Genomic DNA, 237,031 nt, shown 5'->3' on the forward strand with positions numbered 1-237,031 from the left:
ACAGACAAAGGCTTCATCTCCAGCACACGATTTCCTCTCTCATCCTATTGATCAGTTGTGTAGACCTACAGCATTTTTTACTTATTTTAAGAGAAAAGAAACAAAAATGAGTCAAACATTTAGATACCAGTTCTATCATGATCATGAAAAGTAAGGTCTTAATGATGCAAAAATAGATGGGCATGGCATCAAACCTGTTTCCCCTGTGTTTTGAGAAAGCTTATACAGTCCTGTTAGGGGAAGCACACTGACTGAAACCACCCACCCTGGCCAGGCACCATAGTAACCATTTGCATGAGTTGTTTTATGACAGGAGATCCTGATAAGGAATTAGAACCAATAAGCCACCACCAACCGAAAGACTTCGGGACAGGTCTAAAGGAGACACCGCGTGTCCGTCCACTTCCCAGAATCCCTCTCGCCAGCATCCATCTTGGCTGAGCGATGTGTGCGCCACCAGGAAAGACTCTGAATTAGAATGATTGGCCAAAGACCACCTGGAGACTAATCCCATCACCATAAAACCTGAGACTGCGAGCCACGCAGCAGAGCAGTTCTCCTGGGTTCCCTTACCCTACTGCTTTCCACCCAGGTGCCCATTCCCAATAAAATCTCTCGCTTTGTCCGCACATGTGTCTCTTCGGACAATTCATTTCCGAGTGTTAGACAAGAGCCCAGTTTCGGGCCCTGGAAGGGGTCCCCCTTCCTGCAACAGTCAGAGGATAAATACATTCACATAGATTTTTTCTTGCTTCCTAGAAACTACAATGCTTTTCCAAAGACTGTGGGTGACAATTTGCTTTCAAGTTTGAAAGGCAATCAGCGCCCTGGACATCACAGTTGCCTTTGGGCGCAGGATCTAGCCCAGCCCATCTGCAGCAGGGAGCACCCTCTGCTGGGTGGACTGCTCTCAGCCCTTTCTCATTGACAGTCTCTCACCTGTTCACATAAGGGATCCGGGTTTGGATCCAGGAGGTGAACAGGCCTCTGTGTGTCTCTAACCTTGCCTGTGGCAGCATGGGCTTGTCTGAGAGGGTGGCCAGGTCTGCAGAAAACCCTGCACAGAGGGTGTCACAGTGTTACAGTCTCCATTCCACAGAAAGTGACAGCAGGAAAACAAGCTCAAAGACCAACCCGACAGTCTCCAAGGTCAAGCATACCACACACTGGCTTCTACTTTTAAGGAACTGAAACTAATAGTATCTGGCAACAGAGACAAAAGTGCAAGGAACCTGCCTGCCTAAGGCCTTCCTCATTCAGTGGACTACGGTCAAGATCGGAGGCTCACAGAGGCCTGCCCCTCACCCGGAACTCATGGAGGCTACACATTCAACCCTGAAAAACTCTCCTTGTTGCTGGGTGGTGTGACGTGACTAGTGTGGGCTGCTATTTAGTTTTGCTTACAGGCCTCAGCCTGGTTTGCTAACATACATGAGGCAGAGAGTGTTTTTTAGAATGAGAAATCTTACACTTTCTGTCTAAACTAGGAGAGGAATATTTTAAAGACTTTTTTCCTAAGAGAGAATCAGTTTTTAAGAGATTTTTACATTTTCTGTAGATCTTAGGATAGTTGACTATGAGATAAGACAAGCATGAACAGAGACCTTTAAAAGTTTTCTAGTAATTTCACAAAAGAGACAAATTCTCTCTGAAATTCATCCATATTAAAGAATTTTTTTTGTAAAAGGAGTTTCCGAAAACTTGATTTGTCATAAAAGAAAACCACAGAATTCTTACTTTAATGCTTTTCCCCACAATTTATGTTTCCATTCTCAGGACTGAATTTGTTTCTTAAGACTTCTATAAGAAAGTACTAGAGATTGATGGGCTAAAACAACAGAAAGATATTCTGTCAGCACGGAAGACCTGAGGAATGAAACCAGGTATTGTCCAGGCCGGGTCAGCTACCTTCTGAGGGGAAGGCACTCCTCACCTTTTTTCCCTTCCTTGAGCCCCAGGTTTTCCTTAACCATTGGCACCATACGTCCAGTCACCGCGTCTATCTTCACATAGTATCTTCTCTGAATCTCTGTCTTTGTGTTTTTGTCCTCTCCTTAGAAGGTCACTTATATTAAAGGCCCACCATAGCACAGTGTGACCACATCATGATCACCAAATGATATCAATACTGGCCATTTTCTAAATAATGTCACATTCAGAGGACTCTACAATGTCACTATGATTTTTAGGGGGACAGAATTCAACCAGTAATAGTACATAAAAGCAATTCTTACTTTAATAGATGCTAAAGGATTCATATAAAACTAGCATTAAAATTTCTAATAGCTTCTTCGCTTTGTTTCGTATTTGTTTGCTTTTCTTTCAGATGCTTATCTTTTGACTTCATTCACTGCATTGTTAATTAGAGGGCTGGAATTTTCAGAACAGTGGCCTACCACCTGCTAGAAACCCCTGTTTGTCTTGGTAGCTTCAGAAAGCAGGAAGAAAACCCAGGATAATTTTTTTTTTTTTTCAAAAAGACAAGATCAAAGAAAGCAAAAACTTAAAGAAGTATAAATAAATAAAAGGGTGAGTTACACTTTGGTGAACTATGGAACATAGAAAATTCTTTATCTACCTCTACACCACGGTTCTTTTGTGTGAATGAGATTATTACCATAAAGTTCAGAGTTGAAAGGCAAACATTATTTTTGCTCAGTTATCAAAATTTTATTCTTGAGTATTTCTCAGAGAATATAAAGACCAAATATTATTATGGAATCTTGCAGGATACTGTATTAGTTCATTTGTCTTGATTAGTTTAGTCTGATTTTGGATTTAAATTGTCCAAAGTCTACTTTTATAATTGCCAAGATTCTGTTTTCAGGACAAAAGGAATTTGACATTGTCATTATTTTTCAGGAACCATTCAATTCACCACAACCTACATCAGGCTGACCCATGAGACTAACCCTGTAGTTTTCCTATTTAATAAAAGCTGGTGTGACAGACTGACCCCCTGAGCACTGGTGGCCTGGAGCCTGATTCCATAAGAACTGGACTTAAATAAAAGCCCAGCAAGGTGACAGTGATAGACACAGGCCACCCTGAGACATTCCAATAAAGAATCCAGTCATTGCTCTTCTCACAAACACCTTGTCCTTTTCAAATGCAGGCTCATGACTGTGGCTTCCAACATACAGGCAGTGAGAGCCTTAGTTTTTCACACAGAACTGACAAGAATCAGGAAATCCTGCAGAAACTGGTTCTACTTAATGAGAGTTAACAGGGAAAGAGTTCTGTTTAAGCACTACTGGGAAAAAAAGAAAACACAGTCATCCATTTTTCATGTTGTCCCATCATCTCAAATGAACTTTTCCTCAAGAACTTCTTTGATTATATATATATATACATATATATATATATAGGAAATGATATTTAGAAATTGGAAATGATAATTAGAGCTCATAATATTTGTATGTCACTTGAAAATTTTTTGTCATTTCTTTAGGATCCAGTGGGGATATTGTGTATATGTATACACATACTTGTATATGTATCTACATATATATATGTATACATGTGGCTTCCTGGTCCGGAAGATGCCCTGAAGAAGGAAGTGGCATCCCACTCCAGTATTCTTGCATGCGAAATTCTGTGGACAGATGAGCCTGGTGGGTGGGCTGCAGTCCTTGGTGTCACAAAGAGTTTGATACATCTCAGCAACTAAAGAAAAACAGCAACATATATCCATATGGATATGCCGAGAGACAGACAGAAAGACAGAGAGAGAGACAGAAACAGACAAAGACAGACTCAGACAGGATTATGATAGCATATGCACTAGGTTGGAGCACTAGGTTTTGATCTTTCATTTGACATTTCATTTTACATAAAATTCTTACACATTTTTCCTTATCTTGAACTGAACTATCAACTTTCTGCACAAGCTATATGATTTTTCCCCTGTCAATTTCTTTTGACTTAAGTGTCTTTGAAATTTAATTCACTAGGTGCCAGGAAAAGACCAGTTCTAACACCTGATGTCAACATTCTTAAACAGGTAACCTGAGACCTGCAGTTATTGGACAGATCTTGAACCAGCTCACCTCCACACTGTTGTCTGGAGAAATTTCTGAAGGTCAGTACTAGCTGTTCTGTTATCTAGATCATCTGGGAAGAAAAGCGAGATGGTGGTCCCCTTCCGAATACTGACCCTGGACACACCTGTCTACATGTCAGGGTCTTCAGTGCTTCCTTAGAGCCCCGGGCCTTGTACCCTGTGTCCTGACAGTCAATCTGCACTTTCTCAGTGAGATTCTTCTTCCCACTGTTGCAAGCAGTATAAACTTTAGCTAGCGGTATTCATCTAAACACACAAGAGCTTTACTTCACTTTGCTTGAGCTTGACCCCTCCCACCTGCCTCTGGCTCTGTCCACACCACTGCCCTCAGCAGGGGATTTGCATGTGGTTCCCCAGGGAGGACCTTCCCTTGCAAGTCTGAGATAAAAGCTCAGCTCTGGTCTTGCTCTGACTTATCAGGACTCCTCAGTTCACACTTCTGAACATGAGGTTCCCTGCTCAGCTGCTGGGGCTCCTCCTGCTCTGGGTCCCAGGTAAGGACAGAGGGGCATGAGAGGAGGCTGGGGGCCTGAGTTCTGGGGGCAGCTCAGCTCTCCATGCGTGTTCCGTCTGCATGTTCCATGCGTATAGCTTGTTGTGCAAATGAAAATGGGATGTTTAGATCTGAGAGAGTGAGGAAAGTACCAGAAGGAAAAAGGACCTGTACTCTGGTCAGGACTGTGAGAGAGGAAGTGGGGATGATGTAGGAGATGTTTATCGGCTTCTTTACACTTCACGGATGTCAGGTTCATTATCGTGATTGCACTATTTTGTTGTATGGATGAAAAGTACCGATAATGAGAGTAAAACGAAGTAGTATTTTAGCTAACATTAATAAGAAATTGGAAATGATAATTAGAGCTCATAATATTTGTATGTAACTTGAGCATTTTCTGTCATTTCTTTTAGGATCCAGTGGGGATGTTGTGCTGACCCAGACTCCCCTCTCCCTGTCTGTCATCCCTGGAGGGACGGCCTCTATCTCCTGCAAGTCTTCGCAGAGTCTGAAATATAGTGATGGAAACACCTATTTGTACTGGTTTCAACATAAACCAGGCCAGTCTCCACGGCGATTGATCTATCTAGTTTCCAATCGTGACACTGGGGTCCCAGACAGGTTCACCGGCAGTGGGGCAGAGACAGATTTCACACTTACAATCAGCAGTGTGCAGGCTGAGGATGCTGGAGTCTATTACTGTTTTCAAGCTATAAATTATCCTCGCACAGTGATGCAGCCCTGAACACAAACCTCCCTGCCTGTGTGGCTCAGCTGCTCAAAGTGCAGTTTCTCTGGGGAACTGACAAGAGATGCTCTGAGTCTGTGTAAGAGGTGGCAGTCTCAGGGGAAGAGTTTGCAGTGAGGGCTCTGGATCATGAGTGTCTTAGCTATTCTTCAGGCACCACATGTTAAGGTCCCATGAGCTGCACAGCCTGGTCCTGGCAGAAGCAGCAGGGACTGTAGGGATCCTGTGTCCTATAGCAGCCAGTTCTGTGAAAGGGGGCTGAGTGAAAGGTCAGGTATTTCTTCTCACTCAGGTTACCATTGTTTCATTGGGGTGATATGGAGGAAAGCTCAGGGAAAGAACATAACAATGGTATTTGCTCCCATCTGAGACAAAAAGGATGGGACCATGCATTCTTGTTCAGAATTGGGCTTGTATTTAATAGTTGTATATATTTGGAGATTCATTTAACCTTTTCCCCTAGGTTTGCATGCATGATAGGTTACTTCGGTAGTATCTGACTCTTTGCGACACCATGAACTGTAGACTGCCATGCTCCTCTATCCATGGGACTTCCCAGGCAAGAATACTGGAGTAGGTTGCCATTTCCTTCTCCAGGGGATCTTCTCAACCCAGGGATCAAACCCACATCTCTTATATCTCCCCATTGGCAGGAGGGTTCTTTACCACTAACGTGATCAGTAAAGCCCTTTTCCCTGGGTTTATTGATCTGTAATGAAGGAAAATAAAAGATTTTATTCTCTTTAGCAATAAAAATGCTAAAACTTGTTATAAGAATTAAATAGATTAATACATACAAAATAGTTATCATATGACTGGTAAAGTTTGTGAGTGAAAATGAAAAGTGAGCGGCAATGTGAGTCACTCAGCCGTGGCTTTGCAGTCCCATGGACTGTAGCTTGCCCGGGTCCTGTGTCCATGGAATTCTCCAGGTTTTCACTGAGTAAGTACTTGTTGCCATTGTCAGTTTGCTTCATCTTGTACTTAGAGAGATATGGTGTATTGCACAGTATCTTAATTTCAAATCATTTCTTAGATTCTCTTTATCTTTGGTAACTCCAACTTTGTTACGTGGTGGAGTATTGTATTTTCTATAACCAGCCAAGAAGTGTATAAATTTCGGAAAAAAGGAATATATATATATTTGTTGTGTTTAGTTGGTCAGTTGTGTTCAACTCTGTGACACCATGGGCTACAGCCCACCAGGCTCTGTGCATGGGATTTCCAAGGCAAGAATACTGGAGCAGGTTGCCATTCCCTTCTTGAGAGGATCCTCCTGACCAAGGGATGGAACCTGATCTCCTGCACTGGCAATGGCAAGCGGACTCTTTATATAGACATCAGAGGGGCTCCAGGCAACAAGGAGTCTGACTCCATTGTTAATTAATATGGGATCACTGACTCCTCTCAGCCTGTTCTCCAACATCCACTTTGCCCTATATCTGTCCAACACACTCAAAAGTCACAAACCCAAGTCCATGCAAGGTGACTTTACCAAGTCCCTCTGCCACCCTATTAAAGGCCCAAACTTCGCCTCTTTCAACCCAGCCTGCTTCAGCTAGTGCCCACCTTACTCCACCTGGAATTTGCTTATGTAAGTGATCATCTTTCTCTCAAATTTTATAGGTATGGGGACTGTCTAAAGACTCAAGAAAATTCTTAATAATTAATTCTATCTCATGTACAAAGAGTGCAAAGAGAGGATGTACTTGAATTGTTGAGAAGTAGTGAAGCCTAGGGTAGTGAGCCCTATTCCTCTTTAATGACACTTAAACACATTTGCTATCTCACTAAGGGATCCTCAAAGCTAAGATGGTAATGATAACCCTGTATGTGAGACAGCAAGAGACACAGATGTATAGAACAGTCCTTTGGACTCTGTGAGAGAGGGAGAGGGTGGGATGATTTGGGGGAATGGCATGGAAACATGGATAATATCATATAAGAAACGAATCACCAGCAACGAATCACCAGTCCAGGTTCAATACAGGATACTTGGGGTTGGTGCACTGGGATTACTCTGAGGGATGGTAAAGGGAGGGAGGTGGGAGGGGGGTTCAGGATGGGGAAAATGTGTATGCCCATGGCGGATTCACGTTGATATGTGGCAGAACCAATACAATATTGTAATTAGCCTCCAATTAAAATAAATAAATTTAAATTTTTAAAAAAATTTTTAAGGAAATAAAAAGAGTTGGTGGAGCCCTCAAAGTCACGCACAGCTTTCAGTAATATCCTTGGTCAGAGATAAAAATAAGGCTCCAAGAGCACCAGAGAAGGTTGGATCCTGATTAGAACAAAGCCATCAGGTAGAATGGGGGAAGGGCCACACCTGGGGGAGGAGATGAACCAGGAAGAGCAAGGAATCACCAGGTTGAGGACCAGCCTCAAATTCATGTCTCCCTGATTGGATGAAAGTGATCAACAGCTAGCATTTTACCAGATTCAAAAGTAAATTATTTCTGATTGACATAAATCATTCCAGGGTCTAAAATCATCTCTAACATTTTTAGGGTAAATATGCACGTTAATCTACATAAACATTAAGTGTATACATTACAGTCTCACTTTTATTGAAACACGGAGGCATACATTATCAAGAAGGAAAAATAGTTTCAGAGAAGGCAATGAACACAGTTGGAATATAATGGACATCAAGACAGAGCCAGAGGATTCGTAGCTATGAGGGGAGTTACTTGTTATGTGCTTCTCATATATGTGACAGGATGTAGAATATTTTTATGAAACCAGAAACTTTTTAAAAATGACCAGGAAGAATTACGTACCTACATTAACAAGAGACTTGACTGAGCGTCTTCCAGTGCTTTGTTGTTTGGGGTCTAGTCAGCAGTATACAATCTGCAAAATGTTCACATCGTACCAGGTTGTAATTACATCATGCCCATGTCCTTAGGTTTATCTACCTCCTAGGGATATTCTAATCATTGCTTAGGTTATAGGTACTTAAAACTAGAGAAAATTTATACACAGAACTACATTCATGTAAAAAAGAAAAAACACCTGAATAAGCAACATGATTTTTTTCCTTCATAACTCCTGTTCCATGTTGGCACTCACACTAAGTTCCTTCCTTTCCCAGGTTCCCGTGGGGCTGCTGTGCTGACTCCATCCCCTGCCTCTGGCCTGGGGCCATGGAGGGAGTGTCTCCATCTCCTGAAGGCCATCTCATCTCATCCACAGTAATGGACACACCTGCCTGCCATGCTTCTGGCACAAACCACACACTCTCCTCAACCACTGATCATAGGGGTTCCTGGGGTCCCAGCCTGGCTCAGTGACTGTGCATCTGGGACAGATTTCACACTCACACTCACCAGGGTGGGGTCCCTGCATGTGACCTCTGTGCACAGAACCCTCACTGGCACCCACACATGTCACGGCCCTAAACACACCCCTCCCTCGTGGGCTCAGCCCTTGTGTTCAGCTGAGCAGCTGCTTCCCCAGGGAATCGAGGTCAGAGCAGCTGCTGCTCTTAGTGGAGAACAAACTGGGGGAGGAGGAAATGGTGGGGAGCCCTGGAAGGACATGGGAACACCCTCAGGTCCAGAGCCCAGGAGTCCCTGCCATGAATTCCCAGGGTCTGGACCGCTGGCTGAGATGCTCACAGACGGCTCCATGCTGACTCTCCCTCAGCTCTCAGCATCACTGACTGTGATGAACTGACCACCTGCTCTCCAGTCCCATGGAGCACAGACCTTCCCCACACTGATTTACCTGCCAGACTCAGACACTTGCTCACAGACAGGACTGGGGCCCCAGGCAGGGACTGGTCAGTGATTCTGAGAAAACTGTCTTTCCCTCAGTCTCTCTGGCAGAAAATCCTGGTCTAGAGAATCTTAATCATCCTGATGTATATTCTCTTAAAAATATGGAAATTGTCCTCATATTAGAGACAGAATACTAGGATGAAATTTGAACTTCATGTAAGTATCATGCAGCCACAGCTTCTAAGTTTGTTCAACTAACTCTGTTCGAGAATGTCCTGGCTTTGAATCATACTCATGCCTTTCCTCTGCTCCATGCATCTCAGCTCCTGCTTTTGTCCTAGACTACCATGACCTCAGGTTTCCCTGAAGGTAGACATCTTCTCCCCTAACTCTCAGAATGCCCGTGTTCTTGGTTGGATTAGTTAGTGAATTTCCAAGTGCAAGAGTCAGGCATCTGTAGGGTATGACATATTTTATATTTTTATCCAGATAGTGATATATGTAAACCTTCATTGTTGTATACTTAACATATTTGCCCATTCTTCCTGTATGTTTTTTAATATCACAATTAAAATGAAAAAGAACAAATCTGGAGTCTTTAAACAAATATTTAAACAAGAACAAAAATCAGCACATAGAGAGGGAAACTCAGCATTCTTAAATAGAAGTATAATATGATGCACGAATATGAGAGTTGGATCATAAAGAAGGCTGAGCACTGAAGAATTCATGCTTTTGAAGTGTGGTGCTGGAGAAGACTGTTGAGAGGCCCTTGGACAGCAAGGAGATCAAACCAGTCAATCTTCAGGGAAATCAACCCTGAGTATTCACTGGAAAGTTTGGTGCCCGCTTGGTGTGGCCAAGAGGAGTTACCCCACGCCGGAGGTCATGGGCAGTGGCCGAGACGGCCAGGCTGCGACGGCGCAGGAACAGCTGAGAGGAGCCACCCAAGTCCGAGGTCAGTGCGGCCAGGAGGAGACACCCCGTGTCCAAGCTCAGGGGCAGTGGCCAAGAGGAGCTACCCTGCATCCAAGGCCAGGGGCGGCCGGGAGAAGCCACCTCGCACCCGAGGCCAGGGCGGGTAGCCCTGAGGAGCAACCCGAGGAGCAGTGGCTGCCCGGGTGCAGGAGGGCCTAGAGGAGCTATCCCACATAGAAGGTAAGGAAGGGCAGCAGTAAGGACATACCTCTCGTCCAAGATAAGTAGCAGCAGCCGTGCTTTGCCAGAGAAGCCGTGCAGAGATACCCCATGCCCAAGGTAAGAGAAACCAAAGTAAGATGGTAGGTGTTGCAAGAGGGCATCAGAGGGTAGTCACACTGAAACCATACTCACAGAAAACTAGTCAATCTAATCACACTAGGACCACAGCCTTGTCTAACTCAATGAAACCAAGCCATGCCCACGGGGCAGCCCAAATGGGCAGGTCATGGTGGAGAGCTCTGAGAGAACGTGGTCCACTGGAGAAGGGAATGGCAAACCACTTCAGTATTCTTGCCTCAAGAACCCCATGAACAGTATGAAAAGGCAAAATAGTAGGATACTGAAAGAGGAACTCCCCAGGTCAGTAGGTGCCCAATTTGCTACTGGAGATCAGTGGAGAAATAACTCCAGAAAGAATGAAGGGATGGAGCCAAAGCAAAAACATTACCCAGCTGTGGATGTGACTGGTGATAGAAGCAAGTCCGATGCTGTCAAGAGCAATATTGCATAGGAACCTGGAATGTCAGGTCCATGAATCAAGGCAAATTGGAAGTGGTCAAACAAGAGATGGCAAGAGTGATCATCAACATTCTAGGAATCAGCACACTAAAATGGACTGGAATGGGTGAATTTAACTCAAATGACCATTATATCTACTACTGCGGGCAGGAATCCCTCAGAAGAAATGGAGTAGCCATCACGGTCAACAAAAGAGTCCAAAATGCAGTACTTGGATGCAATCTAAAAAAACGACAGAATGATCTCTGTTCATCTCCAAGGCAAACCAGTCAATATCACGGTTACCCAAGTCTATGCCCCAAACAGTAACCGCTGAAGAAAGCTGAGGTTGAATGATTTTATGAAGCCCTACAAGACCTTTTAGAACAAACACCCAAAAAGAATGTCCTTTTCATTATAGGGGACTGGAATGCAAAAGTAGGAAGTCAAGAAACACCTGGAGTAACAGGCAAATTTTGGCCTTGGAATGCAGAATGAAGCAGGGCAAAGACTAATAGAGTTTTGCCAAGAAAATGCACTGGTCATAGCAAACACCCTCTTCCAACAACACACGAGAAGACTCTACACATGGACATCACCCAGATGGTCAATGCTGAAATCATATTGATTATGTTCTTTGTAGCCGAAGATGGAGAAGCTCTATACAGTTCAACAAAAAACAAGACCAGGAGCTGACTGTGGCTCAGATCATGAACTCCTTATTGCCAAATTCAGACTTAAATTGAAGAAAGTAGGGAAAAACCGCTAGACCATTCAGGTATGACCTAAATCAAATCCCTTATGATTATACAGTGGAAGTGAGAAATAGGTTTAAGGGCCTAGATCTGATAGATAGAGTGGCCTGATGAACTATGGAATGAGGTTTCTGACATTGTACAGGAGACAGGGATGAAGACCATCCCCATGGAAAAGAAATGCCAAAAAAGCAAAATGGCTGTCTGGGGAGGCCTTACAAATAGCCTGTAAAAAGAAGAGAGGTGAAAAGCAAAGGAGAAAAGGAAAGATAGAAGTATCTGAATGCAGAGTTCCAAAGAATAGCAAGAAGAGATAAGAAAGCCTTCTTCAGCGATCAATGCAAAGAAATAGAGGAAAACAACAGAATGGGAAAGACTAGAGATCTCTTTCAAGAAAATTAGAGATACCAAGGGGAATATTTCATGCAAAGGTGATCTCAATAAAGGACAGAAATGGTATGGACCTAACAGAAGCAGAAAATATTAAGAAGTGTCGAGAATACACAAAAGAACTGTACAGAATAGATCTTCATGACCCGTCTTGGGCTCCCTCTCATGTGGGTCTTAGAAGCCACGACAAGTTAGTAGACATGGCGGACCCTCCACGCTCCAGATGGAATTCAGCCAGAAAAGAAGAGAGAAAGACCACACAGTGGGAAACCAAGTCTTTCCATGATTGTGTCCATCATTTATTGTTCGGGAAAGCTTTTTATACTTTTGTGTACATAGAGATCAATGGATAATACAAAGTTATGCAGTGTCAGCAGCCCTGACTCTTCTCGAGACCAGGTCTTCTCTCTGCCTACCTAGCTGTATTACACAAGTCTAGAGTGATTTACATCATCTTTCTGGCCAGGAGCTATTAGCATTCTATGATAAGGACCTTTTCTGATAAGGGTCGTCAACCAGAAAACTTATTTGCCTCAAAAGTGTTGTTCTTACTAAAGTCATGGTGCTACTCTCAGAAAAGCACCTAATTAAAGGTTACATTCTTATAAGCAGTGACAAACAATTTATAACAAAGAAAGAGGAGTAACAGTGACGATTTATATACAAAGAGATAATTATTTAACTCAAAATGTTTGCGTTGGCCAACATCAAAACTCATATTATTCCTTTTCTGTACCCAATTTACAGTTGATTAATATCCTCCAGGTGCCTAAAAGATACAGAATATGGAGGCCTCGGCAGCAGCATTGACTCCAACATGAACCCATCACAATAACTTCTTAGCTCTTTAGAAAAAGCGTTCTATATCTTTAAGATCTTATACTATGCCATGCTCTGGTGGTTGGGGGCCAGTAACATCACAAGTTGTAAAAGTCTCAACCATCAGGCAAATAGAGAGCCATCAGCAGGGTTTTAAGCCAAACATTTTTTATATGCAACGAGCCTTGTTAATCTGGAGCTCTGTGTAGGTAATTCTTTCCAGAAAAGGTGGTCGAGGATAGCCCCCTGTTATGTCAGAGGAGTTGCTGAGAGCATATGCATGAGCAGGGAGACCCTTTTCTGGTATGGGGGTAGATCTTAGGAAAATCCAGGGGTACCCCTGAGGCCTTATCTCAACCTTGCTTTTGCCAGGGCCCCCTTCCTCATGACCTTTGCCCACGGCGAATCCCATTGGCTGATCCAGGCAATATGGATACATACAACTTTTTCACTGTATGTGCAGTAAGCCAGTTCAGTCTCCACAGCTCTTGATTTATTAAGCTTCTAAATGCGAGCTGGGCCCAACAGATTCACAATCCAATGGTTCAGGGACAATTTCATCCTCATTAAATCATCAGGGGGGAGGCTGAGGATGCTGAGTTTACTTACTGCAGCAGGGAGTTTACAAGACTTCCACAGTTGTACAACCCCAAACAGAAACCTCTCTTTTCTGGTGTGCCCATGCCCGCATGTGTCCTGGTAGGGCCATGAGACTCTGAATTGTCTGTATAGAGGAAAGATGCTGTGAAACCAGGGAACACAATGTGTCTGAGGCTCCAGGAATGGTAATGAAGTCTCTTGCCTCAAATTCTAGACAAACATGTTAAGCCCATGTGTGTTGTTTTGAGTGACGCACTCAACAGGAAATGGACTCTAGTGTCCGTGGCCAAAACAGACATGACAAGGGAAGTGAGTGAAGGTCACCCTACTTCTCTCCCCTTTGAGTACAGTGATGTGTAGGAATCAATACAATCAAGTATATCAGGGACAAGTGAGTGATTATAGCCACAAACAAAGTTCAATACAGGTTAGCAGTTCACATCGTCTTAATGTATATTCAGTTCAGGTTCAGTTGCTCATCATTTCAGTTCTTTTCTAACCCCATTGAAGCAGCCACACCAGGCTTCCTGGTCCATCCACCAACTCCAGAGGTTGCCCCAGAACTCATGTATATCAATTGTTGATCCACCTGGACTCACTCTCATCCTCTTTTGTCCCCTTCTCTTTCTGCTTCAATCTTTCCCAGCATCAGGGTGTTCTCCAAGAGTCAGTTCTTCACACCAGGTGGCCGAACAGATTGGCGTTCAGCCTCAGCATCAGTCCTTCCAAAGAACACCAGATTGATTTCCTTTAGATGGACAAGATTTGTCTCCTTGCAGTCCAAGGAACTCTCAAGCAGTCTCTCAACACCGGCAGTTCAAAAGCATCAGTTCCTTGTGTTAGCCTTCTTTATATTCCAACTCCACATTACATCACATGACTACTTGAAAAACCATAGCTTACTAGACAGACCTTGTTTGGCCTATATTATTATTATTCCTATTTTATGTTATATATTATTAAGATAATAAAACCTAAGGATCAAAAATAGATTTTCCCCACTTTCTTCACTTTCCAAATTCTCCTTTTTACTCCATGTCTTCCTACTCCTTCAGCATGTGCCTGACCACAGTCTATGCAACCTGGCTTCAGGGGATGTGGGAAAATAAGTAAAACTTTTGGGTTATGTATAGTCCAAATCATTCTGTAAATTTATGGCAGACACAACATCCTAATGCTAAAATTCTTTGATTTTCTCACTGCCAGCTCAGTTCATTCGCTCAGTTGTGTCGGACTCTTGGTGACCCCATGAAAACGCTAGCCACCAGGCCTCCCGTCACACCAATTCTTGGATTACCTAAACAGATTCATTGAGCGGTGATGTCATTCAACTATCTCATCCTCTGTCATCCCTTCTCCTCCCACTTTCAATCTTTTCCAGCATCAGGGTTCTTCCAATGAGTCAGCACTTTGCATAGTGGCCAAAGTATTGGAGTTTCAGCTTCAACATCATCATTTAAAGAATAATCAGGACTGATTTCTTTAGGATGTACTGTTGGATCTTCTTACCCAAGACATCAAAAGTCCAAGACTCACACAACACCACAGTTCAAAGTGTCAATCTTAGGCCACTCAGCTTTCTTTATATAGTCCAACTCTCAACATCCAACATGACTACTATGAAAACCATAGCCATGACTAGACAGACCTTTGTTTTGCTTTTTTCAAACTTCTATCGCAAAAACGAATAAGGGTCTTCAAAAGTTGGTATTTTAGAACTAAAAATAAATAAATAAATAAACTTATTATATAGGGTAAAATTATTCTGTAAACTCTGGAAGATTACAGAATGATGTGAGAGTTTTGTTTTGTTTGTTTGTTGAAAGGAAGAGAAAAGGAAGAATTTATAGTGCTCGGAAGACTGCAGGAGTGGAAACACAGAAGAAACCACCATTGGACATACTCTGCCCTTTGGCTTCTGTTGGTAGAGTCAAAAGGTTGTGGGTTGAGAACTGAAAATGGGAACCCAGAAAGAAGATCCAGGTGTTCCTTATGGAATCACAGAGAGGAGAGAGGGGCCTGGTTTCTTCTGATGTCTAGGCCACTGTCAGGTCCAAAGGAAATAAGCGTTGTGAGGCTACTGAGGTCTGTCACCATCAAGGGCTCAGGATGCCCTGTGCAGAAACCTGAGTCATGTCCCACATCACTGTCAACCTCCTTCAGATGAGGAGAGTCTCAAAACCTATTTTCTCCTGGAGAACATCCAGCAGAGAGCCGTATGCTTGGGTTGGGAGATGCTACAGGCATCTGCAGCCTGAACGGAAAGCTGAAGGGTGCAGAAGGAGCAGATTCCAGAGGAGATGGACCAATAGGGAGGATTCCTGGTTTGGGGCCCAGCATCCCTCCCCTGCCCTGACTACTGACTCAATCTCAGAATGCCCCTTTAGGAAACTGCCCTTATCTAGCAGTAGCCTTTTGGGTCCATAGGCCCTCAGACGGATTCTCTCTTTCCAGCTCTGTCCCTGTTACAGCCAAATCAGAACCTTTTCACAAGTCATTTTGGAAAAATATAGAAGAACAAATGCTTGGTAAATATCACCTCAAACCTGAAAGCTTTGATTTTTCATGTCATCTGTCCCATATTTTCCACGCGTTTCTGATGTTCTGAAAATATGAACCCTCACTTTACCCCTTTATTATGTTGTACCTTCTGCAGCGGCGGCTTACCAAACCATCCATTGTTTCCCTAGCAATGGTGATCACCTTTTGTATATTTCACATTTCATATTTTAATGAAACTACAGTTTGGAGATTATAACCTGTATAGAGTATTACGAAAACAAATGAATTCAAACAGTAAAAAATGCAAAGTTTTCACATGAATCTTCATATCCTGAAAATAAATCTGATTCACATTTTCTACTGTGCTGTGCTTAGTTGCTCTGTTCATGCCCAACTCTTTTCAACTCCATGGACTACAGTACGCCAAGACTCCTCTGTCCATGCGGATTCTCCAGGCAAGAATACTGGAGTGGGTTGCCATGTCCTTCTCCTGGGGATTTTCACAACCAGAGATTGAAACCAGGCTCCTGGATTGCAGGCAGATCTTACTGTCTGACCACAAAGGGAGGCCCAAGAATACTGGAGGGAACATATCCCTCTCTAGAGGGTCTTCCCAACCCAGGAATTGAACCAGGGTCTCCTTCATTGCAAGCAGATTCTTTAACAGCTTAGCTACCAGGGAATTCTCACATTTTCTAGCGATCTATATAGAAACTGAATACTTCAAAATAGATCCCAGTTTTTAAATGCTCTTAAAATATTTCCCAACTAATACTGACATGCAGTTACATATTCTGACAGTGTAGTGATTGACATAAACTAGTTCCAAATCCCCTGAACAACTATATCTATTACTGGTTAAAGAATAACTTATTGAGAGAATCATTTCCTAGCAGGTTATAAGAAGTTTAGGGTCCACAGGAGAGTTCAGTCAGTTCAGCCGCTCAGTCGTGTCCAACTCTTTGCGACCCATGAATCGCAGCACACCAGCTCCCCTGTCCATCACCATTTCCGGAGTTCACTCAGACTCACGATCTTCGATCCGTGATGCCATCCAGCCATCTCATCCTCTGTCGTCCCTTCCCTCCCGACACCAATCCTTCCCAGAATCAGAGTCTTTTCCAATGAGTCAACTCTTCCCATGAGGTGGCCAAAGTATTGGAGTTTCAGCTTTAGCATCATTCCTTCCAAGAAAATCCCAGTGACTCCTCAGAATGACTGGTTGGATTCTCCGCCAGTCCAAGGACTCTCAAGTCTTCTCCAACACCACAGTTCAAAAGCATCAATTCTTCGCGCTCAGCCTTCTCACAGTCAACTCTCACATCCACACATGACCACAGGAAAAACCATAGCCTTGACTAGACAGACTTAGTCGCAAAGTAACATCTCTGCTTTTGAATATACTATCTAAGTTGGTCATAACTTTTCTTCCAAGGAGTAAGCATCTTTTAATTTCATGGCTGCAGTCACCATCTGCAGTGATTTTGGACCAAAATAATAAAGTCTGACACTGTTTCCACTGTTTCCCATCTATTTCCATGAAGTGATGGGACCAATGCCATGATCTTCGTTTCTGAATGTTGAAGCTTTAGCCAACTTTTTCGTTTTCCTCTTTCACTTTCATCAAGCTTTTTAGTTCCTCTTCACTTTCTGCCATAAGGGTGGAGAGAGGGTTCTGGAATTCTCAAGGAGGAAGAAAGGACACCTTTTTTTCCTTCTCTACATTCCTTAGGATTATATAACAATAATATATTCTGCCTGAGGACAGTCTGTGGATTGAACCTTCTGGCTAATTATGAGAGTAGATCTGTTCTTTACAAGATTATATAACAACAATGTATTCTGTCTGAGGACAGTCTCTGGATTAAACTTTCTGGCTAATTCTGTTATCTTAAAGTGTAAATTATGGAGGAAGTCTGGTGAGGTCTTTACAACCTCCAGACATTCTTTGGATTCATTGGAGAGTATATAACTTCATTGCTAACACTAACAAGAGGGCACTCTTTCTGCCCTCTTCTGATGCCTATGTCAGAAGCTTTCTCTATCTCCTTTATACCTTAATAAAACTTTATTACACAAAAGCTCTGAGCAATCAAGCCTCGTCTCTGGCCCCGGATTGAATTCTTCTCCTCTGGGGCCAAGAATCCCGGCATCCTGATTCAACAACTTTTTCTTGTTAAAGATTTCCTTTCCAGCTTAAGATTACACAGCAAATGCTATTAAAATTGTATTATTATCTTGAAAATTTTTATCAATAAAATTGTATTTTATCTAGAAATAAGTGTTTTTATATTCATGGATTTGTAACATATATGAAGAAACACAAGTATTCAGGACAAGTGTTTCACCACATGTTCAAGGAGGGGACACATTTCTAGTCAACAGTCTACTGATTTCTCATTAGAATCAGCAGTGAGGAGCCTGGACACACTGCACACATGTCTGTGAACAGGACACTCCCTGGGCTCTGCAGAATGTAAGGCTCCAAACAGAATCTTCCCAATGAGGCTCAGCCCCAGGGTGGCAGGAGTACCTGCGGTAGCAGAGGACACGCTGACACCAGGCTGGGCTGAGGCAGATATGAGTGTAGGGCCTTGAGGAGGAGGCCACATGGAGGCCTCAGTCACAGTCACTGGGTCCTCTTCTGTGTAAACAGGGTTCAGGGCTCCCCAGGACAGCCTCGCAGAACCTCCATCCTCCTCCCCACTAAGGGAGCTCATGCCCACCGTGCCTCCAGGGAATGGCTGCCATGTTCCCCCTGGAGCACCCACCAAGCTCCCTGTTGTATTTTGATGTCAGGCGGTTTCGAATCATTTTACTGTTGTTCCTCAGTGTTCTACGTGTCAACAGATCCAGATGATTGATGTCTTCAATCAAGTCTTCTGTGTTTTCCAGGACCATGTGGAGGGCTGCTGGCACCTCAGGCTGCAGAGAGCCGTTTGCTTTTCTGACCCTACTCAGATCTGGAAGATTCTGTGTCACCTGGTCCAGGAGCCAGACCAGCCCTCCTCCATGTGGATCGTGCTATGTCTAGAACCAGAGAAGCTGTCTGGCAATTATTTTCATTAAGAGAAAGACAAACATTCAACACCCTGAAAGAGAATGTACATCTACAACCTGCCTAGGGAGCAAGGTGAGAACTCTAACCACTGCGGGAAATTTTTCCCTGCCATTGGTACCAGTAGTTTTGGGCCCTGAAGTGTCATTTGGACAGCACCTCAACTGAGGGAAATCAGCCACCAGACAGCAACCAGAATGCCGCCAGGCATCCCAGAAAGCGTTCCCAAGTCATTTCTCTTGACTTTGTTTTGACACAACTTCAGCACTAGCAGTTGAGTGGGAAAATTCTATCTGTATTTGTACCTACTTTCACCTGGTCCTTATGTCAAAACATGCTGCTGCTGCTGCTGCTACTGCTAAGTTGCTTCAGTCGTGTCTGACTTGCAACCCCATAGATGGCAGCCCACCAGGCTCCCCCGTCCCTGGGATTCTCCAGGCAGGAACACTGGAGTGGGTTGCCATTTCCTTCTCCAATGCATGAAAGTGAAAATGAAAGTGAAGTCGCTCAGTCGTGTCCAACTCTTAGCGACCCCACGGACTGCCAGCCTACTAGGCTCCTCCGGCCATGGGATTTTCCAGGCTAGGGACAGTCAAGTCAAAGTCCTAATACACATACATGTCTATCCTGTTGCAAGTTTTGTTCTTAAGTTTTTATTTCCCTCACCCCTTGAAGATCTTGATGTGAGGGAGATGGTAGTTCATATTATGCCTCTTCTTTTCTTCTCTCTCTAATCTCACTGTGTTCTCTTTTTTCTCTGCAAATGTTAACTGAGACACATTTTGCAACAGGTTTTTCATTCTGTCTTTTTCTTTTCCTACATAGTCTGAGTGTAGTAAACTCTGGTTATGACCAACACTAGAAGTTTCGATTATACGATGACAGATGATTTTACTCACTCTTGAAACATTATTATTCAATTCCAAACAAAAAGATGCTGCCTGTTTACGGGTATCAACAGGGTTGTTGTTACCACCAATTATTTGCTTTATTTTCTGTAATAGAATCAAAGGTTTCTTATCTTTGTATTTATACACTGTATTGTAAACAAAAGGGTGAGACCCAGTTCCTCTTTATATTTTTAAAATATTAAACTATTTTGGTGTGATTCCCTTGAATAATGGCTTTTCAACATCCTAACAATCAGCTTCACATTTAACATTAGGCTATGAGAATTCCAGGGAAGAATCGATCCGTGGGATTAAATATGTTTCTAATTGACCAGGATGTGTGTTTGTAATGGGAGCATTTTACTTTCTTTTTCATCCATGTACTTATTTTTCATATCTGACCATTATTCTTTGATTGATCAGGTCACTGCTTTAAAAGAGTCAATATGCAAATTTCTGGAAGCACAGAAAAATGGGGGCAGTTGATGCTCCAAAGAGCATTTGGACTTTGAGTGATCTGTGGCTCACGAGGCCTCCCGCAGCCTCTTCCTTCCTTCTGACTAAGGGAGCTCATACCCCACAGTCCCTCCAGGGAAGGGCTGCCATGTCCCCCCTGGAGCATCGACTAGGTTCCCTGATGTGTTTCCTGTTGCTCAGCAGGCTGATCTCTGAGTGTCGGTTATGTCCAGATGGCTGATGTCTTTGAGCTGATGTCTTTGATCGGCTCTCTGTGTCTGCATTGGCCCGGAGGCAGGGCTGCTTACACCGCAGGCTGAACCTACTGCACAGCCCTCTCAAATCAGGCAGATTCCATGTCACCTGGTTCATGAGCCAGACCAGCCCTCCTATGTGTGGACTATGTAGTATCCAGAAGTCATAGACGCTGTCACACAATTCCTTTAAGAAAAAGACACACATTCAGAACCCTGGAAAGTGATGCACATCCCAGTCTTGTTTATGGGACCCTTGAAAACTCTCTTACCATTGGGGGAAAACTTTCTGTGCAATTTGGTATCAAGTGTTCTTGTACAGAAATATAATCTGGGCAGTACAGCCAACCAAGGGAGATCTCAGGTACACAATGACCAGAAGATCACCAAGCAGACAAAAAGATTCCCAACTCACTGCAGGTGACTTTGTTTTGACACAATTTCTGAACTGGTGCTCCAGGTCAGTTCAGTTCAGTTCAGTCGCTCAGTCGTGTCCGACTCTTTGCGACCCCATGAATCGCAGCATGCCAGGCCTCCCTGTCCATCACCATCTCCCAGAGTTCAATCAGACTCACGTCCATCGAGTCAGTGATGCCATCCAGACATCTCATCCTCTGTCATCCCCTTTTCCTCCTGCCCCCAATCCCTCCCAGCATCAGAGTCTTTTCCAATGAGTCAACTCTTCCCATGAGGTGGCTAAAGTACTGGAGCTTCAGCTTTAGCATCATTCCTTCCTAAGAACACTCAGGACTGATCTCCTTTAGAATGGACTGGTTGGATTTCCTTGCAGTCCAAGGGACTCAGTTAGGAGGGTTTAAATTGGAATTATCTTTGTGTGTATCTACTGTCACCTGGTCCTTGTGTCTAAAGCACACCAGGCGGCAGTCAAGTCCAGTTTCTAATACATGTTGCATGTTTTGTTCCTAAGTTTCTCTTTATTTGCCTATCACCTTGAATGTTTTGATGCTGCGAGGCTGGAAATTCACTTTATGCCTCCTCTCTCTTTCTTTTGTGCTCTCTCTAAATCTCCATTTTCTTTTATTTCTGCAATTCTTTAATAGACATATTTTTCTCACCTGCTTCTCATTCTGTCTTTTTTCTGTATGTTCTAAGTGTGGTTAACTCCCAACACTGGACGTGTAGCCACAAACACCTGCAGTTTAGCTTGTGCGTGAGTGCCCGGTCGCTTCAGTCATGTCCGGCTCTTGTGATCCTATGGGCTGAAGCCCACCAGACTCCTCTGTCCATGGGATTCATCAGGCAAGAATGCTGGAGTGGCTTACCACGCCTTCCTCCGCAATCTTCCTGGCCCCGAGGTCGATCCTGAATCTCCTGCCTTGAAGCTGGTTTCTTTACTGACTGAGCCACCAGGGAAGCCCAGAAGTTTAGTTTATACCAAGACAAGTGATTTGACTGAATCTTGAAACATTATTGTCCATTTCAAACAAAGGTTTTGTATGTTTAGGTTGATTGTGACCAGAAATTATTTGGTATATTTTTATAATAGAATAAACAAATTGTCCTCCTTATAAAATAATAAATTATTTTGGAGGAATTACCTGAAATAATAGATGTCTATACATTCTAATAACTGGTTTTATAATTCACACAGGCTGTGGGGATACCAGAACAGAGAGACAATCTGTGCGATCATGATGTTTCTGAGTGACTAGGATAAGGGTATTAATGTGAGTCACATCTGCACGAGGAAGTTTCCAGTAATTTATCATAGACTATTCAGTTCAGTTCGGTTGCTCAGTCGTGTCCGACTCTTTGCAACCCCATGAATCGCAGCATGCCAGGCCGCCCTGTCCATCACCAGCTCCCGGAGTTCACTCAGACTTGCGTCCATCGAGTCGGTGATGCCATCCAGCCATCTCATCCTCTGTCGTCCCCTTCTCTTCCTGCCCCTAATCCCTCTCAGAATCAGAGTCTTTTCCAATGAGTCAATTCTTCACATGAGGTGGCCAAAGTACTGGAGTTCCAGCTTTAGCATCATTCCTTCTAAAGTAATCCCAGGGCTGATCTCCTTCAGAATGGACTGGTTGGATCTCCTTGCAGTCCAAGGGACTCTCAAGAGTCTTCTCCAACACCGCAGTTCAAAAGCATCAATTCTTCAGGGCTCAGCCATCTTCACAGTCCAACTCACATCCACACATGACCACAGGAAAAACTATAGCCTTGACTAGACGGACCTTAGTCGGCAAAGTAATGTCTCTGCTTTTGAATATACTCTCTAGGTTGGTCATAACTCTCTTCCAAGGAGTAAGCGTCTCTTATTTTCATGGCTGCAGTCACCATCTGCAGTGATTTTGGAGCCCCCAAAAGTAAAATTGACACTGTTTCCACTGTTTCCCCATCATTTCCCATGAAGTGATGGGACCGGATGCCATGATCTTCGTTTTCTGAATGTTGAGCTTTATGACAACTTTTTCACTCTCCTCTTTCACTTTCATCAAGAGGATTTTTAGTTCCTCTTCACTTTCTGCCATAAAGGTGGTGTCATCTTCATATCTGAGGTTATTGATATTTCTCCTGGCAATCTTGATACCAGTTTGTGCTTCTTCCAGCCCAATGTTTCTCATGATGTACTCTGCATATAAGTTGAATAAGCAGGGTGACAATATACAGCCTTGACGAACTCCTTTTCCTATTTGGAACCAGTCTGTTGTTCCATGTCCAATTCTAACTGTTGCTTCCTGACCTGCATACAGATTTCTCAAGAGGCAGGTCAGGTGGTCTGGTATTCCCATATCTTTCAGAATTGTCCACAGTTTGTTGTGAGCCACACAGTCAAAGGCTTCGGCATAGTCAGTAAAGCAGAAATAGATGTTTTTCTGGAACTCTCTTGCTTTTCCCATGATCTAGCGGATGTTGGCAATTTGATCTCTGGTTCCTCTGCCTTCTCTAAAACCAGCTTGAACATCAGAAAGTTCACAGTTCACATATTGCTGAAGCCTGGCTTGGAGAATTTTGAGCATTACTTTACTAACATGTGAGATGAGTGTAATTGTGCGGTAGTTTGAGCATTTTTGGCATTGCCTTTCTTTGGGATTGGGATGAAAACTGACTGTATCCAGTCCTGTGGCCACTGCTGAGTTTTCCAAATTTGTTGGCATATTGAGTGCAGCACTTTCACAGCATCATCTTTCAGGATTTGAAACAGCTCAACGGGAATTCCATCACCTCCACTAGCTTTGTTCGTAGTGATGCTTTCTAAGGCCCACTTGACTTCACATTCCAGGATGTCTGGCTCTAGATGAGTGATCACACCACTGTGATCGTCTGGGTCTTGAAGATCATTTTGGTACAGTTCTTCTGTGTATTCTTGCCACCTCTTCTTAATATCTTCTGCTTCTCTTAGGTCCATACCATTTCTGTCCTTTATCGAGCCCATTTTTGCATGAAATGTTCCCTTGGTATCTCTAATTTTCTTGCAGCGATCTCTAGTCTTTCCCACTCTGTTCTTTTCCTCTATTTCTTTGCATTGATCGCTGAAGAAGGCTTTCTTATCTCTTCTTGCTATTCTCTGGAACTCTGCATTCAGACGCTTATATCTTTCTTTATTCCTTTGCTTTTTACCTCTCTTCTTTTCACAGCTATTTGTAAGGCCTCCCCAGGCAGCCATGTTGCTTTTTTGCATTTCTTTTCCACGGGGATGGTCTTGATCTCTGTCTCTTCTACAATGTCATGAACCTCATTCCTTAGTTGATCAGACACTCTATCTATCAGATCTAGGCCCTTAAACCTATTTCTCACTTCCACTGTATAATCATAAGGGATTTGATTTAGGTCATACCTGAATGGTCTAGCAGTTTTCCATACTTTCTTCAATTTAAGTCTGAATTTGGTAATAAGGAGTTCATGATCTGAGCCACAGTCAGCTCCTGGTCTTGTTTTTGTTGACCGTATAGAGCTTCTCCATCTTTGGCTGCAAAGAATTTATCTGATTTCAGTGTTGACCATCTGGTGATGTCCATGTGTAGAGTCTTCTCTTGTGTTGTTGGAAGAGGGTGTTTGCTATGACCAGTGCATTTTCTTGGCAAAACTCTCTTAGTCCTTGCCCTGCTTCATTCTGCATTCCAAGGCCAAATTTGCCTGTTACTCCAGGTGTTTCTTGACTTCCTACTTTTGCATTCCAGTCCCCTATAATGAAAAGGACATCTTTTTTGGGTGTTAGTTCTAAAAGGTCTTGTAGGTCTTCATAGAACCATTCAACTTCAGCTTCTTCAGTGTTACTGGTTGGGTATAGACTTGGATGACCGTGATATTGACTGGTTTGCCTTGGAGATGAACAGAGATCATTCTGTCATTTTTGAGATTGCATCCAAGTACTGCATTTTGGACTCTTTTGTTGACCATGATGGCTACTCCATTTCTTCTGAGGGATTCCTGCCCACGGTAGTAGATATAATGGTCATCTGAGTTAAATTCACCCATTCCAGTCCATTTTAGTGCGCTGATTCCTAGAATGTCGACATTCACTCTTGCCATCTCTTGTTTGACCACTTCCAATTTGCCTTGATTCCTGGACCTGACACTGCAGGTTCCTATGCAATATTGCTCTTGACAGCATCGGACCTTGTTTCTATCACCAGTCACATCCACAGCTGGGTATTGTTTTTGCTTTGGCTCCATCCCTTCATTCATTCTGGAGTTATTTCTCCACTGATCTCCAGTAGCATTTTGGGCACCTACCGACCTGGGGAGTTCCTCTTTCAGTATCCTATCATTTTGCCTTTTCATACTATTCATGGGGTTCTTGAGGCAAGAATACTGAAGTGGTTTGCCATTCCCTTCTCCAGTGGACCACATTCTGTCAGACCTCTCCACCATGACCCGCCCATCTTCGGTTGCCCCACAGGCATGGTTTAGTTTCATTGAGTTAGACAAGGCTGTGGTCCTAGTGTGATTAGATTGACTAGTTTTCTGCGAATATGGTTTCAGTGTGTCTGCCTTACTTCCTTAATCTTACACCTTCTTATCTCCTCCAGGGAGGGCAAATGTGATCCTATTTAATATTCAACGTATGTACGTATTTTTAATATTGGATTCTTATTCTCTCCTTGGTCTGGTAACTGTTTTAAAGAAGCCAACAAGCACAGTTCTGGAAGCATGAAAAGATGGGTTCAGCTAATGCTTCAGAGAGCATTTGTACTTCAGTCCTGGTCTTGGTCAAAGTGACTAGGTAGACATGAATTTCATGGCAGAGAAAAACCACTGTCACTTACTCATGAAGGCAATGTATTTTTATTTTAAGATGAGGAATGGCCACAAAATACTTTATTCATCCCTGTGTCTTTCCTGTTCAGAACCTTTCATTTGAGTTAATGGGAGATGAAAAGAAATGGTTGCAGAGAATTCAGTTGATTTTAGATATCAGTTTAAGTGATTTAACTTGATTTTTTTCCCCTACAATATCTTTAATGTCCCTTCTGTATTAGGATTTGTAAACTCCTGAAGTCACGAATAGGTTTTAAAAAAGCATTAAATTTGAGAATTCTCAGCTTATAGTTTCCTTTTTTTCAGGTATACCTGCTTATCTGGATGAAAAATTAGAGAAAATTATTTCCTTTGCAATTTTGGTATACCATACAAATTCTCATTCAAAGGCAGCTTCAACTAAAACTTAAGGGAATAGAATCTGTGATTTGTTGCCTAAAATCTTCCAGTGTTCTCCACTCCCCTTTTCTCAAGTGAACTAGACATTCTTAGAGGGCAAAGGAAAAAAACACATGTAGACAGTGGGAAAATATTAAACATTCAGAGAATCTGTGCCTTTTTAGGAGAATATATTTTGAGTACAAAGGTGAGTTTCGAGTGAAGATCCCAGAAGACATGAAGAGCTTATATGGAAGAGAAAGCTTGGGCACGCAATGCAATGGAATTACTGTCTTACTTTGTCCAGTTCTTCTATGGGTGAGTGGGATACAGCGCATAGTGTAACTTTTACAGACAAAGGCTCCATCTCCAGCACACGATTTCCTCTCTCATCCTATTGATTAGTTGTGTAGACCTACAGAATTTTTTACTTATTTTAAGAAAAAGGAAACAAAAACGAGTCAAACATTTAGATACCGATTCTATCATGACCATGAAAAGTAAGGTCTTAATGATGCAAAACAGATGGGCAGGGCATCAAACCTGTTTCCCCTGTGTTTTGAGAAAGCTTATACAGTCATGTTAGGGGAAGCACACTGATTGAAACCACCCACCCTGGCCAGGCACCATAGTAACCATTGGCATGAGTTGTTTTATGACAGGAGATCCTGATAAGGAATACGGAACCAATATGCCACCACCAACCAAAAGAGTTCGGGAAAGGTCGAAAGGAGACACCACGTGTCCATCCACTTCCCAGAATCCCTCTCGCTAGCATTCATCTTGGCTGAGCAATGCGTGCACCACCAGGAAAGACTCTGAATTAGAATGATTGGCCAAAGACCACCCAGAAACTAATCCCATCACCATAAAACCTGAGACTGCGAGCCACGCAGCAGAGCAGTTCTCCTGGGTTCCCTTACCCTACTGCTTTCCACCCAGGTGCCCATTCCCAATAAAATCTCTCGCTTTGTCAGCACATGTGTCTCCTCAGACAATTCATTTCCAAGTGTTAGACAAGAGCCCAGTTTAAGGCCCTGGAAGGGGTCCCCCTTCCTGCAACAGTCAGAGGATAAATACATTCACATAGATTTTTTCTTGCTTCCTAGAAACTACAATGCTTTTCCAAAGACTGTGGGTGACAATTTGCTTTCAAGTTTGAAAGGCAGTCAGCTCCCTGGACATCACAGATGCCTTTGGGCGCAGGATCTAGCCCAGCCCATCTGCAGCAGGGAGCGCTCTCTGCTGGGTGGACTGCTCTCAACCCTTCCTCAATGACAATCTCTCACCTGTTCACATAAGGGATCCGGGTTTGGATCCAGGAGGTGAACAGGCCTCTGTGTGTCTCTAACCTTGCCCGTGGCAGCATGGGCTTGTCTGAGAGGGTGGCCAGGTCTGCAGAAAACCCTGCACAGAGGGTGTCACAGTGTTACAGTCTCCATTCCACAGAAAATGACAGCAGGAAACAAGCTCAAACACCAACCCGACAGTCTCCAAGATCATGCATACCACACACTGGCTTCTACTTTTAAGGAACTGAAACTAATAGTATCTGACAACAGAGTCAAAAGTGCAAGGAACCTGCCTGCCTAAGGCCTTCCTCACTCAGTTGACTACGGTCAAGATCCGAGGCTCACAGAGGCCTGCCCCTCACCCGGAACTCATGGAGGCTACACATTCAACCCTGAAAAACTCTCCTTGTTGCTGGGTGGTGTGACGTGACTAGTGTGGGCTGCTATTTAGTTTTGCTTACAGGCCTCAGCCTGGTTTGCTAGCATACATGAGGCAGAGAGTGTTTTTTAGAATGAGAAATCTTATACTTTCTGTCTAAACTAGGAGAGGAATATTTTAAAGACTTTTTTCCTAACAGAGAATCAATTTTTAAGAGATTTTTACATTTTCTGTAGGTCTTAGGACAGTTGACTATGAGATAAGACAAGCATGAACAGAGACCTTTAAAAGTTTTCTAGTAATTTCACAAAAGAGACAAATTCTCTCTGAAATTCATCCATATTAAAGAAATTTTTTTTTTTTGTAAAAGGAGTTTCCGAAAACTTGATTTGTCATAAAAGAAAACACCACAGAATTCTTACTTTAATGCTTTTTCCCACAATTTATGTTTCCATTCTCAGGACTGAATTTATTTGTTTCTTAAGACTTCTATAAGAAAGTACTAGAGATTGATGGGCTAAAACAACATGAAGGTATTCTGTCAGGACTGAAGACCTGAGGAATGAAACCAGGTGTTGTTCAGGCCAGGTCAGCTACGCTCTGCGGTGAAGGCACTCCTCACCTTTTTTCCCTTTCTTGAGCCCCAGGTTTTCCTTAACCATTGGCATCATACATCCAGTCACCGCGTCTATCTTCACATGGTCTCTTCTCTGAATCTCTTTGTGTCCTTTCTGCTCTCCTTAGAAGGCCACTTACATTAAAGGCCCACCATAGCACAGTATGAACACATCATGATCACCAAATGATTTCAATACTGGCCATTTTCTAAATAATGTCACATTCAGAGGTCCTGGAGCCTACAATGTCACTATAATTTTTAGGGGAACAGAATTCAACCAATAATAGCACATAAAAGCAATTCTTACTTTAATAGATGCTAAAGGATTCATATAAAACTAGCATTAAAATTTCTAATAGCTTCCTCGCTTTGTTTCATATTTGTTTGCTTTTCTTTCAGATGCTTATCTTTTGACTTCGTTCACTGCATCGTTAATTAGAGGGCTGGAATTTTCAGAACAGTGGCCTACCACCTGCTAGAAACCCCTATTTGTCTTGGTTAGCTTCAGAAAGCAGGAAGAAAACCCAGGATAATTTTTTTTTAAAAAGACAAGATCAAAGAAAGCAAAAACTTAAAGAAGTATAAATAAATAAAAGAGTGAGTTACACTTTGGTGAACTATGGAACATAGAAAATTCTTTACCTCTAAACGATGGGTTTTTTTGAGTGAATGAGATTATTACCATAAAGTTCAGAGTTGAAAGGCAAACATTATTTTTGCTCAGTTATCAAAATTTTATTCTTGAGTATTTCTCAAGAATATAAAAACCAAATATTATAATGGAATCTTGCAGGATACTGTATTAGTTCATTTGTCTTGATTAGTTTAGTCTGATTTTGGATTTAAATTGTCCAAAGTCTAAGAAAGCAAAGTCTACTTTTATAATTGCCAAGATTCTGTTTTGGGGACAAAAAGGAATTTGACATTGTCGTTATTTTTCAGGAACCGTTATATTCACCACGACCTGCATCAGGCTGACCCATGAGACTAATCCTGTAGTTTCCCTATTTAATAAAAGCTGGTGTGACAGACTGACCCCCTGAGCACTTGTGGCCTGGAGCCTGATTCCTTAAGAACTGGACTTAAATAAAAGCCCAGCAAGGTGACAGTGATAGACACAGGCCACCCTGAGACATTCCAATAAAGAATCCAGTCATTGCTCTTCTCACAAACACCATCTGCTTTTGAAATGCAGGCTCATGACTGTGGCTTCCAACATACAGGCAGTGAGAGCCTTAGTTTCTCACACAGAACTGACAAGACCAGGAAATCCTGTGGAAACTGGTTCTACTTGATGAGAGTTAACAGAGGAAGAGTTCTCTTTAAGCACCAATGGGAAAAAGAGAAAACACAGTCATACACTTTTCATATATACATATATATATAGTAAATGATACTTAGAAATTGGAAATGATAATTAGAGCTCATAATATTTGTATGTCACTTGAAAATTTTTCTGTCATTTCTTTAGGATCCAGTATACATACATATATATATATGTGGCTTCCTGGTCGGGAAGATCCCCTGAGAAGGAAATGGCATCCCACTCCAGTATTCTTGCATGCGAAATCCCATGGGCAGAGGAGCCCAGTGGGTGGGCTGCAGTCCTCGGTGTCGCAAAGAGTTTGATACATCTCAGCAACTAAAGAAAAACAGCAACATATATCCATATAGAGATACCGAGAGACAGACGGAAAGACAGAGAGACAGAAACAGAGAAAAAGACAGACTCAGACAGGATTATGAGAGCATATGCACTAGGTTGAAGCAACTGGGTTTTTGATCTTTCATTTGATATTTCATTTTACATAAAATTCTTACACATTTTTCCTTATCTTGAACTTAACTATCAACTTTCTGCACAAGCTATATGATTTTTCCCCTGTCAATTTCTTTTGACTTAAGTGTCTTTGAAATTTAATTCACTAGGTGCCAGGAAAAGACCAGTTCTAACACCTGATTTCACCATTCTTAAACAGGTAACCTGAGACCTGCAGTTTTTGGACAGATCTTGAACCAGCTCACCTCCACACTGTTGTCTGGAGAAATTTCTGAAGGTCAGTACTAGCTGTTCTGTTATCTAGATCACCTGGGAAGAAAAGCGAGATGGTGGTCCCCTTCCGAATACTGACCCTGGACACACCTGTCTACATGTCAGGGTCTTCAGTGCTTCCTTAGAGCCCCGGGCCTTGTACCCTGTGTCCTGACAGTCAATCTGCACTTTCTCAGTGAGATTCTTCTTCCCACTGTTGCAAGCAGTATAAACTTTAGCTAGCGGTATTCATCTAAACACACAAGAGCTTTACTTCACTTTGCTTGAGCATGACCCCTCCCACCCTGCCTCTGGCTCTGTCCACACCACTGCCCTCAGCAGGGGATTTGCATGTGGTTCCCCAGGGAGGACCTTCCCTTGCAAGTCTGAGATAAAAGCTCAGCTCTGGTCTTGCTCTGACTTATCAGGACTCCTCAGTTCACACTTCTGAACATGAGGTTCCCTGCTCAGCTGCTGGGGCTCCTCCTGCTCTGGGTCCCAGGTAAGGACAGAGGGGCATGAGAGGAGGCTGGGGGCCTGAGTTCTGGGGGCAGCTCAGCTCTCCATACGTGTTCTGTCTGCGTGTTCGATGTGTATGGCTTGTTGTGCAGATGAACATGGTATGTTTAGATCTGAGAGAGTGAGGAAAGTACCAGAAGGAAGAAGGACCTGTACTCTGGTCAGGACTGTGAGAGAGGAAGTGGGGATGATGTAGGGGATGTTTAGCGGCTTCTTTACACTTCACGATGTCAGGTTCAGTATCATGATGGTACATTTTTGTTTTATGGATGAAAAGTACTGATAATGAGAGTAGAACGAAGTAGTATTTTAGCTAACATAAATAAGAAATTGGAAATGATAATTAGAGCTCATAATATTTGTATGTAACTTAAAATTTTTCTGTCATTCTTTAGGATCCATTGGGGATATTGTGCTGACCCAGACTCCCCTCTCCCTGTCTGTCATCCCTGGAGGGACGGTCTCCATCTCCTGCAAGTCTTCGCAGAGTCTGAAATACAGTGATGGAAAAACCTATTTGTCCTGGTTTCAACATAAACCAGGCCAGTCTCCACGGCGATTGATCTATCAGGTTTCCAACCGTAACACTGGGGTCCCAGACAGGTTCACCGGCAGTGGGGCAGAGACAGATTTCACACTTCCAATCAGCAGTGTGCAGGCTGAGGATGCTGGAGTCTATTGCTCTTTTCAAGCTACATATTATGATCCCCCACAGTGATACAGCCCTGAACACAAACCTCCCTGCCTGTGTGGCTCAGCTGCTCAAAGTACAGTTTCTCTGGGGAACTGACAGCAGATGCTCTGAGTCTGCATAAGAGGTGGCAGTCTCAGGGGAATAGTTTGCAGTGAGGGCTCTGGATCATGAGTGTCTTAGCTGTTCTTTAGGCACCACATGTTAAAGTCCCATGAGCTGCACAGCCTGGTCCTGGCAGAAGCAGCAGGGACTGTAGGGATCCTGTGTCCTATAGCAGCCAGTTCTCTGAAGGAGGGGCTGAGTGAAAGGTCAGGTATTTCTTCTCACCCAGGTTACCATTGTTTCATTGGGGTGATATGGAGGAAAGCTCAGGGAAAGGAACATAACAATGGTATTTGCTCCCATCTGAGACAAAAAGGATGGGACCATGCATTCTTGTTCAGAATTTGGCTTGTATTTAATAGTTGTATATATTTGGAGATTTATTTAACCTTTTCCCCTAGGTTTGCATGCATGTTAAGCCACTTCGGTAGTATCTGACTCTTTGTGACACCATGGACTGTAGACTGCCATGCTCCTCTATCCATGGGACTTCCCAGGCACGAATACTGGAGTAGGTTGCCATTTCCTTCTCAGGGGATCTTCTCGACCCAGGGATCAAACCCACATTTCTTATATCTCCCCATTGGCAGGAGGGTTCTTTACCACTAACGTGATCAGTAAAGCCCTTTTCCTTTGGTTTATTGATCGGTAGTGAAGAAAAATAAAAGATTTTATTCTCTTTAGCAATAAAAATACTAAAACTTGTTATAAGAATTAAATAAATGAATACATACAAAGTAGTTATCATATGACTGGTAAAGTTTGTAAATGAAAATGAAAAGTGAGTGGCAGTGTGAGTCGCTCAGTCGTGGCTTTGCAGTCCCATGGACTGTAGCCTGCCCGGGTCCTCTGTCCATGGAATTCTCCAGGTTTTCACTCAGTAAATACTTGTTGCCATTGTCAGTTTGCTTCATCTTGTGCTTAGAGAGACACAGTCTTTTGCACAGTATCTTAATTTCAAATCATTCTTAGATTCTTTTTATCTTTGGTAACTCCAACTTTGTTACGTGGTGGAGTACTGTATTTTCTATAACCTACCAAGAAGTGTATAAATTTCGGAAAAAAAGAATATATATATTTGTTGTGTTTAGTTGGTCAGTTGTGTTCAACTCTGTGACACCATGGGCTACAGCCCACCAGGCTCTGTGCATGGGATTTCCAAGGCAAGAATACTGGAGCAGGTTGCCATTCCCTCCTTGAGAGGATCCTCCTGACCAAGGGATGGAACCTGATCTCCTGCACTGGCAATGGCAAGCGGACTCTTTATATAGACATCAGAGGGGCTCCAGGCAACAAGGAGTCTGACTCCATTGTTAATTAATATGGGATCAGTGGCACCTCTCAGCCTGTTCTCCAACATCCACTTTGCCCTATATCTGTCCAACACACTCAAAACTCACAAACCCAAGTCCATGCAAGGTGACTTTACTAAGTCCCTCCACAACCCTATTAAAAGCCCAAACTTCCACCTCTTTCAACCCAGCCTGCTCCAGCTAGTGCCCACCTTACTCCACCCGGAATTTGCTTATGTAGGTGATCATCTTTCTCTCAAATTATATAGGTATGGGGACTGTCTGGAGACTCAAGAAAATTCTTAATAATTGATTCTATCTCATGTACAAGGAGTGCAAAGAGAGGATGTACTTGAAAAGTTGAGAAGTAGTGAAGCCTAGGGTAGTGAGCCCTATTCCTCTTTAATGACACTTAAACACATTTGCTATCTCACTAAGGGATCCTCAAAGCTAAGATGGTAATGATAACCCTGTATGCGAGACAGCATAAGAGACACAGATGTATAGAACAGTCTTTTGGATTCTGTGAGAGAGGGAGAGTGTAGGATGATTTAGGGGAATGGCATGGAAATATGTATAATATCATATAAGAAACGAATCGCCAGTCCAGGTTCAATACAGGATCCTTGGGGCTGGTGCACTGGGATGACTCTGAGGGATGGTACGGGGAGGGAGGTGGGAGGGGGGTTCAGGATGGGGAACATGATATGCCCGTGGTGGATTCATGTTGATGTGTGGCAGAACCAATACAATATTGTAATTAGCCTCCAATTAAAATAAATAAATTTAAATTAAAAAAAAATTTTTGAGGAAAAAAAAAGAGATGGTGGAGCCCTCAAAGCCACGCACAGCTTTCAGTAATATCCTTGGTCAGAGATAAAAATAAGGCTCCAAGAGCACCAGAGAAGGTTGGATCCTGATTAGCACAAAGCCTTCAGGTAGAATGGGGAAAGGGCCACACCTGGGGGAGGAGATGAACCAGGAAGAGCAAGGAATCACCAGGTTGAGGACCAGCCTCAAATTCATGTCTCCCTGATTGGATGAAAGTGATCAACAGCTAGCATTTTGCCAGATTCAAACCTAAATTATTTCTGATTGACATAAATCATTCCAAGGTCTAAAATCATCTCTAACATTTTTAGGGTAAATATGCACGTTAATCTATGTAAACATTAAGTGTATACATTACAGTCTCACTTTTATTGAAACACGGAGGCATACATTATCAAGAAGGAAAAATAGCTTCAGAGAAGGCAATGAACACAGGTGGAATATAATGGACATCAAGACAGAGCCAGAGGATTCGTAGCTATGAGGGGAGTTACCTGTTATATGCTTCTCATATATGTGACAGGATGTAGAATATTTTCATGAAACCAGAAACTTTTAAAAATGACCAGGAAGAATTACGTACCTACATTAACAAGAGACTTGACTGAGCGTCTTCCAGTGCTTTTTTGTTTGGGGTCTAGTCAGCAGTATACACTCTGCAAAAGGTTCACATCATACCAGGTTATAATTACATCATGTCCATCTCCTTAGGTTTATCTATATCCTAGGAATATTTTAGTCGTTGCTTAGGTTATAAGTACTTAAAAGTAGAGAAAATTTATACAAAGAACTACATTCATGTAAAAAAAGAAAAAAACCTGATTATTATTAAAAATAATCATAATTTTTTCCTTCATAACTCCTGTTCCATGTTGGCACTCACACTAAGTTCCTTCCTTTCCCAGGTTCCCGTGGGGCTGCTGTGCTGACTCCATCTCCTGCCTCTGGCCTGGGGCCATGGAGGGAGCGCGTCCATCTCCTGAAGGCCATCTCATCTCATCCACAGTAATGGACACACCTGCCCACCATGCTTCCGGCACAAACCACACACTCTCCTCAACCACTGATCATAGGGGTTCCTGGGGTCCCAGCCTGGCTCAGTGACTGTGCGTCTGGGACAGATTTCACACTCACACTCACCAGGGTGGGGTCCCTGCATGTGACCTCTGTGCACAGAACCCTCACTGGGACTCGCACATGTCACGGCCCTAAACACACCCCTCCCTCGTGGGCTCAGCCCTTGTGCTCAGCTGAGCAGCTGCTTCCCCAGGGAACCGAGGTCAGAGCAGCTGCTGCTCTCAGTGGAGAACAAACTGGGGGAGGAGGAAATGGTGGGGAGCCCTGGAAGGAGGTGGGAACACTCTCAGGTCCAGAGCCCAAGAGTCCCTGTCATGAGCTCCCCAGGGTCTGGACTGCCGGCTGAGATGCTCACAGACGGCTCCAAGCTGACTCTCCCTCAGCTCTCAGCATCACTGACTGTGAAGGACCCACCACCTGCTCTCCAGTCCCATGGAGCACTACCTTCCCCACACTGATTTACCTGCCAGACTCAGACACTTGCTCACAGACAGGATGGGGGCCCCAGGCAGGGACTGGTCAGTGATTCTGAGAAAACTGTCTTTCCCTCAGTCTCTCTGGCAGAAAATCCTAGTCTAGAGACTCTTAATCATCCTGATGTATATTCTCTTAAAAATCTGGAAATTATCCTCATATTGGAGACAGAATACTATGATGAAATTTGAACTTCATGTGAGTATCATGCAGCCACAGCTTCTAAGTTTGTTCAACTAAATCTGTTCGAGAATGTCCTGGCTTTGAATCATACTCATGCCTTTCCTCTGCCCTATGCATCTCAGCTCCTGCTTTTGTGCTAGACTACCATGACCTCAGGTTTCCCTGAAGGTAGACATCTTCTCCCCTAACTCTCAGAATGCCCCTGTTCTTGGTTGGAGTAGTTAGTGATTTTCAAAGTGCAAGAATCAGGCATCTGTAGGGTATGACGTATTTTATATTTTTATCCAGATAGTGATATATGTAAACCTTCATTGTTGTGTACTTAACATATGTGCCCATTCTTCCTGAATGTTTTTAAATATCATAATTAAAATGAAAAAGAACAAATCCAGAATCTTTAAACAAATATTTAAATAAGAACAAAGATCAGCACATAGAGAGGGAAACTCAGCATTCTTAAATAGAAGTGTAATATGATGCACGAATATGAGAGTTGGATCATAAAGAAGGCTGAGCACTGAAGAATTCATGCTTTTGAAGTGTGGTGCTGGAGAAGACTCTTGAGAGGCCCTTGGACAGCAAGGAGATCAAACCAGTCAATCTTCAGGGAAATCAACCCTGAGTATTCCTTGGAAGGATTGGTGCTGAAGTTTAAGTTCTAGTTCCTTGGCCACCTGATGCAAAGAGCCAGCTCATTGCGAAAGAACCTGATGCTGGGAAAGATTGAGGGCAGGAGGACAAGGAGCTGACAGATGGTTGGATGGCATCATTGACTCAAAGCACATGAGTCTAAGCAAGCTCCAGGAGATTGTGAAGGACAGGGAAGCCCAGCTTGCTGCAGTTCATGGGGCTGTAGAGTTAGACACCACTTAGTAACTGAACTACAACAACATGAATTCAAAAGTTCTAAGAAACTAGAGAACTGGGAGGGAAAATGGAAGGACACAATTAACTGTGTGCATTTTACCCTTGAAAAGCATGAATTTCATCTGTAATGAGGTTGAAGGTCTTTCTTCCACACAGAAACCCTTTTTCTTCCTTTGCTCACTTGAGTCTCCTCTCCTCCTGGGCTCTGTGCACATGGCTGCCCCCACCAGGGGATTTGCATGTTGTTCCCCAAGGAGGACTTTCCCTTGCAAATTTGAGATAAAAGCTGAGCTCTGGTCTTGCTCTGACTTACTAGGACTCCTCAGTTCACACTTCTGAACATGAGGTTTCCTGCTCAGCTCCGGGGGCTCCTCCTGCTCTGGGTCCCAGGTGAGGATGGAGGGGGGTGAGAAGGAGGATGCAGAGAGTGGGGAGCTCTGGGGCAGCACTTCTTTTCCTGTGTCTTTGTCTCCATGTTTGATGCACACTTTGCCCTCTGTAAAGGGCATGTGATATTTAGTAATATGAGAATGATAATAAATACACAGGAAATAAGTAGGTGTTCTCTGTTAAATACTGTGAGGTACAACATGTGGGCAAGTGTGCATGACTCCTAGAGACCTTTTTTAACATTGTGAATCTTGGATTGTTTTGAAACTGGAAATTTTGAGTATTAATCAGGATTTTAAAAACAACTTAGCCTGAAATAAGCAAGAGAAATATCAGAAAATGCCTCTACAAATTTGCCTGAAGGATTGTACTTTTCTCTATTTATTTTAGGATCCATTGGTGCTATGATGCAGACCCAGACTCTACGCTCCCTGTCTGTCATTCATGGAGAGAAGGCCTCCATCTCCTGCAGAGCCAGTCAGAGCATTCAAAATAGATATGGATACAACTTTTTGCACTGGTATGTGCAGAAGCCCAGCCAGTCTCCACAGCTCCTGATCTATAGGGCTTCTAACTGGGAGTCTGGGGTCCCAGACAGATTCACAAGCAGTGGGTTAGGGGCAGATACCATCCTCATAGTCAGTAGGGTGGAGGCTGAGGATGCTAGAGTTTACTACTGCCAGCAGAGTTTACAAGCACCTCCCACAGTGATACAACCTCAAACAGAAACCTCTCTCTCCTGGTGGCCCAGTTGCTCACATGTGTTCATGGAGGGCATGAGACTCTGAGTCTGTGTAGGAGGAAGATGCTGGAGAACCAGGGAATAGAATGTGTCTGAGGGCTCAGGAAGGTAATGAAGTCTCTCTGCTCAAATTCAGACAACACAGGTTAAGGCCCCCGTGGGTTCTTGAGTGACAGCACCAACAGGAGAATGGACTGTCTAAGTGTTCTCTGAGCAAACAGACCTGAGGAAGGGGAGGTGAGTGAGAGGTCACCCTACTTCTTTCCCATTGTGTACAGTGACATGTAGAATCAATATAGTCAGTATGTCAGGGGACAAGTGAGGTGAATTTATGGCAAAACAAGTTCAATACATGTTAGCAGTTCACACTTCTTAATATATTATTCAGTACAGTTCAGTTGCTCAGTCATGTCCAGTTCTTTGCAACCCCATGAACTGCAGCACGCCAGGCTTCCTGTCTATCACCAACTCCCGGAGTTTGCTGAAACTCATGTACATTGAGTTGTTGATGCCATCTAACCATCTCATCCTCTTTTGTCCCCTTCTCTTCCTGCCTTCAATCTTTCCCAGCATCAGGGTGTTCTCCAAGGAGTCAGTTCTTCACATTAGGTGGCCGAAGGGCTGGAGTTTCAGCTTCAGCATCAGTCCTTCCAATGAATATTCAGGACTGATCTCCTTTAGGATGGACTGGTTGGATCTCCTTGCTGTCCAAGGGACTCTCAAGAGTCTTCTCCAACACCACAGTTCAAAAGCATCAATTCTTCGGCGCTCAGCTTTCTTTATAGTCCAACTCTCACATCCATACATGACCACTGGAAAAATGATAGCTTTCACTGCTGTTGCTGCTGCTAAGTCACTTCAGTCGTGTCTGACTCTGTGCGACGCCATAGATGGCAGCCCACCAGGCTCCCCCATCCCTGGGACTCTCCAGGTAAGAACACCTGAGTGGGTGCCATTTCCTTCTCCAATGTATGAAAGTGAAAAGTGAAAGTGAAGTCGCTCAGTCGTGTCCGACTAGTAGCAACCCCATGGACTGCAGCCTACCAGGCTCCTCCGTCTTTGGGATTCTCCAGGCAAGAGTACTGGAGTGGGGTCCCATTGCTAGACAGACCTTTGTTGGCTTATATTATCATATTATATATTAGTATAATATTAAGATAATAAAATTCCTTAAGGATCAAAAATAGTTTTTTCCCACTTTCCTCACTTTCTAAATCTCCTTTTTACTCCATGTCTTCCTACTCCTTTAGCATGTGCCTGATCACAGTCTATGCAACCTGGCTTCAGGGAGAGTTGGTGGGGAAATTAGTAAAAACTTTTGGGTTATGCATGTCCAAATATTTTCTGTACATTTATGGCAGACACAACATACTAATGCTAAAATTCTTTGATTTTTCTCAATTCAGCTCAGTTCAGTCACTCAGTCGTGTCCAACTCTTTGCAACCCCATGGACTGTAGCACACCAGGCCTCCCTGTCTATCACCAATTCCTCGAGTTTACCTAAACTCATGTCCATTTAGCGGAGAAGGTGATGGCACCCCACTCCAGTACTCTTGCCTGGAAAATCCCATGAATGGAGGAGCCTGGTGGGCTGCAGTCCGTGGGGTTGCGAAGAGTCAGACAGGACTGAAAGACTTCACTTTCACTTTTCACTTTCATGCATTGGAGAAGGAAATGGCAACCCACTCCAGTGTTCTTGCCTGGAGAATCCCAGGACAGGGGAGGTTGGTCAGCTGCCTTCTATGGGGTCACACAGAGCCGGACAAGACTGAAGTGACTTAGCAGACGTCCACTGAGTCGGTGATGCCATTCAACTATCTCATCCTCTGTCATCCCTTCCCCTCTCTTCTTCAATCTTTCCCAGCTTCAGGGTCTTTTCCAATGAGTCAGCTCTTCACATCAGGTGGCCAAATATTGGAGTTTCAGCTTAAGCATCAGTCCTTCCAGTGAATAATCAGGACTGATCTCCTTTAGGATGGACTGGTTGGATCTCCTGCAGCCCAAGGGACTCGCAAGAGTCCAAGGGACTTTCCAATACCACAGTTAAAAAGCATCAATTCTTTGGCACTCAGCTTTCTTTATAGTCCATCTCTCACATCCATACATGACTACTGGAAAAACCATAGCCTTGACTAGGCAGACCTTTGTTTTTGTTTTTTCAATTACCTCTCGCCAAAAGGAATAAGGTGTCTTCAAAAGTTGGTATTTGGAACCTGAAAAATAAGTAAATAAACTGGATTATATAGGTGTAGAATTTATTCTGTAGAACCCTGGAAGAATACAGAATGATGTGAGAGGTCGTGTTTTGTTTGTTTGTTGAAAAGGAAGAAAAGGAAGAATTTTATAATGTGGGAAGACTGCAGGAGTAGAAACACAAAGGAAACACAGTTGGACATATTCGGCCCTTTGGCTTCTGTTCGGTGGAATTCAAAAAGGTGGTGGGGTTGAGAACTGAAAATGGGAACCCAGAAAGAAGATCCAGAGTGTTCCTTATGCAATCACAGAGAGGAAGAGAGGTGGGCCTGGGTTTCTTCTGATGTCTAGGCCACTGTCAGTGTCAGAGGAAATGAGCGTGTGGAGCAGGCTTGAGGTCTGTCACCATCAAGGGCTCAGGGATGCCCCTGTGCAGAAACCTAAGATCATGTCAACCTACTTCAGGTGAGGGATGTCTCAAAAACCTATTTGCTCCTGGAGACAGTCCAACAGGGGCCGTGTGGTTGGGTTGGGAGATGCTACAGGCATCTGCAGGCCTGAACAGAAAGGCCTGAAGGGTGCAGAAGAGCAGATGCAGAGGAGATGGAGACCAATAGGGAGGATTCCTGGTTTGGGGCCCAGCATCCCCTCCCCTGCCCTGACTACTGACTCAGATCTCAGAATGTCCCCTTTAGGAAACTGCCCTTATGCTAGCAGTAGCCTTTTGGGTCCATAGCCCTCAGATGGATTCTCTCTTTCCAGCTGCATTCCTCTGTTACAGCCAAATCAGAACCTCTGTCCACACGCCATTTTGGAAATAATATAGAAGAACAAATTGCTTGGTAAATATCACCTCAAACCTGAAAGCTTTGATTTTTCATGTCATCTGGTTCCCATATTTTCCACGCGTTTCTGATGTTCTGAAAATATGAACCCTCACTTTACCCCTTTATTATGTTGTACCTTCTGCAGTGGGTGGCTTACCAAACCATCCAGTGTTCTCCCTAGCAATGGTGATTCACCTTTTGTATTATATCATATTTCATATTTTTAACCAAAATACAGTTTGGAGATTATAAGCCTGTATAGTAGTATTATGAAAACAAATGAATTCAAACAGTAAATAAATGCAAAGTTTTCACATGAATCTTCATATCCTGAAAATAAATCTGATTCATGTTTTCTGTGCTGTGCTGTGCTTAGTTGCTCTGTCATGCCCAACTCTTTTCAACTCCATGGACTACAGCACGTAAGACTCCTCTGTCCATGCGGATTCTCCAGGCAAGAATACTGGAGTGGGTTGCCATGTCCTTCTCCAGGGGATCTTTCTAACCCAGAGATAGAAATCAGGCTCCTGGATTGCAGGCAGATTCTTTACTGTCTGACCACCAGGGAAGCCCAAGAATACTGGAGTGGGAACAATATCCCTTCCCCCCGGGAGTCTTCCCAACCCAGGAATTGAACCAGGGTCTCCTGCATTGCAGGCAGATTCTTTAACAGCTTAGCTACCAGGGAAGTTCTCACATTTTCTAGCAATTCTTGTATAGAAACTGAATACTTCAAATAGATCCCAGTTTTTAAATGCTCTAAAATATTTCCCAACTAATACTGGACATGCCAGTTACATATTCTGACAGTGTATGATTGACATAAACTAGTTCCAAATCCCCCTGAACAATATAATCCTATTACTGGTTAAAGGAATAAAACTTATTCAAGATGATTTCCTTTCCAACTTGAGATTACATAGCAAATGCTATTAAAATTGTATTATTATCTTGAAAATAAGTATTTTTATATTCATGGATTTGTAACATATACAAAGAAACACAAGTATTCAGGACAAGTATTTCACCACATGTTCAAGAAAGGGACACATTTCTATTCAACAGTCTATTGATTTCTCATTAGAGTCAGCAGTGAGGAGCCTGGACACACTGCATGCATGTCTGTGAACAGGACACTCCCTGGGCTCTGCAGAATGTAAGGCTCCAAACAGAATCTTCCCAATGAGGCTCAGCCCCAGGGTGGCAGGAGTAGCTGCGGTGAGCAGAGGACAGGCTGACACCAGGCTGGGCTGAGGCAGATATGAGTGTAGGGCCTTGAGGAGGAGGCCACATGGAGGCCTCAGTCACAGTCACTGGGTCCTCTTCTGTGCAAACAGGGTTCAGGGCTCCCCCAGGACAGCCTCGCAGAACCTCCATCCTCCTCCCCACTAAGGGAGCTCAGCCCCACCGTGCCTCCAGGGAATGGCTGCCATGTTCCCCCTGGAGCACCCACCAAGCTCCCTGTTGTATTTTGATGTCAGGCGGTTTCGAATCATTTTACTGTTGTTCCTCAGTGTTCTAAGTGTCAACAGATCCAGATGATTGATGTCTTCAATCAAGTCTTCTGTGTTTCCCAGGACCACGTGGAGGGCTGCTGGCACCGCAGACTGCAGAGAGCCGTTTGCTTTTCTGACCCTACTCAGATCTGGAAGATTCCATGTCACCTGGTCCAGGAGCCAGACCAGCCCTCCTCCGTGTGGATTATGCTGTGTCCAGAACCAGAGAGCTGTCTGGCAATTATTTTCATTAAGAGAAAGACAAACATTCAACACCCTGAAAGAGAATGTACATCTACAACCTGCCTAGGGAGCAAGGTGAGAACTCTCTAACCACGGGGGGGAATTTTTCCCTGCAATTTGGTACCAGTAGTTTTGGGCCCTGAAGTGTCATTTGGACAGCACCTCAACTGAGGGAAATCAGCCACCAGACAGCAACCAGAATGCCACCAGGCATCCCAGAAAGCGTTCCCAAGTCATTTCTCTTGACTTTATTTTGACACAACTTCTGAACTAGCACGTGAGTGGGAAAATTCTATCTGTATTTGTATCTACTTTCACCTGGTCCTTATGTCAAAACATGCTGCTGCTGCTGCTGCTGTTAAGTCGCTTCAGTCGTGTCCAACTCTGTGCAACCCCATAGATGGCAGCCCACCAGGCTCCCCCGTCCCTGGGATTCTCCAGGCAGGAACACTGGAGTGGGTTGCCATTTCCTTCTCCAATGCATGAAAGTGAAAAGTCAAAGTGAAGTCGCTCAGTCATGTCCAACTCTTAGCGACCCCATGGACTGCAGCCTACCAGGCTTCTCCGGCCATGGGGTTTTCCAGGCTAGGGACAGTCAGGTCAAAGTCCTAATACACATACATGTCTGTCCTGTTGCAAGTTTTGGTCTTAAGATTTTATTTCCCTCACCCCTTGAAGATCTTGATGTGAGGGAGATGGTAGTTCATATTATGCCTCTTCTTTTCTTCTCTCTCTAATCTCACTGTGTTCTCTTTTTTCTCTGCAAATGTTAACTGAGACACATTTTGCAACAGGTTTTTCATTCTGTCTTTTTCTTTTCCTACATAGTCTGAGTGTAGTAAACTCTGGTTATGACCAACACTAGAAGTTTCGATTATACGATGACAGATGATTTTACTCACTCTTGAAACATTATTATTCAATTCCAAACAAAAAGATGCTGCCTGTTTACGGGTATCAACAGGGTTGGTGTTACCACCAATTATTTGCTTTATTTTCTGTAATAGAATCAAAGGTTTCTTATCTTTGTATTTATACACTGTATTGTAAACAAAAGGGTGAGACCCAATTCCTCTTTATATTTATAAAATATTAAACTATTTTGGTGTGATTCCCTTGAATAATGGCTTTTCAACATTCTAACAATCAGCTTCACATTTAACATAAGGCTATGAGAATTCCAGGAGAAGAATTGATCTGTGGGATTGAAAATGTTTCTAAGTGACCAGGATGTGTGTTTGTAATGGGAGCATTTTACTTTCTTTTTCATCCATGTACTTATTTTTCATATCTGACCATTATTCTTTGATTGATCAGGTCACTGCTTTAAAAGAGTCAATATGCAAATTTCTGGAAGCACAGAAAAATGGGGGCAGTTGATGCTCCAAAGAGCATTTGGACTTTGAGTGATCCATGGCTTCTGGTCAAAAGTGACTAAGTAATGTGAAATTCACTCCTGTGAGCCCAATGCTTCCTAAAGGCAGAAAATCACCATTCTCACTTATGATGCAGGCAGTGTATTTTTATTATAATATGAGGAACGGCCACTAAATGCTTCATTCATCCCTGTGTCTTTCTGACTCTAATCTTTCCATTTGTGTTAACAGGAGAGGAAAAGAGGTGATCACAGAATAACTGCTTTCAGGTATCAGTTTATACCATTTGCTTTGATGTTTTCTCCACAGGGTCTTAAATATCCCTTTTTCAAAACTATAAGAATTTCTTTTAACTTCTTTACTACATGGTTAAATAAAGTGCTGGAATTCTCAGCACAGCAGCATCCTGTGTTTAGCCAATACTAGAAAACCCCCTTGTCTTGATATCTTCAGAGCTGGATATAAGACCCAGAATCATTCTGGAAAAGACCAGGTCAAAGAAAGTGAGAACTTAAGGAAATGGAATAAAATTAAAGCATAACTAGTAGGGTGACTAGTGAAATACGGAGCATATGTCATTCTGCAAGTAACTCAACACCACGACTTCCTCAGCAGATACGATTAGTCCAGAAAGTTCAGAGTTTAAAGGTGAACATCATTTTTGGCCAGCTATCATTTCAACATTTTAAAAGTTTATTCTTGAATATTTCCAAGGAAATATGCAGACCAAGCATTATAGTGGAATCTTAGAGTATCGTATTAGTTAATTTGTCTTCAAGGCCAATTAAGCCTGTCTTTGGGTTTAATTCCCCTGGAGAAGGCATGGCAACCCATTCCAGTTTTCTTGCCTGGGAAATCCCAGGGACAGAGGAACCTGGTGGGCTAGAGTCCATAGCGTTGTCAAGAGTTGGACAAGACTGAAGTGACTTAGCATGCATGCCTTGGGTTTAAATTACCCAATTTTAAAAAGACAGCAAAGTCTACTTTTAACAATTTTCAAGATTCTGTTTTCAGGACAAAATATTGGCACTATTTTTCTGGTCCTATTCAATTCAACATGACCTGCATCAGGCTGACACAGGACAACGGTCTTCTTGTTTGTCTCCCTAAGGAAGCTGCTGTGACAGAATGGGCCTCCGAGCACGAACGGCCCAGAATCCTGTTCCACGCGGACCATTTGTAGGTAAAAGCCAAGGAATGCGTCGGTGACAGACACAGGCCACCCTGAGACATTCAAATGAAGGATCCAGCCATTGCCTTTCTCACAAATTCTCACAAACAGCATCTCCTTTGGAAATGCAGACTCATGGCTGTAGCTTCCAACACACAGGTGTTCAGAGCCTTAGGTCCTCACACAGAGCTGAAGGAACCAGGAAATCCTACAGCACCTGATTCTACCTGAGTCCACAGAGGAAAAGCGTTTCTAAGCACCACGCAGACAAAAAACACAAAGTCACACTTTTTTCATACTGTCCACCATCTCAAGCGAATATTTTCCTCAAAAACTCCTTTGACTAACCTGCTTTATATAAATATATATATAGAGAGAGAGAAAGAGAGACAGACAGACAGAGAGACAGAGACACAGATAGAATTATGGTAGAACATGCACCAGATTGAAAAAACTGAGTTTCAGGAATTTCATATCACTGATTAAGGCATAAAAGTCTTATCAATTTTTATTGTCTTAAACTGAACTATTAGCTCTCTGAATAACATATATATTATTTTTTTCCTTGGCAATTTCTTTTGACTTAAGTATTCTCTGAGAGTTAATTCACTTGCTGCCAGGATCAATTCTAACAATTGATTCTAATATTCTTAAACAGGTAACTTGGGAACTGCAATTATCTGACAGTTCTTGAAGCGGCTCAACTTCATGATATTCTTTGGAGGAAATCCTGAGGGTCAGTACTAGTGGGGAAGAAGTTGTTCTCTTATCTAGATCAGCTGGGAAGAATCAGAGTGAGACGGACATTCCCTCCCAGATGCTAACCCTGAACATACGTGTCCACAAGAAGGGTCCCCGTTGCTTTCTTAGAGTCCTGGCCCGTGAGCACTGGGTTCTTGCAAACAATCTGCACTTTCACAGCGAGATTCTTCGTCCCACTGCTCCAAGCAGTGTAGACTGTAGCCATTGGTTTACATCTCAACACAGAAGACCTTTATTTCACTTTGCTGAAAGCTGACCCCTCCCACCCTCCCTCTGGCTCTGTCCACACCTCTGCCCCGACCAGGGGATTTGCATGTGGTTCCCCAGGGAGGACCTTCCCTTGCAAGTCTGAGATAAAAGCTCAACTCTGGTCTTGCTCTGACTTATCAGGACTCCTCTGTCCATACTTCTGAACATGAGGTTCTCTGCTCAGCTCCTGGGGCTCCTCCTGCTCTGGATCCCAAGTAAGGACGGAGGGGGATGAGAAGGAGGCTGAGGGGGGTGAGCTCTGGGGCAGCACTGCTCTCCACACGTGTTCTCTGTTAGATGTGTATGACTTGTCCTGCAGATGGGCATAGGAACCTTAGATCTATGAGAGTGAGGAATGTGACAGGGGATGTAGGGAGGTCTCTTTATACTTCACAGATATCAAGTTCATTATTGTGATTGTACAGTTTTGCTGTATGATCACAGATAATGAGAGTAATACAAAGTAGTATTAATATTCTAGCTAAAATAAATCAGAAAATGGAAACAATAAAAATGATTGCTAATATTTGTAGCTTCCTAATTCTCTGTCATTCCTTTAGGATCCAGTGGGGATGTTGTGCTGACCCAGACTCCACTCTCCCTGTCTGTCATCCCTGGGGAGACGGCCTCCATCTCCTGCAAGTCTAGTCAGAGCCTGGTACATAGTGATGGAAAAACCTATTTGAATTGGATTAAACATAAACCAGGCCAATCACCAGAGGGTCTGATCTATCAGGTTTCCAACCGTTACTCTGGGGTCTCAGACAGGCTCACTGGCAGTGGGTCAGGGACAGATTTCACATTTACAATCAGCAGAGTGCAGGCTGAGGATGCTGGAGTCTACTACTGTTACCAAGGTACAGAAGCTCCTCCCACAGTGATACAGCCCTGTACACAAACCTCCCTGCCTGGGTGGCTCAGCTGCTCAAAGTGCAGCTTCTCTGGGGAACTGACAGCAGATGCTCTGAGTCTGTGTTAGAGGAAGATGGTGGAGATCTCGGGGGAAGAGTTTGCAGTGAGGGCTCTGGACCGTGAGTGAATTGTCTGCCCCTCAGGTACCATGTGTTAAGGCTCCATCAGCGGCATAGCCTGGTCCCGGCGGAAGCATCAGGGACTGTAAGGGGTTCTGTGTCCTGCAGCAGCCAGTTCTGTGAAAGGGGAACTGAGTGAAAGGTCAGCTTCCTCCGCCCTGCCTTGTCTACATTTGTCAATTAGATGCATCCAGTCTAATAACCATAGGCAATTTTTGAAAATAATACAGAATAAAGTTAACTTAACTATTAAGTCAATAATACAGAATAAAGTTAATAATACAGAATAATGTCCAGTTAGACATTAGTCTCACTGGAAAAGGATCTTTAAAGTTTGCAATTTTGTGTCATCTAATGTTTATTTTTTCCACTGTTGTTGTATAGAAAGTGAATACTTTAATGTTCTAAAAATATTTCTGAATTAATAATGCACCAGCTAGTTACATGTCATGCTATGATCGAAGTAAAATAATTACAGATTGCTAGGACAATATAATACTTTCTGGTAAAAGAAATAAACGTATTAGACATGATTTTCTATTTCAACATAATGGGTTCCATAGCCATTGCAATTAAAATCACATATTTAATTAGTGTGTAGGCATGCTGAGTTGCTTCAGTCGTGTCTGACTTTGTACAGCCCTGTTGACTGTAGCCTGACAGGCTCCTCTGGCTATGGGATTTTTCAGACAAGAGTACTAGAATGGGTTGCTATCTCATACTCCAAGGGACAGATTTTGACATTAACCAATAAATACGTGGTCCAATGTAGCCTGGGGTATTATGTGTTGTGTCCACATTACACAGAGCCTAAAAAACACTGGGGTTCATCCTCAGTGATAGGAGGTCAAGGATCAGTTGCTTGTTCTTTACCTTGAATAGGATGTGGCAGCATGCCTCAGGCATCTGAACCACTACCATAGTCACTGATTAGTATCCCATTAATTTATCCAAAATTTCAATCCCATCCTGTTGTTGTTGTTGTTGTTCAGTTACTCAGTCTTGTAGGAATCTTTGTGATCCCATAGACTGCAGCACACCAGGCTTCCCTGTCCTTCACTATTTCCCGGAGTTTGCTCAAACTCATGTCCACCGAGTTGGTGATGCCATCCAACCATATCATCCTCTGTTGTCACCTTCTCCTCCTGCCCTCAATTCTTCCCAGCATCAGGGTCTTTTCCAGTGAATTGGTTCTTTGCAAAGACGTAGGGAGAGCAGTGCAAAAATTTTGAAAAATATGTCTATGATTTTCCAGGATTAAACAAAATCACTTCAAGGACTTTCCCAGGTAAAAATCAAGATCAGGTCAAAACCATGAATCAAGTGGTTGAATTTAGAGAATGCTGAGAAAAATGACACAACTTACCCACAGCTCCCTCAGGTGTACTGGCTGTAGTTGCAAATAAGATTCTAGCATTTGAATGATCAGGGGGAATATCACAAAATTATCTTCAAAATAAAAATATAACCCTCATAACTAAAAAGTGATTCCATAAGTTATATATTGACTCATTTCTTAGCAACTCGTAAGGCTGCTAGCTCTAAGCGATCCCCAGAAGAGAAGAACCTGCACTAAGTAAAGAATCTGCACTAAGTAAAAGTGATTTGACCCAAAGGTCCATATAGTCAAAGCTATGGTTTTTCCTGTAGTCATGTACAAATGTGAGATTTGGACCATAAAGAAGGCTGAGTGCTGAAGAATTGATGCTTTCAGAAGATGGTGCTGAAGATCCCCTTGGACAGCAAGGAAATCAAACCAGTCAATCCTAAAGGAAATCAACCTGAATATCCATTGGAAGGACTGATGCTAAAGCTGAAGCTCCAACTCTTTGGCCACCTGATGTAAAGAATCCGCCTGTAATGCAGGAGACATGGGTTCAATCGCTGGATCAGGAAGATCCCCTGCAGAAGGAAATGGCAAGCCACTCCAGTATTCTTGCCTGGAGAATCCCATGGACAGAGGAACCTGGTGGGCTACAGTCCATGGGGTTGCAAAGAGTCAGACAAGGCTAAGCAACTAACACACACACACAAGTTCAGAAAATTTTCCTACGACATCAGTAGATTCTGCACATGTCTGAATCCAGCAGTGCATTGTTAAATATGGAGGAGAAACTCAGAGTTATCCTGAGTTCTGTTTCTCTTCTAATAATTTATCACTCCAAGTGCATCATGGAATCAGGTCAAACAGTAAGACATTCCAGACTCAACAATATCCCTGGATACCCAATGCAGAGATCTTGTAAAATTTTCTTGCAGTTTGCTGAAATATGTCATCCACGATAGAACCTGTCTTAGATGGGAAAGTAGCAGGGAAAAAATGTATCAATATTGAAAATAATAATGGAACACTCTGCTAAAATAACAGAAAAGTAATTTAATTCTGTGACCTCCTGGGAGAAACGTACTGTCCGTGGGCAAATTTGAGCTGCTCTTATCAAATTTGGGCATCTGCAGACACTGGGCTTCCTTGGTGGCTCAGATGGTAAGGAATCTGCCTCCAATGCAGGAGAACCGGGTTCAGTCCCTGGGTCAGGAAGATTCCCTGGAGAAGGAAATGACAATCCACTCCAAGATTCTTGCTTGGAAAATCCCACGGACAGAGGAGACTGGAAGGCTACAAAGGGGTTACAAAGAGTCAGACACGACTGAGTGACATTCACTTTCAGACACTGCACCTGTGCTGTGTTATGGACACTACCAGCCCTGCAGCTGTGCCCAGCTCTGCCCCATCCTCTGCTGATTTGCATGTTACTGGAGATCAACCCACTGCCCTGGAGACTTATTAATGCTCTGATCTCATCTTGTGCAGAAATCAGTCCCAGTCAGGACACAGAGTGAACATGAGGGCCCCCACTCAGCTCCTCGGTCTCCTGCTGCTCTGGCTCCTCACCCTGCTACCAGCTTGCCCAGCGGACCTTCCACACTTTTGATTTCTACAAGAAACACCAAGACGCCATGACCCCAGCTGGCCTGACCTTCTTCCAGTGCCGCTGGGACGACTCAGTCACCCATGTCTTCCACCAGCTCCTGGACATGCGAGAGCCTGTGTTTGAGTTTGTGCGCCCGCCCCCTTATCACCCTAAGCAGAAGTGCTTTCCCCACCGGCAGACCCTGCGCTACCTGGACCGGTACAGGGACAGTCACGAACCCACCTATGGCATCTACTGATTGACCGGAGTGCCCCCCATCTCAGTGAGTGAACGGGGCTTCTCAGGCCTCCCTGCCAGGCTCTGCAGGCGGGGGCAATAGAGACACAGCCCCGAGGGGCCAAGCATTGGGGTTCTCCTGCCTGAGGCCACCCCTCTGCCAGGATGGAGAGCTTTAGGAATTTATTCTGCCCATGTATTCTGGTTCTACAGGATAGTCCTCTTATTCATTAATAATAACATGGATATGGGTTTTTGTGTTTCCAATCTCAGATGCCAGGTGTGGCCTCCAGATGACTCAGTCTCCATCCCTGTCTGCCTCTCTAGGAAACAGAGTAGCCATCATTTGCCGGGCCAGTTAAAGCATTAGCAAATGGTTAGACAGGTATCAGCAGAAATCAGGGTGAGTTCCTAAGCTCCTGGTCTATGCAGCATCCAGTTTGGGAACTGGGGCCCCCTCCCGGTTCAGTGGCAGTGGATCTGGGGCAGATTTCACTCTCACCATGAGCAGCCTGGAGGCTGAAGATGCTGCAACTTATTACTGGCTACAAACTGATAGCACACCTCCTACAGTGTTACACACCCAAACATAAACCACCCTGGGGAGCAGATGTGTGAGGCTAGACTGCCCAGAAACTCTTGGTGCCTCCATCTGCTGAGAACATTTCTGAGATGCTCCCTGGCTTTGGATGTGACTAGAAGTTTTGGTGAAAGAGGCAGGACCAGCACCCTAACTCTCTTTCCTTCTCCTGAGTGCCAGCAAAACAGCATGTCTGTATGACATGATGACGCCTCTTATGATTAAATAAAGAATGGATGATTACACATGAGTCTAATTTATGGTTCTAACCAGGATTTTCAGCAAGAGAAAAACAAATCTACGTCTTCCAAGTAGGGTTTTTTTTAAACATAGGATGTGACTCTAAACTATTACCTGTAATGTGTGGGCAATGTGAGGCAGTAGTAGAGTAAGTGATTCCCTGGTGCTTCCCCAAAGGCCAGAGCACATTTGCCACTGGAAGTGTAGGCTATGATCACCCACATGTAGCCTGTCTCTGATGCCCAGGCTTGGGGGTGCTGATGTTGCAAGATGCCTGCAGCCCCTCGGGTGATTCTCAAGTCTTGCCTGTGTCCATGTATCTGCCTGCAGGTGCTGATAAATACTGAATATTTATCTTCTGACCTCAAAATCTCATTGGAGTGTCCATCGTTAAACAACTCTACAGGAAACCATACCAAAAAAGCAGTTTTTAAAATGTGCCTCCAGAATTGAAGATGATAGTGGAGATTTTGAAAGCAGGTTAATCCATATGGTCATATATATCATATCTCAGAAAATTGCCACCTATAATGGCCCCAGAATACATTTGATTGTGCTTCTGAATATGTACAGCAAGACTGGGCTCATAACAAGTAAAACTCATTAAACAATACAGTAAATAGAAAAATGAAGAAACTGCATGAAATATAAGACAATCATTTGACAAAGGCATTTGAATAAGCTTTCTTTTCCAAAACATCCAAACACCAAAATGTGAATATAGCATTCTTTTACCTATTTATTTAAAATACCTTGTTACTCAAAAGTTGTTTGGATTAAACAGCATCATCAAAATCACTGAGAAGTTGCTTATTACAAAATGAAAAATAGACCAGACTCACCTTAAATTTAGTTTTCAGGTTTAAGAGTTCAGTTGAGTTCAGTTGCTCAGTTGTGTCTGACTCTTTGTAACCCCATGGACTGCAGCACTCCAGGCTTTCTGGTCCATCACCAACTCCCAGAGATTGCTCAAACTTATGCCCATTGAGTCGGTGATGCCATCCAACTATCTCATCCTCTGTGGTCCCCTTCTCCTCCCAACTTCAATCTTTCCCAGCATCAGGGTCTTTTCAAATGAGTCAGTTCCACTCATCAGGTGACCAAAGTATTGGAGCTTCAGCTTCAACATCAGTCCTTCCAATGAATATTCAGGACTGATTTCCTTTAGGAGTGACTGGTTTGATCTCCTTGCTGTCCAAGGGACTCTCAAAAGTCTTATCCAACACCATAGTTCAAAAGCATCAGTTCTTCAGTGCTCAACTTTCTCGGTGGTCCAATTCTCACATCCATATATGACTACTGAAAAAACCCATAGCTTTGACTATACAAACCTTTGTTGGCAAAGTAATGTCTCTGCTTTTCAATATGCTTTCTAGGTTGGTCATAGCTTTTTGGTGTCTAAAAAGAAAGAGGGGTCTACTTTTTAACAAGATAACAGGTGATCTATACAACTTCTTAAAAACGATGTTTTAGGGTATGTTCATTCAGCTAAAGAGTTTTTGTTTTTCGGTTGCTTTTGCCCAGTGAAGCCATTTAAGAGGGTTTCCTCTTTTTTTTTTTTTTTTTGCTTTCACCTCTTTTTATTTTTATTTTTTTAATTTTTATTTATTTTTTTATTTTTTAAATTTTAAAATCTTTAATTCTTACATGCGTTCCCAAACATGAACCCCCCTCCCACCTCCCTCCCCACAACATCCCTCTGGGTCATCCCCGTGCACCAGCTCCAAGCATGCTGTAAGAGGGTTTCCTCTTAAAGCCATATATCAAAAAAACCAGCTTCGCTTTCCAATCAATGCAAAATTAAAAATGAAATGAATATAGGCACAGATCTTATAACTTCATGGAAACAGTGGGAAATAGATTGAAAACAGTGTGTTTCAAAACATGGGATTAGGTCACATTTATGAAAACTGAACTATCTCAAAATCTTATCTCTTCCTCAGCTTTCTTTACACTTGGGTTTATGTTATCAAGGCCTACAATTCAGATTACTTTCATATAATATTCTATCGCATTATACTATTGTGTGGAGAAAATTGGTGATTGTGTGTCTGAATACTCTATGTAGAAATATCACTTCTTTGAGTGTATATTTTCACTTTGTTTGGGATAAAGTGCATGATACTGAAAACTTTTTATCAAAGCTGATGATAATTTGTGACAAATACCTCATTTGTGGAAAATTTGTGCTGTGTATATAATATGCAATCCGTGCACATATACTTATTTGATGTATTGCTGCTGCAGATACTTATTTATACATGTTTAATGCATATAGAAGCTTATGTAACTAAATATATACCGTTTTTATATATGCTTATGCCCACAACACATGCATTTGAGCAAAGTGATCACAAAAATGAAACAAATGAGGTATAGTACTAGCTTTTACTGTTGCTGTTCAGTCGCTAAGTTGTGTCCAACTCTGGGACCCCATGGACTGCAGTGCACCAGGCTTCCCTGTCCTCCACTATCTCCCAGAGTTTGCTCAAACTCATGTATCAGCTTCAGCTATAGCATTGTCCTATTTAAACACTATTTTTAAAACTCCCACAAATGGTTATGCTCACATTGAAATACTATTCCAACCCAGTCCTAGTTCAAAGGGCATGAATGGAGATAATATTGTCTAAAGTTAAAATGTAAATCATTGCAGGCTATGAAAATCCTCATTATAGTTATGTTCACAATAATGCTATATGTTCTGGGTTTGAGATATTCATTATTCAGTCTTTTTTTTCCTTATAAGTTGAAATGTGGTTAATAATTTTCTCACCAATATATTACTTGTGATTTATAAAGATAATAGTGATCAAACTGACCAATTAACAAACAGAACACTGAATCACTGAAAAATTAATTGCTGTTGTTCAGTCCCTCAGTCATGTCTGAATCTTTGCGACCCCATGGACTGTAGGCATTCCTGTCCATCACCATCTCCTGGAGTTTGCTCAGACTCATGTCCATTGAGTCAGTGATGCCATCCAACCATCTCATCCTCTGTCATCCCCTTCTCCTCCTGCCTTCAAACTTTCCCAGCATTAGGGTCTTTTCTAATGTGTTGGCTCTTCTCATCAGGTGGCCAAAGTATTGGAGTTTCAGCTTTAGCAACAGTCCTTTCAATGAATAGTTAGGACTGATTTCCTTTAGGATTGACTGGTTGAATATCCTTGCAGTCTAAGGGACTCTCAAGAGTCATCTCCAACACCACACAGTTCAAAGGCATCAATTATTTGGCACTCAGCCTTCATTATGGTCCAACTCTCATATCCATAGGCTTCCCTGGTGCATGAGACCTTAAAGAGTCTGCCTCCAATGCGGGAGACTGGGTTCAATCCCTGGGTCAGTAAGATCCCCTGGAGAAGGAAGTGGCAACCCACAGTATTCTTGGCTAGCAAATCCCAAGGACAGAAGAGCCTGGGAAGCTACAGTCCATGGGGTCACAAAGAGTAGGACACAACTGAGCAACTAACACTTGTACTTTCTCACATCCATACATGACTACTGGAAAAACCATAGATTTGACTAGATGGACCTTTGTCAGCAAAGTAATGTCTCTGCCTTTTAATACACTAAGTTTGTCATCGCTTTTCTTCCAAGGAGCAAGCACGTTTTAATTTCATGGATGCAGTCACCATCTGCCGTGGCTCAAATCAGATATTTCCAAGTACAGTATAAGCAACAATTATCAGCCTGAAAATGGGAGGCATATCAGAATTTCAGGAGAGACAATTATCAAGAATTGATTTATTTACCAGTAGATGTTAAAGTCCCATATTTATGCTACAAATATTGTACCAGCATGTAATTTGTTTCCTTGACAGCTCTTAGACTGTGTAACAAATATTGGTTGAGTGACTCCCCAGACCTCTTGCGTAGATTAGAGGACAAACCACACTTTAAAATGCACAGTGATTTTTAAGATTTTTTTTCTTTAGGTCATTCTTTAGCCAACCTTCCTAATGCTGTATAAAAATTTTATCAGCTGAGCCACCAGGGAAGCCCAAGAATACTGGAATGGGTAGCCTATCCCCTCTCCAGGGAATCTTCCCAACCCAGGAATTGAACTGGGGTCTCCTGCATTGCAGGCAGATTCTTTACCACTGAGCTACCGGGAAGCCCCATAAATAATTTAATTATTTGCTTATTTTACCGTTTTTGTTCTGGATCTTCTTGCTGCATGTAGGCTTTGTCTTTATTAGTGAGGATGGGCTCCTCTTCATTGCACTCACTGACTTTTCATTGTGGTGGCTTCTCTTACCATCGACCACAGGCTATGGAGTGCTCAGGCTTCCGAAGTTGCAGCTCACAGGCTTTAGAGTGCAGACTCAGTAGTGTGGTGCATGGGCTTTAGCTGCCCTGTGCCTGTGTCCCCTGCATTGGCAGGTGATTCTCACCCACTGTGTCACCAGGCAAGTCCCCTAACTTTGCATAGATTATTGATATTGGACAACTTGAAGAAAAGGAGCCAACTGAAGAGATCATCTTATGTCCAGCCGTGACCAAGATATGGAGCAAGAATGAATTCTAAATCAACCATTGCCCAAATGACCTGTATCCGAGAGAGGCATTGTATTGACCACTGAAGAGTAGATCACATTGATCTGAACCCCTGCAATATTCACTAATCATTCAGTTCAGTTCAGTTGCTCAGTCGTGTCCTATTCTTTGCGACCCCATGAATCACAGCACGCCAGGCCTCCTTGTCCATCACCATTGCCCAGAGTTCACTCAGACTCACGTCCATCGAGTCCGTCATGCCATCCAGCCATCTCATCCTCAGTCCTCCCCTTCTCCACCTGCCCCCAGTCCCTCCCAGCATCAGAGTCTTTTCCAATGAGTCAACTCTTCGCATGAGGTGGCCAAAGTATTGGAGTTTCAGCTTTAGCATCATTCCTTCCAAAGAAATCCCAGGGTTGATCTCCTTCAGAATGGACTGGTTGGATCTCCTTGCAGTCCAAGGGACTCTCAAGAGTCTTCTCCAACACCACAGTTCAAAAGCATCAATTGTTCGGCGCTCAGCCTTCTTCACAGTCCAACTCTCACATCCATACACGATCATAGGAAAAACCATAGCCTTGACTAGACAGACCTTAGTTGGCAAAGTAATGTCTCTGCTTTTGAATATACTCTCTAGGTTGGTCATAACTTTTCTTCCAAGGAGTAAGCATCTTTTAATTTCATGGCTGCAGTCACCATCTGCAGTGATTTTGGAGCCCCCAAAATTAAACTCTGACAGGGTTTCCACTATTTCCCCATCTATTTCCCCTGAAGTGATGGGACCAGATGCCATGATCCTCGTTTTCTGAATGTTGAGATTTAAGCCAACTTTTTCACTCTCCTCTTTCACTTTCATCAAGAGGTTTTTTAGCTCCTCTTCACTTTCTGCCATAAGGGTGGAGTCATCTGCATATCTGAGGTTATTGATATTTCTCCCGGCAATCTTGATTCCAGCTTGTGCTTCTTCTGGTCCAGTGTTTCTCATGATGTACACTGCATAGACGTTAAATAAGCAGGGTGACAATATACAGCCTTGACGTACTCCTTTTCCTATTTGGAACCAGTCTGTTGTTCCATGTCCAGTTCTAACTGTTGCTTCCTGACTTGCATGCAGATTTCTCAAGAGGCAGGTCAGGTGGTCTGGTATTCCCATCTCTTTCAGAATTTTCCACAGTTTATTGTGATCCACACAGTCAAAGGCTTTGGCATAGTCAATAAAGCAAAAATAGATGTTTTTCTGGAACTCTCTTGCTTTTTCCATGATCCAGCGGATGTTGGCAATTTGATCTCTGGTTCCTCTGCCTTTTCTAAAACCTGCTTGAACATCTGGAAGTTCACGGTTCACGTATTGCTGAAGCCTGGCTTGGAGAATTTTGAGCATTACTTTGCTAGTGTGCGAGATGAATGCAAATGTGTGGTCATTTGAGCACTCTTTGGCATTGCCTTTCTTTGGGATTGGAATGAAAACTGATCTTTTCCAGTCCTGTGGCCACTGCTGAGTTTTCCAAATTTGTTGGCATATTGAGTGCAGCACTTTCACAGCATCATCTTTCAGGATTTGAAATAGCTCAACTGGGATTCCATCACCTCCACTAGCTGTGTTCATAACGATGCTTTCTAAGCCCCACTTGACTTCACATTCCAGGATGTCTGGCTCTAGGTGAGTGATCACATCATCATGATTATCTTGGTCGTGAAGATCTTTTTTGTACAGTTCTTCTGTGTATTCTTGCCACCTCTTCTTAATATCTTCTGCTTCTGTTAGGTCCATACCATTTCTGTCCTTTATCGAGCTCATCTTTACATGAAATGTTCCTTGGTATCTCTAATTTTCTTAAAGAGATCTCTAGTCTTTCCCATTCTGTTCTTTTCCTCTATTTCTTTGCATTGATCGCTGAAGAAGGCTTTCTTATCTCTTCTTGCTATTCTTTGGAACTCTGCATTCAGACGCTTATATCTTTCCTTTTCTCCTTTGCTTTTTACCTCTCTTCTTTTCACAGCTATTTGTAAGACCTCACCAGACAGCCATTTTGCTTTTTTGCATTTCTTTTCCATGGGGATGGTCTTGATCCCTGTCTCCTGTACAGTGTCACGAACCTCATTCCATAGTTCATCAGGCACTCTATCTATCAGATCTAGCCCTTAAATCTATTTCTCACTTCCACTGTATTATCATGAGGGATTTGATTTAGGTCATACCTGAATGGTCTAGTGGTTTTCCCTACTTTCTTCCATTTGAGTCTGAATTTGGGAATAAGGAGTTCATGATCTGAGCCACAGTCAGCTCCTGGTCTTGTTTTTGTTGACTGTATAGAGCTTCTCCATCTTTGGCTGCAAAAAATATAATCAATCTGATTTTGGTGTTGACCATCTGGTGATGTCCATGTGTAGAGTCTTCTCTTGTGTTGTTGGAAGAGGGTGTTTGCTATGACCGGTGCATTTTCTTGGCAAAACTCTATTAGTCTTTGCCCTGCTTCACTCCGCATTCCAAGGACAAATTTGCCTGTTACTCCAGGTGTTTCTTGACTTTCTACTTTTGCATTCCAGTCCCCTATGATGAAAAGGACATCTTTTTTGGGTGTTAGTTCTAAAAGGTCTTGTAGGTCTTCATAAAACCGTTCAACTTCAGCTTCTTCAGCGTTACTGGTTGGGGCATAGACTTGGATAACTGTGATACTGAATGGTTTGCCTTGGAGACGAACAGAGATCATTCTGTCATTTTTGCGATTGCATCCAAGTACTGCATTTCAGACTCTTTTGTTGACCATGATGGCTATTCCATTTCTTCTGAGGGATTCCTGTCCGCAGTAGTAGATATAATGGTCATCTGAGTTAAATTCACCCATTCCAGTCCATTTTAGTTCGCTGATTCCTAGAATGTCGACGTTCACCCTTGCCATCTCTTGTTTGACCACTTCCAATTTGCTTTGATTCACTGACCTGACATTCCAGGTTCCTATGCAATATTGCTCTTGACAACATCAGATCTTGCTTCTATCACCAGTCACATCCACAACTGGGTATTGTTTTTAGCCCATGAATTTTTGTAGGATTTACATCCCATCCTTTGGCACACATATATCTTACCAGTCATTCTCATTCCAGCAACTTCTTGCCCATCAAGTCTAATGAACATGACACTCTAGAGGTCTGAACTGTGGTTATCCTGCTGGAGCTTTCTGTAATATCCATCCACTGTCCCTGTCTACCCCAGGCACTCTAGCATCATTGGTCCAGTAGGTCATAAGTTCTACTGCAGGTTGTACTTAATGCAGAGTCTTCTTGTCTTCTGGGATCACTCAGAACTGACAAAAATGCAGGTTATTGAGAAATGAGTCACAACAACTGACTCCACAATGCATATGTAGCTTGCAGAATCCAAAGAAAACTAAGTTGTGTTGACTCTATTTTTTAGTTATTAGGGTTGTATTTTCAAAATACAACTTCATTTCAAATTATTTTCACTTCATTTCTTGATATTCTCCTGGTCATTCAAATGCTAGAAACATATTTGCAACTACAGCTAGGACACAGAAGGAGCTGTGGGTAAGGTGTGTGATTTTTCTCAGGCTTCTCTAAATTCAGCCACTGAATTCATGGTTTTGACCTGATCTTGATTTTTAACTATTGAAGTCCTGGAAATGATTTTGTAAAACCTGGAAAATCATAGACATAATACTTTTTTCAAAAGTTTTGCTACTGCTATTCCTAACTTTTCCTTTCAGGACTTCAGCTATACACCCTAGACACTGCTTGAACTTGTCTTGTAGCTTAGCAATGCTTTGTTCATTTTATTGTATTTCTCCAAAATGTTTTTCTCATTTTACTCAATTGTGGATACTTTCCATTATGACAGTCACTAATCTTCACTTAAGTGATAGCTAATCTTATCAGCTGATACTGTTTGAGTCTATTGGATTTTGCTTTTACACTTTGTTAGGAAAGACATGAATGGCATCTTTATAAAGATAATTTTGCCCTACCACTGAAACAAAACCTTTTGGAATATGCAACCTGATTCCATGGGAATGGTGAGATTTTCTTCTCTGGTTGGTACAGAAACTGAATCCTGGCTCTGTGTGAGTTCTACAGGTATGGTATTCTAGTAAACCCAGAGAAATATTTCTACAGCATCAGTAGATTTGGGGCATGTCTATATCCATTGGCACATTGTTAAATATGGAGGGAAAACTTTGCAGTAATGCTTAATTCTGTCTCTGTGTTCATCACTTCAAGGGCATCAGGGAATCAGGTTAAATAGGAAGACATCCCAGCCTCAGTGATATCCCCAGGGACCCAATATAGAGATTTTGTCAAATTTCTTGCAATTTATTGAAACATATTATCCACCATAGAACCATTCCTAGAAAGGTGGAAAGAAAAGCATGTTATGAACATTGAAAAGAACAAAAAACATTCTGCTAAAGGACAGTTGTTCAGTCACTCAGTTGTGTCCGATTCTTTGCAGCTTCATGGATTGCAGCACGCCAGGCTCCCCTTGTCCTTCACCATCTTCTGGAATTTGCTCATACTCATGACCATCAAGTCGGTGATGCCACCCAACCATCTCATCTTCTGTCACCTCCTTCTCCTCCCGCCTTCAAACTTTCCCAGCACTAGGATCCTTTCCAATGAGTCAGCTCTTCACATCAGGTGGCCAAAGTACTGGACCAATTCTTCTGCACTCAGACTTTATGGTCGAACTCTCACATCCACATATGCCTACTAGAAAAAGCATAGCTTTGATTATAGTGACCTTTGTCAGCAAGACAAGAGTAATCCAGTTCTGGGGCCTCGAGGGAGAAACATACTGTCTGTAGGCAAATTTGAGCTGAGCTGATCAGATTTGGGCATCTGGCAGACACTACCCATGTTGTGTTATGAAGATTGGCCAGCCCTGCAGCTATGCCCAATTCTGCCCAACTCTCTGCTGATTTGCAGGTTACTGGAGATAAACCTGTTGCCCTGGAAACTTATCAATGCTCTGATCACATCTTGTGCAGGAGTCAGTCCCAGTCAGGACTCAGAGTGAACATGAGGTCCCCCACCCAGCTTCTCAGCCTTCTGCTACTCTGGCCCTCAGGTAAGGATGGAGAGCTTTAGAAGTTACTCTGCCTGTGTATTCTGGTTCTACAGGATAGTATTTTTATAAAATTAACAATAACATGAATATTCCTTTTTATGTTTCCAATCTCAGGTACCAGGTGTGACATCCAGGTGACCTAGTCTCCATCCGTCCTGTCTGCATCTCTAGGAGACAGAGTTTCCATCACTTGCCAGGCCAGTCAGAGTGTTAGCAAATGGTTAGCTTGGTATCAGCAGAAACCAGGGCAAGCTCCTAAGTTGCTCACCTATGTAGCATCGAATTTGCAAACCGGGGTCTCATCCAGGTTTGGTGGCAGTTGATCTGGGACAGACTTCACTGTTGCCATCAGCAGCCTGGAGGCTGAAGATGTTGCAACTTATTACTGTCTACAGTATGATAGCACACCTCCCCCTCTGTTACACACCTGAACAAAATCCACTCAGAAACGCACATGTGTGAGGCTGGACTGCCCCAGCTGCTCTGGGTGCCTCCATCTGCTGAGAGCATTTCAGAGATGCACCCGCTCTTTGAATGTGACTAGAAGGTCTGATGCAAGGGGCAAGACCAGCTCCCTAACTCTCTTTGCCCCTCCTCAGTGCCAGCAGCACAGATACAACAATGCATGATTTAATAAAGGACAGATGATTACACATGAGGAATCTGGCTCCCAGCACCATTCAGGGTCCTTTCAGCAAAGAAAAGCCAGTCTGTATCTTCCAAGCAGGGTTTTTTGAAAATACTCAGAATGTGCGTCTGAACTATAACCTTTTTTAACTCTGGGGAGTGTGATACTAGGTGAAGCAATGATAGAATAAGTGATTCCCTGGTGCTTCCACAGAAGCCAGAACATATTCGTCACTGGAAATGTAGGCTGTGGCCAAATTAAGGGGCCTATGACACCCAGGGATGGGAGTGCAGATGTCGCAAGCTGTCTGTAGTCCCTCAGGTGATTCTCAGCTCTTGCCTGTGTCCATGTATCTGCCTGCAGGTGCTGATATATATTGAATTTTCCTTTTCTGACCTTCCAGTCTCATTGGAGTGCCCATCATTAAACAACTCTACAGAAAACCATAGAAGAAAAAGTGGTTTTAAAAATGTGCTTCAATATGTGAAGATGATAGTAGAAATTTGACAGCAGGTTCATCAGTGTGGTCATTATATCCCATGTCTCAGAACCTTTCCATTTAGGCTGGTCCCAGCATATATTTGAATGTGCTTCTGAATAGTGACAGCAAGTCTGGGCTTATAACAAAGAAGAATCATTAACCTTTAATGATCATTAATTAGTAAACAGAAAAATGAGGAAAGTGCATGAAATATATAGCAGCATTAGACTAAAACACTTGAAAAAACTTTCTTTACCAAAAAAAACCCCAGTCACCAAAATGTGGATATAGAATTCTTTTGCTTATACATAAAACACGTTGCTACTCAGAGTTTGTTTGGAATCAAACAGCATCATCAGAATCATTGAGAAACTGCTTATCACAACATGTGAAATACAGCAGGCTCGCTGGTGACTCAGCAGTAAAGAATCCACCTGCCAATACAGAAGACACAGGTTCGATCCTTGTGTCCAGAAGATCCCCTGAAGAAGGAAATGGCAACCCACTCCAGTATTCTTGCCTGAAGAATTCCATGGACTGAGGAGCCTGGTGGGCTTCTCCATGGGATCACACAGAGTCGGACACAACTAAGAGACTAAACAGCAACACCATCTTAAATTTACTTTATCAATTTTAAAAAAGCGATCTACTTTTTAATAAGATAACAGGTGCTCTGTACAGCTGCTTAAAAATTATGTTTTAGGGTATGTTCATTCAGCTGAAGAGGTTTGTTTTGTTTTTTGTTTTTTTTTTTCTGCCCAATGAGGCCATTTAAGAGGGTTTTTTAAAAAAAATTAGAGGATAATTACTTTACAACATTATGATGGTTTTGCCATACATCTGTGTGAATAGATTTTAAGTATACATATGTCCCCTCCCTCTTGAAATCCACCCCCCACCTCCCTCCGCATCCCACCTGTCTAGGTTATCACAGAGCACCAGCTTTAGGTACCCTGCACCATACATCAAACTCCCACTGCCTGTCTATTTTGCAAATGGTAATGCTTATGTCTCAATGCTATTCTTTCATCTCATCCCATGCTTTCCTTCCCCTCTGTGTCCAAAATGTCTGTTTCTCCTTTGCTGTTTTGCAAGTAGGATCATCAGTCTAATCTTTCGAGGTCCCATATGAGTTAATATATGATGTTTGTCATTTTGTGATTTACTTCACTCTGTATAATAGGCTCTAGGTTCATCCACCTCATTAGAACTGACTCAAATGCATCTCTTTTTATAGCAGAATACTATTTCATTGTGTGTATGTACCCCAACTTCCTTATCCATTCACCTGTCAATGGACATCTAGGTTGCTTTACTGTCCTGCTAAGCCGCTTCAGTCGTGTCCGACGCTGTGCGACCCCATAGATGGCAGCCCAGCAGGCTCCCCTGTCCCTGGGATTCTCCAGGCAAGAACACTGGAGTGGGTTGCCATTTCCTTCTCCAATGCATGAAAGTGAAAGATGAAAGTGAAGGTGCTCAGTCATGTCCGACTCTTAGCAACCCCATGGACTGAAGCCTACCAGGCTCCTCTGCCCATGGGATCTTCCAGGCAAGAGCCCTGGAGTGGGGTGCCATTGCCTTCTCCACTTCACTGTCCTAACTATTGTAAATACTGCTGCAATGAATATTGGGGTACATGTATCTTTTTCAATTCTGCTTTCCTCAAGGTATACACCCAGTAGTGGAAACCATATATTGAAAAAATATATACTTTTATTTCTAATCAATGCAAAATTAAAAATTAAATTAATATAAACACAGATGTTATAACCACATCAAATTAGTGGCATATAGTTTGAAAAGAGTGTGTTTCAAAATGTATGGGAATAGTTCACATTTACGCAAACTACACATCAACATCACCAGGTGGTCAACACCAAAATCAGATTGATTATATTCTTTGCAGCCAAAGATGGAGAAGCTCCATACAGTTAGCAAAAACAAGACCGGGAGCTGACTGTGGCTCAGATCATGAACTCCTTATTGCCAAATTCAGACTCAAATGGAAGAAAGTAGGGAAAACACTAGACCATTCAGGTATGACTTAAATCAAATCCCTTATGGTTATACAGTGGAAGTGAGAAATAGATTTAAGGGCCTAGATCTGATACAGTGCCTGAAGAACTATGGAATGAGGTTTGTGACATTGCACAGGAGACAGGGATCAAGACCATCCCCATGGAAAAGAAATGCAAAAAAGCAAAATGGCTGTCTAGGGAGGCATTACAAATAGCTGTGAAAAGAAGAGAGGTAAAAAGCAAAGGAGAAAAGGAAAGATATAAGCGTCTGAATGCAGAGTTCCAAAGAAGAGCAAGAAGAGATAAGAAAGCCTTCCTCAGTGATCAATGCAAAGAAATAGAGGAAAACAATAGAATGGGAAAGACTAGAGATTTCTTCATGAAAATTAGAGATACCAAGGGAACATTGCATGCAAAGATGGGCTCAATAAAGGACAGAAATGGTACGGACCTAACAGAAGCAGAAGATATTAAGAAGAGGTAGCAAGAATACACAGAACAGTACAAAAAAGATCTTCACGACCCAGACGATCACAATGGTGTGATCACTCACCTAGAGCCAGACATCCTGGAATGTGAAGTCAAGTGGACCTTAGAAAGCATCACTACGAACAAAGCTAGTGGAGGTGATGGAATTCCAGTTGAGCTGTTTCAAATCCTGAAAGATGATGCTGTGAAAGTGCTGCACTCAATATGCCAACAAATTTGGAAACCTCAGCAGTGGCCACAGGACTGGAAAAGGTCAGTTTTCATTCCAGTCCCAAAGAAAGGCAATGCCAAAGAATGCTCAAACTACTGCACAATTGCACTCATCCACACGCTAGTAAAGTAATGCTCAAAATTCTCCAAGCCAGGCTTCAGCAATACGTGAACCGTGAACTTTCTGATGTTCAAGCAGGTTTTAGAAAAGGCAGAGGAACCAGAGATCAAATTGCCAACATTTGCTGGATCATGGAAAAAGCAAGAGAGTTCCAGAAAAATATCTATTTCTGCTTTGTTGACTATGCCAAAGCCTTTGACTGTGTGGATCACAAGAAACTGTAGAAAATTCTGAAAGAGATGGGAATACCAGACCACCTGACCTGCCTCTTGAGAATCTGTATGCAGGTCAGGAAGCAACAGTTAGAACTGGACATGGAACAACAGACTGGTTCCAAATAGGAAAAGGAGTATGTCAAGGCTGTATATTGTCATCCTGCTTATTTAACTTCTGTACAGAGTACATCATGAGAAATCCTGGGCTGGAAGAAGCACAAGCTGGAATCAAGATTGCCGGGAGAAGTATCAATGGCATCAGATATGCAGATAACACCACCCTTATGGCAGAAAATGAAGAGGAACTAAAAAGCCTCTTGATGAAAGTGGAAGAGGAGAGTGAAAAACCTGGCTTAAAGCCCAACATTCAGAAAACGAAGATCATGGCATCTGGTCCCATCACTTCATGGCAAATAGATGGGGAAACAGCGGAAACAGTGTCAGACTTTATTTGGGGGGCTCCAAAATCACTGCAGATGGTGATTGCAGCCATGAAATTAAAAGACACTTACTCCTTGGAAGGAAAGTTATGACCAACCTAGATAGCATATTCAAAAGCAGGGACATTACTTTGCCAGCAAAGGTGCGTCTAGTCAAGGCTATAGTTTTTCTAGTGGTCATGTATGGATGTGAGAGTTGGACTGTGAAGAAGGCTGAGCACCGAAGAATTGATGCTTTTGAACAGTGGTGTGCTGCAACTTATGGGGTTGCAAAGAGTCGGACACAACTGAGCAACTGAACTGAACCGAACTGATGCAAACTAAAATATGTCAAAGTCTTATCTCTCATCAACTTTCTTGACATTTGGCTTTATGTCATCATGGCCACAATTCCAATCTCCTCTGTATCATGGAGGAGTAGGGGATGACATAGGATGAAATGGTTGGATGGCATCACTGACTCAATGAACATCAGTCTGAGCTAACTCCAGGAGATGGGGAAGGACAGGGAAGCCTGGTATGCTGCAATCTGTGGCGTCTCCAAGAGTTGGACATGACTTAGCAACTGAACAACAACAACGGCTGGTTCTGTGGACCCAGGGTTTAATATGTTGTGTCAACATTCCACAGACTCTCAAAACACTATGTGTCATCCTCAGTGATAGGAGGACAAGTGTCAGTTACTTGTTCTTTATCTTGGATAGGATGTGGCAGCCTGCCTCAGGCATCTGGACCCCCTGCCACAATCACTGCTTGGCAACCCATGAATTTTGGTAGGATTTACACCACATCTTCTGGAGCACATATATTTTTACCAGTCACCAGAAGTCCTTGCAATTTCTTGCCCAGAAAATCTATTAAATACGTGTCCTCCACCCAGTATCGTTTTATATGATGCACCATGAAATGTCCAGACAACCCAAGTTTCTTCAGCCTCCACTGTGACTGAGAGCAAGAGAATTAACAGTGTCTGGGACCAAGACTGAGAATGTGAGCTGCTTTTTATTCTTCATAATCATAAACTACTCCAGAGGACTACATCAGTTTGTGTGTTTTTATTCTCTTGCTCAATTCTGCATGGACCAAGCATGGACAAAACTTTTTAAAATAATGAGAGTAAAGTTTCAGCTCTGGAGATGAGGAAGTTCCGGAGACCTGCTGTACAACATAGTACCTAAAGTTCTCAGCACCATATTGTGAACTTAAACATTTGTTCAGAAAGTAGGGCTTCATTATTACATAAAAAATAAATTGATTAAATTAAAATCCTGATGACAACAACAATAATGAAATACATAATGGAATGTGATAGATATTTTAAGAGACAACAATGTATCCAATACTTTGATCTTGATGATACTTCATGGGCGTATGCACATATGTCCAAACCCATTAAATTGAGCACACCAAATACATGCAATTCATGCTAAGTGGCTTCATTCGTATCCAACTCTTTGTGACCCTATGGACTGTACCCTGCCAGACTCTTCTGTCCATGGGGATTCTCCAGGCAAGAATACTAGAAATACTAGGAATATTTACATTGGGTTGCCTTGCCCTCCTGCAGAGGATCTCCCCAACCCAGGGATCGAACCTGTATCTCCAGAGTTTCCTGTGTTGGGAGGCAGGTTCTTTACCATTGGAACCACTGGGGAAGCCCAGGTGTAGTTTGTTGTACATCAGTGAAGGTGTTGGAAAAAAATCCTCAACATGTCTCAACTCTAAATCAGCAGCAGAAGGAGACATAATACACTCAGTGAAGCCACAAGGGCACCTGCTCTCTTGACAATCATGAAAAGTGAAAGTGACAGTCACTCAGTCACGTCCAGCTCTTTGTGACCCCATGGACTATTCAGTCCATGGGATTCTCCAGGCCAGAATACAGGAGTGGGTAGCCTTTGCTTTCTCCAGGGGATCTTCCCAACCGAGGGATCGAACGCAGGTCTCCCACATTGTAGGTAGGTTCTTTACCACCTGAGCCACAACATACATGACTATTTAAACCAATATGAAATATCCATTTTGCACATTTTCTTCCTCTAACATGTGAAGAGACCTGCCTCTTAGAACCTTGTAAGAAGGGCTTCACCTTGAGATGAGGCATGAGCAACACAGACAAGGCAGAAGCAGCAACATGGTGTTTCCATCACAGCTTCTGGGGCTTTGGATCCTCTGGTTTCCAGGTGAGAATACCTGGACAAAAGAAGAGTAGGGGTATGACGCCAATGGCTGATTCACTTTCTTCATGGGGAAATCTTTAGCACATGAATTTGGCTTATGAATAATTCTGAAATATTTGAAATGTATAAAGAATAATCTTTCCTTATCTAACTAGATTGATGGTGAATTCTATAAGCATATAGTTATGATCTACTGATGTTTCATGCATGGTTTCGGCCTCCAGTGGGGAGATTATTCTGACCCAGTCTCCAGCCCTCCTGTATAAAACTTCAGGGGAGGAAGCCGCCATCACCTGCTGGGCCAGCCAGGACACTGACAGCAGCTTGCACTGGTAGCAGCAGAAACCAAATCAGGCTCCCAAGTTCCTTATAAAGTATGCCTCCCAGTCCATCTCATGGATCCCATCTCAGGTCAGCAGAAGCAGATCTGGGACAGATTTCACCCTCACTGTCACTAGTCTAGAAGTGAAGATGCTGCAACGTCTTACTGTCAGCAGAGCTATAATACTGCTCACACTGAGCAAAAACTTGCTCAGTCTGAGTGGACAGAAGAACCAGGCAGGACCATGCACTTCTTCTGATCACTGCAGGAGCTACTGGGGCAACAGCATAACTACACCATGTGTCTGAGTCAACCCCAGCCAAGCTGAAACCCAGTAGGCTCTGTCTTACATCCTTTTATCTTCTCTCAGTTCAGTTCAGTTCGGTCGCTCAGTTGTGTCCTACTCTTTGCGACCCCATGGACTGCAGCACTCCAGGCTTCCCTGTCCATCACCAACTCCCGGAATTTACTCAAACTCATGTCCATTGAGTCCGTGATGCCATTGAACCATCTCATCCTCTGTTGTCCCCTTCTTTTCTGCCTTCAATCTTTCCCACCATCAGGATCTTTCCCAATGAGTCAGCTCTTCACATCAGGTGGCCAGAGTACTGGAGTTTCAGCTTCAGCATCAGTCCTTCCAGTGAACACCCAGGACTGATCTCCTTTAGGATGGACTGGTTGGATCTCCTTGCAGTCCAAGGGACTCGCAAGAGTCTTCAACAACACCACAGTTCAAAAGCATCAATTCTTCAGTGCTCAGCTTTGTTTATAGTCCAACTCTCACATCCATACATAATTACTGGAAAAACCATAGCCTTTTCTAGAAGGACCTTTGTTGGCAAAGTAATGTCTCTGCTTTTTAATATGCTGTCTACTTTGGTCATAGCTTTTCTTCCAAGGAGTAAGCATCTTTTAATTTAATGGCTACCATCACCATCTGCAGTGATTTTGGAGCCCCCCAAAATAAAGTCTGACACTGTTTCCACTGTTTCCCATCTATTTACCAAGAAGCGATGGGACTGGATGCCATGATCTTAGTTTTCTGAATGTTGAGCTTTAAGCCAACTTTTTCACTCTCCTCTTTCACTTTCATCAAGAGGCTCTTTAGTTCTTCTTCACTTTCTGCCATAAGGGTGGTGTCATCTGCATATCTGAGGTTGTTGATATTTCTCCCGGCAATCTAGACTCCAGCTTGTGCTTCATCCAGCCCAGCGTTTCTCATGATGTACTCTGCATAGAAGTTAAATAAGCAGGGTGACAATATACAGCCTTGACGAACTCCTTTTCCTATTAGGAACCAGTCTGTTGTTCCATGTCCAGTTCTAACTGTTGCTTCCTGACTTGCATGCAGATTTCTCAAGAGGCAGGTCAGGTGGTCTGGTATTCCCATCTCTCTCAGAATTTTCCACAGTTTATTGTGATCTACACAAGGGCTTTGGCGTAGTCAATAATCAGAAATAGATGTTTTTCTGGAACTCTCTTGCTTTTTTGATAATCCAGGGGATGTTGGTAATTTGATCTCTGGTTCCTCTGCCTTTTCTAAAACCTGCTTGAACATCAGGAAGTTTATGGTTCATATCCTGTTGAAGCCTGGCTTGGAGAATTTTGAGCATTGCTTTGCTAGCGTGTGAGATGAGTGCAATTTTGCAGTAGTTGGAGCATTCTATGGCATTGCCTTTCTTTGGGATTGGAATGAAAACTGACCTCTTCCAGTCCTGTGGCCACTGCTGAGGTTTCCAAATTTGTTGGCATATTGAGTGCAGCACTTTCACAGCATCATCTTTCAGGATTTGAAACAGCTCAACTGGAATTCCATCACCTCCACTAGCTTTGTTCAAGTGATGCTTTCTAAGGTCCACTTGACTTCACATTCCAGGATGTCTGGCTCTAGGTGAGTGATCACACCATCATGATTATCTGGGTCATGAAGCTCTTTTTTGTACAGTTCTTTTGTGTATTCTTGCCACCTCTTCTTAATATCTTCTGCTTCTGTTAGGTCCATACCATTTCTGTCCTTTATCGAGCCCATCTTTGCATGAAATGTTCCCTTGGTATCTCTAATTTTCATGAAGAGATCTCTAGTCTTTCCCATTCTATTGTTTTCCTCTATTTCTTTGCATTGATCACTGAGGAAGGCTTTCTTATCTCTCCTTGCTATTCTTTGGAACTCTGCATTCAAATGGGTATATCTTTCCTTTTCTCCTTTGCTTTTGGCTTCTCTTCTCACAGCTATTTGTAATGCCTCCCTAGACAGCCATTTTGCTTTTTTGCATTTCTTTTTCTTAGGAATGGTCTTCAGTTCAGTTCAGTTCAGTTCAGTCGCTCAGTCGTGTCCGACTCTTTGCGCCCCCATGAATTGCAGCACGCCAGGCCTCCCTGTCCATCACCAACTCCTGGAGTTCATTCAAACTCACATCCATCGAGTTGGCGATGCCATCCAGCCATCTCATCCTCTGTCATCCCCTTTTCCTCCTGCCCCCAATCCTTCCCAGCCTCAGAGTCTTTTCCAATGAGTCAACTCTTTGCATGAGGTGGCCAAAGTACTGGAGTTTCAGCTTTAGCATCATTCCTTCCAAAGAACACCCAGGGCTAATCTCATTCAGAATGGACAGGTTGGATCTCCTTGCAGTCCAAGAGACTCTCAAGAGTCTTCTCTAACACCACAGTTCAAAAGCATCAATTCTTCAGTGCTCAGTTTTCTTCACAGTCCAACTCTCACATCCATACATGACCACTGGAAAAACCATAGCCTTGACTAGACGGACCTTTGTTGGCAAAGTAATGTCTCTGCTTTTCAATATGCTATCTAGGTTGGTCATAACTTTTCTTTCAAGGAGTAAGCGTCTTTTACTTTCATGGCTGCAGTCACCATCTGCAGTGATTTTGGACCCCCCCCCAAAAATAAAGTCTGACACTGTTTCCACTGTTTCCCATCTGTTTGCCATGAAGTGATGGGACCAGATGCCATGATCTTCGTTTTCTGAATGTTGAGCTTTAAGCCAACTTGTTCACTCTCCTCTTTCATCAAGAGGCTTTTTAGTTCTTCTTCACTTTCTGCCATAAGGGTGGTGTGATCTGCATATCTGAGGTTATTGTTATTTCTCCCGGCAATCTAGATTCCAGCTTGTGCTTCTTCCAGCCCAGTGTTTCTCATGATGTACTCTGCATAGAAGTTAAATAAGCAGGGTGACAATATACAGCCTTGACGAACTCCTTTTCCTATTTGGGGATGGTCTTTACCCACGGTAATTTTTCACATTGGGTGAAAAAGTTTTGAAGATCGTTCTCTTTTATCCTCTCTACCTGCTTTTGTAAACTGCTCGTTCTAAGTTGGTAAAATTTTGTGATTTCCTCTGCAGAGGCTAAAGTTACTCATTCAGGCCAAAAGGGAATTAAGTGGAGCCGAGCATGAAATAATCAGGACATGGCACAGTACTGAAGTGGCAGTGAAGCCCATGGATTCCAGTGTTGGTTACCATGGGTGCAAAGGAGAAACCAGCTGAGCCCACTGTGGAGCGGACCCTGAAGCCTGGACTCTTGTCAAGTCAGACTAGCATTAAGGTTCATTTTGCCAGTGGAGCATTTTTGACTGAGAATGCAGAAGGCACTAGATAGTAAACTTTACGTGTTTGGAAACTGGTCCATCAACAGCAGGATAGTAGATATGAAGCCGGTGCTTAGGAAAAGTAGATTCTCCCAGAGAGAATGTTTAGCTGGAATAAAGGAAGGAATCTGAGTCCTCTGTTACAAGCCCTGGATAAAGCATAGCACTCCTAGTCCATGGAAGTTGTTATCGAGAATCCCCAAGTTACCTATTTAGAACCCATTCACCAACGATAACATGTATCTGGTCGATGAACAAGTGAGAAGGTTTCTTGAGAGATCACATATTGGTGGAAGAGTTAAATGGGCATTTTTGTTTCACATGTCATTTGTCATATGAAATACAGGGCATCACTCCTCATGCTAAGAGGACATACTATACTCTTTGCCACTTATCAGAGATTTTTATTATCTCCTTCTTCATCTACATACAAAAGTCAATCTGCAGTTGGAAAATCTTTATCTTTCTCTCTCTTTATTCTTGATTGTCAGGACCAATATCCTTCTCTAGGCATTTTTTATTACCATGAACAATTCATGTTCATTTGTGCTTAAGTGTCAGCAGCACATTGATATTGCCGATTACTAAAGTTTAAAACTGTACCCACTATCATAGTAAATATGAACCACATGTAGCTTCACAACTTAAATTCAGTTCAGTTCAGTTCAGTCGCTCAGTCGTGTCTGACTCTTTGCAACCCCATGATTCGCAGCACGCCAGGCCTCCCTGTCCATCACCATCTCCCGGAGTTCACTCAGACTCACGTCCATCTAGTCCGTGATGCCAACAACTTAAAGTAGAATTACTTAAAATTCAAAACATAGCTTCTCAGCTGCACCACCTGCATTCTAGGTGCTCAGTGGTCACCTGTGGCTAATGTGGGTTGCCATGCCCTCCTCCAGGGGATCCTCCTGACCCAGGGATCAAACCCTCCTCTGTTTTGTCTCCTATGTTGGCAGGTGTATTCTTTACCACTAGAGCCACCTGGGAATCCCCAATGGTTGCCATATTGAGCAACACAAATGCTGGCACTTTCATCATCACAGAAAATTGAATTATTCAGTAATGGTCCAAAAGATCACCCCTGGTCACTCAGTGGTGTTATGGCTCAGAGCACAAACCTCACACACTCTTGGTCCTGATGCTTCCTTGGCTGGTACAGCTACTATGGTTCTCAAGAGTGCTTTGTAGAGCTTTCTGGGAAGAGAGGATGAGGCTGGGTTGACAGTTCTAGACTAGGAGCCTGCTCCTACCCACTCGGCCCTTGCCATTGTACCTGCAGGGACCCTCCCGTCCCACCTGCTCTTTCCCAAAACCAAGAGATGTCTTTGACATTTCATGTGGCTCAAGAACCTAGCTCTAACTCTTTTATGACCAATATCTTTCCTGAATTCCTGTTTAGATGACTGGATTATTGAGGATAGAAATTTTGTGTGTTTTCTAAGGCGTATACAGACTAGTGATGGAAGAAACTATCAGTTTCAGAAGTATTAATAACAGTAAAAATCTCACAGTCAAGATGCTTTGAGATTCCACATTGAAAATTTTATAACTGCCACAAAACTGCCATTAGATGGCAGACAAATGCTGCAGAAACACAAGACAGAAGCCTGTGCTTAGGACTGCTGAGATACTGAGTGCTACTGTCCCATTTTCAACATAAGCCCCTAAGACTTGAATGGGCTCAGATGAGATGGGGACACCTGGAGAGGAGCTGCCTTGTGCTGAGTGGTGGAGAAAACCCGTGAGCTGGGAAGATTCCCATGCCCTCCTCCACGGGACCTTCCCAACCCAGGGATTGAACCCACATCTCCTGCATTGTAGGTAGATTCTTTTACTGCTTAGCCACCAGGGAAGCCCCCCAAAATGGTACAAACAAACTTATTTTACGAAGAAACAGACTCACAGACAGAAAACTAATTAATGGTTACCAAAGGGGAAAGAGGTGTGGGTAGAATATAATTTCATTGTGTATAATATATATATATTCCATTGTATATTATATATATATTCCATTGTGTGTATGTATATATATATATTCCATTATATATATATATATATTCCATTATATATGTTCCATTTCATATATAGTAGAATATTATCCAGTGGTGTGAAAGGAAGAAAACCTACCATATGGGCGATATGAATGGACCTGGAGCACATTATGCTCAATGAGATAAGTCAAACGGAGAAAGACAAATACCATATGATATCACTTACACGTGGAATCTAAAACAGTTAAACTCGTAAGAGAGGAATGATCAATGAATGAGGAGTTTTCACCAGGCCATGTACACCTGTGCAAACCCAGCCTGCATCTTTTGCTCCTGTCTTCCACACAGCTCGTCCCATTTTCCTGCAGAGCAGTGAGCTTATTTGCTCAAGTCTCATTTCCCATGGGCACATGTAGTTCTAAAGCCAAAACAGGGTGACCACAAGACTGTGTCTTATCCCTAGCGACCTGCCTACCAGCTCATCTCCCTGCTGTGTTCAGTTTACCTCTTACGGTAACTGACAGGATCCTCCTTAGGAAAGTTGCCAGTGGACAGTTAGATCCAGAGAAAGAAAGAAGGAAACCAGACTAAACCAGACATGTTGTCTAGCATGCTCCAAGAAGATGCGAGAAGACTGAAGGAGATGCCTGACTTCCCAGGAGGTCTTCACAAACCTCACTCCTCTCAGTCTTGTCCTCGGAAACCCCAGAGCTACACACTTGTCCTAAAGAGCTGAAAACAGCACAGATGACCTGATCTGAGACTGTGAGATGCCCCAACTTACAACACACAGGAAAGAAACCAAGGGCCCCCCTGTGGTCTCTGAGGGAAGCAGGATATCATTTCTTCTCTTGAGACATGGGCTGGACCTGCTGCTGCTTTGTTGAGTCAGTAACATGCATCCATACTCTGTCAATATGTGAATTCCTGTATTATTTCCTCTAGCACCAACTTAAATTGTCAGTTTTGTTGATAGTGCGTGCATGCTTCAGTCATGTCTGACTCTATGCGACCCCATGAACTGTAGCCCGCCAGGCTCCTCTGTCCATGGGGATTCTCCAGGCAAGAATACTGGAGTGGGTTGCCACGCACTCCTCCAAGGGATCTTCCCGACCCAGGGATCAAACCCAGGTCTTCTGCATTGTAGCCTAATTCTTTACCATCTGAGCCACTATAGATAACCTGTAGTATCTATTAGGGATTAATATCAAATCAGGACCCATATCTCAAAAAGCTGAGTCTTATTTTCAGAAGGGATTATGGCATTATCCCAATACTCTAGAGGTCTGAACCATGGCTCTCCTGCTGGAGCTTTCTGTAACATTCATCCACTGTCCCTATCTACCCAAAGCACTTTAGCATCATTGGTTCACTGGGTCATAAGATCTACTACAGGTTGTACTTAGCGCAGACTCTTCTGTTCTGGGGATTACTCAGAACCGGCAAGCTTACAAATTATTCAGAAATGAACCAGAACAATTGACTCCAAAATGTATATGTTGCCTTCATAATCCCAAGAGGACTAACCAATATTAACTCTACTTTTCAGTTGTGAGGCTGGTGTTTTCATTTTGAAGATAATTTCCTGATATTCCCCTGACTATCCACATGTTAGAAACTTCTTTGCAACTACAGGCAGGACCACACTGGGAGTTATGGAAAAGGTGTGTGATTTTTCTTGGGCTTCTCTATTTAGCCACTGAATTCATGGTTTTGAGCTGACTTTGACTTCTAATTTTGAAAGCCCTGGGAATAATTTCTTTCTTTCTTTCTTTCTTTTTTTTTTTTGAATAATTTCTTAAAATCTGGAAAACTCTAGTGATGCATTCAAATATTTTTTGTGCTTCCTCTCACTATCTCTTCCTCTTCAGGACTTCAATTATATACACAATAGATGACTTCAAGTTGTCATAGCTCATTTCATGCTCAGCTCATTTTATTGTATTTCTTCAATATCTTTTTCCCATGGTGCTCAATTTGGATATTTTCCATTGCTAAAGTTATTAATATTTTCTTCTATGGTACCTAATCTTGTCAGTTGAAATTGCTGGACTCTATTAAAGTCTTGCTTTTAAGCTTTATTAGGAAAGACCAAAATGGCATTTAGTATAGGGGCAATTTTGCCCCACTACTAAAAGAAAGCCTTGCAGAGTGTGCCATCTGATGCCTAATGAATTTTGAGCTTTACTGCTCCGTCTAGTGTAAACAACTAATCTTGGCTCTTTAGGTTTCTCCCTTAATATAACTTCAGAGGAGTTTTTCTATAATATCAGTAAATTACTCACATGTCTGTATCCATCAGTACATTGTTAAATATGGAAGGGAAACTCTATAGTTATTCTGGGTTCTCTCTGTGCATTGACAATTTATCACCTCAAATGCATCAGGGAATCAGATCAAAGAAGAAGATGCTCTGGGCCCAATGATATCACCAGGTATCAAACACAGAGATCTTAGATGAAAAAGTAGCAAGAAAAGCATTGTATGAACATTGAAAATAGCAAAAGAGCACTGTACTGAAAGAACACTAAACAGATTCAATGCCTTGACCTCCAGAGAGAAACACACTGTCCATAGGCAAATCTGAGCTGCTCTCGTCAGACTTGGGTATCGGGCAGACATTGCACCTGTGCTGTGTTACGGAGATTGGCCAGCCCTGCAGCTATGCGCAACTCTCTGCTGATTTGCATGTTACTGGAGATCAACCCACTGCCCTGGAGACTTATTAATGCTCTGATCACATCTTGTGCAGAAATCAGTCCCAGTCAGGACACAGAGTGAACATGAGGGCCCCCACTCAGCTCCTCGGTCTCCTGCTGCTCTGGCTCCTCCCAGGTAAGGATGGAGGGCTCTAGAATTTACTCTGCCTGTGTGATCAGTACTGCCTGATCCTACAGGATAGTCCTCTTGTATCATTAGTAATAACATGGAGATGTGTTTTTATGTTTCCTATCTCAGGTGCCAGGTGTGACATCCAGGTGACCCAGTCTCCATCCTCCCTGTCTGCATCTCTAACAGAGAGAGTCTCCATCACTTGCCGGACCAGTCAGAGCGTTAGCAACTACTTAAACTGGTATCAACAGAAACCAGGGCAAGCTCCTAAGCTCCTGATCTATTATGCAACCAGATTGCACACCGATGTCCCATCCCGATTCAGTGGCAGTGGATCTGGGACAGATTACACCCTCACCATCAGCAGCCTGGAGGCTGACGATGCTGCAACTTATTACTGTCTACAGGGTTATAGTACACCTCCCACAGTGTTACACACCCAAACATAAGCCACTCAGGGGAGCAGATGTGTGAGGCTGGGCTGCCCCAGCTGCTCTGGGTGCCTCCATCTGCTGAGAGCATTTCAGAGATGCACCCATGTTTTGAATGCCACTGGAAGGTCTGGTAGAAGGGGCAGGGAGCCTCCTCAACACACTGACTCCTTGCTCTTCCTCAGTGTCAGCAGCATAGACATGACTCTTCCCCACCTGATTTAACAAAGGACAGATGGTTATACCTGCAGAGTCTGGTTTACGACACCAGTCAGAGTTCACTCAGCAAAAGAAAAGCCAGTCTACATCGTTCAGTCATGTCCAACTCTTTCGACCCCATGGACTGTAGCCTACCAGGCTCCTCCCTTCTTGGGTTTCTCCAGGCAAGAGTACTGGAGTGGGTTGCCATTTTCCTTCTCCAGGAGATCGAACCTGGGTCTTCCACATTCCCACATTCCAGGCAGACGCTTTAACCTCTGAGCCACCAGGGACTCCATATTCCAGACAGGGATTTTTTAAAATACATGGAAATGTTTGTTCCAATGCTACTCTCAACCATATGTAAAATAGGTAGGCAGTGGGAATTTGCTGTGTGATGCAGGGAGTTCTAATCCAGTGCTCTGTGACAACCTTTAGGGGTAGGATGGGCTGGGAGGTAGGAGGGAAATTCAAAAGGGAGGGTACATACATATACTTATGGCTGATTCATGTTGATGTATGGCAGAAACCAACACAATATTGTAATTACCCTCCAATAAAAAATAAAAAGGAAAAATATATGGAGCGTGAATCTTAAATATGACCTTTCAAAGTCTGGGGAGTGTGATACTAGGTTAAGCAGTGGAAGAAATAAGTGATTCTCTGGTGCTCCAGGTGTGGGAATTGCGCCCCCTGGTGTGGGAATTGTAAGATTCAACATCGTCCATCAAGGGACCCAGAAGGATACTAACCCCACAGAGAACCAGGTAATAATAAGCAGACTTATTACCCAGCATAAGCTGTGGACCTGAAGAACCGATGAACCTACTCTAACCCACTCAGCTGTAGCCTGAGAACACCTGGAGAGTGTTTACCTAGGTAGACATCCATACATACCCTCACTTTTGATCCAGCAATAGCCCTTCTTGGGATTTACCAAAATTAGTTTAAAACTTATATTCACCTACACATGGATTTACTAGCAGCTTTATTCATAGTTGCTCACATTTGGAAGTAATCAAGATGTTCTTCAATAAGTGAATGGGTGAATAAAGTGTTGCACATTCAGACTATGGAATATTGTTGCTGTTTAGTCACTATGTCATGTCTGACTCTTTTGTGACCCCATGGATTGTAACCCACCAGGCTTCTTCTGTCCATAGGATTTCCCAGGCAAGAATACTGGGATGAGTTGCCATTTCCTTCTCCAAGGGATCTTCCCAAGCCAGGGATAGAACCCGTGTCTCCTGTATTGGCAGGTAGGTTCTTTACCACTGAGCCACCAGGGAAGCTCATGGAATATTACTCAGCTCTGAAAAAGAAATAGCTATCAAGCCACGAATAGACACGGAGCAAACTTAAATGCATTTTACTAAGTGAAGACGTCTATCTAGAATGGCTACATATTACCTGATTCCCACTATATGACATTCTTAATGGCAGGATTATGAAGATAATTAAAAGGTCAGTGGTTGCCAGAGATTGCGTACAGTAGAGGAGAAGGATAAATAGACAGAGCACAGAGAGTTTCCAGGGTTATGAAAGTATTCTGTGTAATATTAAAATGATGCATGCATTTCATTGAACATTTGTCCAAACCCATAGAGTGTACAACACCGACTGTGATCCCTAAGGTAAACTATGGACTTCCAGTGATCTTAATGTGTCAATATAGGTCCATCAAATGTAACAGAGGTGTCACTCTGGTGAGTGATGTTGTTAATGGGGGAAGCTGTACTTTGTGGGGCAGGGGCATAAGAGGAATCCCCTTACCTTCCTGTTAATTATTCGACCAGTACATTTTAAACTTCATCTATGTTGGTGGTATGGCAATCGTGTGTTCCTTTTCACTGCAGAATAATTCTCTTATATATGAATATATCAAAATTAATTTATTCATTCTTTAAAGAGTTGTTTTTAGGTTGTATGAATCAAGTTGTTTTTGGAATATTCTTTTCTTAATACTTATTTACTTATTTGTTTGGCTGTGGAAGGTAGGATCTTTTGTTTCAGCAAATGGGTTTTCTTCTAGTTGCAGAACAGGCACTTTGTTGCTCTGTGGCCTCTGGGATCTTAGCTCCCTGACCAGGGATCGAACCTGCATCCCCTGCATTGGAAAGTGAACTCTTAACCACTGGATCACCAGGGAAGTCCCTGGAATATTCTCTCAATGTGTTTTGTGGAATTATACACTCGTTTTCCTTGGGTACATTCCTAAGTGTGGAAGTGCCAAGTCATAGGATTAGGATGGGCTTGGTAAACCCTGCAAAATAGTTTTCAAAAATGATGAGTGTATTAAAAAATCCTCCAGCTATGTATACAAGTTCCAGTTGCTGCAGTCCTTTCCAATATTGACAGACTGTTTATAACATCTGTATTGATAAAGATGAAGTGGTATTGTATTGCAAATTTATATTTCCCTGATGACCAATCATGCTCAAAGACTCTTTATATGTCTGCATGCTTGCTTGGTCACTCAGCCATGTCTGACTCTACGACCCCATGGACTATAGCCCACCAAGCTCCTCTGTTCAAGCGATTCTCCAGGCAAGAATACTAGAGTGGGTAGCCATTCTGTTCTCCAGGGGATCTTCCTGACCCAGGATCAAAAGTGAGTCTCCTGCATTGCAGACAGATTCTTTACCATCCGAGCCCCCTGGGGATCCCTTTATATGCCTACATAGACATTGTTATGCTATTTATGTAGTATGAATCATATATAACACAGAAAATATATATTTGAAGAACCTGCCTACACTGTGGGAGACCCATGTTCAATCCTGCGTCAGGAAGATCCCCTAGAAATGGGAATGGCTACCCACTCCAATATTCTTGCCTGGAGAATCCCATGGACAGAGGAGCCTGGCGGGCTGCAGTCCATGCAGTCACAAACAGTGGACACAACTGAGCAGTTAGCACTTTCACTAATTAATCTCTATTGTTCTCTTGTGTTTGCTTCATGAGTTTACATGTGTGTCCTGTTCAATAAATTTTGGCTACTTTTAGGGCCCAAAGATATTTTCCTAAACTTTCTTCTAGAAGCCTCAGTATTTTACCTCTCACATGAAGACTATAACTCTAATTTATATTTTTGCCTAGTGTTAGATGAATCAGAATTTTATTTACATTTCCATATCTAATAGCTCCTCACCATTTATTGTGAAACAAAAACAAACAAGCAAAAACTAGGAAACTAAACCCCACTTCAGTGCATCTGTTAGAAATCAAGTGACTGTGCATGTGGCTCTTTTTTTCTATTTTTAAGATTTTCAAACTCTTTATTGAATTTGTTATAATATTGCTTGTGTTTTATGTTTTAATTTTTTGGCCAAGAGGCACGTGGGATCTTAGCTCTCTAATAAGGGATCAATCCCACACCCCCAGCATTGGAGGGCAAAGTCTTAACCACTGGACCACCTGGGAAGTCCCAGCTCTTCTTGATTCTGTTCTATCTCATTTGTCTATTTGTCTATCTATGTACCTAGGGTACACACACTGTTGATCACTGTAGTTTTATAATAATCTAAAAGAATGATATTATAAGTCTACTGACTTTATTTTTATTCTTTAAGGTTTTCCTGGTTCTTTGAATTTCCACATAAATTCTAGGATCATCTTTTCAACTTCAAAAAATCCTTTGTGGATTTTAGTTGGATTACATCAACTCTACATGTCAAATTTGCAGAAATAAAATCTTAACAATATTGAATATTCCACTGTATGGACAAGGAAAAATTCAGGGTGCTGACCCAGGCGCTAGACTTCAGAAAGAGTCACCACAACCAGCCAGGACAGTTAATTCTCAATAGGTACTTAGCCTAGTATTAGCAGAACCCAGTGTAGGTTCCTATGATCTTCATCAGGAGTGCATCCATCTCTAATTTTGGGCTTTTTTCTGCTTCAATAGATTGGTTTAGGACAAGTACCTTGCCCACAGTTAGAGGCCTGCAGGTTAGCGACACTACAGAGTCACGGGCCTTGGACCACCCTCACATAGTGCTACAGGTCACGAATAATCCTCTTATGCTATCTACTGACCCTTGAGTTCAGACTGCACCTGTTGCTTTCTACGCCCCCACGACTATTCTTGGAGTTACTGTGCTGGAGTTCAGAAAAGCAGGGTAAAATTTCATGGAATATGATTAAAACTCATTTTATTCTGATTTCAACATTCAGTACATAGCAGTAAATGACAAATCAGGAAAGTTGCAAAAAAAAAAAAAGAATCCAGAGCTCTATAGCGTTTTTTTTTTTAATTCACCTGCAAATAGTAAGAAGGCCATATACTTTTTTTCCTTCTTGGTGACGGTGTTGCCAAAAGCAACACAAAAGTGGGTCCAGCTGCTTGCCACTCAAAAGCCAATAGTCAGGTTGGTAGAAAGGAAAGTTTGCTTTATTTCAGGTGTTGGCAACTGGTTGGGGGAGGGTGGCAGACATCTGTCCAAAGGCTGACTCCCCTCCACCACTGGCAACCAGTGGGGCGAGAGCTTTTGTAGACAGAAGGAAGGGGCTACATGCAGAAGCCACACGGTCAGCTCTGACAGTCATCTTCACATTGGTCACTGATGGTCTTACCAGCTTGGGTGTTTCAGGTACAGTCAATCTTCAGTCCCAGGCTCCATTTGTTCCCATTTCTTTGGGCCAGGTCTCTGAATTGTGGCAGCTCATGTCCTGGGCACAGTCTGATCATCAGACAACTGGTGTTGTATCTATATGACAGCTCACAGGATATGGCTGAGAATATCATCCATGGCTCTTGAGAAAGAGCTAAAGGTCCTTGACTATGCCTAATGACTACACTGTTATTTGGTCTCCTTTGATTGTTTTCCTTTGTTTTCATATGTTCTCACTTCTCTGATTAAACTCTCTCTTTGACTAAAGTTTTCCACAGACAAAAGGCAGGCAGAGGACATGAGGGGAGCCCAAGGATCCTAGGGTACTACTCCATTTCAACAGTGTGACTATAGGACTGTTTATTCTTTTAGGTATGAGACTATTTGCCCTGTTTAAATTTAACAGCGTGGAAAGTGCTATGACATAACATTCTCCTTAAAAAAATGTGATCACTACTCAAGCACTCTTCCCAAACAATGCAGAATTTTCCTGCTCCTCACAGATATAACTCACATAAGTAATGCAAATCTCTACTTCAAAGCCAGGATGATGGTATCCTCCAAAACTCAGTGGGGGTAGACTACTTTTTAATGTGAAATTACTTTGAATTTTAAAAAAAAAACCTATTTAACAAGTATTCATAATTCTTAAGGAAATTCCCTGGGGGTGCAGGGATTAGGACTCTGTGCTTTTACTGCTGAGGGTGCAGGTTCAATCCCTGGTCGGGGAACTAAGATCCTGCAAGCCACAAAGTGCAGCCAAAAAATAACAGTAATAATTCTTAATAATCCAGTAACTCTACCAGGATTGAGTCTGATTTATTGTGTCTCCTCTGTCATAGAAATAAATGGCACCTAATTAAACCTATAAACCCGCTAGTTCCCTATCCTTCTAACCAGTACCTGAGGTTCCAACATTTCTTCCCAGTAGTCGAGTCCACCTCCCAGGTCCATCTAGCATGTCACTCAAAGCAATACCATGCCAAGAAAGACATTTAGAATAGAATGAACTCTGGAGGAGTCAGAGATTCCTGGACCATCCTCTGTACATCTGTAAAGAAACTATGAGTATGAGGAAGAGAACAACTTGTAAATCTTTCAGCTATTTTTTCTCCTATTTTATTCCATAATTACAACAGCAGCAACAACCTTCTGCTTCAACTGCTTGATCTTAACAAGTTTCCTCCTTTTTTCCTCAAACTAACAGGAATAACACTGAACCTCTTAGTCATAATAAGAAAACTGGAAAAATCCAGTGTAGCACAGGGATTCCTTAAGCCAACAATGCTAAAATATTTGAGTCACCAATACACACATAGAGACCATATATGTCTAACATAAATGAAAAATAAATCCATGAAGCAGTAACTCTCATTAGTTTACACAACATGCACAGGGATCTTCTTTTTATTTTAGCTCATTTTATTTTATTCTATTATTCTAGTTTATATCATTAAAAAATTGCTTACTGCCCACTAAATTAATTTTTTGATCCATAATTGAATAAAACACTCCACTTTACAAAACCATTCTCAAGCGTATGCTTCTTAGTGTGACTTATTGAAAATGAGATCCAAAACACTTGAAAAAATACCCTAGAGTAGGCCCCAAGCTGATAATAGTAGTTTTCTTTATTCTATGCCATGGGCTAAGTTTTGGAGACAAAGTGAAAAGATTTTAAAAATTGAATAAGAATTATATAAGAAAGAGAAGAGCAATGTGACATTCTAGTCTTTCAGAGACAAAATATAATGGGCAGTGGGATAAAACACAGTGAAAGGGTCTGAGGGTCATGGCTATAGATCTATGGGCTTTATAACTGATCAATAAATTAAGATTAAGACACTTGTGAACTTGTTGGATAAAAGATGATGCTGAACCCTGGCTGTGGATGAAATATACTTTGAATACATAAAAATATTCTGTAAAGCATCTACTACTGTCAACAAAGGTCTGTCTAGTCAAGGCTATGGTTTTTCCAGTGGTCATGTATGGATGTGAGAGTTGGACTGTGAAGAAGGCTGAGCGCTGAAGAATTGATGCTTTTGAACTGTGGTGTTGGAGAAGACTCATGAGAGTCCCTTGGACTGCAGGGAGATCCAACCAGCCCATTCTAAAGGAGATCAGTCCTGGGTGTTCATTAGAAGGAATTATGCTAAAGCTGAAACTCCAATACTTCGGCCACCTCATGCGAAGAGTTGACTCATTGGAAAAGACTCTGATGCTGGGAAGGATTGGGGGCAGGAGAAGGGGATGACAGAGGATGAGATGGCTGGATGGCATCACCAACTCAATGAACATGAGTTTGAGTGAACTCTGGGAGTTGGTAATGGACAGGGAGGCCTGGCGTGCTGCAATTCATGGAGTTGCAAAGAGTCGGACACGACTGAGCGACTGAACTGAACTGAACTAATTTCACAATTTCACAAGTATGGAAACTGAGGTAAAAAGTTCAAAAATTTGATTGATATTATACAACCAAGTAAGTTATGGAGCTCCAATCCAACTTAGATGGTTTGACTTCAAGGTTCAGTGTGTTAATCACTGTGGCTGCGAATAAAGCTCTAATTCCTGAATATACAGAGATTGTCTTACAATTTGGAATAACATCAATAAAGCAGTTTTTTGAGAGAGACGAAAGAAGAGAAAGTGAAGGATTTCTACTTGGCAGTGGAGTTCCTGGGGTGGGGTCAAGGTTGGGGTCCTCAGCTACTCAGTCAGTCTCTGCTTATACCACACTTTTGTTGTTCTCTGCTAGTTTACCCTATGTGTCAATTTTTGGTTTCTGTCTCACTGCATCCCTCAGCTCCCCTGGAAGGTATTGTGAGGACAGGGTGATGGCTGCACAGGAAAGTTGGTCCTTAAGATCTCAGTTCTGATTGGATCTAAGCTTCATTCCATTTAGTAATCTCACAGGGCATGGTGTCCACTAGATACTTATAGAAGGAATAGACACTTTTCCGTATTCTCTAAACCGAGTATATCATGGTTTTGTCACTATTTATGGGAAGATTTAAATTGCTTCTTTAAACCATATTGAATGCATACAGTCTAAAGGCTGGGAGCAGTGCCTCTGGTCCTCACTCTGCTCTCTGGTTCCACACAAGGCAAAGAAGCCTGTGTCTTTTAGGGTTTTGCAAAGGTGCCTTTATGATACAGCTCTTTCTCCTCTTTCCCAGCACTCTCTCCATCCATTCTAGGAAGAGATAGAAAATATGAACAGACCAGTCACAAGCAATGAAATTGAAACTGTGTTAAAAATCTTCCAATGAACCAAAGTCCAGGTCCAGATGGCTTCACAGATTAATTCTATTAAACATTTAGAGAAGAAATAGCACTTATTCTTCTCAAACTCTTCCAAAAATGGCAGAGAGTGAAAACTCATTCTAAGAGGCAGCATCTTCCTGATACCAAAAGTAGCAAAGATTTCACAAACAAGAAAATTACAGGCCAATATCACTGATGAACATAGAGTGGAAAATCCTCAATAAAATACTAGTAAACTATATCCAACAACACATTAAAAGGATCATACACCACAATCCGGTGGGATTTATCTCAGGGATGCAAAGATTCTTCAGTATATGCAAATCAATCAATGTGATTCTCCATTCATTCTCTAGTCCACAAGTTCTCACACTTTTTAGCCTGAAAATGAATGAGTGCTCCTTCTTTGAATCTGACAATCAAGTACTCTATGATTTGTAAAATAGTAATTCTATAACGTTAAATCAATTCTCATTTACTTCTCCAGGAAAGATTTTCTTTGTATTGTTTATAACAGATTTCTGCATGACCTGACCATACTTCCACCAGATCCCTGGGGAGAGCAGTAATTTCAAAATGCAATTGACTGCTGTGACTGAAACTGCTGAAGATGAAACTCCGGATAAGGAGGGACTACTCTCATTGACTAAATTTTTATCATGACCAGTGGATATTACAAAACAGTGAAAGATTTAAAGTGTCAAAAGGGAAAAAAAAAGGCAACAAGAATTTTATAATGAAACTATCTTTTGAAAACAAAGAAATGTAAACATATCCCCTAATAAAAGTGAAGAGAAGTCATTGCTAGCAGGTATGCCTATAAAAACTACAAAAGAAAACCCTTCAGATCAACTGACTCAAATCCACAGGAAGGAATAACAAAAGTAAAGAAGATAGAAACAAAAAATGCTTGCTTCAATTTACATAATGTTCAAGTCCAGGAAAAATCAAACTATTGTGGTAGATGTGACAATAACCACTACCTTGTTGCATTAGGAGGAGTCATTATTGACCCAAAAGCTCCTGGAGAGAGGTGTTTGGAAAAGATCTGGTCAGTGAACTTACATAAACTTGACTCAGTTGCACAAATAAGATTTCTGCCATTTACCCTGTATTTGCTTTAATCTCAGTTTTTAAAAAAGTACAAACTGAATACAAAAAAGTACAAACATTTATTTCATGTTTTAAATAAAAAACATGAAAAGAGAATAAGCATCACTGAATATTTATGAAACTTAAGCTTATTAAGGAGAAGACAAAGGCAACCCACTCCAGTACTCTTGCCTGGAAAATCCCATGAACAGAGGAGCCTGGTAGGCTGCAGTCCATGGGGTCCCTAGGAGTCGGACATGACTGAGTGAGTTCGCTTTTCCTTTTCACTTTCATGCACTGGAGAAGGAAATGGCAACCCACTCCAGTATTCCTGCCTGGAGAATCCCAGGGACGGCAGAGCCTGGTGGGCTGCCATCTGTGGGGTCGCACAGAGTCAGGCACAACTGAAGTGACTTGGCAGCAGCAGCAGCAAGCTTATTAAAGAGAAGTGTAAATGTAACTGGAAAGTACTAAAGAACTAGAAAACTGGCTGAGGAAATGAAGGAAACATTTAATTGCATCTCTTTCCCATTGGGAAGCATTGATTTTATTCTCTGTTGGTTTTCCCTCAAACACAGACATTGTATATCTCTCTGCCCTTATCCTCCCATTGGCGCTCTCCAAGTGGCTGCACCCACCAGGGCATTTGCATTTTGGTCCCTAAGAAAAGACTCAGGTAAAACACTGCAGGTAAGAACTTTAAGTCTGAGATAAAAGATCAGCTCTAGTCTTGCTTTGACTTATCATGACTCATCAGATAAACTCTCAAAATGAAATTCTGCTCAGCTCCTGGGGCTCCTCCTGCTCTGGGTCCCAGGTGAGGACAGAGTGGGGATGAGAAAGAAGATGGGGGGTGAGTTCTGGGGGCACCACTGCCCTCCATGTTTATTTTGTCCAAGAGTTAGAGGCATATGTTTTATCCTTTGGGAAGAGGTATGTGATGTTTAGGTCTATGAGTCTGAGGAACATTCTAGAAAGAAAAAGGACCTATCCTCTGGTGAAGACTGTGACCCAGAAAGAGGGGGATGCTGTAGATGACTTGCAGAGACCCCTCAGTACATCACAAATCTTACACTCTTTCTCGAAATTGAATGTATTGGGATAGTAACCAAAACCACAAAATGTTGCTTAACTTGAAATAAATAACAGAAGGAGAGGATATGGCCTTGAGAAAACAGAAAAATCAGGCACGTAAAGATAACATTTCCATAAACAGAGTGGCTTCCCATGTGGTGTTAGTGGTAAAGAATCTACCTGCCAATGCAGGAGATATAAAAGACATGGGTTTGATCCCTGGGTTGGGAAGATCCACAGAGAAGAGAATGGCAACCCACTCCACTATTCTTACCTGGGAAATCCCATGGACATAGGAGCCTGGCAGGGTCATAAGGAGTCAGACATGACTGAGCGACTAACATACTTTTTTCCCCACCAATTCAGATAATAAAGACATTTAAAGAACCTTCCCTGAGCTCCCCTTAAACTAGAGTATTTATTATTGAATTTTTCCTATAGCCAAAACTGGTACAGTTACTTAGGAAAAATGACCCACTTCATTCATAGGTCTCAGGGCTCAGAAATCCAGTCCAGGGACCTGCAGGTGGGGAGCTCCCTCTGATGGATGGTTTATCTCAGTTATCACCCAGGGAGAAACTCTCACTTTTCATCAAAAAGGACCTCCATTTGGACCTGTCATAACACAATCCTATGTCTGTCTTTAATCTTGGCCAAAGCAACATGGATTTGTACTATTTGGGCTGACAAAGTCTACAGATCAAAGTCTACAAAATATGTGGTGCTGGAAAAGACTCTTGAGAGTCCCTTGGACAGCAAGAAAATCAAACCAGTCAATCTTAAGGGAAATCAATCCTGAATATTCATTGGAAGGACTGAAGCTGAAGCTCCAACATTTTGGCCACCTGATGTGAAGCGCTGACTCATTGGAAAAGACCCTGATACTAGGAAAGATTGAAGGCAAAAGGAGAAGAGGGCGGCAGAGGATGAGATGGTTAGATAGCATCACCAACATGAGTTTGAGTAAACTCCGGGAGACAGTGGAGGACAGGGAAGCCTGGCATGCTTCAGTCTGTGGGGTTGCAGAGTCAGACACGACTGAGCAACTGAACAGCAACAATGACTACAAAATATGCAACCATATCACACTCTCCACCCCACAAATTCTGACTCCACGATAACACACCCAAATGATTCCACCAACAACACTATCTGATAACATGCAGGAGGCAGAGGTTCTTTTTTAGAATTAGGGATGTTATGTTCTCTGTGTACAGGCTCTATAAGAAAATTTGAAAGCTTTTTCTGACAAAGAAATAATTTTTATAAGCATTTACTTTTTCTGTGTATTTCAAGACAACAGATGGTAAAATAAAACACCAATCAGAATTAAAAACTTTATGTTAATTTCACAGAAAATAGCAATACTATCTGAAATTCAAGCTAAAGAATACTTTGTAAAAGTGGCCTTTTAAAGAGTTGATTTGGGACTTCTCTGGTGGTACAGTGGATAAAAATATGCCTGCCAAAACAAGGGACATGGGCATGGGTGTGATCCCTGGTCCTGGAAGATTCCACAGGCCCCAGGACAGCTAAGCCCATGAGCCACAACTCCTGAAGCCTGTGTGCCTAGATCCTGTGCTCCTCAACAAGAGAAGCCACCACAATGAGAAACTCAAACACTGCAACGAAGAGCATCCCCCACCCATGGCAACTAGAGAAAGCCCATATGCAGCAACGAAGATCCAACACAACCAAAAATTAATTAAAAAAAAAAAAAAGAATTGATTTACAACAGAAGAAAATACGGCCTTATTTCCACTCTTATTTTTTCACTATAGAAGTTTCCATATTAGGTAGTGAGTGATTAGTTTCCGAGGCCTACCATAACCAAGTATCACAAACTTAGAGACCTAAAACAACAGAAATGTATTCTCTCATAGCTCCAGAGGCAGAAAGTTTAAAATTAATACCCTTGAGGGGTTCTGATCCAGCACCATTTTCTACAATGACCATTTTTTTTTCACTTTTTTAAAAATTGGAGTACAATTGCTTTACAATGTTGTGTTCGTTTCTGCTGTACAATGAAGTGAGTCAGTTATAAGTTCAGTTGCTCAGTCGGGTCCGACTCTTTGAGACCCCATAGACTGCAGCGCACTGGGCTTCCCTGTCCATCACCAATTCGTGGAGCTTGCTCAAATTCATGTCCGTAGAGTCAGTGATGCCATCCAACCATCTCATCCTCTGTCATCCCTTTCTCCTCCTGCCTTCGACCTTTCCCAGCATCAGGGTATTTTCCAATGAATCAGCTATATAAATACATATACACCCTCCCTCGTGGACCACCCTCCCCTCCATCGGATATCCCACCCCTCTGGGTCATCGCAGGACATTGAGCTGGGTTCCCTGTGCTGTAGAGCAGCTCCACACAAGCTATTTCACACATGGTAGTGCACATATGCCACTGCTGCTCTCAGTTCATCCCATACTCCCCTTCCCTGGCCCTGTGTCCACCTGTCCATACTCGACATCTGTGTCCCTATTTCTGTCCTGCAAATAGGTTCACCAGTACTGGTTTTCCAGATTCCATATACATGTGTTGATATATGACATTTGTCTTTTCCTTTCTGACTTACTTCACTGTATGACAGACTCTAGGCCCATCCACATACAGTGATCATCTCTGATGAAAGCCCAGGAAAATGTCAGTCGTAGGTACAGAACACTGAGACATTAAAAGAGTAGATTTGTTCTCATTATAACACAGAATTTCCTTTTCAACTGTAGATTCAAGACTATGGCCAGCCAAATACATGATGAGAAAAAGTTGATATAGTAATATAAAAATATTCCTTGTTCATTCTCTCCTACTATTCCAAGGAAATTTTTCTCTTAAGAAATCCTTTGATTAATCTGGTATATTTATTCAAAATGTGATAGTCACCAGTCTATAACAACTGGTTACCACATTCACTGCCTGAGGCATGAAACTGTGTTTTCTTGTCTTTTGCCCTAAATAGGGACTATAAGCATTTTAGTCAGAAGAACGAGATTTTTCTAGCCAGATAAATTTCTTTTGACCCGAGTCACTTGAATGCTTTGTAAACTTTAATTCACTAGGTACTGAAGAAAGATAGTTTCTAATACTTGGCTCTAAAATTCTTAAACAGTTAACCAGGTGATAGAACATGACAGATCACTAGAGGTAACTAAAGTCCATGATGGTTTGGGGAGAAAACTTGAAGATCAATACTAATGGGGATGAAAGCTGTTTCCTTCTATCACATAGCTAGGAGAAAACCAAGCAAGATGCCCATTCACCTCCCAGAGACTGATTTGCACATACATCTCCACATTGTCAGGGTCTCTAATGCGTTCTTAGAGAGGCAAGACATCTACACTGGGTAAAGTAGGCATCCTTAAGCCAGTGCCCCTTAAGTTTTTAGATCACAGTCACACATATATATGGGCTTCCCTGGTGGCTCAGATGGTAAAGAAACCACCTGCAATGTGGGAGACCTGGGTTCTATCCCTGGGTTGGGAAGATCCCCTGGAATAAGGCATGACAACCCACTCCAGTATTCTTGCCTGGAGAATCCCCATGGACAGAGGAGCCTGGCAGGCTACAGTCCATGGGGTTGCAAAGAGCCAGACATGACTGAGCGACCAAGCACAGCACAGCACACACATATACACAACGTAGGTATAATACATATTTTAAAAATCCACAAAACAGACTTACCATAAGACGATATCACATATTCGTTTTCCATTCTATTCCATTTTACTCTATTTTATTCCATTATTCTAGTTATTGTCATTAAACTATCTGGTCATGACACTCTAAATATGGGGTCCCCAAACCCCAGGCAATGGAATGCTACCAGTCCGAGGCCTGTTAGGAACTGGGCCACACAGCAGGAGGCGAGGGGGGATGGACAAGCGAGCAAAGCCTTGTCTATGTTTACAGCTGCTCCTCATTGCTCACCTTACTGCCTGAGGTCCATCTCCTGTCGGATCAGCGCGGCACTGGATTCTCATCAGAGCGCAAACCCTACTGCACTTGAGTCATCCCGAAACTATTCCCCCTCCCCCATCCATTGAAAAATATTCTTCCATGAAACCAGTCCCTGATGCCAAAAAGGTTGTGGACTGCTGCTCTAAATTAATTAATTTCTTGGCCAGTGAACAGATAAAATCCTCCATTTTAAAATACGGCCCTAGGGAATAGGCTTCTAAGCGTGACATGTTACAAAGGCCCTGCATTAAAAGCCTGAAGAAACTACTGGAACAAGCTCAAAAGTCACAGCAGTACTTTCTCCTTATTGTAAATCATGAGGCAAATGTTAGAGAAATGCAGAAAAGATTCAAAAGGATCTATCAAGTTAGAACCAATGTTTCACACCCATCTCAAGAGCTTGATAGCTCATATAATACACAATAGGTTTAAATTAAAGTGTAAGTCTTAGAGATCTGTATAACTATTTTTCTTTCTAAATTTTTACAAGAAGACCTTCCTTTTGTAATTAGATTTTAGACCCTCAGTACAGATAAGTACCACAAAATGCAGAGAGGATTTCATCTTACAAATACCAGAGAGAAGCCCCTGGGACTGAATGTGGGTCCATGATGTGAGCACCCAGGAGGCCCTGAGCCCCACAGCAGCGCTGGCTCTGCAGCTGCAAGGACAAAACTGCTTAGCCCTTCATGATTTGCATGCTTTCTCCAGAGTCCGTTTCTGCTCTTCAGAATCCTCATAAATAGGCTGCTGAGTGATTCTGGGCAAGAAAAAAGAACCTCAGGCAGGACCTGGATGAAACATGGGTGTCCTGACTCAACTCTCCTGCCTTCTGTTCTTCTGGCTCCCAGGTGAGAACGGGAATGCAGGGGATACCCCCCGGAGATGATGGGAATTCTTCCCTGCTAACTGAGAAATCCTGCCCAGGGTCTCTGTGGATCTCTGACCCCCAATCCCTTCTTGGAGACCCCAGTGCAGCTAAGCTCTTCTGGGAGGTAAGTGCATGGGATTTGTTAACCATGGTGACTTTGTGTTTTGCTTCCTTCTCAGCTGCCAGCGGGGAGGCTGTGCTCTACCAGACTCCAGCCTACATCGCTGTACCCCTAGGAGAGAGCATCTCCATCACTTGCAGAGCCAATCAAAGCATTAGTGATTACTTAAGCTGGCATAAGCAGAAACCTGGACAGGCTCCTATGATTCTCATCTATGATGCTGATAATCGTCGTAATGGTGTCCCAGAGAGGTTCACTGCGACTCAATCTGGGACAGATTTTGTTTTCACAATCAGCCAGATAGAAGCTGATGATGCTGCCATGTATTACTGCCAGCAGTCTTATGTGTTTCCTCCCACACTGTTACAGCCCCGGACATAAACAGTCCTCCCAGGCCAGTTATATGCTGAGGGTTGGTGGTTACAGCAGCTGCACTGTGCCATGTGGTCTGTTCAGAGCTACAGGGTTTACTTTGAGGAAGGGTTTGCAGGGTGCAAGGATAATCCTTGCAAGGGACTTCAGTCCTTTGAAAGTTTCCTTTCTGGACAACACAAAACCCTCCAACTTCTACTTAATTTATTCTAAAAAGAGATTTCCATTTCAAGCCTGCAGAGGAGTTTGTCCACAACACGGTTTTTTCACAGTGTGTAAAAAGTTCATTATTATTTTCTTTTATTGAGGTATAGTTGTGTAACGTGTGTGTAATATGTGTTTCTGGTGTACAACATAGATTCACAATTTTTTTAAGTTATATTCATTTATGTGAAAGTCTCTCAGTCGTGTCTGATTCTTTGTGACCCCATGAACTGTAGCCCGTCAGGCTCCTCTGTCCATGAAATTCTCCAGGCAAGAATACAGGAGTGGGTTGCCATGCCCTTCTCCATGGGTCTTCCAGACACAGAGATTGAACCTGAGTCTGCTGCTTTGCAGGCAGATTCTTTACAGTCTGAACCACCAGGGAAGCTCTACATTCATTTATAGTTATTATAAAATATTGGCTATTTCCCCTGTGTTGCACAATATATCCTTGTAACTTATTTTTTTAAGTTTTTATTTTGGATTGGGGAATAACCAATTAACAGTGCTGTGATAGTTTCAGGTGAACAGTGAAGAAACTCAGCCATACATATACACGTATCCATTCTCCCCCAAACACCCCTCCCAGCCAGGCTGCCACATAATGTTATGCAGAGTTCCATCATGGCACAGTCTTTGAATCTCTTCTCTGAAAAGCACTCTGAGAAGTATTTTTAAAGACAAATATCTAGACCAACAAAAAGAACCCATATTCAAGGAATATGACTATTTCTACTACTATTACAAATTCAAGGAAATACGACTATCTCTACTACCGATATTTTTACTAATACTACTACTACTAACAATAATATACACAAATAATAACTACATGGCCAATCACCATTTAAGGAAGACTTGGGTCAGTTCAGTCACTCAGTTGTGTCTGACTCTTTGCGACCCCAAGGACTGCAGCAAGCCAGGCCTCCCTGTTTATCACCAACTCCTGGAGTTTACTCAGACTCATGTCCATCAAGTCGGTGATGCCATCCAACCATCTCATCCTCTGTCGTCCCCTTCTCCTCCCACCCTCAATCTTCCCCAGCATCAGGGTCTTTTCAAATGAGTCAGCTCTTCACATCAGGTAGCCAAAGTATTGGAGTTTCAGCTTCAGCATCAGTTCTTCCATTGAATATTCAGGACTGATTTCCTTTAGGATGGACTGGTTGGATCTCCTTGCAATCCAAGGGACTCTCAAGAGTCTTCTCCAACACCACAGTTCAAAACCATCAATTCTTTGGTGCTCAGCTTTCTTTATAGTCCAACTCTCACATCTATACATGACTACTGGAAAAACCATAGCTTTGACTAGATGGACCTTTTTCAGCAAAGTAATATCTCTGCTTTTTAATATGCTGTCTAGATTGGTCATAGCTTTTCTTCCAAGGAGCAAGTGTCTTTTAATTTCATGACTGCAGCCATCATCTGCAGTCATTTTGGACCCCAAGAAAATAAAGTCTGTCATTGTTTCCATTGTTTCCCCATCAATTTCCCCATCTAGATGCCATGATCTTTGTTTTTTGAATGTTGAGTTTTAAGCCAACTTTTTCACTCTTCTCTTTCACTTTCATCAAGAGGCTCTTTAGTTCTTCTTTGCTTTCTGCCATAAGGATGGTGTCATCTGCATGTCTGAGGTTATTGATATTTCTCCCAGCAATCTTGATTCCAGCTTGTGTTCAACCAGCCCAGCATTTCTCATGATGTACTCCACATATTCGTTAAATAAGCAAGGTATCAATATACAGCCTTAACATACTCCTTTCCCTATTTGGAACCAGTCTGTTGTTACATATCTAGTTCCAACTGTTGCTTCTGGACCTGCATACAGATTTCTCAAGAGGCAGGTCAGGTGGTCTGGTATTCCCATATCTTGAAGAATTTTCCACAGTTTGTGGTGATCCACACAATCAAAGGATTTGGCATAGTCAATAAAGCAGAAATAGAAGTTTTTCTAGAACTCTCTTGCTTTTTTTATGATCCAACGAATGTTGGCAATTGACCTCTGGTTCCTTTGCCTTTTTTAAATCCAGCTTGAACTACTGGAAGTTCATGGTTCATGTACTATTGAAGCCTGGCTTGGAGAATTTTGAGCATTACTTTGCTAGCATGTGAGATGAGTGCAGTTGTGCCATAGTTTGAACATTCTTTGGCATTGCCTTTCTTTGAGACTGGAATGAAAACTGACCTTTTCCAGTCTTGTGACCACTGCTGAGTTTTCCAAATTTGTTGGCATATTTAGTGCAGCACTTTCAGAGCACCATCTTTTAGGATTTGAAATTCCAGTCAACTGGAATTCCATCACCATCACTAGCTTTGTTCATAGTGATGCTTCCTAAGGCCCACTTGGCTTTGCATTCCAGGATGTCTGGCTCTAGGTGAGTAATCATACCATCATGATTATTTGGGTCATGAAGATCTCTTTTGTACAGTTCTGTGTATTCTTGCCACCTCTTCTTAATATCTTCTGCTTCCGTTAGGTCCATAATATTTCTGTCCTTTATTGAGCCCATGTTTGCATGAAATGTTTCCTTGGTATCTCTAATTTTCTTGACGAGATCTCTAGTCTTTCCTATTCTATTGTTTTTCTCTATTTCTTTGCATTAATCACTGAGAAAGGCTTTCTTATCTCTTCTTGCTATTCTTTGGAACTCTGCATTCAAATGGGTGTATCTTTCTTTTTCTCCATCAGGAAGCTTCCATAAGCCTCTTATCCTTCTCCATCAGAGGGCAGACAGACTGAAAACCACAATCACAGAAAACTAACTAATCTGATCACATGGACCACAGCCTTGGAACTCAATGAAACTATGAGTCATGCCGTGTAGGGTCACCCAAGACAGACAGGTCATGGTGGTGAGTTCTGACAAAACATGGTCCACTGTAGAAGGGAATGGCAAATCACTTCAGTATTCTTGCCTTGAGAACCCCATGAACAGTATGAAAAGGCAAAAAGATAGGACACAGAAAGATGAACTCCCCAGGTCGGGAGGCACCAAATATGCTACTGGATATCAGTGGAGAAATAACTCCAGAAAGAGTGAAGAGATGGAACCAAAGCAAAAACAATATCCAGTTGTGGATATGACTGGTGATGGAAGTAAAGTCTGATGCTGTAAAGAGCAATATTGCATAAGAACCTGGAATGTTATGTCCATGAATCAAGGCAAATTGGAAGTGGTCAAACAGGAGATAGCAAGAGTGAACATCAATATTTTAGGTATCAGCGAACTAAAATGGACTGGAATGGGTGAATTTAACTCAGGTGATCATTATATCTACTACTGCAGGCAAGAATCCCTCAGAAGAAATGGAGTAGCCATCATAGTCAACAAAAGAGTCCAAAATGCAGTACTTGGATGCAATCTCAAAAACAACAGAATGATCTCTGTTTGTTTCCAAGGCAAACCATTCAGTATCACAGTAATGGAAGTCTATGCCTCAACCAGTAATGCTGAAGAAGCTGAAGTTGAATGGTTCTATGAAGACCTACAAGACCTTCTAAAACTAACAACCACAAAAGATGTCCTTTTCATTATAGGGGAGTGGAATGCAAAAGTAGGAAGTCAAGAAGTACCTGGAATAACAGGCAAATTTGGCCTTAGAGTACAGAATGAAGCAGGGTAATAGAGTTTTGCCAAGAGAATGCACTGGTCATAGCAAACACCCTCTTCCAACAACACAAGAGAAAACTATGCATGGACATCACCAGATGGTCAACACCAAAATCAGATCGATTATATTCCTTGCAGCCAAAGATGGAGAAGCTCTATACAGTCAGCAAAAACAAGACTGGGAGCTGACTGTGGCTCAGATCATGAACTCCTTATTGCCAAATTCAGACTTAAATTGAAGAAAGTAGGGAAAATCATTAGACCATTCAGTCATTTCAGTTCAGCCAGTTCAGTCGCTCAGTCGTGTCCGACTCTTTGCGACCCCATGAATCACAGCACGCCAGTCCTCCCTGTCCATCACCAACTCCCGAAGTTCACTTAAACTCATGTCCGTCGAGTCAGTGATGCCATCCAGCCATCTCATCCTCTGTCGTCCCCTTCTCCTCCTGCCCCCAATCGCTCCCAGCATCAGGGTCTTTTCCAATGAGTCAACTCTTCACGAGGTGGCCAAAGTATTGGAGTTTCAACTTTACCATCAGTCCTTCCAATGAACACCCAGGACTGATCACCTTTAGGATGGACTGGTTGGATCTCCTTGCAGTCCGAGGGATTCTCACGAGTCTTCGCCAACACCACAGTTCAAAAGCATCCAGAGACCATTCAGGTATGACCTAAATCAAATCCCTTACAATTATACAGTGGAAGTGACAAATAGATTCAAGGAATTAGATCTGATAGACAGAGTGCTTGAAGAACTATGGATGGAGGTTTGTGACATTGTACAGGAGGCAGGGATTAACACCATCTCCAAGAAAAAAAAAAGTAAAGAGTTTGTCTGAGGAGGCCTTACAAATAGCTGTGAAAAGAAGAGAAGCGAAAGACAAAGGAGAAAAGGAAAGATATACCCATTTGAATACGGAGTTCCAAAGAATAGCAAGGAGAGCTGAGAAAGCCTTCCTCAGTGATCAATGAAGTCTTAGAGATTTACTAAATGTTGAATATTGTAGCAAGGGCTTATTCACCTATAGCAATTATCTCATAATAACCCACCTAATGATGAACAATCATTAGTGCTTAGAGCTACTTAGAAGTACTCAGAGCTTAAGTTACTCAAGGTACTAATGGTTGTAAAGGAAGAAGATGGAAAAAAAAAAGTCTGTTAACCTGACTCCAGGAGATCTTCCTGACCCAGAGATCAAACCCACATCTCCTGAAGCTCTTAATGGCAGGCATAGTCTTTACCACTGTGCCACTGGGGAAGCCAACAGTTTCTGCTGGTACCAGGCAAACTAGGTTTTCTGGTTGAAGTATAGAAGATTCCGGCTGGACTTGCAGTTGATGGTGATCTTCCTATCCTGCAGACACAGCCAAGGAACTTTGAGACTGGGTCATCATGATGTCCCCAGAGACACCTGCAGTCATGATGGAATGGCGATTATACATTGCATCATTCATATATTAAAGCATATATATAAAAAATGTAGGGTTTGCTCCTTATCATTACTAATTACACCATTTAAGTAAAATGATTTACTCATTTTGCGTGGTAAAATCATCTTTTAATTTTATAAAGATACTTCTCCCCTAAATCTCTCACCTGAGACCCAGAGGGCCAGGAAGATAAAGAGTTAGTTATGGCTGTGGCATTATCTTGCTGCTGTTCACTCATCTGACACTCAGGCCCCATCTTCAGGAAACCCCTTTAATAGAGCCCTGAGCATCCTGCCTACAGCTCCAGGAGCCTAGGCAAAGCATCAGAGCATGACATCAAAAGTACGTGTGCAGTGAGCTGTGAAGACAAATAATGAATGATGAAAAGAAGGAGACAAAAATATCGTATCACTACTCCAGGAAATGTGAGGTCTATGAGAGGCTCGGCAACCAAATTAAAACTGTGATTCCTCAATACCATTCAGCAAAAATTCCTAAATGTAAAATTTTCTTGCTATCAGCTGTACTTTTTCAAACCAACTGAAGAAAGCCTAAAAACATAAATTGATTTATGTGCTCAGTTTCAGTTGTGTCCAACTCTTTGCAACCTCATGGACTGTAGCCCACCAGGCTCCTCTGTCCATGGAGTTTCTCAGGCAAGATTCTAAGACGCTCTATCCATATTATGGATAGGCGTCCATATTATGGGCTCCATATTCCACACAGGTCTTCCAGGTTCATCTTCCTGTGTGAATGCTTCCTCATCATGCTTGGATTCTAATGTCTTAAGTCCAAGAGTCTCTTAGGATCTTGAAAAGATTTTGTTACAGGATGGTGCAATACGCAGTTTAAGTAACATAGTATTAATAGGTGCAAGGGTATAAATGGGCATTTGGTCTAGGGAAGACCTCAGCTTCTAAATAAGAAGACCTTGGGGAAAGACAGGAGAGAAAGCATGAGGAGTAACATGTAGAATGCGGGAATATCTAGCATAAATATGTGTAATCTGTTCAGTCGCTCAGTCATGTCCATTGCTTTGTGACCTCATGGACTGCAGCACACGAGGCTTCCCTGTCCATAGGTCAACTCCTGGAGCTTGCTCAAACTCATTTCCATCGAGTCAGTGATGCCATCTAACCATCTCATCCTCTGTCATCCCCTTCTCCTCCTGTGTTCAATCTTTCCCAGCATCAGGGTCTTTTCAAATGAGTCAGTTCTTTACATCAAGTAGCCAAAGGAATGGCATTTCAGCTTTAGCATCAGTCCTTCTAATAAATATTCAGGACTGATTTCCTTTAGAATTGACTGGCTTGATCTGCTTGCAGTCCAAGGGACTCTCAAGAGTCTTCTCCAACACCACAGTTCAAAAGCATTAGTTCTTCAGTGCTCAGCTTTCTTTATAGTCCAACTCTCACATCCATACTTGACTACTGGAAAAACCATAGCTTTGACTAGATGGACCTTTTTCAGCAAAGTAATATCTCTGCTTTTTAATATGCTGTCTAGATTGGTCATAGCTTTTCTTCCAAGGAGCAAGTGTCTTTTAATTTCATGACTGCAGCCACCATCTGCAGTCATTTTGGACCCCAAGAAAATAAAGTCTGTCATTGTTTCCATTGTTTCCCCATCTATTTCCCCATCTAGATGCCATGATCTTTGTTTTCTGAATGTTGAGTTTTAAGCCAAATTTTTCACTCTCCTCTTTCACTTTCATCAAGAGGTTCTTTAGTTCTTCTTCACTTTCTGCCATAAGGGTGGTGCCATCTGCATATCTGAGGTTGTTGATATTTCTCCTGGCAACCTTGATTCCAGTTTGTGCTTCATCCAGCCCAGCATTTCACATGATGTACTCTGCATAGAAGTAATATTCTGTCTTGACATACTCCTTTCCCAGTATGGAACCAGTCTGTTGATCCATGTCTGGTTCTAACTGTTGCTTATTGACCTGCATACAAATTTCTCAGGAGGCAAGTAAAGGTGGTCTCGTATTCCCATCTCTTTAAGAATTTTCCACAGTTTGTTGTGATCCACACAGTCAAAGTAAGACCACATAAAATTAGGAAGATGGCTGATATTTCTCAAATGTGCAGATAGAAAATTTCTGATCTTGGCTGGTCTTGATGGAGAGAATGGGACAGACCATACATAAATGCTTAGCTGGAGATGAGAGGTTAGTGATGACAGATACCCAGTGTCTGGTGCTTTCTTTACAAATCATTACTGTGCACATTTTTATTGCTCTTCTACTTCATAGCATTTCTTGCTTGTACTGCTAATAATTTATCTTACTTAGAGCATCAGAGGATCAAAGAGAAGGCCCCAGTGGCCTCCATAATGTCCATAGGTTCTCATTTGAAGAAAGTTATAAAATGTTTGAAGTTTTCAGTGCGTGCCATACCTGAAAGACTCTGCCTTAGTTGGAGAGATAGCATGAAAAGCATGTTTTCAACTCTGAAGGGATCAAAATGAAACATTCTAATCATAGCATGGTAGGCTGATTGTGTCCTATGGCCTGCATGAAGAAACATGTCCTCTGCAGGCTACTTTGTGTTGCTCTGGTCTGACGTGGGATGCTGGGAGCTCATTGCATCTGCGCTGTTACTGAGCTCAACCAGCCCTGCAGCATCGACCAGCCCTGCCCCTCCCCTGCTGATTTGCATGTCCCCAGAGCTCAGCCCACTACCCCAGACACTTTCTTTTTTTGTTGTTTTTTGTTTTTGTCCATTTATTTAGAAAAAAGAAATTAACATGGGCAAATGAGATACCTCAGCGTGACAACAGAGCATAGAAATGTCCAGCAATAGCCAAATAATTTGATCTTTAAATACAAAATAAACACATGAACACACTTTCTTATAGTCTGATCACAGCCTGGGCAGGAGTCTGTCCCGGTTAGAACACACAGTGAACATGAGGGCCCCTGGGCAGCTCCTTGGTCTCCTGCTGCTCTGGCTCCCAGGAAAGGAGGGAGAGCACTGGGGATTTGTGCAGCCCAGTGTGATCAGTACTACCTGGCCCTTCAGGAAAGTCCTCTTATAACTTGGTTAATCCTGTGGATATATGTTTTTATGTTTCCAATCTCGGGTGCCAAGTGTGACATCCAGGTGACCCAGTCTCCATCCTCCCTATCTGCATGTCTAGGAGACAGAGTCTCCATCACTTGCCAGGCCAGTCAGAACATTGACACTAAATTAGCCTGGTATCAACAGAAACCAAGGAAAGCTCCTAAGCTCCTCATCTATGCAGTATCCAGGTCACCCTCCTGGTTCCCATCCCAGTTCAGTGGCAGTGGATTTGGGATAGATTTCACCCTCACCATCAGCAGCCTGAAGGCTGATGATATTGCAACTTACTACTGTCAGCAGGATCACGGTTTACCTCCCACAGTGTCACACACACGAACATAAACCACCCAAGGAAGCAGACGGGTGAGGTTGGGCCGCCCCAGCTACTCGTCCTAGTTCCTCCATCTGTTGAAAACAATGCACAAATACTCTCGGATGCCTCCCCACTTTGAAAGTCACTGGAAGGTTTTGGCAGAAGGGACAGGAGGCTCCTCAATACACCCTAACCCTCTTTCTTCCTCCACAGCACCAGCAGCACAGACATGGCTGGGTCACTCCTGATTTAACATAAACAGAGATGATTTACCCTGAGGAGCCTGGTTTGGGCTTCCCAGGTGGCTCAGCGGTAAAGAATCCTCCTGCCAATGATGACCCTGTATGCAAGACAGCAAAAAAGACACAGATGTGTATAGCAGACTTTTTGACTCAGAGGGATAGGGAGAGGGTGGGATGATTTGGGAGAATGGCATTGAAACATGTATACTATCATGTAAGAATCGAATCACCAGTCTATGTCTGATTCAGGATACAGCATGCTTGGGGCTGGTGCACGGGAATGACCCAGAGGGATGTTGTGGGGAGGGAGGTGGGAGGGGGGTTCATATTTGGGATCGCATGTACACCCGTGGTGGATTCATGTCAATGTATGGCAAAACCAATACAGTCTTATAAAGTAAAATAAAGTAAAAATAAAAAGTTAAATAAAAATAATAATAATAAAATTAAATTAAAAAAAAAAAGAATCCTCCTGCCAATGAAGGAAATGTGGGTTCGATTCCTAGGTCGGGAAGATCCCCTGGAGGAAGAAATGGCAACCCACTCCAGTATTCTTGCCTGGAGAATCCCATGGACTGAGGAGCCTGGCAGGCTACACGGGGTCACAGAAGAGTCAGACACGACTGAGCTGCTGAGCAGGCATGCAGGCACGCACACAAGGGTTCATGCAGCAAAAAAAAGTCACTCTAGACAGTTCAAACAGAAGTTGTTTAAAGCAAGAAGTTAGAGTCTAAAGTACAATATTCACATGCTTGGGGATATGCTAATAAGGGAAGTGGATGCCAGAAATGGAAAATTCCCACATGGTTTCCCCAAAGCCAGAGCACATCTTCTATTGGAGATAGAGACTGCCTAACCATGTGGTCCTCAGACTTGGGTAGGAAACCTAGGGGGAAGGATGTTGATCTTCCTACCTGTCTGGAGCACCTCACTAGGTGATCCTATGGTTTTCACCTCTGTCCATATATTATCCTGCAGAAAGGCTCAGTGGTGAGGAACCGACCTGCCAATGCAGGAGCCACAAGAGACGTGGGTTTGATCCCTGCATTGGGAAGATCCCCTGGAGAAGGAAATGGCAACCCACTCCAGTATTCTTGCCTGCAAAATTCCATGGGCAGAGGAGCCTGGTGAGCTACAGTCCATGGGGTTGCAAAGAGTCGGACACGACTGAGCATGCATGCACATATATAACCCATGGATAATATTGAAGACTTCTCTTTGGGTTTCCAAATATTAGGGAAGTCCCCCACTGGACAACCCTACATCTGGTCCCATCACTTCATGGCAAAATGACGGGGAAACAATGGAAACAGTGACAGACTTCATTTTCTTGGGCCCTAAAATCACTGCAGATGATGGCTGAAGCCATGAAATTAAAAGATACTCCTTGGAAGAAAAGCTATGACAAACCTAGACAGCACATTATAAAACAGAGACATTACTTTGCTGACAAAGGTTCGTCTAGCAAAGCTATGGTTTTTCCAGTAGTCATGTATGGATATGAGATTGGACCATATAAAAGGCTGAGCACTGAAGAATTGATACTTTTGAACTGTGATTTGAAGAAGACTCTTGAGAGTCCCTTGGACTGCAAGGAGATCAAACCAATCAATCCTAAAGGAAATCAACCCTGAATATTCACTGGAAAGACTCATGCTGAAGCTGAAGCTCCAATACTTTGGCCACCTGATGTGCAGAACTAACTCATTTGAAAAGACCCTGATGCTGGGAAAGACTGAAGGCAGGAGAAGGAGACGACAGAGGATGAGATGGTTGGATGCCATCACTGATCCAATGGACATGAATTTGAACAAGCTCCAGGAGATGGTGAAGGACAGGGAAGCCTGGCATGCAGTGCGTGGGGTCGCAAAGAGTTGGACATGACTGAGCAACTGAACAGCAACATGGAAGTAAGAGCCAAGAACAAGCCTAGTTTAACCCCACTTAGAAACCAAAGGAGCCAATTTAAGAAAAATCTAGTTTAAGAAGAGAGATTAAACTCACACATTCAATCACAATACTCCCCCTTGTTTAATAACAAAATCATGAAACTTCCCTGGTGGCCCAGGGGCTAAGAATCCATGCTCCCAATGCAGGGGACTTGGGTTCCATCCCTGGTCAAGGAACTAGATCCCACATGCTGCAACTTAAGATCCCGCATGCTGCAACTAAAGATCTGGCAGGCTGTAATGAAGAAGATTTTGTGTGCCTTGACTAAGACCAGGAGCAGCCAAATAAATAAATACGTTTTAAATAAATAAATACAAAATATTTTTTAAAACCTAAATTGCAAAAATGATTTTTTAAAGAAATAAACCCAAAGCAAATTCCCTGGCATTCCAGTGGTTAGGACTCCACATTCTCATTGCCAAGGGCTCCGGGGTCAATCCTTGATCAAGGAACTGAAATCCACAAGTTTTGTGCTACAATCAGAAAAAAAGAAAGAAAGAAACCCACAAGTATAGGAAGAACAGGGCAGAGACAACAGCAGCAAAATATTAGGTTGTGTGGTAAGCAGCTTAACTGACCCCTGGAGCTGAACAGAGTGGCGGGGGGGGAGGCAGGGGGGCACAGGGCAGGGTGCGGAATTGGAAAGTAGAGTGAGATTGAAATCCCTTTGAATTGGAAGCAGGACATACATATCAAGGGAAGGGGGTAATGCAGGTGAGTGGGTAGAAAAGATCCAGAGCCCAGGTTCTTAGTCAAGATGAGCAAGACTGGGAAGAGGAAGAAGGGGGGGAGTGGTCAGAGGGGTGGGAGGGGCCTCTCACTGAGTGGTCCTGAGTCAGCAGAAAGCAGAGTAGAGTGTTCATGAAGGATTTGAGGATTTTGACAACAAAGGCAAAAATGTGAGGAACCAAACCTGAATTCAGGGACTCCATGGCTGCACGCAGAGCTGGCTCAGTCACAGTAGTTGTCCGCGATGTGTTTCTGTGCAGTAGGTTGAGAGGGACACAGGGTTGCATGCCAAGTAGACAGACAAGGGCCCGGGGAACTCCAGGGTAGAGCTTGAAAGGTTCATCACTAGTGTAAAACCAACTGGAAACCACAACATTCAATATGTAAATCTCATTGTCAGAGCTTCTCCAAGGGTTCATAAGCCCTGGTATGTTGCTACTGTTTTCTTTTTCACTCTAGAAAGTAAAAAAGAAAAAAACACCTGCAGCCTTCATATCTTTGTGGAAACAAGATATGTGTGTTTGTGTGCACGTTCAGGCACTCAGTGGTGTCTGACTCTATGCAACTCTATGGGCTGTGGCCTGCCTGGCTCCTCGTCCATTGAATTTCCCAGGTAAGAATACCGGAGTGGGTTGTCATTTCCTCTTTCAGGGGATCTTCCTGCCCCAGGGACTGAACCTGAGTCTCTTGCATCTCCTGCACCAGCAGTCAGATCCTTTACCACTAGCGCCACCTGAAAAGCCCCGGAAACAAGATGAGTGTCTACATTTTCCAGAGCAGGATCAGACTTTCGGGTCAGGAGTACAGCTTATGTGTTTGCACGTGGTTGGGCAAAGGACTTTGCTTTTCTCAGCATGTCTTTCTTCAGAAAAGGATGGAAATAGACACAGCCCCAAAGTAGCAAAGAAGCAGTGAGTTCTCAAGTGACCGCTTCTGTCTCCCTCCTTCCGGCCAAATGGGGGTCATCCTTGCCTCTTGGGGATTCAAGTCAGATGTCCATTTATGGCACTCTAGCCTGGAGAACAGCAGTTAATCAGGTTCTGATCACCACTGAATGTGGCTCAAGAATTTCCTTCTCACCTTTTGAAATATCAGCTTAAGTCAAGTACAGAGGACAGACAGTATGATCCTAAGGAGGAAGGAATCAAGCTGAAGCCAAAAGAACCACACCTACTTTGGACTTTACTGTGAATGATGAGCTGGAAAAAATTTTGAACCACAGACTTCTGCATGGATTATCAGACTCAAACATTCAGGAGCCAGGTAGGGAAGCCCTCAGTCCTCAAACTTTGCAAAATTTTGTCACTGTGTCTCTGACATGTTGGGTGATTTTCTGTATGGTACTGATGGGAGATAGGCTGGTTACTGTGTCAAATTTTAACAAAAAAAAAAAAAAAAGGTGTTTCTTGAAATGCTAGAACTGAGAACACTGATCAGAAAGCTTCTCAACAGTTTTCAGGATGACTTATACACGTGTATTTCATCTTTCTCTCTTTCATTTTTTCTTTATCTCCCTAGGACAGAGGAGCTTGGTGGGCTACAGTCTATAGGGCTGCAAAGAGTCAAACATGACTGAGCAGCTGAGCACACACACACACCATGAGCAGTTGATAATTTATTCTAAGAATCTGACTTTGTTGTCAGCCACATGGAAAGCAGCTTTCAGTTCAGTTCAGTTCAGTTCAGTCACTCAGTCGTTTCCGACTCTTTGCAACCCCATGAAGCAACTTTAGTGATGAGTTTTTTGGAATGCTCACCTAAATTTTCTGTTTCCATCACTCATGCATAAATCTAAGAGCCCCTCAGACTGGTTTATTGACTCTATTTTTCCTTAGTAAATCAATCTTATCAAGGCCCATCCTGGACACTCTATAGAATGGTAGATCCTCACAGATGCTTCTAAGACATCCTTTGCCTTCAAATGATAAACCACGTGCACATTAAGGTTCTCAGCCACTTTTCAGTGATCCATGTGATGTTACAGCAAACATCACAATAACCGTTCCCATTGATCCTACTGTGTGTGGTCAAAAAAAACTAGCTTTTGCACAACAGTTCTTATAATAAGCATCTCTTATTAGTAGCAAATTCTGCTTTTAATAGTCATTTACTTACATGCTTCATTTTCAATCTATTTACTCACTTAGGAATATACATTTTTCAGCCCCCACATCATGCCCACATGTCCTACATTGATAAAACAATATCTTCTATACAGAATGGGAAACTACCTTTTTTGCACTCTTAATTTAAAGATTATTAAAACAGTATTTGAATGACAAAGAAAAATTAAACATGTATATATCATTTTAAAATTATATTTATAATTGCACATGACTGGAGAATGGAGAATTCTACTTGATGATATCAAACTATCAAAATTGGTACAGCCTTAGTGTTTCTGAAAATCAAAAAATGAATATATTCCCATAATTTTTTAAAATCAAATAATCTACAATAGTACAGTAGAAAGAAAAGACATTGCTCCCCTTTCTTCCACAACAACACACCACTGTAATCAGTTTTAGAAGACAAAGCTACAATCCATCCATAATCAAACAGGAAAACTGATTGCACATTTTCTATGAAGAACCAGTCAGTCTCTGGGTGAGAATAACTTGCCTGAGTGATAGTTTCAGAAATGTATTGGGGAGTGGTCTGTTCTGAAACAGAGATTTGCTCAATGGTCAGGAAGTGAAAGGGTTTTTGTATAGGAACAAGGTTAAGAAGAACTGTTGTGTTAATAGTTTCGGGCAAGGAACCAAGCTAGAGATCAAAAGTAAGTATTGTTTTCAGCCGATCCTTTGCTGTTTCTGTCTAATTGGTTTACTTTTTGTTCCTTTTTGCCTGTTTTCATTAATTCGGTGTCAGGGCTAAAACAAATTTCATTCCCAGGTTAGGTACAGAGGAGGGGAAGGGAAATTCTTCCATAGGAGGCTAGCTGATGGTAAATTTAAGATTAATTTTAATGTGATTGGGGAAGGGGGCTTGATGCCCCTTCAGGGTAGGTATTTGTACAAGCAGAAAGGGGGAATCACCATGGTTCACTTTCGGCCCAGGGACCAGAGTGGAGATCAAACGTGAGTAAATTTTTGTTCAATTGTTTGTGAGACTTTTGTCCTGTTGTATCAGTTGCACAAGTTTGTGACATTTTGGTTACATGAGCCATGCCTGGTGTCCCAAAAAGCGAAAGACAGAAAATCAGAAGATAGTCAATTTTTAAGCTGAACAGACAGCCAAATCATTGAATTTGTAAGGAGAGTAGGTTTGTGGACAGAAAGGGGGAGAAATGACCGGATTTTTCTGTGGATTGGGCTTTTTCCTGTAATTGGCTTCAGAAGGAGGTTTTTGTTAAAGGGGATATGTCAGGGACGTCACTGTGATATGCATTCGGCGGTGGGACCAAGGTGGAAATCAAACGTAAGTGCACTTTTCAATTCCTTTTTCTTATAGAGCTGTGAAATTTGGGGATTTTAATGCTTGGGATACGAGTTGAGGTCAGTTTTGAAGAGAATGGGATTCTTCTGAAAAATCAGATGAGTCGGGGCTGGAAATCAGTTTGTCTCAAGGAAGAGCAAAGAGCTAGTTAGTTGATGTGGCACCTAAATGGCCAGATTTTCTCTGTATTTGACCATTGAAAGAGATTAGCAGCAAAAAGCAGTTTTTGTTGAGAGCAAAGTAAGTTAAATCTGTGGATCATCTTTGGCCAAGGGACACATCTGGAGATTAGACGTAAATAATTTTTTCTCTATTACCTTCTGAGATGCGGGTCTAAATGCCAGTATGAACTTTTAGAGGCTTAAGTATGAGTTTTGTGGAGATGGGTAAATGAGAGTATTTCAGATTTATTATTAGTTTGAAAAGTTAAACTCAGCTCCAAACTGGATTTGTAGACACAAAAGATTAATCTAAACCAAATGACTCAAAGGGGAAAAAAATAAGTGTCGATGAAAAAGGACACTTTTTCAAAGATAAAGATGTTTAGCTTTTAAAAATCATAACAGAGACTTAAATTTTTTACATCTTAAGATTTGTAGAATGTCCCTGGGATAGGCTATTAAAAATTTTTCAAATATCTCCTTAAAAAGGAATCTTTGCAGCTCTAAAGAGCCAAAGTGAATTAATTTTCATTGAGATTTGCCAAATATTGTACTGATTTTTGCTAGATGTACAAAACAGAAAAATAGAGAAATGTGTTTGTCTTCTTTCTCTGTCTGATAAATTATTTTATACCAGTAAAAATTAACGGAATGCACTAAAAAATCAGTAAGACATTAGAAAAATATACTTATCTATGTTAAAGTTTCTGCTTGATCAAGAATCAGCAGCTGTGTTATTTTTAGAGTCTAAAATGAGTGATAAACTGTCAATATTCAGAAATGCTATGGGGGTTCTATACCTTGACATCACTCTCTTAAAAAAAACAAATTTCTGTATTAGACTATAGTGAAAATGTATAAATACATCTCCTCTTATAAATGAAGGAAAGAGGGTTGTTCCTAAAAGCTCAGCTTTGAAGAAATTTAAGTGAAGGAAAATAAAATAATTGCACTTTTCAGATGCTCACGGATGTTAAAAAGATAGGAGATATTTTAATGCGTATGGTTTTTGTTATTACTTGGTGGTGTCTTTGTACCGCTATGGAGGCCGTGGCCCTGCTACCGTGGTCTGCAGACCTCGTGGTTGTCTTTAAACTTCGGGGCGGTCTTCTTCGGTAATTGAAGGACATTGGCGGCCAGTCCCCTGGGCTCCAGTGGCCGCGCATCTGGCCGCTAAAGGCCGCGAAAGGCCGCGGAAGGCATGGCCAACCCTGTGATCGCCCATTCAGCCGTGTTATGGCCCGCTTTCCTGACACAGTGATACGAATCATGTCGCTAACAGTAGAGAACAGAAATGTGATGGATGCGAGCTAACATGGGGAAAATAGGGAGAAGCTTGATTTTTATCAGCAATTACAAAAATAAATTTTATATTATTGTATCTGCTTAATAAAAATTTCCAGTGGGGGACTATAAAGAACTTAGTTATTTTTTCAGTGATCTATTCATGGGGTCACAAAGAGTCGGACACGACTGAGCTACTGAACTGAACTGAACCAAACTGATAATTATTTCAATATCCTCTCATCAAATATATTTATGTAATAAATGTTCGATCAAAATGAAATATATATAAAAGTTAACATTATATATTTATATTTATATATATGTAAATCTCTGTATATACATATAACTCTTTTAGGGCAAAACTCACACCAGCAAAAATCTAACTGAAGACTAGCCATTCAGGTTTTGATCAGTTAACTTACTAACTTAAAAGTTCAAAGTAAATATCATTATAGGTATTTGCTGGAAAAAAATTAGATATATTTGTGATGTTTTTAATTTTCAGAAATGTAATGGCTTCAGTAAGATTATATTTCAGGTGTACAAAATATCTAAATGTATATAAATGCCATTGATAAAAACTCAATGGCATCTTTTATAAAAAATAGAAAAGTATTTTCCAACCCCCTCATTCCATGATAGAAAATTTTTAATCTGGGTGTTTTACCCTTTAAAATTATTTTTAAATTTGTTATTGTCGTTGTTGTTTACTCTGGCTAATTTCAAAAGTGATACTTGAAAAAGATTATTTTTGGTTTGCAGACAACCTGACAGGACTATTTTAGGGACTTTTTAAAACTCTTTTCAAACTGTTTAAACTATGTAAGTATTTTAAACTGTTCTAAAATAATTTAGAGCCTTTTAAAAATCTTTCAATTAATTTTAAACTCCATTAAAAAGTTAATACAAGGTCTTACAAGAATTTTCATGTCAAATATGATAATTGTTTATATTTTAATGCAGGATAGAATGTTTAAAGCCATTAAGAATTGACCCAAATAGGAGTATCTTCATAGAATATTTCATCTCCCTTTTTTCTAGAATTCATCTTATTTTACTGCATAGGCTATTTTATAAAATTCTCTGAAAAAAATTAATATGAAGGATAAAAAGAAAGGAGAATATCAAAACATTAAAAATTCAGTATCTGATATTGAACTGCTTGGTTAACATGGAGATTTATAGCTTTATAAAATCTGTTCACTGATCTGTGACTTCTCCCAGCAAAGGATTCTTTATATGTTATTTAATTCATGCTCTCCCATTTAAGAACTCAAAGGCCCACCAAGGGGATTTCTAGCAGGCCATCTGACAGCTGCTCAGAAGTGAAGCGCATCAGTTTCTCCTGGGCAGGTGGCTGAAATTACAGTTGACCCTACGAGTCTGCCTGAGACTTGCCCCATATGGTGACAGTCATAACACCAGGGCTGGGGGTCTCCCTTTGAGGCCTTTTGCAAGGAGTGGGAGAGTTGCTGGCCTGATCACAGAGGGTGAAGCGGTTCACACGCACACGCTTGGACCCAGACTCAGAGTTTAGGGCTCACCCATGAAGGGTGGGTCTGACCCCAACACGGCCAAAGGAAGCCCAGGAAGTGGAAGACAGCCCGACCTCACTGCTCAGGACTAGAAAAGGCAAGGGGGAAGTGATCTTGTTAGATCTCTTCTCACTTCTAAACTCCAAGAGGGTCTGATGAAGTGGTTTTGTTTCTTGGCCTCTTGCACTGGGTTCCCTTGTAGGAAGCAGGGAACACAGATGAAGGAAAGGAAGCAAAAGGTCAGAAAACTTAAAACTCTTTTCAAACTTCTCAAACTATTTAAGTATTTTAAACTGTTCTAAAATTATTTAGGGCTTTAAAAAAATCTTTTAATGAATTTTTAAATTCCATTAAAAAGTTGATAGGGCTTCCCTGATGACTCAGCCAGTAAAGAATCTGCCTTCAATGTGGGAGACCTGGGTTTGATTCCTAGGTTGGGACGATCCCCTGGAAGATATAAGAACTTACAAGAATTTCTATATCAAATATGCTAATTATTTAATATCTTAATGCAGGAGAGAATGTTTAAAGATATCAAGGGTTGACCAAAAGAGGAGTATCTTCATGGGATATTTCACTTCATTTTTTTCTAAAATTCATATTATTTTGCAGCCTTAGAATGGCTGCAAAGAGTACAAAAAATTCAGAGCTTTCTTAAGGAGTAGAGGGCTACAGAAAAACTCAAAATCATGGCAATTGTGAGTTTGCTTCCCAACTTCCCTGGGTGGCCTCTGGATACTACATAAAGAGCATGCGGCTCTCTGCACATCTGTCTCTTGCATTTCCAAGGTCACCCCCAGACAGTGCACCCCAGTAGAGAACTTCACTGTTACTTAAACACCCTTCTCTGTTCTTCCTTCCTCAGGGTCTGATGCTCAGCCATCGTCTTCCTCTTCAAACCATCTGACGAACAGCTGAGGACCGGAACTGTCTCTGTCGTGTGCTTGGTGAATGATTTCTACCCCAAAGATATCAGTGTCAAGTGGAAAGTGGATGGGGTTACCCAGAACAGCAACTTCCAGAACAGTTTCACAGACCAGGACAGCAAGAAAAGCACCTACAGCCTCAGCAGCACCCTGACACTGTCCAGTTCAGAGTACCAGAGCCATAACGCCTATGCGTGTGAGGTCAGCCACAAGAGCCTGACCACCGCCCTCGTCAAGAGCTTCAATAAGAATGAATGTTAGAGCGAGGGGTCTACAGGTTCCCCAGTCACCTGTGCTGATTCGGTCCCAGCCCCTCACCCCTCCTCAGGCCCTGTTTCCACAGATCAACCCCTATTGCAATCCTCTGACTCATCTCCCCACCTCATCCCCTTCCCCCTCTTTGGCTTTAATCATGCTAATGTTGGGGGAACAATGAATAAATAAAGTAAATCTTTGCACCTGTGATTTCTCTCTCCTTTCTGATTTAAGGGTTTTGTTTTGTTTTTTAACTTTTTGGGGGGATGAGGAGCTGCTAGACTGGGTCTACCCACTCCAGTGTACTTGCCTGGAGAATCCCATGGACAGTGGAGGCTGGTAAGCAATAGTCCATAGGGTTACAAAGAGTTGGACTCAACTGAAAGGACTTAGCACACATGCATGCACTGGGTCTTTGTTGCTGCACGAGTTTCTCTAGTTGCAAAGAGCAGAGGCTACTCTCTAGTTGCAGTGAAGGGGCTTCTCACTGAGGCGATTTCTCTTGTTGCGGAGCATGGGTTCTAGAGCATGCGAGCCTCAGTTGTTGCGGCACATGGGCTCAGTAGTAGCCCAGCCACAGCAGGTGGAATCTTCCTGGACCAAGGATGAAACCCAAGTCCCCTGCTTTGGCAGGCAGATTCTCAACCACTGGAGCACCAGGGAAGTTCCTTGATTAAAGGTTTTTAAACACTGTTTTTCTAATGACCCAGTTTATCTTCTAAGGAATTAAGTATTGAGTTGATAAAAACCATACCATCATTTACAAAAATCATCAGCCTCCTTCTAGCCTACCCTACTTTAGCTACAAGACACTCTTTCATGAAACCCATAAGCCATCTATATTCATAGCCCTCCCCTGGGCCATAGTATGAGAGACTTGCTTCTTTTCTTTTTTTTTTTTTTTTTTACTATTGAAATATAGTTGATTTACAATGTTGTGTTAGTTTCAGGTGTACAGCAAAGTGATTCACTTGTCCATATACATATATGCACTCTTTTTTAGATGTTGTTCCCATTCAGGTCGTCATAGGGTATAGAGTACAGTTTCCTGGACTATACAGTAAGTTTTCCTTAGTTATATATGTCATTGGGATTGAGTTGAGACTCTTGCCTCTTTGATTTCCCCTTCTCAGCAGGCTTCAGAGCCCTTTTCAGGGTGACGGTTCTTATGATCACATAGTCTTTCATCCAGTTGAATCCAATTTACCAACAGAAAATCTTTCAAAAGAATGTAATGGCTAGAAACAGAGTCATTCATTGTGACAAAACAATGATAATAATGTAGGTGAAGAAGCAATAGGGAAATATTTAAGTCCATTATGGCACTTTGACTTAAGGGAATACGAAGCCTTCATTACATTTTAAATACAATACATATTGAGGGCCTTCTATCTACCAAAGACCACATTAAATGTTTCTAATTTAATTCTTACTTAACCTAATTTAATTCTTACTACACTACACAGTTAAAATGAAAGAATGTGAAAGTTGCTCAGTTGTGTCCAATTCTTTGTGACCCCATTACAGTCCATGGAATTCTCCAGGCCAGAATACTGGAGTGGATAGCCGTTCCCTTCTCCAGGAGATCTTCCCAACCCAAGCATAGAAGCCAGGCCTGCCGCATTGCAGGTGGTTTCTTTATCATTGAGCCACCAGGGAAGCCCAAGAATATAGGAGTGGGTAGCCTATCCCTTCTCCAGTGGATCTTCCTGACCCAGAAATCCAATCGGGGTCTCCTGCATTGCAGGCGGATTCTTTACCAGCTGAGCTACCAGAAAACATAGTTAAAACACAAAATGTTTATTAAAGTGTAAGTCAGGTTCTATATAGCTGAGATATATTCATACCCTAATACCTACTAATCCTGCCCTTGAATGAACATGTCCCTGCCCATGTAAAAACTTAAGTAAGAATTTTTCAGAGCATTTTCATTCATAAAAGCCCCAAACTAGAAACAACCCAAATGTCCACCAACAGTGGAATGAGTCATTAAATTGTAGCATGTTTGTATATTAAACAATAACTATACCAAACAATATAGATAACTCTCATAAGCATGACAATCAGCAAAAGAAACCAAACACAAAAGACATGCCCTATATTTTCATCTATGAAGAGGTCAAAACCAGGAAAAATAACATTAGAAATTGGGATAGGAATTACTTTGGGCTGAGACAGTGCCTAAGAGGGCTTCCCTTGTGGCTCAGCTGGTAAAGAATCTGCCTGCAATGTGGGAGACCTGGGTTCGATCCCTGGGTGGGGAAGATCCCCTGGAGAAGGGAAAGGCTACCCACTCCAGTATTCTGGCCTGAGAATTCCATGGACTGTATAGAGTGTTGGACATGACTATATAAGACGGGGCTTCTTGTATTCTTGGTAATGTGAAGCATGCCATTTTGTGAAAATGTATGGAGCTATGAAATTATAATCTGTGCACAATTCTGTATATGCATTCTACTTCAAGATAAGCTCACATAAATATCTTATACCCAATTTACAGGTAAGAGAGGCTAAGAGGAATAAGTAATAGGTCAAAGCCACACAGATGGTAAATGGTGGGCCAAGGATCAAATTCCCTCCTGCCTAATTCTGCTCTCTTGACACCTATACAATTCTGCCTTCCGGAGCTTAGGGTGCTGCACAGAACAGAAGGTCAAATGCTACCTCCTCAGAGACTTCTCCATTTGGAAATCAGAGGCATACATACATAAGTAGCAATGGAACGGAACAGATGTTCAACTATGGGCAAAAGAATGTAGTTAACCTGATCCAGATATTAGGATCCCATGAATGAAAGGTTATGTGTTTGGAAAGCGGGGAGGTCAGGAGGAGGCCACATGTAAAGCCAACCTTGACTCTCTTCCCCAACTTCTGTGCAGGCATCCTAGCCTCTCCCATCTCATCTACTTATCCATCCAACAAACATTTACTGAGCACCTTTTTCAGCTGATACCCTGAAAGGTACACAAGTAACTAAGATGGTGTCCTTTCCCTCAAGAACTTTATAATCAAGTTTTTCTTCCATTTTTTTCCTTTCCTTTGTCAGTACTGGAGCAAGTGGGAAAGGACTCTCATGGGAAAAGAGGGTAAGGAGACAACAATGACATTGTACATCTTGAGAATATTTATTATTATCAAGTCTCTGAAATTTTGGAGGTCTGAACAGAGTTCAGAAAGACTCAGCAAGGTCCCTTCAAAAGACATAAACTTTCTCATCCATCTCTGGAGGCAAAACTCAACAGTCAATAGCATCTCTGATCCCATGCAAGGGTCTTTTCATAAAGCAAAACTTTGATGACAGACCTGCTATGACTCAAGGAAGTAGAAGCAGGTATTATGGGTTGAATTGTATCCTACAAAAAGATATGTTCAAATTCCAGCTCCCATTCCTATAAAAGTGACCTCATTTGGGAATAGGGTTCTTGCAGATGTAATCAAATTAAAGTGAGATTATACTAAAATGCTGGTAAAGACGCAGTGAAACTGGATCTTTCATCCATTGCTGGTGGAAATGTAAGATGATACAGGCAATGCTAGAAAATAGCTTGCTGGTTTCCTGAAAAACTAAACAAAATACACCAGTAATTGCATTCCATAGCATTTATTCCCAAGAAATGAGAAAGTACGCATACACAAAAACCTGTTCGTGGTTATTCATGACAGTTTTGTATGTAATAACTGAAAACCACTAACATGGCCCCCTATACATGACTCGAAAGGTGACTCTGCAGATCCCTCAACATCCCTCTCAATAAGCTGAACAAATTGTGATATATCCATTTCATGGATACCATGTAGCAATAAAAAGAAACAAATTACTGATATATATGCAACAACTAGGATGATCCTGAAGTGTACTATCAGTTCAGTTAAGTCGCTCAGTCATGTCCGACTCTTTGTGACCCCATGAACTGCAGCACGCCAGGCCTCCCTGTCCATCACCATCTCCCGGAGTTCACTCAGACTCATGTCCATCAAGTCAGTGATGCCATCCAGCCATCTCATCCTCTGTTGTCCCCTTCTCCTCCTGCCCCCAATCCCTCCCAGCATCAGAGTCTTTTCCAATGTGTCAACTCTTCGCATGAGGTGGAGAGTGGGGAAAAAAAAGCCAGTCTCAACAGGTCACATAGTACAAGATTCTTTTTACATAACATTATTGTTGTTGTTGTTCAGTCGTTCAGTCATGTCTGACTCTTTGTGACCCCATGGACTGCAGCACGCCAGGCTTCCCTGTCCTTTACCACCTCCCGAAGCTGGCTCAAACTCATGTCCATCGAGTCGGTGATGCCATTCAACCATCTCATCCTCTGTCATCCCCTTCTCCTGCCATCAATCTTTCCCAGCATCAGGGTCTTCTCTAATGAGTCGGCTGTTCGCATCAGGTTGCCTAAATATTGGAGCTTCAGAATCAGTCCTTCCAATGAATATTCATGGTTGATTTCCTTTAGGATTGACTGGTTGGATTTCCTTGCAATCCAAGGGACTCTCAAGAGTCTTCTCCAACACCACAGTTCAAAACCATCAATTCTTCTGCACTCAGCCCTCTTGAAATTATATTATCAAGGTGAAAAACAGATTACTGGTTGCCAGGGGTGAGGGATGGTGGGGGAAAGAAGACTGAATGTAACTATAAAGGGAAACTTTGGTGGGCATCCCTGGTGGTCAGGGGTTAAAAATCCACCTGCCAATGCAGGGGACTCAGGTTCAATCCTTTCTCTGGAGTTTTCCACATGCCGTGAGGCAACGAAGCCTGTGCACCACAACTACAGAGCCCGAGCTCACTCTACAGAGCCCGAGCTCGCTCTACAGAGCCCGAGCTCGCTCTACAGAGCCTGTGTTCTGCAGCAAGAGAAGCACCACAGTAAGAAGCCTGCATACCGCAACTCAAGAGTAGCTCCAGCACAGCCAGGTTCGCCACAGCTGCAACTAGAGAAGGCCTCAGTGCAGCAACCAAGACCCAGTGCATCAAGTTAATTAATTAATTTAAAATTTTTAAAATATGGGGAGAAATTGGTGATAAGGGAATAATCCTATTTCTGGATTGCAGTAGTGGTTACATACATCTAGAAATGTGATAGGGCTTCTCTGGTGGCTCAGACAGTAAAGAATCTGCCTGCAATGCAGCAGACATGGGTTGGATCCCTGGCTCGGGAAGATCCCCTGGAAAAGGGAATGGCAACCCACTCCAGTATTCTTGCCTGGAGAACCCCATGGACAGAGGAGCCTGGCGGGCTATAGTCCATGGGGTCTCAAAGAGTCAGACACAACTGAGTGACTAACAGTTCCATTTTCAGACATATGATTAAATGACATAGCATGATACATACACATTGTAGCAATGTCACATTGCTGAGGTTGATATTGTGCTGTAATTAGGTAAGAAGTAACCACTGGGGGAAATGGGTGAAGAGCACACCAGACATCTATGTTCTGTCATTGCAGCTTCCTGTCAATCTCTAGTTTTTTCAAAATAATTTCTTTTTCAGTGAGGCCATTTTGAATTAGGGTGGTCCCTAAATCCAATGCCCGGTGTCCTATAAAGAGATTAGAGATGCAGCGACACACGGGGAGAAGGTCATCGGTGATGAAAGCAGAGACTGGAATAAAGCAACTGCAAGGCAACTCACACCAGGGATCCCTGCCCACGCCTGTGTGCTCAGTCGCCTCAGCTGTGCCAGACTCTTCTCGATCCTACGGACTGAAGCCCACCAGGCTCCTCAGTACATACGATTCTCCAGGCAAGAATACTAGAATGGGTTGCTGTGCCCTCCTCCAGGGGATCTTCCCAACCCAGGGATCCAACCCACGTCTCCTGCATTGCAGGCGGTTTCTTTACCGCTGAGCCACCAAGAGAAGCTAGCAAGGAGGCCTGTGGTGGCTTCTGCCTCAGAGCTTCAAGCAGGAACCACTTTAATTTCGGACTTCTGGCCTCCAGAACTGAATAACTTTTTGTCGTTTCAAGTCACCAAGTTCATGTATCTGGTTGGCCAAAAAGTTCTTTCTGGTTTGCCCGTAACATCTTATGAAACTATTTAGCCAACCTAATACTTTGTTGGGCTTCCTGGTGGCTCAACGGTAAAGAATCCACCAGCCAATGCAGGAGACATGGGTCTGGTCCCTGAGTCGGGAGGATTCCCCGGAGGAGGAAATGGCAACCCACTCCTGTATTCTTGCCTAGGGAAGCCCATGGACAGAGGAGTCTGGCAGGTTACAGTCCATGGGGTTGGGCAAGACTTAGCAACTGAAGAACAACAACAAATGCTTTGTCACAGCAGCCCAAGCAAACTAACTTAATGGTGATAACAGGGATGAGAGTTCAGTTCTCAACAAACCTCCACCTGTACAGATAAGTGAGTCAACATCAGAAAATCATTAATGCTCTTACTGTTTAATAGGACAAGGAAGCTGAGTCAGCCCCGTGAAATGACAGCACCAGAAAGGAAAATGGTTTAGGGGAATTGAAAAAACCAATAGTCTATAGATCTGTGGCACCTTCTATGGGAAGAAGATGCCTGGCAGCCACGTGGGCTCACTGAAGTCCAGCGTCTCAAGAAAATACAAAGAGACTTACTAGGTTGGGGGACACAATGAAAGAGCTAGGTCTTGGAATTGTTGGTGCTTGGACCAGGTACAGTGTAAAAAAACAAACAGACAAGCATCTATCTTCACTTCCTCTTTCCCTTTCCTCTTTCATTGCTTATCCTCCATAGATCAGCGTTTGCTGCTGCTTCCTCCTCCTCTATCTCCCTTTTGGTCCCCCAATTCTTTCTCTCCACCATCCATTTCTTGATTGTTTTTCTGTTACTATTTCTTGACTCATCCTCTTTTCTCTCTTTCATTTTATCCAAATGATACATTTAATTATCAACTTGCTTAAGAACCTATGGGGATGTGTTAGCACCAAATCTAAGACCCATGGTTAATTCTGGAAAAGTCTTTTCTTATTAAACAAAAAAAGTTAATAGAAAGGTACAGCACAGTTTTGAAGCTACTCTAATGTACTCTAATATAGACATTAGAGCTGGAAAAAAAGACTCCAGGATCCACAATCCATAGCTTTGTCTTAATATAATGCAAATGTCTTTCATCATGCAAACCCAGAGGGGAAATGATGCATCCAAGCGTACTTGGGGTGGTGCGGTGGGTGGAACTGGTGGCTTAGGAGTGGTGGGTGGAAGTAGTGGGTTAGCCATTGGACTATCCCAATCTTATGACACTAAATATTCATTATTATTCTAAACCCACTCCCAACTACCAGGAAGTTTTGGTTCTTTTAACTGTGTCTTAGCATATATGCAATTCACATGCTGCTTTCAAGATGTCCAATTATTTTTATTCCCAAATAGGTGATGCCCAGCTCCATGCCATAGATGTGGACCTCTTTTTTCTCACAAATGATTGATATTTCATGCTTGGTAAGTCTTGAACACTGTTGAAATGCTGTCTCTGCCCAGGAAAAGATTACCAACCTGGCTGAAGGTGGGGATATGCCAGTGTAGGGCCCTCCAAGTTTTCCTTGAGAGACTGCCTTTTCTCATTTTTTTATTCAGTATTGATTGAATGCCAAACTATTGCAGGCACTGTTTTAGATGCTGGAGATACAACACAGGTAAAATTCCCTGCCCTCGTGAGGATTATAGTCTAGCTGTAGAGATAAATGATAAATAAGATTAATACATAAACCATATCTTAAATAATGATATGTATTAAATAGAAATTTATAGCAGAGAAAGAGGGAAGTGATTGTTAGAGTGAGGTTATACAGCTCAGATCAGTCATGAGGAATGTTGTCACTAATAAGGTAACATTTAGATTTAAAGACCTAAATGAAGTGAGGAAGTGAATGTAGTAAGTGGATAAGATCATCTTAGGCAGCAGGAAGAGCAATGGATGAAAAGTCCTAAAGTAGGTGTGTAACCAGATTATTGGCACAGAGTCACAGTGGGGAGAGGCAGGTCCTATAGGCACCCGTTGGGTACAGGAAAATCTTTGATACTCCAAGTAAGACAAACGTTGGTGGATTTTGAGCAAAATATTTTCGCATGACTTATACATAACAGGACATTCCTGAGTGCTCTGATGAGAATACACTGCCAGGGCTGGGCTAGGACCCCTCGCTAGAAGTTTACTAAAATAACCTAAGGCGAGGGGTCATACTGCTTCGAAAGCAGGACTAACAGGACATGCTGACAGTGTGGGTGCAGAAAAAGACAGAGGAGACAAGGTTGCATCCAGGATTTTCTGCCTGAGGAATTGGGATAGAGTTGCTTTAATGAAATGAGGAAGCTTACAGAAGTTGCAGGTCTGGGAGAAAAGACAGGTGCTCAATTTGATCCATCTAGAATTAACTTTTGCAACGGAGAAGGCAATGGCACCCCAGTCCAGTACTCTTGCCTGGAAAATTCCATGAATGGAGGAGCCTGGTAGGCTGCAGTCCATGGGGTGGCTAAGAGTCAGACATGACTAAGCGACTTCATTTTCCCTTTTCACTTTCATGTATTGGAGAAAGAAATGGCAACCCACTCCAGTGTTCTTGTCTGGAGAATCCCAGGGATGGCAGAGCCTGGTGGGCTGCCATCTATGGGGTCGCACAGAGTCGGACACGACTGAAGCAACTTAGCAGCAGCAGCAGAATTAACTTTTGCATAGAGTATGAGGTGTGAGAGTCAACATAAATATTATTTTTTTATACAGATATCCAGTTGCCCCAGCACCATTTATTTTTAAAGATTTTAATTTTTTCTGCTGGATTACTTTGGCACATTTGTTGAAAAACAGTTAATCATAAAAGCGAAAGAAAAAGTGTTAGTCACTCAGTAGTGTCCGACTCTTTGTGACCCCATGGACTATAGCCCACCAGGCTCCTTGTCCATGGGAATTCTCCAGACACTCAATACTCTTTATGGTTCAACTCTCACATCCATACATAACTACTGGAAAAACCATAGCTTTGACTATACAGACTTTTGACAGCAAAGTGACGTTTCTGCTTTTTAATAAGCTGTCTAGGTTTGTCATAGCTTTTTTTCCAAGGAACGTCTTTTAATTTCATGGCTGCGTTCACCATCTGCATTGATTTTGGAGCCCAAGAAAATAAAATCTGTCACTGTTTCCACTTTTTCCCCATCTATTTGCCATGAAGTGATACTAAACATTACTTTTCCATCCTCATATGAATTGCCTTCCTCTCCTTTGAGGTGTTAAATCACTACCTCCAACATCCTCTTTTGTCTTTAGCTGAAGATGATATTTAAGATGACGGTCTCAGCCATTTGGGCAAGTTACTCAGTTTTTCTAGATCTCTCCCACTTACCCATGTGATTAAACTATGTTTTCCCCTGTTAATGTGTCTCAGGTCAATTTAATTGTCAGACTAGCCAGAAGAATCTAAAACAGTAGAAGAAAATGCATTCCTTCCTGACAAAGACTTATGAGAATCATCTAGCAGAGAAAGAAGATCGGTGCTGTAAGAGAGAGAAGGAAAAATTGCCAAGGCATATCGGGTATGTGAGGTGGGAAAGTTGGAGCACAAGTGGAGATGTTACCCTTACCAGGAACACAGACAGCTCACCCAGTAACAGAAGAGAAAGGGGTGTCCACGGGCACTGATGACGTTAACCTTGCCTTGTGGATGCGCAAACTGTTACTAAGAAGGTTATGTAATGTGCTTAAGATTACAGAGTTCATATGAGGAAGAACTATGACTTAAACCATGATTACTAAGCCCAAAACATCAGTTTTTCTCATAGTTTTGCACATGGCAGGTTCTGTGTAAGTTTTCAGTGTTACTAGTTTGTAACAGTACTAGTTAAGCCTCAGTTAACTTCTTTAATACTAACAAAGGGCTTCCCTGGTGGCTCAGATGGTAAAGCGTCTGTTTGCAATGCAGGAGACCAGAGTTTGATCCCTGAGTTGGGAAGATCCCCTGGAGAAGGAAATAGCAACCCACTCCAGTACTCTTGCCTGGAAAATTCCATGGACAGAGGAGTCTAGTAGGCTACATTCCATGGGGTCACGAAGAGTCAAGAGGACTGAGTGACTTCACTTTCACTTTTCAATACTAACAAAACAGTTGAATATGGATCTTTTCTCTCTATTAGTCCTTCTCAGAAAAATATGTTTATATATATATATATATATATATATCTTTTAAACTTTTTATCTTGGGCTATAGCCGATTAACAATTTTATAATAGTTTCAGGTGGACAGTAAAGGGACTCAGCCATACATAAACATGTCTCCATTCTCCCCTAAATTTCCCTCCCATCCAGGCTGCCACGTAACATTGAGCAGAGTTCCATGTGCTACACAGTAGGGCCTTGTTGGTTACCCATTTTAAATATAGCGGAATGTACATGTCCATCCTGAATTCCCTACAGTCTCTTCCTTCCTGGCAACCACAAGGTCGCTCTCTAAGTTGGTGAGTCTGTTTTTTGTTTTTTGGGTTTTTTTTTTGTAAGTAATTTTGTCTGGAAAAAACACAAGTTTTTGTTTCATTGCAGGCTCAGAGAACAACCTCCAACCTATAACACAGTAACAAAATACTGATGGTCAAGGTAGGAAACAAAAATTACACAGAGAAGACCTTCTGCAATACTGTTGGTGGCTCAACACATACCAAGTTGTAACAGATTTGTACACCGATAGAGTAATGCATAGTAATGTCTCAACACTGACAGAGATCATGTCACTGAATCCACCAACAACCCATTTGCAGTTTGTATTACAAGCAAACTAAGACTTATAGTACATACTACATCCAGGGTCATTTCCTAAGTCAGGAAATACTAAAATCAGTTTTCAAACTCAGGCAGCCTGATCAAGAGCCCAAATTCTAAAATGCAGTCCCTTGATAACTACTATTCATGGTTGCAATTTTCAGGGGCAAAGAATCAGTGAACTTTATATGAGAGGAGCTAGAAATTGAATCTCTCTTTAACAGATTTAGAGACTAAAAAGTATGGCATGACATGGTCACTCAGAGACAGAATCAAGATTTGAAGTCAGTATTCTTTCTACCTGTTTTGTTTTTACCAGATGCAGCAATGAACTAATTAAAGACTTCTCAAGGGAGGAATTCATGACCCTCAGCAAAAATGGAGAGTCATCCAAGCCCAAGACAACTAGGAGTGTTGGTCTAGTTTGGAAAGATAACTCATTAACCAAAGGTCCCTCTTTGGATCCCCAGTGTTTTCCACCATCACAGTACTCAGGCCCCAACCATACTCAAACCACCCCAACCCCAGACTGGTTACTGAGTTTCATGGTGACTGGCCTAAGACCAAAAAAGTAATGAAATCGTAACAAGGGAGAAGCCCAAGGACCAAGATAGCAACTGTCATAGCAACGGTCACAGTGCTTTGGTCAAGGAGAAGATCTTTTGGGGAACTGAAAACAGAACCTTAAGCACATCTGCTGGTTTCACTCCCATCTTCCTTCAACAGCCTGGGTGGTTCATACACTCCACACCCTTGCACTAGTTTCCATGGCCCCCTGCACCTGGGACCCCCACAGCACCTGACCAAGTCTGTGTCCCACACTAGGATGGAAGTAACACGGACCCCAACCTTGTTTAATACCATACTACCTAACCCCACTGCCCCATCTCCAGTCCTAGAGGCTTGAAAACCTCAGCCCAGAAAGGTCAGCATCCTCTAAGTGGCTTGATATGGTAACAGAACACACATACACTACCTGTGAGATGGAAGCTGTGAGCAACCAGGTTCCTCAAGAGGCCCAGGAAGAAGTGTCTGAGAGAAACAAGAAACAATTCAGTGGAATCTAAAAAGAAATGATACAAACAAATTACTTACAAAACAGAAAGAGACTCAACAGACTTAGAGAATGAATTTATGGTTGCCAGGGGTAAAGGGATATTTAGGAGTTTGGGATGGTCATGTACACACTGCTATATTTAAAATGGATAACCAACAAGGTCCTACAGTATAGCACAAGGAACTCTGCTCAGTGTTACGTGGCAGCCTGGATGGGAAGGAGTTTAGGAGAGAATGGAGACACATGCATATGTATGGCTGAGCCCCTTTGCTGTCCACCTGAAACTATCACAGTATTGTTAATTGGCTATATCCCAATACAAAATAAGAAGGTTAAATTTAAAAAACTTTTTTTTAAGAAACCATTCATGTTGAATAGTTTGAGCATCTCAGGGATAGAAGGCTGGGAACATAGGGATGATTCACAGGAACATTTCAGATCGCATTTCAGTAAATTTCCCAGCTCCCAGGACAGAAGCATTCATTCTCCTCCACTTTTTCCCCCTTCCATCTATGCATGTAGCCACATTCACATCCATTCAGCCATGTGTTGGTCCTCAGTCAAGTCACAGGGTTAATTGTTTGCACTTCTACACCTAGCAACCCTAACTAATATAGGTAATATTCATTTGTATGGATGCCCACCTTCCTTCATTCCACAAATTTTCTTATTAGCATCTTCAGTACCTGGCTCTGTGCTATGTTCTGCAGAAACATGGTGAACAAGATAGAGCTCTCAACCTCAAGGAGCTCCCAGCCTAGTGTGGAAACAAGCTAGCAGAAATCTCACCAGAGCAGTGGCATGTCTATAGAGCCCTGTGGAACCTCCCAGGATGGGCCCATAACACATGTTGGAGGTCAGGAAAGATACATACCTTCATCCTCCTGCCCAAACAGTAGCCAACCTGGGATTTACCTGACCCCAGGTAAACACCCCAGGGTGTTCTCTGGCTTCCCTTGTGGCTCGGTGATAAAGAATCTGCCTGTCAGTGTGGGAGAGGCAGGTTTGATTCTGGGTGGAGGAAATCCCCTGGGGAAGGAAATGGCAACCCACTCCAGTATTCTTGCCTGGAAAATCCCATGTACAGAGGAGCCTGCCAGGCTACAGTCCACGGGGATAGCAAAAGAGTCAGACACAACGTAGTGACTAAGCAACAACAGGATGTTCTCATGAATCACTCCAGTGCTCCAACCCTTTGAGTGGGAAGCCATGGGCTAAGGCACTGTGACATGGGGATTCATCACTTAGAAACTTATTTACCCTTTCTAGTTCGAGGTTCTTTGTCTATAATAAAGCAATAGAAATAAAACCTCTGTCTCAGTATTACTATGAACATTAAATGAAATATTGTACGTAATTCACTTAGGATAGGGCATGTCACAGAGAATGTGGTCAATCCACAATCTTTTCTGATTTTTAATGTTTCATAGATTCTTGGTTTCCACGGCTGAGCTCAGTGGATATTCTCTCTGCAGTGATTCCACAAGGAAACGGTTTAGTTTTATGTGAAATCTTCATTTCTTCCAATTTGCAATAATACACCACAGTCCTTCTGTTCCTCTTCACCTAGTTGATATGTAAAGGCAAGAAAATTCTCTCAACCTTCTGAAAAATGGAAATACTGAGACACAAAGTAGAACCATTTATTGTTAGAATATCTCGCCCACAGGCCTAGGGATCAACTTCAGTTCAGTGTATTTCCTCCCCAAGGGCATCTTGCCTGACACCACTGTGGAACATAAAAATGTAGCAGGATCGGCAAACAGTCCTTGAAATTACTGGACAGTAGCTATTTGAGGCAGAGAAGGCAATGGCAACCCACTTCAGTACTCTTGCCTGGAAAATCCCATGGATGGAGGAGCCTGGTAGGCTGCAGTCATGGGGTCGCTAGGAGTTGGACACAACTGAGCAACTTTACTTTCACTTTTCACTTTCATGCATTGGAGAAGGAAATGGCAACCCACTCCAGTGTTCTTGCCTGGAGAATCCCAGGGAAGGGGGAGCCTGGTGGGCTGCCGTCTATGGGGTCGCACAGAGTAGGACATGACTGAAGCGACTTAGCAGCAACAATAGCAGCTATTTGAGGAATTATGCTCTGAGCCTTAATTTCATTCCTTTTCTGATCATAATCCTATAGGTTTGGGATTTTATCTGCACTCAATGACCTGAAGAATAGTAGCCTTACTGTAGCACACGGAACTCTGCTCAATGCTATGTGGCACCCTGGACAGGAGGGAGTTTGGGAGAGAATGGATACATGTATATGTATGGCTGAGTCCCTTCACTGTTCACCTGAAACTATCACCACATTGTTAATCGGCTATACCCCAATACAAAATAAAAATATTTTAAGTGTTGTAGGATTAAGGTGGAAGGTGCATTTCCCAAAAGACTAAAATTTCATACTGGAAAAAATTTTTAAAAAAGAAACGAGCTCTCCAAACATCAGCACATGGTTTCAAGTGGTCCAACAATTCAGCTCTCTTCTCACCAGAAGGATGGTGAACTTAGAGTGTGTTTATATCATTGTGGAAAGGAGGCTCTGGAGTCTAAGACCATCACAGACTCTTCTTGGACGACTTGCCAGCTGAGACCTGGCTTCTCACCCACTTGGTTCACATGGACACAGGTGACGGCTCGTTTACTGAAGTCCCTAATAACCAGATCTGGGTTTTCTTGCCCTTCCCTATTGGAAAGAAACACATAACAAGGAAAAAATGAGCATCACAGATAGAGAGGAATGAGAAAATAAGTAGATAAATAACTTGGGGAATCAGAATATATTCAACTCATTCTCTTACAACTTCTGCCCCTATACCTATTCCTGGATTCTTTCGTTCTGTAGACATTTATGGGCACTTGGGTCTGTGTCCTGGGGTCTGGTGGGTAGGTGAGGGAAGATGCACAGTGAAGAGGAAGACACAGATGTCCCTAACTTCATGAGGCTGCAGATGACCTACAAACACTCACCTTGGGCCCTTTAAGATCCTCAGCCACCAAACAGAAGCTTGAACATGTTCCCTGGACCTGAATAAAATAAGGACCTTTCCCTACTCCCATTCATGTCTCTGTACTCACCACAGACTCAAAGATCCACACATGAGCTTCCCACATATGTTTTCTTTCATTGCCCACCAAAGACAATGATCCAGAAATGAGGAAATTCTGGATTGAGGATCACCAATCTAAATGGATAATCTATCCTAGACTTCTACATTCTGGGGGAGCTGCTTAAATTCTCTTCTTCTGTTTTAACAAACAGAAAGTATTTTGTGTGTGGGTACACAGTGTTTTATTTAATAAATTAATGTTTGTAATTTAATTCCATAGTGTGTTGAATTAAAGAACATTTGGAAAAAGATTAGAGGGAAAAGGGGACTTCCCTAGTAGTCCAGTGGCTAAGACAGGGGACTTCCAGGCAGGGGGCCCAGTTCGATCCCTGGTCGCCAAACTAGATCCCACATGCTGAAACTAAGAGTTTGTGAGCTGCAACTGAAGATCCTCCATCCTACAAAGAAGATCGAAGATCCCATGTAAATCAACTAAACCCCAGTGCAGTCAAAAAAATAAATATTTTTTTTAAAAATTAGAGGGAAAAGGAAAAATGAGAGCTGTGAAAGAAAGTGTTAGTTGCTCAGCTGTGTCCGACACTTTGTGACCCCCAGGCTCCTCTGTCCAGGGAATTCTCCAGGCAAGAATACTGGAGTGGGTTGCCATTCCCTTCTCCAGGGGAATCTTCCTGACCCAGGGATCAAACCCAGGTCTCCTGCATCACAGGCAGATTCTTTACCATCTGAGCCACCAGGGAAGCCCAAAGAGAGCTGGAAGAAAGGCAAAAGATAATAGAAATGGGAATTAAAAAGAGAAAAACAAAAAGAAACAGAGAAACTGGGTATCTCTCAAGAGAGTGCTCATTAGGTCTTTCCCCTGAGAGCCCAGGCCACAGGCTTCTGAGCACTTCTTTGTCGAGGGAGTGATCAGCTTGTCTGCCATGCACTGTACCATCTAGGGTTCCACTGCTAGATGGTAACCTAGCAATTAAATACTCTAGTAACGGTGATCTAGCAAAGAGTCTCCACTGACTTTATTGACCAGAGCAGCCACCCTAAAATAGAAAGATTTCCTCTGATTTCAGCAGTTGCTAAGAGAGCCCCAAGCGCAAGGGGGCTGGTGGGTAGGTGAGGGAAGATGCACAGTGAAGAGGAAGACACAGATGTCCCTAACTTCATGAGGCTGCAGATGACCTACAAACACTCACCTTGGGCCCTTTAAGATCCTCAGCCACCAAACAGAAGCTTGGTTGGGTCTGAGGCCTCCTGCTCTTCTGTGAGCTTGTCTTCTCCTCCCCTCCCCCTTCCCACTCTTTGAGGATTGAAAAAGCTTGAAGACATATAACAAGGAAAAATTAACATCACAGAACATTTCAAGAAAATAAACAGATAAGTAACTTGGGGACTCAGAAGAACTCACTCTGTTACAACTTCTGACCCAACACATATTCTTGGATTCTTCTCCCAAATTGACTGTAAAAATCCAACGTTCCTGAAACAGGAGACACTAATCAGACAGATGAAAATGACATAGTGCAACCCTCCTGGCCTCCACCCAACACACACTCAGACCCACAGACTGGTATCTGACAAGAGCAGCTCCACCCTCAACCTCAACATGGCTTTCAGCTGTGCATCTGCTCAGAAATACAGTAACACCCGATTTTTATGTAAGAAAAACGGATGCATGTCTTCCAGTTACTGTATTCTGCAGTCAGAGTTAACAAGTGAAATCAAACAAGTTGTGTTTTCATAGGATTATCTGATATGACAGTTGCAAATACGCTTTCAACCTGTGCTGTCAGATTCATGACACACTCCAAAATAATGAGGCACAAGTGATTTGTGCAATGGCATGATATCAAACTTGTTCACTCCCTAATTTATTAGCTATTTATCTGCAGGTATGTCTGAAAATCAATGAAACCTTGGTTCTATTTTCAGCTGACCTCCAGAGATCCCATCTCCTCTAAAAGATCATCCCTGAAAAATGAGAAATTCTGCTGATTTCACCCAATCTACTCTCTTGAGTCCCTGCATCACTGCGTTCAGTACATACCATCCATCATTCATGTATTTGATTTGTGTGAGACCCAAAGATTTCTTTCTTTATTTCCTATCAAAATATAAGCTCCTAAAAAGCAGGGCATTCTGTCCATTATAAAGAAACTGATAGCGATTTGCTTGAAAACTATGTGACAAAACAGTATTTGAAGATCACAATAGTAGCTTGAGAACCAACTGAAAGTCTTTCTTTATTCTCCTACTTTGGTTGATGATCCATCTACCATGTGTTAAAACCTAGAACTAGAATTTTTGCACCTTCATCTTTATGCAGTTGCATACATGTTTCAGTGCCTCGTATGAGGCACAGTGCCTTGGTTGAAAAGCATTTGTTAAATAAATAAATGAGTAAATGAATATGAATTATTTATGGTTGATATATGTTTGTGTAACTATTATAGGGGTTGTTTTTCTCTGTGTGTGATTGCCCTTATTTATTATTTGGATAGACAAACTCATAGAGTGTGACATTATTACCCCAGTTTACAGATGAAGAAATAGAACGGGAAAGATTGAGAAACTTGCCCAAGTGGAAAAGCCGTCTCTCAGATACCTGCCCTCTGATTTCAAACCTCCTTTTGCTCAAAACAACCACCTGCTTGAAACACCACTGGATCTGACCATGCAGGTCTTCCTGAAGAGTCCCATTGCACTTGGAATCCACCTTCCAAAAGTGACCTTCAGGGACTCGTCTTCTTGCTTTGCTGTCCATGTATAGTGTGCCTGCTCTATGCTGCCTTCAGTCACAATGCATGTAAGTTCTGATTTCATGTAAGGATGGGAGATCGCACTTTCTGGAGCCAGCCACCTAGAAATTAAGCATCATTTCTCACAATCCCCAATATTCTAGCTCAAATCCACCAACACCATTCCCGCCCACCACCTTGCCACTTTCTCTACTCTGCGCACACATGATGGGCATTTCCTCTTTGAGTGGAAAGGAAGTACACTTTTGGGTAGAATGGTTTGACCAGAGGTAAGAAGTCATTGAGTTGACAGGAAAGAACTTATTTGCACTGAATGACTAAGAATCACTGCTCTTTCACAACTGGAAAGGATTGCTTATGTTTCTCACCAGACAGATTTATCAAACAACCTAAGTTATAAGAAGAAATCTTCAAAAAAAATTGTGTGTATAAAGTTATTTCCAACACTTACTCCAAAAAGAAATGTCAGAGTTATAAAAATTCCAAGATTTATTTAAAATTTTGAAAACATTCTCTTCTTGAGCTAAGAATGTTTTATAGACATGAGAAAAACTCTAATATAAAGGATAGACTCACCAGGAAAAATGTCATTTGACAATGGCCCTAAGATGTCAAATCACTATGAAGAGATATAAGGATGTGGAAGTCATAAGTTCTATCCTCAAGAAGTCTGTGTAAAAAATAAAACATAACCCTCATTCCCTGAAATGGGTATAAACAAGGAAAATTAGAGCAGGGCCAAATTGAACACTATCACCCCAAGAAGAACCAGCTAAAAGTATCAGAGTGATTGGGATTTGGTTTGAGTTAATCATGAAGTTTAGATAAGAGAGTTAAAGGTGAACTCACAGAATATTAGGACTAAAGAGAAGTGGCCAGAAAAATCAGTCAGATAAAAAAAGAAGAGAGAAACTAAGCCCTCAAAAGGTTAACTGACTTTGTAGTTGACTAAGTAATTAACTAGTTAACTGCAAAATGTTGAAAGCACCAAAGGATTGATGCTTTCAAATTGTGGAGAAGGCTCTTGAGAGACCCTTGGATTGCAAGGAGATCAAACCAGTAAATCCTAAAAGAAATCAACCCTGAATATTCATTGGAAGGACGATGCTGAAGCTGAAGCTCCAATACTTTGACCACCTGATTCAAAGAGCCAACTCTCTGGAAAAGACTGATGCTGGGAAAGATTGAGGGCAAGAGGAGAAGGAGGCAGCAGAGGGTGAAATGGTTAGACAGCATCACCAACTCAATGGACATGAATTTGAGCAAACTCTGAGGGATAATGGAGGACAAAGGAGCCTGGAGTGCTTCAGTCAATGGGGTCACAAAAAGTCAAACATGTGTACACCTATGGCTGAGTCAAATTGTCGTTTGACAGAAAAACAACAAAATTCTGTAAAGCAATTATCCTTCAATTAAAAAATAGGTTAATTTTTTTAAAGTCAGACACACTTAGTGACTGAACAACAGTAACATAGCTTAACTTCCAATGATTTAGTAGTTGCAGTTGAGCCAACACTAGAAGTCAGTTTTGAGGCTCTCTGTCCATTTCTCCTTCCTCTACATTCTCAAGCAGACTTAGGCAAGGAGGCTTTGAAAGGTTGGCACATAGATTGAGTGGAAAAGGACCTCAGGCTTCCCTGAGGTGGCAGGAAAGACTAGAGGGCCACCTGGGCCAGGCTGCTTTGTTAACTTCTGATCCAAAGGGAATGACTGATCCTCAGAGTTACTGGCTTAAATACCCACATGTTTTCTGATTGGTTAGCTTTCATTAGATGGGCTTGCATAGAGTTGAATCAGTTTGACTGAGGGTCCCAGTTGTGCTGCATTTTCTCAGAATCTTTCCCTTAATAAGAACCCACCTAATCAAACTATGGAAGAACCAGTCCTAAGTATTCATGACTTGACCTATAGGGCAAATCACTGCATGGAATCAATGTGTCCCTGAAAGGTTAATATATTTTTAAGGGACATTTATGGGGAATTCTTTTGAAAATGAAGGGTCCATCTACCAAGATAAAACATAAATTTGCCAAGTTGACTATGGGTATATTTTTTTAATCCTAAAGGGATATGAGCCTCTGTTGGGGCTGACTGATTCTTAGTGGAACCAGACATTTTCTACAGAAGTAGCAAAACAATTCATAAAGCTCAAAATCAGAGCTTCTAGGGCTTCTTCCTTCCTTTGGATTCACTAACAAGTTGCAGAAGGAAGAGCCACAGAAATCTAAATGGAAGAGGGCTCCTCAACCTACTGGATTTGTATTTTTTTCTCTTAAAAAAAAAAAATTGAGTCAGTCAAGACAGATCACAATGAATCAAATACCAGAGAGGAAGTCTTAGCCCAGAGAAGGCTGGAACCTTCACTCGTGGACTGGTATGATATTCAATCCAAGCCATTATCCAGTATGAAATTATCTAAAATATTTGGTCTATGTCAATTTTTATAAGTGAAACCCTACTAAAGAGAATGGTTTTGAAATTTTATCCATTTCCATAATCCTAATACATCTACTATCTTCATTTCTCATGTCATATTACTTTCTAATATTTATCTATGTATTTCATTCATCCTGACAGGAGTAATTCACACTATTACCATAATTTTGTGTACAACTTCTTTCATTTACTTTTATTTCCCAGCACTTCTGTTTTTTTCTCCTTTTTTAATCTTTTAAATTATAAAAGCATGATAACATTTACAGAAGACTTGGAAAATACAGAAAAAGGTTACATATTGTTCTACTATATATTACAGTTATTTTTAAGGAGATAAATTAAGATTTTTAGTTGGAGTTTCAAAATCAAACTCTCAAAAATTAATAGAATGAATATACAGAAGAGTAGAAGGATATAGCAGACCTGAAAAGCACCGTGAACCAATTCAACATAATTAAGATTTGTACAATTTTCACACAACAGTAAGATACAAATTCTATTCAAGTTCCCATAGACTATAAACTAGGAGACACTGGAACATATCCAGGGACATAAAACAAGGTACAAACATTTCATGATCTAAATGTACTGAAATCGATACAGAGTCAGTTCTCTTATCACCGTGCAATTACATTAGAAATCATTATCAAAAGATATTTGAAAATAACCCGTATGTTTCCAAGCCAGCACTTGTGCTTTTGACTTAGATATTATCTTGATCATCCTGACAGATACACATCATTCTCTCTTACTGATAGTGTGTAATTATACTTAGTCTTTTCTTTATTGTTGGAACCCACAACCTGTGGCCTTGACTCAGGGTGGTCAGCCATGCTGGCACACCAGTCTCCTTGAAAATCTGACTCAGAGACCATCACTGTGAGAATCTGTCTGCTCTGGTTGGGGTATTTTGTCTCCAGGACAACAACCGGTTATGTCCTGACTTCAGCTGTTCTCTAATTGTTTCATATATGTTTATTTTGTTTCATTAAAATATTGCTAGCTTTTCAAGATCATGGGGCCAATTTTTTAGCCTCAAGGTTAATCAATAGCTAGTACTCATGAGCAGAAAAAATGTAAGTTATTATTTGACCCTAAGTGAACATTTTCTGAATGCCTAAAATGTGTCAAAGGCACATTTGCTAAGCAGGGCTACATCCTTTTTCTCATGTATTTACCACAACAACCCCAGAAAGGAGGTATTACTATTCCTAAATTACCAAAAAAAAAAGAGGAGAATAAGACTCAAAGATTGATTTGACTTAGTCACTCAGTCATTTCCAACTCTTTGCCATCCCATGGACTGCAGCCCATCAGGCTCCTATGTCCATGGGGATTCTCCAGGCAAGAATACTGGAGTGGGTCGCCATTTCCTTCTCCAAGGGATCTTCCCAACCCAGAGATTGGACCCAAGTCTCCCTCATTGCAGGCAGATTCTTTACCGACTGGGCCACCAGGGAAACTAACCCCCCAAAAGAGGAGAATAAGACTCAATGATTGATTTAACCATCAGAAAAAATGCCATAGCCGTTTTATAAATATCCATTTCTTTTTTATAAACGTTTTATTTTGTATAGGGGTATAGCCTATTAACAATGTTTTCAGAGTTTCAGGTGGATAACAAAGGGACTCAGCCATCCATATATTAAGACATGTATGCATTCTCCCCCATATTCCCCTCCCATCCAGGCTGCCACATAATACTGAGCAGAGTTCCACGTGTCCTCTGGTAGGTCCTTGGTTTTCCATTTTAAATATAAGAGTATGTACATGTCTAACCCAAACTCTCTAACTATCCTTTCCCCTCAACTTTCCCCGGGATAATCTTTAGTTCATTCTCTAAATCTATGAGTCTGTTTCTGTTTTTTAAGTATGTTCATTTGTATCATTTCTTTCTAGATTTCACATATAAGGGATGTCGTATGATATGTAAATATCCATTTCTTAAAATCTAATTTCTTAAGATTTACAACTTTTGAGAGGAATCTTTAACTCAAGTCAGAAAGGAAGAACCATTGTCATGGAAATACCCTCCCTGATGTTAAATTAAATTATCCATTGTTTTCTGTGAGCCCACATATACACATGGAGATTTCTTCAAGGTTTTAGAGGATGTTTGACCCTTGCTTTCCAGAGGGTTGCTGATACAGAGCAAATGGGAAGTCAAAATAATGAGATAACCTACTCTAACCACCAAGACTCATTTGCAGGCCCAGCTACTCCTGCTAAAATAATATTGCTAAGGAAATGAAACAAAGACGGTGAATTCTAAGATCTGAGCCCTCATCAGAAACACGGGCACAGAATATCAAAGCTTGAAAGGGATCCTCAAGGTTACCATGTATGCTGCTATGTCGCTTCAGTTGTGTCCTACTCTGTGCGACCCCATGGAGAGCAGTCCACTAGGCTCCTCTGTCCCTGGGATTCTCCAGGCAAGAATACTGGAGTGGGTTGCCATTTCCTTCTCCATAAGCCCACTGTATTTAACAAGTGAAGATAGTAGAAATGTCCACTGATAAATGAAAGGTCTCAGAGAAGTTGAAAATGGCACAATGGAAAACAGATCATCATTTCATTAATCTGAACAACAGGTGAAGCAGCAAGGGGGTTTCCATAGCGCCACGTCAACATGGAACAAAGACTTTTATTTTAAGAGCCCAGCCCTGCACCTGTGCTATACAGCTGGGCTTGGTAAAAGAAGAAATGAAAACAGGCTCTTTTCACTATTGAGCTGGAGTGAGGGTCCACTCACAGGTTGCTTAAGCCACAATGGAGGAGCAAAATGTTGCTGACGTGTACCCCACAAGTGGGACCTTTCCTCCTAAGATTCCCAATTTCAGTTACTACAAAGTTTGTCCTCTTAATACCAAGGAAAAAGTAAGAAAAAGAGAAGTGAAGTGTTAGTTGCTTAGTCATGTCTGACTCTCTACAATCCCATGGACTGTAGCCCACCGGGCTCCTCTGTCCACAGAGCTCTCCAGGAAAGAATACTGGAGTGGGTTGCCAGCTGATCTTCCTGATCCAAGGATCAGACCTAGGTCTCCCACATTGCAGGCAGTTTCTTTACCATCTGAGTCACAGGGAAGCCAAGGAAAAGTCAGAGAAAGGGATTGTTTAATACCCTGGCTCATGCAGAGTCCCCCTCTCCCACCCCCATGTGTGGATTAAGCAGGAAGAATAGGAAACAACAGGTCTGGTCCAGTCCAGCCATAGGTCAGAGGCAGAGAAATTAAGAAGCCACTCATGTCCAGAAAAAGGAAATCATTCGATCTTGGAACAAATTGTCAAGAAAAGCAAAAAAAAAAAAAAACTTAAATGATAGTTTCCTCAGTATAATAATAAAAGCACAATGAAAAGATGGTGGACTTCAGAGCAGGCAGACCTGACTTTGAATCCAGCTCTGCTATAACTTGGGTGACTGGCTTTGAGCAAGTAAGTGACACTTTCGAAAGCTCAGTTTCTTAGTCTGTAATTTTAAGATATTAACAGACCACCTCTTTAAGGTTACTATAAGAATAGTGACATCACGAAAGAACCGAGTCCAAGGGCTAGGTTAAAAGAAAGTACCCTTGTTCTTTTTATCAGCCTACACACAAGCATTGCTTTACTATTTGCAAGTTTAGACAAACTACTTCCTGGAGTTTCTTCACTTTGGAACAGAAGCAATCAATCCCATCCTCAGAGCTCCACTAACGATACAGCAGGATACTCTCTACCATTCTCCTCTGCCTCCTCCCAAGAACCCGACACTCAAAGGATTTTGTGAATCTCAGTTTAAATCCTGTCATTAGACCTCCTGGTTCTATCAAAACCTGATGACTTAATATCTGTTGTGTGCCATTATCAAAATCCACAAACCCCATTTCTTTCACAGAAGTCGAAATTAAAACATCCGATGCAGGGCTAAGGAAATTGCCAAAATTTGTGAAGAAACCTCAGAAAATTCCCTTTTTGCTGCCTTACCTAATGGATCTGTTATTCTACTTAAAATAAATTAAATAGATTTTAAAAGATCACAACTGAAATTAAATAAAACCAGGAAGGAAAGGAAATCAGTAGATCTGGTTTCCTTTCTCTAGTAATTTTATTTCTTTGGTAAAGCAAATGTCACTTCAGAATCTCACAAAAGATTATGGTAGTACTATAAAGGGGGAAAATGTTGGCCAATTAAGAAACTATTTCATAAAATAGCAAGTAAATTTGATTTTATATATTCATACTTCTGAGTGTACAAGAGTTTTATAAACTATAAAGGGCTTCACCATTGTAAGGGGTTCCTGTGATTTCTGAACTAGGGCATTTTTCTTTTTGTCTGTTCTTCTGTGATTCTGATGATTAGATAAGATTAATATCAACCTAGTATAGTGGGTTAGTTACTCAATCGTGTCTGACTTTTTGTGACCCCATGGACTGTAGCACTCTAGGCTCCTCTATCCATGGAATTCTCCAGACAAGAATACTGGAGTGGGTAGCCATTCCCTTCTCCAGGGGATTTTCCTGACTCAGGGATCAAATTCTGGTCCCCTGCATTGGCAGGCAGATTCTTTACCATCTGAGCCACCAGAGAAGCCCAATCAAATGAACAATTTGTTCTATGTAAAAATGCATGTGCCTACAAGCAAGGCTGGAAAAGAAAACATAGACAAAACATTAAGCTGTTCTATTAGAGTGAAAATTTATTAACTTTCTTCCTTCTAAGTTTTTGTTATCAGAGTATCATTTTCCAATAAGTAACATTTAGGACAGGGAAAACATTGCTAAGATTGCACAGTGGAAGTCAGAATTAAACCATTGTTTCATTTTCCAATTTAGATAGATCAAAGGGCTTCCAAGGTGGCTCAGTGGTAAAGAATCCACCTGCCACTGTCGGAGACACGTAAGATATGGGTTCAATCCCTGGGTCTGGAAGATCCCCTGAAGAAGGAAATGGTAACCCACTTCAGTATTCTGGCCTGGAGAATTCCGAGGACAGAGAAGCCTGGCAGGCTATAGTCCACTGGGGCACAAAGAGTCAGACACAACTGATCAACTGAGAGCATACACACACACAATCCCTCTTGAGCACAGCTCTGTTAGAGGCCCTGGGCAGATCATTCTCCAGCCATGGAGACCCTTCCTAGAGAAATAAGGCACCATTATTTAACCTGACAAACACGGGAGCTTACTGCTTCCTAACAGTTTGAACTAAGTGATTTGAAAGGTTAAATTCTACCAATTACAGAAATACTTTTCAGAATCCAAAATTATCTTTTATTATCAAGTGACACATGAACAATAAAGATAAGTTCAGCCATTCTGGATTGAAAACTGAAAATACTTTACATTTAGACAATTGTCTAAAATAAATTGCTTTAGTCAATTAAGTCTCTTCTCCCTAACTTCTCACATTCATTTGCCTAGTTCCACTCTGGAAAGTACTTAAAAAGGAAAAAATAGGTTAATGAAAAACACTGAAAGGCATTGAATATTTTACTGAAAATGTTTCCATTTAATTGTTGGAAAAGTAATCCATGAACTTGGTAAAACGTTCATACAGTACAGAAGAAAAATCATGGAAAGCAAATCTCTATTTACCACTCCATGTTCCCCAGATTAAGAAATTTTTAACAAAGTGTTTTAGCTCTAAAGTACATTTTTAAATAAAAGTGGACTGAAACCAAAACCTGAAAAGTTAGAAAAGTCATAGCAAGAAGCGAGACTTAGAGTTACACACTGTATAACCTCTCCATATAAAGTAATACTTCTACTTCCAAAACCAAAACTTTTGAAATTCTTTTAGAATTGTCCTTACTATAAAAATTCAAGTTATCAAAGTGTTAATTATTTAATTTCAGAAAAGTATTCCAAAAATAAGTTCTAGAATTCAGTCTCTTATTTGGATAAATATTTGGGGTCGTTTATTCATTGCTGTCCAGATGGCTGGACATCACCACTGATGCAATGAACATGAACTTGGGCAAACTCCAGGAGATGGTGAGGGACAGGGAGGCCTGGCGTGCTGTAGTCTATGAGGTTGCAAAGGGTCAGACATGACTGGGTGACTAAACAACAATAGCAATTCGTTGCTGTTGTTTATATCTGATATACATGAATGAGATGATCCGCTGAGGTTCCTATAGAAAGAGGCATGCAGAAAATATATTTTATCCCATTAAATGAATTTATACTTAATGAGAGGGGAGGAATAAATTAGGAATTTGGGATTAACAAATACTATACATTACTATACATAAAACAAGCAAGGACCAACTGTAAAACACAGGGAACTAGATTCAATATTTTGTAATACCTTCTAATGGGAAAAAATGTGAAAAAGAATATATATATGTATATGTGTATAACTGAACTAGTGTGCTATTTGCCTGAAACATTGTAAATCACTACACTTCAAATTTCAAAAAGAAAAAAATATAGAAACATATAAAAAATTATAATTAACAAGTACTTGCCATAATTGAAAACAAAAGTCAATGAGATTACTTAGAGAAAGAAGGAGTCCTCTTTTCTCCTCAAAACTTTTAAACTTAAATGTAAAGCTACTTATGGCCACATCTCACATAATAACCATCAATTTTAGGAAGATGAATTCATTGTAGTGAATTTTACTGTATGTGAATTATATCTCAATAAAAAATAAGTATGCACTAAATAAAACCCAAGAAATTATACTTGAAGGAAAGAAGCTGATTTAAGCCATCAGCCCAAAGGGCCCAACTCTCAGCTCTGCAAAGTACCTCCAGAATTTCCCATATCGAAGGGTATTTGGGGGAGAATGGATACATGTATATGTATGGCTGAGTCCCTTCACTGTTCATGTGAAACTATCACAACTTTGTTAACTGACTATACCCCAATACAAAATAAAAAGTTAAAGAAAAAAAATTCCAGGTCCACACTTACAAGTGTTAGCAGCCTTGGTTCATGCTTATTCAGAGACTTAACTTTTCATGCTTAAAATAGTCTACTTTGATGAAACTATGCTTATTTTCTCCAATTAAAATTGCATCTACCTATAAGGGAAAATAATTTGAAAAATAATATATATACATATATGTATACACACTTGCTGTACATCTGAAACTAACATACTGTAAATCAACTTGAAACTTAATTTTAGTTGAACATTTAGTTTTCAATCTTTTCCTTACTCGTTTCCCAAATCAGAAAAGCATAAAGTTGTAAAGCATTCTATTATACTCAGTGAGGGAAAGAAAACCACACAAATGAAAGCACACTCTCTCAGCTGGGGAGTAAGTTGGAAAAGTAAGTAAATTGGAAAAGACCAACTACCTGGAATGATATGAAATTATGTTTCCACCTCCCTGGGCTTCCTCTGGAGTCTCCAAACCCACCCACCCACCCCTACACACACACACACACAGCCTGGGTGAGACCCAGGGCCCAGCCCTTACCCCAGAGTTTCTGCACGGGCACCAGGTTGGCAGCACTCACTGTGGGAGGCCTGGTGGCAGCCCAGAGTGGCTCCTCAATGGGGCTGCAGGTGCCTTCTGTACCAGAGATCTGCTACATTTTACAGTGTCAACTATTCAGAGTTTGGCTCTTTCTCCCCCAGTCAAGCTTCCCCGCTCCCTAGAGCAATCTCCTGTGACCCCTAGGGACTTGTATGTAGCTGTCCAGGGAAGACAGTCTGCCTGAAGAGGTCATGGAGGAGTTTTGGTGAGGTGGGAATTCCAGCTCAACCCAGCCTAGCCTGCACTTCCAGCCATGGGAAAGCTCTGTGCATCCAGGGGAACAGATGGAGGTAAGGGTTAGATGAACAGAGGTATCTTTCTTGTCTTGACTGCAAAAAAAATAGTCCCCTGCCACTCACTAATGCAGCTCAAACTACTTCTGACCCTTGGCTGGTTAGTTTGCCCAAGTTGGTCTACTAGCATCAGTCACTTTGGGTGAGATGGTTTGAAGAACCAGCAGAAACTGCACAATACAGAGATTTGCACACAGCAATTTGAGATAAGGATTCAAGGAAAGGCTGATTCAAACAGCATTTACTATTACATGACATCTAGGACCGAGAACTCTGACCACTGGCACATCCGGGAAAGTCTCTGTAGGCCCTGCATTATCAGTACAGTGGGGCTCAAGCTTCAGTGGACACACGTGTCAAACACCCCAAAAGAAAAATCAAAGACCCTCCAGTTCCAATGGTGCATGCCTTGTCTTTCTCTTGAATCCTGGCAATAACTTGTCTAAAATAGAAGGGAGGGGCAGTTCTGAGATGGGGAACGCCAAAGACAAACCTGCTGGGGCCAGGGATAGTCAACAGGGCAAGCTCGCCCCTTGGGTCCCACTCAGCAAGGGCCACCGCGAATCCCAGTCGGCCAGCCAGCAGGCAGAGCAAGCCTGGTGTGCGGGGCTGGAGAGCCCTCTGCTGGCTATCGTGAAGAGACAACACCCAGCTCTTGGCAACCCCATGGACTGTAGCCTCCTCTGTCCTGGGGATTTTCCAGGCAAGAATACTGGAGTGGGTTGCCATTTCCTCCTCCAGGGGCTCTACCCGACCCAGGGATGGCAGGCAGATTCTTTACCACTGAGCCACCTGGGAAGCCCCAGGGCTTGGAGGCTGACTCCCTAAAGCCTGGAGATGAACGAAAGAGACTCCGTATCTAAAACTCCATTGTCTGACTGCGTCACATCCATCCTTATATATGTATAACCTTTGTAAAATATTTGACATATCCCCTGCGCATACTCACCATTTTTTTTTAGTTTAGTAATATTGTTTGGATTCTTCGGCAAATACAGAAAAACACTGGAATTCCCTGGCGGTCCAGTGATTAGGACCACTATCAAGGGCTTGGGGTTCAATCTCTGGTTGGGGAATTAATCCTGTAAGCCACACAGCATGGCCAAAAATAAATAAATACAGAAAAACACATGAAAATGAAAGTCACATATGATCCCATCAGCAAAATAACTATTACTTTCAACACTATTTAATATGCATAATTTTCTATTGGTCGAGATCATGCTCCACCTACTGGCAGATGCATTTCTGCCCTTGGCGCCATTGGTTAGTCGGCTGATGGGAGGCTCTGGCTAAAGGTTAGGGTGGGAAGAAAGCTTAAAGCAAAGCTTTAGTTCCCCTCTGCTTTGGGGAGGAATTTTCCAGCAGTGGCTACATCTCCCTTGTGGTCCTAGCTTCCACCAAGTGCCCAGTTTCTGGGTTCTGATGACGTCACCTTTTCCTGCCCTGGGAGTGCAGTGGCTTGTGGCTGTCACTCATCTCTGGGTCAATTCAACACAAGGATTGCTTCTCTGCCCTTCCACTTCCTGTGAATCATTTCCCATAATAAATTCCCTTTGCTTGAAATGCCTAGAGTGGCAAGAAAATGCCCTTTACTTTCCTGACTAGGACTGACATATGTCACTCACACCTATGCTTTTCGGTTAATTTGTCACTCAATATTATTCTATAAAGGTTTTTCAGTGTCTTTTGTTCTTTGAAAATCTTTATTTGCTGCATAATGTCTCATGACATGACACCTTACTGGATTTGTGTTGTTCAAATTTGTAATGTTTGCTAGATTGCAACATTGGTATGAACATCATTGTAAATAAATTTTTATCTACATTTCTTTTTTTCTCTAAACATTCAGAACTGGATTTTTTGCGGGGGAGGAGCGTTGGTTTTTGGGTTTTTTGGTTGCATCAGGTGACCTCTTAGTTGTGGAATGCAGGATATTTGTTACATCATGTGGGGACATTTTGTTGTGGTATGAGGATTCTCTAGTTATGGCAAGCGGGCTCAGTAGTCGTGGTGTGCAAGTCTAGTTGCCCCTCAGCATGGGGGGTCTTAGTTCCCTGACTAGGGATCAAACTAGAGTCCCCTGCAGTCCAAGGTGGACTCTTAACCACTGGACCACCAGAGAGGTGCCCCCTATCTACATTTCTAAGTACTTGATCAGATTCGATTCCTGGATGTAACTGAAAAAGATTGATTCAATTGAAGATTCTTGGTAAGTATTGCCTCCAAATCCCCAGAAAGATTAGACCAATTTACAGTCCTACCAGAGGTCTAAATAGAGCTTGTCTCACCTTGCCCTCTACAACACTGATTAGATTATTTGCTAATTTTATAGACCAAAAAAGGCATCTGCTAGCTATTGTTTTAATTTAGATGTGTTTTGTTTTCATTGTTAGTGAAATAGAACTTTTTCTGGTGTTCATTAGCCACATGCATTTACTCTTTTGTAAATTATCTACTTTACCATTTACTGTCCAGTCCGTAATGATTCTCTTATTGACTGAGGTATCAGTCAAGGTTCTTAGATGCAAACAACAGAAATTGGTTCTGGCTAAATTAGGCAGAAATGGGATTTATTTAAAGGATACAATACATCTCCAAAATGGATCGCAAGGCTGGAAAATTAGGTTTAGAAAATAGTACTTCCCCAGTGGTCCAGTGGTTAAGACTTCACCTTCCAACACTGGGGGTGCAGGTTTGATCCCTGGTCAGGGAGCAAAGATCCCACATTTCTCATGGCCAAAATACCAAAACATGTAAACAGAAAAAGTATTTTAACAAAATTTAACAAAGACTAAAAAATGTCCATGTTGAAAATAGAACCAAGGATACCTGCTAACAGTGGAAATATGGCCAAGATCTAATCCTAAACTGATCTAAATAAGGTGCTGTATTGTGGTTGCTACCCTTAATGTTGTTCCTGGCCTTGCCGCCACCACCACTGAATGCTGAACGCTACCATCAGCATGAACACGGTGTGTATTTCTCCACCTCTGTGAATTTGGTCTGGCATTTTCATTTGCTTTGAGTAATATGAGTGAAAAAGATATTGTACAATGTCTGAGAAAGCCTTCTAGCTTTCACAGAAATGCCCTTCTTAGAATCCAGCCGCCTTGCTCTTAGGAAGCCCAAGATGGCCCATAGAGAGTGAGAGGCCCAGGCAAGCCCCAGACATATCAACCTCTGCCACATTTGCCCAGTTGAAGTCACACACTGTCATACGTGATGGTGACGAGTCCAGCAAGCTCTGCTCAACTTGCAGGACTGTGAGCCAGTGAATGCTGGTAATGGTCTTAAATTGCTCCGTTATGAGGTGGTTTACTACACAGCAGTAGATAACTTGAGATGTTCCCTTAATGTTCACATCCTAGGCAGGAACAGCCCATTGATCAAGCCTAGGTCCATGGGCTGGGAGCCAGGGAGCAGGAAGAAAGGATGCTTCAGGTGTAGTAGAAAGACATGCCTCACAGCAAGTTCCCACAGTGAGGAATTCCCCAGAGAGAAATAGGGGGCTCAGATGCTGGAGAAGGAAAAAAAAAAATCTGTTAAACTCAATACCTGCCTTTTATCTGCCTCTGCATATCTGCCCTTTTTGTATATTGATCTCACTGGACAGACACTGATCATTGTGTCTCCTCCCACAAAATTCACTTTATAGCTCATCATGTGTGTGAGATTCCTAAACAATGGATTGTTCTAATGGAAACACTTTGAAAGTTAACTGGATTTAGGAAGTGCCAAAGTTCCTGCCCCCAGAGTATCTAGTGACACTCAGAAAAAGTACCCATATGAGAGAGTGTTTCCTAGCAGTAGAAGCATCTTTCACAACCCAGACTTGCTGTGTCCTGAAACTGAAAAGAAAACATTCTACTAACTTTAAAAAAAAAAAAAAAAAGGCTTCAAATAAACTGGGAAGCCTTTCTGAATCTTTTAATTTTTTTGGCAACACTGTTTGGAAGTGTTCCCTCTTTATTTCTGAACCTTTTCTATAGACTTACAACTGATTTCTCTGGCCCACACTCTACCTGATTCATCCCACCCTCCTCCCTGCAGCTAGCAGTGATGGATCATACCTCTCTACTGCCTAAAACACCACTGTCAGGTTCAGACCAAAGTCCTTTGCTCTGATGAACATGGCCCTTCAGTAAGTGGTTCCTGCCTCTCCTTTTCTCAGCTCCTCCTCAGAGTCACCATAACTTGTCACCCCCCGCAGCGCCTCAGGGCTACCTGTGCCCACCAGGGCCTCACTAGCCCTTGCCTTTGCACATTGTCTTCCCTTCATGAAACGCCTCTCTCCTCATCTCCTTCCCCACCCAACACTGCCTGCTGGGGGTCCTTTACTCCTTCAAGATTCAGCAGCTGGAGCAACCACCTTAGAGAGTCACTAAAATATAAACAGTAAGAAAGGAAACAAACGAACAAAAACCAGAAGAATTAGAACAGTATATTTTAAAATTTATTTAAATCAAAAAAAGGAAGTACAAACACACCAGCAGATAATGAAACAAAATATATCCACACAGAGACTTGTACATCAATAGCAGCATTACACATACAAAATGGAAAAAACCCAAATGTCCATCAACTGATGAATAAATAAAATATGGCATATTCATACAATAGTATGAACAAAAAAGAATAAATAATGAGAAATTTTTCCCAAAGAGAAACCCCTTGTCTGTTAGCAGTCACTTCTATTTCCCCCTCAGTGCATCCCACCCCCAACCCCAAGTCCTAGGCAACCATGAATTCACTTTTTGTCTATAAATTTGCCTCTTCTAGAATTTCACATAAATGCAGTCTTATAATAATGATAACTTGTATCTTATTTAGCATTATGTTTTCATTCTTATACAATTTATCAATATTGATTCTTTTTTATTAAAAAAGAATAAATAAAAAATTTTTAATTAAAAAAAAACTTTTTTAAGTTACAGCTAAATGATCACCTACACTAAAGGGCTTTCCCTGACTTTCCCAGGCAGAATACACACATATACTCACACATCTCAATAATCCTACATGGCACTTCATAGGAGTATCTAAAATTATTGTAACAATTTTCTCTTTCAGCAAATTCCAGAACAAAAGTTGGCGAGTTATTAAAAAAATTTTTATTACAGAAAATATCACACAAAAGCAGACAGCAGGGAACTCCCATTTACCTATGACTCAGTTCATGGTTTCCCCATCCAATGCCCACCCCCCAAATTATTTTCAGCAAGCTATTTTTGCACATTCCAACCATTCTTCATTTTTTAAGACCCAAGGAACTTATATTTTCCAGAAGTCCACAGCAGTCTAATAAAAATGTAAGATTGATTAGCATTTTATGTGCCAATAACTGCTCTAAGCACTTGGCATGAATTAGTTCATTTAACTTCAAAATTACCTGAAAAGGTAACATTTTTTGCAGCCATTTTACACTGAGGAAATCAAGGTTTATGGGTGAAATAAACTTATCCAAAAGTTGGCAACCAGAAGAATGGAATTCCAAACCAAGGAACCAAGGTTACTAATCATACTTAATCTCTCTCTCAAAAAAAGTATACCTCAACTAAAATAGGGCTTTCTTGGTAGCTCAGAAAAGAATCTGCCTGCAATGCAGGAGACCCAGTTCAATCCCTGAATCGGGAAGATCCCCTGGAGAAGGGAATGACAACCCACTCCAGTATTCTTGCCTGGAGAATCCCATGGACAGAGAAGCCTGGCAGGTTACAGTCCATGGGATCGCAGAGACTCAGACACGACTGAGTGACTAACACTTTCAACTAAAATAACCAGTTAACTTAGAAGCTGAAAGAATGGTTCTCTTTCCTGGAGTTAAGGCCACTTATAAGATCAGAGAGACCATCTGCTTGAGACACAGAAGGTCTCAGTTCAAATTAGGGCAGCTAAAGGGAACCCCCTCGGAGGCCGTCCATTTGACTCCATACTCTGTGAGTGTTAAGAAACATCTAGGGCCACAGTAGAACCCAGGCTCACTCCAGGAAATCAAAGCGGCCTTTAAAAAGCAGAACAGGGACTTCCCTGGTGGTCCAGTGGTTAGGAATCCACCTTTCAACACCAGGGACATGGATTCTATCCCTGGTCTGGGAACTAAGATCCCACATGCTATAGGGCAACTAAGCCTGCACATGGCAACTAAGATCCAACACAGCCATAAATAAATATTATTTTAAAAGCCAGAACAAGGACAATACCAGAGTTCCCTTTCAATTCTAGAACTCGTGTTCCCCAATCCTGGGTCACTGACGAATGAATACGTGGAAGGTGCCTAGTCCAAAACAAGATGTACTGAAATACAATACACACTGTAATATAAAGACTTAGGGCTTCCCAGTTGGTGCTAGGGGTAAAGAACCCACCTGCCAACACAGGAGATGCAGGTTAGATCCCTGGGTTGGGAAGATCCCTTGGACGAGGGCATGGCAATCCATTCCAGTATCCTTGCCTGGGGAATCCTAAGGACCAGAGGAGCTGGTGAGTTACAGTCCATGGGGTTGCAAAGAGTCAGACATGAATAAAGCAACTTAGCACACACATGCAGCCTTCGGTTCAGTTCAGTTCAGTTCAGTCACTCAGTTGTGTCCGACTCTGCAACCCCATGAATCACAGCACGCCAGGCCTCCCTGTCCATCACCAACTCCCGGAGTTCACTCAGATTCACGTCCATTGAGTCCGTGATGCCATCCAGCCATCTCATCCTCTGTCGTCCCCTTCTCCTCCTGCCCCCAATCCCTCCCAGCATCAAAGTCTTTTCCAATGAGTCAACTCTTCGCATGAGGTGGCCAAAGTACTGGAGTTTCAGCTTTAGCATCATTCCTTCCAAAGAAATCCCAGGGCTGATCTCCTTCAGAATGGACTGGTTGGATCTCCTTGCAGTCCAAGGGACTCTCAAGCCTTAGTACCCCAAAAATGTAAAATACTGATTGAATGTAGTCAGAATAGAAATATTTTAGATCTCTTGGGTTAACTATTAAAATTCATTTGTTCTGTTTTTTGTTGTTTAACCTTTTCAGTGCAGCTACTAGAATGTTTGAACTACGTATGTGGCTCACAGTTTTGTTGGGCGGTGCTATGCAGCCCTGGGTGCCAGCTCCCTGTGGGCTCTCACCTGTGGCTGCTCTCACAAGTTCACCAAGAAACCCGAGGCACACCACTGACACAGGAACAGAGGCCGAGTAGAGCTAAACTCAGCTCAGAGTTCTGATCTGAACTGAAATCATCAGGGACTGGAGATGGGCCCAACACTCCACCAAGAACAGTTTCTGAAATAAAATGAGGATGAGTGCACCTCTGCCTGCAACTCAGGTTGGAATACCTTGAACCTGGGAACTCCCTCCAGTGTAGTTACGTAATCAGGGAGACATTTGGAGGGTCTCACAGCCGGTACGCTAAGGCGACAGAGATGCAGGCAGCCAGGGCTTCGTTTCCCAGAAGAAACTGCTTCTTCCACCTTGCTGCTAAAGAAGAGATGTTCTCAGTGAATGGAGTTCCAACACAATTTATTTTATTCATCAGCAGTCTGCCTAATGTGCATGCATGCTTAGTCACTTCAGTTGTGTCTGACTCTGTGCAACCCCAGAGACTATAGCCCGCCAGGCTTCTCTACCCATGGGATTTTCCAGGCAAGAACACTGGAGTGGGTTGCCATGCTCTCCTCCAGGGGATCCTCCTGACCCAGGGATCGAACTTGTGTCTCTTAGGTTTCCTGCATTGGCAGGTGGGTTCTTTACTACAGAACACTGGGGTGGACCTTCCCTTTGCTTTGATTCCACCCCACCCCAAGACCCATATTAGTCATCACATTTCCTTCCCTCTTGGAGCTTCATTACAGATGTTTATCCACAGAGGTCCACTCAGGCACAACTGAATGCAAGGCTATATTGGGGTGTTTTGCTGTCCTGCGGCTAAAAACCTGGCTACTAAAAAAGCAAAGGCACTGAACCCCTCTCAAAAACATCATCTGATTACTGGGTTAGTGGAGAGTGAAGACTGATGCAATTCTACGTCTGGCTGCATCAGCTGCTAGGTGAGGCAGGAAGTGAGCAAACTACACGGCACCAATGAAGCCTTTGAAGGCCGGAGCCACAGCATAGGCCATCTGTGGCCTGACCCTGCCACCCCAGTGCCCAGCATACAGAAAGCGCTCAGTGCCTGTTAACCAAAGGGAAAGAGAGAGTAGATCATAGAACACTCAGGCCTCCAGTTCCTGGGGTCAGTAGATTCCGAGAAAGAGAAATGACAGTCAGGAACTGGCCTGGCTCCATAGTACAACTTTGGTGTTGCTACGAGCTAGCCTGGCACCCACGACAAGACTACTGGGCTCTCCTGTGGATCATAAACAATCTCACATACCATCACCAGACAGGGGTACTCAGTGTTATTTTTGTTCAGTTGCTAAGCTGTATCCAACTCTTTGTGACCCCATGGAACTGCAGCATGCCAGGCTTCCCTGTCCTTCACTATTTTCCAGAATTTGCTCATATTCAGGTCGAGTCAATAATGCCATCCAACCATTTCATCCTCTGTTGCCCCCTTCTCCTCTTGCCCTCAGTCTTTCCCAGCAGCAGGGTCTTTTCCAATGAGTTGACTCTTTGCATCAGGTGGCCAAAGTATTGGAGCTTCAGCTTCACCATCAGTCTTTCCAATGAATATTCAGGGTTCATTTGCTTCAGGAGTGACTGTCTTGATCTCCTTGAGGTCCAAGGGACTCTCAAGAGTCTTCTCCGGAACAATTTGAAAGCATCAATTCTTCTGTACTCAGCCTTCTTTATGGTCCAGTTCTCACATCTGGTGCAGTACATGACTACTAGAAAAACCAATGGCTCAAGAGGTAAAGAATCCACCTGCAATGCAGGAAGTGCAGAAGACTCAGGTTTGATCTCTGGGTCAGGAAGATGCCCTGGTGAAGAAAATGGCAACCCAGTCCAGTATTCTTGCCTGGAAAATCCCATGGACAGAGGAGCCTGGTGGGCTACAGTCCATGGGGTCACAAAGAGTCGGACACAACTAAGCACACACATGCAACCCTAACCTTGACTATATGAATCTCTGTAGACAAAGTGAGGTCTCTGCTGTTTAATATGCTGTCGAGGTTTGTCACAGCCTTCCTTCCAAGGAGTGTCTTTTAATTTCATGGCTGCTGGGTGACGGTGATACAAACACCAGATGACTCTGTGATCATTTTGTCTCCATAAAACGGACAAAACATGAACGTCATCCAAACCACAAATAGGACCAGACACCTCCCTTCCCTGGCTGTTGAGTGACTGCTGCTTCTTTACAATCCCAGCTTTACAATCCCAGTCCTTACTTTCTCAGTGAAAATTAGGATGCTGGGTCACAGAATTCTGCTTCTTGATGACATCCAACCCAGAACAAAGCCTTCCCCAAAGCCCCAGACACTTAAGTCCTCTAAAGTCCTAACAGCCTTGGGCTGAGACTCCTCATGGCATGTGACGTCCTTCATTCAACGAATCAGTAAAACCCATTTTGGGGCTTCCCAGGCAGCTCAGTGATAAAGAATCAGCTGGCCAATGCAGGAGACACAGGTTTGATCACTGGTCCAGGAAGATTCCACAAGCTGCAGAGCAACTAAGCCCGAGCACCAGTTACTGAGCCTGTGCTTTAGAGCCCGGAGGCCGCAACTACCGAAGCCCTCTTGCCCCAGAGCTGGTGCTCCACATCAAGAGAAGTCACCGCAATGAGAAGCCTGAGAACCGCAACTGGAAAGCAATTACACTTCATCACAACTTGAGAAAAGCCTGAAGAGCAACAAAGACTCAGCACCGTCAAAAAGAAAAATAAATAAAACATAAAAAACAAACAAAATCAACTTTGTTCAGTTATGTGTTCTGAAGTCTTTGACTACAGGGAACTAAAAACCCTTAGCCATAAACATCCTTCCCGGGCTAGCAGTGCCAATGGCTGCCACTGTGCCTATATCCTGGAAAGCGGAGAAAGGAAATAAGCACAGGAGGGGAGAAAATTGGTGGCAGCGTAAGGACTGACTCGTGCAGAGGGCCTTCCCACAGCCAACCCCAGATTGTGCAATCTTCTGTGCCTTTCTCCCACTAAAAGAAAGCTCATTAGAAAAGAGAAATTTATTAATATTATAGGATTACCCATGAACCTACCCACATATACAATAAACCCGTTCACTAACTTCAGTATTTTAAAAATTACAAATTACTTGCGATTCAAGTTACAAACGGTGGACACAGCATTAAGGAACGCAAACTCTTCAGAGTCCTACAACCAACTGGAATGATGAGCCAGAAAAGCCTGTCCTGTTTTCCAGTGTCTGAACGTTGCTGAAAAAGTTACTTAAACTGAGCCTGTTTCCCACAGGCTCCACAACAGACACCACCAAACTCCTGTGAGATTACAGACTAAACGCCTGGGACACAACCTGTTCAAAGTAATGGTTAGGGCTCAGTCACCAGTCACTTGGAAACGCTTCCCACCTCACAGCCCCTCTTCCCTACTGAACTGACAGTTCCTCTGTCACTCTGTCTCACCCAAAAGGCTGGAAGCATCTGGGGCCCAGGAGGTGTCTTACTTGTCTCTGCTCTCTACCCTCTACTGCTGCTGCTGCTGCTAAGTCACTTCAGTCGTGTCCAACTCTGTGTGACCCCATAGACAGCAGCCCACCAGGGTCCCCCGTCCCTGGGATTCTCCAGGCAAGAACACTGGAGTGGGTTGCCATTTCCTTCTCCAATGCATGAAAGTGAAAAGGGAATGTGAAGTCGCTCAGTCGTGTCCGATCTCCGCGACCCCATGGACTGCAGCCTACCAAGCTCCTCTGTCCATGGGATTTTCCAGGCAAGAGTGCTGGAGTGGGGTGCCATTGCCTTCTCCGACCCTCTACTAGTCCCCACTAAGAACTGGCACATGAAGGGGACTCAGCAAAGGCTTGATGACTGAAGAATATAAAACTTGAGTGCTGGGGCCTCCCTGGTGGCTCAGTGATAAGAGTTGGCCTGCCAATGCAGAGACAGAGGTTCAATCCCCAATCAGGGAAGATCCTACACACTGAAGAGCAACTAAGCTCATGAGTCACAAGTACTGAGCCTGTGCTCTACAGTCCAAGTTCCGCAACAAAGAGAAGCCAAAGCAATGAGAAGCCCGCACAGCAACAAAGACCCAAGACAACCAAAAATTAATGAAACTTAAAAAAAAAAAAAGTCAGCTGAAATCAAAATTGAATAGGTTCAAATTCAAGTGATTTCTTTTCCCCTTTAATGCCTCCCAGATATGTGGCAGCTTAATTTGGATATAAACCTTTCCCGAACACCAGGTTTGCAGCTTCTCCTGTGCCCCGGGACTGACCACAAACCTGCAAATGGGGTCCATCCAACAAGACCACATTTACTAATGACTTCACTGAAGAAACTTAAATCAAAATTTACTTCTAGAACAAACTGCTATGTGTACCTGAAACACAGCAGGTGTTTAAAGAAGGAAAACCTCACATTCAGTTAAGGGAACTGCACTTGGCTCACAGGTGTGAAGGCCTATGAAACCCACTGCGCATTTACTTGTGCTGTGGAACATGCAGGTGTTTTTCAGAAATGTAGTTTAACTTTGTTGTTTATCTTTATCCCTGAATTTAACTTCAGAGATTTTAAGGATCATATCAAGAAGCAGTTTTATCAAGTTTTTCTCAACTAAGACCAAGTGTCCAGTTTGTGTAAAAACTATGTACCATCCAGACCAAAATAGTCTTGGAGAAAAATAAAGGACTCCTAAGATATGCAGATGACACCACCCTTATGGCAGAAAACGAAGAGGAACTAAAAAGCCTCTTGATGAAAGTGAAAGAGGAGAGTGAAAAAGTTGGCTTAAAGCTCAACATTCAGAAAACTAAGATCATGGCATCTGGTCCTATCATGTCATGGGAAATAGATGGGGAAACAGTGGAAACAGTATCAGACTTTATTTTTGGGAGCTCCAAAATCACTGCAGATGGTGACTGCAGCCATGAAATTAAAAGACGCTTACTCCTTGGAAGGAAAGTTATGACCAACCTAGACAGCATATTCAAAAGCACAGACATTACTTTGCCGACTAAGGTCCGTCTAGTCAAGGCTATGGTTTTTCCAGTAGTCATGTATGGATGTGAGAGCTGGACTGTGAAGAAGGCTGAGCGCTGAAGAACTGATGCTTTTGAACTGTGGTGTTGGAGAAGACTTTTGAGAGTCCCTTGGACTGCAAGGAGATCCAACCAGTCCATTCTGAAGATCAGCCCTGGGATTTCTTTGGAAGGAATGATGCTAAAGCTGAAACTCCAGTACTTTGGCCACCTCATGCGAAGAGTTGACTCATTAGAAAAGACTCTGATGCTGGGAGGGATTGGGGGCAGGAGGAGAAGGGGACGACAGATGTTGAGATGGCTGGATGGCATCACTGACTTCATGGACGTGAGTCTGAGTGAACTCCGGGAGATGGTGATGGACAGGGAGGCCTGGCGTGCTGCAATTCATGGACTCCCAGAGTTAGACACGACTGAGACTGAGACTGAACTGAACAGCAGGTTTCCTAACAATGTGTGAGCCAACTATTTTTAAAGACCACCTTGAGAGTGAAAAAGAAGGAATTCAGCAAGGAAAAGAAAGCCTCTTCAAAGCTCAGTCCTGATTGATTGAGCCTGAAACTTGATTTAGCAGGAATTCTGACGCCTCTAAGTTTGGTAGCTATAATCCAAGCTTCAAAACAGAGGGCAAGGCAAGTGACATGACCGTCTAAGGATTGTGCAAAGTCAGCACTGGGGGATTAGGGCTCTCAACACAAACACCTTTACAGCAGGATGGATTAATGAGTCCCATCTAGAATCATCACTGAGTTGCTCACGGCCTTTCTGTTGCCATCTGTGAAGCTTTCTGGATGATTCACTGCTCGTTGGGCCCACTGTGAAGATTACACACTGGGAGAACACAGGAAAGTCAGGTGACCCATTTTACTGCTTGTCAGCTTCCATGACTGAGGGTCTGACTAGCATAAAACTTGGGGATAATCTGTGACTTTTGTTCAGCTGTGTTAGTCTCCATTAATAAAGAAAATCGATGTCTTGTTTGACAAAAGTTCTATGAAATAAAGCTGTTACCAAGCTCTCTCAGAAATAAAGGAAATATTTATCTACTCTTTGGCTCAAGATTTGAGTGAATCCCACCCCTTATCAAAGATCCAATGTAAATTAAGTGAGCAAAACTGATTCCTATTTTACTGTAAATGGACACAAATTCTGTAACAAAGACAAAGAGCCAAAATGGCACCATACTGTTTTATTTCAACCTTCAAACAATATAAAGAGGTAACAACTTCTGATGCCAAACCATGCAAAATAACAATAAAGGAACGAAAAAACTATTAACAACAAAAAGACAGTCATTGAAAGGTGCTTCACAGCAGTGCTTTGGCAGTTCTGGCAAGTATTTCTGTCCAATGGCTTCAACACAAAGAGTCTGAATGAACCCATGACCTCAGCTGAAGAACTCCCACGCCCTCCCCTGGTAGTTCACACATTCTGAGTCATCACACACCACACCCTATACCCGCCAGACTTATATTTTTATAGTTCACCTCTTAGAACTACGTACTGTGCGTAATTGCAACAAAAACTAAAAAACAAAACAATGTGGTAGAAAAGTAAACGAACTCCTATGTTTCCAGTAAGGCATCAGGGGATCGCTGCTGGCTGTGCCCTTCATTTCACCAGTTTGAAGAAACGTTTGACTTATATTTCTCAGCAAACCCAATATTCAGAAGCTTAACCAGCAGGCTCAAGTTAAAAGTTTAAAAGACAGTCCTTTTTTTTTTTGGTAAATGTTTCATATAAAACATGAAATCAAGTTCCACTTTATTAAAAAAAAACAACTGAGCATTTTTAATAGTAAAAATATATATATGTTTATATCTCTCTTTTTAAAAAGACATTTAATAACAATACTTCAGAAGACTGGATTTAACCCTCAACCCCTCACCCTGCCAAGCTATCCACCTGGCACAGATACATTAAGGCAAAGGCTCAGAGAGGCGTGGCCACCTTGGCGGTGGGCTGGGGACGCGAGAGGAACACACTTCACTCCTGCAGGGCCCGTTCAGAACGGCTTCTCCCTCATGTTCACCGAGCCGTCCTGCATCCCGAAGTAGACTCTCTCCGCCATGTTGATGAACAACCCCGTGTCCACCACACCTGTGGGATGAAGGGCAGAAGGAAGTGTTAAGTTTCAGCCTCCCAAGGCAAGAAGAAAACCAGGATCACTGGGTGCGTAGGAGTGACCACCTTCAACAGCACTAGACAAATGATACATCTAAAGATGCTCCTATGATTTTTCCAGTGGTCATGTGTGGATGTGAGAGTTGGACTGTGAAGAAAGCGGAGCGCCGAAGAATTGATGCTTTTGAACTGTGGTGTTGGAGAAGACTCTTGAGAGTCCCTTGGACTGCAAGGAGATCCAACCAGTCCATTCTGAAGATCAGCCCTGGGATTTCTTTGGAGGGAATGATGCTAAAGCTGAAACTCCAGTACTTTGGCCACCTCATGCGAAGAGTTGACTCATTGGAAAAGACTCTGATGCTGGGAGGGATTGAGGGCAGGAAGAGAAGGGGACGACAGAGGATGAGATGGCTGGATGGCATCACTGACTTCATGGACGTGAGTCTGAGTGAACTCCGGGAGTTGGTGATGGACAGGGAGGCCTGGCGTGCTGCGATTCATGGAGTCGCAAAGAGTCAGACTCGACTGAGTGACTGGACTGGACTGGACTGAACTGAACTGAAAGATGCCCTGCCTCAGGGCCTTTGCTCACACTGTTGCCTTTATCTGGACCAGTCATCTTCTCAGAGAGCCCCTCCATCGTGACTCTAAGTGCTCCCATTCCCGTGATGCTCAATCACACTATCAGCCTTAGAAGCTTTTCCCACAAAGGGCTGAAAGATAGCTTGCAATGCATATTCAAGATGAATAAACTCTCCAGATCAGTAAGACAACAGACAATCTAGTGGAAAAATGGGCAAAAGACTTAAGAGATACGTCACAAAAGAGATACTTCTCCAAAACAGCCAATAAACATAGAAAAACAGTGCTCAAACTAGTCAATAGAGAATGCAGAGACTTCCCCAGCAGCCCAATGGTTAAGACTCTGCTCCGCCAATGCAGGGGACATGGGTTCTGTCCCTAGTCGGGGAAATAAGGTCCCAGACGCTGCAAGGTGTGGCAAAAAAATTGAAAAAAAAAAAAAAAAAGGAATAAAATAAAGGATTTTTTTAAAAAATGAGAATGCAAATCAAGATACCACTACACACTCAACAGGATGAGTATAATGAAATTTGACTAGAATGTAAAGACACTCCCACACACTGACTATAGGAGTAAATCTGAAGAAAACCATGCTGGAAAATGTTTCTCGGTCTATCTTCTGAAGCTGAACATATTCATACCTGATGATCCAGCAACTCTACTCCTCAGTATATATCAGATATATGTATATGATCCTCACAAGATATGTAAGAGAATGTTCCCAACAGCTAAAAACTAGAAACACCCAAATGCCCATAAGAGTCGAATGGATATACAGACGGTTTTTCACACACAAAAATGACGGTATACTATTCAGTAATGCAAATTAACTACAACTGTTAGCAAGCTTTACTGAAAATATTTCATAAACACACACACTACAGTGAGATAATACTGTTCAGCTCCTGATGGGCCCAGCCTGTAGCGAAGCACACCAGCACGCACTTCAGGCAGAAGGGAGACTACCGCCGTCCATGGAAGGCAGCTCTGCGCTCTCTGGCAAAGGCAGGTACACTTATTCTTTCAACTGGTAATCCCCTTCTGAGAAAGGGTTGGAACCGAATATCTGCTCACATGGATCTGCCTAAATAAATTATGTGAGAGTCACAAGATGGAATGCATATTATTATTAAGAAACAAAAGAATGAGGAAGTTCTTTTGTGAACCATTATATAATAACCTTCAAAGTGGGGAAAAAAACAGGAAAATAGGAAGACAGAGAAAAAACAGGAAGCAAAACATGCGCCAAGTATGCTGTCAACTGTGTAAACAAAGAGATCGGGGTGGGGGAGCTGACTTCTGTTTATGTAAGATCAACTCAAGAAGGACACACACAGACTAGGGCACACACACAAGCACACGCACAAGGACACACAACTTTGGAAGCACTGGCTGTCTTCAGACAGGGGGAAAGTGGAGGGATGGAAGACAGAGACTTTTCACTATATACTCTTAAATTTTTGAAGTATGTAAATTCAAAAGGACAAAAAAATTTTCAAAAAGAGCCCTGCATACATGAATGAAATCATCTCCCAGCACTGCGCCGACACGACAGGGGCCTCCCAAGGACATGCCCAGTGGCCACCAAGACCCAGGCTTCTCAAAAACTCTACTGAGTCAAAAAGTTCCTTAGAGTTTTTCCATAACATTTCAAGGGAAAATCTGAACAAACTTTTGGGCCAACCCAATATAACATAAGGTGACAGCTTCCACCTGATTCAAGAGAAAGCCAAACTGAGTTCAGAAGAGACTTCAACGATTTAAGAGTAGAGGTGCAGGGAAGCTGTCAAAGGTCTGATCTCAAGAGCCACTTCTCTTCAGGTTATCAGGATGCTGGGAGTGACTAACCCATTCCTACACCCATCCCCAGATTAGTGGAAAGGGGAGAGGTGGCTTGGTTTGAACAGGGGGAAAGAACCCCACTGGCTTTGGCCCTTCTCTGCTCCAGGTGTAGCAGTGGAACACCCAAGGGTGTGGCAGCCAGGGGACAGTTCTGCTGCCCTCTAGGTGTCCTCACACAAATGGACGTGCATGGGACACAGGCAGGGTGACAGAGATAGACAGGGAAACGTTCCCTCCCCTCCTCCCTTGACCCAGGTCCAGCATCATGTATTACAACAGACCAAAGAGGAAGAGAAAAAGAGAATGAGAGAGCAAACCACATGGATGACCCAGAGGCACTGTGCTAAATAATTCAGCATCTAGCTTCTCTGTTTACACTGTCTGTTCCTAATGAAGCTCTGAACTTCTCTAGGATGTAGCTTCTGCTGACTGAGGTCAAAGGACGTCTCAGTGCCTCAGTTAGCCTCGAAAGGTCTGAGCAGGTGCACCAGAGCCCCCTGGTGGGCACTGCAAGTACTCCTGCCCACAGGGCCCCCTGCGTTTGCATTATCGCTAGGGCTAATTCTTCCAGATTATCAACAGCGACCTGGAAGAAGAACTCCCTGTAACACAGGGCACAGCACCTCCAGCACCTCGCAGGAATCTAACGAGCGTGGGCGAACTGAGTCATTCTTCTCCAGAGAACAGGCCAGAATCAAAGAGGTGACAGTCAAGCTCTTTGCAGAGAGTGTGTTTATTTCAAGGCAAGCCCCCTGACACACCATCGGCCCCATGCCTGCCCCAATTGAAATGGGTTGTGAAATGGCAACTAACAAAGCTGCTAAGTGAGCAGTAACTGTTTTCAGGAGGAAAAGGCAAAGTTAGAAATTCCAAACATGTTATAAAGCAAATTCTTCCCACACAAGTCTCAAAGCCAAAGCCACTGTGCTTCCCATGGCCAGAGGCAGGGGACGGCTATGAAGAGCCTGGGTGTCTACACTCAGGAATATATGTTACCTGGGATCATTTTGATGGCTATGTTCACGTCACTCCATTTGTGGACCCGGTCAAACTTCCAGTCCAGGATAAAGTTCCCATTATCCGTCACCACAGGACCCTAGAAGATAATTGCCCACAATGACGAGATGATATAGATTCAGGCAGGCAGAGGGGGCAGGAGAGTGGAGGTGATAACCAAGGACAAGTATCTTAAGCAACCCACTCCAACCAGTACTCCCACCTCATGCTTTCTATTACTAGAAGGCAGTGCTATGAAGCAGTAATGAGCAGGAGTCCTGAAGCCACTGAGGCAGATATCTCACAGGGGCCATTTTCCTCTGTGAGCCTCAGATTCCTCTATGGCAAGAAAGGGATAATGAAACCTACCTCCTTCGGCAGCTCACGCATAAACCACATGGGTAAGCATTTACCACAGTGAGGGCACAGTGATGCTTAGCCATCATTAGAGTGAGAAACTATAGCAAGAGAACAGACAACCAATATGGCTCAGTGCTCCCAGAGCTTTACACTGAGAACCATCAGTGATGCAACGTGAGACAACTTTCCCCCCAAATCAGGCAGACCCAACAAAAAGATGGAGCAGTGAGGGGTCCTGGGGTCACAGCGGCTGGGGGTACTTTTAGTTAATTAACCCAGTATCACACAGCAGCTTTGGACACTAGAAAGCATATAGGACCACAAATGTTGCCAGAACACAAAGACTGCTCTGCAAAATGGGGGAGTGGGAGCCCAGAAAGAACACACAAAAGCAAGATGCTGGGCTCTCGTGTGGAGGAACCCCAGCTCTGAGAGAGAACCCTGACAACCTCTTCTTGAATCCTCAGCTACTCAGGGAGCCAGAGTTGGAGCTCGGTGTAACAACTATGATTAAGACTGTGGTTTTTTAAAAAGTCACAAAACGCCAGGAAGAAAATACATTAAAATAAAATAAAAGTTCATCAGGTAAGAGTTACAGATAAGTTGCTTTCTCTCCTGTATGTTTCAAATTTTTATATGTAGTTCTGTCTGCAACTACAGTTAATTTTTGAATTATTACTTCTGCCTGTTTAAGTGTAAGAAAAAAAGTTCTGTTCAACCCACTTTAGAAGCTGAAGTGAAGTGTTTGGACTAAGTATCTGGAGTGTATTTCTGGGGAGGAGCTTACATCCCCCAAGGAACTCTACTTCATTTAACCACAGGATGAGAAAAGAGGAAAAAAGAAAATCATACCACAAAACCTGAATAACTCTCTGCCCCAGGAGGGACTCCCCAAACCCATTTTTAGCAGCTGTTAGAGAGATCCAGGTACAAAGATCAGATCACCCGAGGAGCATCAGATTCCAAGGGACAGAAAATGTGCCCATTTGTACAGGGAATATACAGTGTGTTAAGTATAGTCTTGTCTACATGAGTTTGAATATGGAAACTGATAAAGCCAGTGCTCTGAAAATAAGCCAAAAAGAACTTCCATGGTGGCACAGTGGATTAAGAATCTTCCTGCCAATGCAGGGGACAAGGGTTCTATCCCTGGCCTGCAAAGATTCCACACGCCGCATGGCAACCAAGCCCATGTGCCACAGCTACTGAGCCCGTGTGCTGCAACTACTGAAGCCCACGCACTTAGAGTCTGTGCTCTGCAACAAGAGAAGCCACCACAACGAGAAGCCCACGCGTCTCGAGTAGCCCTGACTCGCCAACACTAAAGAAAGCCCTTGAGCAGCAATGAAGACACAGTGCAGCCGATAAATAATCCACAGAAGCCACCTGCCCAGTCTGGGTATAGAAGACCTAACGGAAGCAGAAGGACAGGCCGAGAGCCTGGGACACCTCCCAGAAACCTTCCAGCCACTCACTGCCTTGTTGACGGCCATCCGAAGTTCAATCACACCCCCAAACTTCTGGGTCACAGTTCGGCTCACTGGGACATAGGCCATAGGGATGACCTCAATGGGGATGCCCTTGTGCCACTGATCCCCGAGGTTCTTTGAATCTTTCCTGGAAAGAAAAGAGTCAGAAGTACAACAGATGTCAATAAGCTCAGCGGTACAGACATGCCAAATTCAGGCATGGAGTTACTAACGAGGTGAGAGGGCAGGGCCAAGTGTACAGGGCTTTAAACAGACTGGCTGTGCTCTACTGTTTTTAAAAAAAGTATGTGAAGTAAATATGACAAAAATGTTAAAACCTGGATATGACTGGCTTGTGGTTAAACAGGTGTGAGGAACATAACCATTTATGCTCTTCCTACAGCTGTAATTTTTTTTTAATTAACATGCTCAGCACAAGTGCCTTCTAGTAGACTCTGAGAGCCTGGTCAAAGACTGTCCACAACACAAATCACATGCGGCACAGGGGAGGCAGGGGTGCCCAGGGGCAGGCTTGACCTGCTTCCTCCGAGACTCCTTGCAGGGAGCAAATGGAGCCAATGAGTGGTCAATAAGGACATGCTCTGTTAACGAGTGTGACATCTGTTTCCTCTTTCCAGCGGACACAAGAAATAGCAGTATTTTCCTTCAGCACCAAAGCAGAACATAATTGTCCAAGGCACTCTCCTGAGTCACAGGAAGGAGTGCCCCTCCCTCCAGCTCTTTTTCTCCTCCATAAAATGCGGGCTGGCGTCTGAGGCACCTCCTCAGTGGACAGTTCAGAAACACTGAACATCGTACCTGAAATCGGCAATCACAATGAATCGACTGGCATTGCCAGCCACAATCTTCTCCTGGGTTAGGCAGCCTCTGGGGAATGGGGAAGAAGCAAAGGAACAAACATGGGGCTAAGTAAGACAAAATCTGAATTTGGGAACTAAAGTCAGATATAGGAAACCAAAATCCATTCAGTTTTGACACTTAGAAATTTAATTTTTAATTCTTAAAGGAACAGCCCCCGAACTCTATCACACCGTGCAGATTGTGTCTCCTGCCCTCAGCCCCCCAAAATTCATCTGGTGAAGGCCTAACCCCTAACGTGACTATATGTGAAAGACGAGGTCTCTAAGGAAGTAACTGTGGTTCAATGAGGTTACTGAAGTGGGGCTCTGCTCTGATTAGGATGGATATCCTTCTAAGATGATACCAAAAAGCTCTTTCTCTCCCTCCACCACAGGAGGCTACACTGAAAAGGTGGCCATTTCCAAGCCCAGGGCTTCAGAACTGTGACAAACAAATTTTTCCCTTGAAGTCACCACGTCTAAGATTTTTGTTATGGCACCTGGGCTAAGACCTGCTGCTTCCAGTAAATGGACTGTGGAAGCAGGAGTCTGTGTCCGGGAGAAAGGGTTCCCAGTGGGGCCACAGGCATAACCCAACCAAGATGCATCTGCTAAGGAGCACTGTGCCTGGGGGAGGTCATGTGACTGTGGCATGAAGGGGAGGAGTAAGGACAAGCTTTGAACAACCTGCCCTTTCAGCCATCTGACAGCCAGTTAGGAAGCACAGTGAGACTTTAAGCACATTTTGTGTCACTCCAGAGTCTGGTTGATTACAAGAACGAGGAGACAGGGACTTCACCTTCTTCAGCTCACCACTTCCTAACTCCCCAAAATTAACACTCAAGAAACACCCAATAAATGTTTTCCAAAGGAATGAATACACACATCACTCCCTGCTCAGAGCCCACAGACCTAGTAATCTAGTCCCAGTAATGTGTTTGCTTTAGGCTGTGCAATTTTTTTTTGTTTTGGCTGTACAATTTTTAAAGTTGGAATTAGCAGAAGGCAGCAGACAGAGAACCCATTAAGATGAATCACTTCATTGACCAGGCTCGGGTCCCTGTCACCAGACTGCTACTAACAACCAGAAATGCCCAGCTGGCTCTACAGGCTTATGCCATCAACATCCAAGAAGAAAGACAAACTCGTGTGCATCCCAGAGGCACTGTGCTTATCCTGCATTCCACTTGGCTTTGCTAAGGATTAACTGGCAGATACTTGGCCAAAAAAAAGGCCCCACAACTCACCCACCACCCTTGATGAGGTTGAGGTCAGCGTCGACTTCATCAGCACCATCGATGGCAAGATCGATCTGTGTTGAAGAAAGATACAAAAACCACTGAGACCCTCCTGAGGGCAGGCTCTGTGCTAAGCATCAACCTGCAACAGCTCATTAGACCCCAGCTGCCCTGTTAGTCAAGCAGTTATTATTCCTATTTAACCAGTTAGGAAACTAAGACTCTCAGTGGTTAAGTTATTCCACTAGGGTCATGAGGAAACACATATGGACCACACCTGGGTGCAGCTCTCATCCATTACTTTATACTTCCTCTACTCTTTGATGGGATTCTCTTTGGACAAGCTGGAATTACTGAGCATGCAATCTCAGTGTAACTTCACCTCCAAATATAGAAAGAGATATATAGTATATCTGTGGGATTAAAATTTCCTTGGAAGCAGGCAATAATGGAAAAAAGTCTGAGAAGCACTGATTTAGAAATGTCTGAACTAATATGGCAAAGACACAGGTATGGTGACACACATCTGATGTGATTTAAAATTGGAAAATTTCTGAGATCCCACCCCCATGATCCCACTAAAGCACCTGTCTGGGCTTGCCCACTGCCTTTAATGGGAAGTTCCACTGCCAGCCCAAAAGCAGTGAAGGAGGAGAATAGGTTCATTCATGTTTCAAAATCTGAAGTCAAGGAAGAGAGATATATTGATACTTCTCATCACTCCTGGGACTCTGCATGGACCATATGGGAGCCTCAGGAATGGTTTTTCTAAAAACATCAGTATAAAGAAGGAAATGGCAACCACTCCAGTATTCTTGCCTGGAAAATCCCATAGACAGAGGAGCCTGGTGGGTTACAGTCCATGGGGCCACAGAGCTGGACAGGTCTGAGCGACTGAGCACACATAAAGCCTCAGGGTGCAAATTCAGTTTAAGCTGCAAGTCAGAAGTTGCCTGATATGGAGCCACCAAAACTTCAGTGGGGCAGCCTCACTTCCGCCTTTTTACAAGGATGAAGTGACAGCCCATGATGTTCCTCCTCACCCTGCACTGACCCCTGCTGCACCACAGCCAGCTCTCTGGGGACTGGAGGGAGGCAATCTTTTCTGCGTGGGTCCCATGTCCAGCTTCAGCCCAAAGTATTCTATCACTTGGTCCTAGACACCCCAGCCAGTCTGGGCGCTGTCCACATATGCCCACATGCTAGCCTGGAGCTGCTCCCAGGGTTCCCATCCTGGCTGGAATGCTCTCTCCTGCCCTTGCCACCTAGCCATCACAGCTCTGCTCAAATTTTCACCTCTTCCCACAAACCCCCTCTAAGCAGCAGCACTCTAGAGCTGGAAGCACCTGAATTCATCCTCAGGCTCTGCCACTTACAAGAAGCAAGGCCTCAGGCAAACACTTTGCCTTCTCCATGCCTTTCTCACATTTGTAAAATGGGATGGTAATGGGAGGGTAATAGTTCCCACCTTCCAGACTACAGGAGCTTAAATACAGGTGACCCTGAACAACAGGGTCAGGTTTGAACCGCGCAGGTCCACTTAGAGGCAGATTCTGTCCCCCACATGTGCACTGCAGTACTATGTGATCCATGGTTGGCTAAATACACACATGCAGAACCACGAATACAGAAGGCCAACTATGGCACTCAAGCATCTGTGGATTCTGGTTTTCACAGTGGGTCCTGGAACCAAGCCCCTTGGACACTGAGGGATGACTGTGGTTTAATACAGACCAGCACTTAGTAGAATAACTGTACACAGTGAGGGCTCAAGAAATGCCAGCTGTGAGGATGCTCCACACTCTCCTCAACGTCAGCCTCTGGATTGCTCGTGCGCTCGATCGTCTTAATCAAAAAACTTCTGTTTTCAAAGGCCCATAAGCATGGGCCTCAGACAATTGCTTCTTCTCTCCAATTAGCGGTAAACTCCAAGGGCCAGCCTGCTCATAATACATGCCTGTGTGAGGGCTGCAGGAAGTCCTGGGTCCCTGCTGCTGCTGCTGCTGCTAAGTCACTTCAGTCGTGTCAACTCTGTGTGACCCCAGAGACGACAGCCCACCAGGCTCCCCCATCCCTGGGATTCTCCAGGAAGAACACTGGAGTGGGTTGCCATTTCCTTCTCCAATGCATGAAAGTGAAAAGCAAAAGGGAAGTCACTCAGTCATGTCCGACTCTTCGCAACCCCACGGACTGGAGCCTACCAGGCTCCTCCATTCACGGGATTTTCTAGGCAAAAGTACTGGAGTGCGGTGCCATCTCCTTCTCCATCTGGGTCCCTGAGCCCCCTCCATTAAACCACAGGGAACATCCTGGAAATTAACAACCTCCCCACTTGTGACCTCAGCCAGGATTAATATCTAAAGTCCCAGGAGAAGAGGTAGTATGGCTGACTGACTTACCTCCTAGACTTGATCAGATATCCTGAGCGCATGAACAAGCAACAGTCACAAAAAAGGAGGCAGAAAAACCCGGCAGCCTCTCTTACCTCTGGGTGTCGGTCCAGGTCACTGAGAGTTAAGCCATACTGCAGGATGAGCTGACGGGCCTGTGGAGAACAGGAAAAAGTACCTGTAATCATCATCTCTGAGCGAGCATGAGGAGCCTCAGAAGCCACTTGGATCTAAGGGTCAGACACTCAGTACCACCAAGGCCCCTCCCAAATCCAACCTGTACCACCAAGAGATAGGGATCCAGCCCCGAGAATGGCAAACGTTGGTCCATTACAGGAACTGGAAGAAAGCAAATAGCAACTACTGAACACTCTGCTCCAGCACTAGACAGAGTCCTTCCTCTGTGACCTGTTACTTAAGATGATTTCATGGCCTCCGAAAGCTCTGGTAATACACTACAGTTGCTGTTTTACTCTCTGAGTTGTGTCTGACTCGGTGCAACTCCATGGACTGTAGCCCACCAGGTTCCTCTGACCATGAGATGGATTCTCCAGGCAAGAATACTGGAGTGGGTTACCATCCCCTTCTCTAGAGGATCTTCCTGACCCAGGGATCAGACCTGAGTCTCCTGCATCGGCAGGCAGTCTTTACTGCTGAGCCACCAGGGAAGCCCAGTACAGTACAGCAGGTAGCCCTCATCTGTGGTTTCAGTTACCTATGGGCAACCTCGATCCAAAAATCTTACATGTAACGTTCCAGAAATCACAAGTTTTAAACTGCACACCATTCTGAGTATACCACGATGAGATCTCTGCTACCTACTCCATCTGGTCCAGGATGTGAATCATCCTTTTCTTCAGCACACCCCACCTGTTAGTCACTTAACAGCCATCTCAGCTATCAGCCTGATGTCACAGTGTCACAGTGCTTGTGTTCAACAGACCCTTCCCGCACTTCATACAGGCATTCCTCGGTTTACTGTGCTTTGCTACCAGCCGAAGGCCGTGGCCACCCTGCCTCCAGGGAGCCTAAGGCTGCAATTTCTCCAACAGCATTTGCTCACTTTGCGTGTCACATTTTGGAAGTTCTCACAGTATCTCAAACTTTTTCATTATCATTACATTTGTTAGGGTAGCCTGTGACCAGTGAGCTTTCACGTTACTGCTGTTACTGCTTTGGCATTTTTTCAGCAATATTTTTTAACTAAGTTATGTCCATTGCTTTCTTAGACATAATGCTACTGCACACTTACTAGAATATAATGGAGTGTAGACATAACTTCTATATGCACTGGGAAATTCAAGTAGCTCACTCTGTATCATACTCTATTATGGTGGAATGGAACCAAACCTGGAATGTCTCCAAGGTAAAGCTCAAAAGCACAATACTGATGCTGGCAATTCAGATACACCAAAGACAAGCCATAAAATGCTTTCTTTCTTTTTTTTTTTTTCCATAAAATGCTTTCTTAAGGGCAACAGTAAAAGTTGTTAACTTAGTAAGGAAAGGAAAAAAAATTATAAGCTAAGGATGCTAAGATCTAAAACTGTAAGAACAAATCTGCCATCCTTGAAGCTGCAAAGAAGGAAAAAGAAATCTGTGCCAGTTTCACTGTTGCAGCCCAAACTGCAAAAGTTATGACTACAGTGCATAAATGCCAAGTTAATATGGAAAAGGAATTAAATTTTACAATAACGTATTTTGAGAGAGAAACCATGATCACATAACTTTTATCAGTGTCTTGTTACAATTGTCCTGTTTTATTATTAGTTGTTGTTCTCTCTTAGCATGCCTAATTTACCAACTGAATGTCATCACAGGTATCTACGTATATGAAAAAATATAGTATACATCACATTCAGCTGTATCCACTGTTTCAGGCAGCCACTGGGGGTATAGGAATGTATTCTCCATGAATGAGGGGGCAGGAGAAAGGGGGGAAACTACCATTACTTTTTAAAATTTCCTAAGCTAAGAGCCTAAACATTACTTTTTAAAACTTCCTAAACTAAGATTTGGGGCTCCTAAATCACTGCAGATGGTGACTGCAGCCATGAATGTAAAAAGATGCTTGTTCCTTGGGAAAAAAGCTATGACAAACCTACACAGCATATTAAAAAGCACAGACATCACTTTGCTGACGAAGGTCCATCTATTCAAAGCTATGATTTTTCCAGTAGTCATGTATGGATTTGAGAGTTGAACCATAAAGAAAACGGAACTCCGAAGAATTGATGCTTTTGAACTGTGGTGTTGAAGACTCTTGAGAGTACCTTGGACTGCAAGGAAATCAAACCAGTCAATCCTAAAGGAAATCAGGCCTGAATATTCATTGGAAGGACCGGTGTTGATGCTCCAATACTTTGGCCACCTGATGTGAAGAACTGACTCACCGGAAAAGAACCTGATTATCGGAAAGATTGAATTTGAATCCTGGGTTTTTATTTGATCCTATGAAAGATTACTGCTTAATTTAAGTATTGTGAAGATGTTTAAAAGTCTCCCTACTTTTCACACAGACATAATGAAATAAGTACAATGAAATCATACTATGTCTAGGGTTCACTTCAAAATAACACAGGCAGAGGAGGAGAAGGGGACAACAGAGGATGAGACGGTTGGATGGCATCACTGACTCGATGGACATGAGTCTGAGCAAGCTCCAGGAGTTTGTGATAGACAGGGAAGCCTGGCATGCTGCATTCCATGGCGTCACAAAGAGCAGGACACGACTGAGCAACTGAACTGAAACTAAGAGCCAAATCTACAGAACATAAGTTTTTTTTTAAAATAATGTTGTAAAAAAAAATGACAGAAGATGATCACTATAAATTGATACACAGTGACAATTTCCAGGCCACACTGTTGAATAAAAATAAGCAAGAGAAGAGGACGTAAAGGCAGCACACCAGAATGACTGCCAGTGAGGAGCGCGGCAAACGGAAAGAACAGACCGGGAAAAAATCAGGATGTTTGTGGCCAAGTCTGGAGAAGGCAACGGCAACTCACTCCAATACTCTCACCTGGAAAATCCCACGGATGAAGGAGCCTGGTGGGCTGCAGTCCATGGGGTCGCTAAGAGTCAGACAGGACTGAGCAACGTCACTTTCACTTTTCACTTTCATGCAATGGAGAAGGAAATGGCAACTCACTCCAGTGTTCTTGCCTGGAGAATCCCAGGGACAGGGGAGCCTGGTGGGCTGCCGTCTATGGGGTCGCACAGAGTCAGACATGACTGAAGCGACTTAGCAGCAGCAGTGGCCAAGTCAGCACCACTGACTATATGCTTACACTATATGGAGCAACCAAAGCATGGAAACCTTTTTACCAAAAGCCATGTCTAGAAAATATCTTCTGCCTAAAGTCAAAACCACCTGAGATTAAGAATGAGATGGTCTTGGTTCTAATCTTAAATAAACCAGTCACATGACCCCTAGCAAGTTTTCTCACCTATAAAAAGATGAGGATAGATAATGACCAATGTCAATCTTCAAATCCTAAGACTTAACAATAAAACACAAACACCCTGGACTTTGAAATATATGGGACCTATCTGGATCCTGATTCAAACAAACTGTAGAAAAATATTTTTAAAGGATAAGACAATAGAGGACATTTGAATCCTAGACTTTACCTTATCCTATGAAAGATTACTGCTTAATTTTTTAAGTATTGTGGAGATGTTTTAAAGACTCCCTATTTTTCAGAGAGACATAATGAAATACATACAATGAAACCATACTATGTCTGGGATTCACTTCAAAATAACATAGGTAGAGGAGAATAGGATACAGATGAAACAAGACTGGCCATGAATTGATCACTGTGGAAACCAGGCGATGGGTACACAGAAGTTCATTGCATTATTCAGTATCCTTTTTGAAGTTTGAAATTTTCCATAATAAAAAGGTAAAATAAAATGCTGAGTGAATCAAGTTCAAAAGAAAAAAACTCATGATTCTGAAAGAGAAATACATAATGAAGGGAGAAAACAACAAGGAAAAAGGTACTGCTGGTTCATTTCTCAGTTCCTAGGTTTCTCCCAACGTGATATTGGAGAAACGATACTAATCACAGACCCTTAGGCTATAAAAACATTTGGAAGATGAGCCCCCAAAGCCCCCCACACACTGTGGTATTCATGCCTTTGGGGAATCCCTGCCCATGACGTCCCAAGATTGTCCTGTGTTATCAACTACACACAGCAGAGGTGATGGCAAGCCCCAGCTGAGATCAGTTTATAAAAAAGAAAGGGCGTGCTCCCACAAGATTCCTCCCTCCCTTCCTCCACTCACCCTCGCGCACACACACACCAGGAAAACCTGCTGCCAAGCCCTGAAGACACTGAGAGCCCTGGGGACAAGGCCCACTTCACAGCCTGTGAAGAAGTAAGGCCACAACACCCACTTGACAGAGCATGGAAGCAGGTCCTTCAAGCAGAGCTAAGGTGCCTGCAGCCCTGTGCAACATTCAGCTGCGGCCTCATCGGACTCAAGGCCAGAACACCCAGCTCAACCACTCCAGGTTCCTGACCCCTGGCAACTATGAGCTTACAAATCTTTGTTGTTCTAAGCTGCTAAGTTTCGGGGTAATTTATTCCAGCGACAGATATCTAATACAGATGCTGCTGGAATAACGATATGAACTGAATGTAGCTCAGTGTGATATTCTATCACAAATAAAACTGTGTTATATATACTACTGGTGCTCAGCTCCTCAGTTGTATCCAACTCTTGCGACCCTATAGGCTGCAGCCTGCCAGGCTCCTCTGTCCATGTCCATTTTTCAGGCAAGAATACTGGGCTGGGTTGCCATTTCCTCCTCCAGGGCATCTTCTCAACCCAGGGATCGAACCTGTGTCTCCTGCATCTCCTGCACTGGCAGGAGGATTCTTTACCACTGAGCCACCTGGGAAGCCCATTATATAGACTATGACCCCTGTTAAGTGTATACTTTGGGTTGGCCAAAAAGTTCGTTCAGGTTCCTCCGTATGATGTAAATCTGAACAAACTTTTCGGCCAACCCACTAGTTAGAAACGATACTAAACTACATTCAAATCTATTACAGAAAAACCGATGGAAGGAAACAATTCTATCATGATTCCTATGGGGGAAAGAAATCTGTATAAAGTATATCATTTTCATTTAACCCGAAGCTTAAAAACTGCCTGCACCACTTGCCAGTGTTATTGTTTCATGAGGATGTTCTATTTGTCCATCTAGATGGTAATCAGAGCATGTGAGAGCACCTTTTATATATACTTTTCACCAGCAGTTAGGATTAGCTGAGCCAACAGTTGAGTAAGTAACTACTGTGAGTTCATTCGAAAAGGAGTTACCTAGTACAAACTCTGGAGGAGGCAATGGCACCCCACTTCAGTACTCTTGCCTGGAGAATCCCATGGATGGAGGAGCCTGGTAGGCTGCAGTCCATGGGGTCGCTAAGAGTCAGATACGACTGAGCATCTTCACTTTCACTTTTCACTTTCATGCACTGGAGAAGGAAATGGCAACCCACTCCAGTGTTCTTGCCTGGAGAATCCCAGGGACGGGGAGCCTGGTGGGCTGCCATCTATGGGGTCGCACAGAGATGGACACGACTGAAACGACTTAGCAGTAGCAGCAGCAGTACAAACTCCTGCTTGGAAAAAAATGATGAGACTTCCCCGGCGGTTCTGTGGCTAGGACTCCATGCCCCCAACGCAGGGAAGCCGGGGTTCGACCCCTGGTTGAGGAACTAGATTCCACATGCCTCTTCACCACTGCCACCAGCTGCCTGAGTCAATGCCTGTCCGGAGTCTGCATGTGAAAGGAGCCCAGCAGGTAAGTTCTGCCTGTGTTACGTGGCTGGGAGGCCAACTGCTTTCCCTTTAAACAGTCTGAATCCCCAGTCACAACGTGAAGGGCCCTGTACAATGACCTCAAGGATCCCACTCAGGAGGGACCCTTCAGGGCTGCTTCCATCAGCAGGTCCTCCAACCCTCCCTTCTCCCCATATCTCACTGGATTCCCCAGCAAGGCCTCTGTGCACAACCCTGCACACGGACAGAAGCATCATCATGAGTGGCATAAACTCCTTCCTCCCTGGGTGTAATGCACTGTACTGTGCTCCCCCCCAAAAAAATATATTGGGGCTTCCCTAGTGGCTCAGTGGTAAAGAATCCGTCTGCCAATGCAGGAGACACAGGCTCAATTCCTGGGCCAGGAAATCCCACATGCTGTGGAGCAACTAAGCCCACCCTCCACAACTATGGAGCCTGAGCTCTAGAGCCCAGGGGCTGCAGCTATTGAACCCATGCACCCTAGAGGCCATGCTCCACAACAATAAAAGCCACTGTAGTGAGAAGCCCCATGTCAGAATCAGAGAGTAGCTCCCGCTCTCCGAAACTAGAGAGGAGGCCCATGTAGCAACAAAGACTCAGCACAGCCAAAAATAAAAAATTTTTTTTAAAGGAAAGATATACTGGAGTCCTAAATCCCAGTACTTCTGGCTGTGACTTTCCTTGGTGATTGGGCTTTTACAGAGGTAATCAAGTCAGAATGAAGTCATGAGCGTGAGCCCTAATCCAACACAAGTGGTGTCCTTAGAAGAGGAATTTGTACACACAGGGAGAGGCCCACAGGTAGAATGCCACGTGAACATGAAGACTGAGAGTGAGGACACACACCACAAAGCCAAGTAATGCCAAAGACTGCTAGGAAACCACCAGAAGTTAGGAGAAAGACAGCATAGTTTCTCCTTCACAGCCTCTAAAGGAATCAACATCTAGCCTCCAGAACCTAGAGACAATGAATTTCTGTTTTTCAAGCTGCTCCATCTGTGGTTCCTTGTCACAGCAACCCTGAGAAACCAATGCTGTTAATTCAACACCACAGCCCTACTGTGGGAATATGGACCCATGGCTGGCTCAGCCACAGGTGCTCAACTGAGATTAGTATCTGCTGACATCATATACTACAGGCTCACATGCCGAGGGGCTCCTGAGAGTGTAATGAAACAACTTCTGGCTGTCTCTTCTAGCTCTTAAAAGTGCAGGGAGCAGGAAAGCTAATGATTATACTTCTGGGAAAAAAGACAGGAAGCAACGCCTTCTCAATGCAGTTCCACAGCTGGTGCCTGCAATGCCTCATGTGATCAAGGACAGCGGCATGTGGCAGGCAAGCATTCCTGTTTTTCATCAGTTTACAATAAAACCTGAAAACTTTGCATCTTCCCTTCTATCACCTAAGAGGGAGACTAAAGGCCATTGTGAATAAACGCTTTTTTTGCTTAGACCAGATATAGCTTTTAAATACTATTTTTATTTTCCTCTCACCAAATCTTTTAACTTTGAAGCGAAAATCTACAAAAATCCTTTAAGTCCCTAGGGGTTTACTTGTTTAAAAGATAGAGCATAAAATATTTTGGCTTCCTTTCAGTCATTTCAGGAGACTACAGCTGGACAAACGTAACACAAAATAAGTTTGAATTTGAGGGAGAGAAAAAAACAAACCTCTGAACAAGTTTATTTTTTAAAGTCCTATGAACTGTGAATGACTCTTCCAACCAATCAACTGGAACTGGCTGTCATTTTCCAGTCTTGCTATTAATTACCATCATAACACACAGGTGCGCTGGGAGGACGTTATCTGAAAAACACAGATCAAACTTCCTTCCTACTAAAGAAGTTTAATTGGAACTTCTTGAACATGAACACCTGTATTTAGCTCAGCTCTTTCCCCAAACCTCTCTAAATTTATGATAAAGGAATTTCTCTTAACGGCATAAACCAAAAAGAGGAGAAAACAGCAACCAGTTTTTTAAAGTTAGACCACTGATGGACAATGATAAGTGACAGAAATGAGGGAGAGAAATCCTAAACCCGTACTGGAGAAAGCTAAGAAGCAACCTCCCAAAAGGTTCCAGGACTCAGCAACACTGAACTTCAGACACAACAGTGGGAGCGATAAGGGAAAGCTGGTTGCAAGGCTATTTGAAAACCTGTTATAACTTTTCATCTTTCTCCACTTCTTCCAAAGTAGCATGTTTATTCCCTGGAGAAGGCCAAATCAGCAGGGCTCGGGACTGGGCTGCCAGGCAGAGCTGAAGATGGGGTACTCCATCAGTGAGCTTTTGCTGTGGAGCAGCTACCCCAAGATTAAGAGGCTTAAAAGAGCAAACTGTTATTAATTCTCATGATTCCATGGACAGACTGAAAAGTCTCTAGTATGACCTCACTCACATGCCTCTTACCCTCCAGGGGAGTTAGCTGAGGCCTATTCACAAGGCAACAAGAAAGATTTCAGAAGCAAAAAGGCCAAGCCCCCAAAGCAAAAGTACTTTTCAACCCACTGATGACATGTTCCATTGGCAAAACAAGTAATATGATCAAGCCCAGAGTCAAAGACACACTGCAAAATGTAGCAGGTACTTCTTTTCCATCCAGCACAAGAACAACACTGAAAATGGGAGAAATCAGAAGCAGGTTTATGTCTTGAATAACGACAGATGTCTTCTCACCCTCTTCTCCTATTTGGTTCCCAGGACATGGCAGCTATGCATACCCCTCCTAAAAGGGCACTGGGCAGTCTACTCTGGGAAACCTGACCAGTCAAAGGAAAGAAAAATGATCTGACTCCAGAAGATCCCCCCCAAGATAAGGGCTTGGCAGACAAGCCAAGAGCAAGGACTACCCTCACCGTGAGAGCTGCTTTCCAATCAGCTTCTTAGTCTACTAGTGTTCAAAACAAGCAGACAGCTGAAGAACACCAGAACTAAAAAAAGAAAAGACCAAGCATTCTAACAATATCTGTGTTGGTTGTGACTTGACTACATCAGTCAAAACTCAGAATTACATGCTAAAAAAGGGTAAGTTTTTTTTTTTTTTTTTTTTGACCACACCACATGGCATGTGAGCTCTGAGTTCCCCAACCAGGGATCAAACTTGTGCTTCCTGAAGTAATAAGTGTGGATTCTTAATCTTAACCACTGGACAATCAGGGAAGTACCAGAAAAAGAGTAAATTGTACTGTCTGTAAATTATACTTCCAACAAACTGTAAACAACAACAACAACAACAACAAATTCTGAGGAAAGATAAGAGGGAGAAGAGACATTAGAACAAAAACGAAAGCATTAATAGCCTCAGGGAGCTTAGAGAAGAAACTGGAAAATTTGAATAAAACAAACAAACAAAAACTACTCAGAGAACAACAAAAAGAGTTCTTACATGAAATTAAGCACATGAAAGCAAAGAAAGCTCAATAGAAAGGTTAGAAAAAGATAAAGCCAAAAAGACAAAAGGACAAAACAGGCCATGAGCACCAAGGACTTAACAAGGGTCCCAAAAGAAAGATCAGAGAAAACAGAAAAGAAAATCAAAGGAGTAACAGGGAAAAAGAAAAGACCCCCAAACTGAAGATGGTCAATTTGTAGATGACATGTCCCAGCAAGCGCCCAGCACAGTGGACAAAAATAAACCCACACCAAAGTGAAATTTCAAAACACTGGAGATAAAGATAATATAACGGTGTAAGAGTTCAGAGAGAATGAAAAATAGACTTCATACAAAGGATCAAGAATCAATGGCACCAAGCTCCTCAATAGCAAATTGAAAGCCAGCAGACAGACAGAACCAAGAACTAAGAAATGATTTAGCACAGATTTCTATACCCAAATACCTGAGTTCCAGAGAGGCTAGAATAAAGACATTTTCAGACATCCAAAGTGCCGACAAGTTGGCACCCCATGCACTTAGGTAGCTCTCTGAAGCTGCAGTCCCCAACATTTTTGGCACCAGGATGGGTTTCATGGAAGATGGTTTTCCCACAGGGGTGGGGAGGTGGTTTGGGGATTATTCAAGCACATTACATTTACTCTGCATTTTGATTACAATGTGGGTAAACCTCAGTGGCTCAGAGGTTAAAGCATCTGCCCACAATGCGGGAGACCTGGGTTTGATCCCTGGGTCGGGAAGATCCCCTGGAGAAGGAAATGGCAACCCACTCCAGTATTCTTGCCTGGAGAATCCCATGGACAGAGGAACCTGGTGGGCTAGAGTCCACGGGGTCGCAAAGAGTCAGACACGACTAAGCGACTTAACTTTCACTTTCTAACTTTTGATTACAACCTGATATATAATGAAATAATTAGACAACTCACCATAATCCCACCACTGATCTGAGAGGAGGTGGAGCTCAGGTGTAATGAAGCAATGGGGAGCGGCTATAAATAGAGATGAAGCTTCCCCAGTTAGTCCACGGCCCAGGTGTTGGGGACCCCTGACATGAAAGACGTGTTTCACTAAAGTTGGAGGAAACAAAACTAAAGGATATGGGGGAGTAGTGAGGAGGAACAAGACCAAGGGACTGGATGATCCAAAACGAGACAGAACAGGTAAGTTCCTGAGCAGGAAGGGAGACACCTCCAAATCCACAGCAAAGTACAGCTGCTAGCAACCAGAGACCCGGGCAAGAAGACGAAAGTCAAAGAGCAGAATATCCACCGGCCAGACAGGTGAGACTTTCCATGGAGCTAAGAGTTTGAGGCTGAATTAGTAAGAAGTATGTAGATAACCTGGCAAATGGAAAAAAAAAAAGGCAATTTACTTAACTTTCGGAAAAACAAAACAATGGGCAGGTAAGGAAGCGTAACCACAGCACACTGCACAGCCCAGCTGTAGTCTGGACATCGCCTTTCTGTAAGCACTCAGTAAGCCTCGCCACAACATGACTGTCCTGAAGACTGCGAGAAGAGTGTCTGAACTGTGGGAACAAGGAGGGAAGAGATAATCAAATGCTCATCTTCCTTTCACCCATTCAGTGTAGAATTATTACCTAAAGTTGAAAAAAAATGTAAATAGCAAGAAATGTATGTAGTTTCCAGATTCTGGAGCAAACATCCAATGAACTAAAATAGTTTTAAAAGTATGTCCACCTATGGGACTTCCCTGGCAGTCCAGCGGCTAAGACTATGAGCTCCCAATGCAGGGAGTCTGGATTCGATCCATGGTCAGAGAACTAGATCCTGCATGCCACAAAGATCCCGCATGCCGTAATGAAGATCAAGGATCCCGAATGCCACAACTAAAACCCAGAAGAACCAAATAAATGACGATTAAGAAAAAAAGTTTGTCTGTCTAAAGAGCAAGAAAGTGGTGGTTGGAGTGGGGGGCTGGGGGGACGGGGAGAGAATTAAGGGAGTGTTTTGCTTTTTAATTAAAAAAAAAACTGGAATTATTTGACTCTTCAATCTACATGTATGTATAACTGTGGGGTTCCCCGATAGTTCAGATGGTTCAGAATCTGCCTGCAATGCAGGAGACCCAGGTTCGATCCCTGGGTTGGGAAGATCCCCTGGAGAAGGAAATGGCAACCCACTCCAGTATTCTTGCCTGGAGAACCCATGGACAGAGGAGCCTGGCAGGCCACAGTCCATGGGGTCACAAAGAGTTGGACATGACTGAGCAACTAATGTCATATACAACTTAAAAATGAACACCAGTATCAAATAACTTATTAAATAAGAAAAATGCTAGGTGATCCATTCATTTGGCAAAATGACACACAAGATTTTTCAAAAGACCAAGGCAACCCCTCACAACCCTTCTGACTTAAGAGTATCTCCTCAGGACAGCCAGATTTCAAAAGCAAGATAGGCCAGGTAAAACCACTTCCTTCCCAACCCAACATAAGAATTATGGTACTGTCTTTAGTACCCTTGGTGCCCACCCAGCTGGTCAGAGTCTCCAAGAGATATAACTTTAAGGAAGCTCTGGCAGGACACACTATCCTAACTTCCTATCCTGTCTCCTCCTCCATTCCCCACTGACAGGCAGGGGCACACATCTGACTTAGAAGGAAACTTTCTTTAGGAAGGAAGGAAACTAAACTTTTGTTTAGTCGCTCAGTCATGTCCAACTTCACAACTCTGTGGACTGTAACCCACCAGGCTGCTTCGTCCATGGGACTCTCCAGGCAAGAATACCAGAGTTGGTAGCCATTCCCTTTTCCAGCGGATCTTCCTGACCCAGGGATCAAACCAAGTCTCCCCCGTTGGCAAATGGGTTCTTTACCACTAAGCCACAATGGAAGCCCAAAAGGATACCGTCCTCTCCCTTCAGCTCTGTCCCTTCACCAGAGCTACCTGCAGTGCTGAGCCTCCAGGACTGAGGGTTTCTTTAATCAAGTCCACAATGTCACAGGAGCACCAATCGCCAGCAATGCCAGCCTTTAACCCCAGCTCACAGTACCTCCTCCATGAATTCAATGAGAGATGATAGACACAACCTCCCCACAACGGCCAGGTGAGGGAAAGGGCTCTATCTGGACACCTCCTTCCCCTCCCTTCCTGAAGTCTATTCTTCCCGTATCTTTCCCTACATTTAATTGGCTGTTGCTTTCCTTCACCAGCCCTACTATTTTATGGTCAAACAGCATTAGACATGGACTCAAAATACTATCCCTGTATTACTAACACATCAGTTAATGCTCTGTAGCCCGTTTTTTCACCTATAAATGCAGATAATACTTCTTGAGGATGCAGACCATGTGCTTATCTCTATATACTCCACAATATACTAAAGATATGCTAAAATATTCAGAGTAAATAAAGGAGCACCTCTAAAACCATGCTTCTGAGGAGCAATCTCCCATCAATAGACTAGCCTCCTGCTCCTGGCTCTTCACCCAGAACCACCCTGGTGCACAACCCAGAGCCAGACCCCCTCGTCCTCAGCGACCTGGAAGATTCAGTGACAACTGCCAAGATGAAGAAGGGAAAGCAGGACATACCTGGAAGGAGGTGGGAATGCAGACGAGGTTCAGATTCTCTTGTCTCACTCTTTCAGCTGTGAAGACAAAAGCCAGGTGGGTGGTTTTTCGCTCTCCTCAATTTATCTTGTCATTCGCACACTTGCTCAAAGCCAACAGAAAAGGTCTAATCCCCACCACTGACAGGTCCCTTTCACTCCACGTCCCCACCCTTGGTGAAAAGTTGGTGAACAGATTCCGCATGTCACCAGACAAGGACAAAAAAATGCCTAAAGAGGTTAAGTACTATTCACGGAGAGAAACATCAGTGTTTGCTAGTATGTGTTTGGCATTATTCAAAGAACTTTGTACAGATGAACTCTTTTAATCCAGGAACCCAAAGGTAACTTACAATTATTATTTCCACTTTACAGATGAGGAAACAGGTGCAGAGAGACAAAAATAACTGGTAAGCAACTAACAACCAACAGAACTAAGATCTGATCCCAGGCAGTCTAGTGCCACAGTCTTAACTACTTCCCTATATTGCCTTTTACAGAGAAAAGCTAGAATCTGACTTCTGCATTTAGTAAAAAATATAATAATTTATAGAACCCAGAGGGCAGTTAAAAGAGGGTTTATTTATTCACTTAAAATTTGCACCTTTCCAGAAAGTTTGATTTAAACAAAGAAAAGTCTTAGGAATTCCCTGGTGGTCCAGTGGTTAAGACCTGGTGCTTTCACTGATGGGGCCCAGGATTCAGTCCCTAGTTGGGGAACTAAGATCCCACAAGCCATGTGGTAAGGCCAAAAACCAAAAAATCTCAAGGGATGCAGACAAAGAATGCCTCCTCTCATTTCAGTAAACAAAGGATGTCATCAAGTCATGAGTCACTGTACCCACCCTAGGCAGTGAACTCTGAGAGGATTCAGGATGGAGAAAAACAGGACACTGGCCCCAGATTAAGGTGCACATAAAAGGAGTAATTTCATTAAGCCCAGACTCTTGCTTCTTCCCATACACAGGAAAGCACTGAATTTATTAACTTGTGATGTCTGGTTTTTCCTCAATTAGCAGCAATCTTTTGATGTTCGACTACTGGAGTTTTGTGTTGTTGTTTTTGCAAAAACTCCTACATGCCCTGGCTTCTCAACAATCCCTCAGAGCTATCTGAAAAGCTGTATCCCAGACTGAAGTCCTCAGTAATGCCCCAAATAAAACATAATTCTTGGGGAATTCCCTGGCAGTGCATCCAGAGGTTAGTACTCTGCAATATCATTGCAGGGAAAAGCGTTCAGTCCTCTTCAGGGAACTAAGATCCTGCAAGTCATGTGATGCGACCAAAAAAAAAAAATCATAATGCTCAATTTTTAGGTTGGGCTTCTTTTTTCCAGTCAACAGGGGAAAACTGTCTTATTAAAAATATCAAATCTCTTCAGTCACTGAATATGCACCTAGGGAGGTTTAGATGGCACTATTACAAAATCTACAGCAATCCCAGTGCCCTAAAAGCCCTCCACGCGCACACAGTGCTGAGGCACAAGGGTGTACCACACTGAGGCCCTGTTAGGCTAATGAGAAGGCTTCCAGAAGCCAGCATGCCTGCACCACAATCATTCCTTCAAGACAGAGCGTTCCTGGGCTTTGTCCCCTGAGCGCAGCCCCTTGGCACTGGACAGAGGAGAGCAGCATTCAGGAAAGCCTCTCCTCTGGGCTCTGTTCTCACAAACAAGAGCAGGGCCGTCAAACCTGTTGAGCAGCCACCGAGGTTGACAGTTCCTGAGCCTTTCCTGAGCCCAGAGACACCCAAATCTAAATGAAGTCAGCACCTGTAGAGCCAGCCACCAACCGCAAGGTCACAGCCACGCCACGGTCACAAAGAGGACACGCATGGGCCGGCCTCGACTTGCGTGCCTGAGGGACCTCCAGCTTCAAAGGGTTTGCCTGCCTCAGGATCCATGAGGCCAGACCCAGACACACACACACACACAACAACCTACCACCACCCACCACCCACCACCACCACCCACCACCCACCACCACCCCCACCACCCCACCACCACCACCCACCCCCCCCCCCCCCCCCACCACCACCCACCACCACCACCACCACCCCACCACCACCACCACCACCACACCACCACCACCACCACACCACCACCACCACCACCACCACCACCACCACCACCACCACCACCCACCACCACCACCACCACCCACCACCACCACCACCCACCACACCACCCCACCACCACCCACCACCACCCCACCACCCACCACCACCCACCCCCACCACCCACCACCACCCACCACCCCACCACCCCACCACCACCACCCCACCACCACCCACCCACCACCACCACCACCACACCAATGATGATGATGAAGGTTCCATGGAGAAGACACACAACAGAGACACAGAGAAACATACCTCACCTTGAGTCAGCTCCTCAGCTCCTCACCTGCAGCTCAGCAGAGCAAAGAAAGCCAGGGTAACCCCCAGAGTTGGGTGACGGGGCCCAAGAATAGCACTTAGAGGAAGACAGAAACACTCACCTGACTGCAGACTCCACATGGCTGGCACCAAGCTGGGCACATGCCCAGCCAGTGCCCACTTCCTACTTCTCCTCTATATCCCCTCCCCCACCGTCCTGCGTGAAACATCAGTTGGCCCCAAGAACATACCTATTCGCTGCACAGCGTGGACAATTGTAGAACCACTTCCGATTCCCAGCACTTGGTTATTCTGCAAAGATAAAAAAAGAAGAGGGAAACTTTATTAATACTGTATTTCACTCCCTCTCCAGCGCCCTTCTAGAGCTATAAAATTATAAGGAATAGCAATTCACTGACATGGGCACAAAGCAGGTACTGTGCCCACAGAAATATAATCACTGAACCTCAAAGCTGGACTTTGTTCTGGTGCCCAGTGGCAACTTATCAGCAGAGCCCTCCTCCTTCCATCCTTCACAATGCCACTACCAATTCCTCCTCTTCAAAGATAAACTGAGGCAGATTAAAACTTTAAGATTTTGTTTCAGCAAAAATCAACTCAAATTGGGCAGGATTCAACCTAGCAAACAGAAAGGATGTCTAAGAAGCTGTATAAAATAAAAGACTTTTATAGCAGGAAGGGAGCAGGAAATAAAGAAGCTACTTTGGGCTCAAAGGAAGTTGGTTACTGTAAGGTGAAGTCCCTGTAGGATGGCAGGGGTCTCCCAGGCAGATGGCCTCACTAGTGCTGATCAGGTGATCCTTGATTGGCTGGGCTAAGATTCCATTTCTGGGGGAGCCAAAAGCGTAATTAAGTATCAGTTTGGTGATGTAGGGCTTGGCATAAGCAACTCCCTTTGGGGCCTGTTGTCTTGTTTTTAACATTCCTCATATTCTACCACACAGAAACGGCCTGCAGATGAACACTGGAGGATTTTTGGCCAACTCCAAAGAGAGGAATCGGAAAGACCCTAGGGAAAAACAGCCTAGCTGTACTAATAGCAGAAAACAGAGGTTTCTGACTTTAGTGACTTTTCATATATGTTCCCACATTGTAGATGTCAAGTTTTAACATCCACAGGCAGGGGGCTGACCACAGTCTCCTTCAAGTTGGTGGCATCACAGCAAACCTCAGAGACACACCAAGTCTACCATCCAGAGCTCCAACCAAAGCCAACAGAAGAGAGCAGTCTGAAGCAACCTTGAATATCAAATCACATCAAGGGATCCTCATTTGGCACAAGTCTGCTTCAGAGAATATGGGGAGAGGGGGAAAGCTGAGCTGGGAACATGAGAAACAGTCTTCATCTGGTGGCCATATAGGAAACCATTCCGTGAGTACAAAGGAGGAGAACCAGGCATCACACTACTGAGCCTGTCATTGTAAGAAAGGGGGAAGGGACCTGAGGGCAGAGCAGGGGCCCAGCCGAGGTCAGTTAGACCACAGACGGCAAAAAGTGGCCAGGGCACTAACAGGAACTGATGTGGAGCTTGGTTCCTAAGCAACTTCCTGGGTGTAATCTCTTCCCTGTTTAGGGCAGAACAGCTACAGGCCAAAGCAGCAGCTATCATCTACTAAGCACCTGCGAAGATTTACAAATGTTGATAAAGGTTGAATCTCACAACAATCCCTTGTGACCTCAAAGCCCTTCAGAAGTAATTCAACACCCCAAGGGAAAATAGATGGGGAAAGAGTGGAAACAGTGGCAGACTTTATTTTGGGGGGCTCCAAAATCACTGCAGATGGTGACCGCAGCCATGAAATTAAAAGACACTTGATCCTTGGAAGAAAAGCTATGATCAACCTAGACAGCATATTAAAAAGCAGAGACATTACTTTGCCAACAAAGGTCTGTCTAGTCAAGGCTATGGCTTTTCCAGTAGTCGTGTATGGATTTGAGAGTTGGACTATAAAGAAAGCTGAGTGCTGAAGAATTGATGCTTTTGAACTGTGGTATTGGAGAAAACTCTTGAGAGTCCCTTGGACTGCAAGGAGATCCAACCAGTCCATTCTAAAGGAAATCAGTCCTGAATATTCATTGGAAGCACTGATGTTGAAGCTGAAATTCCAATACTTTGGCCACCTGATGTGAAGAACTAACTCATTTGAAAAGACCCTGATGCTGGAAAAGATTGAAGGTGGGAAGAGAAGGGGACGACAGAGGATGAGGCGGTTGGATGACATCACAACTCAGTGGACATGAGTTTGAGGGAACTCCCAAGAGTTGGTGATGGACAGGGAGGCCTGGCGTGCTGCAGTCCATGGAGTCGCAAAGACTGACATGCAAAGACTGTCGCTTGGACATGACTGAGCGACTGGACTGAACTGAACTGACTGAAGCGAAAATTAAGACTTAGAAATGAGCAAGAGACTATTAGACTCTTACAAGGAAATGCTGGAATCTGCAGGCATTATCTGATCCTACAGGGGAGTGCGCCCCTGCAAATTCTTGCCCATTGAAAAGCAAATTGTTTTGTGAAATCCAACTAATTATCCTACAGCTCTTGTTCGGTAGATGACAAGTCCGACTCTTTGTGACCTCATGAACTACAGCATGTCAGGCTTCCCTGTCCTTCACTATTTCCCAGAGTTTGCTCAAACTCCCATCCATTAAGTCAGTGATGCCATCCAACCAACTCATCCTCTGTTGCCCCCTTCTCCTGCCCTCAATCTTTCCTAGCATCGGGGTCTTTTCCAATGAGTCAGCTCTTTGAATCAGGTGGCCAAAGGATTGGAGCTTCAGCATCAGTCCTTCCAATGACTCTTCAGGGTTGATTTCCTTTAGGATTGACTGGTTTGATCCCCTGCTATCCAAGGGACTCTCAAGAGTCTTCTCCAGATTTAGCAGAGTTCTTGTAAATTTATTTAAACATTCCCTGACTGTATATAATTGTGTGGTTCTTTGGGTTTTCCTGTGAACAGTTTGGGTTTCCCAGGTGGTGCTAGTGATAAAGAACCCACTTGCCAATGCAGGAGATGTAAAAGACATGGGTTCAATCCCTGGATCGGAAAGATCCTCTGGAGAAGGCCACAGCAACCCACTCCAGTATTCTTGCCTGGAGAATCCCACGGACAGAAGAGCCTGGTGGGCTACAGTCCAGAGGGTCGCACAGCGTCAGACATGACTGAAGAGACTTAGCATGTGAACAGGTTACAGCATCTTTTCCAGTTCCCTCAATTCAATGAGTCAAATTGGAAAAAAAAAAAAAACACTCTGATAATGCTATATCTGTATTAAATATCATGATTTTACCTTTAAAAAGAAAGTCATTTTTTGACAATGTTAATTACTCCCCTACACACCCTCACCTTGAATAAGCAACTACAGGAAGTTCAATTTGCTGAAACATTTCAATTAAAATTTTTTAAGAGTTCCAGCAACTGATTAACAATGAACTCATTTGGCAAGGGGCAGGGGGCCCCTTTGTAGGAGGAAGAAAGGTCCTGGAGGCCCCTCGGGACAAACTCCCCATGGGACAAATGCCACAGGAACCTCCAGGGCAAACCCGTGGACCCCACTGCTGATACAGTCCTTCTCAAAGTGAGAGGACAACTCTAGCAAGAAAAGACTGGAAAGTATGAGAGGTGGAGGGATTTACAAAAAAAAGAATAAATCAAACGCTAATGTCCCTGCTTCTAACTGAGCCTCTCCTACCTACACAGGGCTCTGCCCATCAACCAGTGTTCCTGATGATGGAAGTCACTTTCACTGGCTCAAAGGTTACCAAATAACATCAAGAGGCCTTAAATGGAGCTCGTGTTAGGTCAGGAATCTACCCATGGTGGTGTCCCACGAAGGTAACGCATCCACCAGCTGCTCAGCTACCTGGGCAAACCTCAACAGCAAGGTCTTCAAGACCAGAAAACGCTACACTACCACACAAAATAGATGAACATCAGAAAAATGTAAAAATCTTCAAGTAACGAGGGTGCTTCCTTAACCAGGGTGCTTCCCTGATGGTACAGCGGCTAAAGAATCTGCCTGCAAATGCAGGAGACACAGGACACGCTGGTTCAATCCCTGGGTTGGGAAGATCGCCTGGAGGAGGAAATGGTAACCCCCTCCAGTATTCTTGCCTAAAAAATCCCAAGGACAGAGGAGCCTGGTGGGCTACAGTTCATGGAGTCGCAAAGTGTCGGACATGACTGAGTGACTAGGCATTCATGCGTACTCCCAGCAAACTAAGCAAACAAGGAAATACCTTGACTGACTAGGCAGGCTCCGCATGACCATCACACCTGACATGAAGCTGAGAGCTCCAGCTACACAGTAACTCAACTGCCAGATTCCTCATTTCCCCAGTCTCCTGTCATCCAGCAGGCAGGGAGCACACAGATGAACTTGGGTGAGTCACACAAGCTCTGTGCAAAGCTCCTCCCTTGGCTCTTTTTTGGTAAAGGCCAAGAATTGCGCAGACCTGCCAGACCCAAAGCTCTTCAGCCCTGTGGTCTTGCTGCCCTGGAATCCAATGACTGGCCAGGAATCAGTGTTAACAGCCAAAGCTACACAGAGGTAGCCCAACAGTAGCCAGGCAGGCTCCACCGGAGGAGCAGGCCCCTCCTAATGGCAACACTAAATCACAGGTCATATGTGCAATATCACAACTTGGCTCACCATGTCCAGTGGGGTAACCTCTTCTGTTGACCTACTGGAACCACTGTCCACCAACTTCTTCAAGCTCAGCCAGCCAAAAAGCAAAAGCCAGGCTCCAAAGAGAACAAAGGAGGTTATAGACCTTCAGGAGAACGTGGCCCTGCGTGGTTCGTGCTGCACCAGCAGACCTGAGTCAAGGGTGGCTACCTAAGCCCTTCAGTAGAGAACTCTCCAAAATTTCGATTCGCCCAGGAATGGAAGTAGTCGCTACACTGGAGCACCAAGGGCCTCGGGAAGGGAAACCCTAACACTCCAGTGATTCACCCGACAACCTCCATATGTGTATCCACACTCCACACAACTCATCAGACATTTCGCAGGCAGGTCCCACTGAGACCAATGCCAAACGAAAATCAAGTTTACTACCTTCCAAAAGTTTACCCTTCATGGGATTGGGATACGCACATAACTAGACCATAAAACGTAAAGCACCTAAGAGGTATGGAGGACTACAGAATTTAAGGGAAGAATTCCTCCCCCTACAAGGCTAGGGAAAAACTGAAAGAAGAATGGCCTTTGAACCAAACCCTGGAGGACAGGGTTTTAACAGGCAAGAGCAGAAGACAAGAAAGAGCATTCTAGGTAGAGGGTAGTGACATGAAAACACAGCCACGCCAGCTGTCTGTCCCTTCGGATGTTCTGGTCCCTGGGAGAGAGAAGAGCAGAGAAGGAAACAAGTCTGTGGGCTTAAGGACAAGAATCAGAGCCTCCTATCCTTGTATCCCCTCCACCTGGCTCACTACTGGCTTGTAACAGATGTCATACAGAGGTTAGGATGAGGCTAAGAGCTTCAAGCTCAACATTCAGAAAACGAAGATCATGGCATCCAGTCCCATCACTTCATGGGAAATAGATGGGGAAACAGTGGAAACAGTTGCTGATTTTACTTTGGGGGGCTCCAAAATCACTGCAGATGGTGACTGCAGCCATGAAATTAAAAGATGCTTACTCCTTGGAAGAAAAATTATGACCAACCTAGAGAGTATATTCAAAAGCAGAGACGTTACTTTGCTGACTAAGGTCTGTCTAGTCAAAGCTATGGTTTTTCCAGTAGTCATGTATGGATGTGAGAGTTGGACTGTGAAGAAGGCTGAGCGCCAAAGAATTGATGCTTTTGAACTGTGGTGTTGGAGAAGACTCCTGAGAGTCCCTTGGACTGCAAGGAGATCCAACCAGTCCATTCTGAAGGAGATCAACCCTGGGATTTCTTTGGAAGGAATGATGCTAAAGCTGAAACTCCAATACTTTGGCCACCTCATGCGAAGAGTTGACTCATTGGAAAAGACTCTGATGCTGGGAGGGAGTGGGAGCAGGAGGAGAAGGGGACGACTGAGGATGAGATGGCTGGATGGCATCACTGACTCGATGAACTTGAGTCTGAGTGAACTCCGGGAGATGGTGATGGACAGGGAGGCCTGGCGTGCTGCGATTCATGGGGTCGCAAAGAGTCGGACACGACTGAGCGACTGAACTGAACTGAACTGAAGAGCAGAAGGGCACTTCAGCAGATGACAATGCATCACTTGGCTGGTCAGAAGAGACAGGGAAAACCTAAACAGGCAAAGCTGGTCCACAGGAAGGGTCAGTTCTAAGAACATTCCAAAGGTGCAACCAATAGGACCTGGCACAGAAGCTACCTTGATAAACTTACACAAACTGAGTATAAAACTGAGCAGGCCCTTGTGCCCTGTTTGTTGTTTGTAGGAAACAGGCTTCATACAGCCTCCTTGACCTTCCCTGAGTTCCAAAGGACAGATACAAGCAGTCACCATTCAGGTAAGATAAGGAATGCAGAAGCAAGGGAGGAGCAGTCAAGAAACAAAGCCGTGAGGCAAGGGCCTGGTTCCTCCTCAAGGAATATACATGACAACAGTCTCTGAGTTCTTCCACAGGAACTAAGGCCCCAATCAAGTAGAAAGCTGCTAACCACCACAGTTACCTCACCATCAGCCAATCAGAAGGTCTACACACAGTGGAAGACTCTGACCCCCTTCCTAAATGATTAACTGCAATTAACGTCCCCTTTCACCTTAGTAAAGTAGGTTCTAGAAGTTGGCCTTCTCTCCAGGTTGCCAGCCTCCAGAACAAAGCAATTTTTTCTTTCCCAAGTTTTCTTTTGAAAGCAAACTTGTCTTTCAAGGGGTGAGCAGTCAAATCTGAGTTGGGTGACAAGGAAACAATTTCAAGACACAAAGTGCTAAGGGAAAATTTGGCCTTAGATGGAAAAAAAGGATAACCCTGGAGAGGGCTGCTAAACCTTGACAATCAGGTACAGGACTGTGATCAATAACCTTGTCTTGGAATTCAGTGATCTTGTTTGCAAAATATCCAGGATCAGCATCTTCTCCTCCCTTTAGCCACATCTCTGGCCTCCACACTAACTACCTGACACATAGCAGGCGCTCAACAAGTTCCCGCACAGGAATGAAATGAATGAATCAGTGGTAAAAAGTACAAAATACAGGACTTCGCTGGCGGCTCACTAATAAAGAATCCACCTGCCAATGCAGGGGACACAGGCTCCATCTCTGGTCCAGGAAGATCCCAGGAGAGCAACTAAGCCTGTCCGCCCCAGCTATTGAGCCTGTGCTCTAAAGTGCAACTACTGAAAACTGTGCCCTAGAGCCCATGCTCTGCAACAAGAGAACCCACTGCAATGAGAAGTCTGCACACTGCAACTAGAGAGTAGGCCCGGCTCACCACCAACTAGAAAAGCAGCTGGAGCAGTAGTGACCCTGCACAGCCAAAAATAAATAATAAATAAAATTATTTTAAAAAAAACATTCAAATAGTGTTGACATCTCAGGAAAGAAGTCTGCAAAGGCAAATAGTGTTAACTGAGACTGGGGTGAATGCCAAAAGGTCAATGGAGATCTCCCCAGGATGGTCTGGCAACTTCAGGCAACAGGTGGCTGGGGGCTCTGGCCTGAGGTGGGGGCTTGCAAATTTTTATTTAACCAAATACATAATAAAAAAAAAAACCACAATGGTCAGGAAGACATAATAGTAATAGGATAATAGGAAATCTAACATACAGGTCTTTTCTATTTGTATAGATTTTATTTGCCCATTACCATTCACTTTCTCGAGGCATTTAAAATTTCAGCCGATTGTCCCAATGTTGCAGCTGAGACATTAAATCCCAAAAGGAGAGCCAGATGACACATTCCACATTATCTCTGTGAATTCCCGTAGAAATTCCTATTGCTAACCAGACTATTACACCAGAACAGGGCAGCTATGTAACTAGGGGAAGGGCACTGGACCAGGAGTCACTGGGTTTGGGTCTGGGAGGATACTCGGTCATTCCTCCTACAGAACACGCTGAGCCACAGGTTACCACGCGGGCCGCTCCCACTTGGCCAGGCTGTAGGAGGATCTAACATCTATCCAGCAAAATAACTTCGTACACGAAAGCATTACCAAATGTAAAGAATAAAGAACCATTATGTGAGAAAAGAGAATCTGATACCACTTTCCAGAAAGCAGAAAACACTAAAAGCCAATGAAACCCAGGAAACTCCACCTAAGGGCAGAGATACTCCACTAGGCTCCCGGCTCCCAAAATTCTTACAATTAACATAATTGATTGTTGACAGCAAATCCAAAAGACTCCACCAAGAGGACCACACCCGCCACTTAGCCAACAAGTGGGGTCACGACCTCACTGACATTACATTAACGACCTCACAATAACAGCTAAACATCTCCACATCCCGACCTTAAAGAGGATCTCCAGACTTCAAGTGTCCACCCGAGCCCTGCCAAAAGGAGGAGGTTTAAAGTCTTTGGCTCCTTCTCCGCTTTCCTCCGGCAAGTACATTCAGGAGCCGGTGCGCGCCCAGCTAAGCACTTCCCTGGAGTTAAATTTCAAAACACTTTTCAAATCAGCTCCCCACCGACTTCCCTGGGCAGTGAAGCGAGGTGAACACTTCTCGGCAGTCCCAGTCTTTTATCTGTTGATAAGGAAGCCAGGCGCTAAGTCCCTCCTAACCCCACTCCGAACATCAGACACACCACCACGCTCCACTTGGCAAACTGTTATCTGGCCTGACAAGCAGTCGTTAGACAGCTGAACTTAAAGGTACTCGGCCCCGACCAATTCCATATTTCAAAGGCCTTGAAGGAGCAGGTCTCAAGGCAGGTCAAGTGCGTACTCTCTCCCCTCTCACGCAGCCCCCGCTCTGCCAGGAACTTGGCGCACCTGGCAGCGCTCAGAACCCGCAGCAAGAGCCCATACCGCCGAGCACCGGCGCCCAAGCCCTGAACTGCTCACCTTCACGTGGTTCTCCACGGCCGCGCGGCCAGCCAGCTTCTTGGCCTCCTCGGCCTTTGACATCGCGGACGGGCCCGGACAGACGGTGTTAGTCTCCCTGCCGCCGGTACTGGTGCTGCCAGCGCCGAACTGCGAGCGTCCCGACAACTGCACGTGGGAACCCGGAACGCTCCAGCTGTTCCCGCCTCCGCCAGAGGCCGCGCCCCCGGCCCGCCCGGGCAGCGGGGCCAGGACCCGCCCGTAGAGGGTGCTGAAGGGCCCGGGGCGCTGCATCCCTCCGCCTCGCTCCAGCCTCCGCCACGGTCCCGCCCCCCGGCTCCGCCGGAAGTCTTGAAGCCCACGTACAAGGTCCGCTTCCGCTGAGGCGCGGTACTTTCTGGGAAATGTAGTTCTAGGTCTTCAGTGACCGGAAGCCGCGCCCCAGCCTGGACTACCAGCCCCACAATGCTCCGCGACCGGGTGCGCAAATCAAAGACGAACTTTGTTGTGACGGCTCGTACAGAGCAAGCATCCCCGGATGGATCAAGGCTAGGGGGTTTTTTGTTTGCCCCCGTGTCTGAGATGGGCGTGTTGGATCTAATCCTGTTGGATTTTCTAGCCGTAAGAACGTGGCGGCGTACGAGGCTTTAGGGCAGTCGCTCTTATGGAAATGTCCTTTTGGGAGTGACTTCTCTAGACGGACTCCACGGGGAAGCGCACCTGCGGACAGCGGCTCACGCTTTAGTCCACATTTAGACCTCCTTCCACAGGAGCAGGGCTACAGATTTAGAACCTCCAGCCTTAGGTTTTGTTCTGCCCTGCGCAGCATTGGATGGCGCGGTTCCCTCCAGATGGAGCTTGGCTCGACGCCTATGTGTGACCTATAGAAATTATTGACTCAAAAAGGACTATCGTTGAACTAACAACTCTCTCTTTTCTTCCCTACCTATAAAGTGTCTTGCTGTGCTTGTCAACTGAAAAAAAGTACAATGTAAGAAAAGTGAGTTTCAGTTTTATTCTGGCAGCTTACTAGGTACTATAGCTGGGGAAATAACATTTCACCTCTGTGGAACTATTCCAAAAAGATAAGGGAGGAGCCAGTACTACATGTCTTTTTGGTCTTGGAAATGTAGTCAAGCGTTGGTGTTCAAGTAGCTCAACCACGTCGGGCTCTGCGACCCCATGAACTGCAGCCTGCCAGGATTTGCTATTCTTCACCATCTCCCAGAGTTTGCTTAAACTCATGTCTGTCCAGTCAGTGATGCCATCCAGTCATCTCCTCCTCTGTCCCCCTCCTCCTCCTGCCCTCGATCTTTCCCAGCATCAGGGTCATTTCCAATGAGTTGGCTCTTAACATTCAGGTGTCCAAAGTACTGGAGCTTCAGCTTCAGCATCGGTCCTGCCAATGAATATTCAGGGTTGATTTCCTTTGGGACGGACTGGTTTGATCTCCTTGCTGTCCAAGGGACTCTCAAGAGTCTTCTCCAGCACCATAGTTCAAAAGCATCAATTCTTCCACACTCAGCCTTCTTTATGGTCCAGCTCTCACATGTATATCTGACTACTGGAAAAACCATAGCTTTGACTATACAGATCTTTGTTGGCAAAGTGATGTCTCTGCTTTTTAATATGCTGTCTAGGTTTGTCATAGCTTTTCTTCGAAGGAGCAGGCACGGCTTGCTGCAGTCACCATCTGCAACGATTCTGGAGCCCAAGAAAATATCTGTCACTGTTTTCACTGCTTCTCCATCTGTTTGCCATGAAGTGATAGGACTGGATGTCATGATCTTAGTTTATTGAATGTTCAGTTTTAGAGGAAATCCAGTTTATTTAGGTAATTCTTCTTTTAAAAATGTAGATTTTTAAATGCTAACTGAATATTCAGATAAAATTTTTCTCTTTTTTTAGAATAAAGTCCATGAAATAAAGATATCACAAAGATAATGTTAATTGAACTTAAACGTTGTTCAAAGAAAGAGTCCTTAAATAGAATATGTAACTTCTGGTTTATCTAATAGAAATATTTTTAATATTAACCTTCAGAACATCTTTCCATAACCAAGCACAAATCAAATGGCTAAGACAAAGTCATTTTTTGAACAACAATTACTCTTGCTGCTTTAACACCTGTTCAAGAGTTCTGGTTTTGACAAATAATTTTCAAGTAAAACAGTTCTATGGACCAAAAGATACGCTGTTTTCCTATTTCTTTAACTCTGCAGTCTTTCCACCTTCCTTCTTCCCTTCCTCTACCTGATGTTCCCTTTATAGAGATATGTTGCTTAGAAAAGACCCCTACATGTCCAGAATCCCACCCTCCTTGGTTAACATGACTCAAGACGCTTATTCTGAGGGTTGTTGGGGTTCTTCTAAATTCTCTCCCACAGTACTCACTTTTCATCATTTGCAAACTGAATTCCACTGCTTGTGATGGGATCAAGGAAGAACCAGTCAAACCCACGGAAGTATCAATAGATCTGGAGGTAACATGTAGACAACAAGGAGAGAATCAATCACTATAGCCCCATGGCGGGGAAGGGGGGGGGTCACCCCTGCTTCCAATCAGGCTGACTGGTGGGTCCAGAGTTGGGGGGGGATGGGTGGTAGCCAGGGTGGCCCCAGAGCTGGGGGGTGGGGGGATGGGCAGTAATATACCCCCATAGGGGCCAGACTTCCCTGGTGGCTCAGACGGTAAAGTGTCTGTCTACAATGTGGGAGACCTGGATTCGATCCCTGGGTCAGGAAGATCCCCTGGAGAAGGAAATGGCAATCCACTCCAGTACTGTTGCCTGGAAAATCCCATGGACAGAAGAGCCTGGTAGGCTACAGTCCATGGGGTCGCAAAGAGTCAGACACGACTGAGCGACTTCACTTCACTTCACTTCACTTCATACATCTTGGTAAAATAAGACTTCTAATCACACACACACACAAAGATTCTCAAGTTAATGATTTTAGTTCTTTCCCAAGTATGGAAAGATGCAAGAATCTAGAGTCTTTAAAATTCTTCCTTAGATACACATCTTAACTATCTAGGGGCCTTGTATCCATTACACTAAGTGCTTCATCCTTTTTACTCCATCCTGAATCACCCATAGAGAGCACTACTGGGACAGGGTTGAGTATAGCTGGATGATGAGTGAGATTCTTTGTCCTTTTTTACAGAGGGAATAGTAAGTGTGGGAGGATGCTTGTGTGCGTGTGTGCTCAGTCCCTTCAGTATTGTTCCACTCTTCTGTAACACCATGGACTGTAGCCCTACAGGCTCCTCTGTCCATGGGATATCCCAGGCAAGTATACTGGAATGGTTGCCATTTCCTCCTTCAGGGGATCTTTCCCTGGGCATCCTCCTCCCTCATAAGCACCAATCATAGCCAGAAACAGTTTCCCAGTGCACCTTGTTTTGTCATGTCTTCATGCCCAGTGTCCTCCACGCATCCTTCCGCAACCCTGGCCCCCAGCTTCATCTTCGTCTGGCTAATGCCTCTTCGTTTTCTAAGACCTGACTAGGGCCTTACTTCCTGAATAAACTTATCTCAGTACTTTTCTGTACATCTGTTTGCCCACTAGAGGGCAAGCTCCTTGATTCGGAGCCTCGAGCCTGCATCTTACCTTTTCTGTCTATGTCCACAGGGCTTTACACTAGCAAAGGTAGGTGCTCAGTATGTGGTTGGAGAAGGCAATGGCACCCCACTCCAGTACTCTTGCCTGGAGAATCCCATGGATGGAGGAGCCTGTTGGGCTACAGTCTATCGGGTCGCACAGAGTCAGACACTACTGAGAGACTTCACTTTCACTTTTCACTTTTATGCATTGAAGAAGGAAATGGCAACCCACTCCAGTATTCTTGCCTGGAGAATCCCAGGGATGGGAGAGCCTGGCGGGCTGCCGTCTATGGGGTCGCACATAGTCGGACACGACTGAAGCGACTTAGCAGCAGCAGCAGCAGCAGCAGCAGTATGTGGTTGTTAGCTGGCTGAACAGATAGATGCATTGGGTGATGCATGGACAAAATGAGCATGTCAAGATTTTGGTACAAACAAGATATTGTTTAATAGCTTACAGTTATCAAAATATGATTTAACATATATAACATATCTGATTGAATCCATATCATATAGAATAAGTATGATGGAATGGAAAGAATAAAGAATTAGATTAAAACACACTACTATATATAAAGTAGATAAACAATAAGGACCTACTAATGAGCAGCCATGTTTAAAAATAACTGGACTATATGATAATCTTTTACTTTTATCTAGTTTGTTTCACTTTTTATACTTCATATGCAGTGTTCCCATTTCATTTAGTTAATGTTTTCCAATTGCTCCATCTCTTTTTTTTAATGTTCTTTCTCAAGCCTTAATCAAGAGTAGTAGAAAAGCTTTTGTGTACATATAAATAATTCATTTCAGTTCAGTCGCTCAGTCCTGTTCGACTCTTTGCAACCCCATGAACTGCAGCATGCCAGGCCTCCCTGTCCATCACCAACTCCCAGAGTTCACTCAAACTCATGTCCATTGAGTCGGTGATGCCATCCAACCATCTCATCCTCTGTCATCCCCTTCTCCTACTCTCAATCTTTCCCATAATCACGGTCTTTTCCAATGAGTCATGTCTTTGCATCAGGTGGCCAAAGTATTGGAGTTTCAGCTTCAACATCAGTCCTTCCAATGAACACACAGGACTGATTTCCTTTAGAATGGACTAGAATCTCTTTGCAGTCCAAGGGACTCGCAAGAGTCTTCTCCAACACCACAATTCAAAAGCATCAATTCTTTGGTGGCAAGCTTTCTTTATAGTCCAACTCTCACATCCATACATGACCACTGGAAAAACCAAAGCCTTGACTAGATGGACCTTTGTTGGCAAAGTGATGTCTCTGCTTTTTAATAGGCTGTCTAGGTTGATCATAACTTTCCTTTTTAATTTCATGGCTGCAATCACCATCTGTAGTGATTTTGGAGCCCAAAAAATAAAGTCAGCAACTGTTTCCACTGTTTCCCCATCTATTTCCCATGAAGTGATGGGACCAGATGCCATGATCTTCGTTTTCTGAACTTTGAGCTTTAATCCACTTTTTCACTCTTCCCTTTCACTTTCATCAAGAGGGTCTTTAGTTCTTCTTCACTTTCTGCGATAAGGGCGGTGTCATCTGCATATCTGAGGTTATTGAGATTTCTCCCGGCAATCTTGATTCCAGCTTGTGCTTCATTCAGCCCAGTGTTTCTCATGATGTACTCTGCATATAAATTAAATAAGCAGGGTGACAATATACAGCCTTGACGTACTCCTTTCCCTATTTGGAACCAGTCTGTTGTTCCATGTCCAATTCTAACTGTTGCTTCCTGACCTGCATATAGGTTTCTCAAAAAGCAGGTCAAGTGTTCTGGTATTCCCATCTCTTGAAGAATTTTCCACAGTTTCTTGGTGATCCACACAGTCAAAGGCTTTGGCATAGTCAATAAAGCAGAAATAGATGTCTTTCTGGAACTCTCTTGCTTTTTCAATGATCCAGCAGATGTTGGCAATTTGATCTCTGGTTCCTCTGCCTTTTCTAAAACCAACTTGAACATCTGGAAGTTCATGGTTCACGTATTGCTGAAGCCTGGCTTGGAGAATTTTGAGCATTACTTTACTAACATGTGAGATGAGTGCAATTGTGCAGTAGTTTGAGTATTCCTTGGCATTGCCTTTCTTTGGGACTGGAATGAAAACTAACCTTTTCCAGTCCTGTCACCACTGCTGAGTTTTCCAAATTTGCTGATATATTAAGTGCAGCACTTTCACAGCATCATCTTTTAGGATTTGAAAGAGCTCAACTGGAATTCCATCACCTCCACTAGCTTTGTTCATAGTCGTGCTTCTTAAGGCCCACTTGACTTCACATTCCGGGATGTCTGACTCTAGATAAGTGATCACACTATCGTGATTATCTGGGTCATGAAGATCTTTATTTGTACAGTTCTTCTGTGTATTCTTGCCACCCCTTCTTAATATCTTCTGCTTCTGTTAGGTCCATACCGTTTCTGTCCTTTATTGAGCCCATCTTTGCATGAAATGTTCCCTCGGTAGCTCTAATTTTCTTGAAGAGATCTCTAGTCTTTTCCATTCTATTGCTTTCCTCTATTTCTTTGCATTGATTGCTGAGGAAGGCTTTCTTATTTCTCCTTGCTATTCCTTGGAACTCTGCATTCATATGGGTATATCTTTCCTTTTCTCCTTTGCTTTTCACTTCTCTTCTTTTCACAGCTATTTGTAAGACCTCCTCAGACAGCCATTTTGCTTTTCTGCATTTCTTTTTCTTGGGAATGGTCTTGATCCCTGTCTCCGGTACAATGTCACGAACCTCCGTCCATAGTTCATCAGGCACTCTGTCTATCAGACTAGTCCCTTAAATCTATTTCTCACTTCCACTGTATAATAATATGTATAGTATATATATTTTAGAAAACTTATAAATTTGCCTAACTAAAAAATTTATGACATTTTGATTCTACTTGTTTGACTACATATGAATAGAATGCTAGATTTCTAATTAAAAAATAGATATGCAACAAGCAACAAAGGTTTACTGTATATCACAGGAAGCTATAGTCAATATATTGTAATAACCTAAATGCAAAATAATTTCAAAGACAATATATGTGTACATGCATAACTGAATCAGCTTGCTGTGTATCTGAAGCATTGTAAGTCTGTTATACTTCAATAAATAAATATTAAGAAAAATAACAAGGACCTACGGTATAGCACAGGGAACCATATTCAGTATATTGTAAGAACCTATAATGGAAAAGAATCTATCTGTCTGTCTGCTGCTGCTGCTAAGTCGCTTCAGTCGTGTCCGACTCTGTGCGACCCCATAGACAGCAGCCCACCAGGCTCCACCATCCCTGGGATTCTCCAGGCCAGAACACTGGAGTGGGTTGCCATTTCCTTCTCCAATACATGAAAGTGAAAAGTGAAAGTGAAGCCACTGAGTCGTGTCCAACTCTCAGCAACCCCATGGACTGCAGCCTACCAGGCTCCTCCATCCATGGGATTTTCCAGGCAAGAGTGCTGGAGTGGGGTGCCATTGCCTTCTCCATCTGTCTGTCTGTCTATCTAAAATAGCATCACTTTGCTGTACACCTGAAATGTAAATCAACTATGTGCCTGTGTGCGTGCATGCTAAGTTGCTTCAGTCATGTCCGACTCTTTGCAACCCCATGGACTGTAGCCACCAGGCTTCTCTGTCCATAGGATTCTTCAGACAAGAATACTGGAGTGGGTTGCCGTTTTCTCCTTCAGAGGATCTTCCAACCCAGGGACTGAACCTGAGTCTCTTATGTCTCCTGCACTGGCAAGCAGGTTCTTTACCTGGGAAACCCCAAATCAACCTTACTTCAGAAGGTGGATGAGATAGAAGATGAGATAGAAGAATCAACTTTTAGTCCTATCTTTGTTACTAGCAGGTAGAGGCTGCCTGCATTCTTGGCTTATGGCTTCTTCCTACGTCACTTGGTTTAGTGGTCACATTTCCTACTACTCAGTCTGATCTACTCCCTGTTATTAGGAGCGTTGTGATTATATCTGACCCACATAGAGAACCCAGAATAATCTCCTCCTCTCGAGAACCTTAATTTAATCACACCCAAATATCCCTCTTATCATACTTGGATGTGTAGTGGTAGTTGCTCAGTCATGTCTTACTCTTTGGGACCCCAGGGACTGTAGCCTGCCAGGCTCCTCTGTCCATGGGATACAAGGTAACATTCACAGGCTCCAGATATTAGGATTTGGACACCTTTGAGGGACCATTATTCAGCCTACCACAGATAACAATAAGAAATGGCAGGTGTCAACCTAAACCTTTTAGAAGATTACTGAGAGAAAAAAAAAAAATCCTTTTCTTCCCTGCTCTACTATGGCTATTAGGGAAAGTATTGACTGAAACAGCTTGCCCAGCAGTAAGGCAAGACTGTAGCTGCTTGCATGAGCTATCTTAACAACAAGAGGTCCTGGTAAGGAATGCAGAACCAAAAAGCTACCAGCAACCGGAAGAATTCAGGAAAGGTCAAAAGGAGAGAGGAGGATTCACCATTCCATATGTCCTACCAACCTCCCAGAATCCTTCTCACTGGAATCCATCTCGGCTGAGTGATGCACGCACCACTAGGAAAGACCCTAAGTTAGGGAAATTTTAAGCTAAGAGTATATGTATATTCATGAAGGGGCTTGAACAGCAGAGAACTCAGCACAGAATTGGGGCAAAGATTCAGAGTCTAAGCTTTAGTTGATTTAGTCACCAGGGTCAAAAAAGGTCAGCATTGTTATTGTATCCTCCACCTGAGTTCCCGCAGAACTGAAAGGTAAGTATCAGATTGTGATATACATCCCTTGAAGAGGAACTAAGGCTTCGTTTCATCGCTGAACTATTATTTCTTAACTGCTTTTCCTTTGTTCCTGAATTCCTTCATTTCCATTTGTTGTTCAGTCATTAAGTCACGTCAGACTCGCGACCTCATGGGTTGCAGCATGCCTGTCCCTGTCCTTCACTATCTCCTGGTGTTTGCTCAAATTCATATCCATTGAGTTGCTGATGCTATCCAATCATCATCTCCGCTATTGCCCCCTTCTCCTCCTGCCCTCCATCTTTCCCAGCATCAAGCTCTTTTCCAGTGGGTCAGCTATTTGCATCAGGTAGCTAAAGGACTGAAGCTTCAGCTCCAGCAGCAGTCTTTCCAATGAATATTCAGAGTGGATTTCCCTTAGGATTGACTGGTTTGATATTTTTGCAGTCTAAGGGATTCTCAAGAGACTTCTTCAACACCACAGTTCAAAAGCATCAATTTTTTAGCACTCAGCCTTCTTTAAGGCTCAGCTCTCACATCTGTACATGACTACAGCAAAAACCATAGCTTTGACTATATGGACCTTTGTCGGCAAAGTGATATCTCTGCTTTTTAATATGCTGTCTAGGTTTGTCATAGCTTTTCTTCCAAGGAGCAAGGGTCTTTTAATTTCATGGCCTGTACAAAGGCAAGCATTGTGGCCAGACTTAGGTCACAAAATGCCGAAGACCAAAATGAAAGAAAGCCTTGCTTGCTTCTCTTTCTCCAGGACCGTTACCCTATCTGCTTCCACCAGCACCTCCACGAGTTCAATCTGGAAGCTTTCCAAACTCCTTACTTTAAGAGTTTTTATGAGGGCTTCATAATTTTGGTAGGAAGGGGAACCCCTTCCAGGGCTTGAGAGTGGCCCTTGTCTAATAGTTGGAAATGAATTATGCGAGGAGACTCTCATGCTGACAAAGCAAGAGGCTCTATTGGGAAGGGGCACCTGGGTGGAGAGCAGTGGGATAAGGGAAACCAGGAGAACTGCTCTGCCATGTGCGTTACTCGTGGTCTTGGGTTTTATGGTGATGGGATTAGTTTCTAGGTTGTCTCTGGCCAGTCCTTCTGACTCAGGGTCCCCCCCTAGTGGTGCACACATCACTCAGCCATGATGGACTCCAGGGAGAAAGAGTCTGAGAGGCTGGTACATATGGCCTGGATTCTCCTCTATGGTTTTGACCTTTCCTGAATTCTTCCGGTTCGTGGTGGCTCATTAGTTTCATGTTCCTTATCCGGACCTCCTGTCATAAAATAACTCATGCAGATGGTTACGGTGGTACCTGGCCAGGGTGGAAGGTTTCAGTCAGTGCTTCCCTTAACAATAACACAGGCATGAATGATTAAATCATTGGCCATTGGTGAATAGATTCAATCTCCAGCCCCTCTCCTCTTCCTTGAGGTGTGGTTGGGGCTGAAAGTTCCAGCTGTCTAATCACAGTGGTTGGTTCCCCTGGAAGCTAGCAACCCCTACCACATCCGTAGGGTTCTTCCAAAAGTCATCTCATTAACATGAACTCAGGCTGCGGTTGAGTTGCAGGAAAGAGTGGTGCAAGAGGACGTTGCAATGAAAAAGAGAAAAAAGTTTTCCTTTTATTCTTGCCCTTTCCTGATTTTTTCTTTTTCTTTAACTGTTCTAATCTATAGTCTGTAATGAAGTTTACTTTTCTAAAAACTAACCTGATAATATGTAAGTTACATCCTGTACCTATCTCCCTCTAACCCTGGATGAGCTACATTTTGCACCTGTTATCCTTTGCGTGTGTGTTGGTCGCTCAGTCGCTCACTCTCTCACTCGCTGACTCTTTGTGACCCCGTGGACTGTAGCCCTCTGCCTATGGAATTCTCCAGACAAGAATTCTGGAGTGGGTTGCCATTACCCTTCCAGGGGATCTTCCCAACCTAGGGAATCGAACCTGGGTCTTCCACATTGCAGGCAGATTCCTTACTGTCTGAGCCACCAAGGAAGCCCTGTTATCCTTTAACTCTATGCTAATCCCATCCTATATCTGGTGCTTACCTTTGCAGCACTCTCTTTTCAGACCACTCCTTGTAGTTCTCTTTTTGCACTATAGAAAGAAGGCTGCAGGAACTTCTCTGGTGGTCCAGTGGCTAAGCTCCCAATGCGGGGGGCCTGAGTTCAATCCCTGGTCAGGAAACTAGATCCCATGTGCTCCACTAGGACCTGGAGCAGCCAAATGAATAAATTGATTTTTTAAAAAAGAAAAGAAGGCTGCAGTATAATAAACCAAACCAAGACAACAGACCTAAGTGGCTACAAGACCTAATCATAGGGCTACCTGTCGCCAGCCTCTGACTGCTTTTGAAACAATGCAAGAGGAAGAAGAATGTTAGATGCTTTCACCTTGGGAGCCCCTATCTATATGATCCTCCAGATTTCTGATTAGGGGGGCACAGTTCTTGAGGCTCCAGCCTGCTGTGTTTCCCCTTTAGCCAGTAAGGATTAAAACCGTCTTTCTATTTACTCCAAACTCTGTCTCTATAATTTCTTGTCTTAGGTGGGCGTGTGTGCAAGGTAAGTTATTCAGTAATATCTGACTCTTTGCAACCCTATGGACAATAGCCCATCAGGTTCCTCTGTCTATGGGATTCTCCAAGCAAGAATACTGGAATGGGTTCCCATGTCCACCTCCGAGGGATCTTCCTGCCCCAGGATTGAACCCAATCTCTTACATCTACCTGTATTGGCAGGTGGGTTCTTTACTACTAGGGCCACCTGGGAAGCCCCTTGGTGGGCAGAGAAAGCCAAGATTTTGGCAATACAAGGATGGTGATATCCCAGGTCTCATGTGAGTCCCTGGGACAGGCCATCAAATGTGGATCCTTGGCTTCGCACGGGAAAGAATTCAAGAGCAAGTCATACAAAAGTGAAAACAGATTTATTTCAAGTGATACACATCCCATAGACAGAATGTGGTCCATTTCAGACAGTGAGAGTAACTCTGGGAGAAACACTCCATAGATAGAGTGTAGTCCATCTCAGAAGGTGAGAGGCCCTCAACTAAGGGGTGGTTAGCTTTTATGGGCTGGCTAATTTCATAGGCTAGCGCTGCTGCTGCTGCTGCTAAGTCGCTTCAGTCATGTCCGACTCTGTGCGACCCCAGAGATGACAGCCCACCAGGCTCCCCTGTCCCTGAGATTCTCCAGGCAAGAACACTGGAGTGGGTTGCCATTTCCTTCTCCAATACATGAAAGTAAAAAGTGAAAGTGAAGCCGCTCAGTCGTATCCAACTCCTAGTGACCCCATGGACTGCAGCCCACCAGGCTCCTCCGTCCATGGGATTTTTCAGGCAAGAGTACTGGAGAGGGGTGCCATTGCCTTCTCCGTCATAGGCTAATGAGTGGGAGGATTATTCCAACTATTTGGGGGGAGGGGTAGAGATTTCCAGGAACTGGGTCACTACTAATTTTTGGCCTTTTATGATTAATCTAGGAACTAACTGTCAGGGTGCCTATTGGTGTGTCATTTAGATGCTAAGGTATTAAAATGAGATTATAATGTCAGTCACTCAGTCCTGTCCGACTCTGTGCGACCCCATGGACTCTAGCCCACCATGCTCCCCTGTCCCTGGGATTCTCCAGGCAAGAACACTGGAGTGGGTTGCCATTTCCTTCTCCAATACATGAAAGTGAAAAGGGAAAATGAAGTCGCTCAGTCATATCTGACTCCTAGCGACACCATGGACTGCAGCCCACCAGGCTCCTCTGTCTGTGGGATTCTCCAGGCAAGAATACTGGAGTGGATTGCCATTCCCTTCTCCAGGGGATCTTCCCAACCCAGGGATCGAACCCTGGTCTCCTGCATTATAGGCAGATTCTTTACCATTCAAGCCACCTGGGAAGCTAATGAGGCTCAAAGTCTACTGGAAGTTGAATCTTTCACTATCTTGAACCCACCTGGTTCTAACCAGTTTATGTCGTGTCCTCAACAGCCATGTCATTTTTGTCATTTTGCAATGGCACCCCTCTCCAGTACTCTTTTGTCATTTTTGTTATACCTTCCCAACTTCCTGTCTCATGTGAAAGGGACTTGTAAAAATAACTCAATATACTCCTGTCACTTTTATGCTCTGCAACTATTTCAGGAGCTGGGAACAAAAACTAAATATCATAACAAAAGATGTTCCTACACCTCTTATCACTTAGGAAATCACAAGAGCTTTAAGAGGAATCATGGATGAAAGAGAAATGTATTTCTTATTCTTCTATATTGTTCTCTGATGGACCCTGTCAATGATGAAAAGGAAGAAAAGACAAGCTAAAGACTAGAAGAAAATATTTGCAAGCCACAAAGCTGAAGAAGGACCTATATCTAGAGTGTGAAAGGAAAATCAGAATGAAGTCAGTTTTGCTAAGAGAGCTCTAAAATTGAGCCAGGAGACCACTGAGAAAGTGTGACTTATGCAGGGCTCAGCCAGATGGAATATGAACTTTGAACACATTGTCTTAAAGTAGGCTTCCAGAACATCTGCACAATGTTCCAGAAACTCAAGATAACTTATCAGACTACTACTCTAAATAACTCATGACTGCCTATAAGGACAAATATTTCCTTTTTCACTTCAGAGCAAATCCTAGTCTTGAGAGACGACTTTAACAATCTTGTTGCTTTTGCCTTTATAAGCCCCTGACTCTTTTTCTAACCTGGAACATTCTTCTATTTTACCTGAATCTCTGTCTCCTACACTGTGGCTCCCAAGTCCCCCAATAAAACTCTTTTGTTCTTTTCAGCCTCAATTTGATTATTGTTGGACAAGAATATATTTTAAAATGCTGAAAACTTAGCAGTAAAAAACAAAAACCAAAAGGATGCAATCAGGAAATGAGGGGGTGGGGTGGAATAAGCACATAGATATATAATACCACTAGTCCCTAGGAAAATGAAAATTAAGACTATCAGCAGATAGGGTAGGGGTCCCCAGAGGAAGAGTGCGAGGCATGGTTTTCTTGTCAGAAGAGAAGCAATTTTGTGATCCCTGGCCACAAGACTTGCCCTTGAACAGGCCTCAAGTGGTTAATGATCTTAAGGGAACAAAAGAATCCAGGAACAAAGGAAAAGCAGTCAAGAATCAATAGTTCAGCCATAAAGCAAAGTTCTAGTTCCTCCTTAAGGGAAGAAATACAATCTAACGCTTATCTTTGAGTTCTGCAGGAACTCAGCCCCTCATCCAGGTGAAAGACAGTAACTACATGCTGAGCCCCCAGAGTGGTCAGAACCTAAGGAATGATTGCTACCGCTAAGTCGCTTCAGTCGTGTCCAACTCTTTGCGACCCCATAGACGGCCTCCTACCAGGCTCCCCCGTCCCTGGGATTCTCCAGGCAAGAACATTCACTGGAGAGGGTTGTCATTTCCTTCTCCAATGCATGAAAGTGAAAAGTGAAAGTGAAGATGCTCAGTCGTGTCCGACTCTTAGCTGCCTCATGGACTGCAGCCCACCAGGCTCCTCCGTCCATGGGATTTGCCAGGCAAGAGTACCGCAGTGGGGTGCCATTGCCTTCTCTGAAGGAATGATTATGCCAACCTTTTCTAACTCTCATGATTTCAGTCAACTAACGCTTGCACTCTGTCAAACTTTGCTCTAATTCTGTGCTGAATGCTCAGCTGCTCAAACCCCTTCATGAATATGCATGTATCCTTAGGTTAAAACTTCCATAATTTTGCTGTTTTGAGTAGACACTGACACTGAGCAGGACTCTGTGGGACTCCTGGGTGCAGGAAAACTTTCCATTCAGGCTCCCTGACCTTCCCTGAGTTCTAAAAGCCAGGTTCAAACCGTTGCTAATTAGGGAAGGGAGAGGATGCAGAGACCAAGGAGGGAAAACAATAGTGTGGCCTTGAGGCAGGATCCTGATTCCCGCTTAAGGGATATACATAACAACATCTTTGAGCTCTTTGTAGGACCAAGTTCAGTTCAGTTAAGTCGCTCAGTCCTCTTAGCAACCCATGAATCGCAGCACGCCAGGCCTCCCTGTCCATCATCAACTCCTGGAGTTCACCAAGACTCACGTCCATTGAGTCAGTGATGCCATCCAGGCCATCTCATCCTCTGTCGTCCCCTTTTCCTCCTGCCCCCAATCCCTCCCAGCATCAGAGTCTTTTCCAGTGAGTCAACTCTTCTCATAAGGTGGCCAAAGTACTGGAGTTTCAGCTTGAGCATCAGTCCTTCCAAAGAACACCCAGGGCTGATCTCCTTCAGAATGGACTGATTGGATCTCCTTGCAGTCCCAGGGACTCTCAAGAGTCTTCTCCAACACCACAGTTCAAAAGCATCAATTCTTCGGCATTCAGCTTTCTTCACAGTCCAACTCTTGCATCCACACATGACCACTGGAAAAACCATAGCCTTGACTAGACGGAACTTTGTTGGCAAAGTAATGTCTCTGCTTTTGAATATGCTGTCTGGGTTGGTCATAAAGCTATTCTCTTCTACTTCACTTAAAACTCTTGTCTCAGATTTGATTTGGCACTTGTGCACAAAGTCTGAGCTTTCAGCATCAGTGCTGCTTTGGGCAAGATCTCTGTTGTTCTCCTTACTTGACACAAGTAATAAATTCTCTCTTCCCCAGGTTTTTTTCTTTTTTCTTTTTGGCTGTGCTGGGTCTTCGTTGCTATGCATGGCTTCTCTTTAGCTGCCAAGAGCAGGGGCTACTCTCTAGTTGCGGTGCACAGGCTTCTCATTGAAATGGTTTCTCTTGTTGCAGAGCACGTGTTCTAAGGTGCACAGGCTTCAGTAGTTGCAGCTCCCAGGCTCTAGAGCACAGGCTTAGTTACTCCACAGTATGTGGGATCCTCCTAAACCAGGGATTGAACCTGCATCTCCTGCATCAGCAGGCTACCAGGAAAGCCCCCACTTTTCTCACTTTTTATCTTGATCATGTCTTATGGCTGGACACAGGTAACAAGACCATACTGAGATATCACTTCATGCCTATGAAAATAGCTAAAATAAAAATGGGTGGGTTTCCCTGGTGTGTGCATCCATGTAAGTTGATTCAGTTGTCTCCAATTCTTTGCAACCCCATGGACTGTAGCCTACCAGGCTCCTCTGTCCATGGGATTCTCCAGGCAAGAATACTGGAGTGGGTTGCCATGCCCTCCTCCAGAGGATCTTCCCCACCCAGGGATCAAACCTAGGTCTCTTACAACTCCTGCATTAGCCTGCCTGCCTATGCAGGAGATGCAGGTTCCATCCCTGGTCCAGGAAGATCCCGTATGCCTTGGAGCAACTAAGCCCATGCACCACAACTACTGAGCCCACATGCTGCAACCACTGAAGCTTGCACGCCCTAGAGCTTGTGATCCACAACCAGAGAAACCGCTGCAACGAGAAGCCTGCACTTGCCATAACTAGAGAAAAGTCCATGCGGCACCAGAGACTCAGCACAGCCAAAAATAAAGTAAAGAAAATAAAACAAAAAATAGATGACAATATGATGGAGAAGATGTGAGGAGAAGATGTGAAGAAAAGGAATTTCTCTTATATTTCTGGTGGAAATGTAAAATGGTATACCCTCTGGAAAGAGCTTGGTAAACTTCATTTAGTTTAAAAAAACATGCACCTAGAATATGACCCAGCAATTGCACTCCTAGATGTTCAGTCCAGAGAAATGGAAACCCACATCCACACAAAAGGCTATATGTGACTGTTCATCAAAACTTTATTTGTAATACTAAAAACTGGAAACAGCTATTAACAAAATATCCTTCAATGGGTGAAAGGTTAAAAAACTGTGGCACATACTTTCCATGGAACTTGACTCATCAGTTGAAAAGAATGAACTACTGATACACACAACAGTATGCATGGACATCAGAGCATTACACTGAGTGAAAAAAACAAACAAAAAAAAAAAGCCAATCTGAAAAGATCACATACCGTATGATTCCAATTAACTAACATTGTCAAATGACATTCTAGACATGGAGAGTTGATTAAGGGCCACCAAGGTTTAGGAATGGTGGAAGGGAGAGTTGGGGTGTGTATATTGCAAGTAACTGACTATTAGCTCTTTTTATTGTAAAATATGAGTGTCTGACATTAAGCTTTTGAGGGCTGGGGCCTCTACTTCAAAGGTGCTCATCTTAAACACACATGCCACTTGTAACACAACCAGACAAAGAACCAGGCTGTGCCACACAAGAAGTCCCCCTTTTGGAAAGCCCTGACCAACCTCATTAACTCATTTGAGTGCGCAACCCTGCTTCTTTCTTCCCACGTTTTAATTCCCAAAAGAGTAAACCTGAGAAACCCTAGGCATCCCATCCTCGACCTCAATAAAGACTGAATCCTAGGTCCATATTCTCTTTCACTCTCTCCCGTGACCTTGTTGCGTGGCCCAAGATATGCTGTGTACCCTCCAGTGTCATAAACTTTGTTTTTTCAAAGTTCCCAGATGGCTTTTGACGATATGTGTATGTAATCATAATAAGAACCATAAGGGCCAGTCCAGTGGCAACTCTGGCTCCAAAAGGGGGAATGATAAAGATGGGGCTTATCAAGCACAGTATAGCTCAGGCATTTCTAGCCCACAGTATCCCTACAGAAGGCTAAGATAGACACAGAATGGGGTGACTTTACAGGGCATTTGTGGTGAAGGAATAATACTGTCTCTTGATTGCAGCTGGGTTGCATGAATTTATACATGACCAAATAAAAAGTACTCACACATATATTGCAGCAATATTCATTTCCTGACTTTGATAGTGTTACTGTAGTTACAGAAGGTGTAAAATGTTTGCAACTTCCTATAAGTATATAATTACTTCAACATAAAACACAGACATAGAGAACCAACAAGTGGACACAGGGCTGGAAGGAGAGGGTGGGATGAATTGGGGGTTTGAGTTTGATATTTTCCAGGCAAGAGTACTGGAATGGGTTGCCATTGCCTTCTCACTATATATGCACTACCAAGTGTAAAATAGACGGCTAGTGGGAAGCTGCTATAAAGCACAGGAAGCTCAGCTCTGTGCTCTGTGAGGACCTAGAGGGGTGTGGTGGTAGATGTGGGAGGGAGGAACAAGAGGGAGGGGAGACGTGTATACTTATGGCTGATTCATGTTGTTGTACAGCAGAAACTAACACAACATTGTAAAGCAATTATACTCCAATAAAAAAATAAAATGTTAAACACATACAATCATGTGTATGTAAGCTATAATACAGTAAAGGTAATTTTTTAAGTGATCTTTTAAATGTTTGGGAAAATGTAGTGTAACAACAGCCTGAGTTCATGCTTTGGAGCCAGGAATAATTGTGCCATACCCATAATCTTCTTCTTTCATCTCAGAGAAATGTCTTAACCTCTCTGAGGATCCATTTTGTCATCTGTAAAATACACACAATACTACCCACATGACCAGGTTGTTGTGAGGTAAAGAAATCTATATAGAATGTTTAGTTCACATAAGCATTCCACAGATTTTAGTTTTCTTTGTCTTTTCTCTTATCCTCTTATGGGTTTTCTTATACAGAAGAATTCAAAAATCATTAAAATATATTCTTTATCATGTTTCTTTACTTTAGTGGTTAGTCATAGCATTGGGACTCACCCAGTCCTTACCCACTATAATTCTGTGTTCAGTAAATTCACCCAATCAACACAGGAATTGTGGTTTACCAGGGAGCAATGTTAACACTTACCACTAGGTGGCAGACCACCCTGTCTATTGAAGATCGATTCGGTCACCAAAGGTGATGGTAACCAGCTATGTTAGGGTTATGAAGTCTTGCTGTTTCCTGCTCTGCAGGATATCTGGAAAAGATATCTCCAGTTCCTCCAGATTTTTCTGAACCCTGAGATTTTTTAATGTGATCCAATCCTGTGCTCAGTTAAACTTGGTTCAACAGTGTATCGAATTTTTATCAAGCTCCTGTGACAAATACTCTGCAAAGGGCTGGGGACCAGAGCCATGCACGGGGACAGTAGCTTTTAGACTGTTTGTGTGTGTGTGTGTGTGTGTGCGCGCTTGTGTGTGTGAGTGTGTGTGTGTTTATTGCAAAGTGTTTCCCTATCAAATCCTCCTATATAAATCATATAAGGAATTGTAAAAGGTACCTGTTCTACTTCACACTCAAAATGCTTTGACGTGGGCAAAGCTAGAAAGAATATGACCAAGTGAACAAAAATGATTCAGATGGATTTCAAATCAACTATGGTACCTTCCCAAGACATCTGGGGTCATAGGATAACCAATCTGTCCCAGTTTTGCTGGGACTTTCCCACTATTAGATCTAAAAATCCCACATTCCATGAAACCCTTCCTGCATGAGTGCTAAATTGCTCTAGTATTGTCCAATTCTTTGTGACCCCATGGACTGTAGCCTGACAGGCTCCTCTGTTCATTGGATTCTCCAGGCAAGAATACTGGAGTGGGTTGCCATGCCCTCCTCCAGGGGATCTTCCCGACCCAGGGATTGATCCCACGTCTCCTGCATTGGCTGCATTAGCAGGTAGATTCTTTGCCACTGAGACACCTGGGAAGTCCAGCCTTTGGACTGGACGTAGGCAAATAGACGCCGATTTAGGCATGAAATTTGGGTGAAGCTGAGGTAATGAATTGGTCAGCTGGTGTTAGTAAAAACACTCAACCACACAGTCTTCAGGAACACCACCCTCTGCAACACACACACACAACACCCCTCGGAGTGTGTGGATTACCCAGCTCTGCACTCTGCTACCGAGAGCATCTGGTTGAGCATGGTAAAAGCAGACTCCAGTTACATGCTTAAAATAAGTTAGGAGAGGGACTTCCCTCGTGGTCCACTAGCTAGGACTCCATGCTCCCAGTGTAGGGGGCTTGGGTTCAATCCCTAGTCAGGGAACTAGATTCCACTGGCCACACGGAAGATGGAGGATCCAGCATGTCTCAACTAAGACCAGCCAAATAAATAAATAAATATAAAATGGCTCAGAGGTAAAGAATCTGCCTGCAATGCAGGAGTCCTGGGTTCAATCCCTGGGTCAGGAAGATCCCCTGAAGAATGGCAACCTATTCCAGTATTCTTGCCTGGAGAATTCCATGGACGGAGGAGCCTGGTGGACTACAGTCCCTGGGGTTGCAAAGAGTCAGACACAACTGAGCGACTAATACTTTCAATTTAAAAAAGAAGAAGAAAAAGAATATCCTTCCTTTTAGAAAAGAATGTTAGGAGGATTGCACAAAGGTGGATCACCTGGCACTGTCAGACGCTGCTCAGTTCTGGGAACAAAAAGGGACAGTGGGGTAGACTAGTAGGAAAGTGGGACCCAGCCTGCTGCCCATGCTGCCCATGTACAGCCTGCACATCGATAATGCATGGACTTCAGGGGCTGAGCCAAGTTTTCAAGGTAAACAAGGCTCAGGGTGCTGTAGCCTGTGTGTTTGATTTGGCACGGGGCCGGGGCGGGAGCAGAGGCAGGCATCTCATGATAATGACTCACAGTGCCTGGGAATGACTGCACCTGAGGAGGGTGTATGAGGGACCATCCAGCCACCCTCGGGAGAGCCGACGTCTAGTTCGGGTGAGTCATGAGGCACGGTCACCAGCAGTCATCCCCTCCTCCAGCCTCAGTGGCTTGCAATCATTTCCTGTGTCATCCTTAGGCTCTGAGGGAACAGACAGAGATGTTGAGAAAGATAAGTCTTCCTTTGCCTATTCTTCGGCTAACCTGAAGTCAAGTTGGATGTGAAATGGAAGATAAGTGACTGAATCTTTTCTCTTGTTTAATAGGTCACTGTCACTTTCAATCTGGTCCTGATAATGTTCTCTGCTGATACTTTTACCCTTGTGTTTAGTCACTAATACATTTACATGTAGGGCTACTCTGGTGGCTCAGTGGTAAAGAATCCACCTGCCAATGCAGGAGACACAGGTTCAGGCCCTGAATAGGGACGATCCCCTGAAGAAGGAATTGGCAACCCACTCCAGTATTCTTGCCTGGAGAATCCCATGAACAGAGGAGCCTGGTGGGCTACAGTCCATTAGGTTACAAAGAGTTGGGCACGACTGAGCAACTATTACTTATAATTGATAGTCAAGACTGTTGAATGAGTGAATGACTATTCTGGTCCAGGATTTTGTCTGTGTGTTTACCTTTGTGTTGCTACCAGAGACTGCTTCCAAGGGGAATTCTCTCAAGTATCTCTGACCTTGAATCAGAGTCAGGATGGAAGCCTTTTATTTGGCCACTCGGCATCATTTAGGATCTTAGTTCCCCATCAGGGATCACACCTGTGCCCCCTGCAGTGGATGCTCAGAGCCTTAATTGCTGAACCACCAGGGAGCCCCAGAATGGAGCCTTCCAGAAAAAGAAAACCCAGAGCTTCCAAACAAGACCAAGAATCTCCATATGAAGTGCAGGCCGCTGGACCCTGAGATTGCACCCTTGTCTAGACCCATTGGTCTTTTTCCTCTGCTTGCCCATCTGTGAGCAAATTCTTCCTATTAGATCTTCTATTACAGCTGAATCAGCTATAAACAATGTCTACCTCAAGAAGGAGTGGGCAATAATAAGTATGAGTAACATCTAAAATTGATGCTTTTGAACTGTGGTATTGGAGAAGACTCTTGAGAGTCCCTTGGACTGCAAGGAGATCCAACCAGTCCATTCTGAAGGAGATCCACCCTGGGATTTCTTTGGAAAGAATGATGCTAAAGCTGAAGCTCCAGTACTTTGGCCACCTCATGAGAAGAGTTGACTCATTGGAAAAGACTCTGATGCCGGGAGGGATTGGGGGCAGGAGGAGAAGGGGACGACCGAGGATGAGATGGCTGGATGGCATCACCGACTCGATGGACGTGAGTCTGAGTGAACTCCGGGAGATGGTGATGGACAAGGAGGCCTGGCGTGCTGCGATTCATGGGGTCGCAAAGAGTCGGACACGACTGAGTGACTGAACTGAACCGAACTGAACATATAAAAAAGAAATCTTGCAGATTTCTGCTGCTTTTTTAAATTGTTTTTTCTATTATTGTTTTTTTCTGTTATTTGTAAACCAAATAAAGCTCATAGTGAAAAATTTAGCATAAATTCTTCAGTGGATTTACATATCTTTGTATTTTATTTAAGATGCCATTTCTACAGATATTGGATTGTCATAGATCTGTGTGTGATACATTGTTTAGTCAGCCTTCAGTCAAAGACTTTTCAGAAGTCTGGTAATAATTCCTTGGTCTCTGAGGTTGGGATCAACATGCTAAGGAAAAGAACATCACCTGAATCCAAGATACAACTTGATCCCAAACTCAGCAGATGCTCATTTGAATAGGATCCAAGGAAAATAAGGGAGTTTCCTCTTCTTCATCTCTTAATTTTTCCTTCTTCAATATTGGTTATGAGTCTCTCCACCCTTCTAGAAAGATATTCCTTCAAAATCCCCCAAAGAAATATTTGAAACTTCCAGGAGTTCTTAGGGACTAGATTCCAGTTCAAAGGTCTTTGACTTTGAAAAATGAAAAACAAAAGGTAGGGGACTTTCATATGTAAGAGAATTCCATGTCCTTACAAAAATCCCAGGTGGCTCAGCAGCAAAGAATTCACCTGCCAAAGCAGGAGATGCAGGTTCAGTCCCTGGGTCAGGAAGATCCCCTGGAAGAGGAAATGGCAATCCACTTGAGTATTCTTACCTGGAAAATCCCATGGACAGAGGAGCCTGGCAGGCTACAGTCCGTGCAGTGGCAGAGTCCAACACAACTCAGCAACTGAACAACGACAACAACAACAACAACAACCTACTGTATAGCCTGGGAACCATAGCCAACATCCTGTGATAAACCATAATGGAAAAGAATATTTTTAGAATGTATTTATATGTAAAGAATCTATATCTATCTATATATATATGTATAGCTGAATCACTTTGTTGTACAGCAGAAATTAGCACAGCATTGTAAATCAACTATACTTCAATAGAATAAATTTTTAAAAACTACCAATGCCTGCTTCCCTCCAGATATTCTAATTTTGTGGATCTGAGATACAGTCGAGCAATAGGATTTCAAAAATTTAATAGGTAGCAAAATTAGACAACTACTCACCTGGACAAAAATGTAAACAGCCCATTTGGTCTGTGCACTGGCCACAGTGCTAAGCATTTGCACTAATCCCACTAAGACTAGATGCTAGTACCCTCTCTCTTAGTCTGCTAAGGGTCTCAAGCCATCAGGTGATTACACAAAGTTCTCGCTAGTGGTAGTTGGCAGACTAGGAAAATTCGAAAGGGGATGAATATTAAAATTCCCATATTACCATGAGAAATAACATCCAAGACGAGGGAGTTGCAGATGGACTGCCTCCTTTTCTTAGAGTCTGTTGCTTAGGTATTCAGCACTACATGTGTCCATTAAATGGCCACAAAAGAAGATTGGATACTGATGATGTACCATTTCCTAATGGGTACAAATGCTTTCAGACCGCTCAGATTCATAAGACTATGCACTGCACAAGCGATTAAGGCTTGGAACACATTTTCATTATGATGATACTCTTGGGTTCTGTGTCATGTGGCCTGATGAAGGTGTGGTCCGTTGTGTTCTAAAGTCAAAGGCTTGGCTTAGTTCCAATATGGATCCATATTATAACATTTTTTTTTTAACATAGTGGGATTTTTTTTTTTAAGTTACAAATGAGGGTGGGGTGTATGGAGAGAGTAACATGGAAACATACATTACCATACGTGAAATAGATAGCTAATGGGAATTTGCTGTATGAACCAGGGAACTCAAGCTGGGGGCTCAGTAACAACCTAGAGAGGTAGGTTAGGAAGGGAGGTGGGAGGGAGGTTCAAGTGAGAGGGGACATGGGTAAACCTATGACTGATTCATGTTGCTGTTTGGTAGAAACCAACACAACACTGTGAAGCAATTACCTTTCAATTAAAATAAATACATTTTCAAAAATATGCTAGAGTAACAAAAACTAAAAAAGATGTTATGGATGTAACTTAAGTTAAGATGCTATGGATATAATGTATAACATGATGAATATAATTAACACTGCTATATGTTATATATGAAAATTGTTAAGAGAGTAAATCCTAAGAGTTCTCATTACACAGAAAAAAATTTTTCTGTTTCTTTAATTTTCTCTCTGTATGAGATGTGGATGGCCACTAAACTTATTGTGGTGATTTTTTCATGACATATGTGAGTCAAATCATTATGATGGACATCTTAAACTTACACAGTAGTGTCTGTCAATTACCTCTCAATAAAGCTAGAAGAACAAAAAAATAGTGTTGTGAATTATACGGTAAGCACATCAATACATCAATACATCAGTACAGGGGCTTTCCAGAAAGTTCAAATGATAAAGAATCTGCCTGCAATGCCGGAGATCTGGGTTTGATCCTTGCGTCAAGAAGATCCCCTGGAGAAGGGCATGGCTACCCTCTCCAGTATTCTTGCCTGGAGAATCCCATGGACAGAGGAGCCTGGTGGGCTACAGTTCATAGGGTCACATGCTGTTAGTAGGCAGAATTAGAAGTTAACATTTCACAATGGACTATGATGCCTGAGCTAGTTTATTGTGTAAAATAACTTAGCAGTTATCAAAATCACCAGGCATTATTTAGTGACAGAGGCCTGGCTTCCAAAAGAGTTCTAGCACTGGCATCGCTGAAGGGGAAAGATTGAAAAAAGGAAAGGGGATGACTTTAGAATGGGAAGAGAGGAGAGAAGTAAAGTTTACAAAACATTTAATGGATGAAATCATAAATCTCACCCCTCAAAATAGTTTTAATGAATCTGAGATTAAGAACCTAGATAGATCTAACCAAATCACTGCAGCTGAAAATATTCTCTGCCACATATGGACCCGTAGAGCATCACACAGGTTCCCTGGCTCTGTATCACCCATTTATTCCCATTTCACATTGACATCCCCAAAGCTCCTGTCATGCTCTGAACTCAGTTTCTTTGAGCACCAAATTATCAGATAGTATCGTTGCCTTCCTTTATTGTCTGGTAGCCAGTCACTTACCTTGCATTTCCATGTTGTCATTCTATTAAGTTTTTAAATAAATAAACTTAAAGATTTCAGTGTTTGAAGAATGAAGAAATTCTTTGCCAAAGGAACTTTAACGACAAAACTTCAAACAGTCATGCAAATAAATCACAGCTGGTTTGATGGGTTTGAGAGAATGGTTCTGTCTACTTTATGCTACTTTGGCTGCACCTGAGTTAAGAATTTAGTTGAGGCCTGGCCCTAGGATGTCAGATGGCAGAGAAGGACAAGGAGCCCAAGAGGTAAGGCACCGCAAATGACCCAGGAGCCTGGCAGAGTGAACCCAACTCCTCATCACACCTGGGTGTGATGGTTAATTTCATATGTCAGCTTGGCTATACCATTGTACCCAGTTTTTGTTGAACACCAGTCTAGATATCAGGCTTCCCTGATAGCTCAGTTGGTAAAGAATCCACCTGCAATGCAGCAGACCCTGGTTTGATTCCTGGGTAGGGAAGATCGGCTGGAGAAGAGATAGGCTACCCACTCTAGTATTCTTGGGCTTCCTTTGTGGCTCAGCTGGTAAAGAATCTGCCTGCAATGTGGGAGACACAGGTTCAATCCCTGGGTTGGGAAGATCCCCTGGAGAAGAGAAAGGCTACCTGCTCCAGTATTCTGGCCTGAGAATTCCACAGACTGTATAGTCCATGGGATTGCAAAGAGTCAGACATGACTGAGTGACTTTCAGTTTCACTTAGTCTAGATAGCAGAGTGAAGGCACATTTTAGAGGAAATTAATATTTAAATTGGTAGACTTTGAGTAAAGTAGATTACCCTCCATAATGTGGGTGGGCCACATTCAATCAGTTGAAAGCCTAAAGAAAAAAAGACTGAAGTCTCCAGTTGTTGTTGAGTCTCTAAGTTGTGTCTGACTCTTTGCAAACCCATGGACAGTTGCCCTCCCGGCTCCTCTGTCCATGGGTTCTCCAGGCAAGAATACTGGAGTGGATTTTCATTTCCTTCCCCAGGGGATCTTCTAGACCCAAGGGCCAAACCCTAGTCTCCTGTATTAGCAGGTGGATTCTTTACCACTAGCCACCAGGGAAGCTCAAGGTCTTCAGAAGAAGAGGAAATTCTGCCTCCAAATGAACTTTGGACTTGAGATCACATCAAATCATCCCTGAGTTTCCATCTTCAGCCTGCTGGTCTGCCCTGAAAATGTCAAACTTAGTCCCTCAAATCACATGAACCAATTCCTTAAAAACCCTCCTCTCTCCATGCATACACAACACACATATCTTTTTTTTTTTTTTACAGTTTTAAAAGTATTTTTTTAAGTTTGTTTTTAACTGGAGGATAATTGCTTTACAACGTTGTATTGGTTTCTGCTGTATAATGTGAATCAGCTTAGTTATACATATATCCGCTGGGATATATGTATGCTGGGAAAGACTGAAGGCAAAAGGAGAAGAGGGCAGCCAAGAATGAGATGACTGGATAGCATCACCAACTCAATGGGCATAAACTTGAGCAAACTCTGGGAGATTGTGAAGGACAGGAAAGCCTGGCATGCTGCAGTCCATGGGGTCACAGGGTTGGATACGACTGATCGACTGAACAACTATAAGAAAGCCTCCCTCCCACACCATCCCCATCCCACTCCTGCGGTTCATCACAGAGCACCAGGCTGGGCTCCCTGTGTTATACGGCAGTTCCCCACTAGCTAGCTGTTTTGCACGTGGTAGCGTATATATGTCCACGCTACTCTCTCTCATTTGTCCCACCCTCTCTTTCCCCCATTCTCTACATCTGCAGCTCTATTCCTGCCCCCACACACATCCTATTGGCCCTGTTTCTCTGGAGAACCTTGCCTAGTACAGGAGGTGAGCCTTCTCCCAAGGTCCAATTTTCCCCATTATGCATATCCAGCATGCAGGTGTGTTTAACACTCTGAGAAGGGGAAAGGTACAGCTAAAGGGGAAAACTATGACCCGGGCATCCTGCAGCTCCCTTAGGATCAGTCACTCTGAAATGAGTTTCCCCGCTGGCCAGAGAGGAAACAAATGACAAAGAGGCGTCTACAAGCTCTCTGTGTCCAGGCAATGAGTGGGCAGTGAGGAGTGACAACAGTCTGCAAGCAGGACCAGGTGAGCTGGCCATGGATCTGAGCAGGATCTCTCTAGCCCATTTGTTCTCCTAATAGGAAAAAGGGCTTAACTGGAATCAAACTGGCCAAGCCTAAAGAGCATTAAAGCTTCCCTGGTGACTCTAATGGTAAAGAATCTGCCTGTAATTCAGGAGATCTGGGTTCTATCCCTGGGTTGGGAAGATCCCCTGGAGAAGGAAATGGCAACCCACTCCAGTATTCTTCGCCTGGGGAATCCCATGGACGGAAGAGCCTGGCGGGCTACAGTCCATGGGGTTACAAAGAGTTAGACATGACTAAGCAGTTATCACACAAAGGGCGTTGGGACTAGACCTGTGAGCATCCCAGGAATATCTTCAGAGGAGAATCTCCAGAAACTCAAGACTTTCTGTTAGCGGCACTGAGCATTGAATTTATTTATTTAGCTGCCAAGGGTCTTACCTGCAGCACTCAGGATCTTTCATTGTGACTTGGGGACTCTCTTGGCACACCAGTTTAGTTGTTCTGAGGCATGTGGGATCTTAGTCCTCCAACCAGGGATCGAACTTGTGTCCCCTGCATTACAAGACAGATTCTTAAGCACTGGACCATCAGGAAAGTCCCTGAGCACTGGGTTTTTTCACATTACAATCATGGGACTTTATTTTAAGGTCACTCGCTGCTAGAGTTTGAACATGTGAGTTATATTTGTGTGATACTACATTAATTGGACAATATTCCATTACCATCTGAGCCACCAGGGAAACCCCACAAATTAAAAAAAAAAAAAAGGCAACCTATCAATTCATTGCTGTGAAGTGAACTAGAAAAATTGAATAGATTTGTCAACAATATATTCTCCTTTGTGTTTTCCTCTTTCCCTGGACTAAGCAGAATAAAATCAGTTTCTTGTGACATTTCAGGGACTTTTAAAACAAATGAATCTCCAGGAGATTCCAGGACTAGAGTGGACTGGCTTTCCAAAACTTATTTGTCCATGTGACCACTTTTTCAAGAAGCATTTCTTGAGGTTTGTGTTTCATGGGACACATGAAATAAACATAATCTTCTTTCTTATTACTCCCCAGTTCTCTATTCCTTTTGTGTGCAGAGCAAAGCTCTCAGTCTGACAAGAGAAGCCCTTCACATTCTGCCCCCTGCTTTGTAGGAGTATCTCTCACAATTTCTTTCTTTACTTCTTTTTTGGTTTTATTAAACTACTTGAGTTAGGACTAGTCAAATCTGAAGTCTCTGGTCTGGGGCTAGACTAATAGCATTTTTCCTTGAGCAAGAAATGGTTTGCCTGCTCCTTCCTACTCCCACTCCCTCTTTGACCATAAGGTTCATAGCTATCCTAGCTATGATGTCAGCTTCTTAGACTTTCAAAGGAATATTTAAATCAAGCAAATTTGCTGTGAGGAAGTTAGTTGTTTAATATGAAAGCAATCTAATTTTTGGTAACCTAGCTAAGTTCTCCTGGAAACTCTAAAGACCAGATCTCTTGCTGGTATTTTCAGATAATGATTTTGTACATTTCAGATGACTTTATCTTAATTCATTTCCATTTTTACCTTCTGTGTCTGTCCTGATGGTAGATATGGTTCTCACGATTTCTGTTCAGTGATGCAATCAAATTTACCATCCCTGGAACTGATCAAGTCCATGCCCATCTTTCATTCATGAAATAAGGATTTATTTGGTTTCTCAGGACAAGAAAGATCTATGTACAAAGGTTCTATCCTAGTATATGTGCACAAAGGGCCTTTTGCATTTAATTTTTATTGTTATTATTATTAATTTTTGGCCATACAGAGCCACATGCCAGATCTTAGTTCCCCGACCAGGGACTGAACCCATGCTCCCTGTAGTGGAAACGCTGAATCTTAGCTGCTGAACTGCCAGGGAAGTCCCACCTTTTGCATTTAGAAAAGAAGTAAGTAATGCTTAGTCCTGTGAGGCTCATACAGCTCTGAGAAATTTGGTATGAACTAAGAACCAGTCACAAGAGCTGGGGTTTACATCTAAAGGACTTCTCTATTTGTGGTTTGGGTTATTTCTACGCTTTGGCTTTGCAGAGGCCCAATTAGCATTTCCTCCTTTAACCATCATAGAAAAGCAAAAAGAAAAAACAAAGTCTCTGGTATTGCCACAGGCTGAGAAATAATCCCAATGTCTACAGAACGATACCATGCAATCAAGTCTGGACCAGCGTTGAGTAGGCGCTTGGAAGACGCCCTTCCATGTAAGAAGGTTGCTAGGCTTGAAATGTTCCCTTTCAAGAAAAGGTTCTCTCTCCCATCCTCAAAGAACCTTTACTTGGGGGTTATCTCTGCTCCTCCCTGCTGAACTGTGTATGGCTACCTGGTACACATTCAAGTTCATGACGTGCTTGGCCTTTTAACTTAGAAAAACAATTCCAAGCCCAGAGTTGTGTGTAGAAGCCACCCTTCCTGCCTTCTTTTCAGAACTAAGATCAAGGTTTTCTTATGAAAGCAGGACTTCCTGGCAGTCCAGTGGTTAAGACTCCACGCTTCCCTGCAAGGAGCAAGAGTGTGGGTTTCCAGGAACGAAGACTCCACATGTTGTTGTTGCATGCTCAGTTGTGTTGGACTCTTTGTGACCCCAAGGACTGTAGCCTGCCAGGCTCCTTTGTCCATGGGATTTCCCAGACAAGAATACTGGAGTTGCCAGTATTCCTCCTCCAGGGGAAGCTTCCCAACCCAGGGATGGAACCCATGTCTCTTGCATCTCCTGCCTTGGCAGGTGGATTCTTTACCACTAGTGCTACCTTGGAATCCCAAGATCTCTCATACCGGGCAGCCAAATAAAAAAAAAAAAAAAAAGGTTTTCTCATAAAGGACAGTTTTTTCACTGATTTAACAAAGAGGGAGATAGTCATCAGAGAGATGTTTAAAAGGATAAAGTGAGGATACTCTCCTATCCCACAGCCTGTCTCTGATCTCCACGTTTTGGCTTCTGCCAGTTCTCTCAGAATAAACTGTTAAAGGAAGCACAGATCATCTGGGCCCCACCCACTAGCAGCCCGGCCACAGCTCCATCTGCCTTGGGGTTTCAGAAAAACAGATCCACATCTGAGTCACTGGTGGCCTCTCTGGGTGAAAAGGGGGCTGGCCTCTGGGATCAGGTGATGGTCGCCTGGCTGGAAACACAATTACTAAGCCAATAGGAAGAGTGAATGTATTATAGGCATGCTTACCCTGCTTCTGACGTGCAGGAGCTGCAAAGAAGCTGCTTTCAAAGTGAAAGGAGGATTTCAGTTCACCACAGGCTGTCCAGAAAGGAAGAATGTGGCGACATCTCGTTACCTCAAAGCACAGCTGTGAGAGAGGAAGCCTGAGTTTCTGCAGATGGATCAGAAGAGCAAACACCACAGGCTGACAACCCGCCACGTCAGCTCAGCCAGGGTTGATCACTTCCCTCAGAGTATGGTTGTTGGGGGAAGTCTGTAAGGGTGATACCGGCCTAAATTTCCTGCTTGTGGGGGGTCTCTAAACTCAGCATTAAGAGAAGGGTGGATGCCTCCACCATCTCAATTCTGCAACAAGTGCAGGCAAACACCACTGGTTCTAGTCATTCATTTATTCATTGATTATTTCACGTCATTTCACCAGTACTTACTGAGCGCCTACTAGGTGTGCAATGTTGCACGGATGCTGAAGAGACAGCAATTAACAAGAGGGGCTATACCTGAACTGGTGGCAGCTCAGACCCATGGTACTTTAGGATAAAGGACAGATGACCCTGTCTTCATACTACCCAAGAAGGGCCAACCTGCAGGGGTTAGAAGTGCAAATAGATGAACATGAGAGCCAAAAAACCTTTGGGTTGGAAGGGACAGTTGGGAATTCCCTGGCAGACCAGTGGTTAGGGCTCCATGCTCCCACTGGGCCTGGGTTTGATCCCTGGTTGAGGACCTAGGATTCCTGCATCCCTCGCTGCCAAAAATGAAAAGGGAAGGTTCTGTCAGGATGATTTCCCCTGACTTCTTTTTCCGACTCCCAGTGTTTTTTTCAGGAAAATGGCACTTACTGACTCACAATTAATAGTGTGAACTCTGAATTATTTTCTTAGTTCTGGGTCAGCATTGATTCAAACTCTCTACACCAGTCCTCTCTCCAACCAGCTGTGTTTATTTGTAAGAAAATTAAAGGGAATTATTAGTTTATACGTTGTTTTTTTCCAGTCATGCCATGCAGCGTATGAGATCTTAGTTCCCTGACCAAGGATCGAACCTGCACCCCTTGTCTTCACAGAGTCTTAACCACTGCACTGCCGGGGAAGTCCCTGTAAGTTTATTATTATTCTATAAAATTAGTGGGAATTATTCTGTTAGAACCATAGAACAGAGGAGGGAAAGGTAAGCATTTTTTTCCTACTGGGCACATTTAAAGATAATTAAAAATTAAACTAATATCTCTGATATCATTAGTGCTTCGGTTTTATCAAGATAAATATGCAAGTGATAGGAAAAGAAGAGGTAGGGAATCGAAAGGAAAAAGAAATGAAACTCAAAGAAGTCAGGAGGCTTCCCTGGTGGCTCAGTGGTAAAGAATCCACCTGCCAGTGCAGGAAATATGAGTTCGACCCCTGGTCCAGAAATATCCCACATATTGAGTAGCATCTAAGCCCAAGCACCACAAGTACTGAGCCTGTGTTCTAGAGCCTGGGAGCTGCAGCTGCTGAGCCCACGTTCCCTAGAGCCTGTGCTCTTCACAAAGAGAGAAGCTACCACAATGAGAAGCCTGAGCACTACAACCAGAGAGTAGCCCCCGCTGGCCGCAACTAGAGAAAGCCCGAGGGGAGCAAAGACCAAGCATGGCCAAAAATAAATAAATAAAATTATAGGGAAAAAAATAAGTCAGGAGCAAGACTTCCCTGGTGGTCCAGTTGCCAAGACTCCATGCTCCCAACGCAGGGGGCCCAATTTCGATCCCTGGTTGGGACGCTGTATCCCACATGCCACAACTAAAGACCTCACACACTGCAGCTAAATATTAGGATCAGCCAAATAAAAATAAATAAATAAATATTTTTTTAAAAGTCAGGAGCTTTGCCACAGTGAAGTGGGTAAAACAAGATTGGAATTTAATATTGCTATTTCCTGGGCTTTTCTTAACTGCTGTGCCCAAAGGGTTCAGATCTTTCTAAAAACTGATGAATAAAGATAACAGCCACTCATCCTTCCAATCTCAGCATCCAAGCTTCAGAATATGAAAGCCAGGAATTAATACAATATGTCAAAGAGGCATCAAAACTATAATTGAAAGACACATCCTGATTTCTATTTTTACTTTTCAGCTTTTAAGAGGATAAAAAACCTTAGGACTGGCAGCACCTAGAAAAGACATCTAGGAATTGATATTTAGCTGGAGATTTATTTCATTGTCTATTTAAAGATATCTAAGGAAGAAAATGTCACAGCTTCCTAGATGAATCACGCCAGTGTTGAATGACTTCTCTAGCTTTCACCTACATCTAGTCTCCTGAGTTTCTCTAAGATGCTCTGCTTTTGTGATCGGGACTGTTGCTGCTCTGCATTTTTCACAATTCAACATCACAGTGCAACCACCCTCGACAAGACCCCTGAACCTCTCACACAGTGGGATTTATGTGAGTTGGTGGCTAGTGACCTGGGAGCGCTAAAAACACAGCCCTTATCCACCTGCGCCAATGGATGGGACCTTCTTTGTCATGGGCAGGTGGCAGAGCTCTTGCCTTGAGCTTTGGTGAGTCCCTGCATGTCCTCCTGGCCAGGAACCTTTCATGTTGTTTCTTCTCCTGTATCCCTTTGAAATCAGCTTTTAAACATCCAGGTAGTTTGTTTATTTATTGTAATTGAAGTGCAATTGATTCAGAATGTTGTGTTCATTTTAAAACAGAACAAGATCCTATGTTCCTTGGCTCCATGTCCTTAACCTTTTTTTTGTCTGTGGAATATTTAGCCAAGGAATAAGTTTAATCAGAGAAGTGAGAAAATGCAGAAGCAAAGAAAAGTCAAACAGAACAAAACAATAATAGATTAGACAGTAAGTAAAGTCAAGGACCTTTAGTTCCTTCTCAAGGGCTATAAATAATATTTGGAGCCATATCCTGTGAGCTGTCTTATACATACTGGAACCTCCACCAGGTGGGAGAAGTTAACTACATAATAACCAGACTGTAGCCATGACATAAGGTGCCACAATTTAGAGAACTGGTCTCACGGAAATGGGAACAAATCCACCCTGGAGCTGAAGATTAACTGTACCGAAAGTAATCAGGAGGATGCCGATCACAACTCTGATGACCAATTTCAAGATGACCATCAGAGCTGACTGTGCTCTTTCTGCAATGTAGCCCTTCTCTCTGCCTATAAAAATTTTTGCACCCTGATTATCAGTGGGGAATGATATACTCTAGTATTCTTGCCTGGAGAATTCCTGTGGATAGAGGAGCCTGGCAGGCTACAGCCCATGGGGTTGCAAAGAGTCCGATACAACTGAGTGACTAATACTTTCACTTTCATATATATATATTTCATATATCTATATCCTTTTTCAGATTCTTTTTCGTTATATATTACAGGATATTGAATATAGTTGCCTTTGTTGTACAGTAGCTCCCTGTTTATCTGTTTTATAGGTAGGTGTTTATATCTGCTAACCCCAAACTCCCAATTTATTCCTTCCTGCTTCCCCTTTGGTAACCATAAATCTGTTTTTCATGTCTGTGAGTCTGTTTCTGTTTTGTAAATAACTTCCTTTGTGTCACATTTTAAATTTCACATATACATGATATCATAGGCTATTTGTCCTTCTCTTTCTGCTTTACTTCACTAGTATAACAATCTCTAAGTCCATCTACCTTGCTGCAAATGGCATAATTCTTGTTTATGGCAAGTAATGTTCCATGACATATATTATGGGGCCTCTATTTCTCCAGTGGAGCTCTTGTTCTCAGGCTTCACCAGTGAAGAGAAAATCAAGGGCCCAAATCATAACTTCGGAGATTGATTCTCCAAGGCCCACTCAGTCTTCCTGGAACTCCAGCTCCACAGTTGGCTATGCTAAGGCTCCACTCCAGAGTTCTTCCTCTCCTCAGTACTAGACACCTGTTGTTTTTGTCTGCCCAGCCTTCATCTCCTCCTCAACTGATAGAACTCTGATTTCCTGTAGGATCATTCCCTCCCCCCAAATTATTAATACCATGTAATCCAGCAATCCCACTTCTGGATCCAGACACACAGAAGAACTGAAAGCAGGGTCTTGAAGAGATATTTGTACACCCATCTTCATAGCAGCATCATTTACAATAGTTAAAATTTGGAAACAACCAAAGTGTTCATAAATGGATGAATAGATAGGCAAAATATGTTACACACATACAATGGAATACTATTTGGCTTAAAAAGGAGGGAAATTCTGACATACACTACAACATGGTTGAACTCTGAGGATTTTATGCTAGGTGAAATAAGCCAGACACAAAAAGATAAATTCTGTATAAGTCCACTTATGTGAGGTATTTAGAAGAGTCAAAATCTTGGAGACAGAATGTAGAATGGTGATTGCCAAGGCTATTGTGTAATGAGTCCAGAGTTTTAGTTTTACAAGGAAAGAGTTCTGGAGATGAATGATGGTGATGGCTGTACTGTGTTGAATTACATCCTTTAAAATGGTTAGGACAGTAAATTTCATGTTATGTGTACTTTACCAAAAAATTTCTTGAGAGCTTTTAACCAGCCTGATGCCCAGGCTGTATCTCTAACTAATTAATTACATCAGATTCTCTGAGGATGGGATCCAGGCACATACACACACACACACACACGTGCGCACACACACACGCACATATATATATATATATATATATATATATATATATTTTTTTTTTTTCCCTCTTGGAAATAATGGAAACAGTGACAGACTTTATTTTCTTGGGCTCCAAAATCACTGCAGATGGTGACTGCAGCCATGAAATTAAAAGACCCTTGCTCTTTTTAAGAAAAGCTATGACAAAGCTAGACAGTGTATTAAAAAGCGGAGATATTACTTTGCCAACAAAGGTCTCTATAGTCAAAACTATGGTGTTTCCAGTAGTCATGTGCAGATGTGAGAGTTGGACCATAAAGAAGGCTGAGCACTGAAGAATTGTTGCTTTTGAACTGTGGTGTTAGAGAAGACTCTTGAGAGTCCCTTGGACTGCAAGGAGATCCAACCAGTCCATTCTGAAGGAGATCAGTCCTAGGTGTTCATTGGAAGGACTGTTGTTGAGGCTGAAACTCTAATACTTTGGCCACCTGATGGGAAGAGCTGACTCATTAGAAAAGACCTGGATGCTGGGAAAGACTAAGAACAGGAGGACAATGGGCTGAGAGAGGACGAGACGGTTGGATGGCATCACCAACTCAATGGACATGAGTTTGAGCAAGCTCAGGGAGATGGTGAAGGACAGGGAAGCCTGGTGTGCTGCCGTCTGTGTGCTGTGCTGTTCTTAGTCGCTCGGTCATGTCTGACTCTTTGCGACCCCGTGGGCTGTAGCCCACCGGCTCTTCTGTCCATGGAGATTCTCCAGGCAGGAATACTGGAGTGGGATGCTATTCCCTCCTCCAGATTATCTTCCCAACTGAGGGACTGAACCCAGGTCTCCCAGGTCTCCCAGGTCTTTATGGTCTGAGCCACCAGGGAAGCCCAAGAATACTGGATCGTTTCTCCAGAGGATCTTTCTGACCCAGGAATCAAACCAGGGTCCCCTGCATTGCAGGTGGATTCTTTACCAGTTGAGCTACCAAGGAAGCCCAGTGCTACAGTCTATGGGGTCACAAAGATTCGGACACAACTGAGTGACTGAACAACAATAAAAGCTCCCCTGGTAATTCAAGTGCAGTCAAAGCTGAGTTCCAGTACACTAAAAGTAAAGTATATGTCAATTTTCCCTTCTCAAACTCTTCTCGAATAGCACTGAGTGGAACGTTGGGTAGGATCCCCTGTTTATTAATGAAATATAAATACCTACATGGCCTTCTCTGGTGGCTCAGATAGTAAAGAATCTGCCTGCAATACAGGAGAGCCGGGTTCTGTCTTTGGATCAGGAGGATTCCCTGAAGAAGGGAATGGCAATCCACTCCAGTATTCTTTCCTGGCGAATTCCATGGACACAGGAGGCTGGTGAGCTACAGTCTATGAGGTCACAAAGAGTCAGACATGACTGAGCAACTAACACACACACACAAACCTGTATCATTTATTTTTAAGCCTACTGATTATTTCTTTTCTGTTTTTTTTCTTTCCTTAAAACATTTTTATTTATTTATTTGACTATGCCAGGTCTTAGTTACAGCATGCAGGATCACTTTCCCTGACCAGGGATTGAACCCAGGCTCCCTGCATTGGGAGTGCAGAGTCTTACCACTGGACCACCAGGGAGGTCCCAAAACCTATATAATTTAAGTGGTTATTTCTCTTGTATCTTCTTTCTCCACCCCCTCCTACTTTTGCTTCTTTCCCTCTTTCTGTCTTCCTTTCTGCTGAGCATATTTAATGTATAAAAACTATAAAATGTATAAGGTATAAAAACTATACAGTCCATGGAATTCTCTAGGCCAGAATACTGGAGCGGGTGGCATTTCCTTTCTCCAAGGGATCTTCCCAACCCAGGGATCAAACCCAGGTCTCCCATGTTGCAGGCGGATTCTTTACCAGCTGAGCCACAAGGGAAGCCCATATTTAACTGAATGCCTGTTAAGTTTGGTGTTAGTTTGGTGCTCTTTTCCTCCTCTATCAATTGTTTCCCAAAACAGAAATTCCTGACTTATCTGCCTTTCCACCCTCCAATTTACATCTTGTCTGAAGTTCTAGGTCTAGTTCCTAGCTCTCTGCCTCCCTGTCCTTTACCTTTAATTCTTGAGCAATACAGCTCTTCCCCAAATAGTATGCCCAGGGTCCTTGACTTCCAGCATTCCCAAGATGGCCATGCCAACAAAGTCCTTCAGGAATCCTTGTTATCTCACATTCATTTCATAGTGTTGGGTACTCAAGGCTTAGTAAAACTTGTCTATGTGTGAGGGGCAAGTTCCCTAGGAAGACAGGAAATGGAAACCCTGGATCCCAGGACAATGGACTTTTGAGATTGTTCCCCCTTCATTTTCTTACTGTTGGCAATAAAGTTTACTCAATCAGTTGATTGAAAGGAAGGTCTTCTTTGGTCTGGGTGGGTGTTAAAGGCAGGACAGTTAGGGGAGGTGGAAAGAGAAACACTCCTTCTGTGTACCAGGGCCCAGTCAAGGCCCAAGGGACGCAGTTGTAAAAGGCACAGCACCTGCCGTAAGGAAAACACAGTCTAAGGGGGAGGCAAGTGATTAGGACTTATGGTAAGTCCTATGCTAGGGGTGAGCATGGGTACCATGGAAACTAAGAAAAGGGAACCAAACCTACCATGAGGAGATGAAGGAATAGTCAGGAAAGGCTTCTTGTAAGAGGCATCATGAGGACTGTTTAATTTTTAACTTGAAAAATATGCAGGTAACATAGGTTCAGGGTAGAAAATTAGAGTGAGTCAAGAAAGGACGTGAAAGATAAGCATAAACACCTTTTTGAAAATGTTCTGGGACTTCCCTTGTGGTCCAGTGGTTAAGAATCTGCCTTGCAATGTGGGGGACTTGGATTCAACCCCGATGGGGAACTAAGAGCCCACTTGCCCCAGAGGAACTGAGCCTGCACTCTACAACTACTGAGCCTCTGTGCTCCAGAACCCTCGAGCCACAACTAGAGTCCATTTGAAAGTGTTAGTTGCTTACTCAGAGTTGTCCCACTCTGCAAGTCCATGGACTGTAGCCCACCAGGCTCCTCTCTCCATGGGATTCTCCAAGCAAGAATACTGAAGTGGGTAGCCATTCCCTTCTCTAGGGGATCTTCCTGACCCAGGGATTGAACCTGTGTCTCCTGCATTACAGGCAGTTTCTTTACCATCTGAGCCACCAAGGAAGCCCAGAGGGTCCATGGTTCACTACAAAAGATTCCATATGATCCAGCGAAGATCCCACATGCTGTAATTAAGACCCAACTCAGCCAAAAAAAAAAAAAAAAAAAAAAACCAAAGTTCTAATTTGTGCAATGTTGAAGGGGGTTCTGGGATTAAACTTGCGGCACACTTTATTGTACAGGGTCCTGTCCTGGGATGCCATGCTTGGTGACAGGTGCCTGAAAATGCTGAAATAAGTCTCTGCAAAGACGTAAGTTCCCTGAGGAGACAAGAGGAGGAAGATCTGTATCCAGGCCAAGGTCTTTCGAGGAGTCCTCCTCCACTCTCTGATTGCTGGCAACAAAAGTTACCCACCCAGTGAAGACCTTGAGGGGTCTTTCCACCTGAAGCATGCCTTGGACCTTATTTTATTTTATTTTTATTTTCTTGAGAAAGAAATGGAAAATTTTATTCAAGCCAACCTGAAGATTAATCGGGGAGACAGACTTTCAGGAAACTGAGGACTTCTCCCAGACCTTTTTTCATTTTTTAGTGCATCTATGCTGCAAGCACTGAATGTGTGTTCCCAACTACCTGGCAGGGGGTGCAGAATGCAAATGGGAATATAGATCATGTGTTCCTCCAAAGAGCTACCAGTTTTGCTAGGAACGTCTAAAATGAATACTGTTTTTCTCCTGATGATGAGAATAATTTCTGTCTGAATCTCAGTGCCTAGCAGGCAGGCCACAGCCTAGGCATTTAAAATATTTAATAAAGAATGCATAAAACAAGTAGAAAACACTGAGTCTGTTTATAAGCTCCAGCCCTATTGTATGATAGACCATAGGGTAATAGAAACTCTTGTTGTTGTCAATTTTTATTAAGTAATCTATTTTTTTTATTATTAATAATTATTTTTGGCTATGCTGGGCCTTAGTTGCTGTGCTGGCTTTCTCTAGTTGCAGTGAATGGGCTTCTTATTGCAGTGACTTCTTGTTGTGGAGCAAGGGTTCCAGGGCCCACAGGCTTCAGCAGCTGCAGTACGCAGGCTCAGTAGTTGTAGCTCACAGGCTTAGTATGAGAGTCAGCAGTTGTGGTGCATGGGCTTAGCTGCTCAGCAGCATGTGGAATCTTTCCAGACCAAGGACTGAACCCATGTCCCCTGCATTGGCAGGTGGATTCTTATCCACTGCACCACCAGGGAAGTGGCTTAATCTATTACTTCATTTAAGCTGTAGTAGATGACCTAACTTTCACAGCATCATGTTTCAGGATATGAAATAGCTCAACTGGAATTCCATCACCTCCACTAGCTTTGTTCATAGTGATGCTTTCTAGGGCCCACTTGACTTCACATTCCAGGACGTCTGGCTCTAGGTGAGTGATCACACCATCATGATTATTTTGGTCGTGAAGATCTTTTTTGTACAGTTCTTCTGTGTATTCTTGCCACCTCTTCTTAATATCTTCTGTTTCTGTTAGGTCCATACTATTTCTGTCCTTTATCGAGCCCATCTTTGCATGAAATGTTCCCCTGGTATCTCTAATTTTCTTGAAGAGATCTCTAGTCTTTCCCATTCTGTTGTTTTCCTCTATTTCTTTGCATTGATCGCTGAGGAAGGCTTTCTTATCTCTTCTTGCTATTCTTTGGCACTCTGCATTCAGGTGCTTATATCTTTCCTTTTCTCCTTTGCTTTTCAGTTCTCTTCTTTTCACAGCTATTTGTAAGGCCTCCTCAGACAACCATTTTTTTTTTGCATTTCCTTTCCATGGGGATGGTCTTGATCCCTGTCTCCTGTACAATGTCATGAACCTCCGTCCATAATTCATCAGGCACTCTATCTATTAGATCTAGTCCCTTCAATCTATTTCTCACTTCCACTGTATGAAGGGATTTGATTTAGGTCATACCTGAATGGTTCTAGTGGTTTTCCCTACTTTCTTCAAATTCAGTCTGAATTTGGCAATAAGGAGTTCGTGATCTGAGCCACAGTCAGGTCCTGGTCTTGTTTTTGTTGACTATACAGAGCTTCTCCATTTTTGGCTGCAAAGAATATAATCAATCTGATTTCAGTGTTGACCATCTGGTGATATCCATGTGTAGAGTTTTCTCTTGTGTTGTTGGAAGAGGGTGTTTACTATGACCAGTGCATTTTCTTGGCAAAACTCTATTAGTCTTTGCCCTGCTTCATTCCATATTCCAAGGCCAAATTTGCCTATTACTCCAGGTGTTTCTTGACTTCCTACTTTTGAATTCCAGTCCCCTATAATGAAAAGGATATCTTTTTTGCATGTCAGTTCTAAAAGGTCTTGTAGGTCTTCATAGAACCGTTCAACTTCAGCTTCTTCAGCACTACTGGTTGGGGCATAGACTTGGATTACCTTGATATTGAATGGTTTGCCTTGGAAACAAACAGAGATCATTCTCTCGTTTTTGAGATTGCATCCAAGTATTGCATTTCAGACTCTTGTTGACCATGAAGGCTACTCCATTTCTTCTAAGGGATTCCAGCAAATTTGGAAAACTCAGCAGTAGCGGCAGGACTGGAAAAGGTCAGTTTTCATTCCAATTCCAAAGAAAGGCAATGCCAAGGAATGCTCAATTGCACTCATCTCACATGCTAGTAAAGTAATGCTCAAAATTCTCCAAGCCAGGCTTCAGCAATATGTGAACCGTGAACTTCCTGATGTTCAAGCTGGTTTTAGAAAAGGCAGAGGAACCAGAGATCAAATTGCCAACATCCGCTGGATCATCAAAAAAGCAAGAGAGTTCCAGAAAAACATCTATTTCTGCTTTATTGACTATGCCAAAGTCTTTGACTGTGTGGATCAAAATAAACTGTGGAAAATTCTGAAAGAGATGGGAATACCAGACCACCTGACCTGCCTCTTGAGAAACCTATATGCAGGTCAGGAAGCAACAGTTAGAACTGGACATGGAACAACAGACTGGTTCCAAATAGGGAAAGGAGTACGTCAAGGCTGTGTATTGTCACCCTGTTTATTTAACTTATATGCAGAGTACATCATGAGAAATACTAGGGTGGAAGAAACACAAGCTGGAATCAAGATTGCCGAAGAAATCTCAATAACCTCAGATATGCAGATGACACCACCCTTATGGCAGAAAGTGAAGAGGAACTAAAAAGCCTCTTGATGAAAGTGAAAGAGAAGAGTGAAAAAGTTGACTTAAAGCTCACATTCAGAAAACGAAGATCATGGCATCTGGTCCCATCACTTCATGGGAAATAGATGTGGAAACAGTGGATACAGTGTCAGACTTTCTTTTTTTGGGCTCCAAAATCACTGCAGATGGTGATTGCAGCCATGAAATTAAAAGATGCTTACTCCTTGGAAGAAAAGTTATGACCAACCTAGATAGCATATTGAAAAGCAGAGATATTACTTGGCCAACAAAGGTCCATCTAGCCAAGGCTATGGTTTTTCCAGTAGTCATGTATGGATATGAGAGTTGGACTGTGAGGAAAGCTTAGCGCCGAAGAATTGATGCTTTTGAACTGTGGTGTTGGAGAAGACTCTTGAGAGTCCCATGGACTGCAAGGAGATCCAACCAGTCCATTCTGATGGACATCAGCCCTGGGATTTCTTTGGAGGGAATGATGCTGAAGCTGAAACTCCAGTACTTTGTGCTACCTCATGTGAAGAGATGACTCATTGGAAAAAACTCTGATGCTGGGAGTGATTGGGGCAAGAGGAGAAGGGACGACCGAGGATGAGATGGCTGGATGGCATCACTGACTTGATGGACGTGAGTCTGAGTGAACTCCAGAAGTTGGTGATGGACAGGGAGGCCTGGTGTGCTGTGATTCATGGGGTCGCAAAGAGTCGGACACGACTAGCGACTGAAATGAACTGAACTGAACTGAACTGAGATGATATAACATCTGATGCCTACTTGGGAAAATACAAAAGGGTACACATTTAAAATTCTCCTTCTTGGGAATTTCCTGGAGGTCCAGTGGTTAGGACTCAGCACTTTGGATCTCTGATGGGGGCAGGGTACTAAGATCCCACAAATCACGTGGTACAAGAAAAAAATAAGCATAAATAAAATTCTTCCTGGTTGCACTACTGGGCAATATATTCAGTCACTGATTGTTACACTTTAAATAGGTGAATTGCATGTTATGTGAATTGCATCTCAATAAGGCTGCTAGAAAAATGAAACAATCTTCCTCCTATCCTCCCATTCTTGTGCCTTGGCCACCCTGTTTTTCCAGAAACAATCTTGTCGTGTTTTCTTCTTCCAGAGGGATATAGATATAGATAGGTATAGAAATACACATTCATTTACATAGAAACAAGAATACACAGAAGAACTGTACAAAAAAGATCTTCACCATCCAGATAATCACGATGGTGTGATCACTTACCTAGATCCAGATATCCTGGAATGTGAAGTCAAGTGGGCCTTCGAAAGCATCACTACGAACAAAGCTAGTGGAGGTGATGGAATTCCAGTTGAGCTATTTCATCTGAAAGATGATGCTGTGAAAGTGCTGCACTCAATATGCCAGCAAATTTGGAAAACTCAGCAGTGGCCACAGGACTGGTAAAGGTCAGTTTTCATTCCAATCCCAAAGAAAGGCAATGCCAAAGAATGCTGAAACTACCGCACAATTGGACTCATGTCACACGCTAGTAACAGAGAAGGCAATGGCAACCCATTCCAGTACTCTTGCCTGGAAAATCCCATGGATGGAGGAGCCTGGAGGGCTGCAGTCCATGGGGTCGCTAGGAGTTGGACACAACTGAGTGACTTCACTTTCACTTTTTACTTTCATGCATTGGAGAAGGGAATGGCAACCCACTCCAGTATTCCTGCCTGGAGAATCCCAGGGACAGAGGAACCTAGTGGGCTGCTGTCTCTGGGATCCCACAGAGTTGTACATGACTGAAGTGACTTAGCAGCAGCACATGCTAGTAAAGTAATGCTCAAAATTCTCCAAGTCAGGCTTCAGCAATATGTGAACCATGAATTTCCAGATGTTCACGCTGGTTTTAGAAATGGCAGAGGAACCAGACATCAAATTGCCAACATCTGCTGGATCATCAAAAAAGCAAGAGAGTTCCAGAAAAACATCTATTTCTGCTTTATTGACTATGCCAAAGCCTTTGACTGTGTGGATCACAAGAAACTGTGGAAAATTCTGAAAGAGATGGGAATACCAGACCACCTGACCTGCCTCTTGAGAAACCTATATGCAAGTCAGGAAGCAACAGTTAGAACTGGACATGGAACAACAGACTGGTTCCAAATAGGAAAAGGAGTACATCAAGGCTGTATATTGTCACCCTGCTTATTTAACTTCTATGCAGAGTACTTCATGAGAAACGCTGGACTGGAAGAAACACAAGCTGGAATCAAGACTGCCGGGAGAAATATCAATAACCTCAGATACGCAGATGATACCACCCTTATAGTAGAAAGTGAAGAGGAACTAAAAAGCCTCTTGATGAAAGTGAAAGAGGAGAGTGAAAAAGTTGGCTTAAAGCTCAACATTCAGAAAACTAAAATCATGGCATCCAGTCCCATCACTTCATGGGAAATAGATGGGGAAACAGTAGATACAGTGTCAGACATTATTTTTTTGAGCTCCAAAATCACTGCGGATGGTGATTGCAGCCATGAAATTAAAAGATGCTTACTCCTTGGAAGGAAAGTTATGACCAACCAAGACAGCATATTAGAAAGCAGAGACATTACTTTGCCAACAAAGGTCCATCTAGTCAAGGCTATTGTTTTTCCAGTGGTCATATATGGATGTGAGAGTTGGACTGTGAAGAAAGCTTGGCGCTGAAGAATTGATTCTTTTGAACAGCGGTGCTGGAGAAGATTCTTGCGAGTCCCTTGGACTGCAAGGTGATCCAATCAGTCCATTCTAAAGGAGATCAGTCCTGGGTGTTCATTGGAAGGACTGATGCTGAGGTTGAAACTCCAATAATCTGGCCACCTCTTGCGAAGAGTTGACTCATTGGAAAAGACCCTAATGCTGGGAGGGATTGGCAGGAGAAGAAGGTGACAACAGAGGATGAGATGGCTGGATGGCATCATCGACTGGATACACATGAGTTTGCATCAACTCCGGGTGTTGGTGATGGACAAAGAAGCCTGGCATGCTGCTATTCACGGGGTTGCAAACAGTGGGACACAACTGAGCGAATGAACTGAACTGAACTGAACTGAACTGATATGCATATAATAGCACACATGCACATATGTATAGCAAAATATATATCACCCTCTTTTTATTTAATCAATTTAATTTACTTATTTGGATGCCCTGGGTCTCAGCTGAGGCATGCGGAATATTTTAATTGCATCTTTCGGGATCTAGTTCCCTGAAAGTGAAAGTGTTAGTCACTCAGTCGTGTTGGACTCTTTGACACCCCATGGACTGTAGCTTATCAGGCTCCTCTACCCATGGGATTCTCCAAGCCAAAATACTGGAGTGGGTTGTCATTCTCTTTTCCAGGGGATCTTCCTGACCCAGGGATTGAACCTGGGTCTCCTGCATTGCAGGCAGATCCTTTACCGTTTGAGCCACCAAAAATAGAAGAAGAAGAAAAAAAAAACACTAAAAAACAAACCAGGGATCAAATTCAGGTCCCCTGTATTGGGAGTGCAGGGTCTTAGCCAGGGGACCCCCAGGGAAGTCCACCATCTTCTTTTTAATAGAAAAGCCTAGGGCAAAGTCCTAGAGGGTGTGTGTGTCCATGCTCAGTCATGTCCCACTCCTTGGGGACCCCATGAACTGTAGCCCACCAGCCTCTGTCCATGGGGTTTTCCAGGCAAGAATGGGTTGAATGGATTGCCGTTTCGTCCTCCAGGGGATCCTCCCCACCCAGGGATCGAATCCAAGTCTCTTCTCTCCTAGAAAGATTAGAGACCAAAGTCTAGGATAGGACAGTGGGTAACAGCTGCTGTGAAACAGCAGAAGCACAGGCAGACAGCAGAGTCATGAAGTGGGTTATCAGACAGAATGGAGTTCAGACAGTGTTGAAAGATGGGAGGGAAATATAACCAGTCAGAGACTACAAGGAAGCCTAGGGCTTATTTGTAACACACAAGATCCCTGGTTTTCGCCACTGTAAAAGGGGACCAATGTATCCCAGTTTTGCCTAAAACCCTCCCAGTTTTAAGTTTTGCCCAAAACCTTCCCAGTTTTAAGGCACAAGCTTCCAAGTCCTGGAAAATCCAGGAGTCTCAGAACCATTCAATTATCTTGGTGGGTTGATCCTCTCTTCCCCCACACCTTGCCCAGGCGATAGAGATGCTGAGTTTTATTTCATCTTGTCTGGATGGAGGTTTGATTTGTTCTCAAATGTTCCAGGATGGAGAGAGACAAGGAGAAAACACAGGGTTAGATCGTCAGCTTTCTTTTCACCTTCACTGTCAAAGGAAAGAGCAGCATGACCGATTGCAGAACCAAACCTGGAGGCTGGATTTCCTTCAGGTTTCTTTGGCTCCAATGTAAATCAGATCAGGAGTTTTGATCCTTTTTACCACCCTTCACACCTGACTCTATGGCAGGCTTTGTTCCCTCCACGGTCTGGATGAGGACTGGACTTGTCACTTTGACCTTTTGGGACATTTGCTCATCTATCTTTTCACTTTTCCTGCTGGTCTTTGCTCAGATGGCAGAGCCGAAACTACTATTGCTGCTCTGTGTCTGAGCTCTGAGATCAGCAGGAGGGTTAGATTGCTTCCCCAGGAGCCTTCTCCTTTGGTGGAGCAGCTGGCGTTACCTTTAGAGACTGCTCAGGTTTGGGAGGCTTAGAAGTTGGAGAGTGACAATTTTTCTCCTTCGTAAGTATTTTCTTTTCTAGAGACTTCTTCGTATCTTTTCTTCATACATTTCTGCTAGGTGCGGTCTGTGATGACTCTCTTCCTGTCCTCAGCCCTTCCTTTTCCTGAATTTCTTCACTTTGTCAGCTTGTGTGTCTCCCCCGAGTTTGAAGTTCTAGTTTTGGCTCTAGAACGTCCCTATCAGCTGTGTCAACAAGCTTTGCCCCTCACTCACAGAGGCTACTCACCTGGAGGTGCTAGTAGAGGAAATGTCTTCCTTGGGAGTACCCTGAGGCTTTACACTCACGATGAGTCTGTGGGTGGGAGGACCTGTACCATCACGCCTCTCTAATCATCTCGTCTGCCATATCTATCTTCATAGTCGTCTCCTCTTCCTTTGTATTTCTAATCCCTCGGGTGCCCACGACCAAATACTCTTCCTACCACTGCCTGTCCTGTAATCAAAGCCTCTGTCATAGTCTCTCTTGCCTCAGTCATCATAGCAATCCTGGCCTCCACGTCAATCCACATCCCCATGTGGACCGGACCATCCTACTATCCTATTTACGCTGACACACAGCATGATATTGGCATGAATCATAACTATCTCAACACTTGCCTCCAAAGCTATCATTACCTCTTCTGGACAGGTAGTCATCACAGCTGTCTGCAGCAGGATGGGCCCTACAGTGTGCATCTCTTGTCAGAATACCAGTTTCTATCTTGACTGAAAGAACCAGATATTGGATCAGCAATGTCCATTTGAAATCTCCTGCCATGAGGTCGCTAACAGTCAGACAGGATTGAGCGACTTCACTTTCACTTTTCACTTTCATGCACTGGAGAAGGAAATGGCAACCCACTCCAGTATTCTTGCCTGGAGAATCCCAGGGACGGGGGGAGCCTGATGGGATGCCATCTATCGGGTCGCACAGAGATGGACACAACTGAAGCGACTTAGCAGCAGCAGCAGCAGCCGCCTTCTAGAAATCCTTCACTGATACTCAGGGTAATACTGAGCAAGGAATCTAAACTCAGGACCTCAAAGTCAGGGAAACCAAAACCTTTCAATCTGCTTGCTGGGTTCATGGGATAAATGCACTGGATTGGGGATGATAATGATGTATCAACTCAGGTTCATTGATTGTAGCGAATGTACCACCCTCGTGGGGGTGGACTTTGCTACTGGGGGTGGCTGTCGGTATGCGGGGAGAAGAGGTATATGGGAACTCTGTACTTCCTGCTCAATTTTGCTATAAACCTAAAAACTACTCTCCTGTTTTTTAAGATTGCTTTTTTGATGTGGACCATTTTTAAAAAGTCTTTAATAAATTTGTTACAATATTGTTTCTGTTTTTTTGGTTTTTATTTTTCTACCAAGAAGCATATGGGATCCTAGCTCCCTGACCAGGAATCAAACCTGCACCCCCTGCGTTGGAAAGCAAAGTCTTAACCACTGGGCCACCAGGGGAAGTCCTAAACTACTCTTTAAAAGTACAGTCTATTTAGGTCTACCACCCATTTTTTGATTGGATTGTTTGGGTTTTTTTCTATTGAGCTCCATAATTGTTATCACATTTTGGAGATTAATCTTTTTGTCTGACCTAAACAGACATTTCTCCAAAGACATACAGATGGCCAAGAGGCACATGAAAAGATGCTCAACATCACTAATCATTAGAGAAGTGTAAGTCAAAACCACAGTGAGGTATCACTTCATACCAGCCAGAATAGCCATCCTCAAAAAATCTACAAACAATAAATGATGGAGACAGTGTGCAGAAAAGGGAACCTTCCTACTCTGCTGGTAGGGGTGTAAATTGGTACAGCCACTGTGGAGAACAGTAACGAGGGTCCTTAAAAAACTAACATAGAACACCACATGACCCATCAATCCCACTCTTGGGCATGTACCCTGAGAAAACCATAATTCAAAAAGACACAAATACCCCCATGTTCACTGATGCTCAGGGTACTACTATTCACAATAGTTATGCTATTTACGATAGCCAGGACATGGAAGCAACCTAGATGTCCACTGACAGATAAACAGATAAAGATGTGGTACATATATATATATATATATATATATATATATATATATATATATATAATGGAATATTACACAGCCATAAAAAATAATCAATTTCAGTCTGTTCTAGTGAGGTAGATGAATCTAGAACCTGTTATTTGGAGTGAAGTAAGCCATAAAGAGAAAAATAAAATTTTCATATCAATGCATATATATGGAATCTAGAAAAATGGTACTGATGAACCTACTTGAAGATAGAGGCACAGATGTAGAGAACAGATTTTTCAGTGCAGCGGGGGAAGGAGGCAGGGATAAACTGAGAGAGTAGCATTGACACATACAAACTACCATGTGTGAAATAGACAGTGGGAAGCGATTCCCTTGCACAGCACAGGGAGTTCAGCTCAGTGCTCTGTGATGACCTAGAGGGTGGAATTGGGAGAGTGGGAGGGAGGCTCAGGAGGGAGAGGATATAGGTATACTTATGGTTGATTCATGATGTTGTACAACAGAAACTAGCACAACATTGTAAAGCAATGATATTCCAATAAAAAATAAAATTATCATACAATAAAAAAGTAAAATCTATTTTTAAAATGTTTAAAAATTAACCTTTCCAGATCTAATTATGATTACATCAGATTTCTTTTTGCTATTGTTGGCATATATAACTTCTGCATGTACACCTTACAGTTATGTCTCTTATCTTTTATCCAGGCAGATAAGCTTTGTATTATAACAGTTCTTATGCCATACATGCTTAATGTCAATACTGATATACTGGCATTTATAGCTACCACTTAATGTTGTTAATCTCTACCTGTCCCACCTGTTTCTTGTCCTCTTTTTCCTCTTTTCTTGCCCACTTTGAATAAATCACAGATTTTTATTATTACATTTCCTCCCTCTATTAGTTATATCACCTTTGTGTTAATATCATTCTTTAAGTGATTACCCTAAGACTATAACATGCATCCTTGACCTAATACAGTATAACTAAATTAGTACTTTATTTTCCCAGATAATGCAAAGATGTTTGATTGCTTATTTAAAATTTCTATTAATTTATTTACTTTTGGCTGTGCTGGGTCTTCATTGCTGTACTAGGGCTTTCTCGAGTTGCAGTGAGCAGGACTACTCTATTTGCTGTGTGTGAATTTCTCGTTGCAGTGGCTTATCTTATGCACGGGCTCTAGGGTGCTCAGGCTTCAGCAGTTGTGGTGCACAGGCTTAGTTGCTGCGGAACATGTGGAATCTTCCCAGACCAGGGATTGTGAATCCATGTCCCCTGCACTGGCACTTAGATTTTCCACCACTGAACCACCTGGGAAGTCCAGTGTTAGGCTGCTTTCACTGCATTTACCTACTCCCACCTTTCAAGCCGTGGGCTTCCCCAGTGGCTCAGTGGTAAAAGAATCTGCCAACGTAGGAGTAACAGATGATGGTTTGATCCTTGAGTCAGGAAGATCCCCTGGAGGAGGAAATGGCAACCCATTCCAGTATTCTTGACTGGTCGCAAAGAGACAGGACTGAGCACACACACATACACACTTCTTGTACTATTGTTACTTTAGTTTTGCTATTGTCTAGTCACTAATTCATGTCCAACTCTTGTGTGACCCCATGGACTGTAGCTCACCAGTCTCCTCTGTGCATGGGATTTCCCAGGCAAGAATACTAGAGTGGGTTGCCATTTCCTCTTCCAGGGGATCTTCCCAACCCAGGGATCAACCTTGCTTTTGCTCCATGCTCCTCAAAAGTGACAGTTGGGTTTTTTGGCCTCTTTGTATTTTGGGGGCCAGAATTTGCCCCAACTGTACATGCATGTACATGCATGTAGTTATTTTTAGTCTCATACAGTTTCTTTGTATTTTGCCATTTGAGGAGAGATGTGTCCAGGTCAAGCATTGCAGTACTGCATTGAAGAGTCCAAGGCCCCAGTCGGTCTCACTGATTCAGATTTCAGAGCTACTGTGTAGTCACTGTGACTCTGCATGCTGTTAAAACTGGCACATACTCTTTTCCCTTCCAGTAATTTTTTATCCCATTCAGCTGACCATGACTCAGGATTTATCTTCTTTTCCCAAAATGGAACTTCTTGCATGTTTTTTTCCTTGAGTATAAAGCTTGACTTGTCTAATATTTTCAGCCACTGTGCTCTCCTGCCTGTTCCCTCTCCATCATAGCACTTTTCTTGGTTTTAATAATATATTACCAGAGTAGTGTCTGTCTCCCTAACTAGATAATTGTTAAGCTTCAGAAGGGCAGGGACCATGCCTGTTTTGTTCACATTTTTGTTCCCATTACATGCAGGTGAACACATGGTCCTCCCTGCATGGTAAATGAATAATAACAATAATAAAAACCTTCTACATAATTTACAAATGGCAAGCAGATTTCTGATTCATTAGCTGAGATTGTTATTGTTCATGCCATGATCATCTTTTGAAAAAGTCACAGATCTATGAAGACTAAATCCACTAAAATATATACACAAGCTAATTTCAAATGCAAGCTTCCCAGGTGGCTCGGTGGTAAAGGATCTGCCTGCCAATGCAGGATTAGCAAAAGATGCAGGCCGATCCCTAGGTTTGGAAGATCCAATGGAGAAGAAAATGGCAACCCTTCTCCGTATTCTTGCCTGGAAAATGCCACGGACAGAGAAGCCTGGAGGGTTATTGTCCATGGGGTCACCAAGAGTTGGACATGACTGGGCACATTGCACAGGGCAATTTCAAATGGGCATTACAAGTAGT

General features: G+C 43.1%; 1 protein-coding gene, 1 non-coding gene and 1 gene segment (V, D, J or C); 1 reads left to right on the forward strand and 2 right to left on the reverse strand.

Moving 5' to 3' along the window:
* LOC102184629 lies at positions 4,464–111,340 on the forward strand. The segment is given in 4 exon segments: positions 4,464–4,557; positions 4,973–5,282; positions 106,911–106,948; positions 110,815–111,340. Coding segments are annotated over 4 exon segments (450 nt in total).
* On the reverse strand, positions 152,199–187,360 carry RPIA (ribose 5-phosphate isomerase A). The gene is made up of 9 exons (XM_005686690.3): positions 187,044–187,360; positions 178,305–178,365; positions 175,661–175,716; positions 162,985–163,044; positions 160,509–160,573; positions 159,221–159,289; positions 158,408–158,549; positions 156,573–156,672; positions 152,199–153,128 (listed from the first exon to the last, which is right to left on the reverse strand). Exons 1-9 carry the CDS (start codon positions 187,314–187,316, stop codon positions 153,034–153,036), a joined length of 921 nt encoding a protein of 306 aa, XP_005686747.1. The 5' UTR covers positions 187,317–187,360; the 3' UTR covers positions 152,199–153,033.
* Positions 222,828–222,899, reverse strand: TRNAG-CCC. The gene has a single exon. It is a non-coding gene; the product is annotated as a tRNA-Gly (tRNA).

The sequence above is a fragment of the Capra hircus genome, chromosome 11 (genome assembly GCF_001704415.2).
Source record: "Capra hircus breed San Clemente chromosome 11, ASM170441v1, whole genome shotgun sequence".
NCBI lineage: Eukaryota > Metazoa > Chordata > Mammalia > Artiodactyla > Bovidae > Capra > Capra hircus.

What these genes read in the sequence shown, in the direction of transcription:
- RPIA (XM_005686690.3), bottom strand. Translation starts at nt 187,316, where the DNA reads ATGCAGCGCCCCGGGCCCTTCAGCACCCTCTACGGGCGGGTCCTGGCC. An exon ending in ATTGTGATTGCCGATTTCAG is followed by an intron (nt 158,550 to 159,220) that starts GTACGATGTTCA and finishes TTTTCTTTCCAG; the next exon opens with GAAAGATTCAAAGAACCTCG. An exon ending in GGATGGCCGTCAACAAGGCA is followed by an intron (nt 156,673 to 158,407) that starts GTGAGTGGCTGG and finishes ATTATCTTCTAG; the next exon opens with GGTCCTGTGGTGACGGATAA.